The 283690-nt window shown below is 41.2% G+C and overlaps 1 protein-coding gene and 1 pseudogene across 1 annotated transcript; one reads left to right on the top strand and one right to left on the bottom strand.

Annotated features, from left to right (window-relative positions):
* The first annotated feature begins 22866 nt into the window (after positions 1 to 22866).
* Positions 22867 to 23820, top strand: LOC139760700 (uncharacterized; annotated as a pseudogene).
* Positions 23821 to 48046: 24226 nt separating this feature from the next.
* Positions 48047 to 237886, bottom strand: Mvb12 (multivesicular body subunit 12-like Mvb12). Its single transcript, XM_071683745.1, has 7 exons — positions 237710 to 237886; positions 220662 to 220778; positions 179043 to 179235; positions 141075 to 141303; positions 123273 to 123496; positions 93191 to 93303; positions 48047 to 64949 (listed from the first exon to the last, which is right to left on the bottom strand). The coding sequence occupies exons 2-7, from the start codon at positions 220764 to 220766 to the stop codon at positions 64893 to 64895; spliced, it is 921 nt and encodes a 306-aa protein (XP_071539846.1). The 5' UTR covers positions 220767 to 220778; positions 237710 to 237886; the 3' UTR covers positions 48047 to 64892.
* Positions 237887 to 283690: the final 45804 nt, after the last annotated feature.

Here is a 283690-nt window from a genome sequence, read left to right as displayed (position 1 = left end):
ATGGAATGTATTTAGGGAAGCAGTGATGGCTTGTGCAAAAGATGCATGTGGCATGAGAAAGGTTGGAGGAGGGCAGATTAGTAAGGGTAGCGAATGGTGGGATGAAGAAGTAAGATTGTTAGTGAAAGAGAAGAGAGAGTATCATTAAACTTTTGGGAGAATAAAAAGATGTTTTGGAAGGAGGTAAATAAAGTACGTAAGACAAGAGAACAAATGGGAACATTGGTGAAGGGGGCAAATGTGGAGGTGATAACAGGTAGTGGTGAAGTGAGAAGGAGATGGAGTGAGTATTTTGAAGGTTTTTTGAATGTGTTTGATGATAGAGTGGCAGATATAGGGTGTTTTGGTCAAGGTAGTGTGCAAAGTGAGAGGGTCAGGGAGAATGATTTGGTAAACAGAGAAGAGGTAGTGAAAGCTTTGCGGAAGATGAAATCCAGCAAGGTGGCTGGTTTGGATGGTATTGCAGTGGAATTTATTATAAAAGGAGGTGACTGTGTTGTTGACCGGTTGGTAAAGATATTCAATGTATGTATGGCTCGTGGTGAAGTGCCTGAGGATTGGTGAAATGCATGCGTAGTGCCTTTGTACAAAGGCAAAGGGGATAAAGGTGAATGTTCAAACTGCAGAGGTATAAGTTTGTTGAGTATTCCTGGGAAATTATGTGGGAGGGTATTGATTGAGAGGGTGAGGGCATGTACAGAGCAACAGATTGGGGAAGAGCAGTGTGGTTTCAGAAGTGGTAGAGGATGTGTGGATCAGGTGTTTGCTTTGAAGAATGTATATGAGAAATACTTAGAAAAGCAAATGGATTTGTATGTAGTATTTATGGATCTGGAGAAGGCATATGATAGAGTTGATAGAGATGCTCTGTGGAAGGTATTAAGAATATATGGTGTGGGAGGCAAGTTGCTAGAAACAGTGAAAATTTTTTACCAAGGATGTAAGGCATGTGTATGAGTAGGAAGAGAGGAAAGTGATTGGTTCCCAGTGAATGTCGGTGTGCGGCAGGGGTGTGTGATGTCCACATGGTTGTTTAATTTGTTCATGGATGGGGTGGTTAGGGAGGTAAATGCAAGAGTTTTGGAGAGAGGGGCGATAATGCTGTCTGTTATGGATGAGAGGGCCTGGGAAGTGAGTCAGTTGTTCGCTGATGATACATCGCTGGTGGCTGATTTGGGTGAGACACTGCAGAAGTTGGTGACTGAGTTTGGAAAAGTGTGTGAAAGGAGAAAGCTGAGAGTAAATGTGAATAAAGTAAGGTTGTTAGGTTCAGTAGGGTTGAGGGACAAGTAAATTGGAAGGTAAGTTTGAATGGGAAAAAAATTGGAGTGAAGTGCTTTAGATATCTGGAAGTGGATTTTGCACCGGATGGAACCATAGACGAGGAAGTGAGTCACAGGGTGGTGGAGGGGGCGAAGGTTCTGGGAGCGATGAAGAATGTGTGGAAAGTGACAACATTATCTCAGAGAGCAAAAACGGGTATGTTTGAAGGAATAGTGGTTCCAACAGTGTTATATGGTTATGAGGTATGGGCTATAGATAGGGTTGTACGGAGGAGGGTGGATGTGTTGGAAATGAAATGTGTGAGCACAATATGTGGTGTAAGGTGGTTCGATCGAGCAAGTAATGAAAGGGTAAGAGAGATGTGTGGTAATAAAAAGAGTGTGGTTGAGAGAGCAGAAGAGGGTGTTTTGAAATGGTTTGGTCACATGGAGAGAATGAGTGAGGAAAGATTGACAAATAGGATATATGTGTCAGAGGTGGAAGGAATGAGAAGTTGGAGATCAATCTGGAGGTGGAAGGATGGAGTGAAAAAGATTTTGAGTGAATGGGGCCTGAACATACAGGAGGATGAAAGGTGTGCAAGGAATAGAGTGAATTGGAACGATGTGGTATACCAGAGTCGATATGTTGTCAATGGATTGAACCAGGGCATGTGAAGCGTTTGGGGTAAATCATGGAAAGGTCTGTGGGTCTTGGATGTGGATAGGGAGCTGTGGTTTTGGTGCATTACATGACAGCTAGAGACTGACTGTGAATGAATTTGGCCTTTTTGTCCGTATTCCTGGCACTGCCTCGCTGAAGCAGGGGGTAGTGATGCTGTTTTCCTGTGGGGTGGGGGAGCGACATCCTTCCACCTCCATTCCTCAAAGCATCTCTCTTACCCTTTCATTACTTACTCAATCATACCACCTCACACCACATATTGTCCTAACACATTTCATTTCGAATACAACCATCCTCCTCCACACAACCCTATCCATAGCCCATGCCTCGCGACCATATAACATTGTTGGAACCACTATTCCTTCAAACATACCCATTTTTGCTCTCCAAGGTAGCACTAGGAAAAAAGACAACAAAGGCCACATTCGTTCACACTCAGTCTCTCGCTGTCATGTGTGATGCACCGAAACCACAGCTCCCTTTCCAAATCCAGGCCTTTCCTAGGGCCTCAGTTGCCTGTGCTGCCTCAGCTAACATGAAAAAAAAAGAGACAGAGACTTTCGGGTGTAAATGTGCTGGGAAGGGGCAGCTGGTGGAATGTCTGATCACTATCTTGTGAAGGCATGGGTGACAACTTGTAAAGGCCTTAGGAAAAGAGGAAGCACATTGGTGAGTAGAGAGTGGTGCAAGTAAGTGAGCTAGGAAAAGAGACGTGTAAAGATATTACAGGAGAGATTGAGTTTAGAATCACAAAGGGTGAGAGTACAAGGGAATGTGTGAGGAATGAGAAGTATATAATTTGGGAAGCAGTGCTGGCATGTCTGAGAAATGCACATGGCATGCAAAAGATGGGAGGTGGGCAGATTAGAAAGGATAGTAAGTGGTGGGATGAAGAAGTAGATTTGCTGGTGAAAGAGAAATGGGAGGCATTTGGGTGGTACTTAAAGGGAAGAAGTGCAAATGATTGGGCATGTATAAGAAAAAGTGGCAGGAGGTCAAGAGGAAGGTGCAGGGGTTAAAAGAGAATGTAAATGAGAGTTAGGGTGAGCAAGTATCAGTAAACTTTATGGAGAACATGAGAATGTTTTGGAAGGAGGTTAATGTTGTCCAGGAAACAAGTAGGAATATTGGTGAAGGGGCAAAAGGTAAAGTGGTAATAGTTAGTAATGAAGTAAGAAGGAGACGGAATGAGTATTTTGAAGGACTCTTGAATGTGCTTAATGATAAGTTGGCAGATGAACGGTGTTTGGCTGAAAGCCTTATTTAAGATGAAATGTGGCAAGGTGGATGGGCTGGATGATGTGGCTGTTGAACTTATGAAGAGGGTGCCTTTGTTGTTGATTGGTTAGTTAAGATTTTTAATGTATTTGTAGATCATGGCGAAGTGTGTAATATTTGGTGAAAATCATGTATGGTGCCACTGTATAAAGGCTAGGGGGATAAAAGACACATTAAGGGTAAGATAGGAAGATGCATTAAAGTGTCTTTAAGTGAGAGAAAGGTTAATGGTAGTAGGAAATGGAACCATGTCTGAGGAAGATGTCCTACATTAGGTACCAAAGGGAACGGTGTTAGGTTAGCCTCTGTACTGTTTGTAATAATATCAGACATTAACAGGGAAGTAAAGGAAAGGATAGTAAAGGCTTTGCTAATGACACCATCATAGTAAGCATTATTTTTCAATCAGAAACTGATCAGACAGGGATGAAAAAAGACTTAAGACACAATTTACGAACGGTATAGGTGACCTTAATGGAATCTAATGAAGATAAATTTGAACAAATAAGTAATGGGTCAAGGAATGATTCACTATTAGTGCAATATAAAGGTCCAATGGAAATTGATAGAAAGTGAGCCAAATTTAAATGATTTGGGCGTCATCATAAATGAGAAACTTGATTTCAGTATATTGAGAGGATAGCACTATCAAGTGATGATAAGTATGATTCAGAAAACTTTCTCCACAAGAGAAAATGTATAACGACCAATAGTTAGACATAATGGGTAAAAAAATTGGTTGGAACATAAGGTAAGAGCCTTTAAAATCATTCCACTAGAGTTGCCCTCTGCCAGTGGCCTGTTAAAGGCCACAAAGCCGCACTGAAATTCAGTTATTGCTGTGGTCATTCCCTTGAAGATGTTCCTGAAGGGAATGAGCAACATAAATATAGATAGACAGATAGTTTAATGTACATATAAGAAGTAATAATCACCAACAAAATATTCAGAAAGAATTTAAAAGAATTCAGAAGCACTTCACAACCAAACCTGGGGAGATGAAGTATGTGGACTACCATGACAGGCTAAAAGAACTAAAACTATATTGCCTAAAAGAAGAAAAGATATTAATCTATGCTGGGCAAGAAATAAAAGATAAAAAGAAAATGTATTACACCTGAAAGTCTCAACAGGGAACATAGCAAATTGTTAAGTCTTCAAGAATAACATGCAACATACCAAAAAAAAAAAAAAAATAAATATATGAAAGCCCAACCATAAAGCTACAACAATTATCCAATGAAGTGTCAGGAGAAATAAGAAACTAACAGGGAACCACAGAAACATTTACAAGAAAACCTAATACATGGTTGAAAGCAGTCCTAGATGACAAAAGAATCAATAATCATGTAATGTAGGTGGCAGCTGAGAAGAATAGTCTCATACATCAAGCAAGATGTGTGGTATAGGTACAGCATCGATTTTCCAGCACTATTGGTTCCAAAGCCTTGCCGGATTAACCATGATGCTGGACCAACCGTGGTCACGTAATAATAATTCATCAACACACCTCTAACCCACTCATCATACATCTCCCATGTGTCTAAAGTATACCATGGACTGTTAGAAATTTAGATTAAACAAATATTAAATGTAAATTGATTCATTGGTGAAATTGATGAGAACTGCTATTGACGTTTGTGTGAATAAATTGTACATTTCCTTTTCCATAGCCAGAGGTTGATCCATTATGTGACGTTCATTTTTTTCATTCTTTTCAAGCTAAAAGTTTGTTTTCTAAATTGTTTCTTACATTTTTCATATGTATATATATGTATGTGTGTGTGTGTGTGTATGTGCGTATGTGTGTGTGTGTGTGTGTGTGTATATATATATATGTATATTATCCCTGGGGATAGGGGTGAAAGAATACTTCCCACGTATTCCTCGCGTGTCGTAGAAAGCGACTAGAGGGGACGGGAGCGGGGGGCCAGAAATCCTCCCCTCCTTGTATTAACTTTCTAAAATGGGAAACAGAAGAAGGAGTCACGCGGGGAGTGCTCATCCTCCTCGAAGGCTCAGAGTGGGGTGCCTAAATGTGTGTGGATGTAACCAAGATGTGAAAAAAGGAGAGATAGGTAGTATGTTTGAGGAAAGGAACCTGGATGTTTTGGCTCTGAGTGAAACGAAGCTCAAGGGTAAAGGGGAAGAGTGGTTTGGAAATGTCTGGGGAGTGAAGTCAGGGGTTAGTGAGAGGACAAGAGCAAGGGAAGGAGTAGCAATACTCCTGAAACAGGAGTTGTGGGAGTATGTGATAGAATGTAAGAAAGTAAATTCTCGATTAATATGGGTAAAATTGAAAGTTGATGGAGAGAGGTGGGTGATTATTGGTGCATATGCACCTGGGCATGAGAAGAAAGATCAGGAGAGGCAAGTGTTTTGGGAGCAGCTAAATGAGTGTGTTAGCGGTTTTGATGCACGAGACCGGGTTATAGTGATGGGTGATTTGAATGCAAAGGTGAGTAATGTGGCAGTTGAGGGAATAATTGGTATGCATGGGGTGTTCAGTGTTGTAAATGGAAATGGTGAAGAGCTTGTAGATTTATGTGCTGAAAAAGGACTGATGATTGGGAATACCTGGTTTAAAAAGCGAGATATACATAAGTATACTTATGTAAGTAGGAGAGATGGCCAGAGAGCGTTATTGGATTACGTGTTAATTGACAGGCGTGCGAAAGAGAGACTTTTGGATGTCAATGTGCTGAGAGGTGCAACTGGAGGGATGTCTGATCATTATCTTGTGGAGGCTAAGGTGAAGATTAGTATGGGTTTTCAGAAAAGAAGAGTGAATGTTGGGGTGAAGAAGGTGGTGAGAGTAAGTGAGCTTGGGAAGGAGACCTGTGTGAGGAAGTATCAGGAGAGACTGTGTACAGAATGGAAAAAGGTGAGAACAATGGAAGTAAGGGGAGTGGGGGAGGAATGGGATGTATTTAGGGAATCAGTGATGGATTGCGCAAAAGATGCTTGTGGCATGAGAAGAGTGGGAGGTGGGCTGTTTAGAAAGGGTAGTGAGTGGTGGGATGAAGAAGTAAGAGTATTAGTGAAAGAGAAGAGGGAGGCATTTGGACGATTTTTGCAGGGAAAAAATGCAATTGAGTGGGAGAAGTATAAAAGAAAGAGACAAGAGGTCAAGAGAAAGGTGCAAGAGGTGAAAAAAAGGGCAAATGAGAGTTGGGGTGAGAGACTATCAGTAAATTTTAGGGAGAATAAAAAGATGTTCTGGAAGGAGGTAAATAGGGTGCGTAAGACAAGGGAGCAAATGGGAACTTCAGTGAAGGGCGTAAATGGGGAGGTGATAACAAGTAGTGGTGATGTGAGAAGGAGATGGAATGAGTATTTTGAAGGTTTGTTGAATGTGTCTGATGACAGAGTGGCACATATAGGGTGTTTTGGTCGAGGTGGTGTGCAAAGTGCGAGGGTTAGGGAAAATGATTTGGTAAACAGAGAAGAGGTAGTAAAAGCTTTGCGGAAGATGAAAGCCGGCAAGGCAGCAGGTTTGGATGGTATTGCAGTGGAATTTATAAAAAAAGGGGGTGACTGTATTGTTGACTGGTTGGTAAGGTTATTTAATGTATGTATGACTCATGGTGAGGTGCCTGAGGATTGGCGGAATGCGTGCATAGTGCCATTGTACAAAGGCAAAGGGGATAAGAGTGAGTGCTCAAATTACAGAGGTATAAGTTTGTTGAGTATTCCTGGTAAATTATATGGGAGGGTATTGATTGAGAGGGTGAAGGCATGTACAGAGCATCAGATTGGGGAAGAGCAGTGTGGTTTCAGAAGTGGTAGAGGATGTGTGGATCAGGTGTTTGCTTTGAAGAATGTATGTGAGAAATACTTAGAAAAGCAAATGGATTTGTATGTAGCATTTATGGATCTGGAGAAGGCATATGATAGAGTTGATAGAGATGCTCTGTGGAAGGTATTAAGAATATATGGTGTGGGAGGCAAGTTGTTAGAAGCAGTGAAAAGTTTTTATCGAGGATGTAAGGCATGTGTACGTGTAGGAAGAGAGGAAAGTGATTGGTTCTCAGTGAATGTAGGTTTGCGGCAGGGGTGTGTGATGTCTCCATGGTTGTTTAATTTGTTTATGGAAGGGGTTGTTAGGGAGGTAAATGCAAGAGTCTTGGAAAGAGGGGCAAGTATGAAGTCTGTTGGGGATGAGAGAGCTTGGGAAGTGAGTCAGTTGTTGTTCGCTGATGATACAGCGCTGGTGGCGGATTCATGTGAGAAACTGCAGAAGCTGGTGACGGAGTTTGGTAAAGTGTGTGGAAGAAGAAAGTTAAGAGTAAATGTGAATAAGAGCAAGGTTATTAGGTACAGTAGGGTTGAGGGTCAAGTCAATTGGGAGGTGAGTTTGAATGGAGAAAAACTGGAGGAAGTGAAGTGTTTTAGATATCTGGGAGTGGATCTGTCAGCGGATGGAACCATGGAAGCGGAAGTGGATCATAGGGTGGGGGAGGGGGCAAAAATTTTGGGAGCCTTGAAAAATGTGTGGAAGTCGAGAACATTATCCCGGAAAGCAAAAATGGGTATGTTTGAAGGAATAGTGGTTCCAACAATGTTGTATGGTTGCAAGGCGTGGGCTATGGATAGAGTTGTGCGCAGGAGGATGGATGTGCTGGAAATGAGATGTTTGAGGACAATGTGTGGTGTGAGGTGGTTTGATCGAGTAAGTAACGTAAGGGTAAGAGAGATGTGTGGAAATAAAAAGAGCATGGTTGAGAGAGCAGAAGAGGGTGTTTTGAAGTGGTTTGGGCACATGGAGAGAATGAGTAAGGAAAGATTGACCAAGAGGATATATGTGTCGGAGGTGGAGGGAACAAGGAGAAGAGGGAGACCAAATTGGAGGTGGAAAGATGGAGTGAAAAGGATTTTGTGTGATCGGGGCCTGAACATGCAGGAGGGTGAAAGGAGGGCAAGGAATAGAGTGAATTGGAGCGATGTGGTATACAGGGGTTGACGTGCTGTCAGTGGATTGAATCAAGGCATGTGAAGCGTCCGGGGTAAACCATGGAAAGCTGTGTAGGTATGTATATTTGCGTGTGTGGACGTATGTATGTACATGTGTATGGGGGGGGTTGGGCCATTTCTTTCGTCTGTTTCCTTGCGCTACCTCGCAAACGCGGGAGACAGCGACGAGGTATAAAAAAAAAAAAAAAAAAAAAAAAAAATTGAATAAATGAATAAAATACACGTTCTTATACACCTGCTCAGGACTGAGGTGCTTGTCAGCTACGAGTTTCGCAAATTCATCCATATACTCTGCAGCTCCTTTGTGGTTTGCAGACTGCTTTTCTCCACACACTTTATTCATGGAAATTTCATGATGCTTCTTGAATCTTTGAAGCCATCCTTCACTATAGTCACAGTCATGTTGTAATTTAAGTTCTTTACGGAACAACTTAGCCTGATCCATTATCATGCTACCTGACACGTCCACTCCATCACTTCGATGCTGTCAAAACCATTCCGTCATCACTCTATCGTGCTCAGTACTCTTACTGTCTTTCATAGGTTTTCTAATCGTCATATGCTTCTTGGAATTGCTATCTGCACAGAATTTCAATATTTTCTCCCTTTGCTTCTTTATATCATAAACAGTTGATGAACTAATACTGTAGATGTCACACAGCTTATGCACCAAAACACCACGGTCCATTTTTTTCAACAGTTCTACTTTATCTTGGATTGATATGGACTGATGTTTACATTTGACACCACGACTGACAGTCTCATATGTCTTAGAAGCCATAGCTAGGGTTAAATTTAAGCAAAATAAGCTAAGAATCTCAGAATTGCGGTATCACCACCAACAAGTGCAGTGTAAAGAATGTAGATAAGTGTGCCCTGCACACAATGCCGTCTGTGGCCACCCAATGAACTTGTCTGGTGGCCGCAGTAATTTCAAGTTCCGTTATTCAATTTTGTCCGGACTAAAGAGGTGCCAAACCATCAATTGCCAGAAATTCGGTAGTGGACCTATATGTGCTTCACACTAGCCCAGCCATTCTGGTTAAATCTTGTCATCTGTCCAGCATTCCCATAATGACTTGTACAGTTTCTAAACATATTTCCTTTCCTCTGCAGTTGCTTTGTTTAAGCAAAAGACTGATCTGTCCTTGTATGGAGTATTGCTCTCACTCTGCATCCTTCCTTCACAGAGTTGAGATGAAAGTGGTTCGACTTATCAACTTTTCCAAGCTAACTTCAAAATGTGACCCCCTTGCCCTATACTGCAATGTTGTTTTACTTTCCTTTTTCTATAGGTGTCAATTTGGTTTTTACCAGTGAACTGGCTGCTTATGTGCCCCACTACTAGCTAGACCACACAATACTCAGGAAGCTGCTGCATCACATGATTATTGTGTGGCTATCAGCAACTTGAGGGTGGGTTGTTTTGCTTCCTGTTTTTTCCCTACATGTCAAAGCTTTGGAACTCTATACCCTTTCATGCCTTTCCCAATAACTATGACCTGGCACATTTCAAGAGACAGATTTTTTTACTTCCTCCAAAATTCATAAACACTTTCCCTTGTCTTTTATTTTCCCTTTCATTGACCTCTCTAGATTTCAATTAAGGCCTGGCCTTAAAGCGGACTTGTGTCTGTGACTAGAGCCTCTAATGAGGGGAATACAAAAAAATAAAGTCACAACCCCAACCTATTCACTTCCAGAAGAATGTAAGAAATAATTTTCTTCGTCACACGTAACACTTTCCTTACATGACATCCCCAACTCTAGGAAGTGCACACATTTTTGCTGCATAATCTTCCAAACATATCATTAAACAGTATGACAAGTTGATGCTTCCATCACCCTTGCCAAGATACCTTATTCACTCTCTCCTAAAATTATAATAAATAATTCAGATAATCAAAATGGAAATGCACCACTGAATGCATATGCCATATACTGCAACATAATTATGCAATAAATGATGACCAACACCAAATATTGGTTAATCTTAAACATTGTTTCTTGAGAATTATCTTGGTAAAATTCTCTTCAAACATATGTCACAACAAATGAACTTAGTAATAATCACTGACTATTCATTCATCCTACACCATAATTCTCTTTCTCAGTTCTAAGATTTGAAGCTATTTTCATTGCTCCATTGTCCAATCATTCGAAATGGCCCTTTTCCACATGTGTAAGTAAATATGCAGTGCAAACTTTACTCTTTTTTCCAACATTTGTTCTTCTTTTAATACCCACACCGTTTCCATTTATATATAACAAGTTGCTTGTTGAACACCAGCTTAGCAACATAAATACCTTCTCTCACTTCTGCAAAACTGAATTCTCTGTGTCCACCTACCTATTTGCTCTAAATCACTTCAATGATCTGTATATAATGATCAAAACTGATTCACCTGTAATATCCATTTCAGATAACTAACCATCCTACCAATGTGCAAGTAATTAAAAAAAATTAGAGTTTGTAATTCACATTTCATATTTATTCCTTATTTCCCCACCATGATTTTATTTCTTTGTAAATGATGTATCTCATCTTTAACATTTAGCCATAAACTTTTACTTATATTACTCTCAACCAAAAGTGTCCTTCATCTATATCTCTGCTGATTACTTTTTATATACCCATATTTGTACATATAACAATACTACTGTATTCAATAGCACAGTAAAAAAAAGATTTTGTGAGTTCCTCGAGATGCAGTAAATGTTACATATTCCTGCTATGTACTCCATATCACCTGTATTGCAAAATATGGAAATATAGCACAATAAATTGCTCTGTTAAAGATCATTATAAAAGGAAGCTGAAAATGCAGTTTTAACATTAAGATATTAAACATTTTTTTGTGAAAAGTTGTCTACCCAAAGGTCTTGTGACTAAAGTAACCAGTTCTACCAACATATGTGAAGGGTACACTGCTACCATCATGCAATGACATCCTTATGTGACTCTTTTATTTTTCTGAAAATGAAAGTTTACATTGAAAATATCTGTGCTATGTACAAGGATGCATATAAGAGAGGCAAGTTTGAGAATTCCCATATGATTACTACCGGTTACTTAATGTAATCTTTTCTCTCCTAACCATAAAGATTTCACCCAACTCCTAAAACATTGCACCACTATATTCTATTGTACATTTATCTATAATTTTTTCAACTACTGATAAAGTACAATATGAGACTTTTCCATATTTTCAAGTATTTTCTTTTTTATTTTTATTATACTTTGTCGCTGTCTCCCGCGTTTGCGAGGTAGCGCAAGGAAACAGACGAAAGAAATGGCCCAACCCCCCCCATACACATGTATATACATACGTCCACACACGCAAATATACATACCTACACAGCTTTCCATGGTTTACCCAAACGCTTCACATGCCTTGATTCAATCCACTGACAGCACGTCAACCCCGGTATACCACATCGCTCCAATTCACTCTATTCCTTGCCCTCCTTTCACCCTCCTGCATGTTCAGGCCCCGATCACACAAAATCTTTTTCACTCCATCTTTCCACCTCCAATTTGGTCTCCCTCTTCTCCTTGTTCCCTCCACCTCTGACACATATATCCTCTTGGTCAATCTTTCCTCACTCATCCTCTCCATGTGCCCAAACCACTTCAAAACACCCTCTTCTGCTCTCTCAACCACGCTCTTTTTATTTCCACACATCTCTCTTACCCTTACGTTACTCACTCGATCAAACCACCTCACACCACACATTGTCCTCAAACATCTCATTTCCAGCACATCCATCCTCCTGCGCACAACTCTATCCATAGCCCACGCCTCGCAACCATACAACATTGTTGGAACCACTATTCCTTCAAACATACCCATTTTTGCTTTCCGAGATAATGTTCTCGACTTCCACACATTCTTCAAGGCCCCCAGGATTTTCGCCCCCTCCCCCACCCTATGATCCACTTCCGCTTCCATGGTTCCATCCGCTGCCAGATCCACTCCCAGATATCTAAAACACTTCACTTCCTCCAGTTTTTCTCCATTCAAACTCACCTCCCAATTGACTTGACCCTCAACCCTACTGTACCTAATAACCTTGCTCTTATTCACATTTACTCTTAACTTTCTTCTTCCACACACTTTTCCAAACTCAGTCACCAGCTTCTGCAGTTTCTCACATGAATCAGCCACCAGCACTGTATCATCAGCGAACAACAACTGACTCACTTCCCAAGCTCTCTCATCCCCAACAGACTTCATACTTGCCCCTCTTTCCAAAACTCTTGCATTTACCTCCCTAACAACCCCATCCATAAACAAATTAAACAACCATGGAGACATCACACACCCCTGCCGCAAACCTACATTCACTGAGAACCAATCACTTTCCTCTCTTCCTACACGTACACATGCCTTACATCCTCGATAAAAACTTTTCACTGCTTCTAACAACTTTCCTCCCACACCATATATTCTTAATACCTTCCACAGAGCATCTCTATCAACTCTATCATATGCCTTCTCCAGATCCATAAATGCTACATACAAATCCATTTGCTTTTCTAAGTATTTCTCACATACATTCTTCAAAGCAAACACCTGATCCACACATCCTCTACCACTTCTGAAACCACACTGCTCTTCCCCAATCTGATGCTCTGTACATGCCTTCACCCTCTCAATCAATACCCTCCCATATAATTTACCAGGAATACTCAACAAACTTATACCTCTGTAATTTGAGCACTCACTCTTATCCCCTTTGCCTTTGTACAATGGCACTATGCACGCATTCCGCCAATCCTCAGGCACCTCACCATGAGTCATACATACATTAAATAACCTTACCAACCAGTCAACAATACAGTCACCCCCTTTTTTAATAAATTCCACTGCAATACCATCCAAACCTGCTGCCTTGCCAGCTTTCATCTTCCGCAAAGCTTTCACTACCTCTTCTCTGTTTACCAAATCATTTTCCCTAACCCTCTCACTTTGCACACCACCTCGACCAAAACACCCTATATCTGCCACTCTATCATCAAACACATTCAACAAACCTTCAAAATACTCACTCCATCTCCTTCTCACATCACCACTACTTGTTATCACCTCCCCATTTGCGCCCTTCACCGAAGTTCCCATTTGCTCCCTTGTCTTACGCACTTTATTTACCTCCTACCAGAACATCTTTTTATTCTCCCTAAAATTTAATGATACTCTCTCACCCCAACTCTCATTTGCCCTTTTTTTCACCTCTTGCACCTTTCTCTTGACCTCCTGTCTCTTTCTTTTATACATCTCCCACTCAATTGCATTTTTTCCCTGCAAAAATCGTCCAAATGCCTCTCTCTTCTCTTTCACTAATACTCTTACTTCTTCATCCCACCACTCACTACCCTTTCTAATCAACCCACCTCCCACGCTTCTCATGCCACAAGCATCTTTTGCGCAATCCATCACTGATTCCCTAAATACATCCCAGTCCTCCCCCACTCCCCTTACTTCCATTGTTCTCACCTTTTTCCATTCTGTACTCAGTCTCTCCTGGTACTTCCTCACACAGGTCTCCTTCTCAAGCTCACTTACTCTCACCACCCTCTTCACCCCAACATTCACTCTTCTTTTCTGAAAACCCATACAAATCTTCACCTTAGCCTCCACAAGATAATGATCAGACATCCCTCCAGTTGCACCTCTCAGCACATTAACATCCAAAAGTCTCTCTTTTGCACGCCTGTCAATTAACACGTAATCCAATAACGCTCTCTGGCCATCTCTCCTACTTACATAAGTATACTTATGTATATCTCGCTTTTTAAACCAGGTATTCCCAATCATCAGTCCTTTTTCAGCACATAAATCTACAAGCTCTTCACCATTTCCATTTACAACACTGAACACCCCATGTATACCAATTATTCCCTCAACTGCCACATTACTCACCTTTGCATTCAAATCACCCATCACTATGACCCAGTCTCGTGCATCAAAACCACTAACACACTCATTCAGCTGCTCCCAAAACACTTGCCTCTCTTGATCTTTCTTCTCATGCCCAGGTGCATATGCACCAATAATCACCCACCTCTCTCCATCAACTTTCAGTTTTACCCATATTAATCGAGAATTTACTTTCTTACACTGTATCACATACTCCCACAACTCCTGTTTCAGGAGTATTGCTACTCCTTCCCTTGCTCTTGTCCTCTCACTAACCCCTGACTTTACTCCCCAGACATTCCCAAACCACTCTTCCTCTTTACCCTTGAGCTTCGTTTCACTCAGAGCCAAAACATCCAGGTTCCTTTCCTCAAACATACTACCTATCTCTCCTTTTTTCACATCTTGGTTACATCCACACACATTTAGGCACCCCACAATGAGCCTTCGAGGAGGATGAGCACTCCCCGCGTGACTCCTTCTTCTGTTTCCCATTTTAGAAAGTTAATACAAGGAGGGGAGGATTTCTGGCCCCCCGCTCCCGTCCCCTCTAGTCGCTTTCTACGACACGCGAGGAATACGTGGGAAGTATTCTTTCACCCCTATCCCCAGGGATAATATACATATATATATACACACACACACACACACACGCACACACACACACACACACACACACATACATATATATACATATGAAAAATGTAAGAAACAATTTAGAAAACTGAAACTTCTAGCTTGAAATGAATGAAAAAAAGAATGTCACATAATGGTTCAACCTCTGGCTATGGAAAAAAGGAAATGTATAATTTATTTACACAAACGTCAATAGCAGTTCTCATCAATTTAACCACTGTATCAATAAGCTGTATCAATTTTCAAGTATATATCTTGTAATTCAGAATAATTACAGGAAAATTTATGGCCAACATTTGATGGAATCCTGCAGAGTGAAAAAGATTTATAAAGATCATTTAAAAGATTTCATATTATACAAAATTAGATAAATATTAAATTAGTTGCACAGCTCCTAGAGAGCTCATTAAATGTAGTCAAGATCAATACTTTACTAATTATCAACTTAATGACATTTATATAAGATTTACGTAGTACAGAGCATCAATTATGAATAGCAGTAATTCTGACAGAGAGCGACATGAAGAATGTTTTGGATCTAATTTTTTTTTTTTTTTTTTGCTTTGTCGCTGTCTCCCGCGTTTGCGAGGTAGCGCAAGGAAACAGACGAAAGAAATGGCCCAACCCACCCCCATACACATGTATATACATACGTCCACACACGCAAATATACATACCTACACAGCTTTCCATGGTTTACCCCAGACGCTTCACATGCCTTGATTCAATCCACTGACAGCACGTCAACCCCGGTATACCACATCGCTCCAATTCACTCTATTCCTTGCCCTCTAATATTTGTTCAAAATACTGCAAAAGTATTGTAACCACCATGAATATCAAAAGCTTCTTTGATCATCTTCGCTAAATAATGACATTTTGTAGCTGCATGCTCTAGAAAGCCTCTCTAACCAGAAATGTACCATTCAAAAGAGTATATGTTGTTTATTGTCAACAGTTTCTTACTACTGTCAGCTAAATTATTCATAGATACACAGTGACCAATGTCCACTATCTGCACATTACATTTCAGATCATTAAGACATTGTCGATATTCCAAGACATTCTCGATATTCCAATATTAGTATTTGTAGATCATTCATTCCAGACTGAGGAAAAGTACACATTTAGACTCCTTTTACATTGAAATACATGTATAGTTCACAAAATAGTACTGATAAATTTGCAGCACATGCTTAAAATTTGAAACAAAAAGTTTTGATATATTATCCTGAAAGTTATCATTGTGCTGATAAGACTGTTCACCTTACCTGGTAATGGCACTACATAACAGGAAAACTAGTGACTCAAATTACATGTGGTCAAGGAACGTCCCTGAATTAAATTAACTGGTATATTCCCAAGCTCTGCTATCTCTTATGTTAACAACTTTCTTGTGCTTGTTCATACATGAAAAAATCAATATTTGTCTTAACAAATAAAGAATACATAATTAGATCAATTATAAACAACAGTGAAAGAATATTCAGAAAATCTAGTAATTTCTAAAATTCACATTTCAATACATTGCAGCCTTACTTCAGCATTTTGTGTTGTCTGATAATTTTGTGTTAAACCTCATTACCATTTCTGTGATGGTTTCTCAATATGTATTTGTGTGTTTGTTGAAGGACGCAGTGATCACAACCCTGTATGACCTCCAAGTCTAATTCATGTTTTCATTCTAGGGTCATAGTTTTTGAACTTTTACGGTCATTTATGCTACAAAATCCAGTAATCAAAGGAAGATAAGCATGCATCGATTTGATAATTCCCAAAATGAGAAAATAATGATGTCCAAATAATCAGCATATTTTGGTATAGCTGTTCAAACATTTCCCTCAGGAAAAATATCAAATTTGTTTCCTGATATCAGTCAACCCTTCTGTTTTCTGACAGTTTTTTTTCCTAGGCACATAAGATTCTGGTACATGACAACTCATCCCTTTATCTTTTCAAAGTCCTATTCCTACATAAAGTGTGGTGCACATACTTCTTAAAATGAGAATCACAAGTAATGAATTAAACTTGTTTCAATAAACAAATAATTTGCAGTAGAGTCAATTCTAGTTTATCGCTGACCCATCTAACAGTAAGATTTAATGGCACCATTCAATTTCTCCCCAAACAGTTAAAACCCCAAATAACTGCACCATTTAATTTCCATATAGATGAAAATCCCAAACATCAGCACCATTGAGATGTTTCCCCTTCAATCTTTGAGAAAAAAATCTGTACAGATTCATCATTTGACTATATTCACAAAATTAACAAATGATAATCAATATGAAATGCCATAAGAGCAATATGATGATGTTCCTTATTGTTCCCTCCAGACCTGCTTGAAGAACATACCATAAGTTCTTCTGCCAAACCACTTTGTTCACTAAGAGATATATTACAAATATAGTATTTATCCCTGGGGATAAGGGAGAAAGAATCCTTACCATGCATTCCCTACATGTCGTAGAAGGCGACTAAAGGGGACAGGAGTGGGGGGATTGAAACCCTCCCCTCCTTGTATTTCAACTTTCTAAAAGAGGAAACAGAAGAAGGAGTCACGCGAGGAGTGCTCATCCTCCTCAAAGGCTCAGATTGGGGTGTCTAAATGTGTGTGGATGTAACCAAGATGAGAAAAAAGGAGAGATAGGTAGTATGTTTGAGGAAAGGAACCTGGATGTTTTGGCTCTGAGTGAAACGAAGCTCAAGGGTAAAGGGGAAGAGTGGTTTGGGAATGTCTTGGGAGTAAAGTCAGGGGTTAGTGAAAGGACAAGAGCAAGGGAAGGAGTAGCACTACTCCTGAAACAGGAGTGGTGGGAGTATGTGATAGAGCATAAGAAAGTGAACTCTAGATTGATATGGGTAAAACTGAAAGTTGATGGAGAGAGGTGGGTGATTATTTGTGCATATGCACCTGGGCATGAGAAGAAAGATCATGAGAGGCAAGTGTTTTGGGAGCAGCTGAATGAGTGTGTTAGTAGTTTTGATGCACGAGACCGGGTTATAATGATGGGTGATTTGAATGCAAAGGTGAGTAATGTGGCAGTTGAGGGAATAATTGGTATACATGGGGTGTTCAGTGCTGTAAATGGAAATGGTGAAGAGCTTGTAGATTTATGTGCTGAAAAAGAACTGGTGATTAGGAATACCTGGTTTAAGAAGAGGGATATACATAAGTATACGTATGTAAGTAGGAGAGATGGCCAGAGAGCGTTATTGGATTATGTATTAATTGATAGGCACGTGAAAGAGAGACTTTTGGATGTTAATGTGCTGAGAGGTGCAACTGGAGGGATGTCTGATCATTATCTTGTGGAGGTGAAGGTGAAAATTTGTAGAGGTTTTCAGAAAAGAAGAGAGAATGTTGGGGTGAAGAGAGTGGTGAGAGTAAGTGAGCTTGGGAAGGAGACTTGTGTGAGAAAGTACCAGGAGAGACTGAGCACAGAATGGAAAAAGGTGAGAACAAAGGACGTAAGGAGAGTGGGAGAGGAATGGGATGTATTTAGGGAAGCAGTGATGGCTTGTGCAAAAGATGCTTGTGGCATGAGAAGCGTGGGAGGTGGGCAGATTAGAAAGGGTAGTGAGTGGTGGGATGAAGAGGTAAGATTATTAGTGAAAGAAAAGGGAGAGGCATTTGGACGATTTTTGCAGGGAAATAATGCAAATGACAGGGAGATGTATGAAAGAAAGAGGCAGGAGGTCAACAGAAAGGTGCAAGAGGCGAAATAGAGATTAAATGAGAGTTGGGGTGAGAGAGTATCATCGAATTTTAGGGAGAATAAAAAGATGTTTTGGAAGGAAGTAAATAAAGTGCGTAAGACAAGAGAACAAATGGGAACATCAGTGAAAGGGGCAAATGAGGAGGTGATAACAAGTAGTGGTGATGTGAGAGGGAGATGGAGTGAGTATTTTGAAGGTTTGTTGAATGTGTTTGATGATAGAGTGGTAGATATAGGGTATTTTGGTCAAGGTGGTGTGCAAAGTGAGAGGGTTAGGGAGAATGATCTGGTAAACAGAGAAGTAGTAGTAAAAGCTTTGCGGAAGATGAAAGCCGGCAAGGCAGCGGGTTTGGATGGTATTTCAGTGGAATTTATCAAAAAAGGGGGTGACTGTATTATTGACTGGTTGGTAAAGTTATTTAATGTATGTACGACTCATAGTGAGGTGCCTGAGGATTGGCGGAATGCTTGCATAGTGCCACTGTACAAAGGCAAAGGGGATAAAAGTGAGTGCTCAAATTACAGAGGTATAAGTTTGTTGAGTATTCCTGGCAAATTATATGGGAGGGTATTGATTGAGAGGGTGAAGGCATGTACAGAGCATCAGATTGGGGAAGAGCAGTGTGGTTTCAGAAGTGGTAGAGGATGTGTGGATCAGGTGTTTGCTTTGAAGAATGCATGTGAGAAATACTTAGAAAAGCAAATGGATTTGTATGTAGCATTTATGGATCTGGAGAAGGCATATGATAGAGCTGATAGAGATGCTCTGTGGAAGGTATTAAGAATATACGGTGTGGGAAGTAAGTTGTTAGAAGCAGTGAAAAGTTTTTATTGAGGATGTAAGCTGTGTAGGTATGTATATTTGCGTGTGTGGACATATGTATATACATGTGTATGGGGGGGTTGGGCCATTTCTTTCGTCTGTTTCCTTGCGCTACCTCGCAAATGCGGGAGACAGCGACAAAGTATAATATATAAATATAAATATATATATATATATATATATATATATATATATATATATATATATATATATATATATATATATATATATATATTATTTATATATATATATATATATATATATACTTTGTATATATATATATATATATATATATATATATATATATATATATATATATATTTACATATATACGAATAAAGTGTATATGAACGCGCACCTTCATAGAACATACAAACCTCCAACAGCCAGGATCGAACCTGGGACCCCTTGTGCCTCTTGCACAAGGGGTCCCAGGTTTGATCCCGGCTGTTGTAGGTTTGTATGTGATATACATATATATATATATATTTCCTTTGTCACTGTCTCCCGCGTTTGCGAGGTACCGCAAAGAAACAGACGAAAGAAATGGCCCAACCCACCCCCATACACATGTATATACATACACGTCCACACACGCAGATATACATACCTATACCTCTAAATGTACAAATATATATACACACACAGAGATATACATATATACACATGTACATAATTCATACTGTCTGCCTTTATTTATTCTCATCGCCACCTCGCCACACATGGAATAACATCCCCCTCGCCCCTCATGTGTGCGAGGTAGCGCTAGGCAAAGACAACAAAGGCCCCATTCATTCACACTCAGTCTCTAGCTGTCACGTAATAATGCCCGAAACCACAGCTCCCTTTCCACATCCAGGACCCCACAGAACTTTCCATGGCTTACCCCAGACGCTTGACATGCCCTGATTCAATCCATTGACAGCACGTCAACCCCGGTACACCACATCGATCCAATTCACTCTTTTTCTTGCCCGCCTTTCACCCTCCTGCATGTTCAGGCCCCGATCACTCAAAATCTTTTTCACTCCATCTTTCCACCTTCAATTTGGTCTCCCACTTCTCCTCGTTCCCTCCACCTCTGACACATATATCCTCTTGGTCAATCTTTCCTCACTCATTCTCTCCATGTGACCAAACCATTTCAAAACACCCTCTTCTCCTCTCTCAACCACGCTCTTTTTATTTCCACACATCTCTCTTACCCTTACATTACTTACTCGATCAAACCACCTCACACCACATATTGTCCTCAAACATCTCGTTTCCAGCACATCCATCCTCCTGCACACAACTCTATCCATAGCCCACGCCTCGCAACCATACAACATTGTTGGAACCACTATTCCTTCAAACATACCCATTTTTGCTTTCCGAGATAATGTTCTCGAATTCCAAACATTCTTCAAGGCTACTAGGATTTTCGCCCCCTCCCCCACCCTATGATTCACTTCCTCTTCCATGGTTCCATCCGCTGCCAGATCCACTCCCAGATATCTAAAACACTTTACTTCCTCCAGTTTTTCTCTATACAAACTTACCTCCCAATTGACTTGACCCTCAACCCTACTGTACCTAATAACCTTGCTCTTATTCACATTTACTCTTAACTTTCTTCTTTCACACACTTTACCAAACTCAGTCACCAGCTTCTGTAGTTTCTCACATGAATCAGCCACCAGCGCTGTATCATCAGCGAACAACAACTGACTCACTTCCCAAGCTCTCTCATCCCCAACAGACTTCATACTTGCCCCTCTTTCCAAAACTCTTGCATTCACCTCCCTAACAACCCCATCCATAAACAAATTAAACAACCATGGAGACATCACACACCCCTGCCGCAAACCTACATTCACTGAGAACCAATCACTTTCCTCTCTTCCTACACGTACACATGCCTTACATCCTCGATAAAAACTTTTCACTGCTTCTAACAACTTGCCTCCTACACCATATATTCTTAATACCTTCCACAGAGCATCTCTATCAACTCTATCATATGCCTTCTCCAGATCCATAAATGCTACATACAAATCCATTTGCTTTTCTAAGTATTTCTCACATACATTCTTCAAAGCAAACACCTGATCCACACATCCTCTACCACTTCTGAAACCACACTGCTCTTCCCCAGTCTGATGCTCTGTACATGCCTTCACCCTCTCAATCAATACCCTCCCATATAATTTACCAGGAATACTCAACAAACTTATACCTCTGTAATTTGAGCACTCACTCTTATCCCCTTTGCCTTTGTACAATGGCACTATGCAAGCATTCCGCCAATCCTCAGGCACCTCACCATGAGTCATACATACATTAAATAACCTTACCAACCAGTCAACAATACAGTCACCCCCTTTTTTAATACATTCCACTGCAATACCATCCAAACCCGCTGCCTTGCCGGCTTTCATCTTCCGCAAAGCTTTTACTACCTCTTCTCTGTTTACCAAATCATTTTCCCTAACCCTCGCACTTTGCACACCACCTCGACCAAAACACCCTATATCTGCCACTCTATCATCAAACACATTCAACAAACCTTCAAAATACTCACTCCATCTCCTTTATATCAGCTACAGGTACCTGTTTCTAGATTTAGGATAATAGCTATATTTTTGTTAAATTTAGATGTAAATAATTCATACTGTACATAATGATATTTTTTGTATTGTTAAAATTTACAACCAAATAGAAGTTAAAATATGTATATCATAGCAAAATAGTGTCCAGTTTCAGATATTTGTCACTTTTAAAGGGGAAGTAAATGTTTATAGTTATGTTACTGGAGTGATAGTTTTCATACATGGTGTATTGACAAGAAAATAGTGAAATTGGAAAAAATGTAGCTTAGACATTGAAGCTTATTGATACAGTGGTTAAATTGATGAGAACTACTATTGACGTTTGTGTAAATAAATTAAACATTTCCTTTTTCCATAGCCAGAGGTTGAACCATTATGTGACATTCATTTTTTCTTTTCATTTCAAGCTAGAAGTTTCAGTTTTCTAAATTGTTTCTTACATTTTTCATATGTATATATATGTATGTGTGTGTGTATATGTGCGTATGTATGTGTATGTGTGTGTATGTGTATATGTATATATGTATGTATATTATCCCTGGGGATAGGGGTGAAAGAATACTTCCCACGTATTCCTCGCGTGTCGTAGAAAGCGACTAGAGGGGACGGGAGCGGGGGGCCAGAAATCCTTCCCTCCTTGTATTTTTTTTTTCTTTTTTAACTTTCTAAAATGGGAATATATATATATATATATATATATATATATATATATATATATATATATATATATATATATATATATATATAGTCAGCAAACTGTCGGACGGGTGAGGTGGGAAGCATCCGCATGTTGATGTCACTGTGGGGACGGAAGGTGTAAGGTATTCTGAGGTGTCATCTTACTGATTCGTTTGAATGGGAAGTAGATAATCATGCAGAGTTTGGTGGAAAGTCGTAAGGATATAAAGTGAGCAATGGTCAATTAGTCAAAATCTCTCAAGAGCTGGGAATCGGCCGGGTCGCAGTGAATCAACAAGTGTTGGAAACAGCAGAATACAGGCGCACGTTGACTCCCAGCTCAGCAGCATGACGTCCACACCCTCATTTACTGCCGTCATTCTCCGTCTTCTCATCATCCAAGGAGTGTCGTTGGCCATCAGGATCACCAGGTTGGAGGTACCTGCGTCCCTGGCAGTAGGCGAGGGCGGGTGGCTGGTGTGTGAGTGGGCGGACGAAGGGGACCACGTCTACTCGCTCAAATGATACTTCGGCATATACGAGTTCTACCGCTGGACGCCCCTCGAGACACCCTCGGTCAGGATATTCCCGGTACCTTACTTCGATGTGGACCCCCAGCAGTCGCACCGCGGACGCGTCCTTATACACAACTTGACGGAGGCGGCCGGGGGCAACTACCGATGCGAGGTGTCTGGGGAAGCCCCTGTGTTCAAAACCTCCTCAGACAGTGCCCTCTTGATTGTCGTAGATTTGCCAGACGAGCAGCCAAGGATTATCGAAGATGGAGTTGGACCCTACAGGCTTCAGCAGCTGATCACCGTCAACTGTACGTCCCACGGCGCCAGGCCTGCCCCAAACCTCACCTTCTACATCAACGACGAGTCTGTTGACCCTACTTGGGACAGTCGGGAGCTGGTGTTTGTGAACGAGACGTCGGGGTTGGAGACGGCCGTGAAGAGCCTGCAGTTTCCCCTGCGGCTGACCATGGTACAGCTGCACGGTCTGCAAGTGAAGTGTGTGGCGTCCATCCCCGACATGTACTGGCTGAGCAGCGAGACGACCCTCTCTGTTGAGTTACCCCACAACTATAGCCACCTGTTCGGCTCACAGGGGTCTGTGTCGTACAGCAGCAGTCAGAAGACAGCAACCCACACGCCTCTTCTTTCTACTCTAGTCTTTCTCGCCAGCCGTCTCCTGTGGTAGCTGGTTGCATTCTCTGAACTCCCTTCCTATGTTGTATTCATTCTTCCTAATTTTATCACTCATCCTTATAATCTCTCATAATCCTTTTTTTTATTAGCAATAGTCTTTTTTTTTCGTTGCACTCCACTTTCTTGAGATTTAGTTTTTTCTTATCTAGGTCTTTTCCTTTTTCTTATGTTTTACTAATTCTAATTTTGTCACTGATCCTTATAATCCTTTCTTTATCAGCGAAATGTATTTCAATTTCACTCTCCTTCCTCTGGATATATGTGTATGTGTGTATATATATATATATATATATATATATATATATATATATATATATATATATATATATATATATATATATATTTATATTATCCCTGGGGATAGGGGAGAAAGAATACTTCCCACGTATTCCCTGCGTGTCGTAGAAGGCGACTAAAAGGGAAGGGAGCGGGGGGCTGGAAATCCTCCCCTCTCATTTTTTTTTGATTTTCCAAAAGAAGGAACAGAGAACGAGGCCAGGTGAGGATATTCCCTCAGAGGCCCAGTCCTCTGTTCTTAACGCTACCTTGCTAACGCGGGAAATGGCGAATAGTATGAAAGATATATATATATATATATATATATATATATATATATATATATATATATATATATATATATATATATATATATATATATATATATATATATGTGAGAAACTGCAGAAGCTGGTGACTGAGTTTGGTAAAGTGTGTGGAAGAAGAAAGTTAAGAGTAAATGTGAATAAGAGCAAGGTTATTAGGTACAGTAGGGTTGAGGGTCAAGTCAATTGGGAGGTGAGTTTGAATGGAGAAAAACTGGAGGAAGTGAAGTGTTTTAGATATCTGGGAGTGGATCTGGCAGCGGATGGAACCATGGAAGCGGAAGTGGATCATAGGGTGGGGGAGGGGGCGAAAATTCTGGGGGCCTTGAAGAATGTGTGGAAGTCGAGAACATTATCTCGGAAAGCAAAAATGGGTATGTTTGAAGGAATAGTGGTTCCAACAATGTTGTATGGTTGCGAGGCGTGGGCTATGGATAGAGTTGTGCGCAGGAGGATGGATGTGCTGGAAATGAGATGTTTGAGGACAATGTGTGGTGTGAGGTGGTTTGATCGAGTGAGTAACGTAAGGGTAAGAGAGATGTGTGGAAGTAAAAAGAGCGTGGTTGAGAGAGCAGAAGAGGGTGTTTTGAAGTGGTTTGGGCACATGGAGAGGATGAGTGAGGAAAGATTGACCAAGAGGATATATGTGTCGGAGGTGGAGGGAGCAAGGAGAAGAGGGAGACCAAATTGGAGGTGGAAAGATGGAGTGAAAAAGATTTTGTGTGATCGGGGCCTGAACATGCAGGAGGGTGAAAGGAGGGCAAGGAATAGAGTGAATTGGAGCGATGTGGTATACCGGGGTTGACGTGCTGTCAGTGGATTGAATCAAGGCATGTGAAGCGTCTGGGGTAAACCATGGAAAGCTGTGTAGGTATGTATATTTGCGTGTGTGGACGTATGCATATACATGTGTATGGGGGTGGGTTGGGCCTTTTCTTTCGTCTGTTTCCTTGCGCTACCTCGCAAACGCGGGAGACAGCGACAAAGTATAAAAAAAAATATATATATATATATATATATATATATATATATATATATATATATATATATATATATTTATATATATATATCATCCCTGGGGATAGGGGATTAAGAATACTTCCCACGTATTCCCTGCGTGTCGTAGAAGGCGACTAAAAGGAGAGGGAGCGGGGGGGCTGGAAATCCTCCCCTCTCGTTTTTTCTTTTTTTTTTTTTTCAAAAAGAAGGAACAGAGGGGGCCAGGTGAGGATATTCCAAAAATGGCCCAGTCCTCTGTTCTTAACGCTACCTCGCTAATGCGGGAAATGGCGAATAGTTTAAAAGAAAGAAAAGAAAATATATGTATATATATATATATATATATATATATATATATATATATATATATATATATATATATATATATATATATATATATATGTATATATATATATATATATAGTCTTTCATACTATTCGCCATTTCCCACGTTAGCAAGGTAGCGTTAAGAACAGAGGACTGGGCCTCTGGGGGAATATATATATATATATATATATATATATATATATATATATATATATATATATATATATATATATTTCTGTTTACAGAAATATATATATCGAGTAAACAGAGAAGAGGTAGTAAAAGCTTTGCGGAAGATGAAAGCCGGCAAGGCAGCTAGGTTTGGATGGTATTGCAGTGGAATTTATTAAAAAAGGGGGTGACTGTACTGTTGACTGGTTGGTAAGGTTATTTAATGTATGTATGACTCATGGTGAGGTGCCTGAGGATTGGCGGAATGCGTGCATAGTGCCATTGTGCAAAGGCAAAGGGGATAAGAGTGAGTGCTCAAATTACAGAGGATTAAGTTTGTTGAGTATTCCTGGCAAATTATATGGGAGGGTATTGATTGAGAGGGTGAAGGCATGTACAGAGCATCAGATTGGGGAAGAGCAGTGTGGTTTCAGAAGTGGTAGAGGATGTGTGGATCAGGTGTTTGCTTTGAAGAATGTATGTGAGAAATACTTAGAAAAGCAAATGGATTTGTATGTAGCATTTATGGATCTGGAGAAGGCATATGATAGAGTTGATAGAGATGCTCTGTGGAAGGTATTAAGAATATATGGTGTGGGAGGCAAGTTGTTAGAAGCAGTAAAAAGTTTTTATCGAGGATGTAAGGCATGTGTACGTGTAGGAAGAGAGGAAAGTGATTGGTTCTCAGTGAATGTAGGTTTGTGGCAGGGGTGTGTGATGTCTGCATGGTTGTTTAATTTGTTTATGGATGGGGTTGTTAGGGAGGTGAATGCAAGAGTTTTGGAAAGAGGGGCAAGTATGAAGTCTGTTGGGGATGAGAGAGCTTGGGAAGTGAGTCAGTTGTTGTTCGCTGATGATACAGCGCTGGTGGCTGATTCATGTGAGAAACTGCAGAAGCTGGTGACTGAGTTCGGTAAAGTGTGTGAAAGAAGAAAGTTAAGAGTAAATGTGAATAAGAGCAAGGTTATTAGGTACAGTAGGGTTGAGGGTCAATTCAATTGGGAGGTGAGTTTGAATGGAGAAAAACTGGAGGAAGTGAAGTGTTTTAGATATCTGGGAGTGGATCTGGCAGCGGATGGAACCATGGAAGTGGAAGTGGATCATAGGGTGGGGGAGGGGGCGAAAATTCTGGGAGCCTTGAAGAATGTGTGGAAGTCGAGAACATTATCTCGGAAAGCAAAAATGGGTATGTTTGAAGGAATAGTGGTTCCAACAATGTTGTATGGTTGTGAGGCGTGGACTATGGATAGAGTTGTGCGCAGGAGGATGGATGTGCTGGAAATGAGATGTTTGAGGACAATGTGTGGTGTGAGGTGGTTTGATCGAGTAAGTAACGTAAGGGTAAGAGAGATGTGTGGAAATAAAAAGAGCGTGGTTGAGAGAGCAGAAGAGGGTGTTTTGAAATGGTTTGGTCACATGGAGAGAATGAGTGAGGGAAGATTGACCAAGAGGATATATGTGTCGGAGGTGGAGGGAACGAGGAGAAGAGGGAGACCAAATTGGAGGTGGAAAGATGGAGTGAAAAAGATTTTGTGTGATCGGGGCCTGAACATGCAGGAGGGTGAAAGGAGGGCAAAGAATAGAGTGAATTGGAGCGATGTGGTATACCGGGGTTGACGTGCTGTCAGTGGATTGAATCAAGGCATGTGTATGGGGGTGGGTTGGGCCATTTCTTTCATCTGTTTCCTTGCGCTACCTCGCAAACGTGGGAGACAGCGACAGCAAAAAAAAAAAAAAAAAAAATAAATATATATATACCACATCGCTCCAATTCACTCTATTCCTTGCCCTCCTTTCACCCTCCTGCATGTTCAGGCCCCGATCACACAAAATCTTTTTCACTCCATCTTTCCACCTCCAATTTGGTCTCCCTCTTCTCCTCGTTCCCTCCACCTCCGACACATATATCCTCTTGGTCAATCTCTCCTCACTCATTCTCTCCATGTGCCCAAACCATTTCAAAACACCCTCTTCTGCTCTCTCAACCACGCTCTTTTTATTTCCACACATCTCTCTTACCCTTACGTTACTTACTCGATCAAACCACCTCACACCACACATTGTCCTCAAACATCTCATTTCCAGCACATCCATCCTCCTGCGCACAACTCTATCCATAGCCCACGCCTCGCAACCATACAACATTGTTGGAGCCACTATTCCTTCAAACATACCCATTTTTGCTTTCCGAGATAATGTTCTCGACTTCCACACATTCTTCAAGGCTCCCAGAATTTTCGCCCCCTCCCCCACCCTATGATCCACTTCCGCTTCCATGGTTCCATCCGCTGCCAGATCCACTCCCAGATATCTAAAACACTTCACTTCCTCCAGTTTTTCTCCATTCAAACTCACCTCCCAACTGACTTGACCCTCAACCCTACTGTACCTAATAACCTTGCTCTTATTCACATTTACTCTTAACTTTCTTCTTTCACACACTTTACCAAACTCAGTCACCAGCTTCTGCAGTTTCTCACATGAATCAGCCACCAGCGCTGTATCATCAGCGAACAACAACTGACTCACTTCCCAAGCTCTCTCATCCCCAACAGACTTCATACTTGCCCCTCTCTCCAAAACTCTTGCATTCACCTCCCTAACAACCCCATCCATAAACAAATTAAACAACCATGGAGACATCACACACCCCTGCCGCAAACCTACATTCACTGAGAACCAATCACTTTCCTCTCTTCCTACACGTACACATGCCTTACATCCTCGATAAAAACTTTTCACTGCTTCTAACAACTTGCCTCCCACACCATATATTCTTAATACCTTCCACAGAGCATCTCTATCAACTCTATCATATGCCTTCTCCCGATCCATAAATGCTACATACAAATCCATTTGCTTTTATATATATATATATATATATATATATATATATATATATATATATATATATATATATATATATATATATATATATATATTTTTTTTTTTTTTTTTTTTTTTTTTTTTTTAGACTTTGTCGCTGTCTCCCGTGTTTGCGAGGTAGCGCAAGGAAACAGACGAAAGAAATGGCCCAACCCCCCCCCATACACATGTACATACACACGTCCACACACGGAAATGTACATACCTACACAGCTTTCCATGGTTTATCCCGGACGCTTCACATGCCTTGATTCAATCCACTGACAGCAAATCAACCCCTGTATACCACATCGCTCCAATTCACTCTATTCCTTGCCCTCCTTTCACCCTCCTGCATGTTCAGGCCCCGATCACACAAAATCCTTTTCACTCCATCTTTCCACCTCCAATTTGGTCTCCCTCTCTCCTCGTTCCCTCCACCTCCGACACATATATCCTCTTGGTCAATCTTTCCTCACTCATTCTCTCCATGTGCCCAAACCATTTCAAAACACCCTCTTCTGCTCTCTCAACCACGCTCTTTTCTATTTCCACACATCTCTCTTACCCTTACGTTACTTACTCGATCAAACCACCTCACACCACACATTGTCCTCAAACATCTCATTTCCAGCACATCCATCCTCCTGCGCACAACTCTATCCATAGCCCACGCCTCGCAACCATACAACATTGTTGGAGCCACTATTCCTTCAAACATACCCATTTTTGCTTTCCGAGATAATGTTCTCGACTTCCACACATTCTTCAAGGCTCCAAAATTTTCGCCCCCTCCCCCACCCTATGATCCACTTCCGCTTCCATGGTTCAATCCGCTGCCAGATCCACTCCCAGATATCTAAAACACTTCACTTCCTCCAGTTTTTCTCCATTCAAACTCACCTCCCAACTGACTTGACCCTCAACCCTACTGTACCTAATAACCTTGCTCTTATTCACATTTACTCTTAACTTTCTTCTTTCACACACTTTACCAAACTCAGTCACCAGCTTCTGCAGTTTCTCACATGAATCAGCCACCAGCGCTGTATCATCAGCGAACAACAACTGACTCACTTCCCAAGCTCTCTCATCCCCAACAGACTTCATACTTGCCCCTATCTCCAAAACTCTTGCATTCACCTCCCTAACGACCCCATCCATAAACAAATTAAACAACCATGGAGACATCACACACCCCTGCCGCAAACCTACATTCACTGAGAACCAATCACTTTCCTCTCTTCCTACACGTACACATGCCTTACATCCTCGATAAAAACTTTTCACTGCTTCTAACAACTTGCCTCCCACACCATATATTCTTAATACCTTCCACAGTGCATCTCTATCAACTCTATCATATGCCTTCTCCCGATCCATAAATGCTACATACAAATCCATTTGCTTTTATATATATATATATATATATATATATATATATATATATATATATATATATATATATATATACAGAGGGTTGAGGGACTGAGTACAGAATGGAAAAAGGCGAGAACAAAGGACATAAGGGGAGTGGGGGAGGGATGGGATGTATTTAGGGAAGCAGTGAAGGTTGTGCAAAAGATGCTTAAGGCATGAGAAGCGTGAGACATGGGCAGATTACAAAGGGTAGTGAGTGGTGGAATGAAGAAGTAACATTGTTAGGAAAAGAGAAGAGAGAGGCATTTGGACGATTTTTGCAGGGAAATAATGCACATGAGTGGGAGATGTATAAAAGAAAGAGGCAGGGGGTCAAGAGAAAGGTGCAAGAGGTGAAAAAGAGGGCAAATGAGAGTTGGGGTGAGAGAGTATCATTAAATTTTAGGGAGAATAAAAAGGAGGTAAATAAAATGTGTAAGACAAGGGAACAAATGGGGACATCAGTGAAGGGGGCTAATGGGGAGGTGATAACAAGTTGTAGTGAAGTGAGAAGGAGATGGAGTGAGTATTTTGAAGGTTTGTTGAATGTGTTTGAGGATAGAGTGGCAGATATGGGGTGTTTTGGTCGAGGTGGTGTGTAAAATGAGAGGGTTAGGGAGAATGATTTGATAAACAGAGAAGAGGTAGTAAAAGCTTTGCAGAAGATGAAAGCCGGCAAGGCAGCGGGTTTGGATAGTATTGCAGAGGAATTTATTAAAAAGGGGGTGACTGTATTGTTGACTGGTTGGTAAGATTATTTAATGTATGTATGACTCATGGTGAGGTGGCTGAGGATTGGCAGAATGCTTGCATAGTGCCATTGTACAAAGGCAAAGGGGATAAAAGTGAGTGCTTAAATTATAGAGGTATAAGTTTGTTGAGTATTCTTGGGAAATTATATGGGAGGTTATTGATTGAGAGGGTGAAGGCATGTACAGAGCATCAGATTGGGGTAAGAGCAGTGTGGTTTCAGAAGTGGTAGAGGATGTGGGGATCATGTTTTTGCTTTGAAAAATGTATGTGAGAAATACTTAGAAAAGCAAATAGATTTGTATGTAGCATTTATGGATCTGGAGAAGGCATATGATAGAGTTGATAGAGATTCTCTGTGGAAGGTTCTGGGAGCATTGAAGAATGTTTGCAAGTCGAGAACGTTATCTTGGAAAGCAAAAATGGGTATGTTTGAGGAAATAGCGGCTCCAACAATGTTATATGGTCGTGAGGCATGGGCTATAGATAGAGTTGTGGGGAGGAGGGTGGATGTGCTGGAAATGAGATATTTGAGGAAAATAAGTGGTGTGAGGTGGTTTGAACGAGTAAGTAACGAAAGGGTAAGAGAGATGTGTGGTAATAAAAAGAGTGTGGTTGGGAGAGCAGAAGAGGGTGTTTTGAAATGGTTTGGTCACATGGAGAGAATGGCTGAGAAAAGATTGACCAAGAGCATATATGTGTCAGAGATGGAGGGAACGAGGAGAAGTGGGAGAAATTGGAGGTGGAAAGATGGAGTGAAAAAGATTTTGAGTGATTGGGGCCTGAACATGTAGGAGGGTGAAAGGCGTGCAAGGAATAGAGGGAATTGGAACGATGTGGTATACTGGGGTCTACATGCTGTCAATGGATTGAACCAGGGCATGTGAAGCGTCTGGGGTAAACCAGCTGTGGTTTCGGTGCATTATACATGACAGCTAGCGACTGAGTGTGAACGAATGTGGCATTTGTTGTCTTTTCCTAGCGCTACCTCTTGCACATGAGGGGGGAGGGGGTTGTTATTTCATGTGTGGCAGGGTGGCAATGGGAATGAATAAGGGTAGACAGTATGAATTATGTACATGGGTATATGTGTATATATATATATATATATATATGTGTGTGTATATATGTATACGTTGAGATGTATAGGTATGTATACGTGTGTGTGTGGACGTGTAAGTATATACATGTGCTTGTGGGTGGGTTGGGCCATTCTTTCGTCCATTTCCTTGCGCTACCTCGCTAACGCGGGAGACAGCGACAAAGTATAATAAATAAAAAATAAATAAAACTGAAAGTGGATGGAGAGAGATGGATGATTATTGGTGCCTGTGCACCTGGGCATAAGAAGAAAGGACATGAGAGGCAAGAGTTTTGGGAGCAGCTGAGTGAGTGTGTTAGTAGTTTTGATGCTTGAGACCGGGTTATAGTGATGGGTGATTTGAATGCAAATGTGAGTAATGTGGCAGTTGAGGAAAGAATTGGTATACATGGGGTGTTCAGTGTTGTAAATGGAAATGGTGAAGAGCTTGTAGATTTGTGTGTTGAAAAAGGACTGGTGATTGGGAATACCTGGTTTAAAAAGAGAGATATACATAATTATACGTATGTAAGTAGAAGAGATGGCCAGAGAGCGTTATTGGATTATGTGTTAATTGATAGGCGTGTGAAAGAGCGACTTTTGGATGTTAATGTGCTGAGAGGTGCAACTGGAGAGATGTCTGATCATTATCTAGTGGAGGCAAAAGTGTAGATTTGTAGAGGTTTTCAGAAAAAAAGAGAATGTCACGGTGAAGAGAGTGGTGTGAGTATGTGAGCTTGGGAAGGAGACTTGTGTGAGGAAGTACCAGGAGAGACTGAGTGCAGAATGGAAAAAGGTAAGAGCAAAGGACATAAGGGGAGTGGAGGAATGGGATGTATTTAGGGAAGCAGTGATGGCTTGCACAGAAGATGCTTGTGGCATGAGAAGCGTGGGAGGTGGGTAGATTAGAAAGGGTAGTGAGTGGTGGGATGAAGTACAATCATTGGTGAAAAAGAAGAGAGAGGCATTTGGACAATTTTTGCAGGGAAATAGTGCAAATGACTAGATTTATTATACAAAGAGGCAAGAGGTCAAGAGAAAGGTGCAAGGGGTGAAAAAGAGGGCAAATGAGAGTTGGGGTGAGAGAGTATAATTAAATTTTAGGGAGAATAAAAAGATGTTTTTGAAGGAGGAAAATAAAGTGTGTAAGACAAGAGAACAAATGGGAACATGGGTGAAGGGGGCTAATGGGGAGGTAATAACAAGTAGTGGTGATGTGAGAAGGAGATGGAGTGAGTATTTTGAATGTTCTGTTGAATGTGTATGATGACAGAGTGGCAGACATAGGGTGTTTTGTTCAAGGTGGTGTGTGAAGTGAGAGGGTTAGGAAGAATGATTTGGTAAACAGAGAAGAGGTAGTGAAAGCTATGCAGGAGAGGAAAGCTGGCAAGGCAGTGGGTTTGAATGGTATTGCAGTGGAGTTTATTAAAAAAGGGGGTGACTGTGTTGTTGACTGGTTGGTAAGAATATTTAATGTATGTATGCCTGACGGTGAAGTGCTTGAGGATAGGCGGAATGCATGCATAGTACCATTGTACAAAGGCAAAGGGGATAAAGGTGGTTGTTCAAATTACAGAGGTATAAGTTCGTTGAGTATTCTTGGGAAATTATATGGGAGGGTATTGATTGAGAGTGAAGGCATGTACAGAGCATCATATTGGGGAGGAGCAGTGTGGTTTCATAAATGGTAAAGGATGTGTGGATCAGGTGTTTGCTCTGAAGAATGTATGTGAAAATACTTAGAAAAACAAATGGATTTGTGTGTATCGTTTATGGATCTGGAGAAGACATATGATAGGGTTGATAGAGATGATCTTTGAAAGGTATTAAGAATGTATGGTGTGGGAGGCAAGATGCTAGAAGCAGTGAAAAGTTTTTATCGAGGATGTAAGGCATGTGTACGTGTAGGAAGAGAGGAAAGTGATTGGTACTAAGTGAATGTCAGTTTATGGTAGGAGTGCATGATGTCTCCATGGTTGTTTGATTTGTTTATGGATGGGGTTGTTAGGGAGGTGAATGCAAGAGTTTTGGAGAAAGGGGCAAGTATGCAGTATGCTGAGAATGAGAGGGCTTGAGTTACTAGGTTCAGTAGGGTTGAGAGACAAGGAAATATATATATAGAAGAGAAAATGTTGGGGTGAAGAGAGTGGTGAGAGTAAGTGAGCTTCGGAAGGAGACTTTTGTGAGGAAGTACCAGGAGAGACCGAGTGTAGAATGGAAAAAGGTGAGAGCAAAGGACGTAAGAGGAGTGGGGGAGTAATGGGATGTATTTAGGGAAGCAGTGATGGCTTATGCAAAAGATGCTTGTGGCATGAGAGGCATGGGAGGTGGGTAGATTAGCAAGAGTAGTGAGAGGTGGGGTGAAGAAGTAAGATTACTAGTGAAAGAGAAGAGAGAGGTATTTGGACGATTTTTGCAGGGAAATAGTGCAAATGACCGGGAGATGTATAAAAGAAAGAGGCAAGAAGTGAAGAGAAAGGTGCAAAAGGAGAAAAAGAGGGCAAATGAGAGTTGGGATGAGACAGTATCATCAAATTTTAGGGAGAATAAAAAGATGTTTTGGAAGCAGGTAAATAAAGTGCGTAAGACAAGAGAACAAATGAGAACATCAGTGAAGGGGGCTAATGGGGAGGTAATAAGAAGTAGTGGTGACGTGAGAAGGAGATGGAGTGAGTATTTTGAAGGTTTGTTAAATGTGTTAGATGATAGAGTGGCAGATATAGGGTGTTTTGGTTGAGGTGGTGTGTGGAGTGAGAGGTTAGGGAGAATGATTTAGCAAACAGAGAAGAGGTAGTGAAAGCTTTGCAGAAGATGAAAGTCAGCAAGGTGGTGGGTTTGGATGGTATTGCAGTGGAATTTATCAGAAAAGGGGGTGACTCTGTTGTTGACCGGTTGGTGAGGATATTCATCGTATGTATGGCTTATGGTGAAGTGCCTGAGGATTGGCGGAATGCATGCATAGTGCCATTGTACAAAGGAAAAGGGGATAAAGGTGAGTGTTCAAATTACAGAGGTATAAGTTTGTTGAGTATTCCTGGGAAATTGTATGGGAGGGTTTTGATTGAGATGGTGAAGGCATGTACAGAGCATCAGATTGGGGAAGAGCATTGTGGTTTCAAAAGTGGTAGAGGATGTATGGATCAGGTATTTGCTTTGAAGAACTTATGTGAGAAATACTTCGCATAGCACCTTGACCAAAACACCCTACATCTGCCACTCTGTCATTGAACACATTCAACAAATACTCACTCCATCTCCTCTCTTTACTGCTATTTGTTATTACCTCCCCATTAGCCCTCTTCATTAATGTTCCCATTTGTTCTCTTGTCTTATGTACTTTATTTACCTCCTTCCAAAACATCTTTTTATTCTCTCTGAAATGTAATGATACTCTCTCACGCCAACTCTCATTTGCCCTGTTTTTCAACTCTTGCACCTTTCCCTTGACCTCTTGCCTTGTTCTTTTACACATCTCCTAGACATTTGCACTATTTCCCAGCAAAAATCATCCAAATGTCTCTCTCTTCTCTTTCACTAACAATTTTACTTCTTCATCCCACCACTCACTACCCTTTCTAATCGGCCCACCTCCCACCTTCCTCATGCCATAGGCAGCTTTTGTGTAAACCATCACTACTTCCCTCAATACATTCATATTCTTTCACACCTGATTGCCATTTCCTGTGTTAAGTGAGACTGTGACAGGAATAGACAACGCCTAATCTGCTTGCATCCATTCTCTCGCTGTCATATGTAGTGCAAAGAAACAACAGCTTCTTACCCAAAATAAGAACCCATAGACCATTCCATGGTTTACCCCAGATATATCACATACCCTGGTTTGGTCCACTCACTGCATATCAACTGCTGTATACCATATCATTCCAATTCACTCTATGCATGCCTTTCACTCTCTTGCATGGTCATTTCCTAAATGCTCAAAATCTTTTCACTCAGTCCTTCAATCTCCAGTTTGATCTCCCCATTCTCCATCTTCCCTCCACTTCTGACATGTATATCCTCTTTGTCAACCTTTCCTCACTCATTCTTTCCATATGTCCAAACCATTTCAGTACACCCTCTTCAGCTCTGTCAGCCACACTCTTTTCATTACCACACCTCTTTCTTACCCTTTTATTACTTAATCAAACTACTTCATACCACATACTGTCCCTACACATTTCATTTACAACACATACAACCTCCTCCACACATCCTCATCTAAAGCCCATGCCTTGTATCCATAAAACATCACTGGGAGTACTATACCTTCAAGCATACCCATTTCCACCCTCCAAGATAACAACCTCTCTTTCCACACATTCCTAAATGTTCCCAGAACTATTACCCTCTCATGCAAGCTATAACTAACTTCCAATTCCGTGGTTCCATTTACAACCACATTCACATCAAGGTATCTAAAACTTCTTACTTCTTCCACTGAGACTCACACACCTAATAAACTGTTTGTCTACCATGCTAAACTTAATAACTTTGCTTTTATTAAAATTTACTCTCAATTTCCTCCTTTCCCATACTCTCCCAAACTCATATACAAAATACTGCAGTTTCTCACAAGAATCTGTCACCAGTTCATTGTCACCGCCAAAGAAATGCCTCACTTCTCAGGCCCATGAGGCCTACAGACTGCAAACTCCCTCCAAGACCTTTCCATTTCTCTCCCTCATCACCCCACCAATACACAAATTAAACAGCCATGGCAACATCACACATCCCTGCCACAGCCCAACTTTCACCAGGAACCACTCACTTGCATACATGCCTTACAATCATGATAAACACTTCACTGCTTCTAGTAGCTTTCCACCCACATCAAATATTTGTAAGATCTTCTACAAGGCATCTCTATCAACCCATCCATACAAATCCTTCTGTTTCTCCCAATATTTCTCACATACATTCTTTAAAACAAAAATCTGATTCACATATTCTCTACCATTCCTGAAACCATACTGCTCCTCTCCAATCTGATGTTCTGTACATGCCTTCACTCTCACAATCACCAACCTACAACACAACTTACCAAGTACAGTCATTCTCTAAAGTCAGGTGCATAACCCCATCAATGACTGCAGTTATATATTAATATTTGTAATCATATTAATGTGATCAAGTATCATTTACTGTACCTTGGCATATTGCACATACACAAATCTCTTCCTAAAGAGGGAAATATAAGAATACACAGTTTACAGTTTTGTGAATTATGAATGTGAAGCTTAATTAGAAGAGTACTGTTAGTTACAGACACGAGAATGACCTACATGTGTGTGTTACTTCTGTAAAACATCTATGATACATGAGAAGTAACTTTTTACAAATGTAACTAATTATTATCTAGCAGCTGTACGAACACAAAGTCAGTTTTCTTATTCTCTTTCTGCTCTTCCCAAACCCCCTACTCCTTATTCCACATGTCCTCAGCAACAAGCAGCCAAACATTTCTGTCTTGATCCCATACAGACAATCTTTTTATTTGCAGTTAACTGAACTTATCCCCCTAGGATTATAATTTTCGTTAACAGTTTACACATCAAATGTTTTCATTCAGCAGTTTTTTACTATCAAAATGGGATTTTATATTTTCAGGGATAAACAGATCACTGTGACAGTGCTATAACATCATTATGCATTCAAATATTATTCTTATGCACACCTATGTACCCATGCCTGAGTATCAAATACTTATGAACTACTTATCATACATCAGTCATTGCATCTTTTCATGCAGCTCATTAAAGCCTTACATCTATCTATATCTCTGGCACCCATCTCACTGTGAACTCCCATCATAGGCATGGTTATGGGAAAAGTTTCCACTTACTCCAGTTCTTACGTGCCTCCCTCTCGTGCACCATTCCACGCATTTCTCTCCTTCCAGTACTCTTCCGTGCTATTTCTCCATGTCACAAGTGATCTTCCTCTCACACCAACCCCTTTAATTGTCCTATAATACACTTTCCTTGCAAACTCCCCATCTTGCATTCTTTACACATGCCCAAACCACCTCAAATTATTATGGTTCACCCACTCTTCCACTCCATAATTCAATCCCTTTGCATTCCCTGCCATACCGTATCTCTCATACTACCCCCTCTTTCCTTTTTTCATTCCATCAAGTCATATCAAATACTCTTCTTTTTATATCTGATAACTGTCAAGTAAAGATGAGCTACTTCTTGCAATGACGTGTTCTAAGTGTTTATATTTCCCAGATCACTAAGATCATTACTGCTATTGGTGATAAGAAACTCTGCTTAAGGTGGACATTTATTTCATTTCTCACTGATAGGTGGAGCCACAATCTGTGTTGGCAGGGTAAGCACCCAACTTTAGAGCTTGATTGTACACTCAACAAACTTATACCTTAGCAGTTTGAACACTCATCTTTGTCCATCTTGCCTTTATACAGTGGCACTACAAATGCATTCTACTAATCCTTTAGGCACATCACCATGATCCATACATACACTGAAAATCATAAACCAATCAATAACACAGTCACCCCCTAACTTAAGACACTTAACTGTAATACCATCCACTCCAGCTGTCTTGCTACATTTCATTATTTGTAAAACTTTCCCCTTCTTTCTTCACCAAACTAACCACCAGATTATCAAACACATTCAACAGTCCTTCATAATACTTACTCCATCTCCTCACCTTATCAGTATGTTAACACTTCCCTATTTGCCCTCTTCATCGATGTTTCCATTTGTTCTTTATTTTTTCTCACACTATCAACCTTCTCAATCACCTAACTCTCTGTAACCTTTACTGACACTCATTAACCCCAGCTTTCATTTGTCCTCTCTTTCAACCTTAGCATCTTCCTCTTGACTTTCTGTTATTTTCTCCCATTCATTTGCACTTGTTCCTTGTAAGTTCTCCTCACATACCTCTCTTTTCTCTTTAACCAGGCACTCTACTTTGTCATCCCACCACCTGGAACTCTTCCTTAACAGACTGAATCACAAGACCTACAGCAAACATCTATGGTGCATATAATAGAAACTCCACTCTTACCTCACCAATCCAGCCCCCCACTCATGAAACTCCACTCTTACCTCACCAATCCAGCCCCCCACTCATGAAACTCCACTCTTACCTCACCAATCCAGCCCCCCACTCATGAAACACTTCAATAAAACCTCCTCTCCAAAAGAAGAGACATGTATGCTTATGAAACACTATTCAAAAACCAGCCAAAAAAACAACCAGACCCCTAAACTGGAGAGTTATGAAAAACTCGTAAATTCAATCTAGAAACAACTGCCCACCCACAAAAAGTGCAAGTAAAACCTGAAAGAACTTTCCTAATACATGACCTCACAACTTTCACAGGAAACTTTATGGCCCATTTACAAAGTGCTTACAGATATTTTCCAGTACTCTGGCTACATAAAATCCCTAACATGTGGAAACTTGCAAATAAAACATTAATCCTAAAACCCTCCAAACCACCCAACTCATCCTCTTCTTACCACTTATATCACTTCTGTCCTCAGTACCTAAACTCTGTGAATAATAATTAGCCACAACAGAATCAAACAAAACATTCCACTTGCAACAACATAGTTTGGCTTCAAACCCAAACACTCTACCAACACACTACACACTCACACAACATACCCTAAATGGATTCAACCAAGCACAAAAACCTTCCAGCACATTACTAGTGGCAACAGATCTCCAAAAAGCATTTGACACTCTCCCCTAACACATCCTTGCATAAAAACATTTGACACTATCCTCCATAACAATGACAAGTGTTTTGCCAATTTCATACCTGGCCACCACACCAGTCATACACAATGGCTCCACCTCTAAAATACACTCTACAATGGAGTTCCCCAAGGAGCAGTTCTTTTTCCATTCATCTTCAGTCTCTTCCTACATGATTTCCCACTGCCTCCAACATACCATAGTATGAAGATACTCTTGTATGACCTCACAATCACATCACAAAATCCTGATACCACAGACGCAACAAACAAAACATCCAGCACATCGTAGAACTGGAACAAAGGCTCACCCAAAACAGAATAAGCATCTCCACATAAGTCTTCCTTCACTCTTCTAACCTCAGACAAACGTGAATCTAACCTATGCCCCCTAGTCACCTTGAATATGGACAAGAACTCCCGCTCAGTAAAACACCAGTTATTCAAAACATACAAAACACATCCATGATTCTCACTCCCCACACAAAAATAGCAACACAAAAGTAACAAAGTAAATGCCCTAAAAACTTACTGGTCCTAGATTAGGACAAGAAAATGAATTGCTTATTGTCCTCTACACAGAAATCATACACTCCACTTTATGCTATGCCTTTTCAGCCTGGCCATAAACATTTTTAACCCTTTTGGTCCACAATTTAAATGCAGTCAAATGAATTTCCAGTACTATTAAGTTACCTTTTGCTGCATCTAATGGATGTAACTCCTTTCACATTTCCTTCCATTAACAACAGCAATTGAGCTTACCCATAGATGCAAAAAAATTTTCCTTCCATTAGAACAAGAAGAAACATCCCCTACATTCTTGAAAAGCCCATCACACCTCCATGTATATTGGCATCTGTGAATACCATCAAACAAGTTTGTATACAGATGTCAACTGACTAACCACAGGCTAAGTTGATCCCTCGCTATTCATGTTTTGAGGATGACCTTACTGATTTACTAGCGAATGCTATATCTCAGACAGATTTACAGTATAATATGCCTAATATTCTAAAATGAACTCCCAAAAATGTCTATATATGTGTTAGTATTTAGCCTTTGCCCTTCGTGTTTCTACATTCTGATTCTATGCATGTTTACAGTATTTGAGTTTAAGATTCTTATTTGGAGACAATGAAGATGTTATATCCAGTGATATTCACGAGGATGGCTCATGTCTTCTTGTACGTGTTATTGGACTCTGTCTGCTCATGGTTACATCATGAGTGAAAATCCGACTTTGGTGAGGCTGCATCAGTGAGGGTAGTCTCGTCAAACAACTTCTCACTTCAAAGCTATCTGCATTTCCCTGCCGCTAGAAGGAGTACAGCATTGGGCTGCTGTTACTTTTAAAAAGGTCCTGTGGTAATTATATAAGTATCATAAAAATTCTCCTGTTTTGGAAGGAGGTAGATAAAGAGCGTAAGACAAGGGAACAAATGGGAATTTCAGTGAAGGGGGTTAATGGGGAGGTGATAACAAGTAGTCGTGACGTGAGAAGGAGATGGAGTGAGTATTTTGAAGGTTTGTTGAATGTGTTTGATGACAGAGTGGCAGATATAGGGTGTTTTGGTCGAGGTGGTGTGCAAAGTGAGAGGGTTAGGGAGAATGATTTGGTAAACGGAGAAGAGGTCGTAAAAGCTTTGCGGAAGATGAAAGCCAGTAAGGCAGCGGGTTTGGATAGTATTGCAGTGGAATTTATCAAAAACGGGGGTGACTATGTTGTTGACTGGTTGGTAAGATTATTTAATGTATGTATGACTCATGAAGAGGTGCCTGAGGATTGTAGGAATGTTTGCATAGTGCCATTGTACATTGGCGAAGGGGATAAAAGTGAGTGCTCAAATTACAGAGGTATAAGTTTGTTGAGTATTCCTGAGAAATTATATGGGAGGGTATTGATTGAGAGGGTGAAGGCATGTACAGAGCATCGGATTGGGGAAGGGCAGTGTGGTTTCAGAAGTGGTGGAGGATGTGTGGATCAGGTGTTTGCTTTGAAGAACATATGTGAGAAATACTCAGAAAAGCAAATGGATTTGTAACATTTATGGATCTGGAGAAGGCATATGATAGAGTTGATAGAGATGCTCTGTGGAAGGTATCAATAATATATGGTGTGGGGGAAAGTTGTTAGAAGCAGTGGAAAGTTTTTATCGAGGATGTAAGGCATGTGTGCGTGTAGGAAGAGAGGAAAGTGATTGGTTCTCAATTTATGTTGGTTTGTGGTAGGGGTGTGTGATGCCTCCATGGTTGTTTAATTTGTTTATGGATGGGGTTGTTAGGGAGGTGAATGCAAGAGTTTTGGAAAGAGGGGCAAGTATGCAGTCTGTTGTGGATGAGAGAGCTTGAGAAGTGAGTCAGTTGTTGCTCGCAGATGATACAGCGCTGGTGGCTGATTCGTGTGAGAAACTGCAGAAGCTGGTGACTGAGTTTGCTAAAGTGTGTGAAAGAAGAAAGCTGAGAGTAAATGTGAATAAGAGCAAGGTTATTAAGTACAGTAGGGTTGAGGGACAAGTCAGTTGGGAGGTAAGTTTGAATGGAGAAAAACTGGAGGAAGTGAAGTGTTTTAGATATCTGGGAGTGGATCTGGCAGCGGATGGAGCCATGGAAGCAGAACTGAATCATAGGGTGGGGAGGGGGCGAAAGTTCTGGGAGCGTTGAAGAATGTGTGGAAGTCGAGAACATTATCTCGGAAAGCAAAAATGGGTATGTTTGAGGAAATAGTGGTTCCAACAACGTTATACGGTTGCAAGGCATGGGCTATAGATAGAGTTATGCGGAGGAGGGTGGATGTGCTGGAAATGAGATGTTTGAGGACAATATGTGGTGTGAGGTGGTTTGATCGGGTAAGTAATAATAGGGTAAGAGTTATGTGTGGTAATAAAAAGAGTGTGGTTGAGAGAGCAGAAGAGGGTGTTTTCAAATGGTTTGGTCACATGGAGAGAATGAGTGAGGAAAGATTGACCAAGAGGATATATGTGTCAGAGGTGGAGGGAATGAGGAGAAGTGGGAGACCAAATTGGAGATGGAAAGATGGAGTGAAAAAGATTTTGAGTGATAGGAGCCTGAACATGCAGGAGGGTGAAAGGCGTGCAAGGAATAGAGTGAATTGGAACGATGTGGTATACTGGGGTCAACGTGCTGTCAATGGATTGAACCAGTGCGTGTAAAGCGTCTGGGGTAAACCATGGAAAGTTCTGTGGGGCCTGGATGTGGAAAGGGAGCTGTGGTTTCAGTGCATTATACATGACAGCTAGAGACTGAGTGTGAACGAATGTGGCCTTTGTTGTCTTTTCCTAGCGCTATCAGTGCACATGCGGGGGGAGGGGGTTGTTATTTCATGTGTGGCAGGGTGGCGATGGGAATGAATATAAGGCAGACAGTATGAATTATGTACATGTGTATATATGTATATGTCTGTGTGTGTATATATATAATTTTTTTCTTTTTTTGCTTTGTCGCTGTCTCCCGTGTTTGCGAGGTAGCGCAAGGAAACAGACGAAAGAATGGCCCAACCCACCCCCATACACATGTATATACATACGTCCACACACGCAAATATACATACCTACACAGCTTTCCATGGTTTACCCCAGACGCTTCACATGCCCTGATTCAACCCACTGACAGCACGTCAACTCCGGTATACCACATCGATCCAATTCACTCTATTCCTTGCCCTCCTTTCACCCTCCTGCATGTTCAGGCCCTGATCACACAAAATCTTTTTCACTCCATCTTTCCACCTCCAATTTGGTCTCCCACTTCTCCTCGTTCCCTCCACCTCCGACACATATATCCTCTTGGTCAATCTTTCCTCACTCATTCTCTCCATGTGACCAAACCATTTCAAAACACCCTCTTCTGCTCTCTCAACCACGCTCTTTTTATTTCCACACATCTCTCTTACCCTTACGTTACTTACTCGATCAAACCACCTCACACCACACATTGTCCTCAAACATCTCATTTCCAGCACATCCATCCTCCTGCGCACAACTCTATCTATAGCCCATGCCTCGCAATCATACAACATTGTTGGAACCACTATTCATTCAAACATACCCATTTTTGCTTTCCGAGATAATGTTCTCGACTTCTACACATTCTTCAAGGCTCCCAGAATTTTCGCCCCCTCCCCCACCCTATGATCCACTTCCGCTTCCATGGTTCCATCCGCTGCCAGATCCACTCCCAGATATCTAAAACACTTTACTTTCTCCAGTTTTTCTCCATTCAAACTTACCTCCCAATTGACTTGACCCTCAACCCTACTGTACCTAATAACCTTGCTCTTATTCACATTTACTCTTAGCTTTCTTCTTTCACACACTCTACCAAACTCAGTCACCAGCTTCTGCAGTTTCTCACATGAATCAGCCACCAGCGCTGTATCATCAGCGAACAACAACTGACTCACTTCCCAAGCTCTCTCATCCCCAACAGACTTCATACTTGCCCCTCTTTCCAAAACTCTTGCATTCACCTCCCTAACAACCCCATCCATAAACAAATTAAACAACCATGGAGACATCACACACCCCTGCCGCAAACCTACATTCACTGAGAACCAATCACTTTCCTCTCTTCCTACATGTACACATGCCTTACATCCTCGATAAAAACTTTTCACTGCTTCTAACAACTTGCCTCCCACACCATATATTCTTAATACCTTCCACAGAGCATCTCTATCAACTCTATCATATGCCTTCTCCAGACCCATAAATGCTACATTCAAATCCATTTGCTTTTCTAAGTATTTCTCACATACATTCTTCAAAGCAAACACCTGATCCACATATCCTCTACCACTTCTGAAACCACACTGCTCTTCCCCAATCTGATGCTCTGTACATGCCTTCACCCTCTCAATCAATACCCTCCCATATAATTTACAGGAATACTCAACAAACTTATACCTCTGTAATTTGAGCACTCACTCTTATCCCCTTTGCCTTTGTACAATGGCACTATGCACGCATTCCGCCAATCCTCAGGCACTTCACCATGAGTCATACATACATTAAATAACCTTACCAACCAGTCAATAATACAGTCACCCCCTTTTTTAATAAATTCCACTGCCATACCATCCAAACCTGCTGCCTTGCCGGCTTTCATCTTCCGCAAAGCTTTTACTACCTCTTCTCTGTTTACCAAATCATTTTCCCTAACCCTCTCACTTTGCACACCACCTCGACCAAAACACTATATCTGCCACTCTATCATCAAACACATTCAACAAACCTTCAAAATACTCACTCCATCTCCTTCTCACATCACCACTACTTGTTATCACCTCCCCATTTGCACCCTTCACTGAAGTTCCCATTTGCTCCCTTGTCTTACGCACTTTATTAACCTCCTTCCAGAACATCTTTTTATTCTCCCTAAAATTTAATGATACTCTCTCACCCCACCTCTCATTTGCCCTCTTTTTCACCTCTTGCACCTTTCTCTTGACCTCCTGTCTCTTTCTTTTATACATCTCCCACTCAATTGCATTTTTTCCCTGCAAAAATCGTCCAAATGCCTCTCTCTTCTCTTTCACTAATACTCTTACTTCTTCATCCCACCACTCACTACCCTTTCTAATCAACCCACCTCCCACTCTTCTCATGCCACAAGCATCTTTTGCGCAATCCATCACTGATTCCCTAAATACATCCCATTCCTCCCCCACTCCCCTTACTTCCATTGTTCTCACCTTTTTCCATTCTGTACTCAGTCTCTCCTGGTACTTCCTCACACATGTCTCCTTCTCAAGCTCACTTACTCTCACCACCCTCTTCACCCCAACATTCACTCTTCTTTTCTGAAAACCCATACAAATCTTCACCTTAGCCTCCAAGGGCAAATGAGAGTTGGGGTGAGAGAGTATCATTAAATTTTAGAGAGAATAAAAATATGTTCTGGAAGGAGGTAAATAAAGTGCGTAAGACAAGGGAGCAAATGGGAACTTCAGTGAAGGGCGCAAATGGGGAGGTGATAACAAGTAGTGGTGATGTGAGAAGGAGATGGAGTGAGTATTTTGAAGGTTTGTTGAATGTGTTTGATGATAGAGTGGCAGATATAGGGTGTTTTGGTCGAGGTGGTGTGCAAAGTGAGAGGGTTAGGGAAAATTATTTGGTAAACAGAGAAGAGGTAGTGAAAGCTTTGCGGAAGATGAAAGCTGGCAAGGCAGCAGGTTTGGATGGTATTGCAGTGGAATTTATTAAAAAAGGGGGTGACTGTATTGTGGACTGGTTGGTAAGGTTATTTAATGTATGTATGACTCATGGTGAGGTGCCTGAGGATTGGCGGAATGCGTGCATAGTGCCATTGTACAAAGGCAAAGGGGATAAGAGTGAGTGCTCAAATTACAGAGGTATAAGTTTGTTGAGTATTCTTGGTAAATTATATGGGAGGGTATTGATTGAGAGGGTGAAGGCATGTACAGAGCATCAGATTGGGGAAGAGCAGTGTGGTTTCAGAAGTGGTAGAGGATGTGTGGATCAGGTGTTTGCTTTGAAGAATGTATGTGAGAAATACTTAGAAAAGCAAATGGATTTGTATGTAGCATTTATGGATCTGGAGAAGGCATATGATAGAGTTGATAGAGATGCTCTGTGGAAGGTGTTAAGAATATATGGTGTGGGAGGAAAGTTGTTAGAAGCAGTGAAAAGTTTTTATCGAGGATGTAAGGCATGTGTACGTGTAGGAAAAGAGGAAAGTGATTGGTTCTCAGTGAATGTAGGTTTGCGGCAGGGGTGTGTGATGTCTCCATGGTTGTTTAATTTGTTTATGGATGGGGTTGTTAGGGAGGTAAATGCAAGAGTTTTGGAAAGAGGGGCAAGTATGAAGTCTGTTGGGGATGAGAGAGCTTGGGAAGTGAGTCAGTTGTTGTTCGCTGATGATACAGCGCTGGTGGCTGATTCATGTGAGAAACTGCAGAAGCTGGTGACTGAGTTTGGTAAAGTGTGTGGAAGAAGAAAGTTAAGAGTAAATGTGAATAAGAGCAAGGTTATTAGGTACAGTAGGGTTGAGGGTCAAGTCAATTGGGAGGTGAGTTTGAATGGAGAAAAACTGGAGGAAGTGAAGTGTTTTAGATATCTGGGAGTGGATCTGGCAGCGGATGGAACCATGGAAGCGGAAGTGGATCATAGGGTGGGGGAGGGGGCGAAAATTCTGGGGGCCTTGAAGAATGTGTGGAAGTCGAGAACATTATCTCGGAAAGCAAAAATGGGTATGTTTGAAGGAATAGTGGTTCCAACAATGTTGTATGGTTGCGAGGCGTGGGCTATGGATAGAGTTGTGCGCAGGAGGATGGATGTGCTGGAAATGAGATGTTTGAGGACAATGTGTGGTGTGAGGTGGTTTGATCGAGTGAGTAACGTAAGGGTAAGAGAGATGTGTGGAAATAAAAAGAGCGTGGTTGAGAGAGCAGAAGAGGGTGTTTTGAAGTGGTTTGGGCACATGGAGAGAATGAGTGAGGAAAGATTGACCAAGAGGATACATGTGTCGGAGGTGGAGGGAACGAGGAGAAGAGGGAGACCAAATTGGAGGTGGAAAGATGGAGTGAAAAAGATTTTGTGTGATCGGGGCCTGAACATGCAGGAGGGTGAAAGGAGGGCAAGGAATAGAGTGAATTGGAGCGATGTGGTATACCGCGGTTGACGTGCTGTCAGTGGATTGAATCAAGGCATGTGAAGCGACTGGGGTAAACCATGGAAAGCTGTGTAGGTATGTATATTTGCATGTGTGGACGTATGTATATACATGTGTATGGGGGGGGGTTGGGCCATTTCTTTCGTCTGTTTCCTTGCGCTACCTCGCAAACGCGGGAGACAGCGACAAAGTATAATAAATATAAAATAAATATATATATATATATATATATATATATATATACGTTGAGATGTATAGGCATGTATATTTGCGTATGTGGACGTGCATGTATATACATGTGTATGTGGGGGGGTTGAGCCATTCTTTCATCTGTTTCCTTGTGCTACCTTGCTAACGCGGGAGACAGCGACAAAGCAAAATAAATAAAAAATGAATAAAAAAATATTCTCCTGCAGTTATACATATGCCATTAGTTTTGGAGGGTGTAAGCAATGTTGCAAGTTATAATTGTTTACATTCAATAAGTTGAATGATTACACAATGAATGAGAGGCCATCTAACTCTCATGTCATGTAAATCTTGTTTCTGATCAAGAAATTCTTTATTCATTTGTCAAATACCTATTACTAGTAACTGCTGTTTAACTATTAACCATTATACTCTACTAAATGGGCTTTAGGTTATAAAATAAGTGATAAACAGTGTTTTTATTTTCATTATCATAATTATCAAAATGTTTAATTTTTCCTATAGTGATTACAAGTAGCAAGAAGAGAATTGCATCTGATCCAGAAATCAAAGCCACTTTGGAAACATCTGAAGTTGAGGATGTAATGATCAATATGCCTGAGGGGTATAAGTGATGGCAAGTTGAAAAAACTGATCTATTTCCATCAGCCAGCTCAACTATACCAGTTCCTGTAGACAAATGATGTTAGACTGAGAATCTTCGAGGCCAAACACCTCCCAGAGTAACTGATGTGAAAGCTTTGAAATTTAGTCACCATTATCAGTTTTTACATTTACGACATTGACCATAGTGTTCATTGAATCAGGATTCAAATGGTTTATACAGTAAACTATACTGCAATTTGCACCGCCACAAATATAATTTACACTGAATGAAATAGAAAATAAAAGTACAACTTTAAAACTCTCCTGCACTAACTTTAAAATTTAGTGTACTTACTCTGTGCTGCAACACTGTTTCACTTTCCTTATTCTATAGGTATTACTTTTTGTTTTTTCCTCTTGAGAACTGGCTGCTTGTGTGCCCTCATTAGCTAGACCATGTAATACTCGGCAAGCTGCTGTGTCACATGACTACAGTGTGGTCACTGGCAACTCGAACATGGACTATGTTTATAACATTTTCTTTCCTTTCATCCCAAAGGTTTCAAAGTCTCTACCCTCTCATGTCTTTCCCAATAGCTATGACCTGGCACATTCTAAAAAATAAGTGTTTCACTTTCTCCAAAATTTGTAAAAAAATGAACTTATCTCTTCTTTCTCCCTTTCATTAACCTCTATATTTTAACTGGAGGAAGTGAAGTATTTTTGATATCTGGGAGTGTACTTGGCAGTAAATGGAACCATGGAAGCAGAGGTGAGTCATACAGTGGGGGTGGGGCAAAGGTTATGAGAGCGATGAAAAATGTGTGGGAAGAGAGAACGTTATCTCGGAGCAAAAATGGGTACGTTTGAAGGGTTAGTAGTTACAACAATATTATATGGATGCAAGCCATGGGATATAGATAGGGGTATAGAGGAGGGTGGATGTGTTGGAAATGAAATGTTTGAGGACAATATTTGGTGTGAGGTGGTTTGATCAAGTAAGTAATGAAAGGGTAAGAGAGATGTGTGGTAATAAAAATAGTGTGGTTGAGAGAGCAAAAATGAGTGAGAAAACACTGACAAAGAGGATACATAAGAGATGGAGGGAATGGAGTGAAAAAGATTTTGAGCGATAAGGGCCTGAACATGCAGTAGGGTGAGAGGTGTGCATGGAATAAGAGTGAATTGGAATGATAAGGTACACTGGGGGTCAATGGGCTGAATCAGGGTATAAGAAGAGTCCAAGGTAAACCACAGAAAGGTCTGTGGGTTCTGGATGTGGATAGGGAGCTGTGGTTTTGGTGCATTACACGACACCTACAGAATGAATGTGAGTGGATGTAGCCTTTTTTTGTGTTTCCTGGTGCCACCTGACTGACACAGGGGGCAGTGATGCTGTTTCCTGTGGGGCAGGGTATCGCAAAGAATGGATGAAAGCAAGCAAGTATGAATATGTGCAAGTGTATATATGTATATGTCTGTCTATGTATATGCATATATATATATATATCGCCTATATATTCTCTCCTATCCCTGGGGATAGGGGAGAAAGAATGCTTCACACGCATTCCCGCGTGTCATAGAAGGCGACTAAAGGGGACAGGAGTGGGGGGCTAGAAACCCTCCCCTCCTTTTTAAAAGGGGAAACAGAAGGAGTCATGTGGGGAGTGCTCATCCTCCTCGAAGCCTCAGATTGGGGTGTCTAAATGTGTGTGGATGTAACAAAGATGAGAAAAAAGGAGAGATAGGTAGTATGTTTGAGGAAAGGAACCTGGATGTTTTGGCTCTGAGTGAAACGAAGCTCAAGGGAAAAGGGGAAGAGTGGTTTGAAAAGGTCTTGGGATTAAAGTGTTGGTAAGAGGACAAGAGCAAAGGAAGGAGCAGCACTACTCCTGAAGCAAGAGCTGTGGGAGTATGTGATAGAGTGTAAAAAAGCAAACTCTAGATTGATATGGGCAAAACTGGAAGTGGATGGAGAGAGACGGGTGATTATTGGTGTATATGCACCTGGCCATGAGAAGAAAGATCAAGTGTTTTGGGAGCAGCTGAGTGAGTGTCTTAGCAGCCTTGATGCACAAGACCAGGTTAGAGTGATGGGTGATTTGAATGCAAATGTGAGTATAAGGGTATGAGTGTATAATTGGTATGAGGGTATAATTGGTGTACATGGGGTGTTCAGTGTTGTAAATGGAAATAGTAAAGAGCTTGTAGATTTGTGTGCTGAAAAAGGACTGGTGATTGGTAATACCTAGTTTAAAAAAAAGAGATATACATAAGTACAAGTATGTAAGTAGGAGAGATGGCAAGAGAGCGTTATTGGATTACCTGTTAATTGATAGGCGTGCAAGAGAGACTTTTGAATGTTAATGTGCTGAGAGGGGCAACTGGAGGGATGTCTGATCATTATCTTGTGGAGGCAAAGGTGAAGATATGTAAAGGTTTTCAGAAAAGAAGAGAGAATCTTTGGATGAAGAGAGTGGTAAGAGAAAGTGAGCTTGGAAAGGAGACTTGTGTAAGGAAGTACCAAGAGAGGTTGCGTGCAGAATGGAAAAAGGTGAAAGCAAATGACATACGGGGAGTGGGGGAGGAACAGGATGCATTTAGGGAAGCAGTGATGGCTTGCGCAAAAGATGCCTGTGGCATGAGAAAGGTGGGAGGTGGGCAGATTAGAAAGTGCAGTGAGAGGTGGGATGAAGAAAAAAGACTGTTAGTGAAAGAGAAGGCATTTGGACGATTTTTGCAGGGAAATAGTGCAAATGACTGGGAGATGTATAAAAGAAAGAGGCAAGACGTCAAGAAAAAAGTGCAAGAGGTGAAAAAGAGGGCAAATGAGAGTTGGGGTGAGAGAGTATCATTAAATTTTAGGGAGAATAAAAAGATGTTTTGGTAGGAGGTAAATACAGTGTGTAAGACAAGAGAACAAATGGGAACATCAGTGAAGGGGGCAAATGGTGAAGTAATAACAAGTAGTAGTGAAGTGAAAGGGAGATGGGGTGAGTATTTTGAAGGTTTGTTGAATGTGCTTGATGATAAGAGTGGCAGATGTAGGATGTTTTGGTCGAGGTGGTGTGCAAAGTGAGACGGTCATCAACAATGATTTGATAAACAGAGAAGAGGTAGTGAAAGCCTTGTGGAAGATGAAAGCAGGCAAGGCGGTGGGTTTGGATGGTACTGATGTGGAATTTATTAAAAAAGGGGGAGACTGTGTTGTTGACTGGTTGGTGAGGATATTCAACATATGTATGGTTCATGGTGAAGTGCCTTAGGATTGGTGGAATGCATGTATAGTGCCATTGTACAAAGGCAAAGGGGATAGAGGTAAGTGCTTAAATTACAGAGGTATAAGTTTGTTGAGTATTCATGGGAAATTATATGGAAGGGTATTGATCAAGAGGGTGAAGGCATGCACAGAGCACCAGACTGAGGAGGAGCAATGTGGTTTCAGTTGTGGTAGAGGATGTGTGGATCAGGTATTTACTTTGAAGAATGTATGAGAGATACATAGAAAAATAGATGGATTTGTATGTAGCATTTATGGATCTGGAGAAGGGAGAAGCATATGACAGAGATGCTCTGTGGAAGGTATTAAGAGTATATGGTGTGGGAGGTAAGGCATGTGTATGAGTAGGAAGAGAAGAAAGTGATTAGTTCCCAGTGAATGTCAGTTTGTGGCAGGGGTGTGTGATGTCTCCCAGGTTGTTTAATTTGTTTATGGATTGGGTTGTTGGGGAGGTAAATACAAGAGTTTTGGGGAGAAGGGCAAGAATGCAGTCTGTTGCAGATGAGATGGCTTGGGAAAAGTCAGTTGTTGTTCACTGATGATACAGCACTGGTGGCTGATTTGGGTGAGAAACTGCAGAAGGTGGTAACTGAGTTTGGTAAAGTGTGTGAAAGAAGAAAGCTGAGAGTGAATGTGAATAAGAGCAAGGTTATTAGGCACAGTAGGGTTGAGAGACAAGCAAATTGGGAGGTAAGTTTGAATGGAGAAGAACTGGAGGAAGTGAAATGTTTTAGATATCTGGGAAAGGATTTAGCAGCAGATGGAACCATGGAAGCGGAAGTGAGTCACAGGGTGGGGGAGGAAGCAAAGGTTCTGGGAGCATTGACAAATGTGTGGAAGGCAAGAACGTTATCTCTTAGAGCAAAAATGGGTATGTTTGAAGGAATAGTGGTTCCAACAATGTTATATGGTTGTGAGGCATGGGCGATAGATAGGGTTGTGCGGAGGAGGGTGGATGTGTTGGAAATGAGATGTTTGAGGACAATATGTGGTGTGAGGTGGTTTGATCGAGTAAATAATGAAAGTGTAAGAGAGATGTGTGGTAATAAAGTGTGGTTGAGACAGCAGAAAAGGGTGGATTGAAATGGTTTGGTCAAATGGAGAGAATGAGTGAGGAAAGAATGATAAAGAGGATATATGTGTCAGAGGTGGACACCAGGGTCGACGCGGTCAATGGATGGAAGCAGGGCATGTGAAGCGTCTAGGGTTCACCATGGAAAGTTTTGTGGGGCCTGAATGTGGAAAGGGAGCTGTGGTTTTGGTGCATTACACATGACAGGTAGAGACTGAGTGTGAACGAATGTGACCTTTGTTGTTTTTTCCTAGCGCTACCTTTCGCCCGTGGGGGAGGGGGTGTCATTTCATGTGTGGCGGGGTGGCGGCGGGAATGGATGAAGAGAGCATGTATGAATATTTACATGTGTATACATGTATATATATGTATACGTTGAAATGTATAGGTATGGACATGTGCATGTGTGGGCGTTTAGGTATATTGTATACATGTGTATGTGGGTGGGGTGGGCCATTCTTTCATCTGTTTCCTTGCGCTACCTCGCTAACGTGGGAGACAGCGTCAAAGTAAAATAAAAATATATAAAATATACGTGTATGTATGTATATGTATGTGTATAGGCATTTATGTATATATATGTGTATATTAGTGGATGGGTCGTTTTTTTGTCTGTTTCCTGGTGCTACCTTGTTGACATGGAAAATGGCAATCAACTATAATAATGATAATATATCTATATACATATACACATACATATTCCTGGGGATAGGGGATACAGAAAACTTCCCATATATTCCCTGCGTGTCATAGAAGGCAACTAAAAGGGAAGGGAGCAGGGGGCTGGAAATCCTCCCCTCCCATTTCTGTTTTTCAAAAAGAAGGAACAGAGAAGAGGGCCAAGTGAGGGTATTCCCTCTTAGGCTCAGCCCTCTGTTCTTAATGCTATCTCGCTAATGCAGGAAATGTGAATATGCATGAAAAACAACTACATACATACATACATGGGATATATTTAGGGTTGCAGTGAGGGCATGTGCAAAGATGCATGTGGCATGAGAGAGGTGGGAGGTGGGCAGATTAGAAAGGGTAGTGAGTGGTGGGATGAAGATGTAAAGTTGTTAGTGAAAGAGAAAAGAGAGGAGTTTGGATGATACAAGGAAAGGGTGCATATGACTGGGAGATGTATAAAAGAAAGCGGCAGGAGGTCAAGAGAAAGGTGCAAGGTTCAAAAAGAAGGCAAATGAGAGTTGGGGTGAGAGAGTATCATTAAACTTTAGGGAGAATAAAAAGACATTTTGAAAGGAAGTAAATAACATCCAAAAGACAAGAGAACAAATGGGAACATTAGTGAAGGGGGAAAGGGAGGAAGTGATAACAAGTGGTGATGAGGTGAGAGGGAGATGGCGTGAGTATTTTGAAGGTTTGTTGAATGTGTTTGATGATAGAGTGGCAGATGTAGGGTGTTTTCGTCAGTGTGGTGTGCAAAGTGAGAGGGTCACGGAGAATGGTTTGGATGTAGCAATTTAGGCCATTGTCTTCACCTGATCCAGGCTCTACCTCACTAACATGAATATGAGATAAAAATCAATTTCATTTATATGTAAAACAGCACATACTAGTATACTGGTGCTGTACAATAAAACACTGGTTCTCTGTCAAGGCCATCCCCTATTAAAGGAAGTACCCTTGCAGTTGGATTATTGTTCATAGATATATCTTGTATATAACATATCTCTGGGGATAGGGGAGAAAGAATACTTCCCATGCATTCTTCAAGATAATGATCAGACATCCCTCCAGTTGCCCCTCTCAGCACATTAACATCCAAATGTCTCTCTAAAAGGGGAACAGATGAAGGAGTCATGCGGGAGAGCTCATCCTCCTTGAAGGCTCAGATTGAGGTGTCTAAATGTAAGTGGATGTAACCAAGATGAGAAAAAAGGAGAGATAGGTAGTATGTTTGAGGAAAGGAACTTGGATGTTTTGGCTTTGAGTGAAACAAAGCTCAAGGGTAAAGGGGAAGAGTGGTTTGGGAATGTTTTGGGAATAAAGTCAGGGTTGGTAAGAGGACAAGAGCAAAGGAAGGAGTAGCACTACCCCTGAAACAGGAGTGGTGGGAGTATGTGATAGAGTGTAAGAAAGTAAACTCTAGATTGATTTGGGTAAAACTGAAAGTGGATGGAGAGAGATGGGTGATTATTGGTGCATTTGCACCTGGGCATGAGAAGAAAGATCATGAGAGGCAAGTATTTTGGGAGCAGCTGAGTGAGTGTGTTAGTAGTTTTGATGCACGAGACCAGGTTTTATAGTGATGGGTGATTTGAATGCAAAGGTGTAATGTGGCAGTTGAGGGAATAATTGGTGTATATGGGGTGTTCAGTGTTGTAAATGGAAATGGTGAAGAGCTTGTAGATTTGTGTGCTGAAAAAGGACTGGTGATTGGGAATACCTGGTTTAAAAAGAGAGATATACATAATTATATGTATGTAAGTAGAAGAGATGACTAGAGAGCATTATTGGATTACGTGTTAATTGATAGGTGCACGAAAGAGAGACTTTTGGATGTTAATGCGCTAAGAGCTGTAAATGGAGGGATGTCTGATCATCATTTTGTGGAGGTGAAGGTGAAGATATGTAAAGGTTTTCAGAAAAGAAGAGAGAATGTTGGGGTGAAGAGAGTGGTGAGAGTAAGTGAGCTTGGGAAGGAGACTTGTGTGAAGAAGTACCAGGAGAGAATGGAAAAAGGGGAGAGCAAGGGACGTAAGGGGAGTGGGGAAGGAATGGGATGTATTCAAGGAAGCAGTGATGGCCTGCGTAAAATATGCTTGTGGCATGAGAAGCGTGGGAGGTGGGCAGATTAGAAAGGGTAGTGAGTGGTGGGATGAAGAAGTAAGATTATTAGTGAAAGAGAAGAGAGAGGCATTTGGACGATTTTTGAAGGGAAATAATTTAAATGACTGGGAGATGTATAAAAGAAAGAGGCAGGAGGTCAAGAGAAAGGTGCAAGAGGTGAAAAATAGGGCAAATGAGAGTTGGGGTGAGAGTATCATTAAACCTTAGGGAGAATAAAATGTTTTGGAAGGAGGTAAATAAAGTGTGTAAGACAAGAGAACAAATGGGAACATTGGTGAAGGGGGCTAATGGAGAGGTGATAACATGTAGTGATGATGTGAGAAGGAGATGGAGTGAGTATTTTGAAGGTTTGTTGAATGTGTTAGATGATAGAGGGGCAGATATAGGGTTTTGGTTGAGGTGGTGTGCGAAGTGAGAGGGTTAGGGAGAATGATTTGGTAAACAGAGAAGAGGTAGTAAAAGCTTTGCAGAAGATGAAAGCTGGCAAGGCAGCGGGTTTGGATGGTATTGTAGTGGAATATATTAAAAAAAGGGGTGACTGTGTTGTTGACTGGTTAGCAAGGATATTTAATGTATGTATGACTCATGGTGAGGTGCGTAAGGATTGGTAGAATGCATGCATAGTGCCATTGTACAAAGGCAAAGGGGATAAAGGTGAGTGCTCAAATTACAGAGGTATAAGATTGTGAGTAATCCTGGGAAATTATATGGGAGGTTATTGATTGAGAGGGTGAAGGCATGTACAGAAAATCAGATTGGGGAAGAGCAGTGTGGTTTCAGATGTGGTAGAGGATATGTGGATCAGGTATTTGCTTCGAAGAATGTATGTGAGAAATACTTAGAAAAGCAAATGGATTTGTATGTAGCATTTATGGACCTGGAGAAGGCAGATAGAGTTGACAGAGATGCTCTGTGGAAGGTATTAAGAGTATATGGTGTGGGAGGCAAGTTGTTAAAAGCAGTGAAAAGCTTTTATCAAGGATGTAAGGTATGTGTACAAGTAGGAAGAGAGGAAAGTGATTGGTTCTCAGTGAATGTCAGTTTGTGGCAGGGGTGCATCAAGTCTCCATGGTTGTTTAGTATGTTTATGGATGAGGTTTTTAGGGAGGGGGATGCAAGAGTTTTGGAGAGATGGGCAAGTATGCAGTCTGTTGTGGATGAGAGAGCTTGGGAAGTGAGTCAGTTGTTGTTCGCTGATGATAAAGCGCTGGTGGCTGATTCGTGTGAGAAACTGCAGAAGCTGGTGACTGAGTTTGTTAAAGTGTGTGAAAGAAGAATGTTCAGAGTAAATCTGAATAAGAACAAGGTTTTAGGTACAGTAGGGTTGAGGGACAAGTCAATTGGGAGGTAAGTTTGAATAGAGAAAAACTGGAGGAAGTGAAGTGTTTTAGATATCTGGATGTGGATTTGGCAGCAGATGGAACCATGGAAGTGGAAGAGAGTCACAGGGTGGGGGAGGGGGCGAAAGTTCTGGGAGCATTGAAGAATGTGTGGAAGGTGAGAACATTATCTCTGAAAGCAAACACGGGTATGTTTGAAGGAATATTGGTTCCAACAATGTTATGTGGTTGCGAGGCATGGGCTATAGATAGAGCTGTGCGGAGGAGGGTGAATATGTTGGAAATGAGATGTTTGAGGACAATATATGGTGCGAGGTGGCTTGATCGAGTAAGTAATGAAAGGGTAAGAGAGATGTGAAGTAATCAAAAGAGTGCGGTTGAGAGACCAGAGGAGGGTGTTTTGAAATGGTTTGGTCACCTGGAGAGAATGAGTGAGGTAAGATTGACAAAGAGGATATATGTGTCAGAGGTGGAGGGAATGAGAAGTGGGAGACCAAATTGGAGGCGGAGAGATGAAGTTAAAAAGAATTTGAGTGATCAAGGCCTGAACATGCAGGAGGGTGAAAGGCATGCAAGTAATAGAGGGAATTGGAATGACATGGTATACCAGGGTCGACGTGCCATCAATGGATTGAACAAGGGCATGTGAAGCGTCTGGGGTAAACCATGGAAAGTTTTGTGGGGCCTGGATATGGAAAAGGAGCTGTAGTTTTGGTGCATTATACATGACACCTAGAGACTGAGTGTGAACGAATGTGGCCTTTGTTGTCTTTTCCTAGTGCTACCTCACGCGCATGCGAAGGGAGGGGGTTGTCTTTTCATGTGTGGCGGGGTGGTGACGGGAATGAATAAAGGCAACAAGTATGAATTATGTACATGTGTATATATGTATATGTCTGTGTATGTATGTATATGTAAATGTTGAAATGTATAGGTATGTATATGTGCGGGTGTGGACATGTATGTATATATAAGTGTATGTGGGTGGGTTGGGCCATTTTTTCGTCTGTTTCCTTGTGCTTCCTCACTAACACGGGAGACAGCGACAAAGTATAATAAAATAAATGAAAATAAATAACATATCTCCAGCGGCATACAGTACGAAAACTAGGTATGCTAAATACTGCTTTAAGGTAAATCTAAGCTTTAAGTTACAACATAAATTGCATACTTTTAAATGGTAGTATACTATGTATATAGGCATTACAAAGAACCCAGAACATGAAAGGAGCTAAGTAAGTTCATTTTTCAAGTGTACAGAGTCGAGGAAAGACATAAAAATCTTTTAAATTGTTTATGAGACTATCATGAAAATTCTCATTTTTTCATGCAAAGGTGAAAAATTTTAGTTTAAAGAGTGAAGAATATCTACTGTTAATCTGCATGCCTAAGCTCTTAACTGCTGTGCAACATAATTGAAGACAACCATTTTTTCCTCTATTGTCTAATAGACTTCTTCCTAACTTTAAGGCTTTTGATCATCAATATCATTTTCACTGGAAACAGCAGAAATCCATGCTCCTTGTTCTTAATAAGCTGTTGTGTAACATCAAATATCTTCCTTTAAATGGCATAATGCATCAAAGGCTTTGCTTTACAGTGCAGAGTCTAAAATAACAGTACAGCCTAACTGTTTTTAAAGAACTACAGGTAAAACCTCTAGAAGCAAAACTGAAAAATATTTTAAGAAGCTCAGAATTCAGGCTTTAACAACAGCACCAATGGGCCAAATTTCTGAGGTTTCAACATCGTATTTGAAACATCTGATGAACTGGCGTCTGTACTGCAGCACAGTGTTTAATCTAAACGAGGTAAAATTCTAAGTAGTATGTGCCATACGTAGTAACTTTCTAGTGATGAACTCATGCTGAGCAAGTACTTTTTCAGGAGACAGAACAATATTCTGCTGGTCATCTAAAAGTTTGAAAGGAAATCCTACATAACGTGATGGTTGAAAGGCCTTTCTGTAAAGCTAATTCCAACATATGAGCACAGCAATGTGTGAAAATGGCAAAAAAATCAGCATTAACACCTTTGCTCTGCAAACCATTTACATGTCAACTGATACACTTGGGCTATTTTAGGACCATCCAACCAATTTGTCTATAATTTGAAATTCTGGAACTATATTAAACAAGTAGATTGAAAAGTCCTTCAGAAGTTCTATCAGCGCTAACATCTGTATATGCTATGAAAGTTTCATATATCTTGCCTTCATAAACTAAACACAAAACAGTTGAAAGCTATGATTTTGACATATTGTTTGAAGCTTTGTTAAGTCTTATAGCAACAAATGTTCCTAAACTTCCCTTTTTGTAAGAAATCTTTAACAGCATCAAATGCAGTGTTATGTCATTTTGCATAGCTGGAGAACTTTCTGAAACACAAATGATGGACTTTTAATGAGTACCTAAAAGAATCATAATCCTGAAGTACATCTAATGATTCTATATACATAATTAATCATATTTACTTAACTCATTATGACCTCATAAAGGCAGCTCTTGTTTTACTGGATAGTATATTAAATCAATATCAAGTTTCAAAATCTCTTTATTCATTTTCTCTCATTTTCTTGTCTGATATAGATTTTCTGTTGAAAAGGCAAATAATGTAATTTCTCTGTTTTATTAAATTCTTAAGATTCAAAAGAACTTGAACATGTTTCTGGTATGTTTTAGATACATAGTTGCAATATGAAAATCCATATTTATTCCACAAATCAGCCTCTTTAAGAGAAAAATCAAGAAGGGTGGCAAAAAGTCTAGATTGCTTTCCACAACCAGTCACCTATTCCAGTTTCATGTTATAACATAGAAAAGTGACCTCTTTATCAAAACTGATTCTGTATCTAGGTTCAAAAAGCAAATGTGAAAAAGCCAGACATGGCTTATCTCCTTTCAAAATATTCCTGTAAGATGAAAAAAGCAAGTTCAACATTTCTTCAACACTAATTCCCATAGTGCGAAAAGGATAAACACCTTAGAAAGTGTCTAAAATTCACAATCTTTATATAGTAACTAAGTAAAACAAAAGAAAAACACATTTTCTCACTTTAAGGAAATACAGTACAAAATAACGGATTTGCTGTGGCTGGCTGGGTGCTGCAAGCACACCACTTGACTTCCAGCCGTTATAAGCCACATCCCCTTCCTCTGGGTATCCCCATGATTGCATCATGTTTTCTAAAGTTAAGTTACAGTCACTTCTTAGCTCAACTACAGCTACCAGCAGCCAAAAGGAAAGCAAAGAGGTAAAAACTGAGGTTAACATTATGTGCTGATGCATGAAACATATTTACATACAAAACTAAGGTTACACTGTGCTGATGCATGGAACATATTTACAAAATATATATATCAAATTGTTTCAGGACTTCTGTAGGTGTGCACTGCACAACCGTGAATATAAAATCCGAAGTATTTCAAAAGTTTGTTGTAAAACAATGACAATACTGTACTTTGCATGTTCATTACCTGACATCAAACCAAATCACATAATCAAGATTAGGGCCATTTCTCCCATAGATGGAGCATACTATTGGGAGTATCATGAAGAGTTATATGAGTATTTCTGAATGTCTTCTGGCTTAATTGGAATTATATGTGCCAGTGACCACATAATGCACTGCAGAAGGTATCTACGCATATTTTTCAAGACATTTTGATAACAGCCTTATTTTTCAATACAAAATATTGGTTTTAATCAATATCAGTGCCAGATGGAAATTTTGGTATTATTTCACTCATAAATGATGAAAAAGGTCCTATGAACATATTAATTTTTTCAGGGCACTATGACATTTTTGGGGAACTGATCTTGCACTTGAAATATGCTTCCAAAGGCTAAATCTGAGAAACGAGGACCCTTTTTACATGGCTCCTGCTGTTTGAAGGCTGTGCTACATCCAGTAGTAAAGAAATGATGGATTTCTTTGGAATGAGAAGTTCCTCAGTGAGAATGTACTCTTTTTTCTTCGGTGACAAAGATACAACCTCATCAAAGGAGACTTTCATCTGTAATGCCCATCCATCCCACGAAAAGCAATACGGCTGTAAACCACAGAAAAAAGAGCACTTGCAATAATCACTGGCAGCCTGGCTACCACAAACTTCCATCACCTACACAACAAAACAAAAATACTTCAAATACAGCAATCTCACTTTAATGTGCTGTGTTCTCTGTTCTTGGCAAAAACATTAGACCCCTCTCATCCATACCACTCCATAACTAAGCACATTGTCCAGGGTAGAAATAAAAACCTGACCTGAGCTTCAAACTTCAAAAACCTATACTCACAAATCCATCCTCACCAACAAACACAAGAGAACATATATATACTGTGCACACATATATGGTACACACCAAAATGGTCCAATATACACTAAACCTCCCAACTTACACATACCAATCTGGAACTACACTCCTCAGACATGTATGAGCAATCCTTTCTCCTCCATGCTTTAGACCCCAGCCATCTGACCAATATTACAAGCATTGTTTCAGCATATCACAAGAACTGTCATGCCCAACCGGCAACATCCACATTGAATACACCCATTTGTCTTGTGCTCAACTCACAAAGGTGGAAAGACAATACAACCACCAGTTATGGCCAACCATCCTGCCCAGTGACTGGAAGCTAAGGTATATACTTGTTTACCTTACTACCCAAGGAACAGCTACCATGGGGATCCCACTGCACACAGGAAGCTGGCCACATTTACTAAGCAGGACTACAGGTCATAAAGCATGGTAATTTGTGCCTGCATGAGGTGAGTGCAGGACAACTCAAGAGTACATGTCCAGTATCGTCACTAAGGAAGACACCTCCTGGTACGAGGAGTCTTGTGATATGGTAAATTGGTGTTTATAATGTTGATAGGTATCCAGAACACAATGAGAGAGTGGAACTCATACATACCAGAGGAGAATAGTTTTAGATGCAAGAATATCTAGTGGAGTGGAGCTTAAGAATAGGTTAGGTTAGGATGGATGTTTATTGCTTGTTAAGTCATTACCATGTGTATATGTTCTAGGGAGGTGGGATCTATGAACATACACTGCTGAAGTTTGAAGCATGGGTGAATTTTTTGTCTCAACTTGGGAGTCAACCTAACCAAACTAATGTAAGTAATAAAGACATACTAATTATATAAATTCACACAGAAGAGAGATAAACATATAAATAAATACTAGAGACATGCCATATTTTCAGGTGTATTAGATAAATTTTTCCCGGAAAATGTCACTAATGCTGCACTACATATAAAACTACAATAATCATTGCAAGTGACATTAACAGTATACAGACCCTTAAAGTTATAACTAAATGATATAACCTAACTGTCAAATACAGTACCCTATAAAGTTATCCACCTTTGTGAACATGGAGGCCATGAAAAAATAAATTCAACAATGCAAACATGGAAAATATCTTAAAAGTGTCCATCAAAAACTGTGCTCATCCACAGCAGGTAAATGCTAGAATAACAGCATCCACCAAGGAAGGAACCACAGCGCACCTAAGCATATGGTGATACAACCCACATTCTAGTAGTACTGTAGTATAATCTTAAACATATGAGTGGAAACAATTCTTCAAAATCAGGTGAATGCAGCTGGGGTGCAGGAGATGCCTAGCACTTTGGGAAATGCTTATGATCTTGCAGTGATATCAACTCTATCACATGTTGCCATGTTATGTAAAAAACAAATCAATATCTAATTTCAGGACAAACACATCAAAAAAAAAAATATATATATCTATTCAGATTGTTCAGGATGGTCACATCTACTGCATTATTAACACTTGAATAATGTCATGATGTGAACCATAATAATATAAGATGTATTATGTAAATACTGAATGTAAGATCAAATGAGGGAAGAGATATGAATGGTAAAAATCAGTCACAAAAGCCAGCTGTGAGAGCTAGTGAAAGAACAAGAAAGCAATGGTGAGAGGGAGGAACGAGCAGTGATGCACATGTTTATGTATTCCCTTCACTCTGCTCAAACACTTCACCTTCTCCTCCTATTGGCTGTTTCTAATTTCTGCACAATTTATGATCATTTCTGTGAACCATACAAAAGGCAGAATTGATATCAGTGAGAAAAGATGATTACATATTCTCATTCCTGACACAACAGACAAGTATCCAGAAAATTTATAATCAAAAGATGTTCATTTTTTGTTGTGTATGCACTAAAATATAAATTTGTAAAAAATGTCAATATGGATTTCAGATAATATGGTACAGTCAATTTCAGTGGTATATTATCAAGTTATGTAAATCATGCAAGAGAGATAACCATTCAAGACAAAGGTACCTCTGACCCCTATCATTATACAACACATCAACATCACCAGACTCTACCTGCATGATTTACATCATGAAAGAAAAGTCAACTTTAGTGAGGCTGTATCATTGTAAGCTGACAAAACAGATTACCATCTCACTTCAAAGGAGTCCATCCTGTCCCTGCTACTGAGTGTAGTGCAGCCTTGATAAAGAGATCCTAAGTAATATCAGGACCCTTTCTGAAATGTGGCTTATGATAATAATAATAATAATATAGTACAAGATTAACTAGTAATCATTCTAATAGTGTTGTAGGCTCTGCCTGCTTGAGGTTACAGTGCAAGTAAAAAGTCAACTATGGCAAACATCATCATCTCAGTTGACAGAATAAGAGTACGGTCTCATCAAAGAACTTCTCGCTGCTAATGAGTGTAGAACAGCTTAGCCGTTGCAGGAGCTCTGGAAAAAGGTTCCTGGGGAAATTGTAAATAAATAATTCATTCTAGCCTACTGCACTACAATTTCACTAATACTAATCTTGAGCTAACACAACAACAATTAAACACATTTCCATAACATCCAGCTTCATTAACACTTCTCCAATTCTCTTAAATACATTTGCTTCAAAAATCTCTCAAGCCTGATTGCACACACTTCATTTCACTTAAAACTTCAAGTAACTCTTCACTCTGTCTTGCACAAATGTATCAGTGAAATGCAAGTACAACTTCCATCCTGCTGCATTCACCATATGCTTCTCCCACATTCCACTCAACCAAATAAACCTGCATCTTTTGTCAAAAGTGGTTTCAGGCACATTTTTTTGTCTGAGGCTACATGCACCTTCTGTAAAGGTCAATTTGCAGGGTACCCTACCAATTCAATTTTCTAAGACTAAATAAAAACTTTGATAGTATGCAAAACGTTTAAAAGCTCTGGGTAAAATGCTTAAATACTACAATATCTGCATAAACAAGCCGATATTCAATCCTGTCTAAATGTGACTGATGCTCTCTCCATTTTACTGCTGCAGACTGATCAGTAATTTGAATTATCTATAAACTCTACATCATATTACTTAAGAGATACAATAAAAATATCTAAAGAAGTATTAAAAGAACAGTACATTACCATACTGAGAAGTAAATGGCAAAGCCTTTCATTTACCAACATATGAAGGACACATATTTCATGATTTATTCATTTTATCATATACATCTTATCTCACACCTCATTGTAAGAGTTAAGTCATAGCTTATATTGCAAGGACTACACAAACTGCAAGCCTTAAACATGAACTGTGAAGAAAGTCACATATGACCTACATGTCCTAAAATGGTAGTGTGAATAATCATGTTTATCTTTAATGAACCTAATCATTCACAGTACTTTATAAGAATAAACTTCTGCTAGCAACTAATATTCCTTCTCTTATACTTACCTAACTAGTCATATAAACTTTACGTTCTACTACATTAACTGTGCAATATGTTTTGGCAACTCTGAAAATGACTGTTATCAGGTAGCAGTTCAGTCTACTTCATTCAGTCATGTTCACTGATAATTTTTTTTCTTCAGAAATGGATGATCATCATCACACACATTTTCACTCATAAGCTACATAGTTACAGAGACTGGCAGTTATATCCACTCATCATCTTATGATGAACAAGAAAAGGCTTATAATGAGGTTAAAAGAGAAAACATGAAAGTCCTTAGAGAAAAAACAAAACCTGAGGATTATTAGGAAGATATGAAGCATGAGGGTTTCATAATAAAACACTACAGTTCAAGTTTACAGAAAACTGAAGAACAACGCAAAAATGCTCAAAATATGAAGGTTAGAGGAAATGGATTGTGATGGAAGAAAAGTATACAATATGTGATACACTTAATAAACATTTGCAATCCTTCTCATGTGGTAGTTGGTCGCTGTACAATGTCTTGCTCCAAGGTAAAACTGTAGTAGTACTGAAATACAAAAATAAAAGAAAGTTATATAGCACCATCAGAATACCATAATTTCCTAACAAACATTCTCATAAAATATTTACATCTAATTTGTATCAGGCACCTAAAGGTGATGCAAGTACAAAGGTATCTGTTATGTAGTTTTATATGATGTTCATCCACATGTATCATAATATTTCCCACAAGTATCACATTCAACTCAATGAACAAAGTAGTTTTGTTGCATGAATCATACTACAAAAAACTCAGAGTGTAATGTGTAAGCGAAAACTGCACGATTTCATATAATACTATAGACAACAGTTAGTAAATAAAGAAAACTTTGTGGCAAGCATATATCTAAAAATGTCAAGAGTGGCTATGAAGGAGAATGTAATGGCTGATTACATAATATTCATTCTTGTAATGATGCAGTTGGACATAAGCCAAACTTACTCCTTTATTTGTCTTCTGTATTCTAACATGATCAATATTTCAAGAAGAAAAACTTTCCATATATCTTGAAAGTCCCAAATTTTTTTGGGCAGGGAGAACAATGGCATTTCCAATAAATCAACTTTTCTTCTTTATGGTGTAAATACTACCTTCAATTGCACCATTAGAATAAGCAACTGCTGATATGCTAAACCCATTTTCAAGCTCACTTGTAGCATGAGTATAGCCTGGATGCTTGAGAACAGTGATGACTGGATCAAATGGGAAGGAGTGCAAAAATATAAGAGTAGCAAATGAGGCATCCTTACTCTTTTCATGCTAGCAGAGAACTGACACACTGGAAAGCTTGGTATGTGCAGCATAGACACCCTATGGCATGTGAACAATCAGGCTTGTACTATATAAAATGAAAATAAAGAGAGTAATTCAAGTGCCTATGTTGTCATCGTCATATCAAACCACGCTATACTGCAAAACTGTATTCAGTGTTCTGAATTGAAATTGTGAAGAGCTTGTGGATTTGTGTGCTAAAAAAAGAAGACTGGTGATTGGAAATACCTGGTTTAAAAAGAGAGATATACATAAGTATAAGTATGAAAGTAGAACAGATGGTTAAAGGGCATTATTGGATTACGTGTTAATTGACAGGCATGTAAAAGAGTGACTTTTGGATGTTAATGTGCATAGAGGGACAACTGGAGGGATGCCTGATCACTACCTTGTGGGGGTGAAGGTGAAGATTTGAAGGGTTTTCAAAAAAGAAGAGAGAATGTTGGGGAGAAGAGAGTGGTGAGAGTGAGTGAGCTTGGAAAGGAAACTTGTGTGAGGAGGTACCACAAGAGACTGAGTGTAGAATGGCAAAAGGTGAGAGCAAATGACACGAGGGGAAAGGGTGAGGAATGGGATGCATTTAGAGAAGCAGTTATGGCTTGTGTAAAAGATGCATGTGGCATGAGAAAGGTGGGGGCTGGCAGATTAGAAAGGGTAGTGAGTGGTGGGATGAAGAAGTAAGAATGTTAGTGAAAGAGAAGAGAGAGAAGTTTGGATGATACATGCAAGGATGGAGTGCAAATGACGGGGTCATGGGAAAGGTGCAAGGATGAAAAAGAGGGCTAATTAAAGTGTATAACTAAACTTATTTTTTTTTTCTTTTTTTTTTGCTGTCTCCCGTGTTAGCGAGGTAGCGCAAGGAAACAGACGAAAGAAATGGCCCAACCCACCCCCATACACATGTATATACATACGTCCACACACGCAAATATACATACCTACACAGCTTTCCATGGTTTACCCCAGACGCTTCACATGCCCTGATTCAATCCACTGACAGCACGTCAACCCCGGTATACCACATCGCTCCAATTCACTCCACTCCCTGCCCTCCTTTCACCCTCCTGCATGTTCAGGCCCCGATCACACAAAATCTTTTTCACTCCATCCTTCCACCTCCAATTTGGTCTCTCTCTTCTCCTCGTTCCCTCCACCTCTGACACATATATCCTCTTGGTCAATCTTTCCTCACTCATTCTCTCCATGTGCCCAAACCATTTCAAAACACCCTCTTCTGCTCTCTCAACCACACTCTTTTTATTTCCACACATCTCTCTTACCCTTACGTTACTTACTCGATCAAACCACCTCACACCACACATTGTCCTCAAACATCTCATTTCCAGCACATCCATCCTCCTGCGCACAACTCTATCCATAGCCCACGCCTCGCAACCATACAACATTGTTGGAACCACTATTCCTTCAAACATACCCATTTTTGCTTTCCGAGATAATGTTCTCGACTTCCACACATTCTTCAAGGCTCCCAGAATTTTCGCCCCCTCCCCCATCCTATGATCCACTTCCGCTTCCATGGTTCCATCCGCTGCCAGATCCACTCCCAGATATCTAAAACACTTTACTTCCTCCAGTTTTTCTCCATTCAAACTCACCTCCCAATTGACTTGACCCTCAACCCTACTGTACCTAATAACCTTGCTCTTATTCACATTTACTCTTAACTTTCTTCTTTCAAACACTTTACCAAACTCAGTCACCAGCTTCTGCAGTTTCTCACATGAATCAGCCACCAGCGCTGTATCATCAGCGAACAACAACTGACTCACTTCCCAAGCTCTCTCATCCCCAACAGACTTCATACTTGCCCCTCTTTCCAAAACTCTTGCATTCATCTCCCTAACAACCCCATCCATAAACAAATTAAACAACCATGGAGACATCACACACCCCTGCCGCAAACCTACATTCACTGAGAACCAATCACTTTCCTCTCTTCCTACACGTACACAAGCCTTACATCCTCGATAAAAACTTTTCACTGCTTCTAACAACTTGCCTCCCACACCATATATTCTTAATACCTTCCACAGAGCATCTCTATCAACTCTATCATATGCCTTCTCCAGATCCATAAATGCTACATACAAATCCATTTGCTTTTCTAAGTATTTCTCATATACATTCTTCAAAGCAAACACCTGATCCACACATCCTCTACCACTTCTGAAACCACACTGCTCTTCCCAATCTGATGCTCTGTACATGCCTTCACCCTCTCAATCAATACCCTCCCATATAATTTACCAGGGATACTCAACAAACTTATACCTCTGTAATTTGAGCACTCACTCTTATCCCCTTTGCCTTTGTACAATGGCACTATGCACGCATTCCACCAATCCTCAGGCACCTCACCATGAGTCAAACATACATTAAATAACCTTACCAACCAGTCAACAATACAGTCACCCCCTTTTTTAATAAATTCCACTGCAATACCATCCAAACCTGCTGCCTTGCCGGCTTTCATCTTCCGCAAAGCTTTTACTACCTCTTCTCTGTTTACCAAATCATTTTCCCTAACCCTCTCACTTTGCACACCACCTCGACCAAAACACCCTATATCTGCCACTCTATCATCAAACACATTCAACAAACCTTAAAAATACTCACTCCATCTCCTTCTCACATCACCACTACTTGTTATCATCTCCCCATTTGCGCCCTTCACTGAAGTTCCCATTTGCTCCCTTGTCTTACACACTTTATTTACCTCCTTCCAGAACATCTTTTTATTCTCCCTAAAATTTAATGATACTCTCTCACCCCAACTCTCATTTGCCCTTTTTTTCACCTCTTGCACCTTTCTCTTGACCTCCTGTCTCTTTCTTTTATACATCTCCCACTCAATTGCATTTTTTCCCTGCAAAAATCGTCCAAATGCCTCTCTCTTCTCTTTCACTAATACTCTTACTTCTTCATCCCACCACTCACTACCCTTTCTAATCAACCCATCTCCCACTCTTCTCATGCCACAAGCATCTTTTGCGCAATCCATCACTGATTCCCTAAATACATCCCATTCCTCCCCCACTCCCCTTACTTCCATTGTTCTCACCTTTTTCCATTCTGTACTCAGTCTCTCCTGGTACTTCCTCACACAAGTCTCCTTCCCAAGCTCACTTACTCTCACCACCCTCTTCACCCCAACATTCACTCTTCTTTTCTGAAAACCCATACAAATCTTCACCTTAGCCTCCACAAGATAATGATCAGAAATCCCTCCAGTTGCACCTCTCAGCACATTAACATCCAAAAGTCTCTCTTTCGCGTGCCTGTCAATTAACACGTAATCCAATAATGCTCTCTGGCCATCTCTCCTACTTACATAAGTATACTTATGTATATCTCGCTTTTTAAACCAGGTATTCCCAATCATCAGTCCTTTTTCAGCACATAAATCTACAAGCTCTTCACCATTTCCATTTACAACACTGAACACCCCATGTATACCAATTATTCCCTCAACTGCCACATTACTCACCTTTGCATTCAAATCACCCATCACTATAACCCGGTCTCGTGCATCAAAACCACTAACACACTCATTCAGCTGCTCCCAAAACACTTGCCTCTCATGATCTTTCTTCTCATGCCCAGGTGCATATGCACCAATAATCACCCATCTCTCTCCATCAACTTTCAGTTTTACCCATATTAATCGAGAATTTACTTTCTTACATTCTATCACATACTCCCACAACTCCTGTTTCAGGAGTATTGCTACTCCTTCCCTTGCTCTTGTCTTCTCACTAACCCCTGACTTTACTCCCAAGACCTTCCCAAACCACTCTTCCCCTTTACCCTTGAGCTTCGTTTCACTCAGAGCCAAAACATCCAGGTTCCTTTCCTCAAACATACTACCTATCTCTCCTTTTTTCACATCTTGGTTACATCCACACACATTTAGGCACCCCAATCTGAGCCTTCGCGGAGGATGAGCACTCCCCGCGTGACTCCTTCTTCTGTTTCCCATTTTAGAAAGTTAAAAAAGTACAAGGAGGGGAGGATTTCTGGCCCCCCTGCTCCCGTCCCCTCTAGTCGCTTTCTACGACACGCGAGGAATGCGTGGGAAGTATTCTTTCACCCCTATCCCCAGGGATAATATATATATATATATATATATATATATATATATATATATATATATATATATATATATATACATACGAACATATACACACACACACACATACATATATATACATATGAAAAATGTAAGAAACAATTTAGAAAACTGAAACTTCTAGCTTGAAATGAAATGAAAAATGAATGTCACATACTGGTTCAACCTCTGGCTATGGAAAAAGTAAATGTATAATCTATTTACACAAACGTCAATAGTAAAACGTCAATAACTAAACTTATGAGAATAAAAAGATGTTTTAGAAGGAGGTAAATGACATGTATAAGACAACAAATGGGAACATCGGTGAAGGGGGCAAATGGGGAAGTAATAACATGTAGTGATGAAGTGAAAAGGAGATAAAGTGAGTACTTTGAAGGTTTACTGAATGTGTTTGAGGATAGAGTGGCAGATGTAGGGTGTTTTAGTCGGGGTGGTGTGCGAAGTGAGAGGGTCAGGGAGAATGGTTTGGTTAAGAGAGAAGAGGTGGTGAAAGCTTTGTGGAAGATGAAATCTGGGAAGTCAGCAGGTTTGCATGGTATTGCTGCATAATTTATTAAAAAATGGGATGACTGTGTTGTTGACTGGTTGGTAAGGATATTCAATGTATGTATGGAGCATGGTGAGGTGCTTGAGGATTGGCGGAAGGCATGAATAGTGTCATTGTACAAAGGCAAACGGGATAATAACATTGAGTGCTCAAACTTCAGAGGCATAAGTTTGTTGAGTATTCCTGGGAGTGGGTAAAGGCATGTACAGAGAATCAGATTGGGGAGGAGCAGTGTGGTTTCAGAAGTGGTAGAGGGTGTGTGGATCAGGTGTTTGCTTTAAAGAATGTATGTGAGAAATACTTCGAAAAACAGATGGATTTGTACGTAGCATTTATGGATCTGGAGAAGACATATGATAAGGTTGATAGTGATGCTTTGTGGAAGGTATTAAGAGTATATGGTGTGGGAGGTAAGTTGCTAGAAGCAGTGAAAAGTTTTTACCAAGGATGTAAGGCATGTGTATGAGTAGGAAGAGAAGAATGATTCCCAGTGAATGTTGGTCTGCAGTAGGGGTGTGTGATGTCCCCATGGTTGTTTTATTTGTATATGGATGCAGTGGCTAACGAGGTAAATGCAAGTTTTGGAGAGAGGGGTGAGTATGCAGTTTGTTGGGGATGAGAGGGCCTCGGAAGTGAGTTAGTTGTTGTTACAGCTCTAATGGCTGATTCATGTCAGAAACTGCAGAAGTTGGTGACTGAGTTAGGAAAAGTGTGTGAAAGGAGAAAGTTGAGAGTAAATGTAAGTAAGAACAAGGTTATTAGGTTCAGAAGGGTTGAGGGACAAGTTAATTGAGATGTAAGTTTGAATGGAGGAAAATTGGAGGAAGTGAAGTGTTTTAGATATCTGGGAAAGGACTAAGCAGCAAATGGAACCATGGAAGCAGAAGCAAGTCTCAGGGTTGGGGAGCAGGCAAAGGTTCTATGAGCGATAAAGATTGTGTGGAAGGAGAGAACATTATTTTGTTGAGCAAAAATGGGTATGTTTGAAGGAATGGTAGTTCCAACAATGTTATTTGGCTGTGAGACATGGGCTGAAAATAGGGTTGTACAAAGGAGGGTGGATGTATTGGAACTGAAGTATTTGAGGACAATATATGGTGTGTGGTGGTTTGAACCACTAAGTAATGAAAGGGTAAAAGAGATGTGTGGAAATAAAAAGAGTATGGTTTGAGAGAGGAGAAGAGAGTGTGTTGAAATGGTCGGGACATATGGAGAGAATGAGTGAGGAAAGATTGACAAAGAGGATATATGTGTCAGGGATGGAGGAAAGAAGGAGAAGCAGGAGACCAAATTGGAGGTGGAAGGATGGAGTGAAAAAAATTTTGAGCAATCAGGGCCTGAACATGTTGGAGGGTGAGAGGTGTGCAAGGAATAGAGTGAATTTGAACGATGTGGTATACCGTGGTTGACATGCTGTCAATGAAGTGAACCAGGGCATATGAAATGTCTGGGTAAACCATGGAAAGGTGTGTGCGGCCTCGATCGATGTGGAGAGGGAGCTGTGGTGTCAGTGCATTACATGTGACAGCTAGAGACCTAGTGTGAACAAATGTGGCCTTTTTTGTCTGCTTTTATGGTAATACCTTGCTGATGTGGGAAACAGTGATCAAGTATAATATAAGATATAAAATATATACAAAAACAAATACAACTTTTTATGTATATGGTCAGGGTGGTGTGCCGTGAGAAAGTTAGCTACGATGGATTTGTGAAAAGAGAAGAGGTGGTGAAACTCTTCCACATGAAATCCGGCAAGACAGCTGGAGTGGATGGTGTTGCAGTTGAATAACTTAGGAAAGGGGGTAACTGAGTTCTTGATTGGTTGGTAAGGATATTCAAATTATGTATGGATCATGGTGAAGTGCCTGAGGATTGGTGGAATGCAGGTATAGCACTGCTATACAAAGGCAAAGGGGATAAAGGTGAATGTTCAAACTACAGAGGGATAAGTTTGTTGAGTATACCTGGTAAGTTGTAAGGAAGGGTACTGATTGAGAGGGGATAGAGGTGAGTGTTCAAACTACCTCTGTAGTTTGAACACTCACCTTTATTCCCTTTGCCTTTATACAATGGCACCACTATACATGCATTCCACTTATCCTCAGGCACTTCATATTCAATACATATATTGAATATCCTTATCAACCAATCAACAACACAGTCAACCCCTTCCTTAATAAGTTCAACTGCAATACCATGTAATGTGGCCTTGCCACATTGCATCTTCCACAAGGCTGTCACCACCTCTTCTCTCTTCACCAAACCACTCTCCATGACTCTCTCACTTTGCATACCAGCCCAACCAAAATATCCTACAACTGCCACTCTATCATCAAACACATTCAACAATCCTTCAAAATATTCACTCCATCTCCTCACTTAATCACTTCCTGTTATCCCTCCCCATCCCAGCACAGCCCCCTTCACCAATGTTCCCATTTGTTCTTATGTCTTTTGTATATTATTCACATCCTTCCAAAACATCTTTTTATTCTCTCCAAAATCTAATGATACTCTCTCACCCATGTCTTCACCAAAACAATCTCCATGACTCTCTCACTTTGCATACCAGTCTGACCAAAATATCCTTCATCTAGCACTCTGTCATCAAACAGTCAACAATCCCTCAAAATATTCACTTCATCTCCTCCTCATTTCATCGCTATCTATTACCACTTCCCCTTTCGCCCCATTCACCAATGTTCCCATGTGTTCTCATGTCTTTCGCATATCATTCCAAAACACTTTTTTTTTTTCCATTATACTTGTCGCTGTCTCCAGCGTTAGCGAGGTAGCATAAGGAAACAAAGGAAAGAATGGCCCAACCCACCTACATACACATGTATATACATACACATCCACACACACACATATACATACCTATACATTTCAACATTTACATATACATACATATACAGATGCCCATAATTCATGCTTGCTGCCTTTATTCATTCCCATCACCACCCCACCACACATGAAATAGCATCCCCCCCTCTCCCCGCGAGGTAGCGCTAGGAAAGGACAAAAGGCCACAATCGTTCACACTCAGTCTCTAGCTGTCATGTATAATGCACTGAAACCACAGCTCCCCTTCCACATCCAGGCCCCACAAAACTTTCCATAGTTTACCCCAGACGCTTCACATGCCCTGGTTCAATCCATTGACAGCAGATTGACCCTGGTATACCATATCATTCCAATTCACTCTATTGCTTGCATGCCTTTCACCCCCCTGCATGTTCAGGCCCCGAGTGCTCAAAATCTTTTTCACTCCATCCTTCCACCTCCAATTTGGTCTCCCACTTCTTCTCGTTCCCTCCACCTCTGACACATATATCCTCTTTGTCAATCTTTCCTCATTCATTCTCTCCATGTGACCAAACCATTTCAATACACCCTCTTCTGCTCTCTCAATCACACTCTTTTTATTATCACACATCTCTCTTACCCTTTCATTACTTACTCGATCAAACCATCTCACACCACATATTATCCTCAAACATCTCATTTCCAACACATCCACCACCTCCGAACAACCCTATCTATAGCCCACACCTCGCAATCATATAACATTATTGGAACCACTATTCATTCAATCATACCCAATTTTTGCTTTCCGAGATAATGTTCTCACCTTCCATACATTCTTCAATGCTCCCAGGAACCCCCCCATGACTCACTTCCACTTCCATGGTTCCATCTGCTCCCAAATCCACTCCCAGATATCTAAAACACTTTACTTCCTCCAGTTTTTCTCCATTCAAATTTATCTCCCAATTGACTTGTCCCTCAACTCTACTGTACCAAATAACCTTGCCCTTAATCATATTTACTCTCAGCTTTCTTCTTTCACACTCTTTACCAAACTCAGTCACCAGCTTCTGTAGTTTCTCACCCGAATCAGCCACCAGCGCTGTATCATCAGCGAACAACAACTGACTCACTTCCCAAGCTTTCTCATCCACAACAGACTGCATACTTGCCCTTCTCTCCAAAACTCTTGCATTCACCTCCCTAACAACCCCATCCATAAACAAATCAAATAACCATGGAGACATCACGCACTCCTGCTGTAAACCGGCATTCAGTGGGAACCAATCACTTTCCTCTCTTCCTACTCGCACACATGCCTTACATCCTTGATAAAAACTTTTCACTGTTTCTATCAACTTGCCTCCCACACCATATACTCTTAACACCTTCCACAGTGCATCTCTATCAACTCTGTCATATGTCTCCTCCAGATCCATAAATGCTACATACAAATCCATCTGTTTTTCTATGTATTTTCACATACATTCTTCAAAGCAAACACCTGATCCACATATCCTCTACCACTTCTGAAACCACACTGCTCTTCCCTAATCTGATGCTCTGTACATGCCTTCACCCTCTCAATCAATACCCTCCTATATAATTTCCCAGGAATACTCAACAAACTTATACCTCTGTAATTTGAACACTCACCTTTATCCCCTTTGCCTTTGTACAATGGCACTATGAATGCATTCCACCAATCCTCTGGTACTTCACCATGATCCATTCCTACAATGAATATCCTCACCAACCAGTCAACATCTTTTTATTCTCCCTAAAATTTAATGATACTCTCTCATCCCAACACTCACTTGCCCTTTTTTTCAACCCTTATAATTTCCTCTTGACCTCCTGCCACTTTCTTTTATAGATCTCCTGATCATCTGCACTCCTTTCCTGTAAGTAATGTCCAAAAACCTCTCTTTTCTTTTTCACTAGCAACTTTACTTCTTCATCCCACCACAAACAACACTCTCTAATCTGCCTGTCTCCCACCTTTTACATGCCATATGAATCTCGTGCACATTCTCCCATTCCTCATCCACTCCTTTTGCTTCATATGCTCTCACCTTTTGCCATTCTACACTCAATCTCTGCTGGTATTCTTCACAAAAGTCTCCTTTCCAAGCTCACTAATTCTCACCACTCTCTCTCCTCTCTGACATTGTTTCCTCTTTTTCGAAAACCTCTACAAATGTTCACCTTTGCCTTCACAAGATAGTGATCAGACATCCCACCAGCTGCCCCACTCAGCACATTAACATCCAAAAGTCTCTCATTTACATGCTTATAAATTCATACATAATGTAACAATGCTCATTGACCATCTCTCCTACTCAGATATATAAACTTGTGTATATATCTCTTTTTAGACCTGGTATTCCCAATCACAAGTCTTTTTTCAGCAAAAAACTCCAGAAGCTCTTCACCATTTACACTCATATCACTAATAACCCCATGCAAACCAATTATACCCTCAACTGCCACATAACTTACCTTTGCATCTAAATCTCTAATCACTAATACCTTTGGCTGTTCCCAAAACACTTGCCTCTCATGATCTTTCTTCTCCTGGCCAGGTGCATAAACACTAATAATTACCTATCTCTCGCCATCCACTTCAGTTTCACCTACATCAGTCTAGAATTTACATCCTTACACTCAATCACAATCACACACTCCTATACACATAGAAGGTGACTAAAAGGGTGGGAGCAAGGGGTTGCAAACCCTCCCCTTCTTGTATCTAAATTTCTGAAACATGGAACACAAGAAGGAGCCAAGCAGGGAGTGTTCATCCTCAGGCTAGGCGTGAGGACGTAACCCAGATGAGAAGAGAGAACAGAGAGGTAGAATATTTAAGGAAAGAAAACCAGATGCTCTGGCTCTGAATGAAACAAAGCTCAAGGGTAAAGGGGTGGAATGGTTTGAAAATGTCCTAGGAGTAAAGTCAGGAGTTGGTGAGAGGACCAGAGATAAGGAAGGAGTAGCACTACCCCTGAAGCAAAAGTTGTGAGAGTGTGCAAAAGAATGTAAGGAAGTGAACTCTAGACTGATGTGGGTAAAGTGAAAGTGAATGGCAAGAGATGGGTGATTATCAGTGCTTACACAACTGGCCATAAATAAAAGATCATGACAGGCAGGTGTTTTGGGAGCAGCTGAGAGTGTGTGTGTGTGTGTCTGCAATTTTGATGCAAGAGACTGAGTATTAGTGATGAGTGATTTGAATATGAAAATAATTTGTAGTGAGGGTATAATTGGGGGGCATGGGGTATTCAGTATCATGAATGGAAATAGTGAACAGATTGTGGAGTTGTGTGAGAAAAGAATTGATGATTGGGAATACCTGGTTTAAAAAGAGAGACATACACAAATCAATGATTAGGAATATCTGGTTTATACATTACATACACAAAATGATGATTGGGAATACCTGGTTTAAAAAGAGAGACATACACAAGTACATGTATGTGAGTAGACAGGATAGTCAGCAGGATTGGGATAGGTGTGCAAAAGACAGACTTTTGGATGTAAATGTTCTGAGAAAGGTAGCTGGTGGGATGTCTGATCTTTGTCTTGCAGAAGCAAGAGTGAAGATTTGTGGAGGTTTTAGGAAAAGAGGAAGCAGTATTGGTACGAAGAAAGTGGTAAAAGTAAGTGAGCTTTGAAAAGAAACTTGAGTGCAGAAATACTTGGAGAAATTGAGGCCAGAATGGCATAAGATGCAAGTAAATGAGGCATGGAGAGCGGGTGAGAATGGTAGGTATGCAGTACTTGCATATGCTGGAAATGCATGTGGCATGCAAAAGGTGGGAGGTGGGCAGATTAGAAAGGGTAATGAGTGTTGGGACGAGGAAGTAAAGTTGATAGTGAAAGAGTAAAGCAGGGAGGCATTTGGGAGGCACTTACAAGGAAGGAGTGCAAATGATTGGGTAATGCATAAGAAAATGCCACAAGAGTTCAAGTAGAAGGTGCAGGGGTTGAAATTGAGGGCAAATGAGAGTTGGGAAAGTTGAGTATCGGTAAACCTTTGTAAAAAGATGTTCAGGAAGGAGGTAAATAATGTGCAAAAAACAAAAGAAAAATAGCAACAGCAGTGAAGGGGGGAAAGGGGAAGTGGTAAGAGGTAGTGGTGAAGTGAAGGGATGGAGTAGCCAGAAGGACAGCTGAATGTTTTATGGTACGGTGGCAGATGTGGGGTGTTTGGTACGGGGTATTAAGTGAATTGAGAAAGTCATGAGGAGTGGTGCGGTGAAGAGAGAAGAGGAGGTGAAAGCCTTATGAAGGATGAAAAGTGGCAAGGCAGCTGGGGTAGATGGTATTCCAACTGAATGTATCAAAAAAGGAAGTGACTGTGGTGCTGACCGGTTAGTTGGGATTTTCAATTTATGTGTGGATCAGGGTGAGGTGCTGGAGGATTGGCAGAATGCAAGTATAGCACCACCGTATAAATAAATAAGATGTTGAGGTGAGTGTTCAAACTACAGAAGTATAAGTTTGTTGAGTGTATCTGGTGAGTCATATGGGAGGGTCATGACAGAGTGAAGCAATGTACTGGGGAGAAACAGTGTGGTTTCAGCAGTGGTAGAGGATGTATGGATCAGGTGTTTGCATTGGAAAATAAGTGAGAAATGAATAGAGAAACAGATGGATTTGCATGTGGCATTTATGGACCTGCAGAAGGCAAAGGATAAAGTTGACAACGCAGCTTTGTGGAGGGTCTTGAGAATATTAGGTTTGGAAGGAAAGCAGTGCAAAGTATTTACTGAGGGTGTGTGGCATGTGAACGAGTAGGAAGAGAGGAAAGAAAATGATTCAAAGTGAACATTGGTCTGTGGCAGGGGTGTGTGATATCATGGTCTTTTAATTTATATATGGATCGGGAGATGAGGGAGGTAAATGTGAGAGTCTTGGAGAGATGGACAAGTATGTAATATGTAGGGGATGAGAGAGCCTGGGATGTGAGTGAGTTGTTGATTGTTGATGATACAGCACCGGTGGCTGATTTGAGTGTGAAACTGTAAACGTTGGTGACTGAGCTTGAAAGTTTAGTTGGGGTGTGAGTGTGAATGGAGAAAAACTGGAGGAAGTGAAGTGTTTTGGATACCTGAGAGTGGACATTACAGCAAATGGAACCATGAAAGCAGAAGTGAGTCATAGGGTGTGTGTGTGTGTGTGTGTGTGTGTGTGTGTGTGTGTGTGTGTGTGTGTGTGTGTGGGGGAGGGGGGGGGAAATAAGTCCTGGGAGCACTGAACAATGTGTGGAAAGAGTGATCATTATCTCGGACAGTGAAAAAGGGTGTGTCTGAAGGAACAGTAGTCCCAACAATATCATATGCATAAGAGGTATGGGCTACAGATAATACTTTGCGGAAGAGTGTAGGTGTGTTAGAAATAAAATGTTTTAGAACAATATACGGTGTGAAGTGGTTTGATCAAGTAAGTAATGAGGGGAAGAGAGAGGTGTGATAATAAAAAGAGTGTGGTTGAGAGAGCAGGAGAGGGTGTGCTGAAATGGTTTGAACAAAGAGAATGAGCAAGGGAATGTTGACAAAGAGGATATACAGTTCCAGCAGAAAAAATTGGCATGACAGGGCTGGCATCAGTGTTTTTCACCTTCTTGTAGCATATCCCTAAAAAATGACTAAAGAAGGACAAAAAATACTGGGGCAACTTATGGATGTTGATGGTGGTGGTGGTTTTGTGTGTGTGTGTGTGTGTGTGTGTGTGTGTGTGTGTGTGTGTGTGTGTGTGTGTGTGTGGGGTGGTGTGTGTGTGTGTGTGTGTGTGTGTGTGTGTGTGTGTGTGTGTGTGTGTGTGTGTGTGTGTGTGTGTGTGTGTGTGTGTGTGTGGGGGGGGGGGGGGACCCAGGGCAGCAACAGGTGGTGATTACTCTGCCTGGAGCTACTGTGGTGGGTTGATGTTGTTTGTCGTCCTTGTGACATCCACTTTTTTTTACCTAACCCATGTGTGCTTTGTGGTGGGTTTGTGCTGCAATGCCTGGCCATAAGGACTTAGTCTAATGAAGATACTGCTGTTACTGTACCATTGTATAAGGCAGGGAAGTGTAATAAAGAAACAGCTGAAACTACAGGTCCAGCACTATGAAGTGTACAAAAATGGACAAAGTGCTTCGTTGATGGTGGCAGCACTGACATTTCTACCCAGAAGAAATGACCTGGATGATCCACATATTTCAGCACGAAAGTTAAAGGAAGACAACCCTAAGCTATTTGGTCTTGTGTCTGTACATACTATTCATAGCCAGCTGCATGATGACTCGAAAGTCAAGAGATGTACACAAGAAACTGCTTCTAACAGACTGCCAGCACAAGAATGGACTTGCATTTACCAAGAAATATTTGCAGTGGGATGACGAAAAGTGGAAGAAAGAGTTGTGGTCTGGTGAAAATACATTTGATGTTACTGGCAGCCATAAAGGCAAAATGTACTGGAGGCCAGGTAATGACCCATACAACCCCAAGTACATTCAAGCAACTGTAAAAATTCCAGACTCACTAATGGTTGGGGGAGGGGGCTTCTTTGGCTATAATGATGTTGGAAGTCTTTTGTTTTTACCTTAAAGTGTGACTATGAATCAGAATCAATACCTAGAGTTGTGTGATGGATTACTTGACTGTCTTGAGAAAACTGGTTGTACTGGTTGTCATATCTTTATGCAAGATAGTACCGTGTACCACACTGCTAAATTAATACATGTCTGGTTTGTACTTTGTGGCGTGACATACATTAAGGACAGGCAGGTAACTCACCTGACTTTAACCCTATTGAGAACTTGTGGTCAATTATAAAGTCCCAGTTGTGTGGGCAGGATACATCCAGCATTCCTAAGCTCCAGGCCACCATCTAGGATTGTGTTAAGGCCAAGGGACATCATACAAGGTACTAATGAGGGGAGTACCTGTTTTATATTGTTTATTCTATGACGTGTCACACTGTAAGTAAAGCGCACCAGTTTTTTCTGTTGGCAATGTATATGTCAGAAGTGCAGGAAACAAGGAGAACAGGGAGACTAAATCAAATATGGAATGACAGAGAAAAAGATTTTGAGCAATCATGGCCTGATCATGCATGAGGATGAAAGGTGTGTAAAGGACAGAATGAAATGGAACAATGTGGTACAATGGGGGTGACATGCTGCCCATGGACTGAACCAGGGCATATGAAGCATCCGGGATAAACCATGGAAAGATCAGTAAGACCTGGTTGTAGATAAGGAGTTGTGGTTTTGGTGCATTACACATGACCACGAGAGAATGGATGTGAGATGTGGCTTTTCTTCATCTGTTCCTGGGGCTACCTCACTAATGCAGAAAATGGCTTCACCAGGAACAGATGAAGAAAGGCCATATCCACTCACATCCATTCTCTCAGTGTCGTGTATTACACCAAAACCCTAGCTCCCTATCCACATCCATGCCCCCATACTTTTCCATGGTTTACCCAGGATGTATCACATGCCCAGGCTCAGTCCACTGACAGTATATTGACCCCAGTATGCCACATCATTCTAATAAATTCTATCCCTTGCATGCTTTTCACCCTCCTGCATATTCAGGCCCCAATAATTGAACATCTTTTTCACTCCAGCCTTCCATCTCCAATTTGGTGACCCTGTTCTCCTTATTCCCTCCACTTCTGAAACATCCTCTATGTCAAACTTTCCTTGCTCATTCTCTCTATACGTCCAAACCATTTCAGCACTGCTTCTTCTGCTTTCACAACCACATCCTTTTTATTACCACACATCTCTCTTACCCTTTCATTATTCACTTAAATCAAACCACCTCACACCACATATTGTCCTCAAACATTTCATTTCCAACACATCCAACCTCCTTCGTACAACCTTATCTATATCCTAAGCCACACATCCAAACAATATTGTTGGGACTACTTCTCCTTCACACATACCCACTTTTGCCCTCCCAGATAACATTCTCTCTGCCCACATATTCTTCATCACTCCCAGAACCTTCACCTCCTTCCCCACCCTACGATTCATTTCCACTTCAATGGTTCCATTCGCTGCAGGTCAATTCCCAGATACCTAAAACACTTCACTTCCTCCAATTTTTCTCCATTTAAACTTACAACCTAACAAAATTATAACTCAAACCTGCTAAACCTAATAACCTTGCTTTCTATTCATATTCACTTTCAACCTTCTCCTTTCCCACACTCGTCCAAACTTAGTCATTAACTTCTGCAGTTTCTCATTCAAATCAGCCACCAGTACTGCATCATCAGCAAACAACATCTGACTCACTTCCCAAACCTTCTCATCCCCCACAGACTGCATACTTGCCCCTCTCTTCACATTTACCTCCCTCATCACCCTATCCATAAACAAATTTAACAACCATGGAGACATCACACAACACTGTTGCAAACCAATTTTCGCTTGGAACCACTCACTCTCTTCTCTTCCAACTCATACACATGCCTTACATCCTTGATAAAAACTTCTCACTGCTTCTGGCAGCTTACTGCCCATATCATATATTCTTGATACTTCCTACAAAGCATTTCTCTCAACTCTTATCATATGCATTCTCCAGATCCATAAATGCCATATACAAATCCATCTGTTTTTCTAAACATTTCTCATACACTTTCTTTACAGGAAACACCTGGTCCACATATATTCTACCACTTCTGAAACCACACTGCTCTTCCCCAATCTGATGCTCTGTACATGCCTTTACCCTCTCATACAACTTACCAGGTATACTTAACAATTTCATATCTCTGTACTTTAAACACTCACCATTATCCCCCTTCCCTTTATACAGTGGCACTATACATGCATTCAGCCAATCCTTAGGTATCTCACCATGATCTATACATACATTGAATTTCTTTACTAACCAATCAATGACATAGTCATCCCCTTTCTTAATAACTTCAACTGCAATATCATCCACTCCAGCCGGCTTGCCATAGTTTATCTTACACAGGGTTTTCATCACCTCTTTCCTCTTTACCAAACCACTCTCCATGACTCTCTCACTTCACATACCACCTAGACCATAACACCCTACATCCACTGCTCTATCATTACACACATTTCACAATCCTTTAAAATACTCACTCCATCACTAATTGTTATCACTTCCCCTTTCACCCCTTCACTAATGTTTCCTTTGACAATTTTCTCTTTCGCACATTGCTTACCTCCTTCCAAAACATCTCTTTATTCTCCCTAAAATTTACTGTTACAAGCGCACTTAAACTCTTATTTACCCTCTTTTTCAACCCCTGAACCTTCATCTTGACCTCTTACTGCTTTCTCTTATAATCTCCCAATAATTTGCACTCCTTCCCTGTAAACATCACCCTAACAACTCTATTTTTTTCATTAGCAACTTTACTTCTCCATCCTACCACTCACTACTCTTTCTAAGCTGCCCACCTCCCATTTTTTGCATTCAACACATCTCTTGCACATGCCACCATTGCTTCCCAAAATATCTCATTCCTCACCCACTCCCCTTACTTCATTCCCTCTCACCTTTTGCCATTCTATACTCATCTCTCTCGGTATTTCTTCACACAAGTCTTCTTTCTAAGCTCACTAACTCTAGCCACTCTCTTCTCCCAAAATCGTTTCCTCTTTTCCAAAATCCTCCACAAATCATCATCCTTGCCTCCACAAGATAGTGATCAGACATCCCACCTGCTGTCCCTTGCAGCAAATCTACATTCAAAAGTCTCTCTCTTACACTCCTAATAATTAATATCCAATGTAATACTGCTGTTGATGATCTTTCCTGCTCACATATGTATACTGTTTTAATCAAGTATTCCCAATTACCACTTCTTTTTAAACACAAAACTCCATTAGCTATTCATCATTTCCATTCATAACACAATACTCCATATGCCTCAATCATACTCAACAATGTCATATTATTTACCTTTGCTGCTCAACACACTTGCCTCTCATGATCTTTACTTCTGAGGCAATTCTAAACCAGTCTTCTCCCTTACCCTTGAGCTTTATCTAACTTTGAGCCAGATCATCCAAATTTCTTTCCTCAAAACATACTACCTATCTCTCCTCTCTTCTCATCTTGGTTACATCCACACATATTCAGGCACCCCAGTCTAAGTATCTGAGGAAAATGAGCAATCCCTACCTGGCTCCTTCTATTGCTTCTTTTAGAAATTGAAATGTAAGGGGATGGTTTCCAGCCCCTTGCTTCTGCCCTTTTAGTTACCTTCTACGACATGCAGAGGAATACAGAGGTAGCATTCTTTTTCCCCCACCCTAGGGATAATAAATATACATACATATATTTCATACTTTACTGTTAAGACCTTCCACAAAGCATCTCTATCAGCCCTATCATATGCCTTCTCCAGATCCATAAATGCTACATACAAATCCATTTGTTTTTCTAAGTATTTCTCACACACATTCTTCAAAGCAAACACCTGATCCACACATCCTCTACCACTTCTGAAACCACACTGCTCTTCCCCAATCTGATGTTCTGTACATGCCTTCACCCTCTCAGTCAATACTCTCCCATACAATTTCCCAGTAATACTCACCAAACTTACGTTTCTGTAAATTCAACACTCACCTTGTCCCCTTTGCCTTTGTACAATGGCACTATACAAGCAATCTACCAATCCTCAGGCACTTCACCATGACCTATACATACACTGAATATCCTTAAAAACTAATCAAAAACACAGTCACTCCCTTTTTTAATAAATTCAACTGCAATACCATCCAAACCCACCACCTTGCAGGATTACAACTTCCACAAGGCTTTCACCACCTCTTCTCTCTTCACCAAACCACTCTCCCTGACTTGTTCACTTCACACACTACTCCAAACAAAACACCCTACATCTGCCTCTCTACCATCAAACACATTCAACAAACCTTCAAAATAATCGCTCCATGTCCTCTTCACTTCATCACTAGCTGTTATCACTTCCCCACTGACCCTTTGCCAATATTCTCATTTGTTCTCATTTCTTATGCACTTTATTTACCTCCTTCTAAAATATCAGTTTATTCTCCCTAAAGTTTAATGATACTCTCTGACCCAAACTCTCATTTGCCTTCATTTTCAACAATTGTACCTTCCTTTTGACCTCCTGCCACTTTCTCTAATACATCTCACAGTTGTTTACACTCCTTCCTTGCATGTATCATCTACATGACTCTCTTTCATCTGCCACTAACAACTTTACTTCTTCATCCAACCACTCACTACCCTTTCTAATCTGCCCACCTCCCACCTTTTTCATGCCTTTTGCATCTTTTGCACAAGCTATCACTGATTCCCTAAATACATTCCATTCCTCACCCACTCCCTTTATTTGCTCTTATGTTTTGCCATTCTACACTTAACTTTTCTTGGCCCTTCCTAACACAAGTCTCCTTCCCAAGCTCACTTACTCTCACCACTCCCTTCTCCCCAGCATTTTCTCTTCTTTTTAGAAAACCTCTACAAATCTTCACCTCCAGCTGCTACTCTTAGCACATTAACATCCAAAAGTCTCTCTTTCACACTTTCTTTCTTTTCTTTCATACTATTCGCCATCTCTTTTACACACCTATCAATAAACATGTAATCCAATAATGCCCTTTGACCATTTCTCCTACTCACATATGTATACTTATGTATAACCCTCTTTTGAAATCAGGTATTCCCAATCATCAGTCATTTTTCAGCACACAAATCCAGAAGCTCTTCATCATTTCCAACCACAACACTGAACACCCCAAGTCCACCAATTATACCCTCAACTGCCACATTACACACCTTTGCATTGAAATTACCCATCACTAATAACTGGTCTCGTGCACCAAAGCTGCTAACACACTCACTCAGCTGCTCCCAAAACGCTTGCCATTCATGATCTTTCTTCTCATAACCAGGTGCATAAGCACCAATAATCACCCATCTCTCTCCATTCACTCTCAGTTTTACCCACATTAATCTAGAATTCACTCTCTTACACTCTGTCACACATTCTGACAACTCCTGCTTCAGGAGTGGTGCTACTCCTTTGTTAGCTCTTGTCCTTTCACCAACTCCTGACTTTACTCCCAAGATTTTCCCAAACCACTCTTCTCCTTTACCCTTGAGCTTCATTTCAATCAGATCCAGAACCTCCAGGTTTCTTTCATCAAGCACACTACTTATCTCTCCTTTCATCACATCTTGATTACATCCAAACACATTCAGACACCCCAGTCTGAGCCTTCGAGGAGGATGAGCACTCCCTGCTTGACTACTTCTTCTGTTTCCCTCTTTAGAAACTGAAATACAAGGAGGGGAGAGTTTCTAGCCGCCCGCTCCTGCCACCTTTAGCTACCTTCTATGACATGTGGGGAATAGATGGGAAGTATTCTTTCTCCCCTGTAATAAGAGTGATCTGAAACAAAAATAGCTTAATGGCATTTTTTTGTGAACATTTAACCCATTGGTATCAATGGTGTAACCCCTGTATCCCTGGGGATAAAAGAGAAAGAATGCTTCCCACACATTCCCCGCGTGTCGTAGAACGCGACTAAAGGGGACAGGAGTGGGGAGCTAGAAACCCTCCCCTCCTTGTATTTCAACTTTTTAAAGGGGAAACACAAGAAGGCGTCATGTGGGGAGTGCTCATCCTCCTCGAAGGCTCAGCATGGGGTGTTTGAACGTGTGTGGACAAAACCAAGATGAGAAAAAAAGGAGAGACAGGTAGTCTGTTTGAGATGTTTTTGCTCTGAGTGAAATGAAGGTTAAGGGTAAAGGGATAGAATGATTTGGGAATGTCTTGAGAGTAAAGTCAGGGGTTGGTGAGAGGACAAGAGCAAAGGAAGGAGTAGCACTACTCCTGAAGCAGGAGTTGTGGGAGTATGTGATAAAGTGTAAGAAAGAAAACTCTATACTGATATGGGTAAAACTGAAAGTGGATGGAGTGAGATGGGTGATTATTGGTGCCTATGCACCTGGTCATGGGAAGATAGATCATGAGAGGCAAGTGTTTTGGGAGCAGCTGAGAGAGTGTGTTAGCAGCTTTGATGCAAGAGACCGGTTTATAGTGATGGGTGAGTTGAATGCAAAGGTGAGTAATGCAGCAGTTGAGGGTATAACTGGTGTACATGAGGTGTTCAGTGGTGTAAATGGAAATGGTGAAGAGCTTGTAGATTTGTGTGCTGAAAAAGGACTGGTGACTGGGAATATCTGGTTTAAAAAGAGAGATATACATAAGTAATGTATGTAAGTAGGAGAGATGGCTAGAGAGCGTTATTGGATTACGTGTTAATTGATAGGTGCGTGAAAGAGAGACTTTTGGATGTTATGTGCTGAGAGGGGCAACTGGAGGGATGTCTGATCATCATCTTGTGGAGGCAAAGGTGAAGATTTGTAGAGGTTTTCAGAAAAGAAGAGAGAATGTTGGGGTGAAGAGAGTGGTGAGAGTAAGTGAGCTTGGAAAGGAGACTTGTGTGAGGAAGTATCAGGAGAGAATGAGAGCAGAATGAAAGAAGATGAGGGTAAATGACGTAAGGAGAGTGGGGGAGGAATGGGATGTATTAAGGGAAGCAGTGATAACTTGTGCAAAAGATACCTGTGGCATGAGAAAGGTGGGAGGTGGGCAGATTAGAAAGGGTAGTGAGTGGTGGGATGAAGAAGTAAGATTGTTAGTGAAAGAGACGAAAGAGGCAAGAGGTCAAGAGAAAGGTGCAAGAGGTGAAAAAGAGGGCAAATGAGAGTTGGGGTAAGAGAGTATTATCAGATTTCAAGGAGAATAAGAAGATGCTTTGGAAGAAAGGGGGTAAATAAAGTGCGTAAGACAAGAAAACAAAATGTGAACATTGGTGAAGGGGGCTAATATGGAGGTAATAACAAGTAGTGGTGAAGTGAGTATTTTCAAGGTTTGTTGAATATGTTTGATGATAGAGTGTCAGATATAGGGTGTTTTGGTCGAGGTAGTGTGTTAAGTGAGAGGTTCAGGGAGAATGGTTTGGTAAACAGAGAAGAGGTAGTGAGAGCTTTGCGGAAGATGAAAGCCGGCAAGGCGGCAGGTTTGGATGTTATTGCGGTGGACTTTATCAAAGAAGGGGGTGACTGTGTTGTTGACTGGTTGGTAAGGATATTCAATGTATGATCCATGGTGAAGTGCCTGAGGATTGGCAGAATGCATGCATAGTGACATTGTACAAAGGCAAAGGGGATAACGGTGAGTGTTCAAATTACGGAGGTATAAGTTTGTTGAGTATTCCTGGGAAATTATATGGGAGGGTTTTGATTGAGGGTAAAGGCATGTATGGAGCATCAGATTGGGAAATAGCAGTGTGGTTTTAGAAGTGGTAGAGGATGTGTGGATCAGGTGCTTGCTTTGAAGAATGTATGAGAGAAATTCTTAGAAAAACAGATGGATTTGTATGTAGCATTTATGGATCTGTAGAAGGCATATAATAGAGTTGATAGAGATACTTTGTGGAAGGTACTAAGAGTATATGGTGTGGGAGGTAAGTTTCTAGAAGCAGTGTAAAGTTTTTATCAAGGATTTAAGTCATGTGTACGAGTAGGATAAGAGGGAAGTGATTGGTTCTCAGTGAATGTTGGTTTGTGGCAGGGGGTGTGTGATGTCTCCATGCTTGTTTAAATTGTTTATAGATGGGGCTGTTAGGGAGGTGAATGCAAGAGTTTTAGAGATGGGCAAGTATGCAGTCTGTTGTGGATGAGAGGGCTTGGTAAGTGAGTCAGTTGTTGTTCGCTGATGATACGGTACTGGTCGATTCAGGTGAGAAACTGCAGAAGTTGGTGACTGAGTTTGGTAAAGTGTGTGAAAGAAGAAAGCTGAGAGTAAATGTGAATAAGAGCAAGGCAATTAGGTTCAGTAGGGTTGAGGTTCAAGTTAATTGGGAGGTAAGTTTGAATGAAGAAAAACTGGAGGAAGTGAAGTGTTTTAGATATCTGAGAGTGGACTTAGCAGTGGATGGTACCATGGAAGCAGAAGTGAGTCACAGAGTGGGGGAGGGGGCAAAGTTTCTGGGAGCGTTGAAGAATGTGTGGAAGGTGAGAACGTTATCTTGGAAAGCAAAAATGGGTATGTTTGAAGGAATAGTGGTTCCAACTATGTTATATGGTTGCGAGGTATAGGCTATAGATAGGGTTGTGTGGAGGAGGGTGGATATGTTTGAAATGAAATGTTTCAGGACAATATGTGGTGTGAGGTGGTTTGATCAGGTAAGTAATGAAAGGGTAAGAGAGATGTGTGAAAATAAATAGAGAGTGGTTGAGAGAGCAAAAGAGGGTGCATTGAAATGGTTTGGTCACATGGAGAGAATGAGTGAGGAAAGGTTGACAGAGAGGATATATGTATCGGAGGTGGAGAGAACGAGGAGAAGTGGGAGACCAAAGTGGAGGTGGAAGGATGGAGTGAAAAAGATTTTGAGCAATTGGGGCCTGAACATACAGGAGGGTGAAATGTGTGCAAGAAATAGAGTGAATTGGGATGATGTGGTATACCAGGGTCGACATGTGCACGCACTAGGAAAAGAACAAAGGTCACATTCGTTCACACTTGGTCTCTAGCTGTCATGTGTAATGCTAGAAACCATAGCTCCCTTTCCACATCCAGGCCCCAAAAAACTTTCCATGGTTTACCCAAGACGCTTCACATGCCCTGCTTCAATCGAATGACAGCATGCTGACCCCAGTATACCACATCGTTCTAATTCACTTTATTCCTAGCACGCCTCTCATCCTCCTATAGTTTAGGCCCCGATTGCTTAAAATCTTTTCACTCCATCCTTTCACCTCCAATTTGGTCTACCACTTCTTGTTCCCTCTGTCTCTGACACATATATCCTCTCTGTCAATCTTTCCTCACTCATTCTCTCCATGTGACCAAACCATTTCAATGCACCCTCTTTTGCTCTCTAAACCACTCTCTTTTTATTACCACACATCTCTCTTACCCTTTCATTACATTCTCGATCACACCTCCTCACACCACATATTGTCCTCAAACACTTCATTTCTAACACATTCACCCTCCTCCATACAACCCTATTTACAGCACATGGCTCACAACCATATAACATAGTTGGAACTACTATTCCTTCAAACATACATATTTTTGCTCTCCAAGATAACGTTCTCTCCTTCCACACATTCTTCAATGCTCCCAGAACCTTAGCCCCCTCCCCCACCCTGTGACTTCCGCTTCCATTCTTCCATGTGCTGCTAAGCCCACTCCCAGATATCTAAGACACTTCACTTCCTCCAATTTTTCTCCATTCAAAGTTACACCACAATTAACTTGCCACTAAATCCTACTGACCCTAATCTAATAACCTTGCTCTTACTCACTTTTACTCTCAACTTTCTCTTTTCACACACTTTTCCAAACTCAGTCACCAACTTCTGCAGTTTCTCACTCGAATCAGCCACTAGAGCCGTATAATCGGCTAACAACAACCGACTCACTTCCCAGGCCCTCTCATTCACAACAGACTGCATAATTGCCCCTCTCTCCAAAACTCTTGCATTTACCTTCCTAACCTCCCCATCCACTTACAAATTAAACAACGATGGGAATATTACTTACCTCTGCCACTGACCGACATTCACTGGGAACCAATCACTCTCCTCTCTTCCTACTTATACTCATGCCTTACATCCTTAGTAAAAACTTTTCAATGCTTCTAGCAACTTACCTCCCACACCATATACTCTTAATACCTTCCACAAAGCATCTCTATCAACCCCATCATATGTCTTCTCCAGATCCATAAATACTACATACAAAGCCAGCTGTTTTTCTCAGTATTTCTCATACAAATTCTTCAAAGCAAACACCTGATCCACACATCCTCTACCACTTCTGAAATCTCAATGCTCTTCCCCAGTCTGGAGCTTTGTACATGCTTTCACCCTCTCAATCAGTATCCTCCTATATAATTTTCCAGGAATACTCAACAAACTTATGCCTCTGTAGTTTGAACATTCACCTTTATCCCCTTTGCCTTTGTACAATGGCACTATGCATGCATTCTGCCAATCCTCAGGCACTTCACCATGGTCCATAAATACATTGAATATTGTTACCAACCAATCAACAACACAGTCATCCCCTTTAATAAATTCCATTGCAATACCATCCAAACCCGCACCCTTGCCGGATTTCATCCTCTGCAAAGCTTTCACTATCCCTTATCGCATAACCAAACCATTCTCCCTGACCCTCTCACTTTGCACACAACTCCAAGCAAAACACCCTATATCTGCCACTCTATCATCAAACACATTCGACAAACCTTCAAAATATTCACTCCAATCATCAAACACATTCGACAAACCTCAAAATATTCACTCCATCTCTTTTTCACTTCCATCACTACTTGTTACTACTTCCCTACTAGCCCACTTCACCGATGTTCACATTTGTTCTCCTGTCTTACGCACGTTATTTACTTCCTTTCAAAACATCTTTTTATTCTCCCTAAAATTTAATGATACTCTCTCACTCCCACTCTCATTTGCCTTCATTTTCAACACATGCACCTTTCTCTTGACCTCTTGCGACTTTCTTTTATACATCTCCCATTCATCTGCACTCCTTTCTTGTAAGTATTGTCCAAATGCCTCTCTTTTCTTTCACTAACAACTTTACTTCTTCATCCCACTCCTAACTACCCTTTCTAATCTGCCCACCTCCCACCCTTCTCATGCCACATGCATCTTTTGTGCAAGCCATCACTGCTTCCCTAAATATATCCCATACCTCACCCACTTCTCTCACATCATTTGCTCTCACCTTTTGCCATTCTACACTCCTTTCCTAGCTCACTTACTCTCACCACTCTCTCCTCCCCAACATTCTTCTGTTTTGAATAAGAGAAGTGCGAATTTTGAAGGATTGTTAAATGCGACGATAGAGTAGCAGATGTACGGTGTTTTGGTCAAAGTGGTATGTGAAGTGAGTCATAGAGTGGTATGGTGAAGACAGAAGAGGTGGTGGAAGTCTTGCATAAGACAAAATATGGTAAGGTGGCTGGAATGAATGGTTTTGCCGTTGAATATATTAAGAAAGGGGATGACTATGTTGTTGATTGATTGATAAGCATATCACTGTAAATACAGATCATGGTGAGGTGCCTAAGGACTGGTGGAATGCATGTATAGTGCCACTGTATAAAGGCAAATGGGATAAAGGTGAGTGTTCAAACTACAGAGGTATAAGTTTGTTGAGCATACCAGGTAAGTTGTAAGGAAGGGTACCGGTTGAGAGGGTGAAGACATGTACAGAGCATCAGATTGGGGAGGAGCAAAGTGGCTTCAGAAGTGGTAGAGGATGCGTGGATCAGGTTTTTGCTCTAAGGTATGTGTATGAGAAAGACTTAGAAAAAAAATGAAATTGTATGGGGCATTTATGGGTCTGGAGAAGCCATATGATAGGGTTGATAGAAATGCTTTGTGGAAGGTTTTAAGAATATATAGTGTGGGAGGTAAGCTCTAGAAGCAGTGAAAAGTTTTTATCAAGGATGTAAGGCATGTGTTTGAGAAGGAAGAGAGGAGAGTGAGTGGGTCCCATTGAAGGTTGGTCTACTTCATTGGTGTGTGATGTCACAATGGCTGTTTAATGTGTTTATGGATGGGATGGTTAGGGAGGTAAATGCAAGAGTTTTGGAGAGAGGGGTGAGTATGCAGTCTGGTGGGAATGAAAGGTCCTGGGAAGTGTTAGTTGTTGTACAATGATGATACAGCACTGGTAGCTGATTTGAGTGAAAAACTGCAGAAGCCAGCAAATGAGATTGGGAGAGTATGTTAAAGGAGAAAGTTGAGAGTGAATGTGAATAGAAGCAATGTTATTAGGTTTAACAGGGTTGAGAGACAAGTTAGTTGGGGTGTGAGTTTGAATGGAGAAAAACTGGTGGAAGGGAAGTGTTTCTGATATCTGGGAGTGGACAGAGAATGGAATCATGGAAGCAGAAGTGAGTCATAAGATGGAGGAAGGGGTGAAGGTTCTGGAAGCACTGAATAATATGTAGAAAGAGTGACTATTTGAGAGCAATAATGGGTATGTTTAAAGGATTAGTAGTTCCAATATCATATAGATGTGTGTCATGAGCTATAGATAAATTTTTGCAGAGGAGGGTGGATGTGATAGAAATGAAATGTCTGAGGACAATATGTGGTGTGAGGTGGTTTGATCGAGTAAGTAATGAAAGGGTAAGAGTGATGTGTAGAAATAAAAAGAGTGTGATTAGAAGAGAGTGTACTGAAATGATTTGGTTATGTGGAGGTGTGTGTGTGTGTGTGTTTTTCATGGTATGAAAGTAAACTATCCAATATTCACAGAGTACATAAAATTCAAGTTTCAAAACTTCAACCTTTTTGCATAGTTTCCTATCGCCATATCAACAATGACTGATAAGCCAAGGACTGACAATCATATAATGTAAGAGTGGAAAACAGTACTATTAATCTACAAGATGTGCAATGATTGTTTTCCCTAAACTGTCTAATGATAAAATCTCACTGCTAATGCTTATCAGCAGGTACAAACTCTCTCACTTTTCATTTTTGTGTATGGTCATGCATGCTGATTTAACGAAAGAGCATGAGTGCATATGCATTTTTCTTCAATAAAGGCATGAATTGAGCTTTACATTTTGGTGTTCCAATATCATATAAAGGGTAAAAGTAACTTGATTTGTAATCACAGAATCATTCGTAAACTGTTGTGACAATGCTGCTGACTTGTGCCATACTATGGCTCTTAATATTTCCTTAATAAAAGAGGGTAGGTTTTATGTATCCAAAAAGTTTAATGACAATTCTGCAAGCACATTACATTTATGCGTCAGGTAGTTTTCATGAAGGACCACATGAGCAATGTCTCAAGAGGTGGAAGACACAGAATTCCCTAAATAATTTCAAGTAACCATATAGCAAACCTGCATCTCACCTCGTCTTCAATCTGCTGTCTGCTTTTCTTGTTAACTGCTGGCAGGGTTAATGCACCATTATCTGAGTCTTTCACATACTTGTTATTGAGAATAAACGGAACACCAAAAATAGCTGCGGATAAAAAAGAATAAAAATATATTAGCATATCAATTTTAATGGTAAGCCATGTGAATTAACTGAACAAGTACAAAGTAACCAAAAGTTACAAATAATAAGCATTAGAAACATTTCTCTTTCCTGACATTATAATGCAGTATCAATCAACTTCTCTCTTTACATATTGAAGTTGGTAAGACTTTCCTGCAACTAAAATGTAGCATCAACCAAGTTATACCTTTATGTACTTAAGTTGGTCAAACCTTCCTGCAACTATTATGTATCACAGAGTTACACATAATTTGGTACCTGAAACAGGCCTCTTTTTTTAGGAAACTTATGGTCACCGATTCTACATGCCATCAGTTTTTCTCTATCAGCTCTGGTTATTGAGATATGATATACCCCTAATTGCTCTGTATAAAACCAATTGGACAAAAGGACTGATGACTACAAATCCTTAATTGTTGCCTTTTTGATAAAAAAGAAAGGCTTCATACAAGTAGACTTTGTTTATTTATGATTAAATTACACCCATAGGATCAGATAATGGTGAAACAAGCATAGAAAGTTATATATCACTGATACAATGTTCATTTACTCAGACATCTCATGTTTCAAGGACTTCTTGCAGTGAGCTGCCCCAGGACAATCACATTGAATGGTCCAGCAGTAGTCTGCCATCACATGGGTATCCCAGTGTCCTAGGTATCTTTCTTCCATGGTTCTTTAATCTTGGTAGAATCGTTCACCCTGTTCCTCACTTAGTTCACCAAGGTAGTCTGGGAAACGCTCCAAGTGGCTGTGGAGGTAATGCACTTTGATGCTCATTTTACATCCAAGTTGAGGGTAAGAAGAGACCATGTTCTCCACTAGTTCATAGTAGTTATCTGCTTTATGGTTCCCAAGAAAATTCTTTACATCCAGAGTGAAAGAAGACCATGCATCTGCCTCAACATTGTTCACTGAATCTTGGAAATGTGGGTCTTTCATGAGTTTCCTGATTTGCGGCCTGTCAAAAATATCTGCCTTCAGCTTCTCCATGCTCAGCGCTGGAAAGTTTCTGCATGTGTAGTCAAAGCAGTCCCCTTCTTTGTTCAAAGCTTTCACAAACTGTTTCATTAAACCTAGTTTGATGTGCAGTGGTTGTAAAATGATCTTATCTCTGTCAACCAAGGGTTCTGCGATTACATTCTTTTCTCCAACCACAATGTTTTCTCTCAGAGGCCACTGTTTTCTCACCCAGTGCTCATCCTTAGCTCTACTATCTTCAGATTAGCCATTGGTGATCGTGGTATGATATCTTCTGAAAGACCAGGGCAATTGTTTCCTGCTGTTCAGTCATCTTAGTTGAGTGGCCAATTGGGATTGATCCATATTTGTTGCCATTGTGTTGAAGCACACATTTTAAGCTTAGCTTAGGACTACTTATGCTCATGAGAGGTACATTTATTGATAAGTGCATTATCTCAAAAACTATAGCTGCTAGAAGGTAATGAAGGTCATATTCTATTCAATGGTGTGATTATACCTAGAATCAGGTCTAAAATCTGAGGCACCAAAATTTTTTAAATATGTTCCCTGAGAATTATCATAAGCTGGTCAGATTTGTCTGCAACTATAATCTTGTCAATAAACTTCTCTATTCATGAACCTACAGTGCCTGCGAAAACAATGTTCCCCCCCCCTTTATTTTCAAAGGCAATATACACCTAAGATTCATGATGACATTCTCAGGGTGAAATCACGGTATATACTTGTGTTTCTAACTTGAGCTTTGTTTCACTCAGAGCCAAAACATCCAGGTTCCTTTCCTCAAACATACTACCTATCTCGCCTTTTTGCTCATCTTGGTTACATCCACACACTTTTAGACACCCCAATCTGAGCCTTCGAGGAGGATGAGCACTCCCCGCGTGACTCTATCTTCTGTTTCCCCGTTTAGAAAGACAAAATACATGGAGGGGAGGGTTTCTAGCCCCCCCGCTCCCGTCCCCTTTAGTTGCCTTCTACGACACGTGAGGAATGCTTGGGAAGTATTCTTTCTCCCCTATCCCCCATATCATTATATATCATTATCATACTTAGCTGCTGTCTCCCGTGTTAGCAAGGTAGCGCAAGGAAACAGATGAAAGAATGGCCCAACCCACCCACATACACATGTATATACATAAACACACACATGCACATATACATACACAGACATATACACATGTACATATTCATACTTGCTGCCTTCATCAATTCTCGCTGCCACCCCACCACACGTGAAATGGCATCCCCCTCCCTCCATACATGTGCGAGGTAGCACTAGGAATGCAACAAAGGCCACATTCGTTCACACTCAGTCTCTAGCTGTCATGTGTAATGCATCGAAACCACAGCTCCCTTTCCACATCCAGGCCCCACAAAACTTTCCATGGTTTACTCCAGACACTTCACATGCCCCAGTTCAATCCACTGAATGAACGTTGACCCCAGAATACCACATCATTCCAATTCACTCTATTCCTTGCACGCTTTTCACCCTCCTGCATGTTCAGGCCCTGATTGCTCAAAATCTTTTTCACTCCATCCTTCCAACTCCGATTTGGTCTCCCACTTCCCCTCGTTCCCTCCACCTCTGACAGATATATCTTCTTTGTCAAGTCATTCTCTCCATGTGACCAAACCATTTCAAACCATTCCTATCAACTTACATCTCTCTTACCCTTTCATTACTTACTCGATCAAACCACCTCACACCACATATTGTCCCCAAACATTTCATTTCCAACACATCCACACTCCTCTACACAAACCTCTCTATAGCCCATGCCTCACAACCTTATAACGTTGGTGGAACCTATATTCCTTCAAACATATCCATTTTCGCTCCCCGAAAACACATTCTCGCCTTCCACACATTCTTCAATACTCCCAGAACCTTTGCCCCATCCACCATCCTGTGACTCACTTCCATGGTTCCATCTGCTGCCAAATCCACTCCCAAATATCTAAAACACTTCACTTCCTCTAGTTTTTTCCCATTCAAACTTACCTCCCAATTAACTTGTCCATCAACCCTACGGAACCTAATTACCTTGCTCTTATTCACATTTACTCTCAGCTTTCTTCTTTCACATACTTTACCAAACTCACCAACTTCTGCAGTTTCTCACCCGAATCAGCCACCAGCACTGTATCATCAGCAAACAACAACTGACTCACTTCCCAAGCCCTCTCATCCACAACAGACTGCATACTTGCCCCTTTCTCCAAAACTCTTGCTTTCACCTCCCTAACAACCCCATCCATAAACAAATTAAACATCCATGGAGACATCATGCACCCCTGCTGCAAACCAAAATTCACTGGGAACCAATCACTTTCCTCTCTTCCTACTCATACGCATGCTTTACATCTTTGAGAAAAACTTTTTGCTGCTTCTAGGAACTTACCTCCCACACCAAATACTCTTAATACCTGCAACAGGGCATCTCTATCAACTCTAGATCTATGTATGTGTATGAATATGTACATGAATGGGTATTTATGTATAAACAGTATATGTGTATATGACTGGATGGATCATTCTTTGTGAGAAGATGGAGTATTATGAAGATCTGCTGAATGTGTTTGATGTTAGAGTAGCAGATATAGTCAGTTTTGTTCGGAAGGTGTGTGTGTGTGTGTGTGTGTGTGTGTGTGTGTGTGTGTGTGTGTGTGTGTGTGTGTGTACAGTGAGAAAGTTAGGGAGAATGGTTTGGTAAAGAGTGATGAGGTAGGGAAAGCTTTGCAGAAGATGAAATCCGGCAAGGCATGGCTTTGAATGGCATTCGAATAGAACTTACTAGGAAAGGGGGTGACTGTGTTGTTGACTGGTTGGTAAGGATATTCAATGTATGTATGGATCATGGTGAAGTGCCTGAGGATTGGCAGCATGCATGCATAGTGCCATTGTACAAAGGAAAAGGATATAAAGATGACTGTTCAAACTACGAAGGCATAAGTTTGTTGAGTATTCCTAGGAAATTATATGGGAAGGTATTGATTGAAAGGGTAAAGACATGTACAGAGCATGAGACAGGAGAAGAGCAATGTGGTTTTAGAAGTGGTAGAGGATGTGTGGATCACATGTTTGCTTTGAAGAATGTGTATGAGAAATACTTAGAAAAACAGATGGATTTGTATGTAGCATTTATGGATCTGGAGAAAGTATATGATAGAGAGGCTTTGTGGAAGGTCTTAAGAGTATATGGTGTGGGAGGTAAGTTGCTAGAAGCAGTGAAAAGTTTTTATCGAAGAATGTAATGCAAGTGTGCAAGTTGGAGGAGAGGAAAGTGATTGGTATGGTGGTTGGTCTGCAGCAGGAGAGTGTGATGTCCTCATGGATGTTTAATTGGTTTATGAGTGGGGTGGTTAAGGAGTTAAATGCAAGAGTTTTGGAGAGAGGGGCAAGTATGCAGTCTGTTGGGGATGAGAGAGCCTAAAAACGAGTTATTTGTTGTTTGCCAATGATACAGCACTAGTGGCCGATTCATATGAGAAACTGCAGAAGTTGGTGGCTGAGCTTGCAAAAGTGTCTGAAAGGAGAAAGTTGAGAGGAAATGTGAATAAGAGCAAGGTTATTAGGGTCAGTAGGCTTGAGGGATGAGTTAACTGGGATGTGTCTGAAGGTATTTTATCCATGGGATAGGGGAGAAAGAATACTTCCCATGCATTCCTCAAATGTCGTAAAAAGTGACTAAAGTGGACGGGAGCAAGGGCTAGAAACCCTCCCCGCCTTGTATTTTAACTTTCCAAAAGGGGAAACAGAAGAAGGAGTCATGCGGGAGTGCTCATCCTCCTCAAAGGCTCAGATTGGGGTGTCTAAATGAGTGTGGATGTAAACAAAATGAGAAAAAAGGAGAGATAGGTAGTATGTTTGAGGAAAGGAACCTGGATGATTTGGCTCTGAATGAAACGAAGCTCAAGGGTAAAGGGGAAGAGTGGTTTGGGAATGTTTTGGGAGTAAAGTCAGGGGTTGGTGAGAGGACAAGAGCAAGGGAAGGAGTAGCACTACTCCTGAAACAGGAGTGGTGGGAGTATGTGATAGAGTGTAAGAAAGTAAACTCTAGATTGATATGGGTAAAACTGAAAGTGGATGGAGAGAGATGGGTGATTATTGGTGCATATGCACCTGGGTATGAGAAGAAAGATCATGAGAGGCAAGTGTTTTGGGAGCAGCTGAGTGAGTGTGTTAGTAGTTTTGATGCATGAGACCGGTTTATAGTGATAGGTGATTTGAATGCAAAGATGAGTAATGTGGCAGTTGAGGGAATAATTAGTGTACATGGGGTGTTCAATGTTGTAAATGGAAATGGTGAAGAGCTTGTAGATGTGTTCTGAAAAAGGACTAGTGATTGGGAATACCTGGTTTAAAAAGAGATATATATAGGTATATGTTTGTAAGTAGGAGAGATGGCCAGAGAGCATTATTGGATTATGTGTTAACTAATAGGCGCACGAAAGAGACACTTTTGGATGTTAATGTGCTGAGAGGTGCAACTGGGGATTTTATAAAAGAAGAGAGAATGTTGGGGTGAAGAGAGTGGTGAGAGTAAGGAAGTTTGGGAAGGAGACTTGTGTGAGGAAGTACCAGGAGAGACTGAATGCAGAATGGAAAAAGGTGAGAGCAAAGTACGTAAGGGGAGTGGAGGAAGAATGGGATGCATTTAGGGAAGCAGTGATGGCTTGCGCAAAAGATACTTGTGGCATGAGAAGCGTGGGAGGTGGGCAGATTAGAAAGGGTAGCGAGTGGTGGGATGAAGAAGTCAGATTATTAGTGAAAGAGAAGTGAGAGGCTTTTGGACAAGTTTTGCAGGGAAATAGTGCAAATGAGTGGGAGATGTAAAAAAGAAAGAGGCAGGAGGTCAAGAGAAAGGTGCAAGAGGTGGAAAAGAGGGCAAATGAGAGTTGGGGTGAGAGAGTATCATTAAATTTTAGGGAAAGTAAAAAGATGTTTTGGCAGGAGGTAAATAAAGTGCAAAAGACAAGAGAACAAATGGGAACATCAGTAAAGGGGGTTAATGGGGAGGTGATAACAAGTAGTGGTGATGTGAAAAGGAGATGGAGTGAGTATTTTGAAGGTTTGTTGAATGTGCTATATGATAGAGTGGCAGATACTGTGTGTTTTGGATGAGGTGGTGTGCAAAGTAAGGGGGTTAGGGAGAACGATTTGGTAAACAGAGAAGAAGTAGTAAAAGGTTTGCGGAAGATGAAAGCTGGCAAGGCAGCGGGTTTGGATGGTATTGCAGTGGAATTTATTAAAAAAAAAGGGGGTGACTGTGTTGTAGACTGGTTGGTAAGGATATTTAATGTATGTATGTATGACTCATGGTGACGTGCCGTAGGATTGGTGGAATGCATGCATAGTGCCATTGTACAAAGGCAAAGGGGATAAAGGTGAGCACGAGTGCTCAAATTACAGAGGTATAAATTTGTTGAGTATTCCGGGGAAATCATATGCAGAGTATTGATTGAGAGGGTGAAGGCATGAACAGAGCATCAGAGTGGGGAAGAGCAGTGTGGTTTCAGAAGTGGTAGAGGATGTGTCGATCAGGTGTTTATTTTGAAGAATGTATGTGAATGGATTTGTATGTAGCATTTATGGGTCTGGAGAAGGCATATGATAGAGCTGATTGAGATGCTCTGTGTAAGGTGTGGGAGGCAAGTTGCTAGAAGCAGTAAAAAGTTTTTATCGAGGATGTAAGGCATGTATGTGAGTGGGAAGAGAGGAGAGTGATTGGTTTTCAGTGAATGTTGGTTTGCGGCAGGGGTGCGTGATGTCTCCATGGTTGCTTAATTTGTAATTTGTTTATGGATGGGGTTGTTAGGGAGGTGAATGCAAGAGTTTTGGAAAGAGGGGCAAGTATGTAGTCTGTTGTGGATGAGAGGGCTTGGGAAGTGACTCACTTGTTCGATGATGATACGGTGCTGGTGGCTGATTCGGGTGAGAAACTGTAGAAGCTGGTGACTAAGTTTGGTAAAGTGTGTGAACGTAGAAAGCTGAGAGTAAATGTGAATAAGAGCAAAGTTATTATGTACAGTAGGGTTGAGGGGCAAGTCAATTGGGAGGTAAGTTTGAATGGAGAAAAACTGGAGGAAGTGAAGTATTTTAGATAATTGGGAGTGGATTTGGCAGTGGATGGAACCAAGGAAGCACAAGTGAGTCACAGGGTGGGGGAGGGGGCAATAGTTCTGGGAGCGTTGAAAAATGTGTGGAAGGCGAGAACATTATCTCGGAAAGCAAAAATGGGTATGTTTGAAGGAATAGGGGTTCCAACAATGATATATTGTTGCAAGGCGTGGGTTATAGATATAGTTGTGCGGAGGAGAGTGGATGTGTTGGAAATGAAATGTGTGGACGAATGTGGCCTTTGTTGTCTTTTCCTAAAGCTACCTCGTGCACATGCTGGGGGAGACTGTTGTCATTTCATGTGTGGCGGGGTGGCGACGGGAATGAATAAAGGCAGCAAGTATGAATTATGTACATGTGTATATATGTATATGTCTGTGTGCGTATATATATGTATACAATGAAATGTATAGGTATATATATGTGTGTGTGTGGACGTGTATGTAAATGCAAGTGTATGTGGGTGGGTTGGGCCATTCTTTTGTCTGTTTCCTTGCACTACCTCGCTGACACGGGAGACAGTGACAAAGTATAATAAATAATAATAATAAATAAGTCTGAATGGAGAAAAATTAGAGGAAGTGAAGTGTTTTAGATATCTGGGAGTGGACTTAGGAGCGGATGGAACCATGGAAGTGGAAGTGAGTCACAGGATGGGGGAGGGGTTAAAAATTCTGGGAGCGATAAGGAATAAGTGGAAGGAGAGAACATTATCTCGGAGAGCAAAAATGGGTATGTTCGAAGGAATAGTAGTTCCAACAATGTTATATGGTTGCGAGGAATGGGCTTTTGATAGCGTTATACAGAGGAGGTTGGATGTGTTGGAAATGAAGTGCATAAGGACAATATGTTGCGTGAGGTGGTTTGATCGAGTAAGTAATGAAAGGGTAAGAGAGATATGTGGAAATAAAAAAGAGTGTGGTTGAGAGAGTAGAAAAGGGTGCGTTGAAATGGTTTGGACAGATGGAGAGAATGAGTAAGAAAAGATTGACAAAGAGGATATATGTGTCAGCGGTGAAGGGAACAAGGAGAAGCAGGAGACCAAATTGGAGGTAAAACGATGGAGTGAAAAAGATTTTGAGCAATCAGTGTGAACATAAAGGAGGGTGAGAGGCATGCAAGGAATACAAGGAAGAAAGTGAATTGGAATGAAATAGTATACCAGGGTCGAAGTGCTGTCAATGGACTGAACCAGGGCATGTGAAGTGTCTGGGGTAAACCACGGAAAGGTCTGTGGAGTCTGGATGTGGATAGGAAGTTGTGATTTCGGTGCATTACACATGATAGCCAGAGACTGAGTGTGAACGAATGTGGCCTTTTTTTGTCTGTTTTCCTAGCACAACCTCGCTGAAGCAGGGGGTATCGATGCTGTTTCCTGTGAGGTGGGGTAGCAACAGAAATGGATGAAAGCAAGCAAGTATGAATATGTACATGTATATATATGTATTATCTCTGGGGATAGGGGAGAAAGAATACTTCCCACGTATTCCCTGCGTGTCGTAGAAGGCGACTAAAAGGGGAGGGAGCGGGGGGCTGGAAATCCTCCCCTCTCACTTTTTTTTTTTTTTTTTTTTTTTTTTTTTTAATTTTCCAAAAGAGGGAACAGAGAAGGGGCCCAGGTGAGGATATTCCCTCAAGGGCCCAGTCCTCTGTTCTCAACGCTACCTCGCTAATGTGGGAAATGGCGAATAGTATGAAAGAAAGAAAGAATATATATGTATGTCTGTGTATGTGTATGTATATGTATGTAAATATGTATGTATGGGCATTTATGTACATATATGTGTATATGAGTGGATGGGCCATTCTTCACCTATTTCCTGGCACTACCCTGCTGATGCAGGAAACAATGATCACATATAATAAAATAATAATAAAATCTGTATATGAGTGGATGGGCCGTTGTTTGTCTGTTTCCTGGCACTACCATGCTGATGTGGGAAGTGGCAATCAAGTATAATAATAACAATAATAATAATAATAATAATAATAATAATAATAATAATAATAATAACAATAATAATAATGAAAATAATAATAATTCATTATTTCATTAACTTTTGCTTTGACGCTGTCTCCCGCGTTAGTTAGGTAACGCAAGGAAACAGACGATAAATGGCCCAACCCACCCACATACACATGTATATACATAAACGTCCACACATGCAAATATACATACCTATGCATCTCAACGTATACATATATATACACACACAGACATATACATATATACACATGTACACAATTCATACTGTCTGCCTTAATTCATTCTCATCGCCACCCCACCACACATAAAATAACAATCCCTTCCCCCCTCATATGCGTGAGGTAGCACTAGGAAAAGACAACAAAGGCCACTTTCGTTCACAACCAGTCTCTAGCTGTCATGAAATAATGCACCGAAACCACAGCTCCCTTTCCACATCCAGCCCCTACAGAACTTTCCATGGTTTACCCCAGACGCTTCACATGCCGATTCAATCCAATGACAGCAAGTCAACCCCAGTACACCATATCGTTCCAATTCACTCTATTCCTTGTACGCCTTTCAACCTGCTGCATGTTCAGGACCCAATCACTCAAAATCTTTTTCACTCCATCTCTCCACCTCCAATTTGGTCTCCCACTTCTCCTTGTTCCGTCCACCTCTGATACATATATCCTCTCGGTCAATCTTTCCTCACTCATTCTCTCCATTTGACCAAACCATTTCAAAACACCCTCTTCTGCTCTCTCAACCACACTCTTTTTATTACCACACATCCCTCTTACCCTATTATTACTTACTCGATCAAACAACCTCACACCACATACTGTCCTCAAACATCTCATTTCCAGCACATCCACCCTCCTCCGCACAACTCTATCCATAGCCCACGCCTCACAACCATATAACATTGGTGGAACCACTATTCCTTCAAACATACCCATTTTTGCTTTATAAGATAATGTTCTCGACTTCCATACATTCTTCAACACTCCCAGAACTTTTGCCCCATCCCCCACCCTATGATTCACTTCTGCTTCCATGGTTCCATCTGCTGCCAAATCCACTCCCAGATATCTAAAACACTTTACTTCCTCCAGTTTTTACCATTCAAACTTACCTCCCAATTGACTTGTCACTCAACCCTACTGTACCTAATAACCTTGCTCTTATTCACATTTACTCTTAACTTTCTTCTTTCACACACTTTACCAAACTCAGTCACCAGCTTCTGCAGTTTCTCACTTGAATCAGCCACCAGCGCTGTATCATCAGCGAACAATAACTAACTCACTTCTCAAGCTCTCTCATCCACAACAGACTGCATATTTACCCCTCTTTCCAAAACTCTTGCATTTACCTCCCTAACAACCCCATCCATAAACAAATTAAACAACCATGGAGACATCACACACCCCTGCCGCAAACCTACATTCACTGAGAACCAATCACTTTCCTCTCTTCCTACACGTACACATACCTTGCATCCTCAATAAAAAGTTTTCACTGCTTCTAACAACTTGCCTCCCACACCATATATTCATAATACCCTCCACAGAGCATCACTATCAACTCTATCATATGCCTTCTCCAGATCCATAAATGCTACATACAAATCCATTTGCTTTTCTAAGTATTTCTCACATACATTCTTCAAAGCAAACACCTGATCCACATATCCTCTACCACTTCTGAAACCACACTGCTCTTCCCCAATCTGATGCTCTGTACATGCCTTCACCCTCTTAATCAATACCCTCCCGTATAATTTCCCAGGAATACTCAACAAACTTATCCCTCCGTAATTTGAGCACTCACTTTTATCCCCTTTGCCTTTGTACAATGGAACTATGCATGCATTCCGCCAATCCTCAGGCACCTCACCATGAGTCATACATACATTAAATAACCTTATCAAAAAGTACACAATACAGTCACCCACTTTTATAATAAATTCCACTGCAATACCATCCAAACCTGCTGCCATGCCAGCTTTCATCTTCCGCAAAGCTTTTACTACCTCTTCTCTGTTTACCAAATCATTTTCCCTAACCCTCTCACTTTGCACACCACCTCGATCAAAACACCCTATATCTGCCACTCTATCATCAAACACATTCAACAGACCTTCAGAATACTCACTCCATCTCCTCACATCACCACTATTTCTTATCACCTCCCCATTAGCCCCCTTCACTGAAGTTCCCATTTGTTCTCTTGTCTTACGCACTTTATTTACCTCCTTCCAAAACATCTTTTTTTTCTCCCTAAAATTTAATGATACTCTTTCACAGCAACTCTCATATGCCCTCTTTTTCACCTCTTGCACCTTTCTCTTGACCTCCTGTCTCTTTCTTTTATACATCTCCTAGTCATTTGCATTATTTTCCTGCAAAAATCATCCAAATGCCTCTCTCTTCTCTTTCACTAATAATCTTACTTCTTCATCCCACCACTCACTACCCTTTCTAATCTTCCCACCTCCCACTCTTCTCATGCCACAAGCATCTTTTGCGCAAGCCATCACTGCTTCCCTAAATACATCCCATTCCTCCCCCACTCCCTTTACCTCCTTTGTTCTCACCTTTTTCCATTCTGTACTCAGTCTCTTCTGGTACTTCCTCACACAAGTCTCCTTCCCAAAGTCACTTACTCTCACCACTCTTTTCACCCCAACATTCTCTCTTCCTTTTCTGAAAACCTCTACAAATCTTCACCTTCGCCTCCACAAGATATTGATCAAACATCCCTCCAGTTGCACCTCTCAGCACATTAACATCCAAAAGTCTCTCTTTCGCATGCCTATCAATTAACACATAATCCAATAATGCTCTCTGGCCATCTCTCCTACTTACATATGTATACTTATGTATATCTCTCTTTTTAAACCAGGTATTCCCAATCACCAATTCTTTTTCAGCACATAAATCTACAAGCTCTTCACCATTTCCATTTACAACACTGAACACCCCATATACACCAACTATTCCATCAACTGCCACATTACTCACCTTTGCATTCAAATCACCCATCACTCTCCATCCACTTTCAGTTTTACCCATATCAATCTTGTTTACTTTCTTACACTCTATCACATACTCCCACCGCTCCTGTTTCAGGAGTAGTGCTACTCCTTCACTTGCTCTTGTCCTCTCACTAACCCCTGACTTTACTCCCAAGACGTGTATATGTATATGTGCGTGGTTGGACGTGTATGTATATACATGTCTATGTGGATGGGTTAGGCCATTCTTTCATCTGTTTCCTTGCGCTACCTCACTAATGCGGGAAACAGCGACAAAGTATAATAGTGATATTATTATTTTTATTTTTTTAACTTTCTAAAAGGGGAAACAGAAGGAGGAGTCACGCAGGGAGTGCTCATCCTCCTCGAAGGCTCAGATTGGGATGTCTAATTGTGTGTGGATGTAACCAAGATGAGAAAAAAGGAGAGATAGGTAGTATGTTGGAGGAAAGGAACCTGGATGTTTTGGCTCTGAGTGAAATGAAGCTCAAGGGTAAAGGGGAAGAGTGGTTTGGGAATGTCTTGGGAGTAAAGTGATGGGTTAGTGAGAGGACAAGAGCAAGGGAAGGAGTAGCAGTACTCTTGAAACAGAAGTGGTGGGAGTATGTGATAGAGTGTAAGAAAGTAAACTCTAGATTGATATGAGTAAAACTGAAAGTGGATGGAGAGAGATGGGTGATTATTGGTGCATATGCACCAGGGCATGAGAAGAAAGATCATGAGAGGCAAGTGTTTTGGGAGCAGCTGAGTGAGTGTGTTAGTAGTTTTGATGGACGAGGCCGGGTGACATTGATGGGTGAATTGAATGCAAAGGTGAGTAATGTGGCAGTTGAGGGAATAGCTGGTGTACATGGGGTGTTCAGTGTTGTAAATGGAAATGGTGAAGAGCTTGTAGATTTATGTGCTGAAAAAGGACTGGTGATTGGGAATACCTGGTTTAAAAAGAAAGATATACATAAGCATACATATGTAAGTAAGAGAGATGGCCATAGAGCGTTATTGGATTATGTGTTAGTTGATAGGCATGCGAAAGAGAGACTTTTGGATGTTAATGTGCTGAGAGGTGGAACTGGAGGGATGTCTGATCATTATCTTGTGGAGGCGAAGGTGAAGATTTGTAGAGGTTTTCAAAAAAGGAGAGAGAATATTGGGGTGAAAAGAGTGGTGAGAGTAAGTGAGCTTGGGAAGGAGCCTTGTGTGAGGAAGTACCAGGAGAGACTGAATATAGAATGGAAAAAGGTGAGAACAAAGGGTGTAAGGGGAGTGGGGGAGGAATGGGATGTATTTAGGGAAGCAGTGATGGCTTGCGCAAAAGATGCTTGGGGCATAAGAGGCGTGGGAGGTGGGTAGATTAGAAAGGGTAGTGAGTGGTGGGATGAAGAAGTAAAATTATTACTGAAAGAGAAGAGAGAGGTATTTGGATGATTTTTGCAGGGAAATAATGCAAATGACTGGTTAATGTATCAAAGAAAGAGGCAGGAGGTCAAGAGAAAGGTTTAAGAAATGAAAAAGAGGGCAAATGAGAGTTGGGGTGAAAGAGTATCATTAAATTTTAGGGAAAATAAAAAGATGTTTTGGAAGGAGGTAAATAAAGTGCATAAGACAAGGGAATCAATGGGAGCTTCAGTGAAGGGGGCTAATGGGAAGGCGATAACAAGTAGCGGTGATGTGAGAAGGAGATGGAGTGAGTATTTTGAAGGTTTCTTGAATGTGTTTGATGATAGAGTGGCTGATATAGGGTGTTTTGGTCGAGGTGGCATGCAAAGTGAGAGGGTTAGGGAAAATGATTTGGTAAACAGGGAAGAGGTAGTAAAAGTTTTGCGGAAGATGAAAGCTGGCAAGGCAGCGGGTTTGGATGGTATTGCAGTGGAATTTATTAAAAAGGAGGGTGACTGTATTGTTGAATGGTTGGTAAGGTTATTTAATGTATGTATGACTCATGGTGAGGTGCCTGAGGATTGGCAGAATGCTTGCATAGTGCCATTGTACAAAGGCAAAGGGGATAAAAGTGAGTGCTCAAATTACAAAGGGATAAGTTATTGAGTATTCCTGGGAAATTATATGGGAGGGTATTGATTAAGAGGGTGAAGGCATGTACAGAGCATCAGATTGGGGAAGAGCAGTGTGGTTTCAGAAGTGGTAGAGGATGTGTGGATCAGGTGTTTGCTTTGAAGAATGTATGTGAGAAATACTTAGAAAAGCAAATGGATTTGTATGTACCGTTTATGGATATGGAGAAGGCATATGATAGAGTTGATAGAGATGCTCTGTGGAAGGTATTAAGAATATATGGTGTGGGAGGCAAGTTGTTAGAAACAGTGGAAAGTTTTTATTTAGGATGTAAGGCATGTGTATATGTAGGAAGATAGGAAAGTAATTGGTTCTCAGTGAATGTAGGTTTGCGGCAGGAGTGTGTGATGTCTCCATGGTTGTTTAATTTGTTTATGGATGGGGTTGTTAGGGAGGTGAATGCAAGAGTTTTGGGAAGAGGGGCAAGTATGCAGTCTGTTGTGGATGTGAGAGCTTGGGAAGTGAGTCAGTTGTTGTTTGCTGATGATACTATGCTGGTGGCTGATTCATGTGAGAAAGTGCAGAAGCTGGTGATTGAGTTTGGTAAAGTGTGTGAAAGAAGAAAGCTGAGAGTAAATGTAAATAAGAGCAAGGTTATTAGGTAACGTAGGGTTGAGTGACAAGTCAATTGGGAGGTAAATTTAAATGGAGAAAAAGTGGAGGAAGTGAAGTGTTTCAGATATCTGGGAGTGGATTTGGCAGCGGATGGAACAATGGAAGTGGAAGTGAATCATAGGGTGGGGGAGGGGGTGAAAGTTCTAGGAGCGTTGAAGAATGCATGGAAGTCGAGAACATTATCTCGGAAAGCAAAAATGGGTATGTTTGAAGGAATATTTGTTCCAACAATGTTATATGGTTGCGAGGCGTGGGTATGGTGGGCTATGGATAGAGTTGTGCGGAGGAGTGTGGATGTGCTGGAAATGAGATGTTTGAGGACAATATGTGGTGTGAGGTGGTTTGATCGAGTAAGTAGTAATAAGGTAAGAGAGATGTGTGGTAATAAAAAGAGTGTGGTTGAGAGAGCAGAAGAGGGTGTTTTGAAGTGGTTTGGTCACATGGAGAGAATGAGTGAGGAAAGATTGACCAAGAGGATATATGTGTCAGAGGTGGAGGGCACGAGGAGAAGTGGGAGACAAAATTGGAGGTGGAAAGATGGAGTGAAAAAGATTTTGAGTGATCGGGGCCTGGACATACAGGAGGGTGAAAGGCATGCAAGGAATAGAGTGAATTGGAACGATGTGGTATACCGGAGCCTACGTGATGTCAATGGATTGAACCAAGGCATGTGAAGTGTCTGGGGTAAACCATGGAAAGTTCTGTGGGGCCTGGATGTGGAAAGGGAGCTGCGGTTTCGGTGCATTATTACATGACAGCTATAAACTGAGTGTGAACGAAAGTGGCCATTGTTGTCTTTTCCTAGCGCTACCTCGCGCACATTTGGAGGGAAGGGGTTGTTATTTCATGTGTGGCGGGGCGGCGATGGGAATGAATAAAGGCAGACAGTATGAATTATGTACATGTGTGTATATGTATATGTCTGTATGTGTATATATATGTATATGTTGAGATGTATAAGTATGTATATCTGCGTGTGTGGACGTGTATGTATATACATGCGTATGTGGGTGGGTTGGGCCATTCTTTCATCTGTTTCCTTGCACTACCTCGCTAACGCGGGAGACAGCGACAAAGCAAAAAAAAATATATAAGTATATATATATATTTTTCTTTCATACTATTCGCCATTTCCCGCGATAGCGAGGTAGCATTAAGAACAGAGGACTGGGCCTTTGAGGGAATATCCTCACCTGGCCCCCTTCTCTGTTCCTTCTTTTGGAAAAAAAAAAAAAGAAAAACGAGAGGGGGAGGATTTCCAGCCCCCCGCTCCCATCGCTTTTAGTCGCCTTCTATGACACGCAGGGAATACGTGGGAAGTATTCTTTCTCCTCTATCCCCAGGGATAATATATATATATATATTTTTTTTTTTTTTTTTTATACTTTGTCGTTGTCTCCCGCGTTTGCGAGGTAGCGCAAGGAAACAGACGAAAGAAATGGCCCAACCCCCCCCATACACATGTACATACACACGTCCACACACGCAAATATACATACCTACACAGCTTTCCATGGTTTACCCCGGACGCTTCACATGCCTTGATTCAATCCACTGACAGCACGTCATCCCCTGTATACCACATCGCTCCAATTCACTCTATTCCTTGCCCTCCTTTCACCCTCCTGCATGTTCAGGCCCCGATCACACAAAATCCTTTTCACTCCATCTTTCCACCTCCAATTTGGTCTCCCTCTTCTCCTCGTTCCCTCCACCTCCGACACATATATCCTCTTGGTCAATCTTTCCTCACTCATTCTCTCCATGTGCCCAAACCACTTCAAAACACCCTCTTCTGCTCTCCCAACCACGCTCTTTTTATTTCCACACATCTCTCTTACCCTTACGTTACTTACTCGATCAAACCACCTCACACCACACATTGTCCTCAAACATCTCATTTCCAGCACATCCATCCTCCTGCGCACAACTCTATCCATAGCCCACGCCTCGCAACCATACAACATTGTTGGAACTACTATTCCTTCAAACATACCCATTTTTGCTTTCCGGGATAATGTTCTCGACTTCCACACATTTTTCAAGGCTCCAAAAATTTTCGCCCCCTCCCCCACCCTATGATTCACTTCCGCTTCCATGGTTCCATCCACTGACAGATCCACTCCCAGATATCTAAAACACTTCACTTCCTCCAGTTTTTCTCCATTCAAACTCACCTCCCAATTGACTTGACCCTCAACCCTACTGTACCTAATAACCTTGCTCTTATTCACATTTACTCTTAACTTTCTTCTTCCACACATATATATATATATATACATATATATATATATATATATATATATATATATATATATATATATATATATATATATATATGATAGAGTTGATAGAGATGCTCTGTGGAAGGTATTAAGTATATATGGTGTGGGAGGCAAGTTGTTAGAAGCAGTGAAAAGTTTTTATCGAGGATGTAAGGCATGTGTACGTGTAGGAAGAGAGGAAAGTGATTGGTTCTCAGTGAATGTAGGTTTGTGGCAGGGGTGTGTGATGTCTCCATGGTTGTTTAATTTGTTTATGGATGGGGTTGTTAGGGAGGTAAATGCAAGAGTCCTGGAAAGAGGGGCAAGTATGAAGTCTGTTGGGGATGAGAGAGCTTGGGAAGTGAGTCAGTTGTTGTTCGCTGATGATACAGCGCTGGTGGCTGATTCATGTGAGAAACTGCAGAAGCTGGTGACTGAGTTTGGTAAAGTGTGTGGAAGAAGAAAGTTAAGAGTAAATGTGAATAAGAGCAAGGTTATTAGGTACAGTAGGGTTGAGGGTCAAGTCAATTGGGAGGTGAGTTTGAATGGAGAAAAACTGGAGGAAGTGAAGAGTTTTAGATATCTGGGAGTGGATCTGTCAGCGGATGGAACCATGGAAGCGGAAGTGGATCATAGGGTGGGGGAGGGGGCGAAAATTTTGGGAGCCTTGAAAAATGTGTGGAAGTCGAGAACATTATCTCGGAAAGCAAAAATGGGTATGTTTGAAGGAATAGTGGTTCCAACAATGTTGTATGGTTGCGAGGCGTGGGCTATGGATAGAGATGTGCGCAGGACAATGGATGTGCTGGAAATGAGATGTTTGAGGACAATGTGTGGTGTGAGGTGGTTTGATCGAGTAAGTAACGTAAGGGTAAGAGAGATGTGTGGAAATAAAAAGAGCGTGGTTGGGAGAGCAGAAGAGGGTGTTTTGAAGTGGTTTGGGCACATGGAGAGAATGAGTGAGGAAAGATTGACCAAGAGGATATATGTGTCGGAGGTGGAGGGAACGAGAAGGGGGAGACCAAATTGGAGGTGGAAAGATGGAGTGAAAAAGATTTTGTGTGATCGGGGCCTGAACATGCAGGAGGGTGAAAGGAGGGCAAGGAATAGAGTGAATTGGAGCGATGTGGTATACAGGGGTTGACGTGCTGTCGGTGGATTGAATCAGGGCATGTGAAGCGTCTGGGGTAAACCATGGAAAGCTGTGTAGGTATGTATATGTGCGTGTGTGGACGTGTGTATGTACATGTGTATGGGGGGGGGTTGGGCCATTTCTTTCGTCTGTTTCCCTGCGCTACCTCGCAAACGCGGGAGACAGCGACAAAGTATAAAAAAAAAAAAAAAAATATATATATATATATATATATATATATATACATATATATATATATATATATATATATATATATATATATATATATATATATATATATATATATATATATATATATACATATATATTATCCCTGGGGATAATAGTGCCATTGTACAAAGGCAAAGGGGATAAGAGTGAGTGCTCAAATTACAGAGGTATAAGTTTGTTGAGTATTCCTGGTAAATTATATGGGAGGGTATTGATTGAGAGGGTGAAGGCATGTACAGAGCATCAGATTGGGGTAGAGCAGTGTGGTTTCAGAAGTGGTAGAGGATGTGTGGATCAGGTGTTTGCTTTGAAGAATGTATGTGAGAAATACTTAGAAAAGCAAATGGATTTGTATGTAGCATTTATGGATCTGGAGAAGGCATATGATAGAGTTGATAGAGATGCTCTGTGGAAGGTATTGAGAATATATGGTGTGGGAGGCAAGTTGTTAGAAGCAGTGAAAAGTTTTTATCGAGGATGTAAGGCATGTGTACGTGTAGGAAGAGAGGAAAGTGATTGGTTCTCAGTGAATGTAGGTTTGCGGCAGGGGTGTGTGATGTCTCCATGGTTGTTTAATTTGTTTATGGATGGGGTTGTTAGGGAGGTAAATGCAAGAGTTTTGGAAAGAGGGGCAAGTATGAAGTCTGTTGGGGATGAGAGAGCTTGGGAAGTGAGTCAGTTGTTGTTTGCTGATGATACAGCGCTGGTGGCTGATTCATGTGAGAAACTGCAGAAGCTGGTGAATGAGTTTGGTAAAGTGTGTGGAAGAAGAAAGTTAAGAGTAAATGTGAATAAGAGCAAGGTTATTAGGTACAGTAGGATTGGGGGTCAAGTCAATTGGGAGGTGAGTTTGAATGGAGAAAAACTGGAGGAAGTGAAGTGTTTTAGATATCTGGGAGTGGATCTGGCAGCGGATGGGACCATGGAAGCGGAGGTGGATCATAGGGTGGGGGAGGGGGCGAAAATTCTGGGGGCCTTGAAGAATGTGTGGAAGTCGAGAACATTATCTCGGAAAGCAAAAATGGGTATGTTTGAAGGAATAGTGGTTCCAACAATGTTGTATGGTTGCGAGGCGTGGGCTATGGATAGAGTTGTGCGCAAGAGGATGGATGTGCTGGAAATGAGATGTTTGAGGACAATGTGTGGTGTGAAGTGGTTTGATCGAGTGAGTAACATAAGGGTAAGAGAGATGTGTGGAAATAAAATGAGCGTGGTTGAGAGAGCAGAAGAGGGTGTTTTGAAGTGGTTTGGGCACATGGAGAGAATGAGTGAGGAAAGATTGACCAAGAGGATATATGTGTCGGAGGTGGAGGGAACGAGGAGAAGAGGGAGACCAAATTGGAGGTGGAAAGATGGAGTGAAAAAGATTTTGTGTGATCGGGGCCTGAACATGCAGGAGGGTGAAAGGAGGGCAAGAAATAGAGTGAATTGGAGCAATGTGGTATACCGGGGTTGACGTGCTGTCAGTGGATTGAATCAGGGCATGTGAAGCATCTGGGGTAAACCATGGAAAGCTGTGTAGGTATGTATATTTGCGTGTGTTGACGTATGTATATACATGTGTATGGGGGGGTGGGTTGGGCTATTTCTTTCGTCTGTTTCCTTGCGCTACCTCGCAAACGCGGGAGACAGCGACAAAGTATAATAAAAAAAAAATATATATATATATATATATATATATATATATATATATATATAAATATATTTTTTTTTTTTTTTTTTTTTTTTTTTTTTTTTATACTTTGTCGCTGTCTCCCGCGTTTGCGAGGTAGCGCGAGGAAACAGACGAAAGAAATGGCCCAACCCCCATACACACGTACATACACACGTCCACACACGCAAATATACATACCTACACAGCTTTCCATGGTTTACCCCAGACGCTTCACATGCCTTGATTCAATCCACTGACAGCACGTCAACCCCTGTATACCACATCGCTCCAATTCACTCTATTCCTTGCCCTCCTTTCACCCTCCTGCATGTTCAGGCCCCGATCACACAAAATCTTTTTCACTCCATCTTTCCACCTCCAATTTGGTCTCCCTCTTCTCCTCGTTCCCTCCACCTCCGACACATATATCCTCTTGGTCAATCTTTCCTCACTCATTCTCTCCATGTGCCCAAACCATTTCAAAACACCCTCTTCTGCTCTCTCAACCACGCTCTTTTTATTTCCACACATCTCTCTTACCCTTACGTTACTTACTCGATCAAACCACCTCACACCACACATTGTCCTCAAACATCTCATTTCCAGCACATCCATCCTCCTGCGCACAACTCTATCCATAGCCCACGCCTCGCAACCATACAACATTGTTGGAACCACTATTCCTTCAAACATACCCATTTTTGCTTTCCGAGATAATGTTCTCGACTTCCACACATTTTTCAAGGCTCCCAAAATTTTCGCCCCCTCCCCCACCCTATGATCCACTTCCGCTTCCATGGTTCCATCCGCTGACAGATCCACTCCCAGATATCTAAAACACTTCACTTCCTCCAGTTTTTCTCCATTCAAACTATTCGCTATTTCCCGCATTAGCAAGGTAGCGTTAAGAACAGAGGACTGGGCCTTTGAGGGAATATCCTCACCTGGACCTCTCCTATGTTCCTTCTTTTGGAAAAAAAAAAAAAAAAAAAAAAAAACGAGAGGGGAGGATTTCCAGCCCCCCGCTCCCTTCCCTTTTAGTCGCCTTCTACGACACGCAGGGAATACGTGGGAAGTATTCTTTCTGACCTATCCCCAGGGAAATATATATATATATATATATATATATATATATATATATATATATATATATATATATATATATATACACACAAAGACATATACATATATACACATGTACATAATCTATACTGTCTGCCCAATCCATTCCCGTCACCACCCCGCCAAATATGAAATAACAAACCCCTCCCCACGCACACACGTGAGGTAGTGCTAGGAAAAGACAACAAAGGCCACATTCGTTCACACTCAGTCTCTAGCTGTCACGTATAATGCACCGAAACCACAGCTCCCTTTCCACATCCAGGCCCTAAAAATCTTTCCACGGTTTACCCCGGACGCTTCGTGTGCCCTGGTTCAATTCATTGACAGCAAGACGACCCCAGTATACCACATCGTTCCAATTCACTCTATTCCTTGCTAGCCTTTCACCATCCTGCATGTTCAGGCCCCGATCACTCAAAATCTTTTTCACTCCATCTTTCCACCTAAAATTACGTCTCCCATTTCTCCTCTTTCCTTCCATCTCTGACACATATATCCTATTTGTCAATCTTTCCTCACTCATTCTCTCCATGTGACCAAACCATTTCAACACCCTCTTCTGCTCTCTCAACAACACTCTTTTTACTACCACACATCTCTCTTACCCTTTCATTATTTACTCGATCAAACCACCTCACACCACATACTGTCCTCAAACATCTCATTTCCAGCACATCCATCCTCCTCTGCACAACTCTATCTATAGCCCACGCCTCACAACCATATATCACTGTTGGAACCATTATTTCTTCAAACACACCCACTTTTGCTTTCCAAGGTAACGTTCTCAATTTCCATACATTCTTCAACGCTCCCAGAACTTTCTCCCCTTCCCCCACCTATGATTCCCCTCTGCTTCCATGGTTCCATTTGCTGCCAAATCCACTCCCAGATACCTAAAACACTTCACTTCCTCCAATTTTTCTCCATTCAAACTTACCTCCCAATTGACTTGTCCCTCAACCCTACTGTACCTAATAACCTTGCTCTTATTCACATTTACTCTCAGCTTTCTTCTTTCACACACTTTACCAAACTCAGTCACCAGCTTCTGCACTTTCTCACACGAATCAGCCATCAGCGCTGTATCATCAGTGAACAACAAGTGACTTCCCAAGCTCTCTCATCCACAATGGACTACATACTTGCCTCTCTTTCCAAAACTCTGGCATTCACCTCCCTAACAACCCCATCCATAAACAAATTAAACAACCATGGAGACATCATGCATCCCTGTCGCAAACCAACATTCAATGAGAACCAATCACTTTCCTCTTTTCCTACACATACACATGCCTTATATCCTCGATAAAAACTTTTCACTGCTTCTAACAACTTGCCTCCCACACCATATATTCTTAATACCTTCCAGAGAGCATCTCTATCAACTCTATCATATGCCTTCTCCAGATTAATAAATGCTACACAAATCCATTTGCTGTTCTAAGTATTTCTCACATTCATTCTTCAAAGCAAACACTTGATCGACACATCCTCTACCACTTCTGAAAACACACTGCTCTTCCCCAATCTGATGCTCTGTACATGCCTTCACCCTCTCATTCAATACCCTCCCAAATAATTTCCCAGGAATACTTAACAAACTTATACCTCTGTAATTTGAGCACTCACTTTTATCCCCTTTATCTTTGTACAATGGCACTATGCAAGCATTCCTCCAATCCTCAGGCACCTCACCATGAGTCATTTTTTTTTTTTTCGCTGTCTCCCGCGTTTGCGAGGTAGCACAAGGAAACAGACGAAAGAAATGGCCCAACCCACCCCCATACACATGTATATACATACGTCCACACACGCAAATATACATACCTACACAGCTTTCCATGGTTTACCCCAGACGCTTCACATGCCCCGATTCAATCCACTGACAGCACGTCAACCCCGGTATACCACATCGCTCCAATTCACTCTATTCCTTGCCCTCCTTTCACCCTCCTGCATGTTCAGGCCCCGATCACACAAAATCTTTTTCACTCCATCTTTCCACCTCCAATTTGGTCTCCCTCTTCTTGTTCCCTCCACCTCCGACACATATATCATCTTGGTCAATCTTTCCTCACTCATTCTCTCCATGTGCCCAAACCATTTCAAAACACCCTCTTCTGCTCTCTCAACCACGCTCTTTTTATTTCCACACATCTCTCTTACCCTTACGTTACTTACTCCATCAAACCACCTCACACCACACATTGTCCTCAAACATCTCATTTCCAGCACATCCATCCTCCTGCGCACAACTCTATCCATAGCCCACGCCTCGCAACCATACAACATTGTTGGAACCACTATTCCTTCAAACATACCCATTTTTGCTTTCCGAGATAATGTTCTCGACTTCCACACATTCTTCAAGGCCCCCAGAATTTTCGCCCCCTCTCCCACCCTATGATCCACTTCCGCTTCCATGGTTCCATCCACTGCCAGATCCACTCCCATATATCTAAAACACTTCACTTCCTCCAGTTTTTCTCCATTCAAACTCACCTCCCAATTGACTTGACCCTCAACCCTACTGTACCTAATAACCTTACTCTTATTCACATTTACTCTTAACTTTCTTCTTTCACACACTTTACCAAACTCAGTCACCAGCTTCTGCAGTTTCTCACATGAATCAGCCACCAGCGCTGTATCATCAGCGAACAACAACTGACTAACTTCCCAAACTCTTTCATCCCCAACAGACTTCATACTTGCCCCTCTTTCCAAAACTCTTGCATTCACCTCCCTAACAACCCCATCCATAAACAAATTAAACAACCATGGAGACATCACACACCCCTGCCGCAAACCTACATTCACTGAGAACCAATCACTTTCCTCTCTTCCTACACGTACACATGCCTGAGTCATACATACATTAAATAACCTTACCAAAAGCTTTTACTGCCTCTTCTCTGTTTACCAAATCATTCTCCCTAACCTTCTCACTTTGCACACCACCTTGACCAAAACACCCTATATCTGCCACTCTTATCACCATACACATTCAACAAACCTTCAAAATACTCACTCCATCTCCTTCTCACATCACCACTACTTGTTATCACCCCATTAGCCCTCTTCACTGATGTTCCCATTTGTTCTCTAGTCTTATGCACTTTATTTACCTCCTTCCAAAACATCTTTTTTTTCTTCCCAAATTTCAATGATACTCTCTCACCCCAACTCTCATTTGCCCTCTTTTTCACCTGTTGCACCTTTCTCTTGACCTCCTGCTTCTTTCTTTTATACATCTCCCAGACATTTGCATTATTTCCCAGTAAAAATCGTCCAAATGCCTCTCTCTTCTGTTTCACTAATAATCTTACTTCTTCATCCCACCACTCACTACCCTTTTTAATCAGCCCACCTCCCATGCTTCTCATGCCACAAGCATCTTTTGTGCAAGCCATCACTGCTTCCCTAAATACATCCCATTCCTACCCCACTCCCCTTACATTCTTTGTTCTCACCTTTTTCCATTCTGTACTCAGTCTCTCCTGGTACTTCCTCACAAGTCTCCTTCCCAAGCTCACTTACTCTCACCACTCTCTTCACCCCAACATTCTCTCTTGTTTTCTGAAAACCTCTACAAATCTTCACTTTCGCCTCCACAAGATAATGATCAGACATCCCTCCAGTTGCACCTCTCAGCACATTGATATCCAAAAGTCTCTTTTTCGCGCGCCTATCAATTAACACGTCATCCAATACCGCTCTCTGGCCATCTCTCCTACTTACATAGTATATTTACGTATATCTTTTTTTCAAACCAGGTATTCCCAATCACCAGTCCTTTTTCAGCACAGAAATCTACAAGCTCTTCATCATTTCCATTTACAACACTGAACACCCCATGTACACCAATTATTCTCTCAACTGCCACATTACTCACCTTTGCATTCAAATCACTAATCACTATAGCCCTGTCTCATGCATTTAAACTACTAACACACTAACTCAGCTGCTCCCAAAACACTTGCCTCTTATGATCTTTCTTCTCATGCCCAGGTGCATCTGCACCAATAAACACCCATCTCTCTCCATCCACTTTCAGTTTTACCCATATCAATCTAGAGTTTACTTTCTTACACCCTATCACATACTCCCACCACTCCTGTTTCAGGAGTAGTGCTACTCCTTCCCTTGCTCTCGTCCTCTCACTAACCTGACTTTACTCCCAAGCCATTCCCAAACCACTCTTCCTCTTTACCCTTGAGCTTCATTTCACTCAGAGCCAAAACATCCAGGTTCCTTTCCTCAACCATACTACCTATCTCTCCTTTTTTCTCATCTTGGTTACATCCACACATATTTAAGACACCCTAATCTGAGCCTTCGAGGAGGATGAGCACTCCCTGCGTGATTCCTTCTTTTGTTTCCCCATTTAGAAAGTTGAAATACAAGGAGGGGAGGGTTTCTAGCCCCCCTGCTCCCGTCCCCTTTAGTTGCCTTCTACGACACCTGAGGAATGCATGGGAAGTATTCTTTCTCCCCTATTCCCAGGGATAAGTAATAATAATAATAATAAAGATTGGAGGTGGGCAGATTAGCAAGGGTGGTGAGTGGTGGAATGAAGAAGTAGGATTGTTAGTAAAAAAGAAGAAAGGGGTGTTTGGATGATTTTTGCAGGGAAGTAGTGTGAATGACTGGGAGATGTATAAAAGAAAGGTGCAAGAGGTGAAACAAATGAGCGTTGGGGTGAGAGAGTATCATAAAATTTTAGGGAGCATAGAAAGATGTTTTCGAAGAGAACAAATGGGAACATCGGTGAAGGGGGCTAATGGGGAGGTAATAATAAATAGTGGTGAATTTAGAAGATGGAGTGAGTAACGAAGGTTTGTTGAATGTGTTTGATGATAGAGTGGCAGATATACGGTGTTTTGGTCGAGGTGGTGTGCAAAGTGAGACGGTCATAGAGAATGGTCAGGTAAAAAGAGAAGAGGTAGTGAAAGGTTTGAGGACGACGAAAGCTAGCAAGGTGGTGGGTTTGGATGGTATTGCAGTGGAACTTATCAAAAAAGGGGTGACTGTGTTGTTGACTGGTTGGTAAGGATATTCAATGTGGGTATGGTTAATGGTGAAGTGCCTGAGGATTGGCAGAATACATGCATAGTGCCACTGTACAAAGGCAAAGAGGATAAAGGTGAGTGTTCAAATAACAGAGGTATAAGTTTGTTGAGAATTCCTGGGAAATTACATAGGAGGGTATTGATTGAGAGGGTAAATGCATGTACAGAGCATCAGATTGGGGAAGAACAGTGTGGTTTCAGAAGTGGTAAAGAATGTGTGGATCAGGTGTTTGCTTTGAATAACGTACGTGAGAAACACTCAGAAAAACAGATGGACTTGTATGTAGCATTTATGGATCTGGAGAAGGCATACGATAGAGTTGATACAGATGGTCTGTGGAGTGTATCAAGAGTATATGGTCTGGGAGGTAAGTTGCTAGAAGCAGTGAAAAGTTTTTATCAAGGATGTAAGGCATGTGTACGAATAGGAAGAGAGGAAAGTGATTGGTTCCCAATCCATGTCAATTTGCAGCAGGGGTGCATGATGTCTCCATAGTTGTTTAATTTGTTTATGGATGGGGCTGTTTGGGAGGCGAATGCAAGTCTTGGAGAGAGGGGCAAGTATGCACTCTTTTGTGGATGAGAGGGCTTGGAAAATAAGTCAGTTGTTGTTCGCTGATGATACAGCACTGGTGGCTGATTCAAGTGAGACACTGCAGAAGCTGGTGACTGAGTTTGGTAAAGTGTGAAAAAGAAGAAAACTGAGAGTAAATGTGAATAAGAGCAAGGTCATCAGGTTAAGTAGGGTTGAGGGACACATAAATTGGGAGGTAAGTTTGAATGGAGAAAACTGGAGGAAGTGAAGTGCTTTAGATATCTGGGAGTGGATTTGGCAGCGGATGGAACCATGGAAGTGGAAGTGAGTCACAGGGTGGGGGAGGGGGCGAAGGTTCTGGGAGCGTTGAAGAATGTGCGGAAGATGAGAACGTTATCTCAGAAAGCAAAAATGGGTATGTTTGAAGGAACAGTGGTTCCAACAATGTTATATGGTTGCGAGGCATGGGCTATTGAGAGGGTTGTGCAGAGCAGGGTAGATGTGTTGGAAATGAGATGTTTGAGGACAATATGTGGTGTGAGGTGGTTTGATTGAGTGAGTAATGAAAGGGTAAGAGAAATGTGTGGTACGTAAAAGAATGTGGTTGAGAGAGCAGAAGAGGGTGTATTGAAATGGTTTGGTCACATGGAGAGAATGAGTGAGGAAAGATTGACTAAGAGGATATATGTGTCAGATGTGGAGGGAATGAGAAGTGGGAGACCAAATTGGAGGTGGAACGATGGAGAGAAAAAGATTTTGAGCGATCAGGGCCTGAACATACAGGATAGTGAAAGGCGTGCAAGGAATAAAGTGAACTGGAACGATGCGGTATAACGTGGTCGACGTGCTGTCAATGGATTGAATCAGGGCATGTGAAGCATCTGGGGTAAACCATGGAAAGTTTTGTGGGGCCTGGATGGAGAAAAGGAGCTGGTTTCAGTGCAATACTCATGACAGCTAGAGACTGAGTGGGAATGAATGTGGCCTTTGTTTTTTCCTAAGACTACCTCGCACATGTGTAGGGGGAGGGGGGGTGCCATTTCATGTGTGGCAGGGTGGCGACGGGAATGGATGAAGGCAGCAAGTATGAATATGTACATGTGTATATGTACATGTGTATATGTATGTATGCATATGTATGCATATGTTGAATTGTATAGGTATGTATATGTGCATGTGTGGGCATTTATGTATATACATGTGTATGCGGGTGGGTTAGGCCATTCTTTCGTCTGTTTCCTTGCGCTACTTGGTTAACGCAGGAGACAGCGACATAGTATAATAGAAAAAAATAATATTTTTCTACTTTTTTATCATAATTTGTCGCTGTCTCCTGTGTTAGCGAGGTAGTGCAAGGAAACAAGCGAAAGAATAGCCCTACCCACCCACATCCTTACACCTCCAATTTGGTCTCCCAATTCTCCTCTTTCCCTCCAACTCTGACACATATATCCTCTTTGTCAAACTTTCCTCACTCATTCTCTCCATGTGACCAAACCATTTCAATACACCCTCTTCTGCTCTCTCAACCACACTCTTTTCATTACCACACATCTCTCTTACTCTTTCATTACTTACTCGATCAAGCCACTTCACACCACATATTGTCCTCAAACATCCCATTTCCAACACATCCACCCTCCTCCACACAACCCTATCTATAGTCCATGCCTCACAACCATATGACATTGTTGGAACCACTATTCCTTCAAACATACCCATTTTTGCTCTCCGAGATAACGTTCTCGCCTTCCACATGTTCTTCAATGTTCCCAGAACCTTCGCACCCTCTTACATCCTGTGACTCACTTCCGCTTCCATGGTTCCTTCCCCTGCCAAATCCACTCCCAGATATCTAAAACACTTCACTTCCTCCAGTTTTTCTCCATTCATACTTACCTCCCAATTGACTTGTCCCTCAACCCTACTGTACCTAATAACGTTGCTCTTATTCACACTTGCTCTCAGCTTTATTCTTGCACACACTTTACCAAACTCAGTCACCAGCTTCTGCAGTTTCTCACCTGAATCAGCCACCAGCGCTGTATCATCAACGAACAACTGACTCACTTACCAAGCCCCGTCATCCACAACAGACTGCATACTTGCCCCTCTCTCCAAAACTCTTGCATTCACCTCCCTAACAACCCCATCCATAAACAAATTAAACAACCATGGAAGCATCACGCACCCCTGCCGCAAACCGACATTCACTGGGCACCAATCACTTTCCTCTCTTCTTACTCGTACACATGCCTCACATCTTTGATAAAAACTTTTCATTGCTTTTAGCAACTTACCTTTTACATCATATACTCATAATACCTTCCACATAACATTTCTATCAACTCTATAGTATGCCTTCTCCAGATCTATAAATGCTACATACAAATACATCTGTTTTTCTAAGTGTTTCTCAAGTACATTCTTCTAAGCAAACACCTGATCCACACATCCTCTACCACTTCTGAAACCACAATCCTCTTCCCCAATCTGATGCTCTGTACATAATAATAATAATGATAATAATAACAAAAGTCATGGCTAGAATGAGCCAATACCCTCTAAAAGTGTCACTGATCACCACCATATTATCAAAGATATCCCCAGATGCATTAGTTCTCAAGAAACAGCAAAGTGCGGAACTGACAATCCTTTTATAAAATACAAAAAAAAAATAGGATACAGATCTAATATCTTCAATGGCCAAAAGTGAAAGAAAATACTACCAATGGATGTGAATAGTTAATCAGTCCATGTAGCAGGATCTAGAGTAAGTACATAATAACGGTGGTTAGTTGCTTGGTACTACCTCCCCTTTATGCCATGACATCATAGGCCTGGACATACTATATAGCTGCTAATTTCTATGAATGTGCAGCTGTTTATCTCATGATCATTAAAGTGGTCAAAGAGGGATTCTTGAAGGAGACATTCTATTTTTGGGGAGTGATACTATTTACCCCCTCCAATGCTCAGTAAGCTTGTTCATAAATAAGAGAATTCAGCAATTGGTCTGGTCAAGTTTCTTTTTCTAAAGTGTTTATGACTATGAACAACATACAGTGAGCAATGGTAAAAATATCACAAGGAGTACTACCTGGTTATTTACCTGAGTGTCCTGGTCCATACAGGGTATTAATGTTTTGACTAGCATGAGTTGGGGAAGCACAGGAGGATGGGTTGCGAGGGGGTAATGGGGGAGCAGGACCCTGGGGCCTACCGGACCCAACACCAGGTGGAGCTGGAGCAGGCCTGGCAGGGCCTAATCCAGGGTAAAGGCCTCCCCCTCCCCCACCACCACCTCCAATACTTCCTCTGCTACTGGGATCCACACTGCCAAAGGGGAAGATAAGAACCATATTAGATTTTCTATAATAGTACATTGTAAAATGTTTCAAAATTAGTCAGTTCTATAATGCAATTAGTTTCTCCAAAATGAGATTCAGTGAAGGGGCCAAACAAGGAAATGGCAACAGAAAGAGATGAGGTGAGGAGGAGATGGAATGAATACTTTGAAGGATTACCGAATATGTTTGATGATATGGTGACATGTGGGATGTTTGGATTGGAGTGAGAGTCACAGCAAGTGGTCTGGTGTACACAATACAGGTGGTGAAAACCTTGTGTAAGATAAAATGTGGCAAGGACGGTTCTACAGTTGAATTTTTCAAAACAATGAGGGTGACTGTCTTGCTAAGTAGTTTTTTGGATTATCAATGTATGTACAGATAACGGTGAGGTGCCTGAGGCTTGGCCAAATGTATGCATAACACACTGCATAAAGGCAAAGGGGACAAAAGTATGTGTTCAAATTACAGAGTACAAGTTTGATGAGTCTATCAGGTTAGATGTATGTGAGAGTGGTGTCTAAGAAGGAAGTGGCATGCAAAGAGCATCAGAATCAGGAGAAACAATGCAGTTTTTGGATTGGTAGTTGTTTGGATCACATGTCTGCTTTGAAAAATGTGGATGAAAATACTTTAAGGAAACAGAAGGAATTGTATGTGGCATTTATGAATCTGGAGAAAGTATATAATAAGGTTGATAGAGATGCATCATAAAAGGTGTTAACAATATGTGGTGAGATAAGAAAGATATTTAGAAGCAGTGAGTTTTCATCATGAGAGTAAATGTGTGTACAAGTAGGTAGAGAGGAGAGTGAATGGTTCCAGGTGAAGGCGGGTTTGCAGCAAGTGGCTATTTAATCTGTTTATGGATAGGGTGGTGAGCGTGAAGTGAATACATAAGTCTTGGAGAGAGGGTCAGGTATGGTCTTCTGGGGGTGGGAGGCCCAAGAGGTGAGTAAGTTGTTTGCTGATGTCATGACACTAGGGAACGATTCAAGTCAGAAACTGCAGGACTTGGTGTCTGAGTTTGGGAGTGAAAGGAGAAAGTTGAGAATAAATATAAAGAAAAGCAAGGTTATTAGCTTTAGCAATAAAGAGACAGATCACCTGAGGCGTGACACTGAAAGGAAAAAAATTGATGGAAGTGAAGTGTTTTAGATACCTGGGAGTGAACATGGCAGTGATTGGAACCATGGAAGTGGAAGTGAATTACTGGTTGGCTGAGTGGGTGGGTGATTTTTTTTTTTTTGGGGGGGTGGGTGGGTTTGAAGGTCTCCAGAGAAATGTGGATGGGATGTAGGAAAAGAGAAGTTGATATCTGGGAGGGTAAAGATGGTCATGCTTGAAAGTACAGGAGCCCTGGCAGTGTTGCATGGATACAAGGGATGGGCTATAGATGAGACTGTATGCAAGAGGGTCAATATGTTGAAAATTAAAATGTCAGGAAAATATTTGATGTGAGAAGGGTTGATCAGGTAAGAAATGATAAGGTATAAGAGAGGTGTGGTAATAAGAAGGGAATGGATGAGAAAGCCATAGAAGATGAGTGAAGAGAATGAGAGAGTAGAGGCTGACAAAGAAGGTGCATGTGTTATAATTGATAGGAAAAAGAAGAGGGAAAGTGAATAGATGCTGGAAGGATGGGGTGAGTTTGGTTTTGAGTGCTTGGGGCCTGAACATGCAGAGAGTATAAAGTGTACACAGGATTGAGTGAATTAGAGCAATGTGGTATACAGGGGGTGATGTGCTCTCAGGGGACTGAACCAAGGAATATGGAGCAGCCAGTGCAACCTTTGGAAAGGTCTTTCAGGAATGGTTGTGGATAGAGGTTTTAGTGCATTACACAAAACTAAAGAATGGATGTTAACTAATGAGGTAATTTCTTCATCTGTCCCTGTCACTATCACGCTAATGCAAGAAATGGTAAAGAGTATGAAAAAACCATAATGCTCAAGTACTTAAGTTAAACATGAATGCAAATGCAGTAGGATTCACAAAGTCTGTCTAATTAAGCATCCAGATTTAACATACTCAAACATGGTGTCTCCTCAAGCACATTTTCTCCACCTGTTGAGTTTTTAGTTAACATCTGGAGAGCTTTTTCTTTTAACAGAGAATTCTGATCCTCCTTAAATGAGAAAAATCTATTAGTTTTGTTAGTGACATGGATATATTATCAGCCTTGACATAAAACTGGATGTGCCAATATGATATGTCATGGTCGATGAAATCCTGTCAATAAAGTACTTTATTTTGTCACACGATAATTTTCAATGTATTTAACTTCCACACAGAATAACATACTATACTGTAGGTAAGAAAAAAATTTCTAAAATATTCTTTCTGAAACATTGAGATTCATAAACAGGTACTTTTATAAACACAGCAAAATGCTCAAGTCTTTAAGATATAAAGAGTCTTAATGCTGTGGCATTCATAGGGAGTTCATCTTTCCACACATTTAGATTTAATATAACTAAAAAACATGACATGTCACTTTTCTCATGTTTTCCCTGACCTGTTTTGGGGTGTGGCTTAGATCAGAGGTACAACTATTTTTTGCATGAAATATGTCCAAAGCTCAGTCTGCAGCTTATAATAAAGGGCAGCTTATATATGAGTAAATATGGAAGTTTTCACAGTTTCTATTTATTCATTTTATTATTCATAACTGCTGTTTCCTGCATCAGCAAGGTAGTGCCACGAAACAGATGAAGAATGGCCCATCCACTTATATACACATATACATACATAAATGCCCATATATGCACATATACATACCTATTCATATCAACATATACATACATGGACATATACATATATACACTTGTACATATTCATACTTGCTTGCCTTCATCCATTCCTGTTGCTACCCTGCCCCACAGGAAACAGAATTGCTAACCCCTGCTTCAGTGAGGTAGCACCAGGAAAACAAACAAAAAAAGCCATATTTGTTTACACTCAGTCTTTAGCTGTCATGTGTAATGCACTGAAACCACAGCTCCCTATCCACATCCAGGCCCCACAGACCTTTCCATGGTTTACCCCAGATACTTCACATGCCCTGGTTCAGTCCATTGACAGCACATTGAATCTGGTTACCACATCGTTCCAATTCACTTTATTCCTTGCACACCTCTCACCCTCCTGTATGTTCAGGCCCTGATTGCTCAAAATCTTTTTCACTCCATCCTTCCATCTCCAGTTTGGTCTCCCGCTTCTACTTATTCCCTACAACTCTGAAACATTTATCCTTTGTCAATCTTTCTTCACTCATTCTCTCCATATGTCCAAACCACTTCAAACCCTCCTCTGCTCTCTCACCCACACTCTTTTTACCTCCACACATCTCGCCAACCCTTTCATTACTCACGCCATTAACCACCCCACACCACATATTACCACCAAACATCCCACTTCCAACACATCCACTCTCCTCTGTATAACCCTATCTATAGCCCATGTCTCGCAACCATATAACATTATTGGAACTACTATTCCTTCAAACACACCCAATTTTGCTTTCTAAGATAACGCTATCTCCCTCTACACATTCTTCATTGCTCCTAGAACCTTACTGCCTCCCCTACCCAGCTGCTAAGTCCACTCCCAGATATCAAAAACACTTCACTTCCTCCAATTTTCCTCCATTCAAACTTACATCCAAATTAACTTGTCTCTCAATCCTACTTTCATACATACTGTAAACTTTTATTTACATTTTCCACAACTTATATTTTCCACCAGAGTGAAACTCTCTGAAACACTTGCCAGCACATATAACAATAACCCTATCTATAGCCCATGTCTCGCAACCATATAACATTATTGGAACTACTATTCCTTCAAACACACCCAATTTTGCTTTCTAAGATAATGCTATCTCCCTCTACACATTCTTCATTGCTCCTAGAACCTTACTGCCTCCCCTACCCAGCTGCTAAGTCCACTCCCAGATATCAAAAACACTTCACTTCCTCCAATTTTCCTCCATTCAAACTTACATCCAAATTAACTTGTCTCTCAATCCTACTTTCATACATACTGTAAACTTTTATTTACATTTTCCACAACTTATATTTTCCACCAGAGTGAAACTCTCTGAAACACTTGCCAGCACATATAACAATAACCCTATCTATAGCCCATGTCTCGCAACCATATAACATTATTGGAACTACTATTCCTTCAAACACACCCAATTTTGCTTTCTAAGATAATGCTATCCCCCTCTACACATTCTTCATTGCTCCTAGAACCTTACTGCCTCCCCTACCCTGCTGCTAAGTCCACGAACCTTACTGCCTCCCCTACCCTGCTGCTAAGTCCACTCCCAGATATCAAAAACACTTCACTTCCTCCAATTTTCCTCCATTCAAACTTACATCCAAATTAACTTGTCTCTCAATCCTACTTTCATACATACTGTAAACTTTTATTTACATTTTCCACAACTTATATTTTCCACCAGAGTGAAACTCTCTGAAACACTTGCCAGCACATATAACAATACCACACTCATACAACATGTAAAAGCTAATTTTCTATTTTGTTCTCTTCCAAAATGTACCACACATGAAAGTATTGTGAAATACATACCTTGGCTACTTGGAGCATAGATACCACTACTACTGGGTTGCTGAGGATGCTCTCCCATGATGGTCTTACCCCTCCTTACATTATCCCACTAAAATAACTCCCCAAGTCATCTAATTTTTCACATTTCTCATGTTATTCTTCTTCACACAAGAATTCTTCCCCACTGCTCAGGTCTTACAGCAACCTATTAACTTCTGTGGGATCACCACATATGCATGACCTCAGCTCAACAGCTGTGATGGGAATTTGTATGGGTAAAGGAAAACAGAATCTTTTCCCACATCTTCCTGGTGACAGAAGAGACCTCTAAAGGCAACTAATGCTACAGTAAGTCAGAGGGAGGAAATGTTAAATCATCATGTAATGATGCGAGAAGTTCTCTATGGACCACCAGCTGAAGACAGGAACAGTACATGGGTTATCAGTAAAATATCCTATGGTGTTCTAAGCCATTTTTGTACTCATCAGGTATATACTAATGATGTCATGGCAAAGTAGTATTCAATTCACATCCCTCTTACTGGCAAAACACGTTCATATCCCACTCACTGACAGTCAGCTTGTAAGCAAGAAATCATTTGACAAACATCATGGTTTGTGCACAGTGATACCCCATCATTTACAGCCTCTAAATATGTGCAGACAACTCATTAAGTATGCATGGAATGTTAAAGATACTAAGGGGGATACATAACATAAAATCATCATGAAGATCCGATTGACTTAGGAGGTATGATAACACAGGTCAACAAAATTTTCATCTTTTTTGTCCCACAAACTAAATTGATGGATCTTATAGTACTTTTTCTGCTGAATTCAAATAAGTTTTTTTATGTTTTTCTATCTGGCATGGTCTTTAAGTAGAAGCAATCAAATTCTACAATAAGTGTATATTACTCATTCATAAATAAGGCCAGTATTACACTTAAAACTTACCCCTAAAATCTAGAAGTGTATGATTTTTGGATATATTTAGCCACAGGGACATCCCTCCTTAGTGTCTAGCAGTAATCTGCTAGCATAAGAGGAGCTCCACTTTCCTTGGTACTGCTTTTCCATGACCAAAATGTCCCGGTGAAATATTTCACCATGCCCATCACTGACTGACTCAAGATTTTCTGGGAAAAAGTCCAAGTGCAAATCCCAAAAAAAAAAAAGAATTTTAGGCTCATATTGCACCCCAGTGCTTTATATGAAGCCAATAGATCTTTTACAACATCACAGTAGCTTTCTGATCTGTGATTCCCCCCACATTTTGCAAACTCTCTTAAATGACAACCATGCAGTTTCTTCAACTTCATTTAGCTCTTCACCAAACTTTTCAACTCGAAGCAGTTCCCTGATCTGAGGTCCTATAAAATACCCTGCAGATTTTTGCATTACTGAGAACTTAATGTGGAAAGGAGGCAGATAAATTTTCTCAGGATTAACAAGAGAAGGATTGATGACAGTCTTCTTCAATGGAGTCAATGATGTTCATTTTGGCCACACTTTATTTAATGATTTTTCTTGTCCTGGATGTCCTACCCACAGAGGAAACAACAGAACTATGTGTAACCAAGCTGCATTCCAAGTAAAAGTGTCACAACCTTGAGGTCACTGCATATATTCCACTTAAAATCCCCATACTTAATCTTTTCCAAAAGAAGTCTCATATTATCATACGATTCCTGCATGTTGGCTGCATGAGCCAGAGGAATGGAGGGGAACTTATTTCACTTCATTCTGGAGAAGATTCCAGCCTTCTAACCTCAAATTTATAGAGGGGAACTTATTTCACTTCATTCTGGAGAAGATTCCAGCCCTCTAATCTCAAATTTAAACGTTTGGCTTGCTTCTTAGACAAATTCAAATAGAAGACGAGATCATTAAGATCTTGACTCAGCAAATGTGGTCCACTTGAAGAACAGCTTGCTCCAAATTTTGAATCCATACTGTCCTCTATTTGGTCTACTTTCTCATCGTCACTCAGTGTCATGTTTCTTAGGGGGCCCTAGCACAGGAAATTCCTGAATGTGAGGTACTGGCCTCATAGCAGTTGGTAAATTAGGATATCTAATTGTATGCTTAGATTTTGATGTTATACCATTTATATTTGTCAGACAGAAGTAGCACCGAAGTGTGATCTTTTGGTTCTCTCCAAACCATAGGAAAGGCAAAAGGCGTATGGCATGAACCTTTTGCCTGTGCTACAAGGAGCCTGACACGTGACACAACAAACACAGGGAGCTTAACTTTTATCCTGGTCACCCACTTTACAGCATTTTCTAATGAGGGGGTGTGAAAGAATGTTTTAGTGATATGAATGTCAATTCATCTCATATGATTAAATGGTGAATCATCCTAAGTTGTGTAATAGGAAAATGAGGGGCCAAAATGATTGACTTTACCAGTTGTGCAGTTAGCAAAAGATTGATCATGTCAGAAAAGGGAAGAAATAATTAAATTCATTAGATGGAGATTCTTTTCATTTATGACAAACAAGATTTAATAAAAGGAGACAAATTAGAACAATTTCCTTTTATAAAAGTATGCTTGGCTCTCCAAAGAACATCTCTGCAATGAAAACAGGCAGAAATGAAAGCAAAGTGGGTTACAGGGTAAGGGAAGAATTTCAGGGTCCAGTCCACACCATCCCTGAGGTGAGATGCATCAGAACATGAGCAATTAACTCCACAGTTGAGGAAAAAGGTGGATTATAGGACTCCATTCCCGCCAAGATATTATCTGCTATGTGTTCAGCACAATATACAATGTGATGGACAGAAAGAAAAACTTTCTTAGCACTTCGACTGAGGACAAGAAACAGAGAAACATGCTTGTGACTCGATAATAATCCAAGGGAAGGCATGATTATCTAAAAATGAAGTGTGAGGCAGGCTAAATAAGTCAGGAAGTAACTTGCAGTGCAAGCTGGGGTCGTCTGAGAAGTTCAAAAAGCAACATGGTCTGAACAATATCCATATACACAGAAGTTCAAAAAGCAGCAAGTTTCAACAATATCCAAATATGTAGAAGTTCAAAAAGCAACATGGTTTCAACAATATTTCCCAGCAAATATTGTCCCAATGCCTCTCTCTTCTCTTTAACTAATAACCTTACTTCTTCATCCCACCACTCACTACCCTTCCTAATCTGCTCACCTCCCACGCTTCTCATGCCACAAGCATCTTTTGTGCAAGCCATCACTATTTCCCTATATACATCCCATTCCTCCCCCACTCCCCTTACATCCTTTGCTCTTACCTTTTTCCATTCTGCTCTCAGTCTCTCCTGGTACTTCCTCACACAGGTCTTCTTCCCAAGCTCACATACTCTCACCACTCTTTTTACCCCAACATTCTCTCTTCTTTCCCAAAAACCTATACAAATCTTCACCTTCGCCTCCACAAGATAATGATCAGATATCCCTCCAGTTGCACCACCTCAGCACATTAACATCCAAAAGTCTCTCTTCCAAGCACCTATCAATTAACACGTAATCCAATAACGCTCTCTGGCCATCTCTCCTACTTACATACGTATACTTATGTATATCTCTCTTTTTAAACCAGGTATTCTCAATCACCAGTCCTTTTTCAGCACACAAATTTACAAGCTCTTCACCATTTCCATTTACAACACTGAACACCCCATGTACACCAATTACTCCCTAAACTGCCACATTACTTACCTTAGCATTCAAATCACCCATTACTATAACCAGGTCTCGTGCATCAAAACTACTAACACACTCACTCAGCTGCTCCCAAAACACTTGCCTCTCTTGATCATTCTTCTCATGCCTAGGTGCATAGGCCTCAATAATCACCCACCTCTCTATATCCACTTTCAGTTTTACCCATATCAATCTTGGGTTTACTTTCTTACACTCCATCACATACTCCCACCACTCCTTTTTCAGGAGTAGTGCTACTCCTTCCCTTGCTCTTGTCCTCTCACCAACCCCTGACTTTACTCCTAAAACATTTCCAAGCCACTCTTCCCCTTTACCCTTGAGCTTTGTTTCACTCAGAGCCAAAACATAGACGTTCCTTTCCTCAAACATACTGCCTATCTCTCCTTTTTTCTCACCTTGGTTACATCCACACGCATTCAGACACCCTAATCTGCTCATCCTCCTCAAAGGCTCAGACTAGGGGTGTCTAAATGTGAGTGGACGTAACGAAGATCTGGAGAAGGCATCTGATAAAGTTCATAGAGATGCTCTGTGGAAGGTATCAAGAATATATGGTGTGGGAGGTAAGTTGTTAGAAGCAGTGAAAAGTTTTTATTAAGGATGTAAGGCATGTGTACGTGTAGGAAGAGAGGAAAGTGATTGGTTCTCAGTGAATGTTGGTTTGCGGCAGGGGTGCATGATGTCTCCATGGTTGTTTAATTTGTTTATGGATGGGGTTGTTAGGGAGGTGAATGCAAGAGTTTTGGAAAGAGAGGCAAGTATGCGGTCTGTTGTGGATGAGAGAGCTTGCGAAGTGAGTCAGTTGTTCGCTGATGATAGAGCGCTGCTGGCTGATTCAGTTGAGAAACTGTAGAAGCTGGTGACTGAGTGTGGTAAAGTGTGTGAAAGAAGAAAGCTGAGAGTAAATGTGAATAAGAGCAAGGTTATTAGGTACAGTAGGGTTGAGGGACAAGGCAACTGGGAGGTAAGTTTGAATGGAGATAAAGTGGAGGATGTGAAGTGTTTTAGATACCTAGGAGTGGATTTGGCAGTGGATAGAACCATGGAAGTGGAAGTGAATCATAGGTTGGGTGAGGGGGCGAAAGTTTTGGGAGTGTTGAAAAAAGTGTGGAAGTCGAGAACGTTATCTTGGAAAGCAAAAATGGGTATGTTTGAAGGAATAGTGGTTCCAACAATGTTATATGGTTGCGAGGTGTGAGCTATAGATAGAGTTGTGTGGAGGAGGGTGGATGTGCTGAAAATGAGATGTTTGAGGACAATATGTGGTGTGAGGTGGTTTGATTGAGTAAGTAATGAAAGGGTAAGAGAGATGTGTGGTAATAAAAAGAGTGTGGTTGAGAGAGCAGAAGAGGGCGTTTTAAAATGGTTTGGTCACATGGAGAGAATGAGTGAGGAAAGATTGACAAAGAGGATATATATGTCAGAGGTGGAGGGAACGAGGAGAAGTGGGAGACCAAATTGAAGGCGGAAAGATGGAGTGAAAAAGATTTTGAGTGATTGGGGCCTGAACATGCAAGAGGGTGAAAGGTGTGCAAGGAATAGAGTGAATTGGAAAGATGTGGTATACCGGGGTGTCAATCCATTGATGTAATGTCAATGGATTGAACTAGGACATGTGAAGCATCTGGGGTAAACCTTGGAAAGTTTTGTGGGGCCTGGATGTGGAAAGGAAGCTGTGGTTTCGGTGCATTATACATGACAGGTAGAGACTGAGTGTGAACGAATGTGGCTTTTATTGTCTTTTCCAGAGAAACTGGAAATAAAGAGAGGGTTTTAGATATCTGGGAGTGGACTTTGTTGCAGATGGAATCATAGAAAAGGAGGCAAAGGTTCTGGGAGCATTGAAAAACGTGTGGAAGGCAAGAACATTATCTTGGAGAGCAAAATTGGGTATGTTTGAAGGAATAGTAGTTCCAACAATGTTATATGGTTGGATGTGGTGGAGATGAAATGTTTGAGGACAATGTGTGGTGTGAGGTGGTTTGATCCAGTAAGTAATGAAAGGGTAAGAGAGATGGGTGACAATATAAAGAGTGATGTTGAGAGAGCAGAAGAGAGTGTGTTGAAATGGTTTGGAGACATGGAGAGAATGAGTGAGGAAATATTGACAAAGAGGACATATGTGTCAGAGGTAGAGGAAAAATGGAGAACCAGGAGACCAAACTGGAGGGGGAAGGATGGGGTCAAAAAGATTTCGAGCGATTGGGGACTGAACATACATGAGTGTGAAAGGAGTGCAAGGAATAGAGTGAATTGGAATGATGTGGTATACTGGGGTCGAGGTGCTGTCAATGGATTGAACCAGGACATGTGAAGTGTCTGGGGTAAACCATGGAAAGGTCTGTGGGGCCTGGGTGTGGAAAGGGAGCTGTGGTTTCGGTGCATTACACATGACAGATGGAGACTGAGTGTGAACGAATGTGGCCTTTTTGTCTCTTCCTGGCACTTCTTCTGGCACTACCTCGTTGGTGGTGCAGGGGGGATGCTATTTCATGAGTGGTGGGGTGGTGATGGGAATGGATGATGGCAGCAAGTATGAATATGAACATTGTGTATATATGTATATGCCTGTATATGTTATGTATACATTAAAATGTATACTTATGTATACGTGCGTTTGTGGCTGTTTGTGTATACATGTGTACGTGGGTGGGTTGGGCCATTCCTCGTCTGTTTCCCTGTGCTACCTCGCTGACGCAGGAGACAGTGTTTAAGTATAATACATAATGAATAATATATATGGATTAAACCAGGGCACGTGAAGCGTCTGGGGTAAACCATGGAAAATTTTGTGGGGCCTGGATGTGGAAAGGGAGCAGTGGTTTTGATGCATTATTACATGACAGCTAGAGACTGAGTGTGAATGAATGTGGCCTTTGTTGTCTTTTCCTAGAATTACCTCACGCACATGAGGGGGGAGGGGGTTGTTATTTCATGTGTGGCAGGGTGGCGATGGGAATGAATAAAGGCAGACAGTATGAATTATGTACATGTGTATATATGTATATGTCTTTGTGTGTATACATATGTATACGTTGAGATGTACAGGTATGTATATTTGCGTGTGATGTATATACAAGTGTAAGTGGGTGGGTTGGGCCATTCTTTTCGTCTGTTTCCTTGCGCTACCTCGCTAACGTGGGAAGACAGCGACAAAGCAAAATAAATAAAAATAAATAAAATGAAATGTATAGATATGTATATGTGCATGTGAGGACGTGTATGTATATACATTTGTATGTGGGTGGGTTGGGCCATTCTTTCGTTTGTTTCCTTGTGCTACCTCGCTAACGCGGGAGACAGTGACAAAATATAATGAAGAATAAAATAAAATGTATGTGTATATAAGTGGATGGGCTATTTTCTATCTGTCTCCTGGCACTAACTCAGTGATATGGGAAACAGTAATCAAGTATAATAATAATCGGGGAGAAAGAATACTTTCCACATTTTCCCCACGTGTCACAGAAGGCGACTAAAGGGGGTGGGAGCAGGGGGCTGGAACCCCCCTACCCCTCACTGTATCTAAATTTTTTAAAAGGGAAACAGAAAAAGGAGTCAAGCGGGGAGTGTTCATCCTCCTCTTAGTCTCGGATTGGGGTGTCTAAATGTGTGTGGATGTAACCAAGATGAGAAAAAAGGAGAGATAGGTGGTATGTTTGAGGATAGAAACCTAGATGTTCTGGCTCTGAGTGAATGAAGCTCAAGGGTAAACGGGAAGAGTCCTTTGGGAAAGTCTTGGGAGTAAAGTTAGGGGTTGGTGAGAGGACAATAGCCAAGGAAGGAGTAGCACTACTCATGAAGTGGGAGTTGAGGGAGTATGTGAAAGACTGTAAGAAAGTAAATTCTAGATTGATGTGGGTAAAACTGAAAGTGGATGGAGAGATGGGTGATTATTGGTGCCTATGCACCTGACATGAGAAGAAAGATCATGAGGCAAGTGTTCTGGGAGCAGGTGAGTGAGTGTGTTAGCAGCTTTGCTGCATGAGAATGGGTTTTAGTGATGGATGGTTGAGGGTATAATTGGTGCAAATGGGGTGTTCAGTGCTGTAAATGGAAATGGTGAAGAGCTTGTGGATTTGTGTGATGAAAAATGACTGGTGATTGGGAATACTTGGTTTAAAAAGAGAGATATACATAAGTATACCTATGTAAAAGAGATGGTCAAAGGGCATTATTGGATTACATGTTAATTCGATAGTTGTGTAAAAGTAAGACTTTTGGATGTGAATGTGCTGAGAGGGGCAGCTGGAGGTATGTCGGATCACAATTTGGAGGAGGTGAAGATTTGTAGAGGTTTTCAAAAAAGATGGTTTTCACCATCATTTGGTAATTTATGTATGATGTAATTTCAGGATATAATTTGCAAGGGTATGTTATGTATTATAAATTATAACATAAAATGCATTTGACAAGTGTTTGTGAGTTGGCATCACTGGGCTGCAAATTTTTCCTTAAAATCTGATGCCTTAAGAGGGTGGAGAGAATAAAAGAACTTGGAAATGAGACTTGTGTGAGGAAGTACCAGGAAAGATTGAGTGTAGAATAGCAAAAGATAAGAGCAAATGATGTGAGGGGGAGTGGGTGAGGAATGGGATACATTGAGGGAAGCAGTGATGGCTTGTGCAAAAGATGCACATGGCATGAGAAAGAAGGTTGGTGGGCAGATTAGAAAGGATCAAGAGTAGTGTCTCTCAATGTTCTGTCCTGTCCCCAACACATTTTCTCCTTCTCCTTTTCAATGATTCCCTATCTTCCACAAATAATCCAATGCACTCATATGCTGCTGACTCAATACTGCATTCATCCACATCCTTCAATTCTGCTCCCTCTTCTTTCATTCAATCTGCTTCTCATCTTGACATAGCTTCCTCAATAAACTCAGACTTGGACGGGATATCTAAGGGGGGTACACAAAATATTGTGAAGTTTGATGCCTCCAAGACACAGTTTCTAACCAACTCCATCAAAAACACCTCACAACTCTTATCTCTCCTCTGACAGTTCTGTAATTCCACCTCTTGACTCAATGAACATATTTGGTATTACTGTAACATCCACTCTTTCTTGGAAACCTCACATTACAGGAATACCTAAGTCTGCCTCTAAGAAACTAGGTGTCCTGTTTAGATGTCAAAAAGTTCTTTTCTTCTGAACAGTTGCTCTGTTTATGAATGGGAATGATTCATCCTTGTATGGAGTACTGCTCTCACATCTGGGGCAGTTCTATCTCTGACACAGTTCAGTCGAAAGTAGTTCCCAGGCTAACTTCCAAAATTGACCCTCTTGCCCTATGCTGATGTTGGTTCACTTTCCCTCTTCTATAGGTATTACTTTGGTTTTTGCTCCTAATAGCAGGCTGCTTGTGTGGCCATAGCACTAGCTAGACCACACAATACTTGGCAAGCTGCTGCATCACATGATCATTGTGTGGCCATTGGCAACTTAAGGGTGGGCCATACTGACAAATGCTTTTTTCCCTACAGGTCAAAGCTTAGGAATTCTCTACCTTCTCATTTCTTTCCCAATAAGCATGACCTGGCACATTTCAAAAGGCATGTTTTTCACTTCCTCCAAAATTTGTAAACATTTTCCCTCATCTTTTCTTTTTCCATTTCATAAATTTCTCTATAATTCAATTAAGGCCTGACCCTCATGTGGACTTTTGTTCATGCCTTAAGAAAAAAATGGAGGGAATGGGCATCAGAGATATTAATAAATAAATATACAGATTGACAGAAACATTAGGTACAAGTAATGGCTGGATCACAGGCATACACATTAGGTATAAGCAGTCGTTATGAACTTGGGTAGGAGCCTATGAAACACTATGCTGAAGTTGTCCAATGCCAGTGGCATGCTAAGGTGAGGCACAAAAAATTAGAAAGCAGCACTGGAGATCAGAAATTAAGGAGACTCTATTTCCATGGCCACCTCCTCAAGGGAGTTCCAAAGGGAATAAGAGGCATCAGAGATACAGACAGCTAGACATATAGATAGAGAGATAGGGAGTAGCAGGATAAACGGTAGTGATAAATAAGATAAAAGGGGAATTGCATAGTGAATGGATGAGATTGAAAATGCTGAAGAAGAAAAAGATACATGATATATTGTTCAAAAGTAAGTGGAAGTTCAGTAAAGGAGGTGTAAGATGTGTAAGCAGAATGTTCAGAAGCTGAGAGAAGAAAGCAAAGAAAGAGCATATGAAGATTTTGGAAATTAAACTGGAAGGAGATGAAAGAGGAAGGAAGTAGACATAAGTGTAAGAAGTAACAGGAGTTGATAAATCAAAATGAGGTAGTGAAAGGAAATAAAAAAGAATATTTCTGAGGTGAAATGAAGATGGAAAAAATATTTCAAAAACTGAAGAATGTGGAGGAAGGTGAGGCAACAGTTGTTATATGCATATACATACAAAAATGTATACATATTCATACTTGTTTGCCATCACCCATTTCAAATGCCACAATGCTCCAAAGGAAATAGAATAAATGCATTAAGAAAAAATGATACATAAACATGTTTTTCCTCTCTCCACACCCAATTGCCAACCCGTTTCAGTGAGTCAGTGTCAGGAAACAGATGATGAAAGGCCAACTTTCTTCACATCCATACTCAACTTGTCATTTGTAATGCACTGAAATCACAGCTCCTTATCAATATCCACAAATTACAGACCTTTCCCTGGTTTACCCCTGACATGTCAAGGGCTCTGGTTCAGTCCATTGACAGCACACTGACTCTATTATACCACATTGTTCCAATTCACCCTACTCTGGGCATGCCTTTCACCCTCTTGCTTGCACGTTCAGGCCCTCATCGCGCAAAATCTATTTCACTCCATCCCTCCATCTCCAAGCTTGTCTCTCTGTTCTCCTTGCTCCCTCCACTTCTAACACATATGTCTTCTTTGTCAACCATTCCTCACTCATTCTCTACAAGTGTCCATACCATTTCAACACACCTTCCTCTGCTCTCTTAACCACACTCTTTTTATTACCACACATCTGTCTTACCCTTTCATTACTAACTTGATCAAACTATCTCCAACCAACATTGTCTTCAAATATTTCACTTCTAACACATACATCCTCCTCCAAACCACCCTATCTATAGCCCATGCCTCGCATCAATGTGATATTGCTGAGACTACTAATCCTTCAAACATACCCATTTTCACCCTCTCAGATAACATTCTCTTTTTCCAAACATTCTTCAGCTCTCCAAGATTTTGCTCCCTCCCCTACCCTGCGACTTCCTTTCACTTCCATGGTTCCATTCACTGCCATTACCACTCCCACATATGTAAAACACTTTACTTCCTCCAATTTTCTCATTCATCCCTCAACCCTGCTAAACCCATTAACCTTGCTTTTATTCACATCTGCTCTCAACATTCTCCTTTCACATACTATTCCAAACTCAATCACCAACTTCTACAGCTTCTCACTCAAAACAGCAACCAGTGCTGTAACATCAGCAAACAATAACTTACTGACTACACAGGGCCTCTCATCTCCTACAAACTGCATACTTACCCCTCTCTCCAAGACTTGAATTTACCTCCCTAATCACCCCATCCATAAACAAATTAAACAACCATGGTAACATCACATACCCTTGCTGCAGACCGACCTCCACTTAGAACCATTCACTCCCATGTCTTCCTACTTAGAGACATGCCTTACACTCTTGATAAAAACTTCTCGTTGCTTCTTGCAGCTTTCCTCCTACACTGTACATTCTTAAGACCTTCCACAAAGCAACACTATCAATTTCATCATAAGCCTTCTTGAGATCCATAAATGCCACATACAAATCCATCTGTTTTTGCATTCTCCAGATCCATCTGTTTTTCTAAGTATTTCTCACACACTTTAATTAAAGCAACACCTGATACACCCATACCGTATTACTTCCAAAACCAGACCATTCCTTTCCAACCTGATGAATTGTACATGCCCTCACCCTCTCAATCAATATCTTCCCATGCAACTTACCAGGTATATGCAAAAAACTTATACCTCTGTAGTTTCAACACTAACCTTTATCCCCCCCCCTTTGCATTCCACCAATCCCCAGGAACCTCAACATGATCCATACATACACTGAAAATCCTTACCAAACAATCAATAACACAGTTACCCTTTTTCCCCCCAAAGTTCAACTGCAATACCATCCACTCCAGCCACCTTGCCACATTTCATCTTCCACAAGGCTTTTATCACCTATTCTCTCTTCACGAAACCACTCTTCCTCACTCTCTCACTTTGCATGCTAACCTGACCAAAACACCCTACATCTGCCATGCTATCATCAAACACATTTAACTATCCTTCAAAATACTCACTCCATCTCCTCATTTCTTCACTACTTATTATCACTTCCTATTTTACCCCCTTCATCAACGTTCCCATTTGTTCTCTTGTCTTTTTCACACATCATTTACCTCTTACCAAAACATCTTTTTATTCTCCCAAAAGTTTCCTAATAATCACTCACCTCAACTCTCATTTGCCCTCTTTTTCAACCCCAGTAGCTTCCACTTGACCTTCTACCACTTTCCCTTGTACATCACCCAATCATTTGCAATCTTTCCCGATAAGTACCACCCCAAGGCAACTTTTTCCCTCTTCACTAGCAACTTTACTTCTTCATCCTACCACTCACTACCCTTTCTAATCTGCTCATCTCTCATTTTTAGCATGCTACATGCATCTCTCACACATATCATCACTGCTTCCCAAAATACATCCTATTACTCATCCACTTCCTTCACTTCATTTACTCTCACCTTTTGCCATTCTACATTCAATCTCTGCTGATATTTCTTCGCACAAGTCTCCTTTCCAAGCCAACTTACTCCCAATACAGTTCTCCCTGACATTGTTTCCTCTAAGAAAATCTCTACAAATCTTCATTCTCACCTCCACAAGATTTGTAGATTTGTAGATTTGTACATTTACATTGAAAAGTCTCATTTTTACATGCCTATCAATCAATATATAATCTAATAATGCCCTCTGACCATCTTTCCTACTCATATACATATCCTTGTGTATATCCCTCTTTTTAAAACAGATATTCCCAGGCCCTGTCCTTTTTCAGCATATAAATCCCAAAGTTGTTCACTATTTTCAATCATAACATTGAATACCCCATGCACTGCAATTACATCCTTAACTGTCATATTAATTACCTTTGCATTTAAATCACCCATCACAAATACCCGGTCCCTTTCAACAGAATTGCTGAAACAGTGCAAATAGTAAGAATATACACTAACCCATAAGGAAGAGGTGATGAAGTTTGGGCAACAGGTTTGTTATACTGTGGTGTTGGTGCTGGCCCTGGCTTAATACAAATACACAGACCATTCATCTCTCCTACTAGAGAAAACCCCTCAGGTGCAACTTTGGAGCGACTCAAGATGATGATATCTGTTATGGTCTGTGTTGCCATGTTACGCGGTACTTGTTTGTAACAAAGCTGCTTCTTCTTAAAGGCCTTCTGACCTGCAAAAAATCCCCATCATTAATATTCAAGTGTGACATGCAGCTGGTTTAGAAACATCATCAATCACTCATTACAAAAAAGTGCCTGCTCAACTACACACGACATCTTTAATCTTTAACTTAACTCCCTTCTCCATGGCACAAACAAGATCAAACAGCCTCACAGCTCACTCACATTCACCATCTTGCATTAAGTACCCTCAACGTATGTCCCATGAGGCAAAGTGTACTCTTTTCCACACTTATCAGAAATCCTTTTAAATATTTGTTCTGTGCAATTGGAAATCCTTTTAAGCATTTATTCTGTGCACTAAGTTGTTACCAAGTAAGACACTTGAACTACACAAGACAAACTTGCAATAGCTGAAAACCATCACGGATGAATAGGAGAATGGAAGGACTATTTTGCCAAAAGAAGAAAACACAAGAAATTCAAATTAATGGGAACCGATGAAAAGCACCAATTATCAATCAAAATCCAAAGAGAGTGTGAGGTCATAAGACACTAAAAGCAAGGAAAAAAAAAGATTTTCCTTGAAATTTAATAATATTCTTAAGGAATTCTTCAAATATATATGACAAAGGAAGAAAGTAAAAGAAGGAATTGGACCATTATGAAACAAACATGACTCACTAACTACTGAGACAAGGAAATGGCTAACATACTAACTTATTCTTTTAACTCCGTATTCAAAACTGAGAAAAAACATCTCAAATGCCACAACCAATTAAAATGTTTCAAGGATCTGACGAAGAAGAGTTGAAGGTTAGAGAAACAAAGAGCTCTGAAGTAGATAAATACCTGGACCAATCAAATCCTAACAAATCCAACGGCCCAAGATCCTTAAAGGAGGTCAGGAGACAGCTGATGTACCCCAAATAAAAATATTCAACAAATTACTATTGGATGGTTAGGTACCAAATGACTGGAAACTAGCAACTGTTATCCCTATATATAAAAAAAAGGAGACAAAAAGTGTGCCTTGAATTACAGCCTAATTAGCCTTACATCAGTATTAGGTAAAGTGATGGAAAAGATAATCAGATAAAATTGTCCCATTTCTAGATCATAAAATCATATTGGACAACCAACACGGTTTCCGCAACAGAAGACCCTGCCTGACAAATTTGCTGGAATTCTTTAATGCTATTTATCAGAACTGGGACAAAAAAGTACCATCTGATGTAGCAAATTTAGACTTCCAAAAGGCTTTCGATAAAGTGCCTCACAAGAGACTTTTACATAAACTCAAAGCACACAGAATCGGAGAAGAACTCTGTACATGGATCAGAGACTGGCTCACCGGAAGAAAGCAGTGTGTATTAAATGGTGAAGCCTCAGACTGGCTAAACGTAATGAGTGGTGTGCTACTGGGGTCGGTTTAGGCCTCATTCTTTACACAATATACATTAATGACCTAGAACTTGGTCTCCTATCTAAGCTCTCCAAATTTGCTGACAATACTAAACTAAGAGGCAGAGCTGTAAACTGGTGAGACTGCAAAATGATTCAAAGATAGATGGCATATGAAGTTTAAGGTAGACAAGTTTAAAGTTATGCGCTTTGGAGACAAGAATATACATTACGACTACTTATTTGGAAACTCTCCAATGAAAGTAAATGAAGGAAAGGACCTTGGAGTTGTCATTAGCAACAATCTGAAGTACACTAAACAGTGTCAATCAGCATGTGAAAAAGGCAAACAATTTTTACACTATAAATCTCTAGCAACACCACACGCTGAATATGCAGTCCAGTTTTGGTCCCCAAACTATAAAACAGACAAGAAAAAATTATGGCAAGTAAAAAGCCGCACGACAAAATTGTTCCCATTCCTTAGAAATCTGGTGTATGAAGAAAATAAAATGATTGGATCTCTTCCCCCTTAAAAGACGTAGACTTCACAGTGATTTAATCCATGTGTTTAAAATTCTGAACAAGTTTGATGAAAAAATAACATCTTTTCAAAATGGAAGAAAATATGGTCACCAGGACAAATGGAATAACCTCGAAGCTAAATGATGTAGCATGGACATGGGAAAAAGTTTCTTTTCCTACTGGTATCTTGAGCACTGGAACAAGTTACCATCAGACACAGTGAATGCTAAGGCTACAAATACCTTCAAAAGTCATTTAGATAAATATCTTATAAATTCAGGTATACTCTGAGGAAAATGTCAGAAATAAACTGTATAAATGACAGCGGTAATGGGGACAGAAGAAGGCTAATGTGCAGCAGCGGGGAATTACATTTTCTTGTCAAGGTAAACTTTATTGTTTTTACTAAACAACCAATCAGGCCTCCAGTTGTCTCTCTTTCTCAAGTAAACTTCATTACTTAAGGTTGACAGTTACCCAATCAGGCCTCCAGTAGTCTCTCTTTCTCAAGTAAACTTCATTACTTAAGGTTGACAGTTATCCAATCAGCCCTCCAGTTGTCTCTCTTTCTCAAATATACTCCACTACTTAAAGTTGACAGTTATGCTCCTCACACAAAATATGCCTAGCTTTCATAAGTTCACTTCCCAAATCTTTTCATCTTTCAATCAATCTCTTCTCATTACAGCTTCAACAGTAAAATCACTTTTTCTGTCCACATCTGATTGTACCTTCAACCACAATACAAAATCCTCAATAAATGCTCAACTGAAATACATTGTACATGGCCATATCATCTTCAAGCCTTTTGCCCATGCATTTGTTTAATGACTTTCTCGTACCACGCATCTTATCATTTTTTTTCATACTATTCGCCATTTCCCGCGTTAGCGAGGTAGTGTTAAGAACAGAGGACTAAGTCTTTGAAGGAATGTCCTCACTTGGCTCCCTTCTCTGCTCCTCTTTTAGAAAATTAAAAAACGAGAGGGGAGGATTTCCAGCCCCCCGCTCCCTCCCCCTTTAGTCACCTACAACATGCAGGGAATATATGGGAAGTATTCTTTCTCCCCTATCCCCAGGGATAACCACACACCTTATATATACCTTTATTTATTTCACTTTTTCCTTTGCATTCCTACCATACTATTGATAATCAAAGTTAGGCGCTAATGCGATAATCCGATAAGATAATTATGAAAGTTGATTCTCATCGTTGGACTATTATTGGACCAGTTAACTTTCGATAATTCGATTCTTTAGTCCGCAAATGTCCATTCATATTTTGTCCGATAAAATCTTTATTTGATTGAGTAAGTAATGAAAGGGTAAGAGAGATGTGTGGTAATAAAGAGAGTGTGGTTGAGAGAGCAGAAGAGGGTGTATTGAAATGGTTTGGTCACATGGAGAGAATGAGTGAGGAAAGATTGACAAAGGGAATATGTGTGTCAGAGGTGGAGGGAACGAGGAGAAGTGGGAGACCAATTTGGAGGTGGAAGGATGGAGTGAAAAAGATTTTGAGCGATTGGGGCCTGAACATGCAGAAGGGTGAAAGGTGTGCAAAGAACTGAGTGAATTGGAATGATGTGGTATACCAGGGTCGACGTGCTGTCAATGGATTGAACCAGGGCATGTGAAATGTCTGGGGTAAACCATGGAAAGTCCTGGATGTGGAAATGGAGCTGTGATTTTGTTGCATTATACATGACAGCTAGAGACTGACTGTGAATGAATGTGGCCTTTGTTGTCTTTTCCTAGGGCTACCTTGCACGCGTGCGGGGGGAGGGGGTGTCATTTAATGTGTGGCAGGGCGCCAACATGAATTAATAAAGTCAGCAAATATGAATTACGTATTATTATTATTATATTTTTTATTATACTTTGTCGCTGTCTCCCGCGTTTGCGAGGTAGCGAAAGGAAACAGACGAAAGAAATGGCCCAACCCCCCCCCAGAAATCCCCCCCTCCTTGTATTAACTTTCTAAAATGGGATGAATTACGTACATATGTATATATGTATATGTGCATGTGTGAACGTGCATGTATAAACATATGTATGTGGGTGGGTTGGGCCATTCTTTTGTCTGTTTCCTGGCACTACCTCGCTTACGCGGGAAACAGCGACAAAGTATAATGAAAATAAGAAAATCTTTATTGTTTTATTTTCATTTTAGGTTCTTCATTTCATTTTAGGTTATTCTTTGTTATTAATTCTAGATTCTTGTAAAAGGAAAGTTTAAACTATAATTGGTTATATAATAAGACATACTTTGTTGTTCATTCTATTTATTATTTACACGTGCATATGATAATATGTAACGTTATATAAATAAAATATATAGGGGATTAAGAATACTTCCCACGTATTCCCTGCGTGTCGTAGAAGGCGACTAAAAGGGGAGGGAGCGGGGGGCTGGAAATCCTCCCCTCTCGTTTTTTTTTTTTTTCTAATTTTCCAAAAGAAGGAACAGAGTGGGGCCAGGTGAGGATATTCCACAAAGGCCCAGTCCTCTGTTCTTAACGCTACCTAACGCGGGAAATGGCGAATAGTTTAAAAGAAAAAAAAAAAAAATATATAGCTCAGATATATTGTTTATGTCCAATGAGGATAACACAGATGTTAGTGATGGTGCTATCAACATTGTAACTCTCAGGGAACTCCTTGGTGATTAACATGAGCACCCCAGTCTACCAGTCTACGTGAGGTGTGCAGCTCACACCTTCAATCTGGTGGCCTCCGTGGACTTGGGCAAGATCCTCCTTAAACAGACAGGCTCTACCATCACTGTCTCAATACACGGCAAGGATCAGGCACTCTTCAATGCCCAGGGGAGGAGCCCTCAGATCGGCAACACCAACTAGAGGGCACTGGGCAAGAGGATGGTGGTCCCTGGCAAGACAAGGTGTATGACTTGTACAACTCAATCATTGTTCTCAACATCCTGGTCACCATGAGGGCTGAATTCATCAGGTTCCTTAATGGCATGGAGAGCCTCTCAGCCTTCAATGACCAGGAGATAACCTTCCTGAAGGAGTGGATCAAAGTCATGTCCCATGTGGATACTGCCCTCAGCAACATCCTGGGGAAGAATGCCTACCTTGGAACCCTCCTTCCCACTGTGGCCATCACCCTCATGAAGCTCAAGAACATGAGGAACAGCTTGGCCAACTGCAAGCCACTGGTTGACCTCTGGTAGTAACCATCACCATCCAGGTCAAGCATTACCTGAACAACCAGGACTGCCAGCTGGCAGCTGTCTTCCACCCAAAGTTCTGGCTCCACTGGCTGCACAGCTTCAACAGCAACCTAATGATCTCTATCAAGGCCACCATGGAGGACGAGGTCAAGAGAGCACTGAGAGACTGGAATGGTGACAGCACCTCTTCGCTGGGTGTCAAGCAGAAGGCCAAGAAGCTTGTCTGTCAACACATGGATGGACAATGATGGGAAGAAGGGCATGGCCAACTCTGACTTCATGGGAGAGATCTTCATCAACCTCTTCCTGAAGTACAACATGGCCAGCCCATCCTCTGTGGCAGTGGAATGGCTTTTCTCTCTCAGCAAGGACATCCTGAGGCTCAAGAGGTCAACGCTACCTGTTGGGCCAAACTGTCAGAAGTTGGTCTTCCTAAAGGTCAACCAACACATAGCATGAGTGCGTGACCCATAGACTTTAAAAAGACTCATTGTCATAAAGTGACTATTAATCATCATAAGTTGTCAGTAACCAGCAATCACTTCTTGTTTTATATTTTGAGTTGACTACTTGCTAATTCTGAGCTTGTATACAGATACTGTACTATGCAGTATTTAACAGTTTAACACATACAATTAAATTTCAAAGTTACCTTTTAGTTCTTGTTATAATAATTATCTAATTATCTGGTTCGTAAATCAAAAAAGAGTTTACAGTATTGGTTTGGTTACAAGGGTTTTAAAACAGAACATTTTTCATAAAAATCCAAAAAATCAATAAGCAAAAAAGTTGCGAACCTTGTAGAAAATGCTTACTTATTCTTGGATTTAGCATAAATAAGCATTTTCTATGGATTTTGAAGTTTTTTTCCTATTTTCTAAATTCTTATTAAAAAAAGTTATCATTCTCAGATTATTGTTAACTTCCAATGACTAGGTATTAAAACCACTGGATTATCGATATCAGACTTAAATACTGGGGTTCTCGGATAATCATTATCGAAGTTAACTTTTTTGTTATTGGTGTCCATCACTGTTGATATTACTTTCCTGCTTTACCATTAACAATGCATTCTCCATCTTTGCAACTCTATGGTTTAGAAAATACAGTTTTCAATTCAGACATGAGAGTTGAAGTACATATTCCAGCATGATGGCTCCTTACACTCACTACACTTTCTCCCATTCATCAAACTTTAAAAAACATTTTGTAATACTCACCTCTCAACTTTTATTTTTCCACTGCCTTCCTTATTCATAATCTATGCAAAATACTATTTCCCATTCTTCCTCATTCATATCTATTCTACAGAGAACAGCCTCTTTCTTTATTACATAACCTTCTTACTCTTACTAGCATTTCTTCCAATAATTATCTTAAACATATTAAAATGTCCTATCAGTATTAGCAAGTTCTGTTCTAACAGGTAAGAAAACAGTAGCATATGCATGCAACAAGTGTGCCAGAGCACATTACCTTCAATACTATTCACTTACATCCAACAATTCCACCCAACATCTCACAAGTTGCCCTACCATTCAAATGTTAAATGACACAAAGAAAAAAAAATCATGGGGGCTGTTTCCCATCAATGTGAATAATAATCTTCCTTAAAAAATTAGCAAAAGTGGTACAGTATCTTACGTGACCCAAGACACCACAAACCATATTTACTGAAGTTCCTTTCATTCATTCATATATGCCCACCTTTTCTCATATTAGTGAGTCAGTGCCACAAACACATGAAGAAATGGCCTCATTCACTCACATCTTCACACTAATTAATATGTAAATGCACCAAAACCAGAGCCCATTATCCACAATCAGGCTTCACAGACCTTTTATGCTTTCCCCCAAGTGCTTCATATGCCTGGGTTTAGTCCACTGACAACACGTTGTCCCCTGTAAACCACATCGCTGAAATTTGCTCTATCCCCTGCATAGCTTGCAACCTCCTCTGTATTCAGGCCTACGGCTTTCTAAGCATCTTTCCCTCCATCCTTCCATATCCTCTTTGGTTTCCCTCTTTTTTTTGTTCCTTCCACTTCTGACAAGTACATCATCTTAGTCATCCTTTCCTCACTCATCCTCTCTATAAATCCAGACGATTTCAACACTCTCTCGGGCTCTCCCATACATTAAACACTCCTCTTACTACTAAATTTCTCTCTTACAGGTAACTATTATTTCTTATTTGAGCAGCCCTACTTACACCACATTATCAGCCTCACCATTTCATTTCCAACACATCCTTTACAATCTAAGGTCCACAGTTTGTATCCATACAGTACCAACAGAACTACTATACCATCAAGCATACTCATCTTTGTCCTTAAGGATAACTTCTCTCTCATCAGATGTGCCTAAGACCTCTGTCCCTTTCACCTACCATATAGCTTTAGCTATCAGAGAAATTCACTGCCATATCCACTCTCAGGTATCTAAAACACTCCACTTCCTCCAAGTTCTCTCTATTCAAATTCACTCCAAATAACCTGTCTCCTTTCACTGCTACACCTAACAGCCTTGCTTTTATCTACATTGACTCTCATCTTTCTCCTTCCACACACTCTCCTAAACTCAAACACTAACTTCAGCAGTTGACTGATACCTTTATTGAGATAAAAGAAAAAACATTACCTCAAAAGGGTGAGCTGACATACATCATCCCCACCCTCGTCCAAGAATGTCCCTCTATGGCTCACATAATTCTACAAATAATAAAATTACATTCTAAATGCAAAGTACTTATATTTCTCAAATATTTCATCTCCTTTCCCAATGTTACACACCCATTTACTTTGCCTGGCAAGGGTATCAATCTGTGCATTTCTATATTCCATAAGTAACTTGTACTCCAGTAGATAATGAAGCAAGGTAAGGGGTCTGGATCTTCTACATACTCTATATTCTTTATCTTGCTCACATCTCACTGATCCGTGTTTCCAGTAATATTCATAATGCTACCTTAACCTCACAAACACTGAGTCCTTATAACTACTCTTATCTTTCCCATATGTAGAAATTGGTACTAAATACATGTCGATACTGTTTCCTGTTTCTAGCTTGGTATCTATCTATATCTCTGATGCCCATTCCCTCCAGGAACTCCCACCAAGGGGCCACAGTAAAAGTGTCTCCAATTATCCCATCCTTACATGCCTCCCTTGCATACACCATTCCAAACATTCTTTCCCCATTTCCCTCCCTCCAGTACTCATCCACTCTATTTCCCCATGTCACAGGTGGTCTTCCTGTCAAATGAACCCATTTAATTGTAATATCATACACTCTCCTTGTAAACTCCCCATCATGCAGTCTTTCTACTTGCCCAAACCACATCAAAGTTTTACAATCCACCCATTAAACCATTCCACAATTCATTATCTTTGCATTCCCTGCCAAACCAAATCTCTCATATACCCCTTCATTTCTTTCTTCATTCCATCTACTCATACCAATTAGTCCTCTCAAACAAATCATTTCCACAGCCTGGATTCCTTACTGAGATCCCTGACTGATTCCATGTCCATGTTTCAACTGCATAGGTCAGGGTTGGGAGGGCTATGCTGTCCCTTAATCCTCTCTTCACTTCAATACTTAAACCTCTACCCTTCATTATTCTATTAAGGGACCCAATGACTCTTCTAACCTGTACTGTTTTCTTTCTTATACTTCCTTCCATATTACTAAACTTACCCAAGACAGATAAAGCTTGAATTTTCTCACCTCTACCAGTTTTTCTCCTCCCCATATCTATAATGCAGTTTAGTACACTTTCTTCTCTCACTCTATAGGGCTTTACATAATCTATACTTTCACTCCGTTTCCTTTCAAACACCAAGACTTTACTTTTACTTGCATGTGCCTGCACTCACCTAAGCTTAAACACATCAGAAACTCCTCTTCATTCTCAGCTAACAAGAGTATCATCCGGAAACAGGCTTGTCACTAGCCATCATACCTTACCACTACACTCCATCTCCACAACCCTTTTTCCTAGCTTTGTTTTCATCTCTCTTATCACTCCATCCACATATATGTTAAAAAGCCTTGGTGAGATCACACAGCCCTGTCTCACACCTATATGTACAACAAAACTTTTGCTTAACTCTCCATCCACTTTCACACTGCATCTGCTCCCCTATAAAACGTTTACACACCATCCAACAGTTGTCCTCCTACCTTATATATCCTTGACACATCCCTTACAGCATTCCACTCCTCTCTGTCGTATGCCTTCTGACCCATAAAAGCTGCATATGGCTTCTTACCTCTCAAAAGATACTTTTCCACAGTCATTCTCACTCTTCTCATATATTTCATTCCTTCTTAACTCATCTTCTACCAGATATTTTTTCCTTATTATGTTCCTTATTATTTGAATGCACACTGTCCACAAAAAGCCTTGTCTGCCTGCCATATATTTTCAAGGCGATAGATGGCTACGGTTTAATGTGAATATAAGAATATGATGCTCTCAGGGGGAAATCATTGTATACTTGGCTGCTGAGATTGCTACTAGTAGTGTCAGCATGAGCAACCTGCCTCAGTGTGCCTCAGGCTATCTTGACAGATTGATGTTCTTTCATTACTCTTTGAGGCTACCACTTCATTTTGGGAATTTTGCTTCTGTGAGCTGTATTTCCTCCACGTTTCAAGATGGTTGGTTCTTACTTTTCTAAGGGGGGAGAAAGCCCAAAGTCTTGCCTACAAGCAAGAGAATGTGGTTACAAGTGAGATTTCTAGATACACTGGGTTATACAAGCAAGAAAATGTGGTTACAAGTGAGATTTCTAGATAGACTGGGTGCTACAAGCAAGAAAATGTGGTTACAAGTGAGATTTCTAGATAGACTGGGTGCTACAAGCAAGAAAATGTGGTTACAAGTGAGATTTCTAGATAGACTGGGTGCTACAAGCAAGAAAATGTGGTTACAAGTGAGATTTCTAGATAGACTGGGTGCGACAAGCAAGAAAATGTGGTTACAAGTGAGATTTCTAGATAGACTGGGTGCTACAAGCAAGAAAATGTGGTTACATGTGAGATTTCTAGATAGACTGGGTGCTACAAGCAAGAAAATGTGGTTACATGTGAGATTTCTAGATAGACTGGGTGCTACAAGCAAGAAAATGTGGTTACATGTGAGATTTCTAGATAGACTGGGTGCTACAAGCAAGAAAATGTGGTTACATGTGAGATTTCTAGATAGACTGGGTGCTACAAGCAAGAAAATGTGGTTACATGTGAGATTTCTAGATAGACTGGGTGCTACAAGCAAGAAAATGTGGTTACATGTGAGATTTCTAGATAGACTGGGTGCTACAAGCAAGAAAATGTGGTTACATGTGAGATTTCTAGATAGACTGGGTGCTACAAGCAAGAAAATGTGGTTACATGTGAGATTTCTAGATAGACTGGGTGCTACAAGCAAGAAAATGTGGTTACATGTGAGATTTCTAGATAGACTGGGTGCTACAAGCAAGAAAATGTGGTTACATGTGAGATTTCTAGATAGACTGGGTGCTACAAGCAAGAAAATGTGGTTACATGTGAGATTTCTAGATAGACTGGGTGCTACAAGCAAGAAAATGTGGTTACATGTGAGATTTCTAGATAGACTGGGTGCTACAAGCAAGAAAATGTGGTTACATGTGAGATTTCTAGATAGACTGGGTGCTACAAGCAAGAAAATGTGGTTACATGTGAGATTTCTAGATAGACTGGGTGCTACAAGCAAGAAAATGTGGTTACATGTGAGATTTCTAGATAGACTGGGTGCTACAAGCAAGAAAATGTGGTTACATGTGAGATTTCTAGATAGACTGGGTGCTACAAGCAAGAAAATGTGGTTACATGTGAGATTTCTAGATAGACTGGGTGCTACAAGCAAGAAAATGTGGTTACATGTGAGATTTCTAGATAGACTGGGTGCTACAAGCAAGAAAATGTGGTTACATGTGAGATTTCTAGATAGACTGGGTGCTACAAGCAAGAAAATGTGGTTACATGTGAGATTTCTAGATAGACTGGGTGCTACAAGCAAGAAAATGTGGTTATATGTGAGATTTCTAGATAGACTGGGTGCTACAAGCAAGAAAATGTGGTTACATGTGAGATTTTTAGATAGACTGGGTGCTACAAGCAAGAAAATGTGGTTATATGTGAGATTTCTAGATAGACTGGGTGCTACAAGCAAGAAAATGTGGTTATATGTGAGATTTTTAGATAGACTGGGTGCTACAAGCAAGAAAATGTGGTTACATGTGAGATTTTTAGATAGACTGGGTGCTACAAGCAAGAAAATGTGGTTACATGTGAGATTTCTAGATAGACTGGGTGCTACAAGCAAGAAAATGTGGTTATATGTGAGATTTCTAGATAGACTGGGTGCTACAAGCAAGAAAATGTGGTTACATGTGAGATTTTTAGATAGACTGGGTGCTACAAGCAAGAAAATGTGGTTACAAGTGAGATTTCTAGATAGACTGGGTGCTACAAGCAAGAAAATGTGGTTACAAGTGAGATTTCTAGATAGACTGGGTGCTACAAGCAAGAAAATGTGGTTATATGTGAGATTTCTAGATAGACTGGGTGCTACAAGCAAGAAAATGTGGTTACATGTGAGATTTCTAGATAGACTGGGTGCTACAAGCAAGAAAATGTGGTTACATGTGAGATTTCTAGATAGACTGGGTGCTACAAGCAAGAAAATGTGGTTACATGTGAGATTTCTAGATAGACTGGGTGCTACAAGCAAGAAAATGTGGTTATATGTGAGATTTCTAGATAGACTGGGTGCTACAAGCAAGAAAATGTGGTTACATGTGAGATTTCTAGATAGACTGGGTGCTACAAGCAAGAAAATGTGGTTACATGTGAGATTTCTAGATAGACTGGGTGCTACAAGCAAGAAAATGTGGTTACATGTGAGATTTCTAGATAGACTGGGTGCTACAAGCAAGAAAATGTGGTTACATGTGAGATTTCTAGATAGACTGGGTGCTCAAGAGTTCATGATCAGGTAGTTGCTTCCTGCAACACCTAATCAGTGCCTTGCCTTATTCAGGAGATCAAGACCCTATGGGACCAAAACATGAACCTAGAATGCTTTAGGAACCTTGCTAGTTCCATGCCCAGGCATCTGCAGATGGTAATCAGCACTAAAGGAGAAATGACAAAGTAATGACATGTCAGTGTGATATTGCCTTTGACTTTATATGGGGAAGCAGACAAGGTTTTTTGTGGACACTGTATATCTACCTCAGCCTTTTCAGTGCTTCCTTTGGTTACCCAGTGTGCCACTTCATTAAGTGCAATACCTACATATGAGGGAACACATACAAGTAGAACATTACTGCCTTGTTTCCTTATTTCATGTACTAATTTTCTACAGACACCTATGGTGTGTTCAAAACTGGACTACACCTGTTCAAAGAACCCAAAGCTGCCCTACTATATACAAAGAAATATGTATCATTTCACATCTTCACAACCTTCTCCAAAACTGTTAATACTGCACATAATTCAGCTTGAGGTGATAGTATAGAACTGCTCAGCCAAAGTCTAATTCTAATGTCATCATAACCCTGATCTGAGTACTGCCTTAAAGGATCTCACATCCTGCCCTGCCACTTGAAAGAAATGAAACATCACAGTACACCTCTTTTCTTCCTATTTCTTTTCGTTTTTTTTTATTACTAATCTTCTTCCCAAACAATGCCCTAAACTCTCCTGTTTCATAAAATGATCTGCTCACAGTAACAGACAGTCTACATCTATTTCTTGTTCTTTCCACAACGGGTCCTTAAAAAAACTTTTCTGAAAAGCTGTACAACAGTGTATTAAGTGACATTTTTCATGTCCATTTATGAGTCCTTACATATATCCTCTGTTGCCTTGTCTGCAGAAGGTCCTTACCCATCAGATCTATTTAGTCAAACTTTCTTCGCAATATTTCCTCTTATAAAGCAAACTGCAGCAGATGCATTCATTTCTTGAACTCTCAGTGAGATGCCTTGCAGATCTAATTCCATTTTCATTATCTCAATCACTACATTCTCTTTTGACATCCTAAAATATTCTCATTGCCTCATTTTGTAAGATTTTCACTTTCTGAGCCTTCCTTCATCATGGCAAGAGAAGACAAGAGTTGCATGGTTTATAATTAATATCATGGCAAGAGAAGCCAAGAGTTGCATGGTTTAAGATTAATATCATGGCAAGTTCATTGGTTTATAATTAATCTTACAGTGGAAATATATGGCATTCTCAGTATGGGTATCTCCGCTCTTTGACCACAACATGCTAGAGCCTTCATTGTGTGAGAACATAATGTACTTCTGCACCTTAACTTTCAGAAGTAAATCCAATATAACCAAAAGACAAACTTTTACAGCATATGCAGGAAAATTTCCTGTACAACATGTAAGTGAGCCCACTAGGATGAGAGGGAAAGATACACTACCAGTTCTTGATCTTATCTTCACACACACTAGAATGGATGTTGAAAATATTATATACATATGATGCAATAACTGGAAAAAGTGATCAAGTAATGCTCAAGTTTAGTCTATGCAGTACACAAAGACATTAAGAGTGTAGAGGTGGGATAAGGTATACAGAGGAGATAGAATCATGGAAACAATATTTCTTTATGTTGAGGGCTCCAGTCATGGAGAAAAGTCCACATCAAGGCCAGCCTTAATTGAAATATAGATTAATAGCATTATGAAAGGAAAAAAAAAGAGACAAGGGAAAATATTTATGAATTTTGGAGGAAGTGAAAAACATCTTTTAAAAATTGCTAGGTCATAGTTATTGGGAATGACATGAGAAGGTAATAAGTTCCAAAGCTTTGAGACATAGGGAAAGAGACAGTTATCAAAATGGCCCACCTCTGAGTTGTCAACAACCAAAAAGTAATCATGTAATGCAGGGCAGCAGCTTGCCAAGTATTGCTTGGTCTAGCTAAAGGTGAGGGCACACAAGCAGCCAGCTCTCAGGAGCAAACACCATAGTAATATCAACAGAAGAAGGAGAATTAACCAACATTGCAGCATAGGGCAAGAGGTCAAGTTTGGAAGTTGGCCTGGTACAGTTTACAAGTCAGACCATTTTCAACTCAACTCTGTCAATGAAGGATGCTGAGCTAGAACCACCACAAATGTGAGAGCAGTAATCCATACAAGGATGAATCAATCCTTTGGATAAACAGAACAACTGTTCAAAAGAAAACAAATTGTGACATCTAAACAGGACACCCACTTTCTTAAGGGCAGACTTAGCAATTCCTGTAATGTGGGGTTTCCAAGTAAGAGTAGATATTACATAAATAACCAAGTATGTTAATTGGGTCAAGAGGTGGAATTACAGAACTGTTAAAGGGAGACAAGAGTTGTGAGGGGTTTTCAATAGAGAGATGGGTAAAAAATGTGTCTTCAATGCATTAAATCTTTTTTATGTAAGCTAGATGGCATGGGCAGCTGAGGCCCTAATCAAGGCCATCCCATTAACACTATATATATTGTAAGGGAGAGTACTGATTGAGAGGGTGAAGGCAAGTACAGAGCATCAGATTGGAGAAAAGCAGTGTGGTTTCAGAAGTGGTAGAGGATGTGTGGATCATGTGTATACTTTGAAGAATGTGAGTGTGTGAAGTACTTAGAGAAAATAGATTTGTATGTGGCATTTACAGATCTGGAGAAGGGATATGACAGGGTGGATAAAGATGCTTTGTGGAAGGTCTTGAAAGTATACAGTGTGTGAGGTAAGCTGCTACAAGCTGTGAGAAATTCTTATCTAGGACGTAAGGCATGTGTACAAGTAGGAAGAGAGGAAAGTGATTGATTCCCAGTGAAGGTCAGTCTACAGCAGGGGCGTGTGATGTCCAAATAGTTGTTTAATTTGTTTATCAATGGGATGGTTAGGGAGGAAATGCAAGAGCTGAGGAAGGAGTAGCACTACTCCTGAAGCAGGAGTTAAGGGAGTATGTGACAGAGTGAAAGCAAGTAAATTCTAGATTAATGTGGGTAAAACTGAAAGTGCATGGAGAGAGATGGGTGATCATTGGTGCCTATGCACCTGGTCATGAGAAGAAAGATCATGAGAGGCAAGTGTTTTGGGAACAGCTGAGTGAGTGTGTTAGCAGCTTTGATGCACAAGACCGAGTTATAGTGATGGGTGATTTGAATGCAAAGGTGAGCAATGTGGTAGTGGAGGGTATAATTGGTGTACATGGGGGCAATGACTGTATATTTGGTTTATGGATAGGGCGGTTAGGGATGTGAGAGCAAGAGTTTTGGAGAGTGGGGCAAGTATGCAGTCTGTTCTGGATGAGAGGGTTTGGGAGGTGAGTCAGTTGTTGTTTGCTGATGATACAGTGCTGGTGGCTCATTCGGGTGAGAAACTGCAGAGGTTGATGACTGAGTTTGGTGAAGTGTGTGAAAGAGAAAGTTCAGAGTAAATGTGAATAAGAGCAAGATTATTAGGTTGAGTAGAGTTGAGGGAAAACGTAATTGAGAGATAAGTTTGAATGGGAGGAACTGAAGTGTTTCAGATATCAGGGAGTTGACTAAGCAGCGGATGGAACCATGGAAGCGGAAGCGAGTCACAGGGTGGGGGAGGGGGCGAAGCTTCTGGGAGTGTTGAAGAATGTGTGGAAGGCAAGAATGTTATCTTGGAGAGGCATGGGCTATAGATAGGGTTGTGCAGAGGAGGGTGGATGTGTTGAAAATGAAATGTTTGAGGATAATAAATATATAGTGTGAGGTGGTTTGATTGAGTAAGTAATGAAAGGGTTAGAGAGATGTGTGGTAATAAAAAGAGTGTGGTTGAGAGAGAAGAGGTTGTGTTGAAATGGTTTGGTCACATGGAGAGAATGAGTAAGGAAAGATTGACAAAGAGAATACATATGATAAAGGTGGAGGGAAGAAGGAGAAGCGGGAGACCAAATTGGAGGGGGAAGGATGGAGTGAAAAAGGTTTTGAGCGATCAAGATCTGAACATACAGGAGGGTGAAAGGTGTGCAAGGAAAAGAGTGAATTGGAAGGATGAGGTATACTGGGGTCAACATGCTGTGAATGGATTGAACCAGGGTATGTGAATCATCTGGGGTAAAACCATGGAAAGTTTGTGGGGCCTGGATGTGGAAAGAGAGCAGCAGTTTTGGTGCATTACACATGACAGCTAGAGATTGAGTGTGAACGAATGTGGCCTTTGTTGTCTTTTCCTAGCGCTACCTCGTGCACATGAAGGGGTAGGGGGTTGTTATTTCATGTGTGGCGGGTTGGCGATGGGAATGAATAAAGGCAGACAGTATGAATTATGTACATGTGTATATATGTATATGTCTGTGTGTGTATATATATGTATACGTTGAGATGTATAGGTATGTAAGTTTGCATGTATGTACGTGTATGTATATACATGTGTGTGTGGGTGGGTTGGGCCATTCTTTCGTCTGTTTCCTTGCCCTACCTCGCTAACACGAGACAGCGACAAAGCAAAATAATTAAATAAATAAATAGAATAAAGGCAGCAAGTATGAATTATGTACATGTGTATGTATATATATGTATACATTGAAATGTATAGGTATGTATATGTGCATATATGATGTGTATGTATATACTTGTGTATGTGGGCAGGTTGGGCCATTCTTTCTTCTATCCCTGGGGATAGGGAAGAAAGAATACTTCCCACGCATTCCTCACATGTCGTAGAAGGCGACAAAAGGGGGTGGGAGCGGGGGGGCTAGGAACCCTCCCCTCCTTGTATTCTAACTTTCTAAAAGGGGAAACAGAAGAAGGAGTCACGCGAGGAGTGCTCATCCTCCTCGAAGGTTCAGATTGGGGTGTCTAAATGTGTGTGGAAGTAACCAAGATGAGAAACAGGAGAGATAGGTAGTATGTTTGAGGAAAGGAACCTGGATGTTTTGGCTCTGAGTGAAACGAAGCTAAAGGGTAAAAGGGAAGAGTGGTTTGGGAATGTCTTTGGAGGAAAGTCAGTGGTTGGTGAGCGGGCAAGAGCAAGGGAAGGAGTAGCACTACTCCTGAAACAGGAGTGGTGGAAGTATGTGATAGAGTGTAAGAAAGTAAACTAGACTGATATGGGTAAAATGAAAGTGAATGGAGAGAGATGGGTGTTTATTGATGCAGATGCACCTGGGCATGAGAAGAAAGATCATGAGAGGCAAGTGTTTTGGGAGCAGCTGAATGAGTGTGTTAGTGGTTTTGATGCACAAGACCGGGTTATAGTGATGGGTGATTTGAATGGAAAGGTGAGTAATGCGGCAGTTCAGGGAATAATTGGTATACATGGGGTGTTCAGTGTTGTAAATGGAAATGGTGAACAGCGTGTAGATTTATGTGCTGAAAAAGAGCTGGTGATTGGGAATACCTGGTTTAAAAAAAGAGATATACATAAGTATACGTGTGTAAGAAGGAGAGATGGCCAGAGAGCGTTATTGAATTACGTGTTAATTGATAGATGTGCGAAAGAGACTCTTTTGGATGTTAATGTGCTGAGAGGTGCAACTGGAGAGATGTCTGATCATTATCTTGTGGAGGCGAAGTTGAAGATTTGGAGAGGTTTTCAGAAAACAAGAGAGAATGTTGGGGTGAAGAGAGTGGTGAGAGTAAGTGAGCTTGGGAAGGAGACTTGAGTGAGGAAGTACCAGGAGAGACTGAGTACAGAATGGAAAAAGGTGAGAACAAAGGAGGTAAGGGGAGTGGGGGAGGAATGGGATGTATTTAGGGAGGCAGTGATGGCTTGTGCAAAAGATGCTTGTGGCATGAGAAGCGTGGGAGGTGGGCAGACTAGAAAGGGTAGTGAGTGGTAGGATGAAGAAGTAAGATTATTAGTGAAAGAGAAGAGAGAGGCATTTGGACGATTTTTGCAGGGAAATAATGCAAATGAGTGGGAGATGTATAAAAGAAAGAGGCAGGAGGTCAAGAGAAAGGTGCAAGAGGTGAAAAAGAGGGCAAATGAGAGTTGGGTGAGAGAGTATCATTAAATTTTCGGGAGCATAAAAACATGTTTTGGAAGGAGGTAAATAAAGTGCGTAAGACGAGGGAACAAATGGGAACTTCAGCGAAGGGGGTTAATGGGGAGGTGATAACAAGTAGTGGTGATGTGAGGAGGTGGAGTGAGTATTTTGAAGGTTTGTTGAATGTGTTTGATGATAGAGTGGCAGATATAGGGTGTTTTGGTCGAGGTGGTGTGCAAAGTGAGAGGGTTAGGGAAAATGATTTGGTAAACAGAGAAGAGGTAGTAAAAGCTTTGCGGAAGATGAAAGAAGGCAAGGCAGCAGGTTTGGATGGTTTTGCGGTGGAATTTATTAAAAAAGGGGGTGACTGTATTGTTGACTGGTTGGTAAGGTTATTTAATGTATGTATGATTCATGGTGAGTTGCCTGAGGATTGGCAGAATGCTTGCATAGTGCCATTGTACAAAGGCAAAGGGGATAAGAGTGAGTGCTCAAATCACAGAGGTATAAGTTTGTTGAGTATTCCTGGTAAATTATATGAGAGGGTGAAGGCATGTATAGAGCATCAGATTGGGGAGGAGCAGTGTGGTTTCAGAAGTGGTAGAGGATGTGCGGATCAGGTGTTTGCTTTGAAGAATGTAAGTGAGAAATACTTAGAAAAGCAAATGAATTTGTATGTAGCATTTATGGATCTGGAGAAGGCATATGATAGAGTTGATAGAGATGCTCTGTGGAAGGTATTAAGAATATATGGTGTGGGAGGCAAGTCGTTAGAAGCAGTGAAAAGTTTTTATCGAGGATGTAAGGCATGTGTATGTGTAGGAAGAGAGGAAAGTGATTGGTTCTCAGTGAATGTAGGTTTGCGGCAGGGGTGTGTGATGTCTCCATGGTTGTTTAATTCGTTTATGGATTGTTGTTACGGAGGTGAATGCAAGAGTTTTGGAAAGAGGGGCAAGTATGAAGTCTGTTTGGGATGAGAGAGCTTGGGAAGTGAGTCAGTTGTTGTTCGCTGATGTTAAAGCGCTGGTGGCTGATTCATGTGAGAAACTGCAGAAGCTGGTGACTGAGTTTGGTAAAGTGTGTGAAAGAAGAAAGTTAAGAGTAAATGTGAATAAGAGCAAGGTTATTAGGTACAGTAGGGTTGAGGATCAAGTCAACTGGGAGGTAAGTTTGAATGGAGAAAAACTGGAGGAAGTAAAGTGTTTTAGATATCTGGGAGTGGATCTGGCAGCGGATGGAATCATGGAAGCGGAAGTGAATCATAGGGTGGGGGAGGGGGTGAAAATCCTGGGAGCCTTGAAGAATGTGTGGAAGTCGAGAATAATTATCTCGGAAAGCAAAAATGGGTATGTTTGAAGGAATAGTGGTTCCAACAATGTTGTATGGTTGTGAGGCGTGGGCTATGGATAGAGTTGTTCGCAGGAGGGTGGATGTGCTGGAAATGAGATGTTTGAGGACAATGTGTGGTGTGAGGTGTTTTGATCGAGTAAGTAATGTAAGGGTAAGAGAGATGTGTGGAAATAAAAAGAGCGTGGTTGAGAGAGCAGATGAGGGTGTTTTGAAATGGTTTGGGCACATGGAGAGAATGAGTGAGGAAAGATTGACCAAGAGGATATATGTGTCGGAGGTGGAGGGAACGAGGAGAAGTGGGAGACCAAATTGGAGGTGGAAAGATGGAGTGAAAAAGATTTTGTGTGATCGGGGCCTGAACATGCAGGAGGGTGAAAGGAGGGCAAGGAATAGAGTGAATTGGAGCGATGTGGTATACCGGGGTTGACGTGCTGTCAGTGGATTGAATCAGGGCATGTGAAGCGTCTGGGGTAAACCATGGAAAGCTGTGTAGGTATGTATATTTGCGTGTGTGTACGTATGTATATACATGTGTATGGGGGGGGGTTGGGCCATTTCTTTCGTCTGTTTCCTTGCGCTACCTCGCAAACGCGGGAGACAGCGACAAAGTATAAAAAAAAAAAAAATTTTTTTTTTTTTGCTTTGTTGCTGTCTCCCGTGTTTGCGAGGTAGCGCAAGGAAACAGACGAAAGAAATGGCCCAACCCACCCCTATACACATGTATATACATACACGTCCACACACGCAAATATACATACCTATACATCTCAATGTACACATATATATACACACACAGACACATACATATATACCCATGCACACAATTCACACTGTCTGCCTTTATTCATTCCCATCGCCACCTCGCCACACATGGAATACCATCCCCCTCCCCACTCATGTGTGCGAGGTAGCGCTAGGAAAAGACAACAAAGGCCCCATTCGTTCACACTTAGTCTCTAGCTGTCATGCAATAATGCCCGAAACCACAGCTCCCTTTCCACATCCAGGCCCCACACAACTTTCCAAGGTTTACCCTAGACGCTTCACATGCCCTGATTCAATACACTGACAGCACGTCAACCCCGGTATACCATATCGATCCAATTCTCTCTATTCCTTGCCCGTCTTTCACCCTCCTGCATGTTCAGGCCCCAATCACTCAAAATCTTTTTCACTCCATCTTTCCACCTCCAATTTGGTCTCCCACTTCTCCTTGTTCCCTCCACCTCCGACACATATATCCTCTTGGTCAATCTTTCCTCACTCATTCTCTCCATGTGCCCAAACCACTTCAAAACACCCTCTTCTGCTCTCTCAACCACGCCCTTTTTATTTCCAAACATCTCTCTTACCCTTACGTTACTTACTCGATCAAACCACCTCACACCACACATTGTCCTCAAACATCTCATTTCCAAAACATCCACCCTCCTGCGCACAACTCTATCCATAGCCCATGCCTCGCAAACATACAACATTGTTGGAACCACTATTCCTTCAAACATACCCATTTTTGCTTTCCGAGATAATGTTCTCGACTTCCACACATTCTTCAAGGTTCCCAGGATTTTCGCCCCCTCCCCCACCCTATGATTCACTTCCGCTTCCATGGTTCCATCCGCTGCCAGATCCACTCCCAGATATCTAAAACACTTTACTTCCTCCAGTTCTTCTCCACTCAAACTTACCTCCCAATTGACTTGACCCTCAACCCTACTCTACCTAATAACCTTGCTCTTATTCACATTTACTCTTAACTTTCTTCTTTCACACACTTTACCAAACTATATATATATATATATATATATATATATATATATATATATAGGAACCTCAGCCTTCCCATCTTCTCCACATAGCCCCTCTGTGCTTATACTGAAATTAACTTGGGAACTTTCGCTTGAACCCGTTCTAAACACTAAATGTCGTTCAGTCAGTGAAGGTGTCAACTGCGCAAGATACGATGTTTTTTAAGAGTAACTTCATGACTGAAGATGAATTACATAACCATGCCCATACGCTGCGTGTGTTCACAGTGTTCCTCACGTAAGTAGATGGAGGTGTGATTAGCGAGAAGTCTCACTTGACGTGACTACAATTAGCGAGCGAAAGCTATTCATGAAGCAAATGTGGACAGTAGACGTCAGTGTAGTTATCACACTCCACCAAAGCCGATTCGGTAACACAGCCATGTGTTCGTTTTGAACAGTCGATCCGACTCGTACAAACACGAATGGAGTGGTTGAACGGGGATGCGGTGAAGAGTTTTTGACGGGAGGATTAAGACCCGAGTGCCTGCGAGGAGACGAGGAAGGAACTAGAGGGCGATTCCAACCCTGTCAAGTGATGCAGAGAGCAGAATATAATCCAACACCACAAAAGAAAAAAGATGAAATCGTAATGAAAGGGAGTAAATTTTGACTCGCGTATTTCAAGCCCTATAAATTTTTGCCTCGCCTATTTCAAGACCCGAAAAATTAAAAGAAAAAAAGGAATGAAAAGAAAATTGAGGACACACACACACATTCAGAGCAGTGCATAGTTTAATTTAAAAAGTGTTTTAAGAGGTTATAGCTTGCGAAAATATCAATACCTCATAACGCGTCATTTTTCCTCTTAAATTTTTAAAACATATGAACAGTGCTCTCTCTCTCTCTCTCTCTCTCCTCAGACGTGGTGAAGTCTTGATCATGGGACGGTATACCTATCATGAAAGAACGGACTTGGGAAGAGTTCGACCTCTCACGGACATTATAGTGTCATGGAGACACAAGTTATGAGAGCGTATAATCTCCTAGAATCAGAGGAGCTTGATACGCCATTGTGAGATCTCATCTTTACGTATACAGGCAATGAACTTGAAAATATCAGATATGATCCACTAGCTAGGAACACGTGATCATGAAATGTTCGAGTTCGATTGCGTTGTAAATGAAGATATATATATATATGTATACGTGCGTGTATATATATATATATATATATATATATTTTTTTTTTTTTTTTATACTTTGTCGCTGTCTCCCGCGTTTGCGAGGTAGCGCAAGGAAACAGACGAAAGAAATGGCCCAACCCCCCCCATACACATGTACATACACACGTCCACACACGCAAATATACATACCTACACAGCTTTCCATGGTTTACCCCGGACGCTTCACATGCCCTGATTCAATCCACCGACAGCACGTCAACCCCTGTACACCACATCGCTCCAATTCACTCTATTTCTTGCCCTCCTCTCACCCTCCTGCATGTTCAGGCCCCGATCACACAAAATCCTTTTCACTCCATCTTTCCACCTCCAATTTGGTCTCCCTCTTCTCCTCGTTCCCTCCACCTCCGACACATATATCCTCTTGGTCAATCTTTCCTCACTCATTCTCTCCATGTGCCCAAACCACTTCAAAACACCCTCTTCTGCTCTCTCAACCACGCTCTTTTTATTTCCACACATCTCTCTTACCCTCACGTTACTTACTCGATCAAACCACCTCACACCACACATTGTCCTCAAACATCTCATTTCCAGCACATCCATCCTCCTGCGAACAACTCTATCCATAGCCCACGCCTCGCAACCATACAACATTGTTGGAACCACTATTCCTTCAAACATACCCATTTTTGCTTTCCGGGATAATGTTCTCGACCTCCACACATTTTTCAAGGCTCCCAAAATTTTCGCCCCCTCCCCCACCCTATGATCCACTTCCGCCTCCATGGTTCCATCCGCTGACAGATCCACTCCCAGATATCTAAAACACTTCACTTCCTCCAGTTTTTCTCCATTCAAACTCACCTCCCAATTGACTTGACCCTCAACCCTACTGTACCTAATAACCTTGCTCTTATTCACATTTACTCTTAACTTTCTTCTTCCACACACTTTACCAAACTCCGTCACCAGCTTCTGCAGTTTCTCACATGAATCCGCCACCAGCGCTGTATCATCAGCGAACAACAACTGACTCACTTCCCAAGCTCTCTCATCCCCAACAGACTTCATACTTGCCCCTCTTTCCAAAACTCTTGCATTTACCTCCCTAACAACCCCATCCATAAACAAATTAAACAACCATGGAGACATCACACACCCCTGCCGCAAACCTACATTCACTGAGAACCAATCACTTTCCTCTCTTCCTACACGTACACATGCCTTACATCCTCGATAAAAACTTTTCACTGCTTCTAACAACTTGCCTCCCACACCATATATTCTTAATACCTTCCACAGAGCATCTCTATCAACTCTATCATATGCCTTCTCCAGATCCATAAATGCTACATACAAATCCATTTGCTTTTCTAAGTATTTCTCACATACATTCTTCAAAGCAAACACCTGATCCACACATCCTCTACCACTTCTGAAACCACACTGCTCTTCCCCAATCTGATGCTCTGTACATGCCTTCACCCTCTCAATCAATACCCTCCCATATAATTTACCAGGAATACTCAACAAACTTATACCTCTGTAATTTGAGCACTCACTCTTATCCCCTTTGCCTTTGTACAATGGCACTATGCACGCATTCCGCCAATCCTCAGGCACCTCACCATGAGTCATACATACATTAAATAACCTTACCAACCAGTCAACAATACAGTCACCCCCTTTTTTAATAAATTCCACTGCAATACCATCCAAACCTGCTGCCTTGCCGGCTTTCATCTTCCGCAAAGCTTTTACTACCTCTTCTCTGTTTACCAAATCATTTTCCCTAACCCTCTCACTTTGCACACCACCTCGACCCAAACACCCTATATCTGCCACTCTGTCATCAGACACATTCAACAAACCTTCAAAATACTCATTCCATCTCCTTCTCACATCACCACTACTTGTTATCACCTCCCCATTTACGCCCTTCACTGAAGTTCCCATTTGCTCCCTTGTCTTACGCACCCTATTTACCTCCTTCCAGAACATCTTTTTATTCTCCCTAAAATTTACTGATAGTCTCTCACCCCAACTCTCATTTGCCCTTTTTTTCACCTCTTGCACCTTTCTCTTGACCTCCTGTCTCTTTCTTTTATACTTCTCCCACTCAATTGCATTTTTTCCCTGCAAAAATCGTCCAAATGCTTCTCTCTTCTCTTTCACTAACACTCCTACTTCTTCATCCCACCACTCACTACCCTTTCTAAACAGCCCACCTCCCACTCTTCTCATGCCACAAGCATCTTTTGCGCAATCCATCACTGATTCCCTAAATACATCCCATTCCTCCCCCACTCCCCTTACTTCCATTGTTCTCACCTTTTTCCATTCTGTACACAGTCTCTCCAGATACTTCTTCACACAGGTCTCCTTCCCAAGCTCACTTACTCTCACCACCTTCTTCACCCCAACATTCACTCTTCTTTTCTGAAAACCCATACTAATCTTCACCTTAGCCTCCACAAGATAATGATCAGACATCCCTCCAGTTGCACCTCTCAGCACATTGACATCCAAAAGTCTCTCTTTCGCACGCCTGTCAATTAACACGTAATCCAATAACGCTCTCTGGCCATCTCTCCTACCTACATAAGTATACTTATGTATATCTCGCTTTTTAAACCAGGTATTCCCAATCATCAGTCCTTTTTCAGCACATAAATCTACAAACTCTTCACCATTTCCATTTACAACACTGAACACCCCATGCATACCAATTATTCCCTCAACTGCCACATTACTCACCTTTGCATTCAAATCACCCATCACTATAACCCGGTCTCGTGCATCAAAACCGCTAACACACTCATTTAGCTGCTCCCAAAACACTTGCCTCTCATGATCTTTCTTCTCATGCCCAGGTGCATATGCACCAATAATCACCCACCTCTCTCCATCAACTTTCAATTTTACCCATATTAATCGAGAATTTACTTTCTTACATTCTATCACATACTCCCACAACTCCTGTTTCAGGAGTATTGCTACTCCTTCCCTTGCTCTTGTCCTCTCACTAACCCCTGACTTCACTCCCCAGACATTTCCAAACCACTCTTCCCCTTTACCCTTGAGCTTCGTTTCACTCAGAGCCAAAACATCCAGGTTCCTTTCTTCAAACATACCACCTATCTCTCCTTTTTTCACATCTTGGTTACATCCACACACATTTAGGCACCCCACTCTGAGCCTTCGAGGAGGATGAGCACTCCCCGCGTGACTCCTTCTTCTGTTTCCCATTTTAGAAAGTTAATACAAGGAGGGGAGGATTTCCGGCCCCCCACTCCCGTCCCCTCTAGTCGCTTTCTACGATACGCGAGGAATACGTGGGAAGTATTCTTTCACCCCTATCCCCAGGGATATATATATATATATATATATATATATATATATATATATATATATATATATATATATATATATATATATATATATATATATATATATATATATATCTTTTTTCTTTCATACTATTCGCCATTTCCTGCATTAGCGAGGTAGCGTTAAGAACAGAGGACTGGGCCTTTGAGGGAATATCCTCATCTGGCCCCCTTCTCTGTTCCTTCTTTGAGAAAAAAAAAAAAAAAAACAAGAGGGGAGGATTTCCAGCCCCCCGCTCCCTTCCCTTTTAGTCGCCTTCTACGACACGCAGGGAATACATGGGAAGTATTCTTTCTCCCCTATCCCCAGGGATATATATATATATATATATATATATATATATATATATATATATATATATATATATATTTTTCTATCTATTATACTTTGTCACTGTCTCCCGTGTTAGTGGGGTAGTGCAAGGAAACAGACGAAAAAATGGCCCAACCCACCCACATACACATGTATATATATATACAAGTCCACACACGCACATATACATACCTGTACATTTCAATGTATAAATATATATACATCATTTTTTTTATTTTATTATACTTTGTCGCTGTCTCCCGCGTTTGCGAGGTAGCGCAAGGAAACAGATGAAAGAAATGGCCCAACCCCCCCATACACATGTATATACATACGTCCACACACGCAAATATACATACCTACACAGCTTTCCATGGCTTACCCCAGACGCTTCACATGCCTTGATTCAATCCACTGACAGCACGTCAACCCCGGTATACCACATCGCTCCAATTCACTCTATTCCTTGCCCTCCTTTCACCCTCCTGCATGTTCAGGCCCCGATCACACAAAATCTTTTTCACTCCATCTTTCCACCTCCAATTTGGTCTCCCTCTTCTCCTTGTTCCCTCCACCTCCGACACATATATCCTCTTGCTCAATCTTTCCTCACTCATCCTCTCCATGTGCCCAAACCACTTCAAAACACCCTCTTCTGCTCTCTCAACCACGCTCTTTTTATTTCCACACATCTCTCTTACCCTTACGTTACTCACTCGATCAAACCACCTCACACCACACATTGTCCTCAAACATCTCATTTCCAGCACATCCATCCTCCTGCGCACAACTCTATCCATAGCCCACGCCTCGCAACCATACAACATTGTTGGAACCACTATTCCTTCATACATACCCATTTTTGCTTTCCGAGATAATGTTCTCGACTTCCACACATTCTTCAAGGCCCCCAGAATTTTCGCCCCCTCCCCCACCCTATGATCCACTTCCGCTTCCATGGTTCCATCCGCTGCCAGATCCACTCCCAGATATCTAAAACACTTCACTTCCTCCAGTTTTTCTCCATTCAAACTCACCTCCCAACTGACTTGACCCTCAACCCTACTGTACCTAATAACCTTGCTCTTATTCACATTTACTCTTAACTTTCTTCTTCCACACACTTTACCAAACTCAGTCACCAGCTTCTGCAGTTTCTCACATGAATCAGCCACCAGCGCTGTATCATCAGCGAACAACAACTGACTCACTTCCCAAGCTCTCTCATCCCCAACAGACTTCATACTTGCCCCTCTTTCCAAAACTCTTGCATTTACCTCCCTAAGAACCCCATCCATAAACAAATTAAACAACCATGGAGACATCACACACCCCTGCCGCAAACCTACATTCACTGAGAACCAATCACTTTCCTCTCTTCCTACACGCACACATGCCTTACACCCTCGATAAAAACTTTCCACTGCTTCTAACAACTTGCCTCCCACACCATATATTCTTAATACCTTCCACAGAGCATCTCTATCAACTCTATCATATGCCTTCTCCAGATCCATAAATGCTACATACAAATCCATTTGCTTTTCTAAATATTTCTCACATACATACTTCAAAGCAAAACACCTGATCCACACATCCTCTACCACTTCTGAAACCACACTGCTCTTCCCCAATATGATGTTCTGTACATGCCTTCACCCTCTCAATCAATACCCTCCCATATAATTTACCAGGAATACTAAACAAACTTATACCTCTGTAATTTGAGCACTCACTCTTATCCCCTTTGCCTTTGTACAATGGCACTATGCACGCATTCCGCCAATACATATATATATATATATATATATATATATATATATATATATATATATATATATATATATATATGGGTCGGGTGGAGCACCACCTCCACCGAGGAAAGGTGCTGAAGCCAAGTTGTATGTATATGAATATCACCATCCTGAGGTCACTGTGACTCCTTGAACCGCCGGCTTGTGGGCTCGACCACGACCGTGACGGGAACTGTGTCCTTCAGCATGGCAAGGAAATTGCCCATCGCTGACCAACAATTCCACTGGACCTCTATCATCACCTCGTTAAGATCATCGTGTGTCAAGACATCATATAAAGCGCCTCTTCGCAAACGGAACTACCTTGGCCCACCAGTGATGCTACTACGTTTGTGAATCGGAAACCATTGCAACACAAACCCCGCCAGGTGGTAGAGTTTCCCGCAGTGTATCGAGACAGACTTCCCCAGAACTTTTTTTTAAAGGGGAAGTAAATGTTTATAGTTGTGTTACTGGAGTGATAGTTTTCATACATGGTGTTTTGACAAGAAAATAGTGAAATTGGAGAAAAATGTAGCTTAGACATTGAAGCTTATTGATACAGTGGTTAAATTGATGAGAACTGCTACTGACGTTTGTGTAAATAAATTATACATTTCCTTTTTCCATAGCCAGAGGTTGAACCATTATGTGACATTCATTTTTTCATTCATTTCAAGCTAAAAGTTTAAGTTTTCTAAATTGTTTCTTACATTTTTCATATGTATATATATGTATGTGTGTGTGTGTGTATATGTGCGTATGTATGTGTATGTGTGTGTATGTGTATATGTATATATATATGTATATTATCCCTGGGGATAGGGGTGAAAGAATACTTCCCACGTATTCCTCGCGTGTCGTAGAAAGCGACTAGAGGGGACGGGAGCGGGGGGCCAGAAATCCTCCCCTCCTTGTATTAACTTTCTAAAATGGGAAACAGAAGAAGCAGTCACGCGGGGAGTGCTCATCCTCCTCGAAGGCTCAGATTGGGACGCCTAAATGTGTGTGGATGTAACCAAGATGTGAAAAAAGGAGAGATAGGTAGTATGTTTGAGGAAAGGAACCTGGATGTTTTGGCTCTGAGTGAAACGAAGCTCAAGGGTAAAGGGGAAGAGTGGTTTGGGAATGTCTGGGGAGTAAAGTCAGGGGTTAGTGAGAGGACAAGAGCAAGGGAAGGAGTAGCAATACTCCTGAAACAGGAGTTGTGGGAGTATGTGATAGAATGTAAGAAAGTAAATTCTCGATTAATATGGGTAAAACTGAAAGTTGATGGAGAGAGGTGGGTGATTATTGGTGCATATGCACCTGGGCATGAGAAGAAAGATCATGAGAGGCAAGTGTTTTGGGAGCAGCTGAATGAGTGTGTTAGTGGTTTTGATGCACGAGACCGGGTTATAGTGATGGGTGATTTGAATGCAAAGGTGAGTAATGTGGCAGTTGAGGGAATAATTGGTATACATGGGGTGTTCAGTGTTGTAAATGGAAATGGTGAAGAGCTTGTAGATTTATGTGCTGAAAAAGGACTGATGATTGGGAATACCTGGTTTAAAAAGCGAGATATACATAAGTATACTTATGTAAGTAGGAGAGATGGCAAGAGAGCGTTATTGGATTACGTGTTAATTGACAGGCGTGCGAAAGAGAGACTTTTGGATGTTAATGTGCTGAGAGGTGCAACTGGAGGGATGTCTGATCATTATCTTGTGGAGGCTAAGGTGAAGATTTGTATGGGTTTTCAGAAAAGAAGAGTGAATGTTGGGGTGAAGAGGGTGGTGAGAGTAAGTGAGCTTGAGAAGGAGACCTGTGTGAGGAAGTACCAGGAGAGACTGAGTACAGAATGGAAAAAGGTGAGAACAATGGAAGTAAGGGGAGTGGGGGAGGAATGGGATGTATTTAGGGAATCAGTGATGGATTGCGCAAAAGATGCTTGTGGCATGAGAAGAGTGGGAGGTGGGTTGATTAGAAAGGGTAGTGAGTGGTGGGATGAAGAAGTAAGAGTATTAGTGAAAGAGAAGAGAGAGGCATTTGGACGATTTTTGCTGGGAAAAAATGCAATTGAGTGGGAGATGTATAAAAGAAAGACAGGAGGTCAAGAGAAAGGTGCAAGAGGTGAAAAAAAGGGCAAATGAGAGTTGGGGTGAGAGAGTATCATTAAATTTTAAGGAGAATAAAAAGATGTTCTGGAAGGAGGTAAATAAAGTGCGTAAGACAAGGGAGCAAATGGGAACTTCAGTGAAGGGCGCAAATAGGGAGGTGATAACAAGTAGTGGTGATGTGAGAAGGAGATGCAGTGAGTATTTTGAAGGTTTGTTGAATGTTTTTGATGATAGAGTGGCAGATATAGGGTGTTTTGGTCGAGGTGGTGTGCAAAGTGAGAGGGTTAGGGAAAATGATTTGGTAAACAGAGAAGAGGTAGTGAAAGCTTTGCGGAAGATGAAAGCTGGGAAGGCAGCAGGTTTGGATGGTATTGCAGTGGAATTTATTAAAAAAGGGGGTGACTGTATTGTTGACTGGTTGGTAAGGTTATCTAATGTATGTATGACTCATGGTGAGGTGCCTGAGGATTGGCGGAATGCGTGCATAGTGCCATTGTACAAAGGCAAAGGGGATAAGAGTGAGTGCTCAAATTACAGAGGTATAAGTTTGTTGAGTATTCCTGGTAAATTATATGGGAGGGTATTGATTGAGAGGGTGAAGGCATGTACAGAGCATCAGATTGGGGAAGAGCAGTGTGGTTTCAGAAGTGGTAGAGGATGTGTGGATCAGGTGTTTGCTTTGAAGAATGTATGTGAGAAATACTTAGAAAAGCAAATGGATTTGTATGTAGCATTTATGGATCTGGAGAAGGCATATGATAGAGTTGATAGAGATGCTCTGTGGAAGGTATTAAGAATATATGGTGTGGGAGGAAAGTTGTTAGAAGCAGTGAAAAGTTTTTATCGAGGATGTAAGGCATGTGTACGTGTAGGAAGAGAGGAAAGTAATTGGTTCTCAGTGAATGTAGGTTTGCGGCAGGGGTGTGTGATGTCTCCATGGTTGTTTAGTTTGTTTATGGATGGGGTTGTTAGGGAGGTAAATGCAAGAGTTTTCGAAAGAGGGGCAAGTATGAAGTCTGTTGGGGATGAGAGAGCTTGGGAAGTGAGTCAGTTGTTGTTCGCTGATGATACAGCGCTGGTGGCTGATTCATGTGAGAAACTGCAGAAGCTGGTGACTGAGTTTGGTAAAGTGTGTGGAAGAAGAAAGTTAAGAGTAAATGTGAATAAGAGCAAGGTTATTAGGTACAGTAGGGTTGAGGGTCAAGTCAATTGGGAGGTGAGTTTGAATGGAGAAAAACTGGAGGAAGTGAAGTGTTTTAGATATCTGGGAGTGGATCTGGCAGCGGATGGAACCATGGAAGCGGAAGTGGATCATAGGGTGGGGGAGGGGGCGAAAATTCTGGGGGCCTTGAAGAATGTGTGGAAGTCGAGAACATTATCTCGGAAAGCAAAAATGGGTATGTTTGAAGGAATAGTGGTTCCAACAATGTTGTATGGTTGCGAGGCGTGGGCTATGGATAGAGTTGTGCGCAGGAGGATGGATGTGCTGGAAATGAGATGTTTGAGGACAATGTGTGGTGTGAGGTGGTTTGATCGAGTAAGTAACGTAAGGGTAAGAGAGATGTGTGGAAATGAAAAGAGCGTGGTTGAGAGAGCAGAAGAGGGTGTTTTGAAATGGTTTGGGCACATGGAGAGAATGAGTGAGGAAAGATTGACCAAGAGGATATATGTGTCGGAGGTGGAGGGAACGAGGAGAAGTGGGAGACCAAATTGGAGGTGGAAAGATGGAGTGAAAAAGATTTTGAGTGATCAGGGCCTGAACATGCAGGAGGGTGAAAGGAGGGCAAGGAATAGAGTGAATTGGATCGATGTGGTATACCGGGGTTGACGTGCTGTCAGTGGATTGAATCAGGGCATGTGAAGCATCTGGGGTAAACCATGGAAAGCTGTGTAGGTATGTATATTTGCATGTGTGGACATTTCTTTCGTCTGTTTCCTTGTGCTACCTCGCAAACGCGGGAGACAGTGACAAAAAAAAAAAAAAAAATACTTCCCATGCGTTCCTCACGTGTCGTAGAAGGCAACTAAAGGGGATGGGAGAGGGGGGGCTGGAAACTCTCCCCTCCTTGTATTTTAACTTTCTAAAAGGGGAAACAGAAGAAGGAGTCACACAGGGAGTGCTCATCCTCCTTGGAGGCTCAGATTGGGGTGTCTAAATGTGTGTGGATGTAACCAAGATGAGAAAAATGGAGAGATAGGTAGTATGTTTGAGGATAGGAACCTGGATGTTTCAGCTCTTAGTGAAATGGAGCTCAAGGGTAAAGTGGAAGAGTGGTTTGGGAATGTCTTGGGAGTAAAGTCGGGTTAGTGAGAGGACGAGAGCAAGGGAAGGAGTAGCACTACTCCTGAAACAGGAGTGGTGGGAGTATGTGATAGAGTGTAAGAAAGTAAACTCTAGATTGATATGGGGAAAACTGAAAGTGGATGGAGAGAGATGGGTGATTATTGGTGCATATGCACCTGGGCATGAGAAGAAAGATCATGAGAGGCAAGTGTTTTGGGAGCAGCTGAGTGAGTGTGTTAGTAGTTATGATGCACGAGACCGGGTTATGGTGATGGGTGATTTGAATGCAAAGGTTAGTAACGTGGCAGTTGAGGGAATAATTGGTGTACAAGGGGTGATCAGTGTTGTAAATGGAAATGGTGAAGAGCTTGTAGATTTCTGTGCTGAAAAAGGACTGGTTATTGGAAATACCTGGTTTAAAAAGAGAGACATACATAAGTATATGTATGTAAGTAGGAGAGATGGCCAGAGAGCATTATTGGATTACATGCTAATTGATAGGCGCACGAAAGAGAGACTTTTGGATGTTAATGAGCTGAGAGGTGCAACTGGAGGGATGTCTGATCATTATCTTGTGGAGGCAAAAGTGAAGATTTGTAGAGGTTTTCAGAAAACAAGAGAGAATGTTGGGGTGAAGAGAGTGGTGAGTAAGTGAGCTTGGGATGGAGACTTGTGTGAGGAAGTAGCAGGAGAGACTGAGCAAATAATGGAAAAGATTGAGAACAAAGGACGTAAGGGGAGTGGGGGAGGAATGGGATGTATTTAGGGAAGCAGTGATGGCTTGTGCAAAAGATGTTTGTGGCATGAGAAGCGTGGGAGGTGGGCAGATTTGAAAGGGTAATGAGTGGTGGGATGAAGAAGTAAGATTATAAGTGAATGAGAAGAGAGAGGCATTTGGATGATTTTTGCTTGGAAATAATGCAAATGACTGGGAGATGTATAAAAGAAAGAGGCAAGAGGTCAAGAGAAAGGTGCAGGTGAAAAAGAAGGCAATTGAGAGTTGGGGTGAGAGAGTAACATTGAATTTTAGGGAGAATTAAAAGATGTTTCAGAAGGAGATAAATACAGTGAATAAAACAAAGGAACAAATGGGAACATCAGTGAAGGGGCTAATGGGGAGGTGATAACAAGTAGTGGTAATGTGAGAAGGAGATGGAGTGAGTATTTTGAAGGTTTGTTGAATGTGTTTGATGATAGAGTGGCAGATATAGGGGGTTTTGGTCAAGGTGGTGTGCAAAGTGAGAGGGTTAGGGAGAATGATTTGGTAAACAGAAAAGAGGTAGTAAAAGCTTTGCTGAAGATGAAAGCTGGCAAGGTAGCAGGTTTGGATGGTATTGGCGAGGAATTCATTAAAAAAGGGGTGACTGTGTAGTTGACTGGTTGGTAAGGATATCTAATGTATGTATGACTCAAGGTGAGGTGCCTGAGGATTGGCGGAATGCATGCATAGTGCCACTGTACAAAGGCAAAGGGGATAAAGGTGAGTGCTCAAATTCCAGAGGTATAAGTTTGGTGAGTATTCCTGGGAAATTAAATGGGAGGGTATTGATTGAGAGGGTGAAGGCATGTACAGAGCATCAGACTGGGGAAGAGTAGTGTGGTTTCAGAAGTGGTAGAGGATGTGTGGATCAGATGTTTGCTTTGAAGAATGTATGCGGGAAATACTTAGAAAAGCAGATGGATTTGTATGTAACATTTATGGATCTGGAGAAGGCATATGATAGGGTGGAAGGTTTTAAGAGCATACGGTTTGGGAGGTAAGTTGTTAGAAGCAGTGAAAAGTTTTTACCAAGGACGCAAGGCATGTGTACAAGTAGGAAGAGAGGAAAGTGATTGGTTCCCTGTGAATGTCGGTTTGTGGCAGGGGTTCTTAATCTCTCAATTGTTGTTTAATGTGTTTATGGATGGGGTGGTTAGGGAGGTGAATGCATGAGTTTTGGAGGGAGGGGCAAGAAGCAGTCTGTTAGGGATGAGAGGGCTTGGAAAGCGAGTCAGTAGTTGTTTGCTGATGATACACTAACGGTGGCTGATTTGGGTGAGAAGGTGCAGAAGTTGGTGACTGAGTATGGTAAACTGTATGTAAGAAAACTGGCAGTAAATGTGAATAAGAGCAAAGTTATTAGGTTTAGTATGGTTGAGGGACAAGTTAACTGGGAGGTTAGTCTGAATGGAGAATAACTGGAGGAAGTGAAGTGTTTTAGACATCTGGGAGTGGACTTAGCAGTGGATGGAACCATGGAAGTGGAGGTGAGTCACAGGGTGGGGGAGGGAGCAAAGGTTCTCGGACCATCAAAGACAGGGTTGTGAGGAGGAGGGTGGATGTGCTGGAAATTAAATGTTTGAGGACAATATGTGGTGCAAGGTGGTTTGATTGAGTAAGTAATGAAAAGGTAAGAGATATGTGTGGAAATAAAGAGAGTGTGGTTGAGAGAGCAGAAGAGTTTGTGCTGAAATGGTTTGGACACATGGAAAGAATGAGTGAGGAAAGATTTATAAAGAGGACATATGTGTCAGAGGTGGAGGGAAGAAGTCGGAGACGAAATTGGAGGTGGAAATGATGGAATGAAAAAGACTTTGAGTGATTGGGACCTGAACATAGAGGAGGGTGAAAGGCATGCAAGGAATAGAGTGAAATGGGACGATGCGGTATACAGGGGTCGACATGCAGTCAATGGATTGAACCAGGGCATGTGACGTGCTTGTAGTAAAGCATGGAAAGGTCTGTGAGGCCTGAATGTGGAAAGGGAGCTGTGGTTTCAGTGCATTACACAGGACAGCTAGAGACTGCATGTGAATGAATGTGGCCTTGATGTCTTTCCCTAGTGCTACCTAGCACGCACGCAGGGGGAGGGGGTGCCATTTCATGTGTGGTGGGGTGGCAACAGGAATGGATGAAGGCAGGATGTATGAATATGTACATGTGTATATATGTATATGTCTGTGTATGTATACATATGTATACGTTGAAATGTATAGGTATGAATATGTGCGTGTGTGGGTGTTTATGTATATATATGTGTATGTGGGTAGGTAGGGCCATTCTTTTATCTGTTTCTTTGCGCTACCTCGCTAATGTGGGAGACAGCGATAAAGTATAATAAATAAATAAATATATATATATAGGTATTTATCACTATTATGCTTAATTACCATTTCCTGTGTCAGTGAGGTAGTGCAAGAAAACATAAAGAATGGCCCAACCACCCACATACACATACATATACATAAATGCCCATACACGCACAAATACATACATATACATTTCGACGTATACATACATATACATACAAAGACATATACATATATACACATGCACATATTCATACTTGCTACCCTCATCAATTCGCATCACCACTCTGCCAAACATGAAATAGCACAAAAACACACACACACACACACCCAGCAAGGTAGCGCCAGGAAAAGACGAAAAAGGCCACATTCATCTACACTCAGTTTCTAGCTGTCATGTGTAATGTCAGAATGGAGAAGTGAAGGAAAGGTAAAGCAACAGAAGTTGTTAAAGATACCCTTTAGATATTAACACTCTATGGGCTTCACATTATTCATCCGGTTTAAGGTAGTCTGTGTCTGTGTGGTATTGTTTTTTTTATTTTTCCAATTTCCCCATACCAGAGGAGGTGAAATCTATCTCCACTGAAAAGCAAGTGGTTCTTAGCTGCACAGCTAAAGGCTTCATTTATGTCTCTGTAGCTGTTCATCATCATCTACTGATGTGATTTTCATACTTATTCTTTTATCATCAGCAAAAAATGGTACAAAACTGTGCCTTATGTTTGTGTCAATGTCAGATGTAAGAATGAGGAACAGGAGGGATGCAAATAAAGTCCCTGGGGATAAGGACCTTCTTACTAAAAAATTAAAAAGGCACTGGAAATAACATGATTTACAACTACATTGTGATCTATTACTTCTATTACTTAAGAAGTTGTATATCCATCTCCAAATTTTTCCAGTTATTCCCATCTTCACATTTTATGTGCTATGACACTATGGTCACATTTGTCAAGTGCTTATGGGAGTGCTTTGCTTCCACCTTTGTGGAGTGAGGGTATGTGGGTCAGTATAAGACTCTCAGGAATGATGACAGAATCTTGACTTTTTTTCCAAAGGAGATTTAGTGAATGTACGAGAGGAGTCACATTTCTTTACGAAGACAGTTCCACGTCAGGGTATGGGGCTGAAGGCACAGGCATGCTCTCAAAGGCCCTCTCGAAATCTTGTATTAAGAAGGTGGTATCTGCTGTAAACAATCAGGAGACTACTGTTTAGGAAGAAGTCTGTTAGGTCATTTATTTCTAAAGTTCTTTTTGGCTCAGTGAATACCAATTCATACCACTATTTTAGAATCTCACCCATCTCCATACAGTCATCTGCTTCTGTTCTAAGTGGTTTTGAATTTGCATTTTGCATTCAAGTATTTTGGATTATTTCTTACTTCCATTACAGCATTTTCTTCTTTTCCTGTGTTTCTCATATCTAATTCATGGTCAATGTCCGATAAGTCACTTGCTAGCTTTTATTTCCTTTGCTGGGTGAGCTCTGGCTTCTTTAGAGGTTCTACATTTTTTTGCCTCCTTTTGTGCTTTACTTCTCACTGGTAAATATCTACAGCATGTATGATATCCAAAGTTGTCATGTCATTTACACATTCCTCCTCTATTTTGGTACTCAGCAGGGTTTTCCATTGTGTTACAGACATCTCATGGATCACATCCTCCCAGTTGATCTCTTTACTTTCAAAACAGATCACCAGTCAAAGAAATGAAAATAAACAATTCTGAGAACACTAACACACACACCTCACAAGTAAAACTGATGAAATTGAATACATAAATCATGAAAAACTGAAAGAGCATAATCTGTACAACCCAGAGAGAAGAAGGGAAAGATAATGATAATATATGCATGGCAGCAGACAGATGACATCAAGAAGACTGCTATGAATATAAAAGCCTAACAGACTGGAAGGTATAGAATCATGTCAGCAGTAATTTCCATAAGGTATCAAACAAGGATACCAGTGAATGTGGTAAGACCATTCAGTGTAATACCTGGAGAAACCATAGAAATACAAGGATTATCTACAAAAACATTAAAAGAGAAAATGGTAAACTTGACCCCTGATCACTCTTGGATCAACAATTATGGGAGATATGTGGGGGATGAGAGTAACATTGTTACTGAACAAATGAATCACAAGATGCACTAGCCCTGCCATCATGACAAAATCTCATCATAAATGCTCATAGGTAGAAAGATGCTCACTCCTCTAGTGTCTAGGTACATAGGCACAATCATCCATGTCTTGTAACCTTCTTTCATTATCACCCATATCAGTTTGGGATGGCAACAAGGTATTGGAAAAAGACTACATACATAACTGTACTGAACCCATAAGGAATAAGCACAAAGACAGACATGCCATGATCTGCCATGTTTGTACCTGCCAACAAGAAAATTTGTGTAAACTGCTGGAAGAATATACAACTTACTTGTATCAAAAGTTTGCTCAACAATTGTGTATCCTGCTGGCCTAGAATCTCTGTCATTGACAATTGCTAAATGCTCCACAACATATCCCATGTAACCTTCAGTCTTGCTGTGGCATAAGTAACGAGTTACCCTCCGGAAAAAGCCATCTTTATAAAGGTCAGCATCTATATCTTGATCATGGGTCTTAGATACCTGGAAAAGGAATTTCAGTAAATTAATAAATGCAAGGAGGAGTATGAAAGAATGGGGACAGAGTTTAAATAAAAGTGCAGTAAATGTAAGAATACAGTCATGTGTGAATGAGGTGTTAACAGTTTTAGAAAACTGTTATAGGCTGTGAAATTACTAGTTGGATACAATCATATAAGATAAAAGAATAAAAGTGGAAATGTATGATGGATGCAAAGGATTAGAGATGCTACTGAGGGGAAGAAAATGTCAAATAGTATATCGCTCAAAAGGAATTTACCTATGGAAGTTCAACAAAAGAGGAGGGAAGAATGTTAGATGTATAAAGCAGAATGTTAAGAAGCTGATAGAGGGAAGCAAAGAAAGAGTACACTGGGATAAGGGAGAAAGAATACTTCCCACATATTCCCCATGTGATGTAGAAGGTGACTAAAGAGGCAGGAGCAGGGGGCTGGAAAATCCCTCCACCCCTCCTTGTAATTAACTTTCTAAATGGGGAAACAGAAGGAGTCATGAAGGGAGTGTTCATCCTCCTTGAAGGCTCAGAGTGGGGTGTCTAAAAGAGTATGGATATAACCAAGATGAGAAAAAAGGAGAGATAGGTAGTATGTTTGAGGAAAGGAACCTGGATGTTTTGACTCTGAGTGAAACAAAGCTCAAGGGTAAAGGGAAAGAGTGGCTTGGGAATGTCTTGGGAGTAAAGTCAGGAGTTAGTGAGAGGACAAGAGCAAAGTAAGGAGTAGCACTGCTCCTGAAACAGGAGTTGAGGGAGTATGTGATAGAGTGTAAGTAAACTGTAGATTGATATGGGTAAACCAGAAAGTGCATGGAGAGAGGTGGGTGATTATTGGTGCCTATGCACCTGGTCATGAGAAGAAAGATCATTAGAAGCAAGTGTTTTGGGAGCAGCTTAGTGAGTGTGTTAGAAGGTTCGATGCACGAGACCGGGTTATAGTGATGGGTGACTTGAATGTAAATGTGGGTAATGTGGCAGTTGAGGGTATAATTGATGTACATGGGGTGTTCAGTGTTGTAAATGGCAATGGTGAAGAGCTTGTGGATTTGTGTGCTGAAAAAAGACTGGTGATTAGGATACCTGGCGGCTTCAAGAGAGATATACATAAGTATACACATGCAAGCAGAAGAGATGGCCAGAGGTCATTATGGGATTACGTGCTAATTGATAGGCATGTAAAAGAAAGGCTTTTGAATGTTAATGTGCTGAGAAGGACAACTGGAGGGATGTGTGATCACTATCTTGTGGAGGCAAAGGTGAAGATTTGTAGAGGTTTTCAGAAAAGAAGAGAGAATGTTGGGGAGAAGAGAGTGGTGAAAGTAAGTAAGCTTGGAAAAGAGACTTGTGTGAGGAAGTACCAGGAGAGGTTGAGTGCAAAATGGCAAAAGGTGAGAGCATATGACTTAAGGGGAGTGGGCAAGGAATGGGAAGTATTTAAGGAAGCCGTGATGGCTTGCGCAAAAGGTGCACATGGCATGAGAAAGGTGGGAGAAGGGCAGATTAGAAAGGGTAGTGAATGGTGGGATGAAGAAGTAAGATTGTTTCAGAAAGAGGAGAGAGGAACAGAGAGGCATATGGACGAATTTTGCAGGGAAGTAGTGCAAGTGACTGGGAGATGTATAAAAGAGTGGCAAGAGGTCAAGAGAAAGGTGAAAGAGGTGAAAAAGAGGGCAAATGAGAGTTGGTGTGAGAGAGTAACACTAAATTTTAGGGAGGATAAAAAGATGTTTTGGAAGGAGGTAAATAAAGTGCACAAGACAAGAGAACAAATGGGAACATCAGTTAAAGGGGCAAATGGGGAAGCAATAACAAGTAGTAATGAAGTGAGAAGATGGAGTGAATATTTTGAAGGTTTGTTGAATGTGTTTGATGATGGAGTGGCAGATACAGGGTGTTTCAGTCGGGGTGGTGTGCAAAGTGAGAAGTCAAGGAGAATGGTTTGGTAAACAGGGAAGAGGTAGTGAAAGCTTTGCGGAAAATGAAAGCCGGCAAGGCGGTGGGTTTGGATGGTATTACAGTGGACTGTATTAAAAAAAGGGGGTGACGGTGTTGTTGACTGGTTGGTAAGGATAGTCAGGGTATGTATGGATCATGGTGAAGTGCCTGAGGATTTGAGGAAAGCATGCATAGTGCCATTGTATAAAGGCAAAAGGGATAAAGGTGACTGTTCACATTACAGAGATATAAGTTTGTTGAGTATTCCTGGGAAATTACAAGTGAGGGTATTGATTGTGAGGGTAAAAGCATGTACAGGGTATCAGATTGGGGGAAAGCAGTGTGGTTTCAGAAGTAATAGAGGATGTGTGGACCAGGTGTTTGCTTTGGAGAATGTATGTGAGAAATACTTAGAAATACATATGGATCTAGAGAGGGAATATGATAGGGTTGATAGAGATGCTTTGTGGAAGGTTTTCAGAGTATATGACGTGGGGGATAAGTTGCTTGAAGCAGTGAAAAGTATTTACCAAGGATGTAAGAAATGTGTACGAGTAGGGAGAGAGGAAAGTGACTGGTTCTCAGTGAGTCTGTTTGCAGCAGGGGTGCATGATGTATCCATGGTTGTTTAACTTGTTATGGATGGGGTGGTTAGGGAGGTTAATGCAAGAGTTTTGGAGAGATGGGGGAAGTACACAGTCTGTTGTGGATGATGGAGCACTGGATGCTGATTTGGGTGAGAAACTGCAGATGTTGGTGACTGAGTTTCATACAGTGTGTGAAAGAAGAAAGTTGTGAGAAAATGTGAATAAGGGCAAGGTTATCAGGTTCAGCAGGGTTGAGGGACAAGTTAATTGGGAGGTAAGTTTGAATGGAGAAAAAATGGAGGAAGTGTTTAAAATATCTGGGAGTGGACTTAGCAGCAGATAGAACCATGGAAATGGAAGTGCATCACAGGGTGGGGGAGGGGGGCAAAGGTTCTGGGAGCGTTGAAGAATATGTGGAAGGCGAGAATGTTATCTCAGAGAGCAAAAATGGATATGTTTGAGGGAATAGAGGTTCCAACAATGTTATATTGTTCTAGGAATGGGCTATAGATAGGGTTGTGAGGAGGAGGGTGGATGTGTTGGAAATGAGATGTTTGGGGACAATATGTGGTGTGAGGTGGTTTGATCAAGTAAGTAATGAAAGGATAAGAGAGATGTGTGGTAATAAAAAGTGAGGTTGAGAGAGCAGAGGAAGGTGTATTGAAATGGCTTGGACACATGGAGACAATGAGTGAGGAAAGATTGACAAAGAGGATACATGTGTCAGAGGTGGATGGAACAAGGAGAAGCAGGAGACCAAATTGGAGGTGGAAGGATGGAGTGAAAAAGATTTTGAGCGATTGGGGCCTGATTATACAGGAGGGTGAAAGGCGTGCAAGGAATGGGGTGAATTGGAACGATGTGGTATGCAGGGGTCAACACGAAGTCAATAGACTGAACAAGGGTATGTGAAGCATCTGGGGTTAACCATGGAAAGTTTTGTGGGGCCTGGATGTGGAAAGGGAGCTATGGTTTCGGTGCATTACACATGACAGCTAGAGACTGAATGTAAATGAATGTGGCCTTTTTTGTCTTTTCCTGCCGCTACCTCAGTGGAATGGGGGGGGGGGGGGGGATGCTATGTCATGTGTGGTGGGTTGACGAAGGGAATGGATGAGGGCGGCAAGTTTGGTTGTGTACATGTGTACTCATAGGAATGTCTGTGTATGTATATGTATGTATACATTGAAATGTGTATGTATGTATATGGGCATGTGTGGGCGTTTATGTATATACATGTGTATGTGGGTGGGTTGGGCCATTCCTCGTCTGTTTCCTTATGCTACCTCGCTGACACGGGAGATGGTGATTAAGTATAATAAATAAATATATATAACTAAGAAATTGCACTGGAAAAAAAGTGAAAAAGGAAAAAGGTGGATGTAAGAGTGGAAAAGTTAATGTGAGAAGTAAGGAAGGGGAGTTGCTGAATCAAAAGAAGGTGAAAGGAAGATGGAAAGAGTACTTTGAAGAACTTATCAATGAGGGAAATGGTGCAGCAGCAGTTGTTATATGCATGGGTATCTAGGATGGAAAGAAAAGGAAAAGTGCAGAGGTCTGTAGCAACAACGGAGGTAAAAAAGAAAAGGGGCAATAATGAAATTGAAGGTAGGAAAGGCATCCCTGGACTGGATGGGATTACTGCTGTAATGCTGAAGTATTGAGGAGACACTTTGATAAGATTGGATGCATTTGATATGTAACAGCATGGAAATAGAAGGCTGTGTCTGAGGACTGGGTGAAAGCTAATATCATTCCTTTATTCAAAGGAAAAGGTGCTAAGAATGTATGCAGCAATTATAAGAGACCAAGCCTCTCAAGTATACCAGAAAAAGTGTATGCAAGAGTATTGATTGACAGAGTGATGGAATTGACTATATGCATAAGTGATGAGCAAGAGGGGGGTTTTAGAAAAGGTAGGGAATGTGTGGGTCAGATCTTTGTGGTGAAAATGACTATGGAAAAGTATCTTGCAAAAGGTAAGAAGCTGTATAAAGCTTTTATGGATATGGAGAGTGTAAGACAGAGTCAAATGGAATGCTGTATTGGATGTGTTAAGGATATATGGGGTAGGGGAAAACTGTTGGATGGTGTAAAATTCTTCTATAGAGAAGGAAATAAATGTGTAAGAGTGAATGGAGAGTTGAGGGAAAGTTTCACTTTATATCTGGGTGTGAGGCAGGGCTGTGACGCTAGTGAGACCTTTTAACATATCTATGAATAGAGAGATAAGAGAAATTAAAGCAAAACTAAGGAAAACTAGAGATGCAGTGTGGTGGTGAAGTATGGTGGCTAGTGACAAGCCTGTTTGTGGAATGATAGTGTTGTTTGCTAAGAGTGAAGAAGAATTGTAGAAGGTTGTATGTTTTTTATGATGTGAGAACAGGCAATTGAAGGGAAATGCAAGTACCAATATCTGAATATAAGCACAGTTTAAGTATAGATTTTGCGAAGCCCTATACAGAGAGAAGAAAGTGTACTAAACTATGCTATATATATGGAGGGAGAACGACTGGAAAATATATAGATATGGAGGGAGAATGACTGGAAAATATGACAGAATTTAAATACAGGTACACCACCGATTTTCTGGCACTCTTGGTTCTAAAGCCTTGCTGGATTAACCATTTTGCCGGACCAACCGTGGTCACAAAATAATCATTCATCAACACACCTCTAACCCACTAATCATAGATCTCCCATGCATCTAAAGTATACCATTGACTGCTAGAAATCTAAATCAAACAAATATTAAATGTTTGAGCACCCTAAGATGGTAAGTCTGTCCTTAGATTGTTTGAATCCTTTGGGGTCTTCTCCATCTCCTGTTCTTAGTGTTGTCCTAGGTGTACATCACCAGAATAATGCAGTTTCATCAGCATTATACTCCTGCTCAGGACTGAGGTGCTTGTCAGCTATGAGTTTTGCAAATTTGTCCACATACTTGACAGATCCTTCGTGGTTTGTAGACCGCTTTTCTCTGTACACTTTATCAATGGTAATTCCATGACAGTTCTTGAATCTTTGAAGCCATCCTTCACTATAGTTATGCTTATGTTGTAATCTAAGTTCTTTATGGAACAACTTAGCATGGTCCATTATCATGCTACCTGACAAGTCCACTCCATCACTCCGACGCTGTCAAAAGCATTCCATCATCACTCAATCGTGCTCAGTACTCTTACTTTCATAGTTTTTTCTAATCGTCATTTGCTTCTTGGAATTGCTGTCTGCATAGAATTTCAATATTTTCTCCCTTTGCTTCTTTATATCATAAACAGTTGATGAACCAATACCGTAAATGTCACACAGCTTGCGCACCGAAACATCATGGTCCATTTTTCTCAACAGTTCTACTTTATCTTGTATTGATATGGACTGGTGTTTATGTTCAACACCACAACTGACAGTCTCATAAGTCTTAGAAGCCACAGCTGGGGTTAAATTTAAGCAAAATAAGCTGAGAATCTCACAGAATTGCAGTGTCACCACCAGCAAGTGCAGTGTAAAGAATGTAAATAAGTGTGCCTTACACACAATGCCATCTGTGGCCGCCCAGTAAACAAGTCTGGTGGCTGCGATAATTTCAAGTTCCCTCATGCAATTTTGTCCGGACTAAAGGAGGTGCCAAACCATCAGTTGCTGGAAATTCAGTGGTGTACCTGTATTTAGGAGCTATCTTGGGTAGCTCTGGTGAGGGCAGAGGAGTCACCAGGTCCTTTAACAGAATAATGAAGCAAAGAGGGGTAAGTATGGCATGGTAGTTTAAAAAGGATTATGGGAAAACCTAGTTCTCCCAACCCTGACCTATGCAGCTAAAACATGGCCATGGGATGAATCACAAAGGTCAAGAATCCAGGCTGTGGAAATGCATTATTTGAGAGGAGTATGGGGTGTGGCTTGATAGAATGAAAAAAGTAATGAGGGGGTGTACGAAAGATTCGAATATGGCAAGGAATGCAAAGGGAACGAATTGAGGAGTTGTAGAGAGAGAAAAAACTAACAATTTGAGGTGGTTTGGGCATGTAGAAAGAATGCAAGACAGGGAGTTTACAAGGACACTGTATGACAGTATGATTAAAGGAGTTGGCATGAGAGGAAGATCACTGTGACATGGGGAAATACAGAGAAAGAGTACTCAAGGGAGAGAAAAGGGGAAGAATTCACGGAAAGGTATATACAAGGGAGGCATGTAAGGACAGGAAAAGTGGAGTCTCTTTTGCTCTGGCCACCCCCTTGTTGAGTGTTCCAAAAATGAATAGGAATCAGACAAACAGTTTGACAGATGGATAATAAGGCTGACAGGGTGTCTTATCATTCCCTGGTGGAGGCAAGGGTGAAGGTTCGAGGAGGTTTTTCAAAAAGAGGAATTGATATGAGTAAGAGAAGGGTGGTGAAAGTAAGCAAGCTTAAAAAAGAGATGTGTATGTGAAGGAATAACAGGAGAGAGTAAACAAAGTAAGGGGACTGGATGAGGAATGAGAGATATTTAGGGAAGCAATCTTCGCATGTACAAGAAAAGTGTGTGGCATGCAGAGGGTGGGAGGTGGGCAGGTGAAGAAAGGTAGTGAGTGATGGGATGACGAGGTAAAGTTGCTGGTGAAACAGAAAAGAAAGGTGTATGTGTGGTGCTTACATGAAAGGAGAGCAAATGAATAGATGATGTACAAGTAAAAGCAGCAGGCAGTAAAGAGGAGGTGCAGGGGTTCAAAAAGAGGGTAAATGAAAATTAGTATGCTTCAGCAAGATTAAGATGTTTCAGAGGAGGTTAATAGTGTTAGAAAAACAAGAATACAAATAGGAACATCAGTGAAAGGGAGCAAATGGGGAAGTGGTAACAGGTAATAATGAAGTAAAGAAAAGATGGAGTACACTGAAGGATTGTTGAATGTGATCAATGATGGGGTGGTAGTTGTAGGGCGCTTTAAGCTGCGGAGGTATGTGAAGTGAGAGAGTCATAAATAGAGGTTTGATAAAGCTTTGCATAGGATGAAATGTAGCAAGGTGACTGGAATGAAGAGCACTGCAGTTGAATTCCTTCTGAGAATGGGTAACTGTGTTGTTGATTGTTTGCTTAGAATTTTCAGTGTATGTATGGATCGTGGTGAGGTGCCTTAGGGTTGGCAGAATGCATGTATGGGACCACTGAATAAAGGCAAGGGTGGACAAATGTGAGTGTTCAAACTACAGAGGTACAACTTTGTTGAGTGCATCTGATAAGTTGGATGGGAGGAACAATGAGGCTTCAGGAGTGATAGAAGATTTATCTGCATTAGGTGCTTGCTTTAAAGAATCTATGAGAGAAATGCTTTGAGAAACAGAAGGATTTCTATGTGGCTCTCAAAGATTTTGAGAAATCATATGATAGGAATAACAGAAATGCCTTGTGAAAGGCAATACATGGTACGGGAGGAAAGCTACTACAAGAAGCGAGAAGCTTTTATCAAAAGTTTAAGCATGTGAGTTGAGAAGATGGAGAAAAAAGTGCATGGTTTCAAGTGATGGTTGGTCTGGGACAGGAGTGAGTGATGTCACCATGGCTTTTTAATTTGTTTATGGATGGGGTGGTGAAGGAGGTAAATGCAAGGGGTTCAGAGTGATGGGTAAGTATACAGTTTTCAGTGGGTTGGGGAGGGGTGGGGGTGGGTTTATGGGGGGAGTATGACAGTTGTTTCATAATGACAAATTGCAGGTAGCAGATGCAAATGAGAAATTCTAGAAGCTGGTGTGTGGAAGAGTGTGCGGTGGGAGGAAATTCTGAGTAAATATGAATAAAGGCAAGGTTACTAGGTTTAATAGGGCAGAGGGACAGGTTAGTTGGGGTGTGACTATGAATGGAGATAATTTGGAGGAAGTAAAGTGTTTTGATTGATATGGGGGGAGAAAGGATGAAAAAGGTGAGAATTTATTTGGGAGCTACCTTGGGATAGTTTGGTGATATGGAAGGAAATAAGGGAGAGAGCAGTACAAGGTAGACTAATCATCATGTCCCATAATAGAATAATGAAGGGGAGAGGTGTAAGTATGGAAGTGAAGAAAGGAGTAAGGGACAACATAGTCCTCCCAACCCTGACTTATGCAGCCAAAACATAGACATGGGTTGAGTCACAGAGGTCAAGAATCCAGGCTGTGGAAATGAGCTATATGAAAAGAGCAAGTGGTATGGCTAAAAGGAAAGAAAGAAAGAAATGAGGGAGTGTGTGAGAGATCTGGTATGGCAGGGAATACAAAGGGAATGAACTGCAGAGTGGTAAAGCGTGTGAAGTGTAATACTCTGAGGGGTTTGGACATGTGAAAAGAATGAAAGATGGGAAGTTTACAAGAAGAATATATAATAGTATAATTAAAGAGATTAGTATGAGAAGACTACCTGTGACATGGGGAAATAGAAAAGAGTACTGATTGGGAAAGAAATGGTGGAAATATGTATGGCATGGTGTATATGATGGAGGCATGTAAATGATAGATATAAGTGGAGACTCATTTGCTGTGGCCATCCCCTTTATGATAGTTCTTGGAGGGAATGGGCATCAGAGATATAGATAGATAGATAGACAGACATATAGACAGAAGTGTTTTAGATATCTGGGAGTGGATGTTGCAACAAATGGAAGCATGAAGCAGAAGCGATTCATAGGACAGGAGGAGGGGGTGAAGCTTCTGAGAGTACTACGGAATGTGTGGAAAAAGAAGTTATTATCTTTCAATATCTAAAAGATGGAACAAAAGAGAGAGCCAAGTAAGTAGTGCTCATCCTCCTTAAAGGTTCATACTGAGGTGTCTAAATGTGTGTGGATGTAACCAAGATGAAAAGAGAGAAGAAACAAATAGTATGTTTAAGGAAAGAAAACTGGATGTTCTGGCTCTAAGTGAAACAAATTTCAAGGGCAAAGGGGAGGAATGGTATTTTTAAATGCTTTAGTAGTAAAGTTAGGGGTTGGTGAAAGGCCAAGCGCTAATATAGAAGTAGCACTACTCCTGAAGCAGGAACTGTAGGAGTGTATGAAAGCATGTATGGAAGTAAATTGTAGACTAATGAGGGTAAAAATGAAAGTGGATGGCACAAGATGAATGATCATTAGTGCTTATGCACTTGGCCATGAGGAAGAAAAATTAGTGTAGGCAAGTATTCTGGGAGCAGCTGAGTGAGCTTCCCAGCCATTTTAATGTATGAGACGGGGTATCAATGATGGTAGATATGAATGCAGAGGTGAGTAATGTGGTAGCTGAGGGTAGAATTAGGGGGTATGGGGTATTCAGTATTATGAATGGAAACAGTGAACAGCTTTTAGAGTTGTGAGTAAATGAGGCCTTTACACTGTCTATTCCTGGCACAAATTCACTACTGTGAGAAAAGGCAAACATGTGAAATAGAATGTAAAAGTATGAAAAAATAAAAAAATAAATCAGTCATCAACCTGTGTTTTGCTGTGGTGCAGTGTTTACGTTTACACTAGGTGCTTTATCAACCTGCGTTTTGCTGTGGTGTAGTGTTTACGTTTACACTAGGTGCTTTATCAACCTGTGTTTTGCTGTGGTGTAGTGTTTACGTTTACACTAGGTGCTTTATCAACCTGCGTTTTGCTGTGGTGTAGTGTTTACGTTTACACTAGGTGCTTTATCAACCTGCGTTTTGCTCTGGTGTAGTGTTTACGTTTACACTAGGTGCTTTATCAACCTGTGTTTTGCTGTGGTGTAGAGCTTATCTTTACACTAGGTGCTTTATCAACCTGTGTTTTGCTGTGGTGTTGAGCTTATGTCTACATTAGGTGCTTTATCAACCTGTGTTTTGCTGTGGTGCAGTGTTTACGTTTACACTAGGTGCTTTATCAACCTGTGTTTTGCTGTGGTGTAGAGCTTATCTTTACACTAGGTGCTTTATCAACCTGTGTTTTGCTGTGGTGTAGAGCTTATGTCTACATTAGGTGCTTTATCAACCTGTGTTTTGCTGTGGTGTAGAGCTTATGTCTACATTAGGTGCTTTATCAACCTGTGTTTTGCTGTGTTTATGTTTACACTAGGTGCTTTATCAACCTGTATTTTGCTGTGGTGTAGAGCTTATGTTTACACTAGGTGCTTTATCAACCATGTTTTGCTGTGGTGTAGTGTTTATGTTTAAACTAAGTGCTTTATCAACCTGTGTTTTGCTGTGGTGGAGTGTTTATGTTTACACTAAGCGCTTTATCAACCATGTTTTGCTGTGCTGGAGTGTTTATGTTTACACTAAGTGCTTTATCAACCGTGTTTTGCTGTGGTGGAGTGTTTATGTTTACACTAGGTGGTTTATCAAACCTGTGTTTTGCTGTGCTGGAGTGTTTATGTTTACACTAGGTGCTTTATCAACCTATGTTTTGCTGTGGTGGAATAACCCCCTTTCTTAACAAATTCAATAGGATTACTGTCGTCTCCTGCTGCTTTGCGACATTTCATCTTCTCTCTTCACGAACTCACTCTCCATGACCCTCTTACATTGTACACCACCCTAACTAAAACAACATCTGCCACTCTATTATCAAACACATTTACAAATCCTTCAAAATACTACATCTCCTCATTCCATCAGTATCTGTTATCACCTCCTTTTGCCCCTTCAATATTGTTCCCATATATTCTCTTGTCTTTTGCACATTATCTACTGTCGTCTCCTGCTGCTTTGCAACATTTCATCTTCTCTCTTCACGAACTCACTCTCCATGACCCTCTTACATTGTACACCACCCTAACTAAAACAACATCTGCCACTCTATTATCAAACACATTTACAAATCCTTCAAAATACTACATCTCCTCATTCCATCAGTATCTGTTATCACCTCCTTTTGCCCCTTCAATATTGTTCCCATATATTCTCTTGTCTTTTGCACATTATCTACCTCCTTCCTAAACATCTTTTTATTCTCCCTAAAGTTTAATGATACTCTCTTATCCCATCTCTCATAAGCTCTCTTTTTCAAATCCTGCACCTTCCTCTTTCAGCTTTCTCATATACATCTCCTGGTCATTTGCACTCCTTCCCTAGTAAGTACTGCCCAAATGCCTCCCCTTTCTCATTCACAAGCAATTTTCCTTCATCCCACCACTCACTATCCTTTCTAATCTCCCCACCTCCCACCTTTCCCATGCCACATGTATATCTTGCACATACCATCACTGCTTTCCTAAATACCTCCCATTCCACATCCACTCCCCTCACTTCTTTGCTCTCACCTTTTGTCATTCTACATTCAATCTCTCCTGGCATTTCTTATCACAAATCTCCTTTCCAAACTCACTTATTTTCACCACTGTCTTCTCCCCAACAATGTTTCCTTTCGAAAACCTCTACATCTCTTCAACCTTGTCTCCACAAGACAGTGATCAGACATCTCACCAACTGTCCCCTTCAGCACATTTACTTCCAAAAGTCTCTTTTTTACATGCCTATAAATTAGTACTTAATCTTATAATGAGTGCAGACCATCTCGTACTCACATATGTATACTTACAAACATCTTTCTTTTTATACCAGGTATTCCCAATCACCAGTCTCTCAGCACGCAACACCACAAGCTCTTCAACATTTCCATTAAAAACACCGAATACCCAACTTACCTTCATATTCAAATCACCTATCACTAATACCTGGTCTCACGCACCAAAACTACTGATGCAATTACACAGCTGCTCCCAAAACACTTGCCTTTCATGATCCTTGTTCTCATGACCAGATGCACAGGCACCAATAATCACCCATCCCTCTCCATCCAATTTCAGTTTTACCCATATCAGTCTAGGCTTACTTTCTGACACTCTATCACATATTCCTGCTTCAGGAGTAGTGCTACTCCTTCCCTTGCTCTTGTCCCCTCACCAATCCCTGAATTTACTCCTAAGGCATTTTCAAACATTCTTCCCCTTTCGCCTTGAGCTTCATTTTACTCATAGCCAAAACATCCAGGTTCCTTTCCTCAAACATACTACCTATCTCTCCTTTCTTCTCGTCTTGGTTACATCCACACACATTCAGGCATTACAATCTGAGCCTTTGAGGAGGAGGAGTACTCCCTGCCTGGTTCCTTCTTCTGTTTCCCCTTTTAGAAACTGAAATACAAGAAGGGGAGGGTTTCCAGGCCCCCGCCTCCTTTACTTGCCTTCTATGACACATGGGGAATAAGGAGGTAAAATTCTTTCTCCCCTACTTCAGGGATACGACCTTTTCAAATGGGGCAAAATCTTTTTCAAATCCAAACTAGAATCATGGGTCTTATGTTATTTAAGTCCTCAGATAATGAGAAACAACTGTACAAAGTAAACAGTTTGATGGGTTTGACCTGAACTTTATGGGTCAGGCCAAATCTTCAAGTTATGAGCCAGATTAAATTCCAAATTCAGTCTTTTCTTTAGAGACAAAATTCACATTATCTGTCTTATACCATAGAATCCTGAAGAAGATAAAAATCAACTGTATAAAGTATAAATTTTGACACTTGACTCAACCTTGTGGATCAGGTCAAACCCATTTTCACTAAACTAGAATGTCACACCTAAAGACACATAATAATTGGTTGTATGGATGAATAAATTATAAACTTACAACAACAAGAAGCAATCCTTGAATGTCTGCCACAGCTACAGAGGTGACACAGCAAATGTATGATAGTTTTGTCAGAAACGAAAGTTAGAATAAAAACTATCATTTCTTCAGGCTGGTTTTGTTATTTGCTGACTAAGGGACAATTTTTCATGTCTATCAACATATGTGAAGCACATTCCCTCCAGGAACTCCCATCAATGGATGGCCATGGCAAAAGAGTCTCCACTTATCACTGTCTTTACATGCCTCCCTCACATACACCATTGCATGCAACATTCCACCATTTTTCTCCCCCCAGTATTCTTTCACTCTATCTACCCATGTCACAGGTGGTCTTCCTCTCACATCAACCACTTTAATTGTTCTATCATACTCTCAGTCTTGCATTCTCTCCACATATACAAACCACTTCAAAGTATTATGTTTTACCCACTCTACCTCTCCACAATTAATTCCCTTTGCCTTCCTTGTCATACCACATCTCTAATTCACCCCTTCATTTCTTTCTTCATTCCATCTAGTCACAACACATGCTCCTCTCAAATAGATTACTTCCACAGCCTGCAATCTTGACCTCTGTGACTCACTCCATGTCCATGTTTTGGCTGCATAGGTCAGGATTTGGAGGACTATGTTGTCCCTTAATCCTCTCTTCACTTCCATACTTACACCTCTAACCTTCAATATTCTATTTAGGGACTCAATGACTATTCTACTCTGTACTGCTCTCTCCCTAATCTCTCCTTCCATATCACCAAACTTACCAAAGACAACTCCCAAATACTTAAATTCTCTTACCTCCTCCAGTCTTTCTTCCCCTACATCCAAAGCACAATTTAGAACACTCTCCTCTTTCACTCTGTATGCCATTTGGTAAACATGTGATGATCCTCGCTTCATCTCTTCAATGTATATCAACTGACTGTTGTATTTCTCTGTCTCCCATGATGAAGTGATTATTATGCGAAAGTGCACTTGGGAACTCATCATGTTTCATTTTCCTTGTGGACTCAAAGGAATATCTTGATCACACGCAAAATTGTGATCCTTTCCAACATTATATAAGAGTGAGTGCTCAAATTACAGAGGTATAAGTTTGTTGAGTATTCCTGGGAAATTATATGGGAGGGTATTGATTGAGAGGGTGAAGGCATGTACAGAGCATCAGATTGGGGAAGAGCAGTGTGGTTTCAGAAGTGGTAGAGGATGTGTGGATCAGGTGTTTGCTTTGAAGAATGTATGTGAGAAATACTTAGAAAAGCAAATGGATTTGTATGTAGCATTTATGGATCTGGAGAAGGCATATGATAGAGTTGATAGAGATGCTCTGTGGAAGGTATTAAGAATATATGGTGTGGGAGGAAAGTTGTTAGAAGCAGTGAAAAGTTTTTATCAAGGATATAAGGTATGTGTACGTGTAGGAAGAGAGGAAAGTGATTGGTTCTCAGTGAATGTAGGATTGCGGCAGGGGTGTGTGATGTCTCCATGGTTGTTTAATTTGTTTATGGATGGGGTTGTTAGGGAGGTGAATGCAAGAGTTTTGGAAAGAGGAGCAAGTATGAAGTCTGTTGGGGATGAGAGAGCTTGGGCAGTGAGTCAGTTGTTGTTCGCTGATGATACAGCGCTGGTGGCTGATTCATGTGAGAAAGTGCAGAAGCTGGTGACTGAGTTTGGTAAAGTGTGTGAAAGAAGAAAGTTAAGAGTAAATGTGAATAAGAGCAAGGTTATTAGGTACAGTAGGGTTGAGGGTCAAGTCAATTGGGAGGTAAGTTTGAATGGAGAAAAACTGGAGGAAGTAAAGTGTTTTAGATATCTGGGAGTGGATCTGGCAGCGGATGGAACCATGGAAGCGGAAGTGGATCATAGGGTGGGGGAGGGGGCGAAAATCCTGGGAGCCTTGAAGAATGTGTGGAAGTCGAGAACATTATCTCGGAAAGCAAAAATGGGTATGTTTGAAGGAATAGTGGTTCCAACAATGTTGTATGGTTGCGAGGCGTGGGCTATGGATAGAGTTGTGTGCAGGAGGATGGATGTGCTAGAAATGAGATGTCTGAGGACAATGTGTGGTGTGAGGTGGTTTGATTGAGTAAGTAACGTAAGGGTAAGAGAGATGTGTGGAAATAAAAAGAGCGTGGTTGAGAGAGCAGAAGAGGGTGTTTTGAAATGGTTTGGGCACATGGAGAGAATGAGTGAGGAAAGATTGACCAAGAGGATATATGTGTCGGAGGTGGAGGGAACGAGGAGAAGTGGGAGACCAAATTGGAGGTGGAAAGATGGAGTGAAAAAGATTTTGTGTGATAGGGGCCTGAACATGCAGTAGGGTGAAAGGAGGGCAAGGAATAGAGTGAATTGGATCGATGTGGTATACCAGGGTTGACGTGCTGTCAGTGGATTGAATCAGGGCATGTGAAGCGTCTGAGGTAAACCATGGAAAGCTGTGTAGGTAGGTATATTTGCAAACGCGGGAGACAGTGACAAAGCAAAAAAAAAAAAAGGAAAAAAAAAATCTATATCTATTCATATTTATTTATTTTGCTTTGTCGCTGTCTCCCGCGTTAGCGAGGTAGCGCAAGGAAACACACGAAAGAATGGCCCAACCCACCCATATGCACATGTATATACATACACATCCACATACGCAAATATACATACCAACACATCTCAACGTATACATATATATATACACACACAGACATATTCATATATACACATGTACATAATTCATACTGGCTGCCTTTATTCATTCCCATCGTACTGGCTGCCTTTATTCATTCCCATCGCCACCCCGACACACACAAAATAAAAACCCCCTTCCCCTTCATGTGTGCGAGGTAGCACTAGGAAAAGACAACAAACACCACTTTCATTCACACTCGGTCTCTAGCTGTCATGTAATAATGCACTGAAACCACAGCTCCCTTTCCACATCCTGGCCCCGCACAACTTTCCATGGTTTACCCCAGATGCTTCATATGCCCTGGTTCAATCCATTGACAGCACGCCGACCCCGGTATACCAAATCATTCCAATTCACTCTATTCCTTGCACGCCTTTCACCCTCCTGCATGTTCAGGCTCCGATCACACAAAATCTTTTTCACTCCATCATTCCACCCCCAATTTGGTCTCCCACTTCTCCTCATTCCCTCCACCTCTGACACATATATCCTCTTGGTCAATCTTTCCTCACTCATTCTCTCCATGTGACCAAACCATTTCAAAACACCCTCTTCTGCTCTCTCAGCCACACTCTTTTTATTACCCTATTATCACTTACTCGATCAAACCTCCTCACACCACATATTGTCCTCAAACATCTCATTTCCAGCACATCCACCCTCCTCCACACAACTCTATCCATAGCCCACACTTCGCAACCATATAACATTGTTGGAAACACTATTCCTTCAAACATACCCATTTTTGCTTTCCAAGATAATTTTCTTGACTTCCACACATTCTTCAACGCTCCCAGAACTTTTGCCCCCTCCCCCACCCTATGATTTACTTCCACTTCCATGGTTCCATCCACTGCTAAATCCACTCCCAGATATCTAAAACACTTCACTTACTCCAGTTTTTCTCCATTCAAACTTACCTCCCAATTGACTTGTCCCTCAACCCTACTGTACCTAATAACCTTGCTCTTATTCACATTTACTCTCAGCTTTCTTCTTTCACACACTTTACCAAACTCAGTCACCAGCTTCTGCAGTTTCTCACATGAATCAGCCACAGCGTTGTATCATCAGCGAACAACAACTGACTCACTTCCCAAGCTCTCTCTCATCCACAACAGAGTGCATACTTGCCCCTCTTTCCAAAACTCTTGCATTCACCTCTCTAACAACCCCGTCCATAAACAAATCAAACAACCATGGAGACATCACACACCCCTGCCACAAACCTACATTCACTGAGAACCAATCACTTTCCTCTCTTCCTACACGTACACATGCCTTACATCCTCCATAAAAACTTTTCACTGCTTCTAACAACTTGCCTCCCACACCATATATTCTTAAAACCTTCCACAGAGCATCTCTATCAACTCTATCATATGCATTCTTCAGATCCATAAATGCTACATACAAATCCATTTGCTTTCCTAAGTATTTCTCACTACATTCTTCAAAGCAAACACCTGATCCACACACTGCTCTTCCCCAATCTGATGCTCTGTATATTCCTTCACCCTCTCAATCAATACCCTCCCATATAATTTACCAGGAATACTCAACAAACTTATACCTCTGTAATTTGAGCACTCACTTTTATCCCTTTTGCCTTTGTACAATGGCACTATGCAAGCATTCCGTCAATTCTCAGGCACCTCACCATGAGTCATACATACATTAAATAACCTTACCAACCAGTCAACAACACAGTCACCCCCTTTTTTAATAAATTCCATGGCAATACCATCCAAACCCACTGCCTTGCTGGCTTTCATCTCCCGCAAAGCTTTACTACCTCTTCTCTGTTTACCAAATCATTTTCCCCAACCCTCTCACTTTGCACACCATCTTGACCAAAACACCCTATATCTGCCACTCTATCATCAGCACATTCAACAAACCTTCAAAATACTCACTCCATCTCCTTCTCACATCACCATTACTTGCTATTACCTCCCCATTTGCCCCATTCACTGATGTTCCCATTTGTTCCCTTGTCTTACGCACTTTATTTACCTCCTTCCAAAACATATTTTTATTCTCCCTAAAATTCAATGATACTCTCACACCCCAACTCTCATTTGCCCTCTTTTTCATCTCTTGCACCTTTCTCTTGACCTCCTGCCTCTTTCTTTCATACATCTCCCACTCATTTGCATTATTTTCCTGCAAAACTCGTCCAATGCCTCTCTCTTCTCTTTTACTAATAATCTTACTTCTTTCCCACCACTCACTACCCTTCCTATTCTGCCCATCTCCCACGCTTCTCATGCCACAAGCATCTTTTGCACAAGCCTTCACTGCTTCCCTGAATACATCCCATTCCTCCCCCACTCCCCTTACCTCCTTTGTTCTCACCTCTTTCCATTAGGTACTCAGTCTCTCCTGGTACTTCCTCACACAAGTCTCCTTCCCAAGCTCACTTACTCTCACAATTCTTTTCACCCCAACATTCTCTCTTCTTTTCTGAAAACCTCTACAAATCTCTACCTTCGCCTCCACAAGATAATGATCAGACATCCCTCCAGTTGCACCTCTCAGCACATTACCATCCAAAAGTCTCTCTTTCGCGTGCCTATCACTTAACATGTAATCCAATAACGCTCTCTGGCCATCTCTCCTACTTACATACGTATACTTATGTATATCTCTCTTTTTAAACCAGGTATTCCCAATCACCAGTCCTTTTTCAGCATATAAATCTACAAGCTCTTCACCATTTCCATTTAAAACACTGAACACCCCATGTACACCAATTATTCCCTCAACTGCCACATTACTCACCTTTGCATTCAAATCCCCCATCACTATAACCCAGTCTCGTGCATCAAAACTACTAACACACTCATTCAGCTGCTACCAAAACACTTGCTTCTCATGATCTTTCTCCTCATGCCCTGGTGCATATGCACCAATAATCACCCATCTCTCTCCATCCACTTTCAGTTTTACTCATATCAATCTAGAAGTTACTTTCTTCCACTCTATCACATACTCCCACCACTCCTGTTTCAGGAGTAGTGCTACTCCTTCCCTTGCTCTTGTCCTCTCACTAACCCCTGACTTTACTCCCAAGACATTCCTAAACCACTCTTCCCCTTTACCCATGAGCTTCGTTTCACTCACAGCCAAAACTTCCAGGTTCCTTTCCTCAAACATACTACCTATCTCTCCTTTTTTCTCATCTTGGTTACATCCACACACATTTAGACATCCCAATCTGAGCCTTCGAGGAGGATGAGCACTCCCGGCGTGACTCCTTCTGTTTCCCCTTTTAGAAAGTTAAAAAACAAGGAGGGGAGGGTCTCCAGCCCCCCACTCCCGTCCCCTTTAGTCGCCTTCTACGACATGTGAGGAATGCATGGGAAGTATTCTTTCTCCCCTATCCCTACATCTATATATATTTATATATATTTATCATACTTTGTCGCTGACTTCTGCGGTAGCGCAAGGACACAGATGAAAGAATGGCCCAACCCACCCACATACACATGTATAGATATACACGTCCACACATGCACATATACATACCTATACATCTAAATGTATACATATATGTATATACATACACAGATATATACATATATACACGTACATAATTCATACTTGCTGCCCTTATTCATCCCTGTCGCCACCCCTGCCACAAATGAAATGACAGCCCCCTTCTCCCACATGCATGCAAGGTAGCGTTAGGAAAAGACAGCAAAAGCCACATTCATTCACACTCAGTCTCTAGCTGTCATGTATAATGCACCGAAACCACAGCTCCCTTTCCACATCCAGGCCCCACAAAACTTTCCACGGTTTACCTCAGACACTTATATACCCTGGTTCAATCCACTGACAACACGTCGACCCCAGTATACCACATTGTTCCAATTCACTCTATCCCTTGCACACCTTTCACCCTCCAGCATGTTCAGGCCCTGATCGCTCAAAATCTTTTTCACTCCATCTTTCCACCTCCAATTTGGTCTCCCACTTCTCGTTCCCTCCACCTCTGACACATATATCCTCTTGGTCAAACTTTCCTCACTCATTCTCTACATGTGACCAAACCACTTCAAAACACCCTCTCCTGCTCCCTCAACCACACTCTTTTTATTACCACACATCTCTCTTACCCTTTCATTATTTACTCGATCAAACCATCTCACACCTCGTATTGTTGTCAAACATCTCATTTCCAACACATCTACCCTCCTTCGCACAACTCTATCTATAGCCCTCGCCTCGCAACCATATAACATTGTTGGAATCACTATTCCTTCAGACAAATACATTTTTGCTTTCCGAGATAATGTTCTCGCCTTCCACACATTTTTCAATGCTCCTAGAACTTTCGCCCACTTCCCCACCCTGACTCACTTCCACTTCCATGGTTCCATTCACTGCAAATCCACTCCAAGATATCTAAAACACTTCACTTCCTCCAGCTTTTCTCCATTCAAACTTACCTCCCAATTGACTTGTCCCTCAACCCTACTGTATCTACCAAACTTGCTCTTATTCACATTTACTCTTAAATTTCTTCTTTCACACACTTTACCAAACTCAGTCACCAGCTTCTGCAGTTTCTCACCCAAATCAGCCACCAGCGCTATATCATCAGCGAACAACAATTGACTCACTTCCCAAGCTCTCTCATCCACAACATACTTGCCCATCTCTCCAAAACTCTTGCGTTCACCTCCCTAACAACCCCATCCATAAACAAATTAAACAATCGTAGAGACATCATGCACCCCTACCGCAAACCAATATTCACTGAGAACCAATCACTTTCCTCTCTTCCTACTCGTACACATGCCTTACATCCTCGATAAAAACTTTTCATTGCTTCTAACAACTTGCCTCCCACACCATATATTCTTAATACCTTCCACAGAGCATCTCTATCAACTCTATCATATGCCTTCTCCAGATCCATAAATGCTACATACAAATCCATTTGCTTTTCTAAGTATTTCTCACATACATTCTTCAAAACAAACACCTGATCCACACATCCTCTTCCACTTCTGAAACCACACTGCTCTTCCCCAATCTGATGCTCTGTACATGCCTTCACCCTCTCAATCAATACCCTCCCATATAATTTACCAGGAATACTCAACAAACTTATACCTCTGTAATTTGAGCACTCACTTTTGTACAATGCCTATGTACAATGGCACTATGCATGCATTGTGCCATTCCTCAGGCACCTCACCATGAGTCATAAATACATTAAATATCCTTACCAGCCAGTCAACAACACAGTCACCCCCATTTTTAATAAATTCCACTGCAATACCATCCAAACCCTGCTGCCTTGCCAGCTTTCATCTTCTGCAAAGCTTTTACTACCTCTTCTCTGTTTACCAAATCATTCTCCCAAACCCTCTCACTTTACACACCACCTCAACCAAAACACCCTATATCTGCTACTCTATCATCAAACACATTCAACAAACCTTCAAAATACTCGCTCCATCTTCTCACGTCACCACTACTTGTTATCACCTCCCCATTAGCTCGCTTCACCAATGTTCCCATTTGTTCTCTTGTTTTACACAATTTATTTACTCTCTCACATCAACTCTCATTTGTCCTCTTTTTCACCTCTTGCACATTTCTCTTGACCTCCTGCCTCTTTCTTCTATACATCTCCCAGTCATTTGTATCATTTCCCTGCAAAACTCGTCCAAATGCCTCTCTTCTTTCTCACAAATAATCTTACTTCTTCATCCCAACACTCACTACCCTTTCTTATCTGCCCATCTCCCATGCTTCTCATGCCACAAGCATCTTTTGCGCAAGCCATCACTGCTTCCCTAAATACATCCCACTCCTCCCCCCCTCCCCTTATGGCCTTTGTTCTCACCTTTTTCCATTCTGCACTCAGTCTCTCCTGGTACTTCCTCACACAAGTCTCCTTCCCAAGCTCTCTTACTCTCACCACTCTCTTCACCCCAACATTCTCTCTTCTTTTCTGAAAACCTGTACAATATTCACCTTCGCCTCCACAAGATAATGATCATACATCACTGAAGTAGCACCTCTCAGCACATTAACATCCAAACGTCTCTCTCGCGCACCTATCAATTAACACATAATCCAATAACGCTCTCTGGCCATCTCTCCTACTTACATATGTATACTTATGTATATTTCTTTTTAAACCAAGTATTCCCAATCACCAGTCCTTTTTCAGCACACAAATCTCTCCACCATTTCCATTTACAAAACTGAACACCCCATGAACACCAATTATTCCATCAACTGCCATATTACTCACCTTTGCATTCAAATCACCCATCACTTTGAGTTCTTTCAGTTCTCCCTTTTAATAATAATTTTACTTTACTTTCTATGTTGCTTAAATCCTTTAATGTAAATGTTGCTTTCTGCAATAATAATACTATAAAGAATATATTAATCAGGAATTCACCAGAAAATTCTCCTGGGTGCATCTATAAAGTGCCATGTAGAAATTTTGATAAGTTTTATGTTGGGCCAGACTGATAAGGATCTTTCTGTTAGACTTAAGCAACATAAATATAGTAAAAGAATGGGACAAGAATCAAATGCCTTGTTTAATCACGTTAAAAACTATGATCATTGTGGTGACTGGAGTAATGCCATCTCAGTTATCAACTCTCTATTACCACAAGAAATATCATTGAATCTTCTATCATCAAGTACACAAAGAATCATAATGTTAATATTAGTGATGGTCTATACAAATTGGATAACTTTATTGTTGATAAAATTTGTAAAATAATAAGTTTATGATATGTTCGTTGTCTGTCTTGGACAGATGCATGTTTACTAAATGGCACCCTAGCTATGTCTCTTCATTGTATATCAACTAACAGTTATATTTCTCTCTTGTCTCCTCTGATGATGTGATTATTACACAAAACTAAACTTGGGAATTTATTGTGTTTCATTTTCCTGTGGACTCATAAGAATGTACCTGATCATGTGCAAAATTGTGATCCTTTCCAATATATATATATCAAAAAGCCACAGTGACATCAAACAGCTCTACCTCACATCCAGATGTGTACCAAAACTTTTGTGCAATATTCCATCCACTTACACATGCATTAGCTTTTTCCAAGGCTTTTACACTGTCCACCACTTGTCCCCTGCCCCATATATCCTCAACACATCCCATAAACCATTCCACTCGACTGTCGTATGCTTTCTCCAGATCAATTAAAGCTTCATACAACTTCTTACCATTTGTCAAATACTTTTCCAGTCATCTTTACCACAAAAATCTGATCTACACATCCCCTAACTGTCCTAAATCCCCTTGCTCCTCACTTATACTGCATTCAGTCACTTCCATCACTCCATCAATCAACATTCTTACATACACTTTTCCTGGTATACTTAACAGACTCATTCTCCTATAACTGCTACATACATCCTTATCACCTTTGCATAAAGGAACAATAATAGCTTTCATCCAATCCTCAGGTACCATATTATTTCCATGCTAAATCAGATAAATCCACTCTATCACAATTCTCCTCTATATTTCAGCGAGAATCCCATCCGTACCTTTCCTATCTTCAGCCTCATTATTACCCTTCTTACCTCCACTTTTTGCTAAAGGCCCTTGCACCTGTATCCTCTTCCTTCCCTCCTCCATACCCATGCATGTAACAAATGCTGCCTCCCCTTCTCCCACATTCATCAGTTCTTCAAAATACTCTTTCCATTTTCCTTTCACTTCCTCCTTTTGATTCAGCAACTCCCCTTCCTTTCTTCTCACATTAACATTTCCACTCTTTCATCCACCTCTTACCTTTTTCAACTCCTTCCAGTATAATTTCTTATTATCCCGGAACTTTTCACTTAACTTTCTTCTAAAATCTTCATTTACTCTTTCTTTGTTTTCATTTATTAGCTTCTTAATATTCCACTTACATATTTCATATTATTCCCCCCTCCTTTGCTGAACTTCCATTGTACATTGCTATCACGATATCTACCATATGCCTTTTTCTTCTCTTCTACACCATTTCTAATTTCTTCTGTCCACCATGCATTGTCCTTTTTATTCCTATACCTCACGACCTTGTATTCAACTATTAATTCTATAATCTTTAATAGTATTTCTCTCAACATTATAAACATCTCATTCACATATGACTGCATCCCTACACTCACTACAATTCCATCTAAGCTTTCAGTTACCTTCCTACTCCTCTTTGCATTTTTTCTGATCCCTCTTCTCACTTGCCAACACTTTTACCTCTCCATTCTTCCATAACTTTTCACACTGTCTGAATAGTTCTTTTTTTTGCAGCTGTGTCCAAGTTAATTGCAGTGTCAACAGTTTCTACTACAATGCTGTTTCCTGCCTGTCTCCAATCAATGTGTGTGAAGTCAGTCCACTCAGACAAGAATATTTGGTACTGGGTTTCTGAGGTAAAAAATGGTTTGTTTTTACCTGTTCCATAAATTATTGACTCATTGCATCTGGTGGTCTATAGATTAATGCAATGTCCAGATGTGGGTTTTTAACCTTGAAAATGAATGCTTCTACTACAGGTACACCACTAATTTTCCAGCAACTGATGGTTTGGCACCTCCTTTAGTTCGGACAAAATTATGCGAGGGAACTTGAAATTAATGCGGCCACCAGACTAGTTTACTGGGCGGCCACAGATGGCACTATGTGTATTGCGCACTTATTTACATTCTTTACACTGCACTTGAGATTCTTAGCTTATTTTGCTTAAATTCAACCCTAGCTATGGCTTCTAAGACATATGAGAGTGTCAGTTGCGGTGTCAAACGTACATACCAGTCCATGTTGATCCAAGATAAAGTAGAACTGTTGAGAAAAATGGACTGTGATGTATTGGTGCATAAGCTGTGTGACATCTACAGTATTGGTTCATCAACTTTTTATGATATAAAGAAGCAGAGGGAGAAAATATTGAAATTCTATGCAGACAGCGATTCCATGAACCAAATGACGATTAGAAAAACTATGAAAGATGGTAAGAGTACTGAGCACGGTCGAGTGATGATGGGATGGTTTTGACAGCGTCGGAGTGATGGAGTGGACTTGTCAGGTAGCACGATAATGGACCAGGCTAAGTTGTTACATAAAGAACTTAAATTACAACATGAGCGTGACTATAGTGAAGGATGGCTTCAAAGATCCAAGAAGCACCATGGAATTTCCATGAATAAAGTGTGTGGAGAAAAACGGTCTGCAAACCACAAAGGAGCTGCTGAGTATGTGGACGAATTTGCAAAACTTGTACCTGACGAGCACCTCAGTCCTGAGCAGGTGTATAATGTAATTTATATATCTAACTTACATTTAATATTTGTTTAACTCAAATTCCTAGCAGTCCAAGGTATACTTTAGACACATGGGAGATGTGAAATTAGTGGGTTAGAGGTTTTTTTTTTTTTTTTTTTTTCATACTATTCGCTATTTCCCGCAATAGCGAGGTAGCGTTAAGAACAGAGGACTGGGCCTTTGAGGGAATATCCTCACCTGGCCCTCTTCTCTGTTCCTTCTTTTGGAAAATTAAAAAAAAAAATAAAAAGAATAAAAAAAAAATAAAAAAAACGAGAGGGGAGGATTTCCAGCCCCCCGCTCCCTTATATATATATATATATATATATATATATATATATATAGAACCTTGTATCTTAATAATGTTGGGGTGCCACTCCAGTTCAAGAGAAACAGAGGCCATTTGAAGAAGAAAGAGACACTATCATATTCTAATCATCACACACATAGACATACCCACACACACAGGGTAACAGGGAGATCAAAATACTGCAGAAATATGAGACAAAAGGCAGCAGTGGTCAGACAAATGGCTTACATACTTAAGATGAAAAACTAAGTTTACACATCACAGCACAATTATCATGTGAAAAAGGACCATGGAGTACATTTCAAATAAAACTTAATCAAGAAAGCATATGAAGCTGGTCATAAGCAAAGCAAATTATTTGGACATTAGGTAGAGGAGTTCTGCACTCAGGCCCCATCTCTTGGGTTAGAGGTGTGTTGATGAATTATTATTACATGACCACGGTTGGTCTGGCAAAATGGTTAATTCGGCAAGGTTTTCGAACCAAGAGGTGCTGGAAAATCAGTGGCGTACCAGTACATCATTTAAGGAGTTCAGTAGTTTAGTTGTTATATGAGAAGCTATCATATACAGTTCAACTCTTCCAAATGATCTTGTAGTCCTGTAACATCTGTACAGGTTATAGTCTGGGATCTAGGCTTCACTGTTCCAACAGCCTTTACTGTGTGTTTCAATGAAGGCCACAAATATCGCATTTGACACATTTAGCAACCCACTCATAAATGGGATTTTATTTCTTCTCTGTAATTTATGTCCCTGCATATTGGCATATACTGTATAAAGTTAGTTACAAGGCTGGCTGGCTGGCCAGCCGCCACCCCACATGCACACGTGCGGCACACAAGCAGCCAGATCTCAGGAGCATAACCCAAAGCACACAAGCAGCCAGATCTCGGGAGCATAACCCAAAGAAGGATAATGAACCAAACTGCATCATAAGGCTACTCAAGTTTTGAAGTTAGCCTCAGAGTTGATACATCAGACTGCTTTCGAATTAAATCTGTCAAATTTGGATGCAGAGCTAGAACCATCCCAGATATGAGAGCAGTATTCCATACAAGGACTGATCGATCCTTCATATAAATAAAGCAAATGTTTGGTAGAAAAGAAATATTGACATCTTAACAGATCACCCAGTTTCTTAGAACCAGACTTAGCTATTTTCATAATGTGAGGTTTCTAAGACACTGTGGATGTTACAGTAATACCAAGTATGTTCACCGAGTCAAGAGGAATCACACATCTGTCAGAGGAAAGCTGTGAGGAATTTCAATTGTGAGATGGGTAGAAATTGAGTCTTAGAAGCATTAAATCTAAACTTTCATAACCTTTACCATTCCACTCATTATATGGTTTGAAAGCACTATCTTTTTAATGTTCCTTGAATTCAAATCTTTCTCTAATAATTTCTCCCAAACCTCTGATGTTTGCTTCACCCTCTATTTCTTTTCCTGTAAGGTACTGCAAAAGCATTTGCCATCCCATGACTAATTAATCAAGTTCTTCAGTAAATCAAGTTCTCCTCTGAAGATATTATCTAAGTCTCTTTGAAGTTGATTTTAATCTTCTATCTATCAATATCTCTGACACTTGTTCCCTTCTGGAATTCCCTCAGCCACAGCAATATAGAGTCCATAACTAATGAACTGCAGTGCTGCTTCTTAGCCTTTAGTGCCTCACCCTTAATAAGCCTCTGGCAGAGGGCAACTCTAGTGCAGTGTTTACCTAGAGATCCTACTGACTACTACCTAATGCTCCAATCTTCTGTTTCTCTCTACTATTTCTACCTAATGTTTCTACCTAATGAACCTACCTAAATGTTCCTACCTACTATTTCTATCTATCGTTCTTACCATTTTGCTAAATGGCAGGACTACCACACATTGTTCACTACATGTAAATCTAGAGTTACAAAGAATGAGCTGTGTGAGTCGAGTGTTGTCAAGTGTTTTGTGAGACAAGAAGAGATCGTATGTTTCTGGACAGAATGTCAGTAGTCCATATGGGGGTGAGGCAGAAAGAAAAGACAGCAATCTAGGTCACAGGAGTGCAACTTGACAACCACTGAAATGCTGGCTCACTATGCAGCTTTCACTAACCCTTCTGATACTCAGGTGGGTAGTACCAGTAAAGTAATAAGCCTCCCTGGCTTTACTTACTCTTATGTCATCTGCAAAACAGACCACACACCCTCTTATTTTCTTTAATGAAAGAAGAAACGAAAATGTATAATTCCCTCCATGTCACACTTTCTTCCACAAAAGTGTCTCCAAAAATTTCTATATCTCCCTCATCCATAAAATTGGTCCCCAGATGAACCAGAATTAAATATAAGTATGATTATAAATCATTGGAGAAATCAAGTGAAATAAAATACAAGTATGATTATAAATCATGGGAGAAATCAAGTGAAATAAATGTAAATATAAAAGCTCAAAGTCTATGAAATCATCACATGGGTTTGCCTACTACAAGTACACCACTGATTTTCTGGCACTCTTGGTTCCAAAGCGTTGCCGGATTAACCATTTTGCCAGACCAACCGTGGTCATGTAATAATAATTTGTCAATACACCTCTAATCCACTAATTATACATCTCCCATGTGTCTAAAGTATACAATGGACTGCTAGAAATTTGAATTAAACAAATACTGAATGTTTGAGAACTATAAGATGGTAATTCTGCCCTTAGATTGTTTGAATCCTGTAGGATCTTCTTCGTTTTCTGTTGTTAGTGTTTTCCTAGGTGTGCATCACTAGAATGTTGCAGTTTCATCTGCATTATACACCTCCTCAGGACTGAAGTGCTCATCAGGTAGGACTTTCGCAAATTCGTCCACATACTCAGCAACTCCTTTGTGGTTTGCAGACTGCTTTTCTCCGCACACTTTATTTATGGAAATTCCATGACGCTTCTCGAATCTTTGAAGCCATCCTTCACTATGGTCATGCTCATGTTGTAATTTAAGTTCTTTATGGAACAACTTAGCCTGGTCCATTATCATGCTACCTGACAAGTCCACTCCATCACCCTAATGCTGTTGAAACCATTCCATCGCCACTCAATCATGCTCAGTACTCTTACCATCTTTCATAGTTTTTCTAATCAACATTTGCTTCTTGGAATTGCTGTCTGCATAGAATTCCAATATTTTCCCCCTTTGCTTCTTTATATTATAAACATTTGATGAACCAATACTGTAGATGTCACACAGCTCATGCAGCGAAACACCATGGTTCATTTTTTTATCAGTTCTACTTTATTTTGGATTGATATGGATTAGTGTTTACATTTGACACCACGACTAACACTCTCCTATGTCTTAGAAGCCATAGCTGGGTTTGAATTTAAGCAAAATAACTAAGAATCTCACAGAATTGCGATATCACCACCAAATGCTTTGTAAAGAATGTAAGTAAGCATGCCCTGCATACAATGCCATATGTGGCCACCCAGTAAACTAGTCTGGTGGCTGCAGCAATTTCAAGTTCCCTCACGTAATTTTGTCCAGACTAAAGGTGCCGAACCATCAGTTGCCGGAAATTCAGTGGTGTACCTGTACTGAGGTGTCATCAATTGCAGGCTTTTATCCGTCTCACACGTTAGCGAGGTAACGCAAGGAAACAGATGAAAGAATGGCCCAACCCACCCACATACACAGGTTTATACATAAAGGCCCACACACATACATATACATACCTATAGACTTCAACGTATACATATATATACATATTCATACTTGCTGCCTTCATCCATTCCCGTCGCCAACCTGCCACACATGAAAAAAGAGCAACCTCCCCCCTGGGTGCACACGAGGTAGCGCTTGGAAAAGACAACAAAGACCACATTCATTCACACTCAGTCTCTACCTGTCATTTGTAATGCACCAAAACCACAGCTCCCTTTCCACATCCTGGCCCCAGATGCTTCACATGCCCTGTTTCAATTCATTGACAGCATGTCGACCCTGGTATACCACATTGTTCCAATTCACTTTATTTCTTGCACGCCTTTCACACTCCTGTATGGTCAGGCCCCGATTGCTCAAAATCTTTTTCACTCCATCCTTCCATCTCCAATTTGGTCTCCCACTTCTTGTTCCCTCCACCTCTGACACATATATCTTCTTTGTCAATCTTTCCTCACTCATTCTCTCCATGCGTCCAAACCATTTCAATACACCCTCTTCTGCTCTCTCAACCACACTCTTTTTATTACCACACATCTCTCTTACCCTTTCATTACTTACTTGATCAAACCACCTCATGCCACATATTGTCCTCAAACATTTCATTTCCAACATATCCACCCTCCTCCACACAACCCTATTCATAGCCCATGCCTTGCAACCATATAACATTGTTGGAACCACTATTCCTTCAAACATACCAGTTTTTGCTCTCCAAGATAATGTTATCACCTTCCACACATTCTTCATCACTCACAGAACCTTCGCCCCTCCTCAACCCTGTGACTCACTTCCGCTTCCAAGGTTCCATCCACTGCTACATCCACTCCCAGACATCTAAAACACTTCACTTCCTCCAGTTATTCTCCATTCAAACTTACCTCCCAATTTACTTGTCCCTCAACCCTACTGAACCTAATTACCTTACTCTTATTCACATTTGCTCTCAGCTTTCTTTTTTTCACACACTTTACCAAACTCAGTCACCAACTTCTGCTGTTTCTCACCCAAATCAGCTACCAGCTCTGTATCACCAGCGAACAACAATTGACTCACTTCCCAAGACCTCTCATCCCCAACAGGCTGCATAATTGCTGCTCTCTCCAAAACTCTTGTATTCACATCCCTAACAACCCCATCCATAAACATATCAAACAACCATAGAGACATCCCACACCCCTGCCACAAACCAACATTCACTGGGAACCAATCACTTTCCTCTCCTACTCATACACAAGCCTTACATCCTCAATAAAAACTTTTCACTGCTTCTAGCAAATTACCTCCCACACCATATACTCTTAATACCTTCCACAAAGCATCTCTATCAACCCTATCATATGCCTTCTCCAGATCCATAAATGCTACATACATATCCATCTGTTTTCCTAAGTATTTCTTACATACGATCTCCAAAGCAAACATCTGATCCACACATCCTCTACCACTTCCCAACCTGAAGCTCTGTACATGCCTTTACCCTCTCAATCAATACCTCCCATATAATGTCCCAGGAATACTCAACAAACTTATACTTCTGACAGATAATTTGAATACTCACCTTTATCCCCTTTGCCTTTGTGCAATGGCACTATGCATGCATTCTGTCAATCCTCAGGCACTTCACCATGAACCATACATACACTGAATATCCTTACCAACCAGTCAACAACGTAGTCGCCCCCGTTTTTATCAAATTCCACTGCAATACCACTGCAATATCTAAACCCACCGCCTTGCCAGCTTTCATCTTCCACAAAGCTTTCACTACCTCTTCTCTGTTTACCAAACCATTCTCCCTGACCCTCTCACTTTGCACACCACCTTGACCAAAACACCCTAAATCTGCCTCTCTATCATCAAACACATTCAACAAACCTTCAAAATACTCACTCCATCTCCTTCTCACTTCACCACTACTTGTTATTACCTTCCCATTAGCCCCCTTCACCGATGTTCCCATTTGTTTTCTTGTCTTAAGCACTTTATTTACCTCCTTCCAAAACATCTCTTTTTTCTCCTTAAAATTTAATGATACTTTCTCACCCCAACACTCATTTGCCCTCTTTTTTTACCTCTTGCACCTTTCTCTTGACCTCCTGCCTCTTTCTTTTATACATCTCCCAGTCATTCGCACTACGTCCCTGCAAAAATCATCCAAATGCCTCTCTCTTCTCTCTCAATAACAATCTTACTTTTTTTTTTATACATCTCCCAATCATTTGCACTACTTCCATGCAAAAATCGTCCAAATGCCTCTCTCTTCTCTTTCACTAATAATCATACCTCTTCATACCACCACTCACAACCCTTTCTAATCTGCCTACCTACTGCCTTTCTCATGCCACAAGCAACTTTTGTACATGTCATCACTGCTTCCCTAAATGCATTCCATTCCTCACCCACTCCCCTTACATCACTTGCTCTCACCTTTTTCCATTCTGCACTCAATTTCTCCTGGTAATTCCTCACACAAGACTCCTTTCCAAGCTCACTTACTCTCACTACTCTCTTCACCCCAACATTCTCTCTTCTTTTCTGAAAACCTCTACAAATCTTCACCTTTGCCTCCACAAGATAATGATCAGACATCCCTCCAGTTGCCCCTCTCAGCACATTAACATCCAAGAGTCTCTCTTTCATGCACCTATCAATTAACATGTAATCCAATAATGCTCTCTAGCTATCTCTTCTGCTAATATATGTATACTTATGTATATCTTATCCCTGGGGATAGGGGAGAAAGAATACTTCCCACGCATTCCTCACGTGTCGTAGAAGGTGACTAAGGGGGACGGGAGCGGGGGGCTGGAGACCCTCCCCCTCTTGTACTTCAACTTTCTAAAAGGGGAAACAGAAGAAGGAGTCACGCAGGGAGTGCTCATCCTCCTCGAAGGCTCAGATTGGGGTGTCTAAATGTCAGTAGGTGTAACCAAGATGAGAAAAAAGGAGAAATAGGTAGTATGTTTGAGGAAAGGAACCTGGGTGTTTTGGTTCTGAGTGAAACGAAGCTCAAGGGTAAAGGGGAAGAGTGGTTTAGGAATGTCTTGGGAGTAAAGTCAGGGGTTAGTGTGAGGACAAGAGCTAGGGAAGGAGTAGCACTACTCCTGAAACAGGAGTGGTGGGAGTATGTGATAGAGTTTAAGGAAGTAAACTCTAGATTGCTATGGGTAAAACTAAAAGTGGATGGAGAAAGATGGGTGATTATTGGTGCATATGCACCTGGGCATGAGAAGGAAGATCATGAGAGGCAAGTGTTTTGGGAGCAGGTGAGTGAGTGTTAGTAGTTTTGATGCACGAGACCGGGTTATAGTGATGGGTAATTTGAATGCAAAGGTGAGTAATGTAGCAATTGAGGGAATAATTGGTGTACATTGTTGTAAATGGAAATGGTGAAGAGCTTGTAGATTTATGTGCTGAAAAAGGACTGGTGATTGGGAATACTTGGTTTAAAAAGAGAGATATACATAAGTATACATATGTAAGTAGGAGAGATGGCCAGAGAGTGTTATTGGATCATGTGTTAATTGATAGGCATGCGAAAGAGAGACTTTTGGATATTAATGTGATGAGAGGTGCAACTGGAGGAATGTCTGATAATTAATTATCTTGTGGAGGCGAAGGTGAAGATTTGTAGGGGTTTTCAGAGAAGAAGAGAGAATGTTGGGGTGAAAAGTGTGGTGAGAGTAAGTGAGCTTGGGAAGGAGACTTGTGTGAGGAAGTACCAGGAGAGACTGAGTACAGAATGGAAAAAGATGAGAACAAAGGACGTAAGGGGAGTGGGGGAGGAATGGGATGTTAGGAAAGCAGTGATGGCTTGCGTAAAAGATGCTTGTGGAATGAGAAGCGTGGGAGGTGGGCAGATTAGGTAAGGTAGTAAGCGGTGGAATGAAGATGTAAGATTATCAGTGAAAGAGAAGAGAGAGGCATTTGGACGATTTTTGCAGGGAAATAATGCAAATGACTGCGAGATGTATAAAAGAAAGAGGCAGGAGGCCAAGAGAAAGGTGCAAGAGGTGAAAAAGAGGGCAAATGAGATTTAAGGTGAGAGAGTATCATTAAATTTTAGGGAGAATAAAAAGATGTTTTGGAAGGAGGTAAATAGAGTGCGTAAGACAAAGAAACAAATGGGAACTTCAGTGAAAGGGGCTAATGGGGAGGTGATAACAAGTAGTGGTGATGTGAGAAGATGGAGTGACTATTTTGAAGGTTTGTTGAATGTGTTTGATGATAGAGTGGCAGAAATAGGGTGTTTTGGTCGAGGTGGTGTGCAAAGTGAGAGGGTTAGGGAGAATGATTTGGTAAACAGAGAAGAGGTAGTAAAAGCTTTGCAGAAGATGAAAGCCGGCAAAGCAGCGGGTTTGGATGGTATTCCAGTGGAATTTATTAAAATAGGGAGTGACTGTATTGTTGACAGATTGGTAAGGTTAGTTAATGTATGTATGACTCATGGTGAGGTGCCTGAGGATTGGCAGAATGCGTGCATAGTGCCACTGTACAAAGGCAAAGGGGATAAAAGTGAGTGCTCAAATTACAGAGGTACAGATTTGTTGAGTATTCCTGGGAAATTATATGGGAGGGTATTGATTGGGGTGAAGGCATGTACAGAGCATCAGATTGGGGAAGAGCAGTGTGGTTTCAGAGGTGGTAGAGGATGCGTGGATCAGGTGTTTGCTTTGAAGAATGTATGTGAGAAATACTTAGAAAAGCAAATGGATTTGTATGTAGCATTTATGGATCTGGAGAAGGCATATGATAGAGTTGATAGAGATGCTCTGCGGAAGGTATTAAGAATATATGGTGTGGGAGGCAAGTTGTTAGAAGCAGTGAAAAGTTTTTATCAAGGATGTAAGGCATGTGTACGTGTAGGAAGAGAGGAAAGTGACTGGTTCTCAGTGAATGTAGGTCTGCGGCAGGGGTGGGTGATGTCTCCATGGTTGTTTAATTTGTTTATGGATGGGGTTGTTAGGGAGGTGAATGCAAGAGTTTTGGAAAGAGGGGCAAGTATGCAGTCCGTTCTGGATGAGAGAGCTTGGGAAGTGAGTCAGTTGTTGTTCGCTGATGATACAGCGCTGGTGGCTGATTCGTGTGAGAAACTGCAGAAGCTGGTGACTGAGTTTGGTAAAGTGTGTGAAAGAAGAAAGTTGAGAGTAAATGTGAATAAGAGCAAGGTAATTATTAGGGACAGTAGGGTTAAGGGTCAAGTCAACTGGGAGGTAAGTTTGACTGGAGAAAAACTGGAGGAAGTGAAGTGTTTTAGATATCTGGGAGTGGATTTGGCAGCGGATGGAACCATGGAAGTGGAAGTGAATCATAGGGTGGGGGAGGGGGCAAAAGTTCTGGGAGCGTTGAAGAATGTGTGGAAGTCGAGAATGTTATCTTGGAAAGCAAAAATGGGTATGTTTGAAGGAATAGTGGTTCCAACAATGTTGTATAGCTGCAAGGCGTGGGCTACAGATAGAGTTGTGCGGAGGAGGGTGGATGTGCTGGAAATGAGATGTGTGAGGACAATATGTGGTGTGAAGTGGTGTGATTGAGTAAGTAATAATACGGTAAGAGAGATGTGTGGTGATAAAAAGAGTGTGGTTCAGAGAGCAGAAGAGGGTGTTTTGAAATGGTTTGATCACACGGAGAGAACGAGTGAGGAAAGATTGACGAAGAGGATATATGTGTCAGAGGTAGAGGGAACGAGGAGAAGTGGGAGACCAAATTGGAGGTGGAAAGATGGAGTGAAAAAGATTTTGAGTGATCGGGGCCTGAACATGCAGGAGGGTGAAAGGCATGCAAGGAATAGAGTGAATTGAAACGATGTGGTATACCAGGGTCGACGTGCTGTCAATGGATTGAACCAGGGCATGTGAAGTGTCTGGGGTAAACCATGGAAAGTTCTGTGGGGTCTGGATGTGGAAAGGGAGCTGTGGTTTCAGTGCATTATTACATGACAGCTACAGACTGAGTGTGAACGAATGTGGCCTTTGTTGTCTTTTCCTAGCGCTACCTCGTGCACACAAGGGGGGAGGGGGTTGTTATTTCATGTGTGGTGGGGTGGCGATGGGGATGAATAAATGCAGACAGTATGAATTATGTACATGTGTATATATGTATATGTCTGTGTGTGTATATATATGTATACATTGAGATGTATAGGTATGTATATCTGCGTGTGTGGACGTGTACGTATATACATGTGTATGTGGGTGGATTGGGCCATTCTTTCATCGGTTTCTTTGCACTACCTCGCTAATGCGGGAGACAGCGACAAAGCAAATAAATAAAATAAAAAAAAAAAAAAATTATATATATCTCATTTCAAACTAGGTATTCCCAATCACCAGTCCTTTTTCAGCGCACAAATCTATAAGCTCTTCACCATTTCCATTTACAACACTGAACACCCCATGTACACCAATTATACCCTCAACTGCCACATTACACCTTTGCATTCAAATCACCAATCACCATAACCTGGTCTCATGCATCAAACTCACTCAGTTGTTCCCAAAACACTTGCCTCTCATGATCTCTCTTCTCATGACCAGGTGCAAGGGCACCAATAATCACCGATCTCTCTCCATCCACTTTTAGTTTTACTCATATCAATCTAGAGTTTACTTTTTTGCCCTCTATCACATACTCCCACATCTCCTGCTTCAGGAGTAGTGCTACTCCTTCGTTTACTCTTGTCCTTTCACTAACCCCTAACTTTACTCACACGACATTCGCAAACCACTCTTCCCCTTTACCTTTGAGCTTTGTTTCACTCAGAGCCAAAACATCCAGGTTCTTTTCCTCAAACATATTACCTATCTCTCCTTTTTTCTCATCTTGGTTACATCCACACACATTTAGACACCCTAATCTGAGTAAACAAGGAGGATGAGCACTCCCTGTATGACTCCAGTTTCTGTTTCCCCTTTTAGAAAGCTAAAATACATGCTTTTATATTTACATATAATTTCACAGCCTGGTTAACTCATTTCCCCAGTTTTACTGATACGTGATTCCTCGAAAAATTTATGAGTCTGTTAACATTTACATTATTGTCTAAAATTTCTTCCATAAAACATCTTATACGAGTAGTAGGTGGCATCTACTACTGCTGCTACTATTCTTTAGTAATAGCAAAGGTTGGCAGGCATCCACTGACCAGGGAAGTACTACTACCTGAGTTTTGGGATGGATGGTGGCGGTGGCAGAGTGGACCACAATTGTGGCATTAGTTATGAACCTCCTTCAGGCTTAGATCACCCTCTTTTTTTCCCTCACCTCATCCATGTTTGGGTTGCTGACATTCAACCCTACACTCTTTTTTTCACACACAACAATGTAACTCACATGTTATTATTTTTTCTATTTATTTTTTTTTTTTTTTTTGCTTTGTCGCTGTCTCCCGCGTTTGCGAGGTAGCGCAAGGAAACAGACAAAAAAAAATGGCCCAACCCACCCTTATACACATGTATATACATACGTCCACACACACAAATATATATACCTACACAGCTTTCCATGGTTTACCCCAGACGCTTCACATGCCCTGATTCAATCCATTGACAGCACGTCAACCCGGTATACCATATCGACCCAATTCACTCTATTCCTTGCCCTCCTTTCACCCTCCTGCATGTTCAGGCCCCGATCACACAAAATCTTTTTCACTCCATCTTTCCATCTCCAATTTGGTCTCCCACTTCTCCTCGTTCCCTCCACCTCCGACACATATATCCTCTTGGTCAATCTTTCCTCACTCATTCTCTCCATGTGCCCAAACCATTTCAAAACACCCTCTTCTGCTCTCTCAACCACGCTCTTTTTATTTCCACACATCTCTCTTACCCTTACGTTACTTACTCGATCAAACCACCTCACACCACACATTGTCCTCAAACATCTCATTTCCAGCACATCCATCCTCCTGCGCACAACTCTATCCATAGCCCACGCCTCGCAACCATACAACATTGTTGGAACCACTATTCCTTCAAACATACCCATTTTTGCTTTCTGAGATAATGTTCTCGACTTCCACACATTCTTCAAGGCTCCCAGGATTTTCGCCCCCTCCCCCACCCTATGATCCACTTCCGCTTCCATCTGCTGCCAGATCCACTCCCAGATATCTAAAACACTTCACTTCCTCCAGTTTTTCTCCATTCAAACTTACCTCCCAATTGACTTGACCCTCAACCCTACTGTACCTAATAACCTTGCTCTTATTCACATTTACTCTTAACTTTCTTCTTTCACACACTTTACCAACAAACAACAACTGACTCACTTCCTAAGCTCTCTCATCCACAACAGACTTCATACTTGCCCCTCTTTCCAAAACTCTTGCATTCACCTCCCTAACAACCCCATCCATAAACAAATTAAACAACCATGGAGACATCACACACCCCTGCCGCAAACCTACATTCACTGAGAACCAATCACTTTCCTCTCTTCCTACACGTACACATGCCTTACATCCTCGATAAAAACTTTTCACGGCTTCTAACAACTTGCCTCCCACACCATATATTCTTAATACCTTCCACAGAGCATCTCTATCAACTCTATCATATGCCTTCTCCAGATCCATAAATGCTACATACAAATCTATTTGCTTTTCTAAGTATTTCTCACATACATTCTTCAAAGCAAACACCTATTTATTTCTTACCTTTCAATATTCAAAAATGTGGCAGTACAAAGATCACAAAATTCTCCAGCCCCAACATGGAGTGGCAAAACCACTTGAGTGAGGTTGAGCAGCATCCTAGGGCCCACTTGACTGTCATAATGCAACTGGAATACATTCCACTTTCATAGCTACAACTCTCAGACCTGGCTCTTTTTCTAGTAATTCATACAACATTTGAAGTCTTTATTCTAACTTTCCTTCTGTTGAACACCACCTGTTTACCTCCTCCCAAGGTACCTTCTCCTTTGCACTAACAATTCTCCAACCACAATCTCTATCATCATTTCCACTCCAATGGTGGGATTTGTGTCTCCTACATTACAAAGACTCCTACTTTACACCTCATGGATCTTGAGTCTCCTAACTTTAATGCAATCTTGATCAAAATCTCTCAACCTTCTACTGCATTGCTTTTACATTTCATTAACTTCCCTCCAATTCCTCTATGTACAACTAACCAATTATTTGACTTCTTGCCCTGAAGCTTTGCTCTCTTCTCATCTTTGTGCTGAGATCTTCTATGTATGGTATTTCAGTGTACACTGCAAGGATTGGTTAGACTCCATTTGGGATTATCCTGATGGAGCAAAAGGCCTTTTCTTTTCCTTTCCTTAATGATCTGGAACAATTAATCAAACATCCTACCTGAGTTCCCAACCATCATCAACACCCTTCTAACAAACTTGATCTGTCTTTTTTTTTTTTTACCTCTGAACCCTTCCACCATTCATACACCATTTCTGCTCCCTTAAGGATCCTCTGACCACCAACTTGAAATGCTAAGTTTGGCAGAGAGAGAGAGAGAGAGAGAGAGAGAGAGAGAGAGAGAGAGAGAGAGAGAGAGAGTGTGCGTGTGTGTGTGTCAAATGTTATTTCTGTCCAACTTCTTTCTCCACTTTCTCTGGCATGGGCTCTGCTTGTGAAATCAGGATACCTCATGTGCTGAACGCATAGCTTAAGTTTTTTTTTTTTCTTTTTTTTTTTATACTTTGTCGCTGTCTCCCGCGTTTGCGAGGTAGCGCAAGGAAACAGACGAAAGAAATGGCCCAACCCCCCCCATACACATGTATATACATACGTCCACACACGCAAATATACATACCTACACAGCTTTCCATGGTTTACCCCAGACGCTTCACATGCTTAAGTTACCTTAGTTCAAAAATAGACCTACATCTCAACTTCTTCCGAATTTCTTTCTTCTCAACTGTGGTTTCGCTGCTCCTGCTCTGATACCTATTGCATTAATGACAGTGAGTACTGGATCATGAAACTCTTCTCTTACCTTGCAAACCATTCCTTTCATTTCTGCTCAGAATCACTGCAAAGCTGTTCTTTGAAGAGCCATGCACACTTTCATAAAACAAAAAGTGCTGATTTGCCTTTTCTTCCACTGACAAATCTTTCTGGCCATTAACCAAAAGCATCTGCAACAACTGTATTTCAACTTTTCCTCCTCTTTTCCAAGCTAACCCATGTTTTCTTAACTCTCCAACTGACAAAACTGCTCTTTGGTACCTCATTTTCCTCTAATTCAACTTTGGATGATTCCATCCTTATCTTATCCCACTGAAGTTATGTCATCTATATTTTCCTTGTAGAGGATCTTCCAGCTTCAGTTGAACATGTCAAATGGATCACATGACATACTTCCTTGGGTTCTATGGGAATGTGCCTCTAACACCAATTCTTGCTTGCCTATTTTGTCTGTGTCTTGAAACCGACTTTTCCTTTGGCTTGGATGTACACCTTGGTACAGCCCAGCCCTTCCCGCCCAATAACTCTCACTTCTGCTTATCTTCAACGTCTCTGAAACTCTCGCTTTCTCAAACACTTAGTCTCAGTCCCTTCTTTCAGATCACTATTATGATTTTGCACAGCTACATCTACTGTTGATCTCTTGCCCTATGTGATTCGCTTCAAGTCCCCCCCTCAGGGATTTTCGTAAAACTTTTGTCATGCCTTTTAACACCTCTAAAGCATATGACAGGGTGTATCATAAGTCTGCTTTTTGAACCCCCTTCCTTCAGTTTACTGATCTGTTCTCTAATGCATACTTTCCTCTCTGGCAATTCTATCTCGGCTGGAGAAACTTCCTCCTACTATTTCATCAATATTGGTCTTCCTCAGAGTTCTGTTCTATTGCCAACTCTTTTTCCTATCTCAAAAAATGATCTCTCCTCTTCTTATAACCCTATTCATTCACTCATGCTGGTGATTCTATTCTATATATTTCAACTCACTTTTCCTCACCTCTTCCTTTCAATGCTCAATCTCTTTCACATACTAATAAAATTTCCTCTCTCATTTTGGACCTTTGTAGCATTTCTGGGTGGGAAAGCAGTAATTTTGTAAAATCTAAGTGTGCTACAGTGCACTTCTTCCTATATCTCTAAGGATCATTGTTTTTCCCTGTTTGGTTTCCAAACACCCCAATTCAACCCAGTAATATCATGAACATGTTGGCCATCCACTCTGTCCCGAAATCCCACATAATCAACATTACAAATTCTGCTTTGTGTTGTACAGGTGCCATAATTATACTTCTTGTCAGCAGGGGTTTTACCTACCCAAGAATGGAATACTGCTCATGCAACTGGGATGGCTCATCCTCTACATCTATGATTTAAAGTGGAATTAAAAGACTTCCGTCTCATTAATTCTCCTGCCATCACTTCTCTTCAACCTTCCCTTTCCTAACATTGCAATGTTGCTAATCTTTTTCTATTCTATATGTATCATTTTGGCCACAGTTCTCATGTCTCTACCCCTAAGGTTCAGACCCATTAAATATGTTTCGCTAATGCTTCCTACAATTTCTGTATGGAGTCCAGCAACTCAGGGATTGGCTCTTATGATACCTCCTTCTCTCAAACTTTTAAGCTGTGGAATTCTTCTCCTTCTTTAGTCTTTCCCTTTCATATAACCTTTCTTCCTTTAAGAGTCAGGTCTACAAACTCCTGTGGAGCCCTAATTCATTTCTATTTTCTTTCCCTTTTACATTTTCCTTTCGTCCAGGTTGACCTTGACTAGAGAATGCTATAAATATGCCATGTCAGTCACTATCAAAAAAAAATATTTCTTCCATTATCATTATACACTGCAAGTGAGAGCTAACACTGGTAAGACTGTTTGAATAAGTGAGTGAACAGTGTAAAGAGTGAATAAAGTAAGTAAAGTAAAATCAAATAGTTGTCTAATATTCTGATATGGCTAATTCAGCAAGATGAAATATTCTGATATGGCTAGAAAAGCAAGATGAAATACCAGCGTAACATGGAAACAAAAATATTAGATGGGATAGAATGCTTCTGAGAACAACTTGGGTTTAAGAGCATAGGAATACCGTAATCATATGAAAGGCATTAGATACGAATCATCTTAACTGTATCTTACTGAAATGAGTTCAGGCAGCTTCAGAGATTTGTAGGAAACATAAGATGAGTGAAAAGAGAATGCGAGGACTATTCTGTGCAAAGTAAGAGTTCTTATGGAAGAATGAGTCGAGATGTGCCCTAATTATGGTATCAAGAAGATACTGTAACACTCATTCATCTACCCTGCTAAACAAAAAGATAAGCTGTAGCATACCAATACCCATGTGATAAATCAATCAACTTTAAGAAACACTGAACATACTGCTGTATAGTTTGGGGGACATCCAGACAATTCCTCTACTACACACACAGATGTAATTGGTCGGTCATCTGGTAATGGAAGAGCATTATACAAGTCCCGCATCATTCAACCACCAATCTGGAAGAGTAAAACAAATCAACACATTAAAAAACGAAAAGTAGCTTTTATGGAACAAATGTACAATGCTGCAGCCTACAACTGTTCTCTTCCTACTCAAAATACTACAGTAGCGCTGTACAACTTATGCATCAAATAATCACCAACATTCAAACAAATCCTTGAAAGATGTATTGAAAAAAGATATAAAGTATTTTTCAAGGACCAAATGTAAAATGTTGCAACCTACTACAACTGTTCTCATCTTACTTGACACAGTGTTGCAACATACTACTACTGTGTAATATGATTAGCTAGTTTTTCTATATTTTTATCATACTTTGTCGCTGTCTCCCATGTTAGTGAGGTAGCGCAAGGAAACAGGCAAAAGAATGGCCCAACCCACTCACATACACATGTACATACATAAATGCCCAAACACACACATATACATACCTATATATTGCAACGTACATGTATACATACATATACATACACAGACATATACTTAGATACACATGTACATATTCATACATGCTGCCTTCATCCATTCCCGCCGCCACCCTGCCACAAATGAAATGGCACCCCCTTCCCCCCGCAGGCACATGAGGTAGCACTTGGAAAAGACAATAAAAGCCACATTCATTTACACTCAGTCTCTAGCTGTCATGTGTAATACACCAAAACCACAGTTCCCTTTCCACATCCTGGCCCCACAAAACTTTCCATGGTTTAGCACAGACGCTTCACATGCCCTGGTTCAATCTATTGACAGCACATTGACCCCAGTATACCACACTGTTCCAATCCACTCTATTCCTTGCACGCCTTTCACCCTCCTGTATGTTCAGGCCCCGATCGCTCGAAACCTTTTTCACTCCACCCTTCCACCTCCAATTTGGTCTCCCACTCCTCCTCGTTCCCTACACCTCTGACACATATATCCTCCTTGTCAATCTTTCCTCACTCATTCTCTCCATGTGACCAAACCATTTCAATACAACCTCTTCTGCTCTCACAACCACACTTTTTATTTCCACACATCTCTCCTACCATTTCATTACTTATTCAGTCAAACCACCTCACACCACATGTTGTCCTCAAACATCTCATTCCCAACACATCCACCCTCCTCCACACAACCCTACAGCCCATGCCTCACAACCATATAACACTGTTGGAACCACTATTCCTTCAAATAGACCCATTTTTGCTCTCCAAGATAACACTCTTGCCTTTCACACATTCTTCAACACTCCCGGAACCTTCACCCCCTCCCCCACCCTGTGATTCACTTCCATCCGCTGGTAAATACACTCCCAGAATCTAAAACACTTCACTTCCTCCAAATTTTCTCCATTCAAACTTACCTCCCAGTTTACTTGTCCCTCAACCCTAGTGAATATAATATTCTTGCTCTTATTCACATTTACTCTCTGCTTCCTTCTTTCACACACTTTACCAAACTCAGTCACTAACTTCTGCAGTTTCTCACCCGAATCAGCCACCAGCACTGTATCATCAGCGAACAACAACTGACCCACTTCCCGAGCCCTCTCATCCCCAAGAGACTGCATACTTGCACCTCTCTCCAAAACTCTTGCATTCACATCCCTAACAACCCTATCCACAAACAAATTAAACAACCATGAAGACATCACCTCTGCCGCAAACCAACATTCACTGGGAACCAATCACTTTCCTCTCTTCCTACACGTACACATGCCTTACATCCTCGATAAAAACTTTTCATTGCTTCTAGCAACTTACCTTCCACACCATATACTCTTAACATCTTCCACAGAGCATCTCTATCAACTCTATCATATGCCTTCTCCAGATCCATAAATGCTACATACAAATCCATCTGTGTTTCTAAGTATTTCTCACATACATTCTTCAAAACAAACACCTGATCCACACATTTATCTACCACTTTTGAAGCCACACTGCTCTTACCCAATCTGATGCTCTTTACTTGCCTTCACCCTCTCAATTAATACCCTCCCATATAATTTCCCAGGAATACTCAACAAATTTATACCTCTGTAATTTGAACACTCACTTTTATCCCCTTTGCCTCTGTACAATGTCACTATGTATGCATTCCGCCAATCCTCAGACACTTCACCACGAACCATACATACACTGAATATCCTCACCAACCAGTCAACGACACAGTCATCCCACTTTTTAATAAATTCCACTGCAATACCATCCAAACCCACCGCCTTGCCGGCTTTCACCTTCCGCAAAGCTTTCACTACCTCTTCTCTGTTTACCAAATCATTCTCCCTGATACTCTCATTTCGCACATCATCGACCAAAACACCCTATATCTGCCACTCTATCATCAAACACATTCAACAAACCATCAAAATACTCACTCCATCTCCTTCTCACTTCACCACAACTTGTTATTACCTCCCCATTAACCCCCTTCACCGATGTTCCCATTTGTTCTCTTGTCTTACACACTTTGTTTACCTTCTTCCAAGACACATTTCTATTCTCCCTAAAATTCAATGACACTCTCTCACCCCAACTCTCATTTGCCCTCTTTTTCACCTCTTGCACCTTTCTCTTGACCTCCTGCCTCTTTCTTTTACACATCTCACAGTCATTTGCACTATTTCCCTGTAAGACTCGTCCAAATGCCTCTCTCTTCTCTGTCACTAACAATCTTACTTCTTCATCCCACCACTCACTACCCTTTCTAATCTGCCTACCTCCCACTTTTCTCATGCTACAGGCATCTTTTGCACAAGCCATCACTGTTTCCCTAAATACATCCCATTCTTCCCCCACTCCCTTTACATCATTTGCTCTCACCTTTTTCCATTCTGCACTCAATCTCTCTTGGTACTTCCTCACAAAAGTCTCCTTTCGAAGCTCACTTAATCTCACCACTCTCTTCATCCCAACTTTCTCTCTTCTTTTCTGAAAACCTCTACATATCTTCACCTTTGCCTCCACAAGATAATCATCAGACACCACTCCAGTTGATCTGGCCATCTGTCCTATTTACATACATTTCTTTTTTTTTTTTGCTTTGTCGCTGTCTCCCGCGTTTGCGAGGTAGCACAAGGAAACAGACGAAAGAAATGGCCCAACCCACCCCCATACACATGTATATACATACGTCCACACACGCAAATATACATACCTACACAGCTTTCCATGGTTTACCCCAGAAGCTTCACATGCCCTGATTCAATCCACTGACAGCACGTCAACCCCGGTATACCACATCGATCCAATTCACTCTATTCCTTGCCCTCCTTTCATCCTCCTGCATGTTCAGGCCCCGATCACACAAAATCTTTTTCACTCCATCTTTCCACCTCCAATTTGGTCTCCCACTTCTCATTCCCTCCACCTCCAACACATATATCCTCTTGGTCAATCTTTCCTCACTCATTCTCTCCATGTGACCAAACCATTTCAAAACACCCTCTTCTGCTCTCTCAACCACGCTCTTTTTATTTCCACACATCTCTCTTACCCTTACGTTACTTACTCGATCAAACCACCTCACACCACACATTGTCCTCAAACATCTCATTTCCAGCACATCCATCCTCCTGCGCACAACTCTATCCATAGCCCACGCCTCGCAACCATACAATGTTGTTGGAACCACTATTCCTTCAAACATACCCATTTTTGCTTTCCGAGATAATGTTCTCAACTTCCACACATTCTTCAAGGCCCCCAGGATTTTCGCCCCCTCCCCCACCCTATGATCCACTTCCGCTTCCGTGGTTCCATCCGCTGCCAGATCCACTCCCAGATATCTAAAACACTACTTCCTCCAGTTTTTCTCCATTCAAACTTACCTCCCAATTGACTTGACCCTCAACCCTACTGTACCTAATAACCTAGCTCTTATTCACATTTACTCTTAACTTTCTTCTTTCACACACTTTACCAAACTCAGTCACCAGCTTCTGCAGTTTCTCACATGAATCAGCCACCAGCGCTGTATCATCAGCAAACAACAGCTGACTCACTTCCCAAGCTCTCTCATCCCCAACAGACTTCATACTTGCCCCTCTTTCCAAAACTCTTGCATTCACCTCCCTAACAACCCCATCCATAAACAAATTAAACAACCATGGAGACATCACACACCCCTGCCGCAAACCTACATTCACTGAGAACCAATCACTTTCCTCTCTTCCTACATATAATTATGTATCTCTCTTCTAAAACGAGGTATTGCCAATCACCAGTCCTTTTTCAGCACACAAATCTACAAGCTCTTCACCATTTCCATTTACAACACTGACACCCCATGTACACCAATTATACCCTCAACTGCCACATTACTCACCTTTGCATTCAAATCACCCATCACTATAACCCGGTCTTGTGCATCAAAGCTGCTAACACACTCACTCAGCTGCTCCTAAAACACTTGCCTCTCATGATCTTTCTTCTCATGACCAGGTGCATAGGCACCAATAATCATCCATCTCTCTCCATCAACTTTCAGTTTTACTCATATCAGAGTTTACTTTCTTACACTTTATCACATACTCCCACAACTCCTGATTCAGGAGTAGTGCTACTCCTTCCTTTGCTCTTGTCCTCTCACCAACGCCTGACTTTACTCCCAAGACATTCCCAAACCACTTTTCCCCTTTACCCTTGAGCTTCATTTCATTGAGCAAAAACATCCAAGTTCCTTTCCTTAAACATACTACCTATCTCTCCTTCTTTCTCATCTTGGTTACATCTACAGACATTTAGACACCCCAATCTGAGCCTTTGAGGAGGATGAGCACTCCCCACATGACTCCTGTTTCCCCTTTCAAAAAGTTAAAATACAAGGAAGGGAGGGTTTCTAGTCCCCCCCCCCCCCCCCCCCCCCCCGTCCCCTATAGTTGCCTTTTATGACACATGACGAATGAGTGGGAAGTATTCTTTCTCCTCTATCCCCAGGGATTATCTAGGTGTATACCAAAAAAAAAAAAAAAATTACAGTGTCATATGACTAGTTAGGTGTATAATGAAAAAAAATTATAAACTGTGTCATATGACTAGCTAGGTGTATACCAAAAAAAAAAAAAAAATTACAAACTGCGTCATGTGACTAGCTAGGTGTATACTGGAAAAAAATCACAAACTGTGTCATATGACTAGCTAGGTGTATACCAAAAAAAAAAAAAAAAAAATTACAAACTGTGTCATGTGACTAGTTAGGTGTATACCGGAAAAAACTACAAACTGTATCATATGACTAGCTAGATGTATACTGAAAAAAATATTACAAACTGTGTTATATGACTAGCTAGGTGTATACCGAGAAAAAAAAAATCTAATTTCACTACTACAAAGAAGACATGCCACCAACATAGACTCTCCCGGCTCACTCAAGATCCTTCCACACCAACAATGAGGGAAGTTTTTATTCATACATGTTTGCCATTTACCGCATCAGTCAGGTAATGCCAGGTGCAGAAAAGAAATCTGCTAATTCACACACTCAAGCTGTCATGCAAAATGCACTGAAACTAGAGCCCCCTCCACAATCAGGCCCCAGAGACCATTTCATGGCTTTCCCATGGCTACTTCACATGGTCTAGATCAGCCTAATGACAAGACATCAACTCCTTTAAACCACTTTGGCCAAATTTACTCCACATCTTGCACACTTCAAATCCTCCTGCACGTTCATGACCTGAGCCTTCAAGCATCTTTCACCTCATCCTTCTGCCTCCTCTTTGATTTCCTCCTTTTCCTTGTTTTCTCAACTTCTGACATGTACATCTCTCAGTAATCCTTTCCTCAATCATCATCATATGTCCAAACAATTACAGCACACCCTCTTCACTTCTCCCATACTTACTACCATCTTACTCTATCATTTCTTATTCATGCAATCCTCCTTACACCACATTACTTTTAAACATTTCATTTCCAAAACATTCACCCTATTCTTTACATTTTTTTCTAAAGCCCATGCCTCGCATCCATACAGCACCGAAGTGACTACCATACTGTCAAGCATACCAATCTATCCTTTAAACGATGGCAATCTCCCTTTCCACACATTCCTTAATGCACCTACAACCTTTGCCCCCTCACCTGCCCTATGCCTCAATTCAGCTCCCAGAGTTTCATTCACTGGCACATTCACTCCTAGGGATTTAAAACACCCAACTTCCTCAAAGTTCTGTGCATTCAAACTCATATTCCCTATCTCTTTTCACTGCTAATCCTAATAACAGCCTTGCTTTTATTCACATTTACCCTAATTTTTTTTTCATACTCTCCCCTAAACTCAAAAATCAGCTTTTGCATTTTTTCACTCATATCTACAACCAGCCCCATAATATCTAGAAACAACAACTGACACACTTCCCTAGTGCCCACAACCCAAGAAGACTGCTTACCTGCACCTACCCGTAAGACCCTTACATTAACCTCCCTCACCACCCCATCTTGAGACAAATGAAAAGGCCATAGTGACATCACACATTCCTGCGACAGACCCACCTTCACCTAATACCACTTACATGACATTCTCTCTCTACCCACCTTCACCTAGTACCATTTACCCTCCTCTCTACCTACCTTCACCAAGTACCACTTACCCTCCTCTCTACCCACCTTCACCTAGTACCATTTACCCTCCTCTCTACCTACCTTCACCTAGTACCACTTACCCTCCTCTCTACCCACCTTCACCTAGTACCACTTACCCTCCTCTCTATCCACCTTCACCTGGTACCACTTACCCTCCTCTCTGCCCACCTTCACCTAGTACCACTTACCCTCCTCTCTATCCACCTTCACCTAGTACCACTTACCCTCCTCTATACCAACCTTCACCTAGTACCACTTCCTCTCCTCTCTTCCCATCTTCACCTAGTACCACTTACCCTCCTCTCTATCTAACTTCACCTGGTACCACTTACCCTCTTCTCTATCCACCTTCACCTAGTACCACTTACCCTCCTCTCTATCCACCTTCACCTTGTAACACTTACCCTCCTCTCTGCCCACCTTCACCTGGTACCACTTACCCTCCTCTCTATCCACCTTCACCTAGTACCACTTACCCTCCTCTCTATCCACCTTCACCTGGTACCACTTACCCTCCTCTCTGCCCACCTTCACCTAGTTCCACTTACTCTCCTCTCTTCCCATCTTCACCTAGTACCACTTACCCTCCTCTCTATCTAACTTCACCTGGTACCACTTACCCTCTTCTCTATCCACCTTCACCTAGTACCACTTACCCTCCTCTCTATCCACCTTCACCTAGTACCACTTACCCTCCTCTCTATCCACCTTCACCTAGTACCACTTACCCTCCTCTATACCAACCTTCACCTAGTACCACTTACTCTCCTCTCTTCCTATCTTCACCTAGTACCACTTACCCTCCTCTCTATCCACCTTCACCTAGTACCACTTACCCTCTTCTATACCAACCTTCACCTAGTACCACTTACTCTCCTCTCTTCCCATCTTCACCTAGTACCACTTACCCTCCTCTCTATCTAACTTCACCTGGTACCACTTACCCTCTTCTCTATCCACCTTCACCTAGTACCACTTACCCTCCTCTCTATCCACCTTCACTTAGTACCACTTACCCTCCTCTCTATCCACCTTCACCTAGTACCACTTACCCTCCTCTCTACCCACCTTCACTTAGTACCACTTACCCTCCTCTCTATCCACCTTCACCTGGTACCACTTACCCTCTCTCTACCCACCTTCACCTACTACCACTTACTCTCCTCTCTATCCACCTTCACCTAGTACCACTTACCCTCCTCTCTATCCACCTTCACCTAGTACCACTTGCCCTCCTCTCTATCCACCTTCACCTAGTACCACTTACCCTCCTCTCTATCCACCTTCATCTAGTACCACTTACCCTCCTCTCTATCCACCTTCACCTAGTACCACTTACCCTACTCTGTACCTTCTCAAACACATGCCTTACTTTCTTGATAAAAAACACCTCACTGCTTCTAACAGCTTTCCTCCCACACCATAGATTCGAAGGACATTCCAAAAGGCACCTTTATCAATCCTTTTGTAAGCTTTCTCTGGATCCACAAATTCCACATACAAATCATTTTGTTTATGCATTTCTCACACATTTTCAAAGCAAGTGCTTGATCCACACATCCTCTACCTCTCCTGATGCCACAATGTTCCTCCCTAATCTGATGTTCTGTGCTTTCAACAATCACCACTCGTCCATGCTGCTTACCTGGTATACTCAACAAACGAATCCCTCGGTAATTTGAACATTCACCTTTTTACCCCTTCCCATAAGGAAAGTATACAAGTTTTTTTTTGGGGGGGGATATTTTCTTTAATAAAGGATAATAGACACATTCCTTAAGGATAAAAAAAATCTTTTTTCTTTTCCATATATGGGGATGGACCAGAGAGGCAATACCACTGTTTAGGGGTTACTACAATGCTTGCTACCATCAAAAATCATATGAGGATCTGGATAACAATAGAAAAAGAGTACTAAACAAGCCATGATATGGTGGGTCTTCATGCCTATGGGCTGCAGCCTCCAATATAATAACTAAACAGAAATGCAGCAAGACAGCTAAGTCATAGACTATGATTTGCAACAGAAAATCTCCAAAACTGTCTTAAGGTGCTAAACTTCTTTCACTCATCACATATATTATCATCATGACCCTCTAAGATCCCTTTCAAGAAGTTACTACAGCTTCAAGATTGCACTCCAAGTGGGAGCAGGGTAAGGGGTGTTCCTCTGGGGTGAGAAGGTTCTCAATGACAATGTAATCACTTTTGTCTAATAAAAATGATACAGCTTCAAGGAAAGTGAGTTCTCATTGACAGTGTCACTACTTGCAGGCAGAGATCAAAAGCACCTCATATAAATACTATACCAGTATAAACAGACACCCATACAGTCAAATGGTGTGTCACATAGTGATACTTCAACTTCTGGTGACAAATTTGAAAAAGCGAGTTTTGAAGAACAAAACACTTCCTCTCCAGAGCAGTGCCCCTCAAGCTAAGATGGAATCTCCATGACCTCCAGGAGGTAGAAGCCTCTAACTCCTAACATATTGGTGAGGTTAATGTTATCACCCTTCACTACCCATCCAAACAGCAGCAGCTGGTATGGCTCACTACAGGAACACTCCCCAGTAATCAGGAGTCACCATCATGTGCACACATCATGTCATCATCCCATCTGCAGTAAGGCTGCACCAACCTAAACACTTTACAATTATTTGCAATAAAGATGTCACCCATAAAGTGACTACCTTCAACAAAGAGAAAGATTCATCAAAAGAGAGTTGACGGCAAGGCAGGAAACAATAACCAAAACTTATGCTTGCAGGACACCGCCCCAGAGAGAAATGATTTTTGTTTAACATTCACTTTTCTCCCCAAGGAAAGTTTGTCCCACAAGCTATGATAGAACAACAGCATGGAGGCATAGGGTTAGAGAAAGACTTGACTAGGAAAAAGAATGACCATGAACATATCTATTGGTTATCCTGAGGTATATGAACAATCTCTATGCCTCACAGGAAGTAGATTGATGCTAGATTGATCCTCAGCATTCAGACCAAAGTAAGTATAACCAAGTGTTGAGGAATGTCATAGGCTTCTGTAAAACTGCTCCAGGAAAAGCTTCCTCTGAAGGTTTAATAAAGTACTTTTCCATCACCATGCCTTCATGATATAGGCCATGTTGAGCCAATAAATCCAATTTTTCAGTGAGAAACAGAATGTTACCCCAGATGAGTTTCAAACTGCCTGGACATATTGAAAAAGGGGAGTTGCTCTTAATAATCTCAAAAAATCTTAGAATCATATTCTCTTAGATGTTAAACTAAATGCAAGGCAAGAAATTCTTCAAAAGCAATATTCAAAGAAGCAACACTTAACCCATAATTACACCTCTACCCTTATATTATTCGATTATGGAACCCATGACCCTACTACGCTGTAATGCTATCTCCCTTATTTCTTCTTCCATATCACCAAACTTATCCAAGACAACTCCCAAAACACACTTACAAACTTCTAAAACTTCTCATCATTCTCAGCAAATAACATAGTATCATCCACAAACAGGCTTACCCCTAGCAACCACACCTCACTGTCACACTTCATCTTTACACTCCCTTCCCCCAGTTTTGCTTTCATCTCTATCATCACCCACCGTATTTAATTTTCTAAAAGGGAAAACAGAAGGAGTCATGCGGGGAGTGCTCATCCTCCTTCAAGGCTCAGATTGGGGTGTCTAAATGTGTGTGGATGTAACCAAGATAAGAAAAAAGGAGAGACAGGTAGGATGTTTGAGGAAAGGAACCTGGATATTTTGGCTCTGAGTGAAACGAAGCTCAAGGTTGAAGGGGAAGAGTGGTCTGGGAATGTCTTGGGAGTAAAGTCAGAGGTTGGTGAGAGGACAAGAGCAAAGGAAGGAGTAGCACTACTCCTGAAACATGAGGGTGGGAATATGTGATAGAATGTAAACTCTAGATTGATATGAGTGAAACTAAAAGTGGATGGAGAGAGATGGGTGATTATTGGTGTCTATGCACCTGGTCATGAGAAGAAAGATCATGAGAGGCAAGTGTTTTGGGAGCAGCTGAGTGAGTGCATTAGTTGCTTAGATGTATGAGATCAGGTTATAGTGATGGGCGATTTGAATGCAATGGTGAGTAATGTGGCAGTTGAGGCTATAATTGGTGTACATGGGGTGTTCACTGCTGTAAATGAAAATGGTGAAGATCTTGTAGATTTGTGTGTTGAAAAAGGACTGGTGACTGAGAATACCTGGTTTAAAAGGATAGATATACATAAGTATACATATGTGAGTAGGAAAGATGGCCAAAGGGCAACATTGGAGTACATGTTAATTAATAAGTGTATAAAAGAAAGACTTTTGGATGTTAATGTGTAGAGAAGGGCAGCTGGAGGGATGTCTGATCACTACCATGAGGCGAAGGTGAAGATTTGTAGAGGTTTTCAGAAAAGAAGAGATAACGTTAGGGAGAAGAGAGTGGTGAGAATAAGTGAGCTTGGAAAGGAGACTTGTGTGAGGAAGTACCAGGAAAGATTGAGGGCAAAATGGCATAAGGTAAGAGCAAATGACATAAGGGGAATGGAGGAGGAATGGGATGTATTTAGGGAAGCAGTGATGGCTTCTGCATAGGATGTATGTGGCATTAGAAAGGTGGGAGGTGGGCAGATTAGAAAGGGTAGTGAGTGGTGGGATAAAGAAGCAAGATTGTTAGTGAAAGAGAAAAGAGAGGCATTTGGATGATTTTTGCATGGAAGTAGTGCAAATGGCTGGGAGATGTATAAAAGAAAGTGACAAGAGGTCAAGAGAAAGGTGCAAGAGGTGAAACAGAGGGCAAGTGAGAATTGGGGTGAGAGAGTATTATCAAATTTAAAGGAGAATAAAAAGAAGTTTTGGAAGGAGGTAAATAAAGTGTGTAAGACCAGAGAACAAATGGGAACATCGGTGAAGGGGGCAACTGAAGAGGTAATAACTAGTAGTGATGAAAGGAGAAGGAGATGGGGTGAATATTTTGAAGGTTTGTCGAATGTATTTCATCATAGAGTGGCAGATATAGGGTGTTTTGGTTGGGGTGGTGTGCAAAATGAGTGTGTTATGGAAAATGGTTTGCCAAACAGAGAAGAGATAGTGAAAGCTTTGTGGAAGATGAAAACCGGCAAGGAGGCAGGTTTGAATGGTATTGCAGTGGAATTCATTAAAAAAAAGGGGGGGGGGGGTGACTGTGTTGTTGACTGGTTGGTAAGGATATTCAATGTATGTATGGATCGTGGTGAAGTGCCTGAGGATTGGAGGAATGCATGCATAGTGCCATTGTACAAAGGCAAAGGGGATAAAGGTGAGAGTTCAAATTACAGAGGTATAAGTTTGTTGAGTATTCCTGGGAAATTATATGGGAGGGTATTGATTGAGAGGGTAAAGGCATGTACAGAGCATCAGATTGGGGAGGAGCAGTGTGGTTTCAGAAGCGGTAAAGGATATGTGGATCAGGTGTTTTCTTTGAAGAATGTATGTGAGAAATACTTAGAAAAACAGATAGATCTGTCTGAAGCATTTATGGATCTGGAGAAGGCATATGATAGGGTGGATAGATAGGTTTTGTGGAAGGTTTTACGAGTATATGGTGTGGGAGGTAAGTCGCCAGAAGCAGCGAAAAGTTTTTATCAAGGATGTAAGGCATGTGTACAAGTAGAAAGAGAGGAAAGTGATTGGTTCTCAAAGAATGTTCGTTTGCAGCAAGGGTATGTGACGTCTCCATGGTTGTTTAAGTTGTTTATGGATGGGGTTGTTAGGGAGGTGAATGCAAGAGTTTTGGAGAGAGGGGCAAGTATGCAGTCTGTTGTGGATGCGAGGGCTTGGGAAGTGAGTCACTTGTTGTTCACTGATGATACAGCTCTGGTGGCTGATTTGGGTGAGAAACTGCAGAAGTTGGTGATTGAGTTTGGTAAAGTGTGTGAAAGAAGAAAGCTGTGAGTAAATGTGAATAAGAGCAAGGTTATTAGGTACAGTAGGGTTGAGGGACAAGTTAATTGGAAGGTAAGTTTGAATGGAGAAAAACTGGAGGAAGTGAAGTGTTTTAGATATCTGGGAGTGGATTTGGCAGCGAATGGAACTACAGAAGCAGAAGTAAGTCATAGGGTGGGGGAGGAAGCAATGATTCTGGGAGTGTTGAAGAATGTGTGGAAGGCGAGAACGTTATCTCTGAGAACAAAAATGGGTATGTTTGAAGGAATATGGGTTCCAAGAATGTTATATGGTTGCGAGGCATGGGCTATAGATAGGGTTGTGCAGAGGAGGGTGGATGTGTTGGAAATGAAATGCTTGAGGACATGTAGTGTGAGGTGTTTTGATTAAGTAATGAAAGGATAAGAGAAATGTGTGGTAACAAAAAGAGTGTGGTTGAGAGAGTAGAAGAGGGTGTACTGAAATCGTTTGGTCACATGGAGAGAATGAGTGAGGAAATATTGACAAAAAAGATATATAAGTCAGAGGTGGAAGGAAGAAGGAGAAGTGATATACCAAATTGGAGGTGGAAAGATGGAGTGAAAAAGATTTTTGAGCGATTGGGGCCTGAACACACAGGAGGATGAAAGGCATGCAAGGAATAGAGTGAATTGGAGTGATGTGGTATACTGCAGTTGATGTGCTGTCAATGGATTGAATCAGGGCATGTGAAGCATCTGGGGTAAAACATGGAAAGGTTTGTGGGGGCCTGGATGTGGAGAGGGAGCTGTGGTTTCGGTGCATTACATGTCAGCTAGAGACTGAGAGTGAACGAATGTGGCCTTTGTTGTCTTTTCCTAGCGGTATCTCACGTGTGTGCGCTTAGGGAGGGAGGTGTTGTTTCATGTGTGGCAGCAAGTACGAATATGTACAGGTATGTATATGTGAATGTGGTGGCTTATGTATATGCATGTGTATGTGGGTGGGTTGGGCCATTCTTTCGTTTGTTTCCTTGCGCTACCTCACTAATGCGGGAGACAGTGACTATACACATATACATACATAAACGCCCATACGTGCATATACAAATCAACATATACATATATACACATGTACATATTCATACTTGCTTGCCTTTGGGAGGAAGTGAAAAATCTGTCTATAAAACAGTGCTGGGTCATAGTCATTGGGAGAGACATGAGAAAGCAGAGACATTCAAAGCTTTAAGGTGCATGAAAAGAAAAAGCTATACAAACGGCCTACCCTTGAGCTGCCAATGCTCAAATAGTAATCATGTGATGCCGCAGCTTACCGAGTGCTGTTGGATGGTCTACAAAGTGATGGGAGCACACATGCAGCCAGCAAAAACAAAAGTACTAACTGCAGAAGAAGGAAAGTGAGCCAGCATTGCAGCATAGAGTAAGTGGGTTGAGTTTTGAAATTAGCCTGAGAGAGCAGATAAGTCAGATTGCTTTAGACTCACCTCAGTCAATTAAGGCTGCAGAGCTAGAACCTAACCAGGTGTGAGATCAGTACTCCACAGAAGGAGGATCAGTCCTTTGTATAAACGGAGTAACTGTTCATAAGAAATCTCAATATCTAACAGGACTCCCAGTTTCTCAGCTATATCTGCAACGTGGGGTTTACAAGAGGGAACGCTACAGTAATACTAAGTACGTTCACTTAGGTAAGAAGTGTAACTGTAGTCAAAATTATTCATATTCAAATATTTCATTATAGTTCCTCTAATTCTACAACTATGCTACAGTCAAACTAATTATTACCTAAATATTTCATTATAATTCCTCAGTGATTTTACAGATTATGATATAGTCAAACTCATTCTTATCAATATTTCATTGTAGTTTCTCTCATTGTACAGACTATACTATAGTCAAACAGATTCTGATATAAATATTTTCTTACATCTAATTGTTTTATGAGAGATTTTGCTTCCACTAGAGGTACACATCCTGGTGAAGTTTCAGTAAACACTGTAAAAAATTGGCTAATACAACTTTCCATTAATACAGTTTTATCATTTGTAGGCATATTTAACTGAGAATTATCTTCTACTTTTAGGTTATAAATACCTACTCCTGTCTTCATTAAGGAATTTGTATACATGGCTTTAAAATCACTTTGGAGTTGTCTCTGGATTCTGGAGTAATACTATTCTCTTCTTATTTTTCTTGTCAAGTTTCTTAATTGACTTTTAGCTCTGAGGAATTTCTTATTCCTTTTCTCTCTGGTCTCCAAATACCTTTTCCATATGAAGAGAATAAGCGAGGAAAGACTCACTGAGAAGATCTGCATTCAACAATGAAGCAACAACAAGGAGTAACTACCTAGAATATAAGAAGACTTTGCCATAGTGGCATAATGCTCAATGTGTGTTTCACTCATTAAATAACACTAGTACTATCAGCCATCAGGCACCTCCCATAACTGTCGATTCAATGTTGATCTGGGATTAACATCAGCTAATCATCAACTCTTAAGACATTTCTGTCAATGTCCCTTAAATGTTTCCTCTTCCTCTGGTATCAGACCTTATATATCCTAGTCTGCAATTGTTTTGAAAAGTTGACAAGTATCATTAGCCACAACAATTTCGTCTCTTCCAATTTGGTAGGCTCTGTATTCATAACATTGTTTCCAGTACCCTCCATGTTGCTGCAATGCATAAATTATCGTGTACATTTTCTTCCATCTCTCTTGGCTGTACAGATTTATTTTTCCTCAAGGACTCAACGTAATTCACGTATTGTGTTCTATCAGTTTTACTCATGGTGTTCCTGAATTCTCTCCAGGTTATTTGAATCCAATTGTTTGAGCACTGACCAAATACCCCTGCAGTATTCAACACTGCTTCTTATATCATCCTGACCATTTTCATTATTAGTTTTATATCTCTCAGTGAATGTTCTCATTATCATACACTCGTTATTTGGCTCAACACTACCGTATTGTATAAATATGTTCTCTAAATCATAAATCTTTACCTACATGTGTGTATGGGACAGCAAGAAACAGTGCGATGCATGGGAGAGTAAGATGGCGTCAATAGGCTGAACTTCAGAACATGAAGATGTTCGTGGAAACAATGGACTGGAGTGTCACCAGGAGGGCTGTGGGTTCAGCGAGAGACACTGGACACGAGCAAATGAAACCCATTTCCCTCTCTTCCTGAAACTATCGAGCAAATGAACAAAAACTGAACAATCATGATAAAATTGATAAACATCTAAGGTATGAGGTGATTTTCTTATGTGATCATGATTTTGTGGAAATGTTTAACCCAAGTGTCCAAGAAATGACTTTGTAATTGTTCTGATCTTCATAGCCCTCACTACTATCATTTTATCTACTATCAAATTACTATTAGTTACAAAACTGCTATTGGTGTTCTACTCCTCTGGCTGTATTTAACAAACACAAAACAACTACAGCAGAGGGAAATAATGTGATCAGTTGAGGTAATAACGAGTAAAATGTCATTGAGGCAGACTTTGATGAACAACATACTTCCGGCCATCACTTTGTGAGCCTGCACGTCTCCCCTCAACGTACACACACACAAACACACACACACATACACATACACAAACACAGATACACATACACACACACACACATACACACACACACAAGGGCAAATGCAATTTGTTTGGTCGTCCAAAATTGTGGGCCACAATGAACCTGACAAATACATGAATATTATATTCTCATGAGCCACCCATCCTGGGTGGTGCATGAGCCACCCATCCTGGGTGGTGCATGAGCCACCCATCTTGGGTGGTGCATGAGCCACCCATCCTGGGTGGTGGATGAGCCACCCATCCTGGGTGGTGCATGAGCCACCCATCCTGGGTGGTGCATGAGCCACCCATCCTGGGTGGTGGCATGAGCCACCCATCCTGGGTGGTGCATGAGCCACCCATCCTGGGTGGTGGATGAGCCACCCATCCTGGGTGGTGGATGAGCCACCCATCCTGGGTGGTGGATGAGCCACCCATCCTGGGTGGTGGATGAGCCACCCATCCTGGGTGGTGGATGAGCCACCCATCCTGGGTGGTGGATGAGCCACCCATCCTGGGTGGTGGATGAGCCACCCATCCTGGGTGGTGGATGAGCCACCCATCCTGGGTGGTGGATGAGCCACCCATCCTGGGTGGTGGATGAGCCACCCATCCTGGGTGGTGGATGAGCCACCCATCCTGGGTGGTGGATGAGCCACCCATCCTGGGTGGTGGATGAGCCACCCATCCTGGGTGGTGGATGAGCCACCCATCCTGGGTGGTGGATGAGCCACCCATCCTGGGTGGTGGATGAGCCACCCATCCTGGGTGGTGGATGAGCCACCCATCCTGGGTGGTGGATGAGCCACCCACTAAGATACCTTCTCACCATCATGCAGCAGCAGCAGCATCATGCAATGGTATTAACTAACCTTGAGCTCCACACAGGTAGTTAGGTGACGTCACAACCTGATACGAACGACCAGTTACGGCAGGGTAAGAGGACCAGGTTAGGTAGAAGGATCAGACTCAGTAAGTGGTAGTAGACGGGCTCAGGTTGGACGACCAGACGACAACAACCAGGCTTCACACACACTACCACCTCCATCATCGTAATAGCAGGAAATACTTCACTTATCACATAATACATTCATTATAACAATTATTTATCCTTATAAATAAATAACATTATTTATCTATTTTATACAACTCCATATTAGCACAGGTTTATTTCTGTATATTCGGTTATACCGAGAAATATTGACGTACTAAACAACGTATTTCTCATCCATATAGAATATTAGATCCATAATAAATGAGCTATATATGCAGTATATGATATAATAATATTGATCTGATTATAATTATGATAAAACAGGAAACTAGATCTTACAATATCTTATCACATGACCACCACCACCACCAAACCCAGGACAAACAACACATTATTATTATTATGCTAACCAAACCTAACCTAACCTAACCTAACCTAACTAACCTAACCAAACCTAACCTAACCTAACCTTCTGGGACGTAAGAACAAATATTTCCATACAAATATACCAACAACATTAAAAGAAACAATGAACATCACATCACAAAGGATAATGATTATTTCTCATACAATTTCATAATGACCTATAATGATAATTGACCAAATTCCGTCACTGCAATATGGCCTACCTAACCTAACCTAACTAACCTAACCTAACCTAATCTAACTAACCTAACCTAACTAACCTAACCTAACCTAACCTAACCTAACCTAATCTAACCTAACTAACCTAACCTAACCTAACTAACCTAACCTAACCTAACCTAACCTAACCTAATCTAACCTAACTAACCTAACCTAACCTAACCTAACCTAACTAACCTAACCTAACTAACCTAACCTAACCTAACCTAACCTAACCTAACCTAACCTAACCTAACCTAACCTAACCTAACCTAACCTAACCTAACTAACCTAACCTAACTAACCTAACCTAACCTAACCTAACCTAACTTAGGTTTTATATATAACCTAGGTTAGGTTATATATATATATATATATATATATATATATATATATATATATATATATATATATATATATATATATATATATATATATATATATATATATATATAATGTAAGGGTAAGAGAGATGTGTGGTAATAACATCCCCCTCCCCCCTCATGTATGCGGGGTAGCGCTAAGAAAAGACAACAAAGGCCCCATTCGTTCACACTCAGTCTCTAGCTGTCATATAATAATGTACCGAAACCACAGCTCCTTTTCCACATCCAGGCCCCACAAAACTTTCCATGGCTTACCCGAGACGCTTCACATGCCCTGGTTCAATCCAATGACAGCACGTCCACCCCGATAAACCAAATCGTTCCAATGAACTCTATTACTTGCACGCCTTTCACCTTCCTGCATGTTCAGGCCCCGATCACTCAAAATCTTTTTCACTCAATCTTTCCACCTCCAATTTGGTCTCCCACTTCTCCTCGTTCCCTCCACCTCTGACACATATATCCTCTTGGTCAATCTTTCCTCACTCATTCTCTCCATGTGACCAAACCATTTCAAAACACCTTCTTCTGCTCTCTCAACCACACTCTTTTTATTTCCACACATCTCTCTTACCCTTACATTACTTACTCGATCAAACCACCTCACACCATACATTGTCCTCAAACATCTCATTTCCAGCACATCCACCCTCCTGCACACAACTCTATCTATAGCCCACGCCTCGCAGCCATACAACATTGTTGGAACCACTATTCCTTCAAACATAGCCATTTTTGCTTTCCGAGATAACGTTCTCGACTTTCACACATTCTTCAAGGCTCCCAGAATTTTCTCCCCCTCTCCCACCCTATGATTCACTTCCGCTTCCATAGTTCCATCCACTGCCAGATCCACTCCCAGATACCTAAAACACTTCACTTCCTACAGATTTTCTCCATTCAAACTTACCTCCCAACTGACATGTCACTCAACCCTACTGTACCTAATAACCTTGCTCTTATTCACATTTACTCTTAACTTTCTTCTTTCACACACTTTACCAAACTCAGTCACCAACTTCTGCAGTTTCTCACATGAATCAGCCATCAACGCTGTATCAACAGCAAACAACAACTGACTCACTTTCCAAGCTCTCTCATCCACAACAGACTGCATACTTGCCCCTCTTTCCAAAACTCTTGCATTCACCTCACTAACAACCCCATCCATAAACAAATTAAACAACCGTGGAGACATCACACACCCCTGCCGCAAACCTACATTCACTGAAAACCAATCACTTTCCTCTCTTCCTACACGTACACATGCCTTACATCCTTGATAAAAACTTTTCACTGCTTCTAACAACTTGCCTCCCACACCATATATTCTTAATACCTTCCACAGGGCATCTCTATCAACTCTATCATATGCCTTCTCCAGATCCATAAATGCTACATACAATTCTATTTGCTTTTCTAAGTATTTCTCAAATACATTCTTCAAAGCAAACACCTGATCCACACATCCTCTACCACTTCTGAAACCACACTGCTCTTCCCCAATCTGATGCTCTGTACATGCCTTCACTCTCAATCAATACCCTTCCATATAATTTCCCAGGAATACTCAACAAACTTATACCTCTGTAATTTGAGCACTCACTCTTATCCCCTTTGCCTTTGTACAATGGCACTATGCACGCATTCCACCAAGCCCCAGGCATCTCACCATGAGTCATACATACATTAAATAACCTTACCAACCAGTCAACAATACAGTCACCCCCTTTTTTAATAAATTCCACTGCAATACCATCCAAACCTGATGCCTTGCCGGCTTTCACCTTCTGCAAAGCTTTTACTAACTCTTCTCTGTTTACCAAATAACTTTCCCTAACCCTCTCACTTTGCACACCACCTCGACCAAAACACCCTATATCTGCCACTCTATCATCAAACACATTTAACAAACCTTCAAAATACTCACTACATCTCCTTCTCACATCACCACTACTTGTTATCACCTCCCCATTAGCCGACTTCACTGAAATTCCCATTTGCTCCCTTGTCTTACGCACTTTATTTACCACCTTCCAAAACATCTTTTTATTCCCCCTAAGATTCAATGATACTCTCTCACCCCAACTCTCATTTGCCCTCTTTTTCACCTCTTGCACCTTTCTCTTGACCTCCTGCCTCTTTCTTTTATACATCTCCCACTAATTCGCATTGTTTCCTTGCAAAAATAGTCCAAATGCCTCTCTGCTCTCTTTCACTAATACTCTTACATCTTCATCCCACCACTCACTACCCTTTCTAATCAACCCACCTCCCACTCTTCTCATGCCACAAGCATCTTTTGCGCAAGCCATCACTGCTTCCCAAGATACATCCCATTCCTCCTCCACTCCCCTTACCTCCTTTGTTCTCACCTTTTTCCATTCTGTACTCAGTGTCTCCTGGTACTTCCTCACACAGGTCTCCTTCCCAAGCTCACTTACTATCACTACTCTCTTCACTCCAACATTTTCTCTTCTTTTCTGAAAACCCCTACAAATATTCACCTTCGCCTCCACAAAATAATGATTAGACATCCCTCCAGTTGCACCTCTCAGCACATTAACATCCAAAAGTCTCTCTTTCGCGCGCCCGTCAATTAACACATAGTTCAATGACGCTCTCTGGCCATCTCTCCTACTTACATACGTATACTTATTTATATCTCGCTATTTCAACCAGGTATTCCCAATCACCAATCCTTTTTCAGCACATAAATCTACAAGCTCTTCACCATTTCCATTTACAACACTGAACACCCCATGTATACCAATTTTTCCCTCAACTGCCACATTACTCACCTTTGCATTCAAATCACCCATCACTATAACCCGGTCTCGTGCATCAAAACCACTAACACACTCACTCAGCTACTCCCAAAACACTTGCCTCTCATGATCTTTCTTCTCATCCCAGGTGCATATGCACTAATAATCACCCATCTCTCTGTATCCACTTTTAATTTTACCCATATCAATCTAGAATTTACTATCTTACACTCTATCACATACTCCCACAACTCCTGTTTCAGGAGTAGTGCTACTCCTTGCCTTGCTCCTGTCCTCTCACTAACCACTGACTTTACTCCCCAGACATTCCCAAACCATTCTTCCCCTTTACCCTTGAGCTTCGTTTCACTCAGAGCCAAAACATCCAGGTTCCTTTCCTCAAACATACTACCTATCTCTCCTCTTTTCTCGTCTTGGTTACATCCACACACATTTAGACACCCCACTCTGAGCCTTCGAGGAGGATGAGCACTCCCCGCGTGACTCCTTCTTCTGTTTCCCCTTTTAGAAAGTTAAAATACAAGGAGGGGAGGGTTTCTGGCCCCCCGCTCCCATCCCCTTTAGTCGCCTTCTACGACATGTGAGGAATGCGTGGGAAGTATTCTTTCTCCCCTATCCCCAGGGATATATATATATATATATATATATATATATATATATATATATATATATATATATATATATATATATATATATATATATATATATATATATATATATATATATATATATATATATATATATATATATATATATATATATATATATATATATATATATATATATATATATATATATATATATATATATATATATATATATATATATATATATATATATGCCTTCACCCTCTCAATCAATACCCTCCCATATAATTTACTAGGAATACTCAACAAACTTATACCTCTGTAATTTGAGCACTCACTCTTATCCCCTTTGCCTTTGTACAATGGCACTATGCACGCATTCCGCCAATCCTCAGGCACCTCACCATGAGTCATACATACATTAAATAACCTTACCAACCAGTCAACAATACAGTCACCCCCTTTTTTAATAAATTCCACTGCAATACCATCCAAACCTGCTGCCTTGCCGGCTTTCATCTTCCGCAAAGCTTTCACTACCTCTTCTCTGTTTACCAAATAATTTTCCCTAACCCTCTCACTTTGCACACCACCTCGACCAAAACACCCTATATCTGCCACTCTATCATCAAACACATTCAACAAACCTTCAAAATACTCACTCCATCTCCTTCTCACATCACCACTACTTGTTATCACCTCCCCATTTGCGCCCTTCACTGAAGTTCCCATTTGCTCCCTTGTCTTACACACTTTATTTACCTCCTTCCAGAACATCTTTTTATTCTCCCTAAAATTTAATGATACTCTCTCACCCCAACTCTCATTTGCCCTTTTATATATGTAGGCGATTAGAGGGGACGGGAGTAGGGGGCCAGAAACCCTCCCCTCCTTGTATTTTTAACTTTCTAAAAGGGGAAACAGAAGAAGGAGTCACGCGGGGAGTGCTCATCCTCCTCGAAGGCTCAGATTCGGGTGTCTAAATGTGTGTGGATGTAACCAAGATGTGAAAAAAGGAGAGATAGGTAGTATGTTTGAGGAAAGGAACCTGGATGTTTTGGCTCTGAGTGAAACGAAGCTCAAGGGTAAAGGGGAAGAGTGGTTTGGGAATGTCTTGGGAGTAAAGTCAGTGGTTAGTGAGAGGACAAGAGCAAGGGAAGGAGTAGCAGTACTCCTGAAACAGGAGTTGTGGGAGTATGTGATAGAATGTAAGAAAGTAAATTCTTGATTGATATGGGTAAAACTGAAAGTTGATGGAGAGAGATGGGTGATTATTGGTGCATATGCACCCGGGCATGAGAAGAAAGATCATGAGAGGCAAGTGTTTTGGGAGCAGCTGAATGAGTGTGTTAGTGGTTTTGATGCACGCAACCGGGTTATAGTGATGGGTGATTTGAATGCAAAGGTGAGTAATGTGGCAGTTGAGGGAATAACTGGTATACATGGGGTGTTCAGTGTTGTAAATGGAAATGGTGAAGAGCTTGTAGATTTATGTGCTGAAAAAGGACTGGTGATTGGGAATACCTGGTTGAAAAAGCGAGATATACATAAGTATACGTATGTAAGTAGGAGAGATGGCCAGAGAGCGTTATTGGATTACGTGTTAATTGACAGGCGCGCGAAAGAGAGACTTTTGGATGTAAATGTGCTGAGAGGTGCAACTGGAGGGATGTCTGATCATTATCTTGTGGAGGCTAAGGTGAAGATTTGTATGGGTTTTCAGAAAAGAAGAGTGAATGTTGGGGTGAAGAGGGTGGTGAGAGTAAGTGAGCTTGGGAAAGAGGCTTGTGTGAGGAAGTACCAGGAGAGACTGAGTACAGAATGGAAAAAGGTGAGAACAATGGAAGTAAGAGGAGTGGGGGAGGAATGGGATGTATTTAGGGAAGCAGTGATGGATTGCGCAAAAGATGCTTGTGGCATGAGAAGCGTGGGAGGTGGGTTGATTAGAAAGGGTAGTGAGTGGTGGGATGAAGAAGTAAGATTATTAGTGAAAGAGAAGAGGGAGGCATTTGTACAATTTTTGCAGGGAAAAAATGCAGTTGAGTGGGAGATGTATAAAAGAAAGAGACAGGAGGTCAAGAGAAAGGTGCAAGAGGTGAAAAAGAGCACAAATGAGAGTTGGGGTGAGAGAGTATCATTAAATTTTAGGGAGAATAAAAAGATGTTTTGGAAGGAGGTAAATAAAGTGCGTAAGACAAGGGAGCAAATGGGAACTTAAGTGAAGGGTGCTAATGGGGAGGTGATAACAAGTAGTGGTGATGTGAGAAGGAGATGCAGTGAGTATTTTGAAGGTTTGTTGAATGTGTTTGATGATAGAATGGCAGATATAGGGTGTCTTGGTCGAGGTGGTGTGCAAAGTGAGAGGGTTTGGGAAAATGACTTGGTAAACAGAGAAGAGGTAGTAAAAGCTTTGCGGAAGATGAAAGCCGGCGAGGCAGCAGGTTTGGATGGTAATGCAGTGGAATTTATTAAAAAGGGGGTGACTGTATTGTTGACTGGTTGGTAAGGTTATTTAATGTATGTATGACTCATGGTGAGGTGCCTGAGGATTGGCGGAATGCGTGCATAGTGCCATTGTACAAAGGCAAAGGGGATAAGAGTGAGTGTTCAAATTACAGAGGTATAAGTTTGTTGAGTATTCCTGGTAAATCATATGGAAGGGTATTGATTGAGAGGGTGAAGGCATGTACAGAGCATCAGATTGGGGAAGATCAGTGTGGTTTCAGAAGTGGTAGAGGAAGTGTGGATCAGGTATTTGCTTTCAAGAATGTATGTGAGAAATACTTAGAAAAGCAAATGGATTTGTATGTAGCACTTATGGATCTGGAGAAAGCATATGATAGAGTTGATAGAGATGCTCTGTGGAAGGTATTAAGAATATATGGTGCGGGTGGAAAGTTGTTAGAAGCAGTGAAAAGTTTTTATCGAGGATGTAAGGCATGTGTACGTGTAGAAAGAGAGGAGAGTGATTGGTTCTCAGTGAATGTAGGTTTGCGGCAGGGGTGTGTGATGTCTCCATGGTTGTTTAATTTGTTTACGGATGGGGTTGTTAGGGAGGTGAATGCAAGAGTTTTGGAAAGAGGGGCAAGAATGAAGTCTGTTGTGGATGAGAGAGCTTGGGAAGTGTCAGTTGTTGTTCGCTGATGATACAGCGCTGGTGGCTGATTCATGTGAGAAAGTGCAGAAGCTGGTGACTGAGTTTGGTAAAGTGTGTGAAAGAAGAAAGTTAAGAGTAAATGTGAATAAGAGCAAGGTTATTAGGTGCTGTAGGGTTGAGGGTCAAGTCAATTGGGAGGTGAGTTTGAATGGAGAAAAACTGTAGGAAGTAAAGTGTTTTAGATATCTGGGAGTGGATCTGGCAGCGGATGGAACCATGGAAGCGGAAGTGAATCATAGGGTGGGGGAGGGGGCGAGAATCCTGGGAGCCTTGAAGAATGTGTGGAAGTCGAGAACATTATCTCAGAAAGCAAAAATGGGTATGTTTGAAGGAATAGTGGTTCCAACAATGCTGTATGGTTGCGAGGCGTGGGCTATGGATAGAGTTGTGCGCAGGAGGGTGGATGTGCTGGAAATGAGATGTTTGAGGACAATGTGTGGTGTGAGGTGGTTTGATCGAGTAAGTAATGTAAGGGTAAGAGAGATGTGTGGAAATAAAAAGAGCGTGGTTGAGAGAGCAGAAGAGGGTGTTTTGAAATGGTTTGGGCACATGGAGAGAATGAGTGAGGAAAGATTGACCAAGAGGATATATGTGTCGGAGGTGGAGGGAACGAGGAGAAGTGGGAGACCAAATTGGAGGTGGAAAGATGGAGTGAAAAAGATTTTGAGTGATCGGGGCCTGACCATACAGGAGGGTGAAAGGCGGGCAAGGAATAGAGTGCATTGGATCGATGTTGTATACCGGGGTTGACGTGCTGTCAGTGGATTGAATCAGGGCATGCGAAGAGTCTGGGGTAAACCATGGAAAGTTGTGTGGGGCCTGGATGTGGAAAGGGAGCTGAGGTTTCGGGCATTATTGCATGACAGCTAGAGACTGAGTGTGGACGAATGTTGCCTTTGTTGTCTTTTCCTAGCGCTACCTCGCACACATGAAGGGGGAGGGGATGGCATTCCATGTGTGGCGAGGTGGCGATGGGAATGAATAAAGGCAGACAGTGTGAATTGTGTGCATGGGTATATATGCATGTGTCTGTGTACATATATATATATATATATATATATATATATATATATATATATATATATATATATATATATATATATATATATATATATATATATATATATATATATATATATATATATATATATATATATATATATATATATATATGCCTTCACCCTCTCAATCAATACCCTCCCATATAATTTACCAGGAATACTCAACAAACTTATACCTCTGTAATTTGAGCACTCACTCTTATCCCCTTTGCCTTTGTACAATGGCACTATGCACGCATTCCGCCAATCCTCAGGCACCTCACCATGAGTCATACATACATTAAATAACCTTACCAACCAGTCAACAATACAGTCACCCCCTTTTTTAATAAATTCCACTGCAATACCATCCAAACCTGCTGCCTTGCCGGCTTTCATCTTCCGCAAAGCTTTCACTACCTCTTCTCTCTTTACCAAATAATTTTCCCTAACCCTCTCACTTTGCACACCACCTCGACCAAAACACCCTATATCTGCCACTCTATCATCAAACACATTCAACAAACCTTCAAAATACTCACTCCATCTCCTTCTCACATCACCACTACTTGTTATCACCTCCCCATTTGCGCCCTTCACTGAAGTTCCCATTTGCTCCCTTGTCTTACGCACTTTATTTACCTCCTTCCAGAACATCTTTTTATTCTCCCTAAAATTTAATGATACTCTCTCACCCCAACTCTCATTTGCCCTTTTATATATGTAGGCGATTAGAGGGGACGGGAGTAGGGGGCCAGAAACCCTCCCCTCCTTGTATTTTTAACTTTCTAAAAGGGGAAACAGAAGAAGGAGTCACGCGGGGAGTGCTCATCCTCCTCGAAGGCTCAGATTCGGGTGTCTAAATGTGTGTGGATGTAACCAAGATGTGAAAAAAGGAGAGATAGGTAGTATGTTTGAGGAAAGGAACCTGGATGTTTTGGCTCTGAGTGAAACGAAGCTCAAGGGTAAAGGGGAAGAGTGGTTTGGGAATGTCTTGGGAGTAAAGTCAGTGGTTAGTGAGAGGACAAGAGCAAGGGAAGGAGTAGCAGTACTCCTGAAACAGGAGTTGTGGGAGTATGTGATAGAATGTAAGAAAGTAAATTCTTGATTAATATGGGTAAAACTGAAAGTTGATGGAGAGAGATGGGTGATTATTGGTGCATATGCACCCGGGCATGAGAAGAAAGATCATGAGAGGCAAGTGTTTTGGGAGCAGCTGAATGAGTGTGTTAGTGGTTTTGATGCACGCAACCGGGTTATAGTGATGGGTGATTTGAATGCAAAGGTGAGTAATGTGGCAGTTGAGGGAATAACTGGTATACATGGGGTGTTCAGTGTTGTAAATGGAAATGGTGAAGAGCTTGTAGATTTATGTGCTGAAAAAGGACTGGTGATTGGGAATACCTGGTTGAAAAAGCGAGATATACATAAGTATACGTATGTAAGTAGGAAAGATGGCCAGAGAGCGTTATTGGATTACGTGTTAATTGACAGGCGCGCGAAAGAGAGACTTTTGGATGTAAATGTGCTGAGAGGTGCAACTGGAGGGATGTCTGATCATTATCTTGTGGAGGCTAAGGTGAAGATTTGTATGGGTTTTCAGAAAAGAAGAGTGAATGTTGGGGTGAAGAGGGTGGTGAGAGTAAGTGAGCTTGGGAAAGAGGCTTGTGTGAGGAAGTACCAGGAGAGACTGAGTACAGAATGGAAAAAGGTGAGAACAATGGAAGTAAGAGGAGTGGGGGAGGAATGGGATGTATTTAGGGAAGCAGTGATGGATTGCGCAAAAGATGCTTGTGGCATGAGAAGCGTGGGAGGTGGGTTGATTAGAAAGGGTAGTGAGTGGTGGGATGAAGAAGTAAGATTATTAGTGAAAGAGAAGAGGGAGGCATTTGTACAATTTTTGCAGGGAAAAAATGCAGTTGAGTGGGAGATGTATAAAAGAAAGAGACAGGAGGTCAAGAGAAAGGTGCAAGAGGTGAAAAAGAGCACAAATGAGAGTTGGGGTGAGAGAGTATCATTAAATTTTAGGGAGAATAAAAAGATGTTTTGGAAGGAGGTAAATAAAGTGCGTAAGACAAGGGAGCAAATGGGAACTTAAGTGAAGGGTGCTAATGGGGAGGTGATAACAAGTAGTGGTGATGTGAGAAGGAGATGCAGTGAGTATTTTGAAGGTTTGTTGAATGTGTTTGATGATAGAATGGCAGATATAGGGTGTCTTGGTCGAGGTGGTGTGCAAAGTGAGAGGGTTTGGGAAAATGACTTGGTAAACAGAGAAGAGGTAGTAAAAGCTTTGCGGAAGATGAAAGCCGGCGAGGCAGCAGGTTTGGATGGTAATGCAGTGGAATTTATTAAAAAGGGGGTGACTGTATTGTTGACTGGTTGGTAAGGTTATTAATGTATGTATGACTCATGGTGAGGTGCCTGAGGATTGGCGGAATGCGTGCATAGAGCCATTGTACAAAGGCAAAGGGGATAAGAGTGAGTGTTCAAATTACAGAGGTATAAGTTTGTTGAGTATTCCTGGTAAATCATATGGAAGGGTATTGATTGAGAGGGTGAAGGCATGTACAGAGCATCAGATTGGGGAAGATCAGTGTGGTTTCAGAAGTGGTAGAGGAAGTGTGGATCAGGTATTTGCTTTCAAGAATGTATGTGAGAAATACTTAGAAAAGCAAATGGATTTGTATGTAGCATTTATGGATCTGGAGAAAGCATATGATAGAGTTGATAGAGATGCTCTGTGGAAGGTATTAAGAATATATGGTGCGGGTGGAAAGTTGTTAGAAGCAGTGAAAAGTTTTTATCGAGGATGTAAGGCATGTGTACGTGTAGAAAGAGAGGAGAGTGATTGGTTCTCAGTGAATGTAGGTTTGCGGCAGGGGTGTGTGATGTCTCCATGGTTGTTTAATTTGTTTACGGATGGGGTTGTTAGGGAGGTGAATGCAAGAGTTTTGGAAAGAGGGGCAAGAATGAAGTCTGTTGTGGATGAGAGAGCTTGGGAAGTGTCAGTTGTTGTTCGCTGATGATACAGCGCTGGTGGCTGATTCATGTGAGAAAGTGCAGAAGCTGGTGACTGAGTTTGGTAAAGTGTGTGAAAGAAGAAAGTTAAGAGTAAATGTGAATAAGAGCAAGGTTATTAGGTGCTGTAGGGTTGAGGGTCAAGTCAATTGGGAGGTGAGTTTGAATGGAGAAAAACTGTAGGAAGTAAAGTGTTTTAGATATCTGGGAGTGGATCTGGCAGCGGATGGAACCATGGAAGCGGAAGTGAATCATAGGGTGGGGGAGGGGGCGAGAATCCTGGGAGCCTTGAAGAATGTGTGGAAGTCGAGAACATTATCTCAGAAAGCAAAAATGGGTATGTTTGAAGGAATAGTGGTTCCAACAATGCTGTATGGTTGCGAGGCGTGGGCTATGGATAGAGTTGTGCGCAGGAGGGTGGATGTGCTGGAAATGAGATGTTTGAGGACAATGTGTGGTGTGAGGTGGTTTGATCGAGTAAGTAATGTAAGGGTAAGAGAGATGTGTGGAAATAAAAAGAGCGTGGTTGAGAGAGCAGAAGAGGGTGTTTTGAAATGGTTTGGGCACATGGAGAGAATGAGTGAGGAAAGATTGACCAAGAGGATATATGTGTCGGAGGTTGAGGGAACGAGGAGAAGTGGGAGACCAAATTGGAGGTGGAAAGATGGAGTGAAAAAGATTTTGAGTGATCGGGGCCTGAACATACAGGAGGGTGAAAGGCGGGCAAGGAATAGAGTGCATTGGATCGATGTTGTATACCGGGGTTGACGTGCTGTCACTGGATTGAATCAGGGCATGCGAAGAGTCTGGGGTAAACAATGGAAAGTTGTGTGGGGCCTGGATGTGGAAAGGGAGCTGAGGTTTCGGGCATTATTGCATGACAGCTAGAGACTGAGTGTGGACGAATGTTGCCTTTGTTGTCTTTTCCTAGCGCTACCTCGCACACATGAAGGGGGAGGGGATGGCATTCCATGTGTGGCGAGGTGGCGATGGGAATGAATAAAGGCAGACAGTGTGAATTGTGTGCATGGGTATATATGCATGTGTCTGTGTACATATATATATATATATATATATATATATATATATATATATATATATATATATATATATATATACATATATATATATATATATATATATATATATATATATATATATATATATATATATATATATATATATATATATATATATATATATATATATATATATATGCCTTCACCCTCTCAATCAATACCCTCCCATATAATTTACCAGGAATACTCAACAAACTTACACCTCTGTAATTTGAGCACTCACTCTTATCCCCTTTGCCTTTGTACAATGGCACTATGCACGCATTCCGCCAATCCTCAGGCACCTCACCATGAGTCATACATACATTAAATAACCTTACCAACCAGTCAACAATACAGTCACCCCCTTTTTTAATAAATTCCACTGCAATACCATCCAAACCTGCTGCCTTGCCGGCTTTCATCTTCCGCAAAGCTTTCACTACCTCTTCTCTCTTTACCAAATAATTTTCCCTAACCCTCTCACTTTGCACACCACCTCGACCAAAACACCCTATATCTGCCACTCTATCATCAAACACATTCAACAAACCTTCAAAATACTCACTCCATCTCCTTCTCACATCACCACTACTTGTTATCACCTCCCCATTTGCGCCCTTCACTGAAGTTCCCATTTGCTCCCTTGTCTTACGCACTTTATTTACCTCCTTCCAGAACATCTTTTTATTCTCCCTAAAATTTAATGATACTCTCTCACCCCAACTCTCATTTGCCCTTTTATATATGTAGGCGATTAGAGGGGACGGGAGTAGGGGGCCAGAAACCCTCCCCTCCTTGTATTTTTAACTTTCTAAAAGGGGAAACAGAAGAAGGAGTCACGCGGGGAGTGCTCATCCTCCTCGAAGGCTCAGATTCGGGTGTCTAAATGTGTGTGGATGTAACCAAGATGTGAAAAAAGGAGAGATAGGTAGTATGTTTGAGGAAAGGAACCTGGATGTTTTGGCTCTGAGTGAAACGAAGCTCAAGGGTAAAGGGGAAGAGTGGTTTGGGAATGTCTTGGGAGTAAAGTCAGTGGTTAGTGAGAGGACAAGAGCAAGGGAAGGAGTAGCAGTACTCCTGAAACAGGAGTTGTGGGAGTATGTGATAGAATGTAAGAAAGTAAATTCTTGATTAATATGGGTAAAACTGAAAGTTGATGGAGAGAGATGGGTGATTATTGGTGCATATGCACCCGGGCATGAGAAGAAAGATCATGAGAGGCAAGTGTTTTGGGAGCAGCTGAATGAGTGTGTTAGTGGTTTTGATGCACGCAACCGGGTTATAGTGATGGGTGATTTGAATGCAAAGGTGAGTAATGTGGCAGTTGAGGGAATAACTGGTATACATGGGGTGTTCAGTGTTGTAAATGGAAATGGTGAAGAGCTTGTAGATTTATGTGCTGAAAAAGGACTGGTGATTGGGAATACCTGGTTGAAAAAGCGAGATATACATAAGTATACGTATGTAAGTAGGAGAGATGGCCAGAGAGCGTTATTGGATTACGTGTTAATTGACAGGCGCGCGAAAGAGAGACTTTTGGATGTAAATGTGCTGAGAGGTGCAACTGGAGGGATGTCTGATCATTATCTTGTGGAGGCTAAGGTGAAGATTTGTATGGGTTTTCAGAAAAGAAGAGTGAATGTTGGGGTGAAGAGGGTGGTGAGAGTAAGTGAGCTTGGGAAAGAGGCTTGTGTGAGGAAGTACCAGGAGAGACTGAGTACAGAATGGAAAAAGGTGAGAACAATGGAAGTAAGAGGAGTGGGGGAGGAATGGGATGTATTTAGGGAAGCAGTGATGGATTGCGCAAAAGATGCTTGTGGCATGAGAAGCGTGGGAGGTGGGTTGATTAGAAAGGGTAGTGAGTGGTGGGATGAAGAAGTAAGATTATTAGTGAAAGAGAAGAGGGAGGCATTTGTACAATTTTTGCAGGGAAAAAATGCAGTTGAGTGGGAGATGTATAAAAGAAAGAGACAGGAGGTCAAGAGAAAGGTGCAAGAGGTGAAAAAGAGCACAAATGAGAGTTGGGGTGAGAGAGGATCATTAAATTTTAGGGAGAATAAAAAGATGTTTTGGAAGGAGGTAAATAAAGTGCGTAAGACAAGGGAGCAAATGGGAACTTAAGTGAAGGGTGCTAATGGGGAGGTGATAACAAGTAGTGGTGATGTGAGAAGGAGATGCAGTGAGTATTTTGAAGGTTTGTTGAATGTGTTTGATGATAGAATGGCAGATATAGGGTGTCTTGGTCGAGGTGGTGTGCAAAGTGAGAGGGTTTGGGAAAATGACTTGGTAAACAGAGAAGAGGTAGTAAAAGCTTTGCGGAAGATGAAAGCCGGCGAGGCAGCAGGTTTGGATGGTAATGCAGTGGAATTTATTAAAAAGGGGGTGACTGTATTGTTGACTGGTTGGTAAGGTTATTTAATGTATGTATGACTCATGGTGAGGTGCCTGAGGATTGGCGGAATGCGTGCATAGTGCCATTGTACAAAGGCAAAGGGGATAAGAGTGAGTGTTCAAATTACAGAGGTATAAGTTTGTTGAGTATTCCTGGTAAATCATATGGAAGGGTATTGATTGAGAGGGTGAAGGCATGTACAGAGCATCAGATTGGGGAAGATCAGTGTGGTTTCAGAAGTGGTAGAGGAAGTGTGGATCAGGTATTTGCTTTCAAGAATGTATGTGAGAAATACTTAGAAAAGCAAATGGATTTGTATGTAGCATTTATGGATCTGGAGAAAGCATATGATAGAGTTGATAGAGATGCTCTGTGGAAGGTATTAAGAATATATGGTGCGGGTGGAAAGTTGTTAGAAGCAGTGAAAAGTTTTTATCGAGGATGTAAGGCATGTGTACGAGTAGGAAGAGAGGAAAGTGATTGGTTCTCAGTGAATGTAGGTTTGCGGCAGGGGTGTGTGATGTCTCCATGGTTGTTTAATTTGTTTACGGATGGGGTTGTTAGGGAGGTGAATGCAAGAGTTTTGGAAAGAGGGGCAAGAATGAAGTCTGTTGTGGATGAGAGAGCTTGGGAAGTGTCAGTTGTTGTTCGCTGATGATACAGCGCTGGTGGCTGATTCATGTGAGAAAGTGCAGAAGCTGGTGACTGAGTTTGGTAAAGTGTGTGAAAGAAGAAAGTTAAGAGTAAATGTGAATAAGAGCAAGGTTATTAGGTGCTGTAGGGTTGAGGGTCAAGTCAATTGGGAGGTAAGTTTGAATGGAGAAAAACTGTAGGAAGTAAAGTGTTTTAGATATCTGGGAGTGGATCTGGCAGCGGATGGAACCATGGAAGCGGAAGTGAATCATAGGGTGGGGGAGGGGGCGAGAATCCTGGGAGCCTTGAAGAATGTGTGGAAGTCGAGAACATTATCTCAGAAAGCAAAAATGGGTATGTTTGAAGGAATAGTGGTTCCAACAATGCTGTATGGTTGCGAGGCGTGGGCTATGGATAGAGTTGTGCGCAGGAGGGTGGATGTGCTGGAAATGAGATGTTTGAGGACAATGTGTGGTGTGAGGTGGTTTGATCGAGTAAGTAATGTAAGGGTAAGAGAGATGTGTGGAAATAAAAAGAGCGTGGTTGAGAGAGCAGAAGAGGGTGTTTTGAAATGGTTTGGGCACATGGAGAGAATGAGTGAGGAAAGATTGACCAAGAGGATATATGTGTCGGAGGTTGAGGGAACGAGGAGAAGAGGGAGACCAAATTGGAGGTGGAAAGATGGAGTGAAAAAGATTTTGAGTGATCGGGGCCTGAACATACAGGAGGGTGAAAGGCGGGCAAGGAATAGAGTGCATTGGATCGATGTTGTATACCGGGGTTGACGTGCTGTCAGTGGATTGAATCAGGGCATGCGAAGAGTCTGGGGTAAACCATGGAAAGTTGTGTGGGGCCTGGATGTGGAAAGGGAGCTGAGGTTTCGGGCATTATTGCATGACAGCTAGAGACTGAGTGTGGACGAATGTTGCCTTTGTTGTCTTTTCCTAGCGCTACCTCGCACACATGAAGGGGGAGGGGATGGCATTCCATGTGTGGCGAGGTGGCGATGGGAATGAATAAAGGCAGACAGTGTGAATTGTGTGCATGGGTATATATGCATGTGTCTGTGTACATATATATATATATATATATATATATATATATATATATATATATATATATATATATATATATATATATATATATATATATATATATATATATGTGATAGAGTATGTGATAGAATGTAAGAAAGTAAATTCTCGATTAATATGGGTAAAACTGAAAGTTGATGGAGAGAGGTGGGTGATTATTGGTGCATATGCACCTGGGCATGAGAAGAAAGATCAAAAGAGGCAAGTGTTTTGGGAGCAGCTGAATCAGTGTGTTAGTGGTTTTGATGTACGAGACCGGGTCATAGTGATGGGTGATTTGAATGCAAAGGTGAGTAATGTGGCAGTTGAGGGAATAATTGGTATACATGGGGTGTTCAGTGTTGTAAATGGAAATGGTGAAGAGCTTGTAGATTTATGTGCTGAAAAAGGACTGATGATTGGGAATACCTGGTTTAAAAAGCGAGATATACATAAGTATACTTATGTAAGTAGGAGAGATGGCCAGAGAGCGTTATTGGATTACGTGTTAATTGACAGGCGTGCGAAAGAGAGACTTTTGGATGTTAATGTGCTGAGAGGTGCAACTGGAGGGATGTCTGATCATTATCTTGTGGAGGCTAAGGTGAAGATTTGTATGGGTTTTCAGAAAAGAAGAGTGAATGTTGGGGTGAAGAGGGTGGTGAGAGTAAGTGAGCTTGAGAAGGAGACCTGTGTGAGGAAGTACCAGGAGAGACTGAGTACAGAATGGAAAAAGGTGAGAACAATGGAAGTAAGGGGAGTCGGGGAGGAATGGGATGTATTTAGGGAATCAGTGATGGATTGCGCAAAAGATGCTTGTGGCATGAGAAGAGTGGGAGGTGGGTTGATTAGAAAGGGTAGTGAGTGGTGGGATGAAGAAGTAAGAGTATTAGTGAAAGAGAAGAGAGAGGCATTTGGACGATTTTTGCAGGGAAAAAATGCAATTGAGTGGGAGATGTATAAAAGAAAGAGACAGGAGGTCAAGAGAAAGGTGCAAGAGGTGAAAAAAAGGGCAAATGAGAGTTGGGGTGAGAGAGTATCATTAAATTTTAGGGAGAATAAAAAGATGTTCGGGAAGGAGGTAAATAAAGTGCGTAAGACAAGGGAGCAAATGGGAACTTCAGTGAAGGGCGCAAATGGGGAGGTGATAACAAGTAGTGGTGATGTGAGAAGGAGATGGAGTGAGTATTTTGAAGGTTTGTTAAATGTGTTTGATGATAGAGTGGCAGATATAGGGTGTTTTGGTCGAGGTGGTGTGCAAAGTGAGAGGGTTAGGGAAAATGATTTGGTAAACAGAGAAGAGGTAGTGAAAGCTTTGCGGAAGATGAAAGCCGGCAAGGCAGCAGGTTTGGATGGTATTGCAGTGGAATTTATTAAAAAAGGGGGTGACTGTATTGTTGACTGGTTGGTAAGGTTATTTAATGTATGTATGACTCATGGTGAGGTGCCTGAGGATTGGCGGAATGCGTGCATAGTGCCATTGTACAAAGGCAAAGGGGATAAGAGTGAGTGCTCAAATTACAGAGGTATAAGTTTGTTGAGTATTCCTGGTAAATTATATGGGAGGGTATTGATTGAGAGGGTGAAGGCATGTACAGAGCATCAGATTGGGGAAGAGCAGTGTGGTTTCAGAAGTGGTAGAGGATGTGTGGATCAGGTGTTTACTTTGAAGAATGTATGTGAGAAATACTTAGAAAAGCAAATGGATTTGTATGTAGCATTTATGGATCTGGAGAAGGCATATGATAGAGTTGATAGAGATGCTCTGTGGAAGGTATTAAGAATATCTGGTGTGGGAGGAAAGCTGTTAGAAGCAGTGAAAAGTTTTTATCGAGGATGTAAGGCATGTGTACGTGTAGGAAGAGAGGAAAGTGATTGGTTCTCAGTGAATGTAGGTTTGCGGCAGGGGTGTGTGATGTCTCCATGGTTGTTTAATTTGTTTATGGATGGGGTTGTTAGGGAGGTAAATGCAAGAGTTTTGGAAAGAGGGGCAAGTATGAAGTCTGTTGGGGATGAGAGAGCTTGGGAAGTGAGTCAGTTGTTGTTCGCTGATGATACAGCGCTGGTGGCTGATTCATGTGAGAAACTGCAGAAGCTGGTGACTGAGTTTGGAAAAGTGTGTGGAAGAAGAAAGTTAAGAGTAAATGTGAATAAGAGCAAGGTTATTAGGTACAGTAGGGTTGAGGGTCAAGTCAATTGGGAGGTGAGTTTGAATGGAGAAAAACTGGAGGAAGTAAAGTGTTTTAGATATCTGGGAGTGGATCTGGCAGCGGATGGAACAATGGAAGCGGAAGTGGATCATAGGGTGGGGGAGGGGGCGAAAATCCTGGGGGCCTTGAAAAATGCGTGGAAGTCGAGAACATTATCTCGGAAAGCAAAAAATGGGTATGTTTGAAGGAATAGTGGTTCCAACAATGTTGTATGGTTGCGAGGCGTGGGCTATGGATAGAGTTGTGCGCAGGAGGATGGATGTGCTGGAAATGAGATGTTTGAGGACAATGTGTGGTGTGAGGTGGTTTGATCGAGTGAGTAACGTAAGGGTAAGAGAGATGTGTGGAAATAAAAAGAGCGTGGTTGAGAGAGCAGAAGAGGGTGTTTTGAAGTGGTTTGGGCACATGGAGAGGATGAGTGAGGAAAGATTGACCAAGAGGATATATGTGTCGGAGGTGGAGGGAACAAGGAGAAGAGGGAGACCAAATTGGAGGTGGAAAGATGGAGTGAAAAAGATTTTGTGTGATCGGGGCCTGAACATGCAGGAGGGTGAAAGGAGGGCAAGGAATAGAGTGAATTGGAGCGATGTGGTATACCGGGGTTGACGTGCTGTCAGTGGATTGAATCAAGGCATGTGAAGCGTCTGGGGTAAACCATGGAAAGCTGTGTAGGTATGTATATTTGCGTGTGTGGACGTATGTATATACATGTGTATGGGGGGGGGGGTTGGGCCATTTCTTTCGTCTGTTTCCTTGCGCTACCTCGCAAACGCGGGAGACAGCGACAAAGTATAATAAAAAAAATAAAATAATATATATATATATATATATATATATATATATATATATATATATATATATATATATATATATATATATATATATATATATTTATATATATATATATTTTTTTTTTTTTTCTTTTGCTTTGTCGCTGTCTCCCGCGTTTGCGAGGTAGCGCAAGGAAACAGACGAAAGAAATGGCCCAACCCACCCCCATACACATGTATATACATATGTCCACACACGCAAATACACATACCTACACAGCTTTCCATGGTTTACCCCAGACGCTTCACATGCCTTGATTCAATCCACTGACAGCACGTCAACCCCGGTATACCACATCGCTCCAATTCATTCTATTCCTTGCCCTCCTTTCACCCTCCTGCCTGTTCAGGCCCCGATCACACAAAATCTTTTTCACTCCATCTTTCCTCCTCCAATTTGGTCTCCCTCTTCTCCTCGTTCCCTCCACCTCCGACACATATATTCTCTTGGTCAATCTTTCCTCACTCATTCTCTCTATGTGCCCGAACCATTTCAAAACACCCTCTTCTGCTCTCTCAACCACGCTCTTTTTATTTCCACACATCTCTCTTACCCTTACGTTACTTACTTGATCAAACCACCTCACACCACACATTGTCCTCAAACATCTCATTTCCAGCACATCCATCCTCCTGCGCACAACTCTATCCATAGCCCACGCCTCGCAACCATACAACATTGTTGGAACCACTATTCCTTCAAACATACCTATTTTTGATCTCCGAGATAATGTTCTCGACTTCCACACATCGTTCAAGGCTCCCAGGATTTTCGCCCCCTCCCACACCCTATGATCCACTTCCGCTTCCATGGTTCCATCCGCTGCCAAATCCACTCCCAGATATCTAAAACACTTTACTTCCTCCAGTTTTTCTCCATTCAAACTCACCTCCCAATTGACTTGACCCTCAACACTACTGTACCTAATAACCTTGCTCTTATTCACATTTACTCTTAATTTTCTTCTTTCACACACTTTACCAAATTCAGTCACCAGCTTCTGCAGTTTCTCACATGAGTCAGCCACGAGCGCTGTATCATCAGCGAACAGCAACTGACTCACTTCCCAAGCTCTCTCATCCCCAACAGACTTCATACTTGCCCCTCTTTCCAAAACTCTTGCATTCACCTCCCTAACAACCCCATCCATAAACAAATTAAACAACCATGGAGACATCACACACTCCTGCCGCAAACCTACATTCACTGAGAACCAATCACTTTCCTCTCTTCCTATACGTACACATGCCTTACATCCTCGATAAAAACTTTTCACTGCTTCTAACAACCTGCCTCCCACACCATATATTCTTAATACCTTCCACAGAGCATCTCTATCCACTCTATCATATGCCTTCTCCAGATCCATAAATGCTACATACAAATACTTAGAAATTGATGGTATTGCAGTGGAATTTATTAAAAATGGGGGTGACTGTATTGTTGACTGGTTGGTAAGGTTATTTAATGTATGTATGACTCATGGTGAGGTGCCTGAGGATTGGCGGAATGCGTGCATAGTGCCATTGTACAAAGGCAAAGGGGATAAGAGTGAGTGCTCAAATTACAGAGGTATAAGTTTGTTGAGTATTCCTGGTAAATTATATGGGAGGGTATTGATTGAGAGGGTGAAGGTATGTACAGAGCATCAGATTGGGGAAGAGCAGTGTGGTTTCAGAAGTGGTAGAGGATGTGTGGATCAGGTGTTTGCTTTGAAGAATGTATGTGAGAAATACTTAGAAAAGCAAATGGATTTGTATGTAGCATTTATGGATCTGGAGAAGGCATATGATAGAGTTGATAGAGATGCTCTGTGGAAGGTATTAAGAATATATGGTGTGGGAGGCAAGTTGTTAGAAGCCTTCACCCTCTCAATCAATACCCTCCCATATAATTTACCAGGAATACTCAACAAACTTATACCTCTGTAATTTGAGCACTCACTCTTATCCCCTTTGCCTTTGTACAATGGCACTATGCACGCATTCCGCCAATCCTCAGGCACCTCACCATGAGTCATACATACATTAAATAACCTTACCAACCAGTCAACAATACAGTCACCCCCTTTTTTAATAAATTCCACTGCAATACCATCCAAACCTTCTGCCTTGCCGGCTTTCATCTTCCGCAAAGCTTTTACTACCTCTTCTCTGTTTACCAAATCATTTTCCCTAACCCTCTCACTTTGCACACCACCTCGACCAAAACACCCTATATCTGCCATTCTATCATCAAACACATTCAACAAACCTTCAAAATACTCACTCCATCTCCTTCTCACATCACCACTACTTGTTATCACCTCCCCATTAGCACCCTTCACTGAAGTTCCCATTTGCTCCCTTGTCTTACGCACTTTATTTACCTCCTTCCAGAACATCTTTTTATTCTCTCTAAAATTTAATGATACTCTCTCACCCCAACTCTCATTTGCCCTTTTTTTCACCTCTTGCACCTTTCTCTTGACCTCCTGTCTCTTTCTTTTATACATTTCCCACTCAATTCCATTTTTTCCCTGCAAAAATCGTCCAAATGCCTCTCTCTTCTCTTTCACTAATACTCTTACTTCTTCATCCCACCACTCACTACCCTTTCTAATCAACCCATCTCCCACTCTTCTCATGCCACAAGCATCTTTTGCGCAATCCATCACTGATTCTCTAAGTACATCCCATTCCTCCCCCACTCCCCTTACTTCCATTGTTCTCACCTTTTTCCATTCTGTACTTAGTCTCTCCTGGTACTTCCTCACACAAGTCTCCTTCCCAAGCTCACTTACTCTCACCACCCTCTTCACCCCAACACTCACTCTTCTTTTCTGAAAACCCATACAAATCTTCACCTTAGCCTCCACAAGATAATGATCAGACATCCCTCCAGTTGCACCTCTCAGCACATTAACATCCAAAAGTCTCTCTTTCGCGCGCCTGTCAATTATATATATATATATATATATATATATATATATATATATATATATATATATATATATATATATATATATATATATATATATATATATATTTTGCTTTGTCGCTGTCTCCCGCGTTTGCGAGATAACGCAAGGAAACAGACGAAAGAAATGGCCCAACCCACCCCCATACACAATGTATATACATACACGTCCACACACGCAAATATACATACCTATACATCTCAATGTACACATATATGTACACACACAGACACATACATATATACCCATGCACACAATTCACACTGTCTGCCTTTATTCATTCCCATCGCCACCTCGCCACACATGGAATACCATCCCCCTCCCCCCTCATGTGTGCGAGGTAGCACTAGGAAAAGACAACAAAGGCCCCATTCGTTCACACTCAGTCTCTAGCTGTCATACAATAATGCCCGAAACCACAGCTCCCTTTCCAAATCCAGGCCCCACACTACTTTCCATGGTTTACCCCAGACGCTTCACATGCCCTGATTCAATCCACTGACAGCACGTCAACCCCGGTATACCACATCAATCCAATTCACTCTATTCCTATATATATATAGTCAGTTGTTGTTCGCTGATGATACAGCGCTGGTGGCGGATTCATGTGAGAAACTGCAGAAGCTGGTGACTGAGTTTGGTAAAGTGTGTGGAAGAAGAAAGTTAAGAGTAAAAGTGAATAAGAGCAAGGTTATTAGGTACAGTAGGGTTGAGGGTCAAGTCAATTGGGAGGTGAGTTTGAATGGAGAAAAACTGGAGGAAGTGAAGTGTTTTAGATATCTGGGAGTGGATCTGTCAGCGGATGGAACCATGGAAGCGGAAGTGGATCATAGGGTGGGGGAGGGGGCGAAAATTTTGGGAGCCTTGAAAAATGTGTGGAAGTCGAGAACATTATCCCGGAAAGCAAAAATGGGTATGTTTGAAGGAATAGTAGTTCCAACAATGTTGTATGGTTGCGAGGCGTGGGCTATGGATAGAGTTGTGCGCAGGAGGATGGATGTGCTGGAAATGAGATGTTTGAGGACAATGTGTGGTGTGAGGTGGTTTGATCGAGTAAGTAACGTAAGGGTAAGAGAGATGTGTGGAAATAAAAAGAGCGTGGTTGAGAGAGCAGAAGAGGGTGTTTTGAAATGGTTTGGGCACATGGAGAGAATGAGTGAGGAAAGATTGACCAAGAGGATATATGTGTCGGAGGTGGAGGGAACGAGGAGAAGAGGGAGACCAAATTGGAGGTGGAAAGATGGAGTGAAAAGGATTTTGTGTGATCGGGGCCTGAACATGCAGGAGGGTGAAAGGAGGGCAAGGAATAGAGTGAATTGGAGCGATGTGGTATACAGGGGTTGACGTGCTCTCAGTGGATTGAATCAAGGCATGTGAAGCGTCCGGGGTAAACCAAGGAAAGCTGTGTAGGTATGTATATTTGCGTGTGTGGACGTGTGTATGTACATGTGTATGGGGGGGGTTGGGCCATTTCTTTCGTCTGTTTCCTTGCGCTACCTCGCAAACGCGGGAGACAGCGACAAAGTAAAAAAAAAAAAAAAAAAAAAAAAAAAAAATATACATATATATATATATATATATATATATATATATATATATATATATATATATATATATATATATATATATATATATATATATATATATATATATATATGTTTGTGTTGTGATGCAGGGAAACGTGTCTTGTATTTTTCATCCATAATAACGAAGTGATTATAGATTATCTACTGTATGCAGCAACAATAAACTGTGTTCATATGACTTGCGTTGGGTTGGATGCAGAGGAGGATTTGAAGATTGCCGTACAGAGGCTCCTTTCCAGTGAAGACAAACCAACCAACCGTTCTGTGGAGTATTTACTTTAATCAGAAAATGCAGTGGGGAAGTAAGAAGATGGAAACAACCACGGACAGATCAGCTTTGAGCGCCTCTTCGCCAACGGAACTACCTTGGCCCACCAGTGGTGCTACTACGTTTGTGAATCAAGACCCATTGCAACACAAACCTCGCCAGGTGGTAGAGTGTCCCGCAGTGTATCGAGACAGACTTCCCCAGAACTTTTTTTAAAGGGGAAGTAAATGTTTATAGTTGTGTTACTGGAGTGATAGTTTTCATACATGGTGTATTGACAAGAAAATAGTGAAATTGGAGAAAAAATGTAGCTTAGACATTGAAGCATATTGATACAGTGGTTAAATTGATGAGAACTGCTATTGATGTTTGTGTAAATAAATTATACATTTCCTTTTTCCATAGCCAGAGGTTGAACCATTATGTGACATTCATTTTTTCATTCAATTCAAGCTAGAAGTTTCAGTTTTCTAAATTGTTTCTTACATTCTTCATATGTATATATATGTATGTGTGTGTGTATATGTGCGTATGTATGTGTATGTGTGTGTACGTGTATATGTATATATATATGTATATTATCCCTGGGGATAGGGGTGAAAGAATACTTCCCACGTATTCCTCGCGTGTCGTAGAAAGCGACTAGAGGGGACGGGAGCGGGGGGCCAGAAATCCTCCCCTCCTTGTATTAACTTTCTAAAATGGGAAACAGAAGAAGGAGTCACGCGGGGAGTGCTCATCCTCCTCGAAGGCTCAGATTCGGGTGTCTAAATGTGTGTGGATGTAACCAAGATGTGAAAAAAGGAGAGATAGGTAGTATGTTTGAGGAAAGGAACCTGGATGTTTTGGCTCTGAGTGAAACGAAGCTCAAGGGTAAAGGGGAAGAGTGGTTTGGGAATGTCTGGGGAGTAAAGTCAGGGGTTAGTGAGAGGACAAGAGCAAGGGAAGGAGTAGCAATACTCCTGAAACAGGAGTTGTGGGAGTATGTGATAGAATGTAAGAAAGTAAATTCTCGATTAATATGGGTAAAACTGAAAGTTGATGGAGAGAGGTGGGTGATTATTGGTGCATATGCACCCGGGCATGAGAAGAAAGATCATGAGAGGCAAGTGTTTTGGGAGGAGCTGAATGAGTGTGTTACTGGTTTTGATGCACGAGACCGGGTTATAGTGATGGGTGATTTGAATGCAAAGGTGAGTAATGTGGCAGTTGAGGGAATAATTGGTATACATGGGGTGTTCAGTGTTGTAAATGGAAATGGTGAAGAGCTTGTAGATTTATGTGCTGAAAAAGGACTGATGATTGGGAATACCTGGTTTAAAAAAGCGAGATATACATAAGTATACTTATGTAAGTAGGAGAGATGGCCAGAGAGCGTTATTGGATTACGTGTTAATTGACAGGCGTGCGAAAGAGAGACTTTTGGATGTTAATGTGCTGAGAGGTGCAACTGGAGGGATGTCTGATCATTATCTTGTGGAGGCTAAAGTGAAGATTTGTATGGGTTTTCAGAAAAGAAGAGTGAATGTTGGGGTGAAGAGGGTGGTGAGAGTAAGTGAGCTTGAGAAGGAGACCTGTGTGAGGAAGTACCAGGAGAGACTGAGTACAGAATGGAAAAAGGTGAGAACAATGGAAGTAAGGGGAGTGGGGGAGGAATGGGATGTATTTAGGGAATCAGTGATGGATTGCGCAAAAGATGCTTGTGGCATGAGAAGAGTGGGAGGTGGGTTGATTAGAAAGGGTAGTGAGTGGTGGGATGAAGAAGTAAGAGTATTAGTGAAAGAGAACAGAGAGGCATTTGGACGATTTTTGCAGGGAAAAAATGCAATTTAGTGGGAGATGTATAAAAGAAAGAGACAGGAGGTCAAGAGAAAGGTGCAAGAGGTGAAAAAAAGGGCAAATGAGAGTTGGGGTGAGAGAGTATCATTAAATTTTAGAGAGAATAAAAAGATGTTCTGGAAGGAGGTAAATAAAGTGCGTAAGACAAGGGAGCAAATGGGAACTTCAGTGAAGGGCGCAAATGGGGAGGTGATAACAAGTAGTGGTGATGTGAGAAGGAGATGCAGTGAGTATTTTGAAGGTTTGTTGAATGTGTTTGATGATAGAGTGGCAGATATAGGGTGTTTTGGTCGAGGTGGTGTGCAAAGTGAGAGGGTTTGGGAAAATGATTTGGTAAACAGAGATGAGGTAGTGAAAGCTTTGCGGAAGATGAAAGCCGGCAAGGCAGCAGGTTTGGATGGTATTGCAGTGGAATTTATTAAAAAAGGGGGTGACTGTATTGTTGACTGGTTGGTAAGGTTATTTAATGTATGTATGACTCATGGTGAGGTGCCTGAGGATTGGCGGAATGCGTGCATAGTGCCATTGTACAAAGGCAAAGGGGATGAGAGTGAGTGCTCAAATTACAGAGGTATAAGTTTGTTGAGTATTCCTGGTAAATTATATGGGAGGGTATTGATTGAGAGGGTGAAGGCATGTACAGAGCATCAGATTGGGAAAGAGCAGTGAGGTTTCAGAAGTGGTAGAGGATGTGTGGATCAGGTGTTTGCTTTGAAGAATGTATGTGAGAAATACTTAGAAAAGCAAATGGATTTGTATGTAGCATTTATGGATCTGGAGGAGGCATATGATAGAGTTGATAGAGATGCTCTGTGGAAGGTATTAAGAATATATGGTGTGGGAGGAAAGTTGTTAGAAGCAGTGAAAAGTTTTTATCGAGGATGTAAGGCATGTGTACGTGTAGGAAGAGAGGAAAGTGATTGGTTCTCAGTGAATGTAGGTTTGCGGCAGGGGTGTGTGATGTCTCCATGGTTGTTTAATTTGTTTATGGATGGGGTTGTTAGGGAGGTAAATGCAAGAGTTTTGGAAAGAGGGGCAAGTATGAAGTCTGTTGGGGATGAGAGAGCTTGGGAAGTGAGTCAGTTGTTGTTCGCTGATGATACAGCGCTGGTGGCTGATTCATGTGAGAAACTGCAGAAGCTGGTGACTGAGTTTGGTAAAGTGTGTGGAAGAAGAAAGTTAAGAGTAAATGTGAATAAGAGCAAGGTTATTAGGTACAGTAGGGTTGAGGGTCAAGTCAATTGGGAGGTGAGTTTGAATGGAGAAAAACTGGAGGAAGTAAAGTGTTTTAGATATCTGGGAGTGGATCTGGCAGCGGATGGAACCATGGAAGCGGAAGTGGATCATAGGGTGGGGGAGGGGGCGAAAATTCTGGGGGCCTTGAAGAATGTGTGGAAGTCGAGAACATTATCTCGGAAAGCAAAAATGGGTATGTTTGAAGGAATAGTGGTTCCAACAATGTTGTATGGTTGCGAGGCGTGGGCTATGGATAGAGTTGTGCGCAGGAGGATGGATGTGCTGGAAATGAGATGTTTGAGGACAATGTGTGGTGTGAGGTGGTTTGATCGAGTGAGTAACGTAAGGGTAAGAGAGATGTGTGGAAATAAAAAGAGCGTGGTTGAGAGAGCAGAAGAGGGTGTTTTGAAGTGGTTTGGGCACATGGAGAGAATGAGTGAGGAAAAATTGACCAAGAGGATATATGTGTCGGAGGTGGAGGGAACGAGGAGAAGAGGGAGACCAAATTGGAGGTGGAAAGATGGAGTGAAAAAGATTTTGTGTGATCGGGGCCTGAACATGCAGGAGGGTGAAAGGAGGGCAAGGAATAGAGTGAATTGGAGCGATGTGGTATACCGGGGTTGACGTGCTGTCAGTGGATTGAATCAAGGCATGTGAAGCGTCTGGGGTAAACCATGGAAAGCTGTGTAGGTATGTATATTTGCGTGTGTGGACGTATGTATATACATGTGTATGGGGGGGGGGGGCCATTTCTTTCGTCTGTTTCCTTGCGCTACCTCGCAAACGCGGGAGACAGCGACAAAGTATAATAAAAAATATAAAATATATAAAAATATAATATATATATATAATATATATATATATATTCATCATGGAGCCTGGCATATTTTCAACACTTAAAAGAAAATGGTGTGTCATGGTCAGCATACGCACATATACGCTCAAGTGATGCTGCAGATTCTTTCTCAGGAAGCAAAAGGTGGCAACAACATTCGACACTTACAGCAGGAAATAACTAAATATGCCATCAACAAGTGCTGGGTGGAGAGCGCGCTGGAGGACGGGTTCGGCAAATGAGGAAGAAGACCGATTTCGACGATGAAGGCCTGCACTGTGGCTGAGAGATTGACTTGAGGAGGCAGAAGTGATATTGTGACAGTGATTGTGTCAGCGTCGCGTCGCCTCGCCGCAGTGTATCGAGACAGACTTCCCCAGAACTTTTAAAGGGGAAGTAAATGTTTATAGTTGTGTTAATGGAGTGATAGTTTTCATGCATGGTGTTTTTGACAAGAAAATAGTGAAGTTGGAGAAAAATGTAGCTTAGACATTGAAGCTTATTGACACAGTGGTGAAATTGATGAGAACTGCTATTGACGTTTGTGTGAATAAATTGTACATTTCCTTTTCCATAGCCAGAGGTTGAACCATTATGTGACATTCATTTTTTTTTTTTTCTCATTCATTTCAAGCTAAAAGTTTGTTTCTAAATTGTTCTTACATTTTTCATATGTATATATATGTATGTGTGTGTGTGTGTGTGTATGTGCATATGTGTGTGTGTGTGTGTGTGTGTGTATATGTATATATATATGTATATTATCCCTGGGGATAGGGGTGAAAGAATACTTCCCACGTATTCCTCGCGTGTCGTAGAAAGCGACTAGAGGGGACGGGAGCGGGGGGCCGGAAATCCTCCCCTCCTTGTATTAACTTTCTAAAATGGGAAACAGAAGAAGGAGTCACGCGGGGAGTGATCATCCTCCTCGAAGGCTCAGAGTGGGGTGCCTAAATGTGTGTGGATGTAACCAAGATGTGAAAAAAGGAGAGATAGGTAGTATGTTTGAGGAAAGGAACCTGGATGTTTTGGCTCTGAGTGAAACGAAGCTCAAGGGTAAAGGGGAAGAGTGGTTTGGAAATGTCTGGGGAGTGAAGTCAGGGGTTAGTGAGAGGACAAGAGCAAGGGAAGGAGTAGCAATACTCCTGAAACAGGAGTTGTGGGAGTATGTGATAGAATGTAAGAAAGTAAATTCTCGATTAATATGGGTAAAATTGAAAGTTGATGGAGAGAGGTGGGTGATTATTGGTGCATATGCACCTGGGCATGAGAAGAAAGATCATGAGAGGCAAGTGTTTTGGGAGCAGCTAAATGAGTGTGTTAGCGGTTTTGATGCACGAGACCGGGTTATAGTGATGGGTGATTTGAATGCAAAGGTGAGTAATGTGGCAGTTGAGGGAATAATTGGTATGCATGGGGTGTTCAGTGTTGTAAATGGAAATGGTGAAGAGCTTGTAGATTTATGTGCTGAAAAAGGACTGATGATTGGGAATACCTGGTTTAAAAAGCGAGATATACATAAGTATACTTATGTAAGTAGGAGAGATGGCCAGAGAGCGTTATTGGATTACGTGTTAATTGACAGGCGTGCGAAAGAGAGACTTTTGGATGTTAATGTGCTGAGAGGTGCAACTGGAGGGATGTCTGATCATTATCTTGTGGAGGCTAAGGTGAAGATTAGTATGGGTTTTCAGAAAAGAGGAGTGAATGTTGGGGTGAAGAAGGTGGTGAGAGTAAGTGAGCTTGGGAAGGAGACCTGTGTGGGGAAGTACCAGGAGAGACTGTGTACAGAATGGAAAAAGGTGAGAACAATGGAAGTAAGGGGAGTCGGGGAGGAATGGGATGTATTTAGGGAATCAGTGATGGATTGCGCAAAAGATGCTTGTGGCATGAGAAGAGTGGGAGGTGGGCTGTTTAGAAAGGGTAGTGAGTGGTGGGATGAAGAAGTAAGAGTATTAGTGAAAGAGAAGAGAGAGGCATTTGGACGATTTTTTGCAGGGAAAAAATGCAATTGAGTGGGAGAAGTATAAAAGAAAGAGACAGGAGGTCAAGAGAAAGGTGCAAGAGGTGAAAAAAAGGGCAAATGAGAGTTGGGGTGAGAGACTATCAGTAAATTTTAGGGAGAATAAAAAGATGTTCTGGAAGGAGGTAAATAGGGTGCGTAAGACAAGGGAGCAAATGGGAACTTCAGTGAAGGGCGTAAATGGGGAGGTGATAACAAGTAGCGGTGATGTGAGAAGGAGATGGAATGAGTATTTTGAAGGTTTGTTGAATGTGTCTGATGACAGAGTGGCAGATATAGGGTGTTTTGGTCGAGGTGGTGTGCAAAGTGAGAGGGTTAGGGAAAATGATTTGGTAAACAGAGAGGAGGTAGTAAAAGCTTTGCGGAAGATGAAAGCCGGCAAGGCAGCAGGTTTGGATGGTATTGCAGTGGAATTTATTAAGAAAGGGGGTGACTGTATTGTTGACTGGTTGGTAAGGTTATTTAATGTATGTATGACTCGTGGTGAGGTGCCTGAGGATTGGCGGAATGCGTGCATAGTGCCATTGTACAAAGGCAAAGGGGATAAGAGTGAGTGCTCAAATTACAGAGGTATAAGTTTGTTGAGTATTCCTGGTAAATTATATGGGAGGGTATTGATTGAGAGGGTGAAGGCATGTACAGAGCATCAGATTGGGGAAGAGCAGTGCGGTTTCAGAAGTGGTAGAGGATGTGTGGATCAGGTGTTTGCTTTGAAGAATGTATGTGAGAAATACTTAGAAAAGCAAATGGATTTGTATGTAGCATTTATGGATCTGGAGAAGGCATATGATAGAGTTGATAGAGATGCTCTGTGGAAGGTATTAAGAATATATGGTGTGGGAGGCAAGTTGTTAGAAGCAGTGAAAAGTTTTTATCGAGGATGTAAGGCATGTGTACGTGTAGGAAGAGAGGAAAGTGATTGGTTCTCAGTGAATGTAGGTTTGCGGCAGGGGTGTGTGATGTCTCCATGGTTGTTTAATTTGTTTATGGATGGGGTTGTAAAGGAGGTAAATGCAAGAGTCCTGGAAAGAGGGGCAAGTATGAAGTCTGTTGGGGATGAGAGAGCTTGGGAAGTGAGTCAATTGTTGTTCGCTGATGATACAGCGCTGGTGGCTGATTCATGTGAGAAACTGCAGAAGCTGGTGACTGAGTTTGGTAAAGTGTGTGGAAGAAGAAAGTTGAGAGTAAATGTGAATAAGAGCAAGGTTATTAGGTACAGTAGGGTTGAGGGTCAAGTCAATTGGGAGGTGAGTTTGAATGGAGAAAAACTGGAGGAAGTGAAGTGTTTTAGATATCTGGGAGTGGATCTGTCAGCGGATGGAACCATGGAAGCGGAAGTGGATCATAGGGTGGGGGAGGGGGCGAAAATTTTGGGAGCCTTGAAAAATGTGTGGAAGTCGAGAACATTATCTCGGAAAGCAAAAATGGGTATGTTTGAGGGAATAGTGGTTCCAACAATGCTGTATGGTTGCGAGGCGTGGGCTATGGATAGAGATGTGCGCAGGAGGATGGATGTGCTGGAAATGAGATGTTTGAGGACAATGTGTGGTGTGAGGTGGTTTGATCGAGTAAGTAACGTAAGGGTAAGAGAGATGTGTGGAAATAAAAAGAGCGTGGTCGAGAGAGCAGAAGAGGGTGTTTTGAAATGGTTTGGGCACATGGAGAGAATGAGTGAGGAGAGATTGACCAAGAGGATATATGTGTCGGAGGTGGAGGGAACGAGGAGAAGAGGGAGACCAAATTGGAGGTGGAAAGATGGAGTGAAAAAGATTTTGTGTGATCGGGGCCTGAACATGCAGGAGGGTGAAAGGAGGGCAAGGAATAGAGTGAATTGGAGCGATGTGGTATACAGGGGTTGACGTGCTGTCAGTGGATTGAAGCAAGGCATGTGAAGCGTCTGGGGTAAACCATGGAAAGCTGTGTAGGTATGTATATTTGCGTGTGTGGACGTGTGTATGTACATGTGTATGGGGGGGGGGGTTGGGCCATTTCTTTCGTCTGTTTCCTTGCGCTACCTCGCAAACGCGGGAGACAGCGACAAAGTATAAAAAAAAAAAAAAAATATATATATATATATATATATATATATATATATATATATATATATATATATATATATATATATATATATATATATACGTATATATATATATTTATGTATTTATTTATTTATCTATTTTTGCTTTGTCGCTGTCACCCGCGTTAGCGAGGCAGCGCAAGGAAACAGACGAAAGAATGGCCCAACCCTCCCCCATACACATGAATATACATACACGTCCTCACACGCAAATATCCATACCTATATATCTCAATGTACACATATATATACACTCACAGTCATATACATATATACACATGTACTAATTCATACTGTCTGCCTTTATTTATTCCCATCGCCACCTCGCCAAACATGGAATAACAACCCCCTCCCCCCTCATGTGTGCGAGGTAGCGCTAAGAAAAGACAAAACAAAGGCCCCATTCGTTCACACTCAGTCTCCAGCCGTCATGTAATAATGCCCGAAACCACAGCTCCCTTTCCACATCCACGCCCCACACAACTTTCCATGGTTTACCCCAGACGCTTCACATGCCCTGGTTCAATCATTGAAAGCACATCGACCCCGGTATACCACATCGTTCCAATTCACTCTATTCCTTGCACGCCTTTCACCCTCCTGCATGTTTATGGCCCCGATCACTCAAAATCTTTTTCACTCCATCTTTCCTCCTCCAATTTGGTCTCCCACCTCTCCTCGTTCCCTCCACCTCCGACACATATATCCTCTTGGTCAATCTTTCCTCACTCATTCTCTCCATGTGACCAAACCATTTGAAAACACCCTCTTCTGCTCTCTCAACCGCACTCTTTTTATTTCCACACATCTCTCTTACCCTTACATTACTTACTCGATCAAACCACCTTACACCACATACTGTCTTCAAACATCTCACCTCCAGCACATCCACCCTCCTGCGCACGACTCTATCCATAGCCCACGCCTCGCAACCATACAACATTGTTGGAATCACTATTCTTTCAAACATACCCATTTTTGCTTTCCGAGATAATGTTCTCGACTTCCACACATTCTTCAACGCTTCCAGAATTTTCGCCCCCTCCCCCACCCTATGATTCTCTTCCGCTTCCATGGTTCCAACCGCTGCCAGATCCACTCCCAGATATCTAAAACATTTTACTTCCTCCAACTTGTTTTTCTCCATTCAAATTTACCTCCCAATTGACTCGACCCTCAACCCTACTGTACCTAATAACCTTGCTCTTATTCACATTTACTCTTAACTTTCTTCTTTCACACAATTTACCAAACTCAGTCACCAGCTTCTGCAGTTTCTAACATGAATCAGCCACCAGCAATGTATCATCAGCGAACAACAACTGACTCACTTCCCAAGCTCTCTCATCCACAAGAGACTGCATACTTGCCCCTCTTTCCAAAACTCTTGCATTCACCTCCCTAACAACCCCATCCATAAACAAATTAAACAACCATGGAGACATCACACACCCCTGCCGCATACCTACTTTCACTGAGAACCAATCATTTTCCTCTCTTCCTACACGTACACATGCCTTACATCCTCGATAAAAACTTTTCACTGCTTCTAACAACTTGCCTCCCACACCATATATTCTTAATAACTTTCACAGAGCATCTCTATCAACTCTATCATATGCCTTCTCCAGATCCATAAATGCTACATACAAATTCATTTGCTTTTCTAAGTATTTCTCACATACATTCCTCAAAGCAAACACCTGATCCACACATCTTCTACCACTTCTGAAACCACACTGCTCTTCCCCTATCTGATGCTCTGTACATGCCCTCACCCTCTCAATCAATACCCTCCCATATAATTTGCCAGGAATACTCAACAAACTTATACCTCTGTAATTTGAGCACTCACTTTTATCCCCTTTGCCTTTGTACAATGGCACTATGCACGCATTCCGCCAATCCTCAGGCACCTCACCATGAATCATATATACATTGAATGACCTTACCAACCAGTCAACAATACAGTCACACCCTTTTTTAATAAATTCCACTGCAATACCATCCAAACCCGCAGCCTTGCCGGCTTTCATCTTCCGCAAAGCTTTTACTACCTCTTCTCTATTTATCAAATAATTTTCCCTAACCCTCTCACTTTGTACACCACCTCGATCAAAAACCCTATATCTGCCACTCTATCATCAAACACATTGAACAAACCTTCAAAATGCTCACTCCATCTCCTTCTCACATCACCACTACTTGTTTTCACCTCCCCATTAGCCCCCGTCACTGAAGTTCTCATCTGCTCCCTTGTCTTATGCACTTTATTTACCTCCTTCCAAAACATCTTTTTTTTTCCTCCCTAAAATTTAATGATACTCTCTCATCCCAACTCTCATTTGCCCTATTTTTCACCTCTTGCACCTTTCCCTTGACCTCCTGCCTCTTTCTTTTATACATCTCCCACTCATTTGCATTTTTTCTCTGCAAAAATCGTCCAAATTCCTCTCTCTTCTCTTTCACTAATAATCTTACCTCTTCTTCCCACCACTCACTAGCCTTTCTAATCAACCCACCTCCCACGCTTCTCATGCCACAAGCATCTTTTGCGCAAGCCATCACTACTTCCATAAATACATCCCATTCCTCCCCCACTCCCCTTACCTCCTTTGTTCTCACCTTTTTCCATTCTGTACTCAGTCTCTCCTGGTACTTCCTCACACAGGTCTCCTTCCCAAGCTCACTTACTCTCACCACTCTCCTCACCCCAACATTCTCTCTTCTTTTCTGAAAACCCCTACAAATCTTCACCTTCGCCTCCACAAAATAATGATCAAACATCCTTCCAGTTGCACCTCTCAGCACATTAACATCCAAAAGTCTCTCTTTCGCGCGCCTATCAATTAACACGTAATCTAATAACGCTCTCTGGCCATATCTCCTACTTATATACGTATACTTATGTATATCTCGCTTTTTAAACCTGGTATTCCCAATCACCAGTCCTTTTTCAGTACATAAATCTACAAGCTCTTCACCATATCCATTTACAACACTGAACACCCCATGTATACCAATTATTCCCTCAACTGCCACATTACTCACCTTTGCATTCAAATCACCCATCACTATAACCCGGTCTTGTGCATCAAAACCACTGACACACTCATTCAGCTGCTCCCAAAACACTTGCCTCTCATGATCTTTCATCTTATGCCCAGGTGCATATGCACCAATAATCACCCATCTCTCTCCACTTTCAGTTTTACGCATGTCAATCTAGAATTTCCTTTCTTACATTCTATCACATACTCCCACAACTCCTGTGTCAGGAGCAGTGCTACTCCTTCCCTTGCTCTCTCTCTCTCTCTCTCTCTCTCTCTCTCTCTCTCTCTCTCTCTCTCTCTCTCTCTCTCTCTCTCTCTCTCTCTCTCTCTCTCTCTCTCTGTGTATATATATATATATATATATATATATATATATATATATATATATATATATATATATATATATATATATATATATATATATATATATATATATATTCTTATGAGTCCACGGGAAAAATGAAACACGATACGTTCCCAAGTGCACTTTCGTGTAATAATCACATCATCATGGGAGAACAAGAGAGAGATGTAAGTCAGTTAATATGCATCGAAGAAACGAAGCTAGGACGCCATTTGGTAAATATGCGGTTGTCGGAAACATACAACTAGCGTTCATAAGCTTATCATTTTCGAAATTTTATCAACAATAAAGTTATCTACTTTGTATAGACCATCACTAATATTAAGATTATAATTCTTTGTGTATTTAATGATAGAAGATTCAATGACATTTCTCTTGGAAATAAAGTTAGAGTTAGTAACTGAGATGGCATTACTCCAGTCAATACAATGATCATAGTTTTTAACGTGATTAAACAAGGTATTTGAATCTTACCCCGTTCTTATACTATTCTAATGTTGCTTAAGTCTAACAGAAAGATCCTTACCAGTCTGCTCAACATAAAATTTATCACAATTTCCACATGGCACCTTATAGATGCATCCAAGAGAGTTTTCTGGTGAATTCCTGATTAAGATATTCTTTATAGTATCATTGTTGCTGAAGGCAACATTTACATTAAAGGATATTATCAACATTGGAAGTAAAGTGAAATTATTATTAAAAGGGAGAACTAAAAGATTCTTGGTGTCAATGGGAGGTTTGGGCTCAACTCTATAAAATGATTTCTTTGCTAACTTAAGGGATTTATCAATGAAAGATCTAGGGTACTTTAACTTAGATCCAATAGAATATATCTTCTCAAACTCATCATTAATAAACTCTGGACTGCAAATAGGTAATGCCCTATGGAACATAGATTGAAATGATGATAATTTAACTCTGTCATGTTGAGATGAGTAATAATGGATATATGAGCAAACATTGGTGGGTTTTCTGTATATGCTAAACTTAAACTTGTTTCCTTGTCTATGGATCATGCAGTCTAAAAATGGTAACATACCATTATTTTCATTTTCTACAGTAAATTTGATGGAAGGTACTAAATTGTTAAGTAAGGGGAGAAATGTTCGTAAATTTTCATATGTTGGTCAAACACAAAGAACATCATCTGCATACCTAAACCAAATTGCATTAGAAGGTAAGATATCCTTTAGTCATTTTGTTTCAAAAAATTCCATATAAAGATTACTTAGTACAGGTGAAAGAGGGTTACCCATTGCCATATCAAAGTTTTGAGCATAATAATCTCCATTGAATTGAAATACAGAGTCTTTTGTACACAATTTTATCAGTTCAGTGAAAAATGACTTTGAAACAGGTAAATGAATATCATCCAAGACATCAAATAGATATTCTAAAAGGCCATCAACTGGAACTTTTGTGAAAAGTGAGGAAACATCAAAGCTAACTAGTTTGAAATCAAAATTCACATTGATATTGTTTAGCTTGTTGACTAAATCTACATTATTCATGATATTAGAATTTGATGCCTTACCCACTAAAGCACTTAATAAAGAAACTAACCATTTTGACAGTTTATATGTGACGGAGCCTACTGAACTCACTATAGGTCTTGCTGGAAAATTCTGTTTATGTGTTTTGATAAGTCCATACATATATGGCAATGAAGGGGACAAAGATGACAAACTTTTGACAAGAGAACCATTACCTTTCAACAACAATTTCATTTTTTATTGAAGTGAGAATTAACTGCTTCTAAGAGATTTTTACAAAGTTTAGAATATGTTATGTCATCATTTAAGGATCATTCATTTTAGATGATGATGTGATTATTACACGAAAGTGCTCTTGGGAACTTATCGTGTTTCATTTTCCCTTTGGACTCATAGGAATATCTCATCCATTATTCCTTCAAACATACCCATTTTTGCTTTCCGAGATAATGTTCTCGACTTCCAAACATTCTTCAACGCTTCCAGATCTTTCGCCCCCTCCCCCACCCTATGATTTGCTTCCGCTTCCATGGTTCCATCCGCTGCCAGATCCACTCCCAGATATCTAAAACACTTTACTTACTCCAGTTTTTCTCCATTCAAACTTACCTCCCAATTGACTTGACCCTCAACCCTACTGTACCTAATAACCTTGCTCTTATTCACATTTACTCTTAACTTTCTTCTTTCACACACTTTACCAAACTCAGTCACCAGCTTCTGCAGTTTCTTACATGAATCAGCCACCAGCGATGTATCATCAGCGAACAACTGACTCACTTCCCAAGCTCTCTCATCCCCCAACAGACTTCATACTTGCCCCTCTTTCCATAACTCTTGCATTTACCTCCCTAACAACCCCATCCATAAACAAATTAAACAACCATGGAGACATCACACACCCCTGCCGCAAACCTACATTCACTGAGAACCAATCACTTTCCTCTCTTCCTACACGTACACATGCCTTACATCCTTGATAAAAACTTTTCACTGCTTCTAACAACTTGCCTCCCACACCATATATTCTTAAAACCTTCCACAGAGCATCTCTATCAAATCTATCATATGCCTTCTCCAGATCCATAAATGTAACATACAAATCCATTTGTTTTTCTAAGTATTTCTCACATACATTCTTCAAAGCAAACACCTGATCCACACATCCTCTACCACTTCTGAAACCACACTGCTCTTCCCCAATCTGATGCTCTGTACATGCCTTCACACTCTCAATCAATACCCTCCCATACAATTTACCAGGAATACTCAACAAACTTATACCTCTGTAATTTGAGCACTCACTCTTATCCCCTTTGCCTTTGTACAATGGCACTATGCAAGCATTCCGCCAATCCTCAGGCACCTCACCATGAATCATACATAAATTAAGTAACCTTACCAACCAGTCAACAATACAGTCACCTTCTTTTTTAATAAATTCCACTGCAATACCATCCAAACCTGCTGCCTTGCCGGCTTTCATCTTCCGTAAAGCTTTTACTACCTCTTCTCTATTTACCAAATCATTTTCCCTAACCCTCTCACTTTGCACACCACCTCGACCAAAACACCCTATATCTGCCACTCTATCATCAAACACATTCAACAAACCTTCAAAATACTCACTCCATCTCCTTCTCACATCACCACTACTTGCTATCACCTCCCCATTAGCCCCCTTCACTGAAGTTCCCATTTGCTCCCTTGTCTTACGCACTTTATTTACCTCCTTCCAAAACATCTCTTTATTCTCCCTGAAATTTAATGATACTCTCTCATCCCAACTCTCATTTGCCCTATTTTTCACCTCTTGCACCTTTCTCTTGACCTCCTGCCTCTTTCTTTTATACCTCTCCCACTCATTTGCATTTTTTCCCTGCAAAAATCGTCCAAATGCCTCCCTCTTCTCTTTCACTAATAATCTTACTTCTTCATCTCACCACTCACTACCTTTTCTAATCAACCCACCTCCCACGCTTCTCATGCCACAAGCATCTTTTGCGCAAGCCATCACTGCTTCCCTATATACATCCCATTTCTCCCCCACTCCCCTTACCTCCTTTGTTCTCACCTTTTTCCATTCTGTACTCAGTCTCTCCTGGTACTTCCTCACACAAGTCTCCTTCCCAATCTCACTTACTCTCACCACCCTCTTCACCCCAACATTCTCTCTTCTTTTCTGAAAACCCCCACAAATCTTCACCTTCGCCTCCACAAGATAATGATCAGACATCCCTCCAGTTGCACCTCTCAGCACATTAACATCCAAAAGTCTCTCTTTGGTGCGTCTATCAATTAACACGTAATCCAATAACGCTCTCTGGCAATCTCTCTTCCTTACATATGTATACTTATGTATATCTCGCTTTTTAAACCAGGTATTCCCAATCACCAGTCCTTTTTCAGCACATAAATCTACAAGCTCTTCACTATTTCCATTTACAACACTGAACACCCCATGTATACCAATTATTCCCTCGACTGCCACATTATTCACCTTTGCATTCAAATCACCCATCTCTATAACCCGGTCTCGTGCATCAAAACCACTAACACACTCATTCAGCTGCTCCCAAAACACTTGCCTCTCATGATCTTTCTTCTCATGCCCAGGTGCATATGCACCAATAATCACCCATCTCTCTCCATCAACTTTCAGTTTTACCTATATCAATCTAGTATTTACTTTCTTACACTCTATCATCTATCACATACTCCCACAACTCCTGATTCAGGAGTAGTGCTACTCCTTCCCTTGCTCTTGTCCTCTCACTAACCCCTGACTTTACTCCCAAGACATTCCCAAACCACTCTTCCCCTTTACCCTTGAGCTTCGTTTCATTCAGAGCCAAAACATCCAGGTTCCTTTCCTCAAACATACTACCTGTCTCTCCTTTTTTCACATCTTGGTTACATCCACACACATTTAGACACCCCAATATGAGCCTTCGAGGAGGATGAGCACTCCTCGCGTGACTCCTTCTTCTGTTTCCCATTTTAGAAAGTTAAAATACAAGGAGCGGAGGGTTTCTGTCCCCCCGCTCCCATCCCCTTTAGTCGCCTTCTACGATACGTGAGGAATGCGTGGGAAGTATTCTTTATCCCCTATCCCCAGGGATAATATATATATATATATATATATATATATATATATATATATATATATATATATATATATATATATATATATATATATATATATATATATATATATATATATATTAGTGAAAGAGAAGAGAGAGGCATTTGGACGATTTTTGCAGGGAAAAAATGCAATTGAGTGGGAGATGTATAAAAGAAAGAGACAGGAGGTCAAGAGAAAGGTGCAAGAGGTGAAAAAAAGGGCAAATGAGAGTTGGGGTGAGAGAGTATCATTAAATTTTAGGGAGAATAAAAAGATGTTTTGGAAGGAGGTAAATAAAGTGCGTAAGACAAGGGATCAAATGGGAACTTCAGGTGAAGGGCGCAAATGGGGAGGTGATAACAAGTAGTGGTGATGTGAGAAGGAGATGGAGTGAGTATTTTGAAGGTTTGTTGAATGTGTTTGATGATAGAGTGGCAGATATAGGGTGTTTTGGTCGAGGTGGTGTGCAAAGTGAGAGGGTTAGGGAAAATGATTTGGTAAACAGAGATGAGGTAGTGAAAGCTTTGCGGAAGATGAAAGCCGGCAAGGCAGCAGGTTTGGATGGTATTGCAGTGGAATTTATTAAAAAAGGGGGTGACTGTATTGTTGACTGGTTGGTAAGGTTATTTAATGTATGTATGACTCATGGTGAGGTGCCTGAGGATTGGCGGAATGCGTGCATAGTGCCATTGTACAAAGGCAAAGGGGATAAGAGTGAGTGCTCAAATTACAGAGGTATAAGTTTGTTGAGTATTCTTGGTAAATTATATGGGAGGGTATTGATTGAGAGGGTGAAGGCATGTAGAGAGCATCAGACTGGGGAAGAGCAGTGTGGTTTCAGAAGTGGTAGAGGATGTGTGGATCAGGTGTTTGCTTTGAAGAATGTATGTGAGAAATACTTAGAAAAGCAAATGGATTTGTATGTAGCATTTATGGATCTGGAGAAGGCATATGATAGAGTTGATAGAGATGCTCAGTGGAAGGTATTAAGAATATATGGTGTGGGAGGAAAGTTGTTAGAAGCAGTGAAAAGTTTTTATCGAGGATGTAAGGCATGTGTACGTGTAGGAAGAGAGGAAAGTGATTGGTTCTCAGTGAATGTAGGTTTGCGGCAGGGGTGTGTGATGTCTCCATGGTTGTTTAATTTGTTTATGGATGGGGTTGTTAGGGAGGTAAATGCAAGAGTTTTGGAAAGAGGGGCAAGTATGAAGTCTGTTGGGGATGAGAGAGCTTGGGAAGTGAGTCAGTTGTTGTTCGCTGATGATACAGCGCTGGTGGCTGATTCATGTGAGAAACTGCAGAAGCTGGTGACTGAGTTTGGTAAAGTGTGTGGAAGAAGAAAGTTAAGAGTAAATGTGAATAAGAGCAAGGTTATTAGGTACAGTAGGGTTGAGGGTCAAGTCAATTGGGAGGTGAGTTTGAATGGAGAAAAACTGGAGGAAGTGAAGTGCTTTAGATATCTGGGAGTGGATCTGGCAGCGGATGGAACCATGGAAGCGGAAGTGGATCATAGGGTGGGGGAGGGGGCGAAAATTCTGGGGGCCTTGAAGAATGTGTGGAAGTCGAGAACATTATCTCGGAAAGCAAAAATGGGTATGTTTGAAGGAATAGTGGTTCCAACAATGTTGTATGGTTGCGAGGCGTGGGCTATGGATAGAGTTGTGCGCAGGAGGATGGATGTGCTGGAAATGAGATGTTTGAGGACAATATGTGGTGTGAGGTGGTTTGATCGAGTAAGTAACGTAAGGGTAAGAGAGATGTGTGGAAATAAAAGGAGCGTGGTTGAGAGAGCAGAAGAGGGTGTTTTGAAATGGTTTGGTCACATGGAGAGAATGAGTGAGGAAAGATTGACCAAGAGGATATATGTGTCAGAGGTGGAGGGAACGAGGAGAAGTAGGAGACCAGGTTGGAGGTGGAAAGATGGAGTGAGGGAGATTTTGTGTGATCGGGGCCTGAACATGCAGGAGGGTGAAAGGAGGGCAGGGAGTGGAGTGAATTGGAGCGATGTGGTATACCGGGGTTGACGTGCTGTCAGTGGATTGAATCAGGGCATGTGAAGCGTCTGGGGTAAACCATGGAAAGCTGTGTAGGTATGTATATTTGCGTGTGTGGACGTATGTATATACATGTGTATGGGGGGGGGGTGGGGTTGGGCCATTTCTTTCGTCTGTTTCCTTGCGCTACCTCGCAAACACGGGAGACAGCGACAAAGTATAATAAAATAATAAAAAAAAAATATATATTATATATATATATATATATATATATATATATATATATATATATATATATATATATATATATATATACATTTTGACGTATACATATATATATACACAGAGACATATACATATATACACATGTACATAACTGTCTTCCTTTATTCATAGGCCACCTCGCCACATATGGAATAACAACCCCCTCCCCCTCATGTGTGCGAGGTAGCGCTAGGAAAAGACAACAAAGGCCACATTCAGACCATTATTGGTTTTGCCTTTTTATTGCTTCAGACCATTATTGGTTTTGCCTTTTTATTGCTTCAGACCATTATTGGTTTTGCCTTTTTATTGCTTCAGACCATTATTGGTTTTGCCTTTTTATTGCTTCAGACCATTATTGGTTTTGCCTTTTTATTGCTTCAGACCATTATTGGTTTTGCCTTTTTATTGCTTCAGACCATTATTGGTTTTGCCTTTTTATTGCTTCAGACCATTATTGGTTTTGCCTTTTTATTGCTTCAGACCATTATTGGTTTTGCCTTTTTATTGCTTCAGACCATTATTGGTTTTGCCTTTTTATTGCTTCAGACCATTATTGGTTTTGCCTTTTTATTGCTTCAGACCATTATTGGTTTTGCCTTTTTATTGCTTCAGACCATTATTGGTTTTGCCTTTTTATTGCTTCAGACCATTATTGGTTTTGCCTTTTTATTGCTTCAGACCATTATTGGTTTTGCCTTTTTATTGCTTCAGACCATTATTGGTTTTGCCTTTTTATTGCTTCAGACCATTATTGGTTTTGCCTTTTTATTGCTTCAGACCATTATTGGTTTTGCCTTTTTATTGCTTCAGACCATTATTGGTTTTGCCTTTTTATTGCTTCAGACCATTATTGGTTTTGCCTTTTTATTGCTTCAGACCATTATTGGTTTTGCCTTTTTATTGTTTCAGACCATTATTGGTTTTGCCTTTTTATTGCTTCAGACCATTATTGGTTTTGCCTTTTTATTGTTTCAGACCATTATTGGTTTTGCCTTTTTATTGTTTCAGACCATTATTGGTTTTGCCTTTTTATTGTTTCAGACCATTATTGGTTTTGCCTTTTTATTGTTTCAGACCATTATTGGTTTTGCCTTTTTATTGTTTCAGACCATTATTGGTTTTGCCTTTTTATTGTTTCAGACCATTATTGGTTTTCATTGGACATTATGTAATTTTGATTCGCATTATTTGGACTTCAATGTTTGTCTTTCATTTTGGCTTTTGTAAACAACCCGTAGAATTTTCTGGCAAGTTTTTGATTAAGATATTCTTGATTGTATTGTTATTGTTGAAGGTTATATTGACATTGCTGAAGGTTACATTAACATTAAAGGGTTTAAGAACCGTAGGAGTAACATAGAATTATCATTAAAAGGAGAACTAAAGTATTGTTGTTATCAAGGGGAGGTTTGGGATTAGCTCTATAAGATGGTTTCTTTGCCAAGTGAAGAGATTTATCGATGAAAGATATAGGATACAAGTTAAAGTAGACTAGATCTTTCATTAATAAATCTTACTTTGGAACAGAAATAATTTTCTAGAGTTAACACCTGCCTTCCTTTATGCAAAGAATCTTGTACTTCTCCCATTCAATGCTGATTTTTGCCTTACTTCTTAGGTTGTTTGAATATAAATGTAGCCTTGACCCGCCAGCTGCCCCTCACAACATATCCACCACCTCTGTAGTATGTTAGTACATAACCCAGTTATTCCCGCTGAGCCAGGTACACTTACGTATGTCCTTCTTTAAGTCAGGTATTCCCACTCACCAATCATGTCTCAGCACATAGCCAGGGTTAGAGCAGTTATTCTTCAAAAATTGAATTACAGCTGCAATAACTTTCCAATTTTGATTACAATTATGATTACAAACACATTTGGGAATAGCACTTACATTACAATTACAGTTCCAGCGAAGCAGAATTATTTATACATACAGTTTCTCAAGTTTGGAAAAAAGTGATTTTCGTTAAAAAAAACACCAGTTTTGACATTGTAAAGTTATATTCTATTTACAAACATGTCAGAAACTATTTTGAAAATGAAAATAAAGATTCCATTTTAGAAGTGGTAGATGGTAACTGAAAAGCTGTTAGTTTATCAGTAACACTGAAGAGAAAGAAGTGAGAGCAAGTTGATCTGTGTTAACATTGAACATTTGTGTCAGTGTTCAATACTGTGTGTGATGGAGCAGGACGCTCTTGCAAGGTTCTTCAGTAGATGCAAAGTTTGGGATCACTTGGAAAATGACACAGTTCCTTCCTCTACATTTTGCTTCAACGAAAGACTCGCTGACATTGTGCGTCCCTCTGATCACCGTTCATTTTGGAATTTCATCGAATATTTTTGGTACAAAGGGAAAATATCTGGATCTTTTTGATTCCGGTCATCTTGCTCGACCATTCTTGTTACTGTATCCACCACAGTGGATGATGAACCCCCGTGAACTACCTCCAGTTCTTCAAGTATTTCTTTGCCCTACACCAGCACTTACTCCTTCTCTTCTTGTACTAGAAGCCAGTCCAGTTTGAACCCAGCCTCCAAAAAATGTCGCTACTTGAACATATCTCATTTCACGTATGGTTACAACCTCTTCTTCAGAGTCCAGTAGGAGTTTAGGCAGTGGGTCATAGCGCTGTAATAGAGTGTTATGATTATGAATTAGATTCTCTGGTGAGTGTTTGAGTCCCTGAATCACAGGTGCAATAACAGATATGGTCACTTCCTCCTCCAAAACTTGCCTGGCCTCGTGGAAAGGTTCCAGGACAGTCACAAGCGACTTTACGGCAGAAATCACCACTGGCATGATGGTCTCCCTCCTCTGCTCTCTCACTGGCACACAAGATTAATCACATTATTCATCTCTGCTGGGTTCTGGTCTTCGTATAATGTTTTGCTTTTGTTATGATCTGTCTGATATGATTGTTTCAGTAA

This window comes from Panulirus ornatus, chromosome 37 (assembly GCF_036320965.1).
Source record: "Panulirus ornatus isolate Po-2019 chromosome 37, ASM3632096v1, whole genome shotgun sequence".
Classification (NCBI taxonomy): Eukaryota; Metazoa; Arthropoda; class Malacostraca; order Decapoda; family Palinuridae; genus Panulirus; species Panulirus ornatus.
Note: the sequence above shows the minus strand (reverse complement) of the source record. Positions and strands in the feature narration are given on the sequence as shown.

Excerpts from the sequence above, each read along its gene's own strand:
- Mvb12 (XM_071683745.1), bottom strand. The coding sequence starts at position 220,766 with ATGATGCGGGACTTGTATAATGCTCTTCCATTACCAGATGACCGACCA. Across the intron at positions 179,236-220,661 it reads GTCCCCCAAACTATACAGCA|GTATCTAAGACCCATGATCA; the intron begins GTATGTTCAGTG and ends TTCCTTTTCCAG. Across the intron at positions 93,304-123,272 it reads GTATGGACCAGGACACTCAG|CTATTTTTGGTGTTCCGTTT; the intron begins GTAAATAACCAG and ends TTTTATCCGCAG.